The 253,290-nt window shown below is 46.8% G+C and overlaps 1 protein-coding gene and 1 pseudogene across 3 annotated transcripts; both read left to right on the forward strand.

The window, feature by feature from the left end:
- Positions 1 to 21,458: 21,458 nt before the first annotated feature.
- Positions 21,459 to 125,776, forward strand: PLPP4 (phospholipid phosphatase 4). Of its 3 annotated transcripts, XM_016149112.2 has the most exons (8): positions 21,459 to 21,556; positions 60,534 to 60,642; positions 68,677 to 68,767; positions 73,390 to 73,453; positions 75,404 to 75,528; positions 81,463 to 81,552; positions 111,401 to 111,571; positions 125,340 to 125,756. In XM_016149112.2, the coding sequence occupies exons 1-8, from the start codon at positions 21,501 to 21,503 to the stop codon at positions 125,537 to 125,539; spliced, it is 906 nt and encodes a 301-aa protein (XP_016004598.1). In that variant the 5' UTR covers positions 21,459 to 21,500; the 3' UTR covers positions 125,540 to 125,756. The 3 variants fall into 3 exon arrangements, with proteins under 3 accessions (XP_016004598.1, XP_016004600.1, XP_016004601.1); XM_016149114.2 differs by lacking the exon at positions 81,463 to 81,552; XM_016149115.2 differs by lacking the exons at positions 73,390 to 73,453; positions 75,404 to 75,528; positions 81,463 to 81,552 and having other exon boundaries at positions 125,340 to 125,776.
- Positions 125,777 to 214,373: 88,597 nt separating this feature from the next.
- LOC118604797 lies at positions 214,374 to 214,492 on the forward strand (annotated as a pseudogene).
- The last annotated feature ends 38,798 nt before the right edge of the window (positions 214,493 to 253,290 follow it).

Consider the following 253,290-nt stretch of genomic DNA (forward strand, 5'->3'; position numbering starts at 1 on the left):
GCGGATAGGATTCGAAGGCCCCTCAGATCACGCATGGCACCAAGATACTGTCGTTCCTGCCAAGACACTGAGATCCATCTGGAAGAAAGTTGTTGTGGCTCACGTGCACAGATAAGGTGACAATGAACTTTTCACCCAGGCAAGCCTGGAAGGGTTTTCACAGAAATCCTCTGTGTCCAATAGTGAAGTCATTTGTGCTAACGCAAGTCCGAGTTCAATTTTCCGTTACGCCCATGTGGCCTGGGATTTCTCTCAGTTTCTCCCAATGAGCAAAAAGATAAGAACCTGAGCCTGATGAGACAGGATGAAACAAGAACTGTTCGCGTTGGTTTAGCACGTTAGCTTTCCCAAACTGTGTTTGAGTATATCCTGTCTTATTACGATCACCCTCGAGTGAGAAAAATCGCTTGCTAGTGGCATGAGATCCCCGGCCAAGATCCCAAGCTTTTCCCACCAGTCAATGTTGATGTTCTGATCATAAATTCCAGTGCATTGGGAAATCCAACCCTGAGAGCCACTTTATTTTTCCAGGCAGTTTTATGGGACAGACATATCTATGTTGTGTCTATTTATAAGAGAAGTCCATTTTATTAAAAAACACCCCTTCATTTATCTATTCAAAATATGTTTTTTGAACTAGCTTCTTGTTAGGGCACAGATTTTTTCCTTTTCACAAATCTTGAGTTAGTGGGATGAAAATTAAGGTGGTTTCCATTATTTTCTGGTTCGTATTTACCAGCAGCCTTCAGAGTCTTTCTATCCTGTGCCTGGCTTCATGGAGAAGTCCTCCAAAGAAAATATACCTGGGGCTGAGTCAGCCTGTTTTATTTTTATTTTTTTAATGAAATCTTTAACACTTGTTTATGAAACTTTCCAAATTTGAAAGGCAAGGTTGCCACGGCAACTAGTTTAACTGGACAACTCCTGTAAGTGGATGAACAGCTGCCTGGAACATTTCTCCCACTGGGAGCTGCCTCTGCATTCCTGCAGCCTTTGCCTTATTGGGGCTTTGCAAGAGCCCTGGTCTGTCCCCTAAGCCAATACAGGGCACATCTGAAGCCCACGTCATGTCGCAACCTTGGTAGAAAGTCCGCAAATGGCTCACATCTAGCATCTTTGTTATAACTTTTGTTCAGCTCATTATAGAATTCGCCAGTGGCGCAAGAGACTTGCATGGTGGTAGAATTAGTGCTTAACCTGGAGAGATGAAAACAATATTTTCTAGACCCATTGGAGCCGGAAGAACCAGAGGAGAATATAAGGAAAGAGCATATTTTCTTATGCTTTAGCTTTTACGAAACACTACAAACTATACTTCCTAAAAGGTGGCATGGGGTGGGGAAAAGAACATGGACGATCGTTCACTTACCAAATATTTACCGAGTGCCTACTAAATGCCGGTCATTGTTCTAAATGCTGGGGATTCAAGGTGACAGAGTCAGGTGGTCTCCAGTTAGCATCTTGCTCATGACTTGCTCAGTAGAGAGAGGGCCTTGGAGTCTCTTGCGTGATGTCCTGTACACAGCAGGCGCTTAATTAACAAGCACCGTCAGTGACAGTGATAAGGGTGGGAGCAGCAGGCTTGAGCCAGAAGGAGCAGCATTTCAAACCAGGAGGCCTGAGAATCCTTGTCAAGTCACTTTTGCCTCTCTGAGCCTGTTTCATTAAAAAAAAAAATGGGAATAGTAATATCTCTTTTGTGGGGTTGTGGACGTTTAATGAGAGAATGTCCCTGCAAGGGTCTAACATAGTGGCTGGCGCTAAGGAACTCTCGGGGAACATCCGTAAGGGGAGAGCCGGGCGTGGGAGAGGAGTGAGGGGGCGTAGAAGGTCGCTGGAAGGGTCCTAGCAGCCATTTGGGACTTTCTCCTAAAAGCAACAGGAAGCCAGGGGTGGGGGTTGGGGGTTCTCAGTGACAGGGACAGTGCCCCCTCTGCATTTTTGGAAGCACGCTCTGGCTGCAGCCTGGAGCTGGGATGGACAACTGGCGGGTTTCTGCCCTAATGCAAACGATAACTGTGCAAGGGAGTGTGGCCCAGACGGGGAAAAGCCGCAGGTGCGTCCAGGTGGTGCACGGGGGAGAATTAGCAGCACCTGGAGATTGTTACTCAGCTGTGGGTGGGAGACGAAGGAGCCATTGAAATGCAGAGGAGTCAAGGTGACACCCCGATATTTTGCTTGCACACCTGGGTGGAGAATGGTGCCTTCAAGCTGAGGTGTTGCATAAAGAAGGAGGAATGAGTTTGTGGGATAAAATGCAGACTTTAACGCAGCACAAAGGACGAGGAGGGGTCTGCAGGTTGACCTAAGGGGATGTTGCTCACACCGCCGACAAGCCCCGAGGGAGAACGTCCTTCTCCAACCAGCCTGGAGTCAGCTGGTCTGTCGTCCTAGTGTCTTGCAAATCGCATAGCTCAGGGTTCCACCCCAGCTGAGCCCAGGGCACAGGGCCGAAGGACTCAGATCGGGACCGATAGAGTTTCCATTCTAGTGTGGGGGACGATAGCAAACTTGTTTCCAGGGTGCGGATTGGATCATTTGCCCCCAGTTTGGGAAGTGGGGGGAAAGCGGTTTGGAGGGCTTGACGGTAGCTGGTATGGGTGGGTGGTGGCGTCTTTATATAGGGTGGTCAAGAAAAACAATTGAAATCAGGCAAATTCTAAAACCTGGAGGAGGTGACATTTCAAATCGGGTCAGAAGACTGAAAGACCTTGGGCAAGTCACATGGTCTCTTGCAGCCTTGGTTTCGGCATCTGCAAACAGGTCAATGGTACCGACCACATCTGTGAGGCATTATCGCAGGGCGAAAATGGAGGCAAGGAGGGTTTGGGCTCTATCCTAATGTCCTTGACGGTAAGAGAGAAGGGCATTTGCTTCCTGTCCACCAGTTTCCTGGTGAAGGAGTCACACTGAAGGCCTCACACTTAAGACTCTCACCCACAGCTCCACCCACTGCTGGCGGGGCCGGGGAAGTGGGGTGGGAGATTGGAGGGGTGGAGGCCTTGGCTGCACTGCACTTTATGGCCACAAGAGGGCTCACAGCTCACAAACTTTTTCTTCAATAAATCCGTGTTCTCTTTTGACAGTTTTGTTCAACGGGGCCCCATCCTGCTACGTTTGAGATTGCTAGTTCATCACGCACGATTGTTGGACAATTGCAAGTACTTCTATAATAGCTAAACATTAATTTTAGCATCTAAATTTTATAAATGTTTAAATGTGTTTCTCGTGCAGAGCTATGCAAATGCTGATGATTAAATTAAAAGGTTGCGTTCATGATTTTCTTGACGTTTTCCCGAGCAAAAATTTCCTTTTGTCGCACCCTCGATCAGATGTTGGGCTCGCGTCCTTTCCCCGCCACGTGCACGTCTGTGCCTTGGCTTCCTGCACGAGCACAGAGAACTGCTTAGCGATTCACTGTCGGACCCTCCAGTGTCAAACTGGAGATAACCAAAAAGAGGAATCAGCTATAACGAGATTGGGGAGCTTCCCTGTGCAACAGCGCTCACGCCGAGATTTTCAGGTTGGCACAAGCGTAGGCAGGGAAATTGGGATGCAGGTCCAGCCTTCGCTCAGGTGGAAAAACCATCCGATGGTCATGGCGATTCCTTCTGTTCATGGGACGTCAGCAGACAGCCACGAACGTCCCCCTCTCAAGTGCCCTTTCCTGCTACAATTCCTCTGACCGTCGGTCACGCTAAGAGCAGTGTGCTCGAGGCAGTCACCGGGCAGAGACGTTTCCAGCCCACTCACTGTGGGAGCCATTCGATCATGTTATTGGTCACCACCCATCCATCACTTATAATAGGAACTGTCCTCTGGATGGGATTGGGACCTCAAGGTGTTAGAGCCCTCCTGGGTAGAGGGGGCCTTTTCACAAGGCTGGTTGGCGATGCTGTCCCCCAGGAAAATGCCAAGCTGTCTCATGAGAGAGGCGTGCCGGTTCCCCTCTGTCCTGCACACCTGGCTGGCTGTTGCACTTCTTCGGCATCCAGGGTTGCTGGTCTTCAGAGTCTCTGTTGACCTGGCACAGAGAGCAAGTTTGTTCATGGCCTCAGCAGCTGTCGCGGGGGGTGTAGACTTGGGAGGGGAGGGGAGGGCATCCTGTATTGTGTGAACCTTGGTGGGAGAGAGGATTCTGCCAGAGATTCTAGAAGCTGAACAAGGGCTTGGGCCCAACCCGGTGTATTTTCTGCTTAGATCTCACTTGTTCTTGCTCATTTTGTTTTTGAGTCTCATTCTTTGTCTTTTCTGTCGATGTTATAAAATCCACCTGAAGAATTACTCATTAGGGTAGTTAACGTCCGTTCTTTACAACCAAGGCCCTCAGTGTAGCTACTGACAAAGTAGCTCGTCTTCCTCACTTCTCAATTCTTCTTTTCTTATCTGAAATGGCGTTTTCTTCTTTTGCACTTTCTCTGGCCTATAGCTGGCTCCACTCTCTGTTTGACTCATGCAAATAATTTCCTGAAGCTCAAACCACAACATTCCCCCAGTGCTCAATGAACCTCCCAGTCAACACCCACCACCTGGCTCTTGGTGGGTGGCCCTGAAGGACTACGTGCTCCTTCTCCTCAGAAGCACAGTGCTCGGGAAGGTGGGAATTCAAGCCAGAGTCCTCACGTTCAGCTCCAGCTTCTGCTACTTTATTGTGCCTTTGTGTCCAATGCTTAATTTTTTAGTGTGTCTCAAATTTCTCATCTGAAAAATGGGTGTAGTAATATACAATTATACTGCTGTAAGAGGAATTAAGTTCATGAAGACATGTAAAGTGCCTAGGACAGTGCAGGGCACGTGGTGAGTGCTCAATAACAATAGCTATTATCAGCATTGCCTTGTCGATTTGTTCTGAGATTTAACTGAGGAGATGGCCGCAATGCGTTCAGCGTAGTTCCTGGCACAGAATAGGTATGCAGTTATGGTTAATTATTGTCCTCCTCCATCGAATGGACTCTCTCGTTCTTCAGAAGTAGTTCAAGTCATTTCTAAGCCCTGACCTTACTTGCTGTTGGTTGACTTAGTCCAAAGGAGCAAACAGAAAGAAAAATAAAGAGATGTAGGTTTAGGTTAGAAATTCAGATGAGATGGCATAAGATCCTGCCCATCATCTTGGGCTCTCTTAGCTGATGGTGTTTCTCTTTGGACAGCCCCGTGATTGCTGTTTAATAGAAAAATATCAATTGGCAGGTGTTCACTGAGCAGTTATTACAGGGTCCAACCCTAGTCTGTAGTGAGCGTTACTGGTTTTCTGGAGTTTGTATTTATTTCTCTAATTCCTTCATGCTCCTTTATTTCTGTTTTTTTTTTTTTTTTTCCTTCTCTCTCTTTTGGTTTTAATACAGTTTGGGTTGGAAAATTCCAGCCCGTGTGGGAGGACGTGAGGGAAAGGCCTGTGCCCCGGGAGAGGAAAGGCAGCCCATGGCAGTGCAGAAGGGCCGAGGGCGAGGAGAGAGCTGGGATCTGCCCAAGCTCGGTCTCGTCCTCCTTCCTCATCCCTGTCCCAGCCCAACCCCTTCTCCCTGCTGCCTCGTGCCCCTCCCCCGCTCATCCTCATCAAGCATTTCCTTGGTTGTAGGAGAATATAGCCGGAAGTGTCTATTGAAAGGAGCATCTCGACCCTCTAGGGATCTTCCAAGCCAGAGCGTTGCTGCCCAGGGGGAAGGAAGAGTCTGGGCAGGCAAGCTCATGTCTTGGACAAGATGGATTCTGTCTACAGCCTTTGCCTGGAGACTCTCTGAGCTGCAGAGTTGGAATACCTTCCTGTCCTAGAAACCCCACCCGTGACTTATACACGGTCCTTTCCATTAAAAAAAGTATTTCTTACCAAATGCTGTTGCGCCCATAAAGATGATAATGGTAGTAAATCCAGCACAAATGTGTCTTAAGCAGTTGTCATATTTTATGCAATGTCCATATTCAGGATGCACTTTTCTCATTTAATCCAGGTAACACCCTATATATTAAGCCTTCTTATTCCCATTTTGCAGATACAGAAACTGATTTAGAGAGGGTAAATGACTAGCCTAAGGCTGCATAGGTAGTAAATTGTAGACCCGGGATTCGACCCGAGATAAGCTCTTATGAATCTAACTTGCGGTGAGGAATTAACATAAAAGTTGTACTATGGTGTGTGCTGTGTTTGATTTTTTTTTTTTCTAGAGCAGTTTTCTCAAATCTGGAAGGTCTGTTAAAACCAAATACCGGGGTCTATTCCACAGGTTTCGATTCAGTGGATGTGGCTGGGGTGGGCCAGAGTTCCCACGCTTCTCGTAGATTCTCAGGTGACGCTGCTTCAGCTGACCCAGGGACCACATGTTGCGAACTGCACCCCTAGACCAGTAGCAACTGATGGTTGTGTGTCGATTGGAAATATTCAACTATAAGCACTTTGTCAACTTAGACTCAACTTGTAGACATTTTTTGAAAACGTGACTAGTGCTGATACATCAGACCAAAAAAGGTAAGGTTTTTCTAGGGCATCAACAGCACACGTGATTCTCAAGAAGAGGTTTAAACTGTGAGAAAACAAACTTCTCTCTGGCACTCAGGTGTGCTAAGTGCAAAGCCCTAATTTGTCAACAGGTTGTTTCCTAGGAGGTACCATAACCTATGCCCTTTGTGGCATAAAATAACATTGACCCACAGGATACAGAAGTTCCTTATTTTAGTTCTCTTTCAGGTCCTACAAGGAAGAAAGTTTTGGTTTTGTGCTATTTCCTTTAACACGGTTCGGAAATGCTCTTTAATCTCCTCTTTCAACAAAGAAAGAACTGGCCTCAGGACGGGCAAAAGTAACCAGAATTTAGCACAGTGTTTGTTTTATTAAAGTGCTTTATTTTGCCATTAACTAGTCTACAACCTATTTGAGCAGCTTCGCACAAGTTGCGAAGGCGGACCACCGTGGCATTTGGTTGATTCTGCCGTTTGCCAGCTGTGTGACTCTGGGCAAAGTTTGAACCTCTCTGTCCTTCGGTTGTGTCGGTTTTAAATGAGTATAAAAATAGTTTGCGTTTCAATGCCGTTAAAGAATGGAATGAGCTCATTTCTAAAAAGCGCTTAGAAGATTGTCTTGAACATAGAAAGTGCTATATATGTACTTATAAATAAATAAATGGTAAATCATTCACAGAAGTATTAAAAGTATCATCTTAAGGAACATAAAGGGCAGAGAATGTACTGGAAGCCTGAGGCTGTCCTGTCCCTCTCAGCTCATGCCAGACATTACAAATCCAAGGTACCCACAGCAATGGTCAAGACTGAGCACTCAGGATGATGGTCTATTTGCCAACACTGGTCCAGACATTCCAGCGCACGTGGGCAGGGGCTATGCTTGAACGAGGTGTGGACAATCCTATGGACGCAAGGCCAAAGACGCTACAGTGGGCAGCTGAGGCTCTCGCACCAGAATGGCCATTCCTTTTTGTCCTCATTAACTAAGGGCTCTGAGGGGTCCGTGCTCCACTGTCCCCCGAAGCCAACCAATGGGAGAGTCTAAGGATATTGGAAGTGGGCTTGCTGAGCTGTGAGCACATGGGACGGGGCACTGAGGAGCGGGTGGGGCCCTGGGCCCGTGTGTCCGCTCCTTCCTGGCCGCCTTTTGACTTGAGACCCTACTGACCAAAATCACTCTTCGTCTTATCCACCATTTTGTCCCAGTCAGGCTGCCCCTTATCTAATAAACCTTATTTAATAAAAAGCAGACCGAAGGCCAGCATTCCCAGAGATTCCATTCAGTAGGGCACCTGCGTCTTCAATAAACTCATTAGTGACTCAGATATAGGTAGTTTGCAGAAGACACTTTTGGAAATCCTGTTACTACCTCTTTTTAAAGGGGAGGGTGTCCTTTTGTTTTATTGATTTAGAATCTCCTGTGTAATTCTTGGCTGGCACATGAGTCCCTTTTGAGAGGAAGAAAATGAAAAAAATGCTGCCGGGTAGATATGAATGATGGCATTAAAATGAAGAATGAATTTATAATGTATAGGGAGCTTCAAAAACATTAAGTCACTGTCTCCATTTGACCTTTTCATTCCTTGCCTATTATGAAAAATTATATCAATTGCTCATAAGTTATTAGCAGAAAGTTATGTATGCCTAACACTTTAGCTAAAAAAAAAGTCAGAGCTTTTATTATTCTATATTAAAAAGTTCAACCCAATATGAGTTTCTGTGCCAAACTTTTGAAATAAGGAGCCTAGAGTTTAGGATATTATAACCCTGTTCTTGTGTTTCCTCCCCCGCCCCCTTCTCATGTCCAGTGCAAAGTCTACTCCATGGTGCTCCAAACTTAGAAAAAGTCACTTGTCAAGAAAGAACAGAAAAGGGGAGGTGAGAATGCAAATTAGAATGCAAATGAGAATGCAAATGAGAAGTAAAGTGGTAAATAATACGAGCTTTGTGGGATGCTGTGAGTTGTTGTCATGTTTGGTTATTTGGTTGATGTAAAGACATCAAGATTAAACAAAAAAAAAATCTTCCAGTGGGGGATTTTTTCTTTTCTATTGTGGCAAAATACATGTAACATAAACTTTACTCTTTAAGCCATTTCTAAATGTACGGTTTTGTGGCTTTAAATACCTTCGCACTGGTGTACGGTCATCGCCACCATCACCTACAGAGCATTTCCGTCCTGCAAAACTGATGCTCCATCCCGTTAAACACCAGCACCCTGCTCTCCCCGCTCCGGCCCCTGGCGCTCACACTTCTGTTCTGTCGCTGTGAATCTGTCGATTCTAGGTAACTCATATAAGTAGAATCACACAGCATTTGTCCTTTTGTGTTGATTTATCTCACCTAGCATAATGTCCTCAAGGTTCGTCCATGTTGCAGCCGGTGTCAGAATTCCACGGTAAAGTACCGACCACTTTTCGTTTATCCATTCACCTGCCAATGGTCACACAGGTTGCTTCCGCCATGTGGCTATTGTAAATAATACTGCTATAAACACTGGCGTGGACAGTCCCCAGCAGGGACTTTTAATAATAAAAATCACTGAGCCTCTGCCAAGTCTGGTCTGATGTTCTGGAGCTGGCCAGGGACTTGCTCTAGTGACATTCAACAGGAGATGGGCTGCGTGAATGGCTCCTCGCCCAGAATCACTGGGCAAGCTTGTCACAATTTCCGTTAAGGCTGAATTTTCTCGGATACTCCATCAATTTAGAAGTTCTCACATTTCACCGACAAAGAGACCTTAAAAAATCCTGTAGGCAGAGGTCTGTTTGTTTTTTTTTTTAATTTAATGAGATCTAAAAACTTCAGCTGATTTGAAACTGCGGAAAGTAACGACAATGGGCATTGCCAGCTTCTGCATTCCATGCGGCGCCCTGTCCGGGTGCTCCATTCGCTTTGCTGACAGTGTGTAATCGCAGAGCTAGTTAAGTCACGGCGGAGCAGAAGAGAACTCCCGGTGAACGCCGGTGTGCAAGCGAGAGGCATGTGCTACTGGCCGACTGTCTGAGATTCGCCGGGTTGTGGACACGAGCTGCTAGGTGGTGATGATCTGCATCTCAGAGACAGGGCTTATTTCTGAGCTGCTTGTAGGAATCGCCCATCCCAAATGCCGGCTGACCTATAGGAATGAGAAGTCAGATGAGAACAGTAGCATGACATGCTTCCCGTTTCCAAGGCTGGATGAGGGGCATGGTCACCAACCTCTGCCCTCTGAAGGGAGATTTTTCAAAGTTGCCGAGCTCCCCAGAGCAGTGGCGGGTGGGCAGACCAGAGTGGTTTTCCCTTTTGCTTTTTCCTTCTGGAATGTGGCTTTGCTAACCCACCAAGAGGCTGTACAGCCCTCCTCCCAAAATGATCCCCTCAGCCCTTCAGCCATTTCTCTTCCTCGGCTCCGCGTGCATCTAACTGGCTTAGCGCGTCTGTCGCTTCTTAATGAGGAAATGAAGGTCTCATTTCGTGGGCTCTGCCAGGGCGTGGATAATCCACATCATGGAAATAGCCTTCCGAAGCGAAACCTGGACACCGCTCACGATTCTCGTTGGAAGCTGTTCAGAAACCACGTCACATCCTTATGTTCCATTTAAAAGAGAGGCTGCTGAACATAATTTAACCTTTATGTGATCACTTGTGTTGAGAATTTGTCGTTAGGCTGAGCGGTACTTCAGAGAGATTGCTTCTGTCAGCCCTGAATGCTGGCTCTCAGGGGATATGTGTCTGTCTGGCCTTTTTTGTTTTTAATCTGCTGTGGGATAAAAAAAAAATAGAGTAACCAATCAGTTAATGTGATAACCTGAGAATGAATGAGACTGAAATTCAGTGGTTATAAAGGGCAAAGATTCTGAAGTCGGTCAGCTCCGAGTTCGAGTGCTGAATCCAGAGTGTGTTAGATGCCATCCTGGGCTAGTAAGTTCATCTCTCAAAGCCTCAGGTTCCTCATCTATAAAATAGGAATAGGAGTAGTACCTTTCTGCTGGGGCTGGTGTGAGGATCACGAGTTAAGGTAGGCAAGGCACTTGGCACACTGCGCTGAGAGCTGTCAGTGAAATAGGTGGGGGCCAGGGGAGGAGAAGCAGATACCCTCCATGCCCCACTCACACCTTCGGGGTTCGCCAGCTCTGGTACTATGATATCCCAGCCTCCAGCTGTGGACACCTGCGACTTTCTGCTGAGGGCTTCCTCTGGTCATCGTCCTCTGCCTGGATATAGCTTGGGGAAAGCAGAAGTGCCCGGAGTACTCCCTGACCTCCCCAGGACTGATTCCCATCGGACTGACTGCCCCTGACATACTTCCTCGCTCTCCTGCGGAGTTCCTGGGGTCACTTCCTAAACAGGCTCCAAGCACTCAGACCCTGGTCTCAGGGTTGGCCCGTAGCGGAACCCGGACTAAGTATCGTGACTGGTGCGGCTGCCTGGTTTTCGCCTCAGTGTTCCATTTACTTCTGTACGCCATTTAGAGTGCATGGAAAAAGAAAAAACATCTGTTTCCACACAGGTACATAGTTACAAATACCAACGAAGATTTTTAAGATCTCGCTTTGCAATCACAGTGTGTATTCTTCAGTTAAACTTCTAGAAGCACGAGAGATGGGTGTAATTGTTTTCAGAACGGAATCATGGACATGATTCAATAACCACTTGTTGGGAGAGGTCATCGAGAGGTCATCGATGACAGCTGGTTGACCCAGGAGCTGGACCTGGGCGATCGAAGGCTCCCCACCCCCTCCTCTGTCCTTGGAATGTACTTCTGCCCACCGTTCCCACAGCGGGAGCTGTTTTCAAGGACACAGCCTTGAGACAGTAAGGTGTTGAAACTGCCTGGCTGGTGTCTGTGACCGAACCCCACTAAGGCCTCTGTGTAAGTTTTTAAGATCCTGGTGGGCGGGGCGAAGAGCTCCGCATCTTGCAGTCTGCCAGGACGAGCATCGTACGTTAGTGCCGTGCTCGTTAAACCTGCCGCCGACCCATGCGGAGGGGCCTGCCTCCTCCTTCCATCTCTTCTTTTCGCCCCACGTGGGGGTCCAGCTTCGGATTTCATTCAGCACGCTCCCGAGGGAGGTGTCAGACCAATGCTACTTCTATTCTAGAAATTCTAATCAAGCAGGAAGCAGCAGGACTTTTTGAGAAAAGCGAAACCTGCCTCCAGCACACAGGGCCGGCCTGATGGGAGGATGCGTGCTTTGCGTGGCGTGGGTGTGATGCGTGCTTTGCGTGGCGTGGGTGCCCGAACAGTCGTGCGCCCGTGCACAGCCTGCTGCTTCAGAGTGACAAGGGCGTGCGCTGGGCACACAGTGGTGCCCTTGCATGTGCATTTGATGCACAGAAATATCCAGAGGCCAGGGTTTTTAAAACCACCCGTGCAGCGTGCAGCGCTCCTAATCACGGTCATCTTCATGCAAAGGTCAGACCCGCAAAGAGATGGAGACGGGTTTTGGCCACAGTTTGCACAAAAACGAGCTTATGTGGCTGCGTCAATTCATGCGCTGGAAATCTTGGATGCGTTGGGATTGAGCATGCCATCGGGGCAGGTGTATGTTCTTTTTCGTTAGTTTTGGAAGTAGTTAAAATACATGTTCGAACAACCCCCGTTTGACTACAGCCGCTGGTGTGGAGCGAGGTCCGAAACCACCACGTCCTGTCCCTCCGTCCTGCGGTCTCGGTTCATACTGCTCCATCTTGCCTGCCCTGGCCCTGTGCCACGCCTGGGACTCAGCACGACAAGCGTCATCTCACGGGGCGCCTCAAATGCTTCGGGAGGCGGGTATAATGACCACCACCGTTTTATAGACCGAAGCACAGAGAGGTTAGGTCACTTGCCCAAAGCCAAACAGCAAAGGAGGGGCAGAGCTGGGCTTCACACCCCTAGTGAAGGACCTAATTGCAAAGCACGTGCTCTTTCTCCTTTACAAAGGTATTATCTGCTCCTAAGGGCACAGGTGGAGAAAGGCCGAGGGACTCTCTCCTTTTAAAATAGGGTGTCTTTTTGTTTACTGAAGGCTGATAAAAACTGATGAAGAGTCAAATTGGTGAAGAATCATGTGGAATCATATTTCCTATTTTTAAAACAAGCCATTCGGTATGTAGAATATACAATCCGCCTCCCACAGAGGTCCAACTTAACCAACTTTTTATCTATTGGGACTGCAAGTGTTTGCAGTAAGTGCTGGTATAGTTGATGTTAGTGCCGACCCACCCCTGTGGGATGCTTCTCTTAGTGACTAATGGCTGGGCTTCTCACCTGCCCGCCTCCGCCCCAGCATCCCCTGCTTCAGAGATGGTTCTTAGCGATTAGAGAGAGATCTGGTTGCCCTACCTGCTGGACCCACTGGACTGTGTCCTATTAGTAGCCCTCTGCTTCAGCTCACCAGGATGAAACCGAAGAAAATCTTCTGGGCTGTTGGCACCTTCATTTTGCATTTTCTCTCTGTAGACAAAGGATGTGGTTGGTGTTTCGATCTAATGATGATGAACTTTACAGGGAGGGAGGGCTGTTCCTTTACTTCTTGGACAAAGGTTGGGATGGAAGGAGACACGGCACCCATCCTCATTAGCACCCTTTGCTCGGAGAAAGGGAAAACGTCTTGTGAATATCACTTATTACTCAAGTGTCAGAACATCTTGTGTCCTGGAAAGTTACAAAACAGACCTGTGAATTAAATAAGATGAGCTTCAGGTAAAATGGGAAGGGACCGGCTTTGTCCTGGTGATGTCACCCTCTCCGACTGCCCTCCGCTGAAAACTCCTGGTCAGGCACATGATCGCCAGAGGCCAAGGAGGGGCTGAGTCACTCCGGTTAGAATTTAATTCTGCTGCGGATGGATGGACAGAGGAGCCGCTCTCAACGATTTTGCCAGGGTCTGTACTGTTCAACGTGGCACTTAGTCATTAGCTTCTTGCTTCGTGGGTGTTGCTCTTGCTTTTCCTAAGGAAACCTTTGAAGCATCTCTACCTTCTGTGCCCCCACACACCCCTCAACAGCGCTTGGCACAGTGTAGATATTTGGCAAACATGCTGTAGTTGATATAATAGATTTGACTGATTTAATCAGGTTTCAATGACCAAAAAACTCCCAGTCGAACTGTCCTAGACAAAACCAGGAATGCAGTGGCCGGGAAGTCCAAGCTAGTAGCTGCGGGTGCAGCTCGCCTCATGGTCTCACGGTGTCACTGGGGCTCGAGCCTCCAAATCTGATCTCTGCTCTGATCTTTCCTCCATATCAGCTTAATTCTCAGAATCTGTGTGATGACAAGATGCCTGCTTTCTGAAAGTCAGATAAAAAGTACGCACCATCTTATCAGAAAAATAAACTCACGCCTCAAACTTTACAAACAATTTTGGGGGTTTTGTGTACCCTCTAAAATCCCAGCATGATACGTGTGTCATGATTAGAGGAGTCCACAGCTTTGGGAGTCATATTTGGAGAAGTTGGCTAGTAGCAAGTCAAATGAGACAAACTCTATTTCCAGGAGAAAGGCCGTTTTATGGCCACATCTGGAGAGACCGTACACCTATGGGGCAGTAGCTTTGGAAACCCAGAGGCCTGTCTATTGGTCACTGGCAGTGCCATTAGGGACACTGTGTCAAGGTGTGTGTATATCCGTCCATCACTGCTCTGAACACATTGTCCCCTGCAGTAGACTCTTCTTAACCTCTTTAAGGGAGGGTAAGGAGTGAAAAGACATTTTTAGAAATTGGGCTCCAAGATGCAGTCTTTATATATATATATAAACTTTGAAACTCAGCAACATCACCTGCACCAGGACAGAAAATAACACGTGTTGTCTGCTTTAAGCTCAAGTGGCAAATGGACTTTCAGATGGGTGGTTTAACATGGACAGGTACAGCTGATGGATGTCATTGAGGACCCAGCTCTTTCCTGAAATCCTTCTTTGGTTAAAGGGAGAGATGAACAAAACAAAATCATGTGATACGATATTTAGCAGATTCTCCCAATGACAGAGTTCCATTCATTTATTTGGTCAAATAACAAATTAAAATTTACTGAGTACCTACCTGTGACAGGTATATTTTTAGGGGATACGGCAGTGAATATAAAAAGGTCCTGTTCTAATGGTGATTACCTTCTAGTAAGATCTATGTGGGGGCATGTTGCGTGGTGGGTATTTGAAATTTGCCTTCCCGATATCCATTCACCCTTCCTGCGGTAGTAGGAACTGACTTTAGCTTAAGGCTTTACCCATTTTCCATTCCCAGTCTTTTTGCTTTGAAGGAGGAGACTATGACCCACAGTTACCCAGTCAGCATAATTACACCCCAAATCTCCAGTCAAAGGATCACGTCGGCCAAGCTGGTCGAATCAGAGCAAATCTCAGGATTTTTGCAGGACCTATTGAAAACACACACACACACACACACACACACACACACACACACACACTGTCTCCTTTTTTTCTTTGCTAAACTTGAACCGGAGTGGCTGTAAGTTGAAGCTGTCAGAATCCACTTGCCCCACACGGAGAAAACCAATACAAATACAGAGAAAACAAAAAAGTAGCTTTGAGCAAGAGCACGAAAGACCCTGAGGCTTCCTGACATTGAACTCTGGATCAAGCCGAGCCTGATCCTAGAGTCCCCCTCTGGACATTAATGTCCAGGTCAATTCCAGTCAGATTTTCTGTCAGTTGCTGCTAGAGGAATCCTAACTGACTCACCTGCTTGCCTGGAAGAGTGAAGTAGTTTCAGCTACGAGCACGTCCTGAGAACCTGGCAGGTCAAGGTTCTCTGATGACAGATGTGACAAACTGTGGATCGGGTGAAGTGGGTCTTCCTTCCCATCCCCAACCCCGTCTACTCACCCCCAACACTCCACCCAGGCACGGGTCCTGGGCTCCATTTCTGCTCTCCCAAGCTGTTGGTCAATCCCCACGTGCGTGGCGAGGGCGGGGGGGGGGGGGGGGCCCTGGCACACCTGTTCATCGGAAGACCCGCCCTTTCGTTCCACTCTGCAGCTGACCACGTCCGTGGTCTGGATGAGCCATGCGACTGCTTGAGCTTTATCTCCCCCCAAAAAGGTAGAAACACCACCACCGCCGCCACCACCACCACCAACGCCACCACACTCTGGCACAGGAGCTCATGTGAGGATGCAAGGAGGTAACACCTGGGAGTGTGTGTCGTAACCAGCAAATTGGCAGAAGAAAAAAAAAAGACATCATTAAGTGACAGACAGCCTAAGGTATGACTCCACGTGGGAATTTGCTCCTTAACAGGGGGTCTAAGAACCGAAAAAACAAACAGAGGGGTGTCCTAAAAGACTGGGCTGGAAGCACTGCGCCCGCCATGATGTCAGTGGCCAGGGGGCCCACGTCCGTTGTTTATCTGAGTGCCTCCTGGCAGGGAGCGTTTGAGCAGCTTACAAAGGTTTTCTGGAAGCGCCTTTCCAGTTTAGGTCTTTGAAAGACAAGTGTAGCATTTTTTGCTGAGTGCCTCTGACCCCATGGTAGGCAGAATACTTGGAGAGTTGAAGTGGTTTGGCATGGCTTGTTTGGGGGATCCCAGTGAGAAGTTTCTCCATATTCTGTGAGCTGTTTTTTTCTTTTCTTTCTTTCTTTCTTTCTTTTTTTTTTAAATGATATAACCACAAACAATGAGATAGATACACAATTAAATACACAGATTTAAGGTGTGCAGGTGGACGAATGCTGGCGGATAGATGCCCCCCATGTAACCAGCATCTCAGTTAAGTATAAAATATTTCTAATACCTCGAAAGGTTCCCTTGTGCCATTTCTTGTCTCCAGACAGACGTAAATACCATTTTACGTTCTATCACCACAGCCCAGTTTCGCGGGTTCTAGAAGCTCATGTAAATGGAACCATAAGGTATGTTACCTTTTATGTCCGGTTTCTTTTGCTCAAACTTATGCATTTGAGATTTATTCATGCGTTTGTATGTATCGGTAACTCTTTCCTTTTATCACCGAGTAGTAATACTCCACTGTACGAATACATCACGATGTATCCATCCTTTTGTTAATCAACATTTGGGTTGTTTCCAGTATTTGGTTATTATAAATAAAACTGCCGAGGACATCTGTATAAGTCCCTCGATTCTGGCTAATACATAACAGGCCCCCAAAGAGATAGGGGGAAAAAACGAAAACCATAGAGGGGACCCACACAAACGGTCAGTTTTTGACAGAGCTATCGAGGCAATTCAACTCGCTTAACAAGCAATCCTTCTGAAACGAAGAACGTCCACCCCTACTCCATGCCGCATGCGAAAATTAATTTGAGCTATCACATGGGCCTAAATGTAAAAACTGGTGCCTACAGTGTCCAGGAGAAAACACAGAAGGAAGTCTTCGCCCATGTGGACGAGGCTGAGATTTCCTAGGACACTAAAGGAACAACTGTAAGAGAGGAAATCGATAAAGCGGACTTCATCGAAATTAAAAACATGTGCTCTGCAAAGGGCACTGTGAACATGAGAAGTTAAGGCACAGACGGAGAGAAGACGTTTCTAACATATATAATTCACACAGGCCTAGTATACAGACGATATTAAAATGCCTTCAAATCAATAATAAAGAAGCAAAAACCCAGTTTTAAAAATAGGCAAAAGACATGCCTAGGTATTTCACACACACAAAAAAAGATGTACGAATGGCCAAAACACACATGAACGGATGTTCAGCATCACCGGGCATCAGGGAAACACACAAGAACACCATAAGGGGATTTCACCCGAGATGCAGCCGGGCGCCGTAACGGAGCTGTGGAGGAGGCGACTTGTGTTCCAGGCCTGTCCCTGGCTCCCTGCACGTCTCGCACGCGAACCAGCTGGGCACGAAGCACCAAGGCTTCTTAACCTTTCATTGTTTTCGTGCGGATATACCAGGATCTTAATTTGTACCGCAGCATCCATGACGATGAGAACTGTGTTGGTGGCTCCCACACGAAGATTCCTCTTCGGACGAAGTGTAGCAAGTGGTATGCTGACTCTTCCCATGACGAATTTAAAAATAATAGGCGAAATCCTGCCAGGAAAGAAAGTCCCTAACTGAAGACATTCTAGGAAACGAAGTAACAGTTTCCCCTGGAGACTTTATTCATTCATGCTTTGGCTCCTTCGATGGAATAACCACTACGCTAAAACGGTGAAAAGATGAATTCGCTTTCGACCTTTTACCTTTGTGGAAGTGGGAACATCATCTTTTATCACGTGGGCTTTGGCTTAAGGCACTTCGGTGTTGGCGCTATAGCGCTGTATCCTCAGAGGTCTTATGAGCGCTGCTACTTGGAAGAAGGTAAGAGAACTAAGAAAGTTTAGTTTGAAAAGAGAAGTTGCTCTCCCTCCCTGCCTCTCACCCGCTCGTCCTCTTCCCTCTCCCATCTCCACCTCCATCTCCTTTTGTCGGGTCATATGCTTCGAGAAGCTAGGGAGGTGCCATTGGGATACAGAGTATAAATTTTGGAAATGAAATTATGAGAAATGGTTGCGAAGTCGTGTTCTCCAATAGTAGCTTTGGTTTTGGGAACTAGCCCAAAGTTTGGTCAATATGGGATCATCATTACTGGACAATACTGTTTGGGGATTAAAGAAAAAAAAAATCTAACAGCAGAGGTATGAATACAGAGGGATGGAGGTGGTTCTTCTTGACATGCCCATTAGCTTGATATAAAATATGAGAGATTTTTGCAAAATGGTACATTCTGAAGCGATTTTTCAACGATGACTGGGGTAGCAATATGGCACTTCTAGAGGGTTCTGTTATTTGGTACATGTTCACAGCTGGACAGCTGCTGGAGCCAGCCATCTCCAAACCCCTGGGAGTGGCTGCCTGCTTTTTGTAGGATTTGGGACACTGAGGATGCCATCTTCAGTCCCTTTCATGGGAAACAGAGCTTGTCTGCCCTTAAAGAGGGACCTGGCTTAAATTATAAATTCTTCCGTGAGAGCGAGCCCACAGAATCTCCTGATCCAGGTTCATCTAATGCACGAGGCTAGCGCTTCCCCTTGACAGCTGGCTCTCATAAGCGGGAAAGGAGATTATTAGGGCAGAAGACAGAGTTGCCAAAAAGGACTGGAGAAGAAAGAGACTGGGCAGCTGAGGACAAACCCAAGGGTGACATCGCAGCTCTGTTTAAAGGCCGTCCTGCGAGTCCGTATTGACAAAGGTGGAGGCCTTACCAAGGTGCAACCAGGATGACTCGTTCGCTGGTTAAAGATTTCTGGGGTCGGATAGCGCTCAGGGAGGCATCCTCGTTGGCTCCAGTCTACCTGGTTGTGGTATGGAAGGGGGTATCCTGGTCCTTGTTTGTTTCCCTTCAAACATTTCCCTGCTTCAGGGTACCAGTCCTCTATTTGGGGGTTCACCGTCCCCCATCCTCAGCTCGGGGGCTTTCGGGGAAGATGCCACCCTCACTCACTCCTGCCTTAGTGAGGAAGCCTGTGGCCCAGGGCCCGAGACAACCAGTCCGTCATGATTCCCCAGCCCACAGTGATTGGTTCAGGGCCGGGCAGTGCAAATGACATTCAATGACCCTTTTCCTGGGAGTGCGAGAATCCAGGTAGAGATCTTTCCTAGCAAATGTGATCACGAGAGTAACTACTTGGAACCCGAGACTGAAGCCAACTCCGTGCAGACAGCAGAGAGGCAGAAAGAACCAAGTCCCGATGATGCTGCTTCGACCCTGAGTCCGGCTGCGCCCGAAGACGATCTTCTCTGCTTTGGCTTTTCCATTTCTTTCTTTCTTTTTTTTTTCTCGAATACGCTTGGTTTGTGCCATCTGTTACTTGCCACCTTAGAAGGTCTGACTTTATCAGTTCCGAGTGGAAGGTGGCCAGGGGATAGGAGCAGGCAGGGCAAGGCTACCGCACTGCTGGAAATTGCAGGACGGTGTGTTACTATTCCCTACAAGGAAGCACTTTCAGCAGAGCCGTCTGAAGAGGGTACAAGCTCCCTCAAGAGAGATTTCCTTATCAGTGGCAGGATCTCCAAAAAGCACAGGAGGACCCCTTGGAGGGGATAGCTCAGAATAAATTTAAGCATCCACTGGAGGATTAAACCAGGCAACTATAGCGATGAGGTCACACACCCTTTCAAATTCCCTATCTAGGTATCTCTAATGCAAGGAAGAAATGATAACCATCATGTGGCACAAAGATGTTAATTCTATGATCTCCATAACCGACCCCATTGGTCTAAACTGCCACATTAGGTCTTCGCCATGAACTTAACCTTGCTTCGGCCCTCGGCTCTGCCGGCGAGGTCAGCCCGCTACGCCCTCCAGGCCCACCTCTGCCCGCTGCACCTATGCTCTGCCCTCATCAGGTATGCCCTCCCTTCTAACCTTGCCCACTCCCCTCGATAAAGCTGCATCCCCTGGCCACCCCGGACCAAAGGAGTGACTCCAACTTCTGACCTCTGAGTGGTCCAGGTTTCTGAAGCTCTTCTCTGGACTCATTCGCACAGTTCCTTGACATTTCTCCATGACCTTTCAGCTCCCCATCTCCTTGAGGGCAGGTATGGGTTATGAATCCTAGCACCCAGCCCACAGCTTTGCACCGGCTGTGCTCAGGTGATGCTTATAGGTAAGTGATGTTTCAATATCATGGGCTCTGGGTAGTATCCCCTCCTGGAGCACCGCCTCCTGACAGTCTCAGATCCCCGTCCCTGAGTTCACTGCATTGGCTAGGGGCTCTCCCGCACTACTTTGCCAACCTAGGGGCGTCCAGCTGTGTCCAGGGTAGTTGCAGGGCCCAAGAGACAGAGGAGACGGACCCCTACACCTCCTTCCTCCAGGTCCTTCTCACTCCACTCATACCTGACACGCCATGTGCCTGATGAAATATGTATCCATCCATCCATCCATCCATCCATCCGCCCACCCACCCACCCACCCACCAAAGGCCCACCAAGCACCCTGAGCCAGGCATTGGATGTGTAGCGATGAGCAAATCAGATGCAGTTCCTGCCTGTGGGGCTTCCGATACCCGGCCCTTTTGCATCTTGAATGTCCATTTGGTTTAAATTAGTAAAATTAAGAGAAATAACCCTCTGCTGGGCTCTCACTTGAGGTCGTGACCCCCAGTTAACGGTTAGGGGTGAAGGGGTGAGGGGTGAAGGGGGTGAGGGTCTGGCCTTTGACTCTGCTGACGAGGGTCCTGGTCCTACCTGCAAGCCTGGCTGCCTGAGCGCAGCCCCGGGCAGGGACGGTATTGGTCTCTCTCTTTTATTCACCTTTCCTGGCCCAGCAGCCATAGCTGCTGAGGGTGGGGAGGCCCCCATCCCCAGGGGCCACCCGGCGCTGGTGGCTTGGCAAAGAGCCAGGCTCGTTGTTGCCCTTAGTCTGTGCCAAGGCTCTGGACCTGGCTGGCGCTTCCTGGGGGCGAAACGAAGCCTGCGGGTGGTCTGGGGAAACTGCCTAGAGAAAAGAATTCCAGGGTGGAGAGGTGTGGAGAGGGCAGGAAACGGAAGGGAGGGCGCGCTGCCCCGCACGAGGAGCGGGTCCCTGGGCTGCCTGGAGCCTCGGAGCGTCCGGAGGAGTCTCGTACTACATGCCCACGTGCGTGCGTGTGCCAGGCAGCGAGGGCAGGGAGAGCGAGTGCGCGGGGCGAGGGGGCGCACGGGGACCGCGGGCGGAGACCCCGCGAGCGCGGCGCCCGGGGGCCGCCCACTGGCCGGGCGCGGGGAGCGCGCAGGGGCGGCGGCGGCCGCGGCGCGGGGCTTCCCCGGGCTTCCCCTCCCCGGCCGCGGGCGCACGGCGCGGGCCCAGGGCGCGGGGGCGGCGCCTGACGCTCGCGAGCGGGGAGTCCCCGAGGCGCCTCCCGCTCGGCGCGGGGACGCGGCGCCGGGAGCGCCCCGCGAGCCGGCGCGGCGTCCCCGAACCCCGGGCCGGAGGCGGGAGGTTTGGGCCGAGCCCGCCCCACCGCCCCCGCCCCCGCCGGGCGCCCGCCTCCCGCCCCCGCCCGCGGCCTGGAGCGCGCCGCCCTCGCCGCCCCGGGTCTGGCCAGCCCGCGCCGGCCGAGCTGCGGGAGCTGCCCAGAGCACCAGCCGCCGCGTCCGCGGGAGCCGCTCCGGCCGCGCCATGCGTGACCTGGCCATCGAGATCGGGGTCCGAGCCCTGCTCTTCGGGGTCTTTGTGTAAGTAGCGGCGCGCCGCGGGCGGGGGCGCACGGGCGCCGAGACCCACGGACCGAGCGTCGCTGCGCCCCAACTTTGTTTGCGCCACCGCGTCCCGCCGGGGCCTGGATTCCAGGTCCCCTCCCCGCGGGTTGCCGGACTGTGTCCTGTGGGACCCTCCTGGTCCCCTTCCTGGGACCCTCGGCGTGGAGGGAGCCGCGCGCACGGGGCTGAGCCCTGCACCTGTCACCGCCTGCGGGCGGGGGAGCAGGTCCCGCCGCCGCTCGGGTCCCCTCGCCCGCGCCTGTCGCCGGCTCCGCACCCGCCCGGCATTCGGGGCTGTCCCCTGGACGCGGCCGCGCACCTCGCTCGTGCCCTCGGGAACTTTCTGCTGCGTGGGCTTCCGAAGCCGTCGTTTGCGGTCCTGGCTCCTGGCTCCTCTCGCGCCGCCGCCGCCGCGCGCGGGGCCACCCCCGTGTCCTTCCGCGCCTCTGGCTTCGGGGGCCGGGGTCCCGGTGAGCGCTTCCCCAGGCGGCGTTCGCGGTGCTTCCCCAGCGGAGGTGCGGGACGGCGGTGGTCGCAGCCGGGGGTGGGTGGGTGTCCGCTTAGGGTGCGGGCCGGGGCCCTTCGGGGGCCGCAGCGAAATGCCCCCGATGGCTCCGAACGCCTGGCATCTGGAAATAGAGACCTTGGGAAGGGGAGGGGGCGCCGGCCTGGGCTCCTTCAGAGATGGCTTCGCTCCGTGGCGCCCCGGGGCCCGCTGCTCCCCGGCCTCCCCGGGCCCCAGCAGCAGCGCCTGCCGCGTTTCTTCCTGCCAGACCCACGCCGGAGCCCCCGGGATCCCCCGTCACCGCGGCGCCGCACCCGCCCAGGTCTCTCCGCCGGCCGGTTAGGTTCGCTTTCTCCTCCGCCCGAGGCTGTTTTCTGACACATTTTAAATGAACTTTCTGGATGCGTCGTGTTGTTTTGTTTGTTTTGTCTGTTTTGTTTTGAAAAGCTCACTGAGCCGTTCTAAACAGGAGGCCCCTCTCTGGATTTCTGCCCCGAATCCGGAGTCATTGATGGCAGGTGGGAGGCTGTGAGATGACTTCTGTTCTGGGCAGCCCAGGACGCACACATGGAAAGAAATGCCCTTTCTTGCATGTTTTTCTTTACTAGCGATGAAATTCATCCAGAGTATTTATTCACACGACCAGAAAGGGCTGCGAGCTCCTCCAGATGCAGGCAAGCCCCCTCTCCCGGCTTCTCACTAAACACTAGTGTTATTCAGTGGGAAGAAGGAAGAGAACTTCAGTGGGTCTGGACGCATTTGGGAAAACAGAAAACACTTTCCTTTCCTCTTGCTGTTTTTCTATCTTTGGAAAAAACCTTTAAAACTAGTGATTGTCCTGTGATCTGATGGAGACAGTTGGCGATTGGCAACTGGCAATTATGGAAAGGATAACGACGTGTTTGGTGCACAGTAGCATTTAGCCTTTCGTGGGTGATGCTGAAGGAAACTGAGGTGGGCTCTTAGGCTGCCCGGTGTGATTGCCGCTGGGAACTCTCAGGTTAAAAAGGGGTCCAGTAATACTTAAATTGTTTTCAGAGTTCCCTTAAAATTTGCTCAAACATTTACGAGATGTTTACAGACGTATAATTGTCTGGGCAGTGGATCCGAAAATTTGATAATTATCATTGCTGTGCTTCCCACATCTGAGGATGTGATGTAAAAACCAGGCAGGCAGTTGATACTCTGTGCTCCAAACTTCCCCATTTGCATTCATTACTTAATGGGGGATCTGCTGTCATCCAAAGGGAAGCACTCGGGCGTTGATGGCATTTTTGGATGACCCCCCTGGTTTCATGTCACACTGGAAACGTTGGCGCCACGTCCAACTTGTGGCTCTTTCACCTGCAAAGACCGGCTTTGGCGTCGGCGGTAGACTCTGCGGTGGGGATGGTGGATGTTCCGGACGACCAGGCTCCGAGCACACAGGGACAGATGAGGCTTTATTTTCTCAGACAAGTTTCTGGCGAGATGATAGAGGCTGACTTTGGGGGGAAGTTTTGGTCTTCCTTTCGTCAGCTCCGGTCCGATGGCGAGGTTCGGGGGCTTGTCCCCACCTCTGCTCATGAGGATGGTGGTCTCAGCAGCAGGGCCTCACCTGGGTGGGCTTGGAAAGTCCCTCTGGGCAAGTGGAATCCAGTGTCTCCTCTGCTGGGTCCAACTTAGCTAACATGCATTGGTTCCTTGGTATTTCTACCCCATTTCTCGGAGTAAGACAGGGTACCTTTCTTCATCTGGAAGGGCACCTTACTTGTCAGACTTGTGTCTCTGGGGGAATGCCATCTGTGGATGCACCTGTTTCCTAACCGCGTTCATTCTGCAGGAGGGCTGGAATCCCACCACGCAATGCCCACGTGCTTCTGTAGGTTCTCATTGGGCCCTAATGAGATGCATTGGGGACTCACAGGTAGTAGGGATGTGAGCTTTCCCTGGCTCTTCTAAGGAACCAGTTCTCTGTGGACCAGATTGAGAGCTGAGGCTCGGCGGTACAGGACTCCACGAGGGTGCTCTCCAGCCAGCCCCCGTATGTGGCCCAAGAGGTGCTCAGTGCCCTTTGGACATTCCTGCCTAAGAACTTCAAATCACCGGGAAGAACATTAGTAAAGAGTAATGTGAACCAGAGCTGGCACATAAAGTTTAAACTAACAGAAAAGAAATTGGGTAGAGGACCCCAATTGAAGTCCGATGTGTAGCTTTGAGGCTGCATTTAATGCCTGTGGGTCCCGAGGCCCCTTCGCTCTTACGCGTGGACCACGGGCAGAGCGGGGAGGAGGAGGAGCACGGGGGGCTCGTCACTCTGCTGCCACCAAGACTCCAGGGGACATTCTGTGAGCATTTCTGCAGATGCTAAAGCCAGCCCTGGGCCTTGTCGAGTAGGCACAGTGTGGACATGAGGTGGCCTGTCATCAACCCTGAAGACAACGGGGAACTGACTTCCGCTTTCACCCCTGTCACCGGTATAATAGCGTCCACATATGGCGGTCTTACCGTGTGTCACGCCAGAAGACGGTCACATACACCGCACAGCCTCACACGAACCCGACGAGGGGAGTGCGTTGGTATTTTTGTTCGTAGATGAGGAAACCGAAGCACTCGCAGATTAAGGAACTGCCCAAGTCACAGGGCTAATAAGGGCCCTGAGATCCCAGTCTCGATGCTTCCACAGCGTAGGCTGGAGTCTGTCACCTCGCCGTCTTGCTTTAGAACAAATAGCGGCCGGCGTTGGTCAGTCGAGGGTTCACCGTGTGCCAGAGATATCCCACGGGATTTCTCATTTAAGCCTTGTCTCGCCCAAGGCGGCCGCTCTTCGTTCTCCCCACATTACAAAAGAAGAAACCGAGGTTTAGAATGATCCGGTATCTTACCTGAACATACTCAGCTAGCGGGAGGTATATCACCTGGGTTCAAACAGGCGGTTGAGCTCTGTCCCAAAGCCGTTAGCCACTGAGATAGAGGATGTCCAGCACCAGGCTCCCAAACTGGAGTGAGGGTGACCACAGCCTAGAAGCTGTCCCCTCACATGACCTGTTATCTCCAGAGAAACAAATGAGTGGCCTAAAGTAATGTGTAGGAAGAGATGTCACTCCGGTTCTGATATGAGCCTCTTTTTAGGATGACACCTCGACAGTGGAGAGGTGGCAGTTGTGGCTCACATCCTCTAAGAGATGGGACTCGGGCATGTTGCAGATTGTGAGGGGGCTTCCTTAGGTCCTTGGAGCCCCGAGGGCAAGGCGCGGTGAGTAAATTGCAGGTAGGAGCGTAAGTGGCAGTGAGCTAGTGGCATGCCACCTCCTCTTGCCCCTGTTCCCCTCTAGCCTCAGGTAATTGAGAAAACCCTTTGTTTACAGCAGGGTCCCCGGCCCCGGGCCGCAGACTGGTACCAGTCCGTGGCCTGTTAGGAACCGGGCTGCACAACAGGAGGTGAGTGGGAGGCGAAGGAACGAAGCTTCATCTGTGTCTGCAGCCGCTCCCCAGCGCCAGCATTACCGCCTCAGCTCCGCCTCGAATCACCGAGCATCAGAGTCTCACAGGAGCACTGGTCCCTGGTGCCAGAAGGGCTGGGGACACCTGATTTACAGCCCTGCAGAAGGGTCCCTGGAACGATGGCGACAATGTGAAATGCTGCCTGGGAGGAAGGCGATCTGCCCATGCCCCTTGGGAGCCTGGGGTCCCGTGTCCCTCCCTCACCCTCTCTCGTCCCCTGTGGCTGCTGCGGGCTCCCCGTGTGGGATGTCCCTCCAGGAGCTGTGGGTCTGCCCAGGAAGCGGGGTTGCTCAGGGATGGCGTTCATCTCACCTCCGACGTTTATCTCTGGGTGCTTCCTGTGCAGCAGGCCGTGCTGGGTGCCGGGGATGATGGAACAGGAAGGCCCGGGGGTCCCCGAAGATGCTCCCAGTCTGGCACTGCAAGCACACAGTGAGCCGCTGTTCGCCATTTCGCCCCATGCAGTCACTAGTTTTAAAAGTTTTGCCTCCAGACATTTCTCTTTTATCATGTATTCAGTTGATGGGTGCTGCTTTGGCACGGTCTAGGGACCTGCACTTGTAGTAGCTACTTTCTTTCCTCTTCATTAGTAAACCATGGTTGGTATAATTCCAAACAGACACAGGGAAACTTGATGCTTTAGCTGGTCCAGAGGACTTTCTTGAGGGCACTGGCTGTCGGGTAGATTTTTGGAATACTGACAGTAAGTAACAGATCTTCCCTCATTACTCCTGAGAGCCCAGTTGAGGGCTCCAGGCTCAGGTGGTAGTGGAAGGCGGGGCTAGGTGTTTACTGAGAAGGAGGGGTTCATTTAGGGATGGGAAGGAGCAGACAGGAGCCAGGGAAGGCTGCCCAGAGCTGCCATCTTGCCGGGGTTGTGAGCATTGAGTGGCAGGTATAGAGGGCCTAGCCCAGGATCGTCCTGCAAACAGAGTGTCCTGGAGCAAAGGGCTGGAGACCACGGGTCCCAAGGTGTGGCCTCAGCATTGGGTGTGGGTGCGGGGTGGGGGCTGGTAAGAGTGGCAGGGAATGAGCCTGGGGCAAGAGCAACAGCTCCCTCGGGCACGTGGGCCCTGTTTAGTTTCGCGAGTGACAGTGCCCAGCTGCCCTTGCTTTATTGCCGTGGGTCTGCGTGCCTGGCCCGGGACTGCACGCTGTCGGGCAGCGGGGGTGAGGGCTGCGTCTCTACCCTCTTCGGGGCTTCCCTCAGGTTCCCAGCCAGGCCTGGGCACGAGCATGCTGGGGCCTCAGGAGTGCCCAGCAGACTACGCTCGACTCCCGATGATCATTTTTATCCATCTAGAGTAAGACGTCCTGAAGGGTGGTCTGCCGACCACCGGCATCGGGATGCCCTGGGCCTGGTTCACACCCAAATGACATAAAGCCTAGAGCCCTGAGAATCTGCATTGCAACGGCTGACTCCTCTGTCTGCCACGTTGGAAGCTGACGTGCTGTCTTCCCCGTCTTGCGGGTGAGGGTCTCCTCTGGTTCGTGTCTCCTTTCTGGCCACATGGGAGACCACCCGTCCCAAACCCCTGCCTTTAGGTGGGGCCACACGGAACATGGGTGGAATGACAGGTGTCACCTCTGGGTCGAGGCAGCATAAATCCCCTTAGTGGCCTGTCATCGTGCTCTGCGGGTGGCGAGCGTGGGGATATGTGTTGGGAAGCAAGCAGCAGGACAGCTGTCCCGGAGCGTCACGCAGTCGGGAGTGGACGTTGTGGGAGGGCAGGCGACTTGTGCCAAGCACGGTTTGGAGATTGATCGGCTGCCGTAGCACGGTCTAGTCTAGCCAGCTACTACACCCGGGGTGATTTTGCTCCCCCTAGAAACAAAGAATTGTTTGAGGCAAAGTGGTATAATGAAAGAGCTTGGGCCTTGGAGCGAGGCAGGTGTGCGTCTGGGCTTTGGCGCTGCCTGAAGTCTCTGCACCTCAGAGTCTTCACGTGGGAAATGGGAATAATTCTTACTTTGTTGGGTTTTATTGGATAAGGTGCTAGAAGTGCCCGCGGTACATATAACGAAAATTAGGTGCTTCCCTCCACTCTCGTGGATCCCTCTTACATATATGTGTTGCCTGAGTGTGGCAGTGCCGTGTGGTGGTCACAGCCGTGGCCTTTGGCATCAGGTCGCTGGGGCTCAATCCTGGTTTTACCTCTTGATAGGTGCGTGAACCTTTCGGCAAAGGGTTTATCCAGCTTGAGCCTTTGTTTCTCCATCTGTCGGATGGGAATAGTAATAGTGCCCATGAATGCAAGGCTTGCGGATATTAAATGAGAGAGTATTCAGCTCATTGTGGATGCTCAACGAAGGGTGATGTTGCTATTATTATCCTTTTATTAAGATGAATCGGTAACGCACACTCAAGAGAAACACCATAGGTAGCTAATGGTATTCTTATTACAAAATGATTTACTACAAAATTTCTGTAAAATAGTAAACACCTGTAGGTATATTTCGGCTGATTCTTTTTAGGCCCCAAAGTGAGGTATGAGTTCATGCCATGAGTGCATTCAGAGAGCCGCACCCCCATATAGCAGGCGGGTGGCTTGCTGTTTAGTGTCTCAGTGGTGACTTAAATTATTGACCATGTATGACAGTGATTCTGGGGTATGGAATCAAAGTGTTATCAGCGTAACTGCATTACATAACATATCAGGAAAATGCTGCGGCCCCTCCATTTACTTCCGAGTTGGCATTCAACGTACAGAGTTCTGTTAGAAGCCTGGGACGTGAATTCTTTTCATCAATAAACCTCCAGCCCCAGCCGCTCAGTGCTGACCAAGTGTGCCTAGCCCTTCTCCCGTCCCTAGGAAGCCTTCTACCTCGTCATCTTGGAAATGGAGCATCCTTCTCTTTGGAATATTATTGGCCACTCTAAAATGAGTCGGCTGTACCCAGAATTTTGAGAATTGATGATGTTTTCCCACAGGGAGATAAATGCTTATAACGCTACAAAAGGAGACCATTAGTTTCATAACTGTGAATAACATCTCAATTAGTTATGAAGATTCTGCTTTTTATGACTCACACAAGGCTCATAGAAGCTCCATACTTCTATTTTTTCTATGATAGTGTTTTTAAATATGAAAATCATCTTAGTGCTATTGCTTCTGTAAGAAATATGATCTTGGTGTTCTGTGAATAACTTGGAAACACTTGTTCACAGCGAGGACGTGAATGGGTTCAGGCAGGAACATGACTGGCAGTGTGTCCTTGTCTTTCAACTGAAGGCTCAGAGGTGTCAGGGTGGGGCGAGGGGCAGGGGGCCAAGGACATACCTGGGGTGTGTGAGCAGCAGGGAGGAGCTGGGACCATGGAAACCAGGACGGCTTCATCACAGCCTTTCGATAAGCGACAGTGAAAAATTGCCCCACAGAGGTGAGGGACTGGTTGTTATTCTGTCTCTACCTCGGAAAAAGGCTCAAGAAACGGAGTCAAGCTGCAGGAGCAGGAGCGTTTAGGTTGGTTTTCAGAAAAGCAGCAATCTGCCAATCAATGCTAGGCATTTCTTTCTCCTCTACCAGAGGGTTTTTAAAACTGTTTTTATTGAAATGCTAGTTTGAACCATATGAAATTGCCGATATTTGGCTGTTTTGACCTATAAAAGCTGCTTTTTCATTTAGCTCAACCTAAAAATAACATCCACAAAGAAAAGTGCACAATTCATAATTATACAACTGCCCAGAGTACCCCCTCCCTGCCAGGCCCCCTCAAATAAACCCCTGAGGGTCTCAGCCACCCTGACTTTCAACACTGTTTCGGAACCTTGTGTGGATTCTTTTGTATGACTGTTTTTTTTTTTTTTTTTTTTTTTTGGCCCAGCATGCTTTTGAGATTCGTCCATGTCGTGTATAGCCGTAGCTGGGTAATTCTCATTGCTGTAGAGCATTTCGTGGCATGGCTGTACCTCTGTTTATTTACTCATTTTACTCTTTATTGGTATCTGGGTAATTTCTTGTTTTTGGCTATGAAGCATAATGCTACCATTGTTTTTTGGTGGGCATATTCGTAATATCTGTTGCGTATATGTTTAGGAGTAGAAATGCCAGGTTATTCATCTGAGGTTTTTAAAGAAGGATCTGGCTTCTCTTTGTTCACTAATTCTGAAAGAGAGAGCTAGCGTGTATGCTGCTTTAATCTTGACCTGTTGAGCAGCTACTTTGTGTAAAGCACTGGGTGGTCCTGGTAGGTGACATGAGGAAGCCCAGAGCTGGGTCCCCCCCCCCCCCCCGGAGGAGAGCTGGCCGCGTGGCACCATAGGCCACTCATGGGGCTTGGAGTTAAGTCGTGACTGCCGATTATAGAGATGTGCTTTGTAATCTTAGAGTTTATGTAAACGTCCTGATCTGCGAAATGGGGACAACAGTATCACCTCCAGGGGGGCCGTGACAGTGACGTTGGTGCATGTGTGACAGGAGCCCAGCTCACGCCCGGCACGTCGTCGGTCATAAAGCCCGTCTCCTTTTCTTTCTCTCTCCCTTCTATCCTTGGAGGAGGTAGAGATATAGACCACTTAAATAGTCCTGATATTTTAATGTAATAATAATAACGAGTGCAGCTGTCAGTACCGAAGGAGCGTTAAGCCTTGAACTAGGATTTAGGAAGTTTGGGAGAGGCCCTGAGAACCGGAAATGGCTACTATGTGTATGTGTGTAGGTGTCTTTTCAATGACCTGTATGTCCACCTTGGGTGTAGGTGGGAACAGAGGTGGAGGAAGGAAAGGACACAAGCTTTAACTTACCCTGTGCCAGCTTTATACCAGGTGCTTGGTACGCTGCAGATGATTTAATCTTTGCAGCCCCCAGGAGGTAAAATAGTGTCCTAATTTACAGAGTTAAGAGTTAATGCTCCTCCTCTACAAAGAACGCTTACCAATCAATAAAGAAAGAGGTGAGCTCTTCCATAGAAAAATGGGCAGTGGATAGGAACTGGGAACTTAGACAATTACAGGTAACTGATAGACCTTTAAATCTGTGATTTCCCTAGAAATGCAAGGTATACATCTGAAAACAAAGTGACATTGAATATAGATCAGCACAGGCTTTTTATGTGCTACAATAAAAAGAATACGTTGCCATTAAAATTAATATTGTAGATAACCGTTGGCTTGCGAAGATATTCATAAACTTGTTAAGTGATTAAACGCAGGTTACGAAAGTGTGCGTTATGCTACTTTAATGTAGTGAAATAAAGTGAATTTGTGTCTGTATCTGTAAGAAAATGTCTATAAAGATACAAAAAATATTTACAGTGGTTATTTCAAGTTGATGGAATTATATAACATTTGCTTTTCTTTATACTATTTTTGGTCTAGATTATTTTAAAGGATAATATATTACTTTTATTCATAATCAGAAAAACCACAGTATAGATGTTTCCTCTTTGCAGGAAAAAAAAAAAAGAAGCTAATGAATATCCTCTGATAGGGTACTAGATAATTATTTTGTGATTGCTTTAGAAATACCTGAGGTGAGAATATTTCAAAAATCTACACTTCTATATTTTATATCAACTAAGATAAAGAAAAATCAGAAAGTAAGGATTAACCCCCAGGATGTGCAGGATTGTGGTGAAACAGATGTGATCAGATGTTGGAGGTAGAATCGTAAATGGACATAAGCCTTCAAAGAGCAATATTGTAGTGCAGAAAATTATTCCTTCCCTGACTTAGAATTTTAGAAGTATATCGAGGCACTGATACAAGAGGTACAGAAATCTTTCTGTATAAAGATGATCATTTCTGTATTCTGTGTAAAGCAAAGTAAATCTATTTGTCAAATAAAAATAAAATAAATGAAAACTCAAATGGTCAACCTTTGAAGAATGGTTTGATAAATTATGGACACAGAGAATATTATATAGCTATTAATTATTTTGAAAATCGTGAGGAAACATGGTGAATTTTTATGATGTAATAGTTAAAGAAAAAAGCACTATACAAAAGTATGTCTCAGAATTACAGCTATTTGAAATATATCAGATTTGGGCAAATATTAGAGAGGATTACACAAAGGTGAATGTTATGGGAGTGAATGCATTTTCCCTTCACTTAATTCTTTTTAAGATTATAAAATAGTTGTAAAAATTCAAATAATACAAAAAATATTAAGTTCCCTGAACTAATCCTTTACCCCTCTCTGCCAATTCTAGTCTGTTCATTTTTTAAAGTTAAACTTTTAAACACATATTTATAAATAATAATTTTAAAAACAACTGAGAATGCTTTTTATCTATAATTTAACATTTTTTTGCTTAATCTATTTTGGAGACTTTTTTTATATCTATATAGATCTACTTGATTCTTTTTCCTGGTGGTGTAGTATTCCATTGTAGTAACTTATTCTTAGAATTTTAGGGTATTTTCCTTTTTGACTATAACAAACAACAGTGCAATTGTGCGTACATTGTAGTGCACCTGCCTAAGTATTGGTGTGATAAACTTTAGCAAATGAAATTTCTTGGTCAAAGGCCACATGTGTTTTAAATTATGATGGGCACTGCCGATTGTCCACCCAAAGGGCTGTACAGTCCACCAACAAAGCGAAGGTGTTTATTTTTCGACATACCTGCCAATGCCGTATGTTATTGATGTTTATTTTGCATTTATACCATGGGAGGGAATGTAGCATTCGCATCATTTCACTCACATATTGGCAATTTGTATTTTTTTTTAGTTAAGTATCTATCATTTCCCTTTACTCATGCTTTTATTGGATCTTTATGGTTACCTTAACTATTGTATAAGAGCACTTTATGCTTTAAAGATATTAATCTTTTATACGTTGCAAGTATTTTCTTCATGTTTATAGTTGGCTTTTAAGTTTTGGTTTTTTTTTTTGCATTTTCTATTATTCTGCACACTTTATTTATTTATTTTTTTGTAGTTAAGTCTATCAGTCTTTTCCTTTATGGCTTCAGAGTTTCTGTCCTATTTAGAAACCTTTTTCTCATCTAAAATAGAAATATTGTTCTGCATTTTACACTGTTGTTTTTTAAATTTAAACCTTTAATTATAAGAAATTTATTTATTTTTATAGAGCGAAGTAGAGGATTTATTATTATTTTTTTTGCATACAGTTTGCCAATTATCGAAAGAGGCATTGTTTTCGCAGTAATATCCTTATCAGATAAAAATTTTCGTGTGTCCATGTGGTTGCAAGTGAATTCTATTCTGATTGTAGTAACTTCCATGTTTGCCTGGTGGTGGGCTCAGTATAACATTTTAATTATCGTAGTTTTAGAGCGTATTGAGACTCTGAGGGGAAATAGCCCCTTCTCCCTGCAGATGAGCATAGCATAGTGGTTCAGGCTGCGGGCTCCAGGGCCAGGATGCTTGTGCTCCAGATGCTAAGCTGCGGTTCCCCAGCTGTGTGAACTCGGACAGATTGCTTTATCTTTTCGCACTTGAGTTCCCTCATCGTAAATATAGGGATAAAGATAGTGCTAAAATAGTTTCATTGAATTGGGAGCGGAGACTTCGGCTTATGTGATTTCTGGGTTTTGTTATTTGTTATGATTTTCTGTATGGCCACACACGTAGTCTTTTTGTAAATTTACAAAACAGCTTGAACATAATAGTTTCTGTTCGGTGGGTGCAAAGCTCTAAATGGACTAAAGCAAGATAGCTGTGTTATTCAAACCTTCTATCTTCTCACGCTTTTATTCTTTTCTTTTTAATTTGTAATTTTTAAGGGTAATTGAAGCATTCACTTCTTTTCGGTGATAACTAATATTTTATCATTGCTGCCAACTTAGTTTTCTCCGTGTGGCACTTCATTTAAAGGTCTTTTTCCTCTTGTTTCTTGCTTTTAACTAAATTGATCACTTTTTAATTTTTTTTGTTACCTCCCTTTATTTCCTTTAGTGATTTGGAAGTCAAAATTCTTATGTGTATATTTCCTGTTAGTGTTGTTAAATTTTGAGCATTTTTAATTCTCCCTCTGATGAACCTCTTATCATTATTAAGTTTCCATCTTCTTGTTGACATTCCTTTTCTTGAATTCTGCTTTATCTAATATTCACTATCTTTCTTGAGATTAATTTCTGCCCAAAATATATTTTTCCAACCCTTTACTTTCACCTATCTATATTTCTGTTTTTAATGTGTTTCTCTCATGAACAGCATTTGGTTTAACCTTTTAATCCTCTTCATTCTGGCCAATCTCTTCGCTTTCGTTTTATTGGATTGTCTTTATTTAACCTTCACTTCTGAAAGATATTTTTGTTGGACGTAGGATTCTAGGTCGCCAGTTTTCTTTCAGCCCTTAAGAGATGGCTGTGAATTATCTCGTCGAGTCCGTTATTTCTGATGAGAAGTCAGCAGTCGTTGTTATTCTTGCTTTTCTCAATGTCATGAACTTTTCTGCTTGGCTCTTTTTAAGACTTTCTCTTTCTTCATCTTTGGTTTTCAGCGGTTTGACTCTGACATGCCTAGGTTGGTCTTCTTTGCGTTTTCCTGCTTGAGTTCATAGAGATTCTTGGAGCCATGCTTTGATGTATTTCATCAATTAAATATTCCTAAGAACTTTTTTTCCCCCCAAATAGTTCTTCTGCCACATTGTCGCTCTCTTTTCCTGGTTCTTCAATTTACATATATTAGAGTCTGATATTGTTCTATGGGTCTTGGATGCTCTGTTCTATTTTATTCTTTAAATCTTTTTTTTCTCTCTGTCTCTCAGTTTAATATAATTTCTTTTGACTTGTCTTTAGATTCACCAGTTCTTTATTCTACTGTGTCTATTCTGCTGGTAAACCTATACAGTAAAAGTTTTATTTTCATTTTTTTCCAGTTCTAGAATTTCTATTTTTTTTTTAGCATTTTAGTTTCCTAGTTGACGTTTTCTACCAGTTCACCTAGTCTCTTCATTGTTCCCTATTATCTTTGAACATATTTGTGATAGTCATTTTATGCTAATTTTAACATTTGATGATCCATAGTTCTGTTTTTTTTTTTCTGTTGATTTTGAGTCATATTCCTTGTATGTGTAGTTGGGTATGGTACATCACACATTTTAGAGATTCTGGATTGTTATTGTTCTTTAGAGAGTGTTGAGTTTTGTTCTTGCATGCAATTAATTCACTGCCGAGTCACCTTCATGCTTGGAACCTTGGTTCCGGGTTATGTTTGGATAAGTCTGTTTTGGTTTTTCCCCTTGATTGTAGGGTGGATCCTTTGGTCCTTTTACTCCTATGTTTTGGCTCTTTTTGCTGCGGTTTCAGTAGAAAGTCTAACTTGGAGAAGTCTCCACTCAAAACTGTATCTCCTAGCATTGGGTAGCTGCTGAAATCCCGTTTCATTCTTTAAACTGTGGCTGTTATTTTCGTTGGGGTCCTTGGAGTCTTGTCCTTTTTGATGCAATTTCTGTGTTAGCCAGTGATTTGAAGTAAGTTTGTCCACAGTGTTTCAGGTTTCTCATCTCTAGATAAACTCTTTCCAGGGAGGTTTCCTTTTTGTTGTATTTTATTCTCATCTGCTTTTTTTTTTTCTTTTTCTTTTTCGTAATTTCCCCCCTATTCTGCGTTACTGGCTGGCATCCTTGAGACTTTTTAGCCTGGCTATCGATTGGTTTATGTTTTTATTCTTTTCAGCGGTGTTTTAAGAAGGAAGAGAGATAAAATGTATGGGTTCAATAATCAGCCATCTAAAACTGGATGTGCCTTTCAAAAGATTTTTCAAAGTTTCCTTTGACACAATGTTTATATTTTTATATATAAAATTACAGTTTAAAGGTCTATTGATTATTCCTTTCACCCCCGAATATTTTGTATGGTTTTCTGAGTCACCATTCAAGTGGCCTTGCCTTTGTCTATGTGACCTCCTGTTTGTTTTCATTATTTGACTCAGAATTTGCTTTTCTACGATATTTTGTATGACCATATCAGCCCTGAATAAATGTCTGTAATACTGATGATAGAGTTATATAGAAGTTAAACATTTATTTTTTTTTTTAAGATGGAAATATTTAGTTCCTGGATGTATTGTGCTTTAATTTAGTCTTGTGGACCAATGGAAAGATCTTCAGTTATATAATGAGAACGTATTATATTGGACTTTTAATGTATGAATACCTTATTTATAAAAAAAAAAAAAGCCACATGAAATAGAAATGCTTTACTTTGATTTTTGCTGACACAAACAATTCTTTTACTATTCGCTAATAGTAGCAAACTGGGATTATTTGGCTTCAGCGATGATGGTGATGACGACGATGATGATAACAGTGATGATAATGATAATAATGATAGTAATAACTAATATTTATTAAGCACTTTCTGATGCCAGGCAGCGTGCTAAAGCAATTTGCAACTTAAATCTTTAAGCAGTCCTATGAGGTAGGAATTTTATAATTCATGCTTTTGGTTGACAAATCCGAGGCTTAGAGAGGTTAAAGAACTCACCCAGTGTCATTCTGTTAATAAGTGAAATGAAAGTGCTTTCCGTGGAAATTTTAAATGGAGCATTTTATGTGTTGGAACAATTTACATCACATTTGGGTGGAGAGGGGAAGAGAAGGGTCTGGTACTGAGGCTTTCTGATAATTAAATGACCCTGACGACTTCAGTTGACATCAAAGGGATGGACACACACTGAAGAAATGGAACATTGACATTTTACCGGAAGGCGCCATCAGATAAATTATATTATACGCAGCGTCTGACCTGGGACAGTCTCTAGGCATCTGGGCATTGTCTCATCCATCTCAATCATTCGTGTGTGTGTGTGTGTGTGTCTGTGTGTGTGTATAAATAATAATAACAATATTATTATTATTATTATTATTATTAACAGAGGGTCTTCCTCGAATCCTTTTTGTTGTTCGGCAGCAGCGCTGAGACCACAGGCTGCCTCTTGGCCCCACAGGCTGCCTTATCGTGTGACTCCCTCCGCCCTTAATAGGGCATAAGTTTGATACATTTGAGCTTCTTCTTTCCCCATCTTATCGGGATCATTTGAACGCACTGTTTGTAGACAGCCTCGGGGGCAACTAGTTGGGAGAGCTGCTTTTTATCAAAACAAACTCTCGCTCAGAGAGGAAGTCTCGTGACCAACGTCTCCCTGTTTCCCCCAGCACTCCCAGTTACAAGGTTTCCGGAGAGCTAATGGGCAGCATGGGGGTATGACGAACGATGCCGTGTTGTGCATTTGAAAGCTGCTAAGAGTCAGTCTTTAACGTTCTCATCACGAAGAGGAACTGCGACGTGACGGAGGTGCTAACGCTGTGGCGGCCATCGTTTTACCGTATGTAAGTGTGGCAGCCTGACACGTTGTGGACCTTAAGCATATGTGGTGTAAATCACGTGTCAGTGAAGCTGGGCAGAAGGAAGTCCCGACCCTCCACGTAGTCATCACTCTTCTGTGGGACGTAGGAGAAAGACGTGCCCACAGGCCCCAAGAACGTGACACGCGAGCCATGCCTGAGGGTGGCGTCTTCCCTGCAGGGCTTCTCTGACCTGAGGCTTTCTGCGGACTTTGTTTCTTAAGTGTCAGGAAAGAGCTGGGACCTAACGTTCAGGGTGGATGTTTCTGGAGGCGTTTTCTCCACAAAGACCGGCTTTGAAAACTGGAGGGCGCCACAGGTCACACTGAGAACACTTGCGTTTCGGGGCCAAGTATCTGCAGATGGTGACACGTTACTTTCGTTCGGTTCCCTTGTCTTCTTGGGAGCAGGACTGGATGACATGCCAGCGCAGAGTGGTTACTCCCCTCGTGTCAGATGGTGTCAGCATCACGTCCAGGCCGTCACGCCTGCAGCCTCCGACGTGCATTGGCTGTGGCCCATCGTGCCAGACCATGGGGACATAAGAGGCGAATGACGCCACATGCCTGCCTTGGGTCCTCGGAGATCGAGATGCAGCCAGCTTAGTCTTTCTGGCACGAGGAGTTGCCAGTGCAAGAGGACTTGCCAGGAGTTACGGGGGTGCAGCGGAATTGGGGGGTTGGATGGGGAAGAATGGCAGTGCGCAGAGTAGGGAGACAGGCTGGAGTGGGGGCCACAGGAGCAGCGTCTCTCAGGCCAGCTGTGCCCGCCTCGCTGTAGACCTTGCTGTGGGCACTGCAGCCCCGGGGCCTGCCCCGGGAGCTGCTTCTCCATCAGCAACAGCAGCCTCTTCCTCCTAGCGCGCTCACTCCGTGCCAGGTGAGGTTCTGACGCTTTGTGTGCGACGAGCTCCTCGAATCCGCAACCACCACCCTGATGTCAAGGCTGTTTTCTCACTTTACGGGTGGGGAGGGAGACTGCAGGGCGGGAGGGAGTGGGCTGTTTGTGGTCCTTCGTTCCCAGTGCAGCCGGGCGGGGGGGGGGGGTACCTCTGTCTCAAGCCGCCCACGTGCTGGTCTCCTGCCCGCTCTGCCTGGTGTGGGTCTGGGTCATAATGAACTTTTATAGTCAGATGCGGTCAGGCCCAGCGCTGAGATTCTCAGGGTCTGGAGCCAGACGGCCTGGCGTCCAATGCCGCCTCCGCCTCTGCTCGGGATACTTTATCCTCTCCGTTCTCAGTCTGTGAGTCTGCAAAGTGGGGATAAACGTGGCGCCTCCTGGAACCTGTCGCGCCGGCGACAGCGGGGCCGACGCGCGGGGCGCGGGCCGCAGATGGGAGCCGCGGTCACCACGCTCGGCGCTGTCCGTCTGGAAATCCCTCTGCCTTTCTCCTGGCTCCGTCTGTAGAGCGAAATGCCCTTTTCGGTGCCCTTCTCTCCATGTCTGTCTTGTTATCCCGACCTTGTCTTGCCTGTGAGAGTCACTTGTTTATAAAAATCACCTGTTTTTAGGTCACCGTAATTGTCATTTCTTTATGGAACAAGCAGAACCTCTCGCTGCTGTCGGCAGGCGTTGCTGGAAAACGGCGCCTGCCGTGGAGGAGCATCAAGCCTCAGATGAAGCTCGATTAATTATCGGTGCGCTTTATGCCTGAAGTGTGGATCGTGGTTTTCATTTTCCTCTCAAGAATGTGAGATGTCTGCTTTGAATTAATCCAGGAGAACGGTGTCTTTTTTAAAAAAAATCTCTCTATTGCTGTGTCGGCACTTTGAATTATTGCCATAGAGTTTTTCTTTTTCCTTCTCAGAGAATCTAACGGTATGTCAAATAAGTTTTGGATGGCATTTAATTATTTCTAGTTTGAAAAGGAAGAGGGGAGAGAACTTTGTGAAGGTTGTGCTCCGGAAAGAAGTGTTCTGTCAGTTTTTTTTTGTTGTCGTTGTTGTTTGTTTCTGAGGTGTTTTAAAAACCACTGTGGATCACTTCTCAGACTTCTGGCTAAGATCAAGTGAAAAATCACTGGGTTTTTCTGCTGGCTGTGCTGGAAATCGCAAGCCCGTGCCTGCCATGGAAGGCAGATCTCACTCTGGACCAAGCCAGGTTCTTTTCACACTGAACGGAGTCAAGTCCTGAGTACAAATCAATGTCACGTAGAAGTAGGCCGGGTGTGATTTCTCTGCACGGCTTCGGGTCATGAGAGCGTTTACCACACTCGATGATGGGTTTCTGGAGAAGAGAGCTCTTGACTTTTGTGTTCACTGCTGCCCTTCCATCTCTGATCTGTGCCTGGAACATAGTAGATGCTCAGGAAATATTGGAGGGACGAGAGAGCCGTGGTGAGGGGCCCTCAGATCACACATCTGCCTACTGGAAGAAGGGGCTTCCCAGCTGGGCTCCCCTGGGCCTGCATACAGGAGGTCAGAGGCCGAGGCCTGTCCTTCAGACATACGGGGAAGCACAGAGGAAAAGCTGTGGGAAGGCATGGATCGCTCAAGGAGGACGGCTTTCCATCCCCAGGGAGAAATGCAGTGAAGAAAAGGCCAGACATTGCACTGAGCTACCCTGTGGGTTTGCCACCCTGTGAGCTCCCCAGGAAGGGAAGGGTGTCCCCTGGCCTGCCCACACTGGGGTCTATTATTTAGAGGCTCCGCAGGGTAGGACTGAGCAGGGAGGCGGCAAAGATGACAGCGTAGTGTGGCCATGTGTGTATTTGATTCAGTGTCCAGACACACACCGTGGCCTGCCAGCTCTCCATCCACCTCGGAGCCCCTGCGCGCAGCGGGCTGTCCACAGCCTTTTCGTGAGGGGTCCTTAGTGGAGTCAGGCCCGTGTCCCCGGGTACACCGCCCATGCTCAGCTACTTTGCATCTCTTCCCAGGGGGCGAGCTGTTTCCTGTGGCTGCATCACCTCCAAGCCGAAGCTCATTCGTCCGTAAGCACAGCTTAAACAAGTTATATTTGCTAGAATCCTTTTATTCTAAATAGGCGATTTTTTAAATTATGAAAAAATATAGATGGTACAGGAAACTTATACAATACAAAGAGAAACGTCGAAAGAAAATGAAATTATTTATGATCTGTTGCCCAGAGAAAACCATAGTTAACATTTCGATTGGTGTTATTTTAGGTTTTTTTCCTCCCTCTGCCATAATGCATAATACTTTCTCTGCGCATAAGATATGCCGCATCTGAAATAAAATTTTGTAAGCTGTCTTTGTCACTTGGCATTGCACCCTCAACATCTTTCTATGCCAATAAACATTCTTCCTCAACTTGCTTTTCTGTAAAGCTGTGGAGGGTGGTAGAATATACTACCCCAAAATATGCCGCTTTGGCATAAAGATTATTTTGAGCTGAGAGCAATAGAGAGAAGGCAGATGCCGCAAGGGCTCCGTGCATTCTCCCTATTTGCCTAAAAGCAGGATATAAGTTTGCAAGAATGTCCCTCCTCCCCTTTCTGTCGGAAAGGACAGAGGTTGGTTATTGGAGACAGTGTTGCCTTCAGCCTAGAGGTGGCTCCAGAGGAATCTGACATAACGAATCTCAGCTAGTTTTTCTGTGCTGTTAGTTCCTTTCCATGTGTTGACCTTGACCGTCCCACAGTTTGCTGCCTTTGGAAGCCCCAAACGCCTTTCCTATCATTTGTCCACAAATGATCGTTCTTTGCAGGGGATGCTGTATAAGCCGGAGTTCTAAGGCACTGCTTTGAGTTATTCGTTTTCCCTTGAGTATCTTCCGTGATGCAGGAGATACACGTTAATCAACTTCTGTTTTTCTGTTGTCAATCTCTCTTCTGTTACAGTGGCCCCAGTTAAGCACTCAGAAGGGTGAAGGGAAAATTGTTTTCTTTTTTCTGCCCTGCACCTGCTACACAGTTCATTCAATAAAGGCAAGCAGCTTCATCCAGTCTGCCGCTGGTGCTGGGCTCTAGACGGCGGTCTCTCTCTGGTTTTCAGGTGAGGTAGACAATGCTGGATTGAACATGCCGGCTCACACATCGCTTGCTCATTGCCGATGATCTTCTTAGGCGTAATTCTAGGTTGAGGAATTTCTGAGTCAAAGCATTTCTTCCTCCGCTGCTTTCGCCAAAAAGCCCCCAGAAAGATCTTACCCATCTGCAGTCCTCCTGCAGAACGTGGTCTGGCTGGCCCTCCTCCTCATTCCTGCTCCGACACCTCTCGCTGGAGAAGCCCTCAACGAACATCATGTCCATTGTCTCACACGCCACCCTGTCGCATTATCGTCTGACCCTGTTTTATATTTTTTTGGTAGCACTTATTTTAATTTGAAATGGTGCTATCCATTATTTATTGGCATTCTTGTCTGTCGGCACCCCGCCCGGCAGGTTGTAAGCTCTGGGAATGTGGGGACCTTGTCTGTGGGGGTCACCGCCGTCCAGCAGTGCCTTCCCACTGCTCTGCCGTTTCCACCACACCTGCGCGTCTCAGTGTGCAGGACAGGTTTGCCGAATGGACCGACGTCACCCGCACGTCAATGATACTCATGGTATCATGCGTCTAAAACAGCATTATCTTTATTCTAAAAAAAAAAAGAGTGCCAAACAAAATGTAAGCTATCACTGGTGGCCAGTGGCCCACAGGTGGTCCTGTGAGTCCTCCTGGTATGCTGAGGTGTAAGGGCCCTTTCCCATGTACTAACGCCATTTTAATGATTGTGGCTTTTTTGTTTGTTTGTTTTCATTTTTTAAAATTTTTTACATGTTTCTTTCTTCTTAAAAGGCGACAGACAGTCTGCTTACTTAAAGCAAGTTATGTTTCCACTTCCAATTTTCAGTTGCTGTCCTGCCAAAGCCTTGAAAGGAGATAGCCACCTTATAAACATTGTACATAAAATAAGAGTTAAGAGGTTTAGCTTGGGGGTTCGGTCGGCACAGCTCTCCGCGTTTACATGCTTGAGTGTTCTGCTTGCTCAGAGGCTTTTTCTGGTCGCTGGCTCACTCTCATAGGGGGATGGGGTTGAGACTTGAAGTCTAGATAGTGAGGTGTTGCAATGCTTGTCACTGAGCCTGTCGTCCTCCCTTGAGTGAAACAGGAGACTATCTTCTGGCTACTACAGTAGTTTGAGCTTCTGTAAGCAGAATATCCAGAGAATCCTGGTGATGGCTCTGCATCTGGGGTACAGTGGAGGGGATGGTGTCCGGGGCCACGCCCCAGAACTCTGAATCTGACCTTCTCTGTCCAAGGTTTTTATCAGCAACTCGGATAAAGACATAGGAAGCAGGCTTATCGAATTTGCCAATGACACAAAACCGGGAAGGAAAGCTAATATGTAGGATAATAGAATCAAGATTCATGAAAATCTTGGCAGGAATGATGGGTCTGAAACTAACAAGGTAACCCTAACAGAATTACATGTGAAGTCCTGCAGCTCACTCCAGCAGAGTCAGCAGCTGCTGCCCGCAATGGGAGAGGTCTGGCTTGAAGGCAGTTTGTGCATAGTGAGCCCTATGGGTTTCCTAGATGGTAATTTTAAAAATTAGTTATGGTTTATATACCGTTAGCTGCAGTAGGAGCCGCAGCTCTAATGGATGCTAAGCAGCCTCAGAGCACCTCCTCCCGGGAGCCCTCCCCCCACTGCCCCATTCCCTCCCACCCTCACCCATGTCAGATTGGTGTTCAAGCCCCAGCAGGGCTCTCACTTTTCCCAGAAAGCCTTCTCTGAGTCCGAGTTGCTCACCAAACGATGCGGCCATTATCTGTGTGATTGTCCATCTTCCGCTTCGGACCCCGGACCCCTGAAAGGCGCGGCTGTATCTGCCTCTGTTCGCTGCTCTGCCCTGAGCAGCAGCGCCTTGGCCAGCACACGACCGATGCCCAGGGGATGTCCCGGTGGGTGGGGTGTCCATTCTTGGAGTAGGGCGTAGGGTTCTGGACCCCACACCACCGGATCCTGTAAACGCGTCAGCACCAGGTGGTGTGACAGGTCTGCGGACCCTGTCCTGCGGGGAACGGGTGATGGAATGGTGGCTGCTTCGCCAGACGATACAAATTCCAGGTACGGATTGACATGAAAGGTGGGCGCGGACCATGCTGGGGGTTCCAGGACGTCACGGGGGATGGCAGGGAGAAGGGGTACCTCTCTTTCTTGAACAGAAGAGCTTTAAAAGTGGAGCCGTCCAGCCAGGTATGGACTGCCTGCTTGGCGGGAGTCTCCCATGAACCTTGAATGCTGAATTGTGGGGACGATTTTTAACTTGGAAACAGAGGAGATGAAAGCTAATGACAGCAACCACAGCATCAACAGCTAATGCCTCCTGGACTCACCCTGGGCGTCAGACACTGTGTGACTGGTCCTCCCCGCCTCCCTGGAGGGCTTGGTGCTCATCTTCTCTCTCTTAAGCAGATGCGGACACTTGAGACCTTGTCAGGTAGACCCAGCTAGTTAGTAGCTGATGACTAAAGTCTGTTCCTGCGCCAACGGCCTCTGATTCTGTGTTCTGCCGAGTCTGCTGCCTGGGGCTTAGCAGCACCCTCTCCAGCACCTAAGTGTAGACATTCAGTGGCCCCGGACTTTGTGCCTGCCTTGGAGGGTCCCTTCTGCCTCCTCCGTCAGTGTTTTTGGGTCAGCATCTGACCCTTCCCTGCCTCAGCGGACCACCCACTCTGGTGACGGAGACCCCACTTCCAACCTCCGGGACGGCAAGTGGCCAAGCACGGCTGTGTTGTTGACACACAGACCTTGGACTTCTGTGGGCCTCAAGGCCGCGTGGGGTGACGGAAGGACCTCACCAACCAGGAGTCAGGCAGTCCTGGGTTCGAGTGCCTGCTGCCATGTACTGGCTGTGGAACTGTGGTCCAATCGCTCACCATCCCTGACCCTCTGCTGTGAAATGTAGGACGAGTCCCCGGTTCTGCAGAGCTCTTGACGCAGTGGGCCCGCTTGACGAAAGATGGCCGGCGTTCTCGTCTGCTTTCAAGTTCTCCGCTCCTGGTTGAGGGGGTCAGAAATCTGTTGTCCACATAAGCTGAGCATTTCCATGAGGACAAATTAGACTGAGAATTCCCACACAGAGAGCGTAGCTCATGCGTGACGCTGTTCCTAGTCGTCGGTTGTCAGGGCAGAGGGGAGGGAGTCAAACCTCATGCCGCCTGGGAGGGTTCCGCACCCAGGCTGCTCTGGCCTTGTCACCCTGCCTGCACTTGGCCTTCGCAGTTGTGTGTGTGTGTGTGTGTGTATGTGTGAATGTCATCCTTTAAGGTATAATTTTTCTTTACCTGTCTTCTGTAGCCAGAAATACGATGACAGACCATTTGTCAGAGGAGTTGTATCAGTAAATATGTGTGTTCTCTCCTCTGAAATTATAGAGCGCGGTCACTGAGTCCTCCATAAATTCTTTTGAGCACCTGTTAGATGTCAGGCAGATCTCTCACCCTTGGGAGCACAGCAGTGAATAAACGGAGTCCTTGTCCTCATGGAGCCTGTGTTCTAATCTGCTGGGAAAGACTAACAATAAGTGTACGAGTAAAAGTGTAGTCTATTGGAAAGTGATAAACAGTAGGAAAAATAATATATGGGTGAGGAAGAGAGGGAGGGCCGGTTTGGGGTGAGGCGTTGCTCTTTTCTGTGGAACGTTCGAGAAAGCCTGGGACAAGGTGCTGTTTTAGCAGAGACCTGAGTGAAGAGAGGGCTGAGCCATGCCGGTGTCTGGGAAGAAACATTCTAGGTAGAAGGAACAGCGTGGATGCAAATCCCTGACGTGGGGCCGCGCTCGGAAGGTTCAAGGGCAGGGCACTGCGGCTAGAATGAGGGGAGGCCAGTGAGGACAACGGGGATCAGGACCAGTAAGGACAACGGCAACCCAGGGCCCACTGCCCTGTGCGTCTCCTCCAGTTCCCACTGTTCAGAGGACGTGGTCTCAGCCTGACTCAGGCTGGGTGGGTGGCACACATCCTGGCTCACAGCTCCGAGGGGCAGAGCCAGGGTCCTAACCCAGATTCACACGGTTCCTGAGCCCTCCTACCTCCCACTGTGCTGGGCCAGTGGAGACCTCCACTCTCCCTCTCCTCATCCAGAATCACTCCCCCGGGTCCCTGCGGCCTGAGCTCTCAGCCCTGGAGAGGTCCCCTGGGACTGACCAGGATCGGAGCCTCGCCCCATGCTCCTCCCGGGAGGGCAGACTCCGTGCCAGGGTCTCAGCCTCGTCCGCGCGCTCTCCTGGAAGAGTCTTTATCCAGGTCGGAACTGGACCAGATTGGCCATTAATGTTTGAGGACAGAACATGGAGTCAGCACCAGCCTCCATTAGCATCAGGGCCAGGTGACCCTTTCGAGTGCCCTTTGAGAGAGGTGGGCTGGCAGAGTTGGCTCATAACACGGTGGAGATTAATAATAACACTGTCCTCTGCGGGTCTCACGAGGACTGCGTTGATGGTTTAAAGCACTCGGCTCGTGCTGGGTGCACTGTGAGTCCTCAGTGAGCGTCCATCGTATTCTCCGCGTGGACCTGGCTCTGCCCCAGGCCCTGGGATGGGGTCGGGGACACAGCGAGGGCTGTGCTCCCATGCAGCTTCCCGCCTGGCGGGGCTCTCCAGCTGTAAGCAACTACCGAGTGGTAATACATCCCACGCAGGAAATGTTAAGCGTGGTGTCATAGCGACCGAGCAGAAGTAACTATCGCTAATATTTTGGGGATTTTCTTCTTGTCCCTTTTTATCTTAAGCAGGTGTGCATGTAATATAAATAACACAGAAATGGGAGGGCACAGAATCTTCCGTTAATGTGACAGTGTATCATCGCAACCAGTTGATTTCCATAAGCGGCCAGTGCGTGGCAGAATAATGTCCCCGCTCCAGAGAGGTCCACATCACGGTCCCTGGAACCTGTGGGTGTGTCACTTCACCTGGCAAAGGGGCTTAAGCTCGCGGATGTAATCGAGGTTGCAGAGCAGCCGGCCTGGAGGGGGCGAGGTGATCCTGCATCACCTGGCCGGCCCCAGGTGAGTCCTTAGAAGTGGAAGAGGAGGCAGAAGACGTGGTCTGAGATGCAGCGTGAACAGGACTCGACCTGCAGTGGCATTTGAAGTTGGAGGGGCCCCGAGCCGAGCACCGAGGGCGGCCTCCAGAAGCTGGAAGGGCCAGGAAGCGGACTCTCCTGCAGGACTTCCGGAAGGGAACGCAGCTCTGCTGGGACCGTGGTCTGAGCCCAATGAGATGGCGCCAGACTTTCGGCTGCCGGCACTCCTGGTGTTGAAGCCGCTGTGTTTGTGGTCGTTTGTTACAGCAGCAGAAGGAAATGAAAACTGCCCCTTGCAAGCCTGCCCCCGCCCCCGCCCCCGGGCCACATGCAGCCTGAGGGCAGGGCTCGCCCTGCTCCCTCTGCGTCCCCGTGCCCGGCACAGCCTCCGGGCACAGCAGCGTTTGCTACACGCCGCACCTGCTCCGGAGGGGGTGCCTGGCTCCGAGTCAGGGCTGGCGTGGCACCCTCGTCTCTCTCCCCCAAACCCAGATCCTAGTCTTGATGCTGCCCTTGGGCTTGGGGACCCTCTGAGGCTTCGGGACGTGCTGCCAGCCCAGGCCAGTCTCAGCCCAGAACAGGTAGCACAGACAGAGCAAACACTGTCCTCCGGCCAGGCTCGCAGTGACCAGCATCTCCTTCAGGAACTGAGCCCTCGTGGGATTGCGGGGCTCTGGGTGCAGCTCAAAGCGTGTGCATTTTTAGATGCCGGAGATAGTGGGTTTCTGGTCACACTTTAAAAAGTGACCATTGTCGATTCATTCAGCAGGGACGTAAATGAGGTAAAGAAAAGTGAGAGAAAAAAATGCAAAACAAACAAACAAAAAACAAAACCCCAAAACAAAATGGGAAAAAGAACAGGTAAAGTGAAAAAGAGCGAAGCGACGTGTCCCGTGGACCTCCCGCCCGGCCTCCTCTCTGGAAGGCGGCCGCAGAGTGACAGTGCCCGCCCAGGCTGCTCAGTGGTTCCGGTTCATTAGTCCGCAGGACGCAAGGGCAGTGACATTTTCCCAAGTTCCTCGAGTGGGTGTCCTATGCACCCAGGCTCGAGAACCAGTGCTCCGGAGCCTTCCTGCTCCACTCTGCTCTCAGAAGCTTCCCGCGTACTAAAAGTCATTACACGGCATTGCTTAGAGCCCGCCCCGAGCGTCTACAGATGGAGAGACCGAGGTTCAGAGGTGCACCTGCCATCGGCAAGGGCGCGAGGCGCTTGGTGGCCCAGTGAAGACCAGGGCCTCCATCTGCGAGCTTTTCACGCCCCACTTAGATCCCGCGGTGCTGCCAACTGCCTCAAATCAGCATGGTCCCACCCAGTCCCATCTGTGAGTGGCTTTCTTTCAGCTTCTTTAAAGTTCTCTTGCTTCTCCCCCGATGCTCCTTTAAAAGGTCAGCGGATCCCTCAGTGTGACCATGGACCCCTCTGTCTCCACCTCCCCTTGATGAGGCTGGACCCCCCTCAGTGAATATGAGCCTGAGCTATGTGTGGCATCAGAGAGCCCTCAGTCTGGCCATCTGTAAAATGGGGATAATACTAGTTATTACATCCCATAGGAGTTGCGAGGTTGAAAACATGTTACATTTGTAGTGCCCAGAACGGTGCGTGGTTTGTGAATGCTAGATGTTATAAATAACATTGTATTTTTAATTAATAGTAATTTAACAAATAGTATTAAATTATTATTAATAAAGGGAAGGGAATGAAAGGTCAAGGCATCGATGGATCCATTTTCCAGTCTTGCGTTTCGCTTGCTTTGGGAAGAGCCTAGTGGCGGTGAGTGGCGTCCACTCCATGAGCAGACATGAGCGAGGCCTCTCTGGGAGGTTTTGAGTTGTGTTTTCAAGTGAGTGCAGGGTCCGAGGAGCTTGCTGGCTTTGGAGAGCAGGGGCTCACTGTGCATCTGCTCCTGCTTTATCCTACCCACCTTGAGGTCAGCCCACTCGGGGCCGTCTCCTGTAGTGGACAGAGCCAAGCCTGGGAGCTGCTGCCCTTTCTGCATATCTCTATTACATAAAAATTTTCCATGCAAGTAAGGGGGTAATAAGGAGGATAATAGGGGGAGATAATTGTGGATAAATCAGCTCGATTATACTCTCAAACGTGATTACCTAAATTTGCAGTGCCGTACAAAAAAATCTCAAAAGCCGATCGAGGCTGGCTTCCAATAATGACTGCAGATGCTGGGGAAGTCTCTGTCCCAAGTCTCACAGGCTGGCCGACAGGTCGAGGAAGGTGAGAAGAACTCTTCTGCTTCCGCTTGTTTGTATTTCAGCGATAGCCGGGGATCTTACTGTTGTGTTCTTAAACAAAGCAATCACGCACACAGGTGGGAAGGTGCCCGCTCTTCTGCCAGATGGCATGTCGTGGTTTAGAGGCACCTTTGGTCCTTCGCGAGGGGATTGTTCCAGTTGGGAATGTTGCCAGTTACACTGGGTACAGATTCATTTGGAGACGTGTGGTCCCATTTATAAAATAGCAAGTTAAATGACTGCAGGAAATTATTTAAGGCAAAGAAGCAATAGTCGCGGCATACCGATAGCCTCCTTTTACCAGTATTACTTGATCGTTAAGCTCAGTTTTTTTTTCTTTTTCCAGCTTTATTGAGATATAATTGACATAGAACATTGTGTAAGTTTGAGTGTGCAATGTGTTGATTGGATATACTTGTATGTCGAGAATGATTATCCCTGTAGCATTAGCTAACACCTGCATCATGTCACATAATTAATATTGTTTTTTTGTAGTGAGAACATTTAAGATCTAATTTCTTAGCAACTTTCAAGTATATAATACAGTGTTATTAACTACAGTGACTGTGCTATATATTAGATTTCTAGAATTAATTCATCCTGTGGCTGGAAGTTTGTACATTTTGACCACTGTCTTACAATTTTCCCCACCCCATCCCCCAGCCCCTGGTAACCACCATTCTACTCCCTGTTTCTAGGGGTTCAGCTTTTTTATATTCCACATATAGGTGGGATTATATAGTATTTGCCTTTCTTTGTCTGACTTATTTCACTTAGCAAAGTGTTCTCAAGATCCATCCATGTTGTTGCAAACGGCAGGACGTCCTTTATTCGTGGCTGAATAATATTCCATTGTGTGTATATGTGTATATGTGTGTGTGTGTGTGTGTATGTATCTCCATCCATTTGTATATCCATATATATCTCTGTGTGTGTATCCATTTGTCCATCGATGGACACTTAGGTTTTTTTCACATCTTGGCGACTGTGAATAATGCTACACTAAACATGGTAGTGCAGATATCGTTTTGAGAGCCTGTTTTCGTTTCCTGCATATGTACCCAGAAGTGGGGTTGCAGGATCATGTGGTAGTCCTGTTTTTAATTTTTGAGGAACCCCCATACCAGTGTCCTTAGTGGCTGCAGCAAGTGTCACCCCCATCCCAGCGTAATGGGTCCTCTCTTCTCCATGTCCCTGCCAACACTTGTTATTTCTTATCTTTCTGATGGTAGCCATTCTGACAGGTGTGACTGACATCTCGTGGTGGTTTTGATTTGCACTTCCTCGACTCGGTGTCTTTATAGGCAAAACTCACCTCGGAGGGTGTGGTGAAACAATACAGGTTAAGTGCATGTTTCCGCGCCCGGAATGTCCCGTATCTGTTGGATTCTCCATTGTTTGGGTGGGGAGGTTCACATCATTTAGACAGAAAGAAAACTCTGCAGTCACGCAGTCTACTTCCTTAATGAGAAAAATGAGGAAAGTTTATTAAATGACCTCCTCAAGTTGATTTAGCAGCTAAGGAAACCCACAGCTGTCTGCCCAGAACCCACTGGAGATGCAGCCCAGCGGGGAAGCAAGAACTCAGGGATGCAGATGTCCATCTGGGAGGACCAGAAGCAGGGGCCGGGCTGGCCCCGAGAGCAGGTGGGGTCCCACAGCACAAGAATCCAAGTCCCAAGATGGCCTCAGAGGCCGACATTATTTACAGAGGGCCTGGGGGAAGGGAGAAGAGCCAGGGAAAGAGAGAGTGAGCAGGGAGAGGGGTCGGAGAACGAGGAGACAGTGTCCTCGGAGCCCCGGTCAACACTGGCCTCTTCTGAGTAGGGTCATAGAACCTACTCAGCAGGTGGGAAAGCAGTGCTTGCCGAGTGAATGAGTGATCATTAATGGACGAGTGACAGCTAACATTTATTTGGCCCACGCACTATGTGCCAGTCATCTTGTTTATCACAGTCCTTGTATAGGTGGGGAAACTGAGTCGCATAGCAGTAAAGTGATTTGGCCACGATCAAACCCGAGGAAGTACATTTCGGGGTCTGTGCTACTCTTTTAACTGCCTTGCTGTACTGCAAATGAGTGAATGAACAAGTGCGTGAATTTCCGTTTTACTGGCAAAGAAGTAGCAACACTGAAGGGTGAGTGACTGTCCTACAATTACAGAGCAATCGGCGGCGAGTCAGGGCCCGTTTGCCCTTTTGATTCCTGGCCCAAGGTGCCGGCGACTGGCTCCAGCCTGCATCCCCCGCGCCACCTGGGCAGACCCTGATCCGCCGGCCGTCCACTCCGCTGAGCTGAGCTGTCGTCTGCCGCCCGCTCGTGCATGGCCCCACCCCGACCTCAGTGTGCTGCTTCCTATGTTCCCCAAAATGGGTGGGGGGCATTGGAAATAGTCCAGGATTTTGGTTAGAAGACCCGAGTCTGGGTTCTAGTTTTACTGCTTGTTTAGCTGAATGATCTTAGGCCAGCCAGGAAACCTCTCTGAGCCTCAGTTTCTCTCTCTGGAAAATGGAGATACGGAGATAACAGTGGCTACTTGTTAGTTGTGAGGCGTGATCGTGATGAGGTATAAGGCGTGACCGGCAGGCTCCCGGCAGGTGGGAAGCGCTCAGAAAGTGACCGGCTGACCTTCCCTTCTCCCCCCGTCCTCCTCTCCCTTCTTTTCTCCCTCTGGATGTCTTGGAAGATGACATGACCTCTCATTTACCGTGTGAATAAGGAGCCATTGGGCACTCTGTGATGTGTCAAACCCAGTTCTCAGTAGTGCCGTGGGGCTGAGGTCACCCCATCACTTGGGGCAGATGAGGAAGAGAGCAAGGTCTGCACCTTGACCTATCAGCAGGGAGGCGAAGGTGCTGGTGTCGGCGGGGGGAACAGTCGAACACACAGCTGCTGTGGACTGACTAGTCTTAATAAACCACGTAGAAGGGGAGCACCCATTAGAGCCACGCTCCCTGCAGAGAGAGACACACACTTGCCCACAGGGGCACTGTCTTCACAGAGTGGGTCCAAGAGGTCCTAAGGAGTCCCAGGCCAACCAGCAACCAGCCCGAGGCAGAGCGGAACACAGACGTCACACTGCACCGTGAGAATGGGGGTCGCAAACACTAACGGGTGGGCAGGGGGCTGGCCGGGCTTTGCCCTGTCCGAAGTGGGCAGCTGCTTCTCCGCTCCCCGGACTCTGTTGCTGTGGAGACATGCGGCCCCAGAGCTGTCAGCCCAAATTCAACAGAAGCCAGGTGTTGCTGTGAGAGCTCCTGGTTTTTAAATATTGGCCACGAATCACGCATTTTTAAAAACACGGAGCCGTCCAAACCAACACAGCAGCAGGTCACGTTCGGTCCAAGGGCGGCCGGCTGCCAGGCTCTGACTTCGGATTCCATGTGGTGGAGGATTGGGTCTTTGTTGAAACAGCTGCCGTGGATTTATTTGTTTAGCTTTGATTCAGCAACTATTTATTGGGCATCTACTACATGCCAGGCACTGTTCTAAGCCCCGTGGATCCAGCCGTGATCCAAAGCAGGAAAGAGTCTCGGACCCGGTGTTCACTGCGGATCTTACATCCTGCTCTGTGCTGCTGTATCTCTGCAGCAGTGACAGTGACCTGGTTATTCTCGATCATCTCCTTAGGAAGGTTTAGAGTGAACAGCTCAGTTCCAGCCCTAGAGCCCCGACATACCAGCCGGCAGCCATCACTTGGTCCTTGGCCCAGGAGCTGGCCATCGGTGGGGCTCTAGACGTCATCATGGGGATGTCTCCAGCTGTCCAAGGTCAAGCCCAGGTTCGAAGGCCCGCTTCTCAATTTGATTTTGCATTAAGGGGTTTAGCCCCTGCAGTGCAGGTGGCCGCAAAACCGCTTAGCGGTGCTCACAGCCCGCAAGTAACTTCAGGGGTAAAGCCAGCGCTCCCTACCTGCTCACAGACCGCGGATCGGGCCCCTCCTTCCGGTGGAGAGGAAACTCCTGCCTCCTCCAGACCTCAGCTGCGGGGCAGGCCGGCGTGTTGCAGGAGGCGGTAGCCCATCGTCTCATCGCACACACACACACGTTCTCAACCCTGACCCGGGCCCCGCCATCGGCTTCTCCCCGACCATGGCCGCCCCCAGCCCTCGGCCTTTTGATCTGAGCCTGTCCTGTCTCTCACACATCCGCCTCTTCTCGCCCAACGGAAGACCATTCTTAGAGGACATGGCCTTGTCCCTTTATGGGGGAAAAGTAGGTTCTGGAGAGAAGGGTCAGGGCTTCATCTGGGTCAGGACGTGGCTGATTTTTGCCGACAGCTCGGGTGAAGAAGGTCCGATGCCGCCCCGCCACTGCCGACGGACAGCAGGGGAGTTCGGATGAGGGGTTGAGGGAGGCGAATCTCAAACACACTTCACAGTTCTCCGTTTAGGAATCGGTGCTCTCTGGCTGGTGCATTTCATTCAAATCATAGCTCAGAAGTCCCTTCACATTAAGTTCTGTCTACACTGTGTTTGCCATGAGTGTCGAAAGGCGTTCTCCTCTGCCCCAGACCTCTGCTCAGTGGTGTGTCTCGGGATCTCGCTGTGTCCTGGCGGGGGTGTGAGCATGTAGAGTATCCCATTGATGTAAGCAGGGGCCAACTTCCTAAAGACGCCTCTTTAGTCCAGAGTGACTGATTCACTGGGCATCACTAGACAGAGATTAATTGGAGACAGAGGTCTCGTTAGCAAAGGAATCATACTTGTGTCTCTCTTCCATTTCTTCAATGGTGTTTTTTTTGGAGTGGCTTTTGTTTGCCTGTGGTTCAGATACAGCCGAGTGGTCCCCACACCAAACAACATTTTCTGTTGGGGAATGATTCTGCCCCAGAGGGCACTCAGTCCTGGAGGGCTGCCGGCAGCGGGGGCCCAGTGGTGCCAGGCTGGGGTCTGGGTGCAGGAAGAAGCCCTGTCAGCCTTTGGGAGGCAGATCACACGGGTTTCCCTAAGTCCCAAACTCAGCGGCCCAGCTCTGCCCCTCGTCACCTGCCGCCACAGGCTCACTCACTCCCACCTGCCCCTCGCCGCCCCCGTTATGAGGCATCCAGTCTGGACGGCATCTGAGCCTGCGGGGGACGCCTCATCACCCAGGTTCTGGGGCACCTTCAGCTGAGGGTTTGCAGGTGTGTCCAGGTGTGCGGGTGAATGACCTGACTTCTTCCCATTCTTCTTTCTCCTTTCCTCTGTTTCTGATCCTCCCCCCCGGCCCCCCGGCCCTCCTTTATTCTTCCTGCTGTTTTAAATCCACTCTTCCTATTGTTGCCCTTTACTGAAATCCAGTCAGAGCTAATAACACTTTCCAAGAGTATCAGTTGCTCTGGCTGATAAGATACTTAATGTTGTCGTCTCCTTATGGCCCATGAGTAAGATCATTAAATAGAAACTTTTTGCTGTGGGAATTTTCCAACACCCTCCACCGGTTCCCAGCATTTTTGTTTGTTCTTCTCTCCTCCCTTTTTTTTGGTGGAATATTTTAAAGCAAAGTGGTAGAAATGGCATCGGTTCATCGCTTTGTAGGGGAGAAGGCCGAGGTGACGTGCGCAGCCCCGGGGGCCGCGAGGGGCCAGCACAGGCTGCCCCTCCAGAGGCCGGGCGCAGGCAGGTGGAAAGGGCGTGAGGCCTGGGGCGGGGAGAGGAGGGGGTGGGTCCTCGCCTTGCCTCTGCCGGCCGTTATGCTCGCCAGGCCACAGTCTTTCCATTTATCTCAAGGCTTATTTCAGAGCAGGAGGGGCCAGCCCGAGAGAGGCGTGTGGCTCCAGGATCTGTTCCTTGTCTGGTCCAGGGCTGGTCTCCTGTGTGCCGTTCTCCCCATCCAGGATGGGGCAGGTTGCTCTCAGTCGACTGCCGCAGGGACCTGCTTCTCCGAATGACAGCGAGGAGGCAGTTGGGGGGAGCGGCTTCTTGGGGCCTTCATTTCTCTCTCCACCTCCTTCTCTGCGCATTCTCTCCTTCTCTCCTTCACTGCAAACTTCAGACTTCTCTGCAAGGATCTGATCTCGGCTTTCACACTGGGTGAGCATCGAGATGTCGTATTTCTCAGGGGTAAGGCTATATTTCTCATTGTGGGAAATTTTATCTCATTAAAAGAGTTGCAGGGGCTTTTGCACCGGTGGGAGGGGTGTGTGCGTGTGTGTGCGTGTGCATGTGTGTGTGCGTGTGTGTGTGCGTGTGTGTGCATGCGTGTGCGTGCGTGTGTGCACATGTTCCTTGACCTTAGAAGTCCAGTGTGCATGGAACAGTGGACATTCTAGGGCGCACAGAGCTGTGAGGCCCTAAGCACGACACCCTACGTCTTATAGCCTCACTGCCCTCATCTCGAACGTGGGAATTACAGTCATTTCTACCCAACAGGCATCTTACGAAGAATAAAAGGAGTAATGTGGGAAAGCACAGGATAAAAGGGCTGGGCACAAGATGGCTTCAAAGGTGATAACTCACTATCATCATCATAATTGTCAGTCTTGTCTTCGGGGGTGGCCAGCCGTCTCAACTCAGGGCCAGGCCTGCCCAGAGGCAGGCTGCAGGTTTCCCGGCTCACAGAGATAATTCACCAACACGTTCCCTCAATGGCCTCCTCTCGCCCTGATGGAGAATCTGGTCCACCTCCCCGCTGCCAGAGGGAGCCTCACCTGCCTGTTTCGCTGACCACTTCCCTTCCGATGCTGGTAGTAAGCGCTCCCTCCGTGGCACGGGAGAAGCCCCCTAGAGAGGAGGATTCCATCGTGCAGTTAGGCAGCGAGCTTCCTTCCCTTTCACTCTCCTTGGAGAACTTTATCATGCGTCTTGTCATTCCCTCCCTCAGATCACGGGGTTCGAAAGCGACGTTCTGGGCCTCCGTTGGCGCCCAGAGCGGCCGGTGGTGGTTGGCATCGCTCTGTTTGGTCGGCCGCTCTTGACCTGCAGCCTCCCGGCTCCCAGCCGGGGCGTAACGAGGGTGGGGAAGGCTCCCGAGGCCCGGTCGTCATGTCATCAGTATTATACTCCATCTGCAGGAACAGCTGCCCGCTCTGCGCCCCAGGGACTGGCCCGCACCCCACGTGTCTTACTGCCCGTGCTGGCAGTGCCGTGACTGCCCCCGAAGGCGCGTGCTGTCCTGAGGGGTGGGGGAGACGCGAAGTCTCGGAGAGCTGAAGCGACTTTTCTCAAGCCACTCAGCTGCCATGTGCCAAAGCAGGGGTTTGAACCAAGTCTCGTGGGCTGATCGAATTCATATTTTAGTGCGATCTTGCGTTATTTATGGCTGGGGGAAAAGGAGGTAGAGATCTGAGTCTGCCATGTGACTGAAGTGTTAACTTTTCTTTAGAAGGGCGTGTTGTTCAGGTACGTGTGTTGAAGGTCATTGACAACTCTGTGGAGTCTTTTCGAAGATGGTGGGGGAGATTCCGGGGCTTTGGGGGGCTGGATGGACTTTTAGAAGAGGCGCGGGGGACCGTGGGATCACTGTTCCTTATTCGGCGACTTCCTCTTCCTGCTGTGTGATGTCAAGATGGGCCGTTCTGAATTCCCGCCTCCGGGTGGAGTCTGTTGCCACCGTCAGTGTGCGGACAGTGATTGGCACACGCTCTGAAGCGTCACCAGCGAGCCAGCATCCTCACACGTGGCTCTAGGACGGAGGCCGCCTCCTGGGCCCGGCCCCTGAGGCATCCCAGACCTGACATCCCCTCAGAGCAGGGTCGGGTGGTGATCTCTGTGGACGGCATTCTGATACCTGTGACTATAGGCCTTGAAATCTCGTTCCCCAGTCAGGTGGGACTTGGGGTCCTGTGCCTGTAATCTCCACAAAAGTGGGGGTCATGTGTGTTTTACTCATCAGGGTTCACAGGACACAGTCCCGGGCACATTGCAGCACCCAGTACATGTCGAGTGAGTAAACAGTAGGCTAAGATGAAGAAGTCCGTGGTCCCCTACTGTGCTCTTTGCTTTATAAGCAGATACGTAACCTAGGCTACTTCAGGTCATGCCGCATGCCTGGCTGTGTAAACAGGACTAGCCACAAGGGGACAGGCAGAGAGAGGGAGGAGGGAAGGAAAGGAAGAGAGAGAGAGAGAGAAAGAGGGAGGGAGGGAACGAGGGAGGGAGGGAGAAGGGGAGAGGGAGAGGGAGAGAAGAGAGAGAGGGGAGAGAGGGGGGAGAGAGGGGAGAAAGAGAGAGGGAGGGAGGGGAGGGGAGGGGAGGGGAGGGAGAGGTAGGTGTGGATGAGCACCTGGTCCGAGGAGCATTGAAACATCTATACGGTGCATGACCTGTGTATGGATTAAGGAGAGACTTGCTCAGCATAAAATTAGAATAATGCCTTTGAATTTTCATAGTGTATGTTTTCCTAGTTCTTCAAACTGTATCATCAGTAAACCAAGGAGAAAACAAGTAACACTGTCCCTGCTTTACCAGGAAGAAATTAAGACACGGTTAGATTAAGATAATTGTCTGATTCAATCGGCAAAGAAATTGAAGAAGCATGTCTCGGATCAGAATCCAACTGCACGGCACCTGATTTGGACCATTGTATTTTTCGTGAAAAGAAAATTACATGTTTACTTGAGTAGCAGCTCCGTGCTTTTTACATCAGAACATTTTGACCTGTGCAGTTTAGACATTTTATTTTTCGTGCTGAGTCCCTGGTAAGTGCAGTGATGTTGTTGACAATCGGTAACGGGCGGCAGTGCTTATAATGGAGAAAGAAGTCGGTTGTTTTGAGGCTAGACCAGCACCGGCTGCTGAATCCGATTTTACTGATAACAATGGAGAAGACACTGCTCTCGTACCCTGTGCAGTCTCATTACATAGCTTGTTTTCTTTGAGTTATTTCACTCAGTATAATCTTTAAGGCCCATCCGTGTTGTCACAAATGGGAATATTTGCTCTTCTTTAGGGCTGAGTAGTATTCCATTGTCTGTCTGTCTATCTCACGTCGTCTTTACCCATTCTCCCGTTGATTGACACTCAAGTCGTTTCCATGTCTTGGCTATTGTAAACAGTACTGCGGTGAACATCGGGGTAGTATATCTTTTCCGATTCGTATTTTCATTTTCTTTGGATAAATACCCAGGAGGGGAATTCCTGGACCCTCTGGTCGTTCTAAAGTTTCGAAGAACTTCTGTGCTATTTTCCCCAGTGGCCACACCAATGTGCGAAGCCACCCACGGCCCCCTGTCCCCACCTCCGCTCTGCGCTCGTCATTTCTTTTGGATAACGCCACTCTTAACAGGCGCGAGGCGACATCGCATCGTGGCTTTGATCTGCATTTCCTTTGCATGCACCCGTTGGCCATCGGTATCTCTTCCTTGGAAAAACGTCTGTTTAGATCCGCTGCCTACTTGTTAATCTTTCTGTTTTGTTGTTGTTGTTGTTGTTAAGTGTATAAGTTCTTTATGTATTTTCGGCATTAACCCTGATTAGAAATACATTATTTACAAACATCTTTTTTGTCCGTTTGGGAGGCTGCCTTTTCGTTTCGTTGGCGGTTTCCTTTGCCGTGCAGAAGCTTTTTAGTTCGGTATTTGTGTTTTTTTCTTTGTGTTTTTGTTTCCCTCACCATCGGAGTCGGGTCACCAAACATCGCTAAGACCGACGTCCAAAAACATCGCACATGTGTTACCTTCTGTGTACGTCGCAGTTTCGGGCCTGACATGCAGGCATTTGATCCATTTTGCGTTACCATTTGTGCGTTGTGTCAGGTGGCTGACCTGTTGGGGGGCCCCAGCTTCCTGCTTACCCCGAAGTCCTCCTTTTCTGTGTGGTTTTGGTCATCAAGCCCGATGAAGTCTTAGGAGTCTACACCACACTTAAGCATATTGTGCTATAAAACGGAAAACCGGGGCAGTCGTCTACATAATTGGGGTACCCAGAGCCCTGAGGCACGCCGGTCCCCCTTTTCCTCGCGAGTCTCTGCAGCGATGGGGAGAAGCCACTCACAGCGAGGCCAGGTTTGGCCCTCACCCCCAGGGAACAAAGAGCACTTTGGTAGACCTGTCACTCCATCTTCGGGCCTAAAGGTATCTTTACCTGCATTGTATTTATGGGAGATAAAAGCAAACTAAATGGTTTTACACACCCCGCAGTGGTCACCGAGTCCCTGCACTCCCCTCAGCCTTGTGAAAACTCAAGGACACCAGGCAGGCTGGCCTGGGATGGGCTGACGCTCGCGATTAAGTTATTGAGGCTGGCGGGGCTGTTTTCTTCTGCACCGACCGGCCCCGGGTCGCTCTGCTTTTGAGTCGTCATTTTCTTTCTCATCTTGTTTTCTGTCTCTTCCCCTGACGCTAGTGGTGGTGGAGGTGATTTTAGGGGCTTCACTGGGGGAGTTTGGATTATACGTAGGCGTGAGCCGCCTAACGCCACCGTCGTGAAGTGGGCGCGTGGCCCCGTCCCACGGCCCCCTCCCGCCTCCCGTCCTGCGTGGCCTTCCTTGGCAGGGCCTCTGTGAAGACGCAGCAGCGGCAAGGTGGAATTTAATGGCGCTCTTTCGTTTTCATTATATCTGTTTTGACACTTGCCAGCTGTTTACGGAGGAAATGCCGGTTTTATGATTCGGCAGTGACATGAAGTTTCTTCTAGAGTAAGATGACTTAAGTTTACAAAGTCTGGAGAAAACAGCGCAGGCGGGGACAGCATCGGGCAAAACGGGACAGCTCGGGTTCCGAATGTCCGAGACCGGGAGCCCCGGCTTTTTCCCGAAGCTCTGCGTCTCCCACGGCCGTGCTCACACACCTCCCCTGGGGAGCGTCAAACGTGAGGATTCCGAGTCGTGACGTCTGGGCCGATCCCACATTCTGCATCTTTCACCAGCCCCCTCCCGGGTGATGCTGGTGACTTGGCCTCTCGCAGCTTGAGGTTTGTACAGCAGGTCAGCGGCACAGGCATCGCCAGAAAGCTTGCCGGGGGTGCCAGCCCGGAGGCCCCGCCCCAGCCCCGCCGTGTCTGCAGGCACCAGACCACCGCGGGGCTGGGTCACGCTCATCTCACACCTCTGGGGAGTCCCCAGCGCACAGGCAGCCCTGGCGAACAGGAGGCCACAGCAGGGTGGAGGGCCGTGCGCAGGCCTGGCAACACCCTGTCCCGTCTCCAGAGCTTTCCATTTTCCCCTCCCCGCACCTGCCCCCCCCACCCCACCCATTTGCTCCTTGAGACCTGTGTCTTCTGTGTAGCTGCCCAGATTCTCAGTCAGATGCCGATGGCTTCAGCGTGGCTGGAGAAGGGACATCTATCCTTCCTGGTACCGAGGCTCCCGGAGGACATAATTTGCTTGATAGATGTATGTGTTCTGGCTGCAGCCGCTCAGGGCGGGGCGTGGAATCGTGTGACAGGCTGGGCGCGAGGAGAGCAGCACTCGGGGGACCAGTAGAGCGAGGACGGATGGTCCACAGTGCACCAGTTCTGGGGCCCCTGGCCGGGGACGTGGGGAAGAAACGGGAACTAAGGTTCTGGGGTCTCTGAGCGCGGGGTCTATGGGACTCTCGCAGGCATGACAGCCTGCGGGTGGCAGATTGCGTTTTAAAGGTGACCGCAGCCACCTCTCTCGTCCTACCCGTTTTTCCGTGATGGCACTTTGCCACGTCCCTGTGAAGAGGCGGAGTCGGTTTCGCCCTGTGGAATCTGAGTTGACCTTACCCAAGTGACGCCACAAGACTTCTGAGGCTAGGTCAGAAAAGACAGTTAGCTTCTGCCTGGTTCTGTTGGGACACTCACCAGGGGGAGAACTGGGCTGGAGCGCCGGGAGGGGGCCCGATGGCCGAGAGCTGACCAGGCACACCACGCGCCTCTGCCTGCCACACCTCTCATGTGCCTGGGCGTCGCGGGTTCTGAGGGTGTGGCAGGGGATGGGAGGGTGAAGCAATAAGGTGGGTGCTTAAGGCCGCCTGGCTTCTTGGCAGCAGCTCTAGAATGTTCCTCCTTCCCCTTTCCCTTCCTACTTTCCTCTCCTCTGCCTTTGTCTCTGGTCCTAATCTTCCACTATCTCTTGGAGGCTTTTCTTTCTCACTCTGCCCCTTCCTGGGGGTGAGGGGGGCAGCAGGGCACCCTCCGGGTGACGTGGATGGGAGGACTCCACCAGGTCTTCCCCCGGGAGGGGCCCAACTCTAGTTCAGTTTGTCCCCAGACGCTGTGCTCTAGCCTTGCCTTGCTCCAGCCTGAGCCACCATGCTACACTTCAGCTTCCAGGTCACCCTGCACCCCAAGTTCCCAGGGTCTTTGTTACCCTCACAGCAAGTCTCACATACCCAGAATTGGTCCTTACTGGCAGGTGGTGACAGAAGATTCTCCAAGGTCTCAGTAATTCTTGCGGTCCGTCTCCCGTTGGGCCCGGCTGAGGACCATCAGTGGGGACAGGCTGTTGTCATCCGCTCTTCTTCCCCAGGGGGGCTGGATGCTCCATGAGTGTGTGTGCGTGTGTGCGTGCGTGCGTGCGTGTGTGTGTGAGACTTTCTCAGGAACTAAGGCCAATGGCTGAGTGCTCAGCCCTCATGCATCTTTCTTTGTTTCGTTTCAGTTTTACAGAGTTTTTGGATCCGTTCCAGAGAGTCATCCAGCCGGAAGAGATCTGGCTCTATAAAAATCCTTTGGTGCAATCAGACAACATACCGACCCGCCTCATGTTTGTAAGTACCACGATTCCGTGGCTGATTTGACCACCCTTCCACGTGCGAACCAAACGCGTTTTCGAGTCTGCTTCTCTAACCCCTGCTGAAGACGGCGAGCAGCCTGGAAGAACGAGGTGGTGAGCAGCCCATCAGGTTAAAATTCGGTTCCCAACCGTGGTGGGTGTCGCTTGGTCCTGCGGGAGGTAGGCGTCGCCTGACACTTCAGAAAGAGAAGGAAGGGACTTGCTTACCTGAGCTCTGCTGAGTGGTTTCCCAATATTTATGGTAAAATAGGACTAGAAACCGGGGAACAGATTTTCCTGTTCTATACTCTTGGACGATCAGCCTTGATTTTGCCAGACTCAGGCACCGTAGACAGCTCTGTTAACCCCTTTTCTGGTTTTAGGTGGTCAGTCGTTGACCACCGATGAAGAGATGTGTGCGACTTAACCCCCGGATAGTGTCCTGTGTCTCTCGGCTTCTGGAATAAATAGGCAGGCACCCGTTTGGCTGCTGGATATACTGGGGTTATTGTTACTTCTTCACCCTGCCCCATGGCAATTGTTGTAGCCTCCAAGGCTGCACTTCCCCTGGGCCAGGCACTTTGTGAATGACTTAACAAAGATGATCTCTTTGGTTCCACTCAATATCCCAGTGAGGAAAGTGTCATTACTGTCCACATTTTGCAGATGCAGATCTGCTTTCCAGAGAGATAAGGGGACTTGCCCAAAGCCACACAGCTAGTGAGTGGCAGGGCCAGGAGTCACAGCCATGCAGCCAGCTCTGAGGCCAGTGCTCAGCCCTGCGGCTGCCCTGTAAGCTGGAGCAGGGTGTTCCGGACTCCTTGCTCATGTTAATGACTCCTGGGAAGCTGCCGTAGGCCTTTTCTACAGCACAGGAAATACAACCCGATTTCCCGAGCAATAAGGTAACTTCCGATGGGCAGCCTCGGAGCTGGAAGGAAGGTTATCCCTGTGGACAGCAGCTGTGGCTCCTGCCTCTGGAACGAAAGTGACTGTTCCAGAGCTTTTGTAGAGTGCACGAGAAATATTTTTGCTTTTTTTTGGGAAAAAAAATCCCTCTGATTTTATGGGGGAACTCTTGTTAATTAGTGACAATCGGCCTTTGTGTGCGCAAACCCCCGAATGCCCAGAACACAGCAGGGGCGTTAAAATATTATTTTAATTGCTTTTTAATAATCGCTTTCTGCTTGAGAATAAAGTTGACTTTTGTCAGTCTCTGGGGAACTGAAAAATTAGGGTGGTTATGAGTAGAACGTTATCTAACACTTAAATATTAAAAAGAGACTTTTTCCATTTTGGCTCTAACTCGGATCTTCTATAAATTCTAGAAATGAAGGGTGTGCGCGTGTGTGTGTGCGTGTGTGCACACACGTGTGTGCCCACACACGTGCTTCTTTTTATCACTTATCCCCATTTGTCAACTATTTCACATTTCATGTGCTGTAAAACATAATTTGGAGATAAACGTTCCTATGGGGTAATGTGAGAAATTTGCGGCCGTGTCCTAGATTTACATGAACAATGGGTTGTTCTGAAGTCTGCATACACATGCCAGATGTTCTGGGGGCAGGCGCACGTGGAGGAGGCACGCTTGCTCGTCGGGTGTGGTGGGGAGGCAGCGGAGGGGTCGTGCAGTGCCGGGGGGTCTCAGAGAGTGGAAGGGTATTCAGCCACAAATCCTGATGCACACCCGCTCACCTCCTGGTGCAATGCGTTCAGCCTTTTGTTTCCTTAATAGTCAGTCATTGGTGAATTTCATTCGTTTGGTCTCAAGGTTTGGTGGGATTCCGTGATAACATGAGGACAGCAGTAGATATGCTTTCAGCACCCGTAACACAAAGATGAAAAATACCTTGCCGCCACATAAATTAGATTTGTTTTCCCGGGTTTCATTAAGAATTTAATATAGGGTATCGTGCGTTTGCTTTGTTTGGATCCTTTAAGACCTTCAGGTGTTTCTAGAGGAGTGTAATAGGCCTTATATTTTTACTGTTTTTTGAAAAGAGCTTGGGTTCCTTAGAAAACTCAGATTTTATCGTTTGAATCCATAACGAATGATAAAACAATCCTGGGGTCTCTTATACTTTTGGTTGGAATATTTTAATCTAAAGGCAAACTTTCTCATTTTCTAAGCAAAAAAAAATTTTTTTTTTTAAAGGCAGCTGCTATTAACCCCAATGTTTCGTTTTGGGGAAATTAATGCCTCTGGAGTGCGTGTGTGTGTTTTAGAGGAGCCCTTCGGTCAAATGTCACAAAAATAGGATCAGAAAAATGCTTAGGGGACTAAGTTAAGTGCAGAGTACACAGTAATGACGTCACCAGAAAGTCCCTAAGTCGTGTTTTCTGTCTTGGGCACAGTCAGCTGAGGTGACCGTGCACATCCTCAGGGAAGCCAGGTGTGGTTGGATTCCCAGCTCTTGGTTTTCATGGTGATATTGGCTTCCTGTTGACCAGAGTGAGGGCTGAGGATGCTTTTCTCACTCACTGAGTCTGACCTGCTATGTCCTGGATGTTCCCAAGCCATCAGCTGCCTTTATGGAAGGCTGCTCCCTTATTCAAAAGAGGCCCGGTGCCTTCCTGAGCATATAGGGTTTATCAAAGCATCTTTGAAAACCTACCTTTTGGTGTAGGAGGACGCAGTCAGTATTGAGTGTTGCTTTCTGGTGCACACTTTGCTGTCTGGAGTAGCCGCATCTTAGAACTTGCAGGGAACACTTTTGGGAGCCTGCTGTGGGGAAGGAAAGCTACAGGGGACGGGAAGTCACATCAGACTTGGGGTTCGCCCTCAGGGACCCTGCAAAATAGAATCTGGAGAGGGTGGGAGGAGAGGCTAAGGCGAACTTTTTAAGGAGATTCGTTGTCACCATCATCATCATCCTCATGGTCGTAATGACAAAATCAGTCATCACTCTTGAGTGCAGGAACTGTGCTCATCACTTTACAACCAGCATCTCCGGTAATCCTCAGAGTTCCTCGAGGGCGGCACTTTTGTTATCGCAGAATTTCAGTGGGGAAAATGAAACTGTTGTGAGATTTAGCAACTTGTCCAAGGTTATACAACCGGAAGTAGCTGGACCGGCACCTGAGCACCTGCTGCCAGAGTGTAGAGCCTCCCAGAGCCCTTCAGCCACGATGCCTCCGTGGGGGCTGGGCCGACATGGGGAGGAGGGAAGTAGCCTGTCGCACTACAGAGGAGCAGGTGTGTAAAGGCACAGGAGAGAAAGGGTCACGCCGACCCAGTGACAGGGGCAGAGGAAGGCAGGAAGAGAAGCAGACCGTGGTCAGCTTCAGGTTAGATAATTATTCCGTAATTCAACAGTTACGAAGCACCTGCCTGGAGCCAAGCACAGTGCTGGGCAGTAGAGGTGCAAAGCCGAATAAGATGGTTTCTAGTTTAGTGGGGGTCGCAATTGTGAACGCAAGTCAGGTGTTTCAGCATCACAGGAAAGCCCTAGAAGAGCAAGTGGGACTCAAGTATGGAATTAAGAAGTGGTAGATTCCTCAGTTTTTTCCTTCGGTTATAAAAAAGTCCACCAAAGACCTGTCCTTTGCCCTTGTCTCTTTGCTCGGGCCATGATACGTCCAGAAGATGTGTTTTCGTAGACTACTACTGATGCTGTGTTGATCTGATTACAGGGTTTTCTATTCTGAAAGAGGATGCTTCTAAGGAAGACAAAAATAAAGTCAGTTTTGGTGCAGGAGGTGAAGGAAAGAGACAAAGCTGGCTTGCGATTGACAGTTTAATTTTTAGCCTCTTGAAAAGTCGGAGGCAGCTCTTCCTCTGTGAAGGGCTGTAATTGTTTACCCACAGCAGGGCCCATCTCAAGTGTCTGCCTGCCCTGAGCTGCCTGAGTACTTTGCAGCACACCTTTCCATCAGATTCTGGAAATTAAGGTCCTTGGGGCCCCCTCATTTGTCTGGTGTGACTAAACCCCAGGGACAAACTCTTCTCTGCCCCACATCCTAACGTAGGGGTGCTCTGCTCGACCCCGGGGTTCTTCAGACGTGCTGCTCTGTGCTTTGTGGACTCCCAGAAGCCTCCTGGCAGCACGGTGCTGTGCACCTGCTCGCGGGGGTGACCCACTTTCTGGGTTTAGCAATGGCCGGGGACTGACGACATTTCCTGTGCCGGTTTCGTTGTTGGATGCTCCAGGCGGGGCCCCTGTTGGAGACGTTGGTTATGTAGGGCATGGGCGGGGGCCTTGAGCAGATTAGGCTCTTCCTGTCCCCAGCCTCCTACCTGCACTCAAAGGCGCCCCCTACTCAGACCTAAGGGCACAGGTGGGCTGGTGCCTAGAACACTTTCTTCCCATATGCCTGGTCACAGGTACCCTTTTACCGATCTGGCGCATTCGTTAGCAGTTGCCCCGCGGATGTTGGGCTAAGGGGATCACTGTGCTTCAGGACTGCCACCCAGGCAGCCACGGCAGCCCCAGCTGGGGGCGTCCGGGTCCCACTAGCTGCGAGCCCTCTGCGTTCACTTACCTCTCCGGACTCTAGCCTTGTTCTCTGTAGAAGGAGGAAAATGTTTCCACTTGATACTGTTTACAGAGTGGTGAGAGGATTCAGTGAATGCGAGGGAAGCCCCTGCCACATCGTAGCTGCTTCATCCATGACTGCTGCCACTCACTATTCTGTGACCTGTCCGTGTCCCTGGCAGCGAGTCCCCTTACTTCCTCCTCCGCACTGGAGAAAAGCCGTTACCACACTCCTCGGTACAGCAAGAACTGCTGTCATGCTGGTTCAAAGCAGCTAGGAGCTTGATTTAGTTTTGGCAAAAAATCCCCGGTTTAGCAGTTATTAGCTTTGTGACCTCCGGCAGGTTGCTTGACCTCTCTGTGCCTTAGTTTCCTGTCCATTAAGTAAGGCGACTACTTCTTAGGGTCGCTGTGAGGACTGAAGGAGGTAATTTGCATGGAATGTTAGAGCAGACCACGGTTCTTCGTAAGTTCTGAGAACATGTTAGCCTTCGTCATCTGAGGTGCGCGTGTACCTGTAGCGGCCCGGTGCTCATGACTAGCGGGGAGAGCTCAAGCTGAGAGGAATCGGCATTTTCCCTGCATGCTGCAGGAGTGATCGGTTGGAATTCCTTGTTCTGGTCTCTCTCGGGTCCCATTCAGTCAGCACTAGGTGTCCACCGTCTTTCTACACTGGGCTCATCCCCACGATTTTCAAACTTTTATTCGGAAGCCGTGGAAGCGCCAAGCTAAGTGAAAGCAATGCCAGGGGACATTTTCCGGTGCATTTTGGTCCTTCATCCTCACCCCGGGGTGGAGATGGAACCACCGCCCGCCTCCACGTCCCCGCGTCCGTCATCATCATCGCCACGGCCCGGCCGCAGAGCAGGGCTTCTGAAGGGCGTGGTCAGAACCGCGGGAGTGGAGTACACGGGCATCTGAGTCAGCCCGGTTTGCGGAGTGCAAGCGGGGCGCTTATTCTCTCTTCGTGCCTCTTTTGGCCCCAGAAGGAAGGTGTTTTCCTAAGGTGTTGGCTTCCGGGGTTCATCTCTTAATTCCGACTCGAAGTTGAAAGGCATTTGTAACAAGCGGGGCAGGTGTGAATGTGAACATGGCTCTGTCCTGATCCGATGACGGCGCTGCTGATAGGATGTGACAGCTGCGTTTCCAGGAGGAAGAGGCAAGCCTGGAGCCCACATGCCGTTGGGACGAGCGGAGGGAGAGGCCGCCATGCAGTCACACGCAGACATTTCTTTGTGGCCACTTGGGTGGGTGCTGTGCCTCTGTCTGGTGGATGCATTCCCTCATCTGTGAAGCTCAACAGGTGGGGAGCCTAGTTCATCCTGTGTGCCTTACATTGACCCATGAAGCAGTTAAATTAAGTGTGGCCTGGTTGAGTGGGATCCAATTAGGTGCAGGAGAGCTGAAGCGGGGAGCAGTGCTGAGAGACCCCTGCCCCGGGCCATCGAGCTATGGGCCTGGAGCCACTGGGCAGCCCCGACGCCTTCTGCGGCTCCCACCCTGCGGCTTTGAGCAGTGAGTCTCCTGGGCGATGCCCTCATCTCCCGTTTAGATGGTCCTCTCCCTCTCAGCCTCTGGAGACTCTGTGGGAACATCTGGCCAACTGACACTTCCTCTGGGGTTTTATTTCTGTCTGCCCACAGAATGTCATCCCGGATTGTCTGGTAAGGTTTCCTTCAGTTCTCTGTTTCTCACATTTAAGATTTGACTGTCGGTGGAGTCACTGCGGGGCTCTCTGCTTTTGGTGAGCTGCTTTCTTCTGTTTGGGGCAGTCGCCCAGTTTCGGTGTCTAAAGTAAGAGGAAGCCGGGAACTGTGGGCTTCTCTGACTTCGACAGTAACCGTGAACTTCCGTAAGCAGGGGCTTTGGTCATCTCTTTAAATCCTGACTGCGTGAGGCAGAACTCTGACACAGGGCTTCTCAGTCACCAGCATCAGTATCCTTAGAGATGCTCGTGACAAACGCAGATTTTCAGATCTGTCTCATAAGTCTGTTCGAGGGAATCGGCATGGTCACAGTCCTGCGGTCATTCAGGTGTGAGAGCCATGGGCACTTGTGGAAACTTTCACGGGCTTACTGGAACTCTTAACTCATGAGTGAGTGTCGCCTTCCGGGTCACCCCTGGGCACGGTCTCTGCTTGCCTGCTTCAGTTCTGACTGTCATAGAGCTTCCCTGTGCCACATCCCTCTGCATACCCTCCGTGGGACATGACCTGCTTAGTTGATGTTTAAACAGCCAAGTCATTCAGGTCCATGACTGATAAGAAGTCTCATCACGCTCGTTGCTACCATTTGTGGTCAGAAGGAAACCCATGAGTGAGGAGACGGCTTCTCATGCCTCATGAACTGTCTCTGAAGACAGCTCCCAAAAAGGGGTCCCCAAGGTGTTCTGAGCTCTGGTGGTCTGGTTGTCAGTATGTAGAACACGTTCAGTTATTTTGAAGGACTGTGTTCATTTGAATGAATTTTGACCTTGGAAAGGTATTTTCTGGCCATGCTTTAGTCCTACTAAGAAGCCCTGCTCCAAAAGGTGACATTGTGTGAGAGCACAGGTGGAGGTTTCCGAAAGTGTGACCAGTATTGATTGGTAGCCAATCACAGCTCCACCCCTTCCACCACCGACTGTCAGGCCAACTGTGGATTTGTGAGATATTTCAGGCCCTTCTGATATTGTCATCCTAAGATGTTATAATCATAAGGAAGTAGCATAGATATCTTTTTCTTGGCTGTTGGAGTGTTGAAAACAACCTACTAATTAGAGATGCTGAATAAAGATCAGATGTGGGATTTAGAAAACCTGGTTTCCAAAGACTGGCCTTGGTACTCACCAGCTGTGTGTCCTTGGGCACATCCTTGAGTCCCCAAGCCTGACAAAGAGTCACGGAGCCATTGTGAGGATTTAAGAGACTCTACTACCCGATGGTACCTAAGCACAGGTCTTGCCTCCTAGCAGCTTCTGTGATGAATGTTGCTTGCATCTGAATCCTGCCAGCTTGGTTCATTAAGCGCTTAATGCATTTCTGTGCGCTTTGGGTCAGGGGAGGAAAGGGGATGGAGAACAGCAAGAAGAGACTTCATGAAAAAGGACTGACCTCTGCTGTGCCGAGGCAATGAATATTCAACAAAAGAACACCAAGAGAGAATGAATTGATTGACTCTACGCGAGTCCCCCATGCTCTCCTGTTGCTGGGGAGCTGGGGATGGGAGGCCAAGGGGTTCTTACACCTTCCTGCAGGGAGGGACAGAGGGAGCTTACTGGCAAGGATGAGTCATCATAATTATAGACTTCTTTTTCGTTTTAAAAGCCACCATTTTAAGCACAGCTCCCAGCAATTACAAATCAATTATAACCCACAATCAGACCTCCAATTTTTTAAGTCTGCGGAGTCTCTTAAGTATCGATGTAAATCCTTCGCCTTTGTTTGAGGTCAGGAGTTCAGTAAGATCATTCGACTAGTGAGTCTAAATAAAGCTAACTGGAACTAATTATCAATCAGCCCTCTGATGGCAAGCTGCTGTCCTCATAAGGGATTATTTGTTATTTCTTCCAGGCAATTTCTTTCCTCACGCCCCTGGCTGTTATTTGTGTGGTGAAAATTATCCGGCGAACAGACAAGACTGAAATTAAGGAAGCCTTCTTAGGTAGAGTATCCTCAATTCCTGTTTAAGGGGATGGGGCTGAACTGAACTTGATCACTCGATGTAAAAAGTCTCATTTTGTGCCCAGCTGATTTTTCTCTTGGTCAAATTAAACTTGGGAGATGCAAGACGAGAGAAACTTTAAGCCCCGAGAAGCGCCAGTGCACAGAATGAAGTGCCCTTATTGGCCGAGGCGGCCCGTGCCGCTGTCCTTGGTGCTGAATGTGACCGCGCGTCTCCCTTCAGAGGTCCGCCCTGCTCAGGAGGCGAGGGGAAGCGAACTTGAAGCTTTGCCCCCACTCACGAGCTGTCCAAGCTCACATTTGTAGCTAATAGACCCACATCACAGGCAATTGAGAAATCAACTCCTGGACCAATCACCGTTCTGGCTAGGGGCAGAACTGAGCAAAAGCAACTGTAAAATAAAATAGAAATTGGAAACACGCTCCATAATTTATCTTCACTGTGGGGACATTTTGGCAGTTAAGCAAGTGTTATTGTGTAAAGAGTGTTACAATCTTTGCCACTGATTATAACGCCATTGTTACAAATCCTCCCAGAGCTAAGCCATCTCTGCATGTGACACATGCTTGACATTTTTAGGATTAAATTCGTTTTTCTGATCTGCATATTAATCAAACGCTGAGTAAATGACAGTATTAAGAGAAAGCCAAAACTACATGGCTTGTTTAACAATCAGAATAAACTTCCCAGTAGCTGGGCTTTCAGCTTTTCGATTATTAGGAAAACTGAATTATGTTTATTTTTTGATACCACACATACAAGTTACCCAAACCCTCACACAGACTGCGTTTTTGGTATGTTATATGGACTTAACATTCAGTTAGGTAGTAAATCTGGAAATATGTGATTCCTCACTTTTAAAAGGTATGTTTATAAATTTTTGGGCTTTGAGAAAATGAAAATGTAGCAAAATGTAACCTTCCTTTTTTTTTTTTTTTGGTAAGGGAATGAGGGTGAGGGGAAATCTGGGGTACACAGAGCTGTTAAGAGGCTTTCTGTCCGAAGCAGGACAGGGGGCGTTTCTTATATAACTCGGCTTTGCTTAGGCTCTGTCTAGTTGAAAAGAACAGCATCCCTCCCAGATGGGCTCAGGTGAATTAAGGGTTTAGTTACAGAGCTACACAATCAATCTCACAGGCATCCAAGAATCAGGGGGAAAGGGCAGAGGAGCCTCTTGGGGCCTGGAGTTAGGGAGCCGGGACGTGAGTGGTGGAGACACCCTCCTGGCTCATGAGCGCTCCTCTCTGTCCCGTGCCTTCCCTCTTCACCCCACACCCCCTGCCTTATTCTCCGGTCCAGATGTCGTGTCTGCTGCCCTGTACTTTTGGTCCATGCGAGGCTTGGGCTGGCGGTGGTGGGCACTGCGGCCCCACGCCGGCTTGGCCGTCAGCTCCAGAGCCACGTCCAAGTCGCACTGCATCCTGTGGTCCAGACTTCCCAGGCAGAGACTGCAGCCCATCTCATTTCTCAAGCCTGACCCCAAAAGCCACAAGTCTCTGAGATGCCCTCCCTCAAGTCGGGTGTGTGCCCCAGGCTGCTCACCTGGGGTTGAGGGTTTGCTGGTCACGTGGTCTCAATCTCTGCAGCTGAGGCGGTAGAAAGGCCAGTTTTTCCAAGAAGGGCATAGGTGCCCCTCCGACACATGGCTCGAGCAGTTGGGTAGTGTCCGGACAGATACCGCTGTGGTTCCCAAAATGTCCCGTTGGGAGCCCTCTCAGTGGACCTGTAAGTCCTGTGGCCTCACTCTTTATTCTAGTCTCTCCCTTGGCATGGAACCCCAAGGTACGGGGCTGTGAGGGAGAACAGTCTTTCAAGGTTATGGTTATAATTTACTGCCGGCTTTTGGAGTCAGGATGTTGTTCTGGCAGTAAGTAGCTCACAGTTACTTCCTCTAGACATGTTTTTATTCACAGCCAAATCTTCCTTCAGTGGCATCTCACAATTGCACCCCATAGCCTGCCTCCTGTACGTTAACAGAGAAGGGGAGTTACTGTCTGTCCTGTTTGTCTAAACAAATGAGAGCCTGCCCTATAAAAAAGATGAAGAGCTTTATGTTGTACACACTTTTTTCCTTTTTAAAAAATCACTTGTTTCAGGAAGCCTTGACTATAGGGGGTGGAGGAATGATCTTTAAAAACCAAGGACAGAAAAGTAGGTGTAGCTTTTCCAGTGTTTCCTGGGACTCGGGACTTCCCCAGTGAAGGTGGTTTAGTGCTCAGGTCCCTTCTCCACTCAGGCATCTTCTGCAGACCTGGGGCCCTTACCTGCATGTCCACAGTGGCCACCTTTGTGCATCTGCTGTCGGACAGGAGGAGTGAAGCTCAGCTCGTGCAGCGTCAGGGGTTCAGGCAGCAGAACGGCCGGGTCTGTGTAATGGGGAAGGAACGCTGTCATGCAAGGAAGGTGCTGTATCCCCAGCAACAACAAAAGTAACAACAGGAGCCCTGTAAGCCTCTGGGATGCTCATTGAGCAGGAACGACCTCAGTACAGGTCACCGACAGGCCAACTCATTGGACAAGGAGTTTGAATTTCCGGTTTGTCTTTCTAACTTCTCTCAAGCCTGCAGTGCTGGGAGATGCTGTTAGCACAGCCCTGAGTAACCCAGTGGGTTACGGTGAACCAGAAGCGCTCCTGGTTAGTTAGGGTCATTCATCTCCTGCTCGGCCGGCCTTTCCTGCATCCGACCTCAGCCCGGCCTTCTCTCTGGTATCAGTGGGAGATTCCCCAGGGTCTTTGCTATTCAGATGACAATAACAATCGGTCCAGTGTATTTCCAGAACACTGTGATGACTTCCGTCCTAAACATCGTCGCTCTGGATCCCCACTCCTTTCTGCCCCCTTCAGATTTTTGGGCCAGGGAGTGAAGTTGCCAGCTGTTGGTGGATCCAACACATCCACACATTTTCTAGCTCAGCTATTGGAAGCGTTTCAAGGACTGGCTCTGTGCTACAGTAAGCCCAGCCGGTGCGGAGGCTGGGGACGTGTTTGGAGTTTGGGATCCGTGCAGCGTCTGTGAAGTTTAGTGGTCTGTGAAGTTCCCCCAAAGGCACCGGAACCTCAGCTAGTGCATTCCTAGAGACCTTTCTGTGCAAAGGCCATGTTGGATAGAAAGGAGTCCGGCCCCACCGAAAAACACAGCAGTGAGCCTGCGGTATCGGCCCTAGTGGGAGAGACCCCGGTCATTTCGGGGCGATCTCACGGCCTGTTCATGGTCACGGCTTTGGGAGCACACAGCAGTGAAGAGAGCCCGGGGAAATTTTTTCCTCTTTCTGAGGGAGACCTTTCAACAGTGCTCCGAGCATGTGAGAGAGAAGGGAAGCCAGCATCCTAGCCAGGAAGGGGCTGTGTGTGCAGATGTAATCAGAGGATTTCTCCGAGTCCCCCACTCTGGGTCCAGTTTTACACCCCAGGTGCTTGGTGTTTAAGTGGCAATACCATGCTGCCAACTCGCGCCCTGCCCTCCACCCTGGTGGCCCGGCTGAGAGACCACAGTGTTCTCCACCTCACCCTTCAGTGATGAATTTCCCTTTGACAGAGGCGTTTATTTAAACTAGCCCCTCCCATTCGCTCTGCTCCCCACGACTTGTGAGAAGCAGGTGGGTCTCGCCTCCCTCTCCGTGGCCCGCGGCCTCTCCACAGCACTTCCCGCTCGCAGAACACACATCCGTCTCCCTCGATGACCACGAACTGCTCTAGGCAGCTCCGTCCTGAAAATGTCCTTCCACCGTTCTTTTCTTGCGTAAATCGCAGCTAGCGCTCCACAGTTAGTATTTCCCAAAGGGAAGCGGTAGCTCACGTGCTTTATTATTCAACGAAGCAACGGAATGGGCGTCAGCAGGTTTTATTCCGTCACACGGACTTGCCTTCTGTGCAGCCTCAATAAACACAGGAGAGAGATGCGAGGTCCTCGCAGGGACAGCCCTGTGACTCATGTCACCGGCACCCTTTGCAGGGTCTGTACGTCACCCATTACCGTTCTCTCAAGATGCTTGGAGGGTGGCCCCATGCTGTAGATTTATTTTAAAATAATGTATTCCGGAAGGCCCTGCGGTTTTGAGTGGCAAAAAGCACCACCTGCGCCCGCCTTCTCAAAGCCCAGCGAGGTGCTGGGACCCTTCCTCTTCTCAGAAACAGTGGTCTGCTTGGTCACAGAGGGACAACGAGGACGTAATCGCCATGTGGGAATGTCCTGCTCCGCAGTGGCTCTCATGGCTTATGTCTGAGAAGGTTGCCAGAAGGAAATTTTGAAAGTTAATGTTTTTTGCTACCAGTAGAAGAAATTCTACATGCTATAGTATTAAATCTGTTCACATCAGCTGGGACATGATAGATGGATTTCTCTATAATCTTGAAAATTTCGAAGAGGAGAGAGAGATTTTTATGTCATAGGGAGTTGGAACTTTATGAGTTGCTTTCCAAAATCCTGCCCTAATTATATTTTTATTCTAGCCACCCACGATTCCCTCTGTTTTTTTTTTTTTTTTTAAAGTTTGAGCTCATATTTCTGTGGTTGTAAAGTAAGTAGAATTATGACGATCGTGATGATGATTTGATTAGAGAGCCAGCTGGTTATTTTTCTGTCTCTTGGTTTGTTTTGTAGCGGTGTCCTTGGCTCTTGCTTTGAATGGAGTCTGCACAAACACTATTAAGTTAATAGTGGGAAGGTAAGTTCCGGAAAGAGGCACGTGGTGACTCAGATGCTCAAGGTCGTCTGTGTAGGAACCTTGGCCACAGACGCTGGATGGGACAGATCTGAGTTCTTCTGGTGTCCCCTTAAATTGGTGTCCTTCTGGGATTTCTGTCCCCAGCACAGATCCCTCTTCTCCTTTGAATTATGGTCCCACTGTTATTTCAGAAAACACGAGGTCCATAGTAGAGGAAGACCCACTGACTGTGCCTGCTTGTGGGCCAAGGCCCACGGCCGGCCTTTCCAGTCCATCTGCCGACGTCCCCTAGGCCTCATCAGACACCCACTCACTTGTCAGTTTCGGCCTCCAAAAAATAAATGAGATTATTTATTGCTCTCTTTGGGATAAGAAGTATGGGTTGGCATTGGAGTGTTGGCCGAGGGCACATTTCTCTTACCCTCCTGGGAAATGATTTCTGTTCTCCATTGACCTCGCCTTCGCCTCCAATTGCTCTGGAAGTCAGTCCCTATAGAGTCCAGCAGTCCAAAGACCTGAATTCGGGACCTGACCTTGGCCCCAAGCAGCCGTTGGCCTTGGCCTCAGCCGGGTCCCCTCTCAGGACCTCAGTATTTCCTGGTCATCCAGTTGGTGCCCGGTGCCAGCCAGGCGCCACGGGGGCGGCAGGTGGATCCAGACCGGGCAATCTGTGCCCTGTTGCTGCAGCATTTCCCCAACACTGCATGTTTAGGGTTATCATGGGGCCCTGATAAAATGCCAATTCTCAGGCCTTTCTGCCCTGAGGGTTTGGTTCAGTAGGTAAATAAACCTTCTTAGAGAAGTCCTAGCGGAGTAGGTGAACACCAGCCGCTCTGAGAGATTTTTGAAATTAATTATTGATATGTTTTTAGATATCGATAGATTATTGTTGGGCCTAGATCCCAGCGCTGGGAGGGCCGGTGAGTCAGTGCATGAGGAGCGTGGCCAGCAGCATAAGCAGAAAGCGGGCCCTGCGTTCACAGCAGCAGCAAAGCCTTGCCCGTAGTGGGCGTTCAGTAAATAGGAGTTGGATTGATGTCAAACAATTGGCCATCACACACCTGTAGGAGAACCCTCACCTGAGTGAGGAAGGAAAGCCCAGGGTGAAGTATGCAGGTGCAGGCATCCATGCACTGGGGTTCAGAGCTGGTCTCCGCCACTTACTGGTTGTGTGTGTAACCTTGGGCAGGAGTGTCACCTTTCTAAGCCTTCATTTCTGCACCTGTAAAATGAAGAAAGTCCCAGGGTCTGCCTTGGGGTTGTCATAAGAATCTTACACCAGAACATGTGTGCAGCGCTCAGCACTGGGTCAGGTACCCAGTAAAGACTCAGTAAGGGTTAGCTGTGACTGTGACAGGAGCTCAGCCCCGCTCCCCTGGAGAGGGCTCTCTCCCAGGACACCGGGTGCCCGTGTGCTTTGCATCATGGGGCAGGGCTTTTAGGTCCTCTCGGTGAGGTTAACTGAGGCCCGCTGTCTGAGAAACAGCCGATGGCCATTGAAATTCAAGATAAAGGGCCCTGGGCAGCTTGGAGTCTCGGGTCCTAGAAGCAGCCTTGGAAGGTCAGGGCTGCGGGTGGAGGCAGGAGCCTCCTCTTACTCTGCCAGTGCTGGGCTCAGGTGCCTCCTGTAAGTCGTTAACCCTCAGGACTTCACTTTGGGTAGGTAAGGACCTCCCCCTTTTACAGATATGGAAACTGAGGCTGGGGGGAGGCTACATGACCTTCCCGAGGTCAAAAAACTAGTAAGTGGCAGAACCGGAATTGCAAGTCAGATCTTTCTGACCCCAAAGTCTGAGCTTTTCCGCAGACCCCTCCCCCCACATCTAGGACAATCCGTGGGGAGCTTGGTGTAGATGGAGCTGGGGGGAGCAGGGAGCGGCGGGGGTCAGCTCGGGGTTCGTTTGTGATGGCAGCGTTTTATATTGAAAATGTCCATGGTGTCTTTTGTAGACCTCGCCCCGATTTCTTTTACCGCTGCTTTCCAGATGGAGTGATGAACTCGGAAATGCACTGCACAGGTGACCCCGACCTGGTGTCCGAGGGCCGCAAAAGCTTCCCCAGCATCCACTCCTCCTGTAAGTTCTCTGGCGGGGACGCGCTCAGTCCCCGGTCGTGTGTCCTGGCCTCCTTCTGTGGGAGTTCAGGCGGCGGCGAGTGTGTTGGTATGCAGATGTTGGGCACAGTTCATGTTTCTTCCCTGTAGGGTGTTTGGCTTAGAAACAAGATCTTCAACTGCAGGTGGTAAGCCTGGGTGAGAACGAGGCTCTGGAGTGTACAGAATGTTAGATGTGTTGCTTTTGTGAACTCGGCAGGGTGTGACATGTGACCTTCTGGCTGTGCAGTTCAGGGACTGGACTGTGTGCAGGGGAATTTCCCATGCCCCCTGGGACCTTCTGCTTTTCAGCCCAGTGTTCACTCTAGTTTATTTCTTCAATGAGGTATTGTGTGTGTGTGTTCACATATATAGTGTATATATCTCTATTTGCGTGTGTGTGTATATATACGTATACACACCCACATATATACTCAATATATAATCCGATTATAGATATTTGAGCTGGCACAAGCCTCAAGGCAAAGACTAAATAATATAAATCAGGTGCAGTGTGGCGTAGTGGAAAGATCACGGTCCTCGAAGGATGGCCAGTCCCCTTCTCTGCCAGGGGTTAGCTCTGTGGCTTAACTTCTCTGTGCCTCGGTTGGTTCCTGCGGTGTGAAATGGGGAAGACGACGCCTCCACTATTGGCTGGGGAGAGGGTTAGACTAAGTGGCGGCGATCCCTGACATTTCTGGAGTGTCTGCAATGCCAGAATGTCGAGGTGCATCATCTCACTTAACCCACTCAGTGTATGTGAAGTGCTTAGCATGGCGCTCTAAGGAAACTGGTCATCCAGGGTATCGTTCGTTAGCGCAGCTGAGGTTTCACGTCTTCATTCCTTCAGTGTTTATCGAATGACTTCAGTGCTAGGCACGGTGCCAGGTGCTGGGGACACTAAGGTAAGTAAGACGTAGGTCATGGCCCTGGGATTCCACAGGCCGTGGCAGACTGTCTATTTAGGTTGGTGATTCTGGGATAATTGGAGAAGAACCATGACCACAGGTGACCTCTCGGGAGAGGACAGGGGGCTGTCATGGTCCCACACTCTTGATTCCTTACAGGACTGATCATTTTTCACCTTTGGCAAACCCGTTACCTTAATCTTTTCTGTTTTTTTTTTTTTTTTCTCCTAAGACACACCAGATAATGGCAGGATTAAAGAGAAACTGGATGCCCATTTTTCCCAAGTGTTCGTTGGACATTTTGCTCAGGGCCTTTGGAGACTAGGGTTTGTCAACAAGATAACGGAGTGCCAGGCACTCTGAGTGAATGTCTGTCAATCTGCACAACAGCTCTGCCAAGTCCGGTTGTCCCCATTTTATACGCAGGGACAGTGAGGCTCAGACAGACTCAGTAACTCATTCAAGGACAGTTAGCTGACCCTCATGTGGGCCTCTAACACGATAGTGTCTTGGGGGGTGTGTGTCTGTGTGTGTGTCTGTTGGTGACTAAATTCAAAAAAGTATTCACAGTCCACGTTCATTCAAATAAATTACTCATTTTATCCTCTTGTTTCTTGGAGAGCTCAGTAGGTCAAATGGCGGTACCCCAAGAGATATGCCCAAGATCCTAGCTCACACAACCTGTAAATGTGACCTCACTTGGAAAAAGGGTCTTTGCAGATGTAACTCACTTAAGGATCTCAAGATGAGATCATCCCGGATTTAGAGTGGGCCCTAAATCCAGTGGCAGGTGTCCGTATAAGAGAAAGGCAGAGGGGTATTTGAGACGAAGGGGAGGATTCTGCCTGAAGATGGAGGCAGAGGTTGAAGTGATGCAGCTGCAAGTCGAGAGGCACCTGTCGCCAGGAGCTAGGAGAGGCAAGGAAGCACCCAGAACCTTCAGAGGGAGTGTGGTCCCGCCGACACCGTGATTTTGGACTTCTGGCCGCTAGAACTAGGAGAGAACTAATTTAGATTGAACACTGACCAGTCAGTAGAAAGGGTCTGGCTGTAGAGTCTTGGGAGAGAGTGAGAGAAAGCACGTCACTCTGGTTCTTTAAAATGCCCTCTGAGGTTACTGTGGCAAGAGGCGTGGAGGCGAAGCGTGAGGTTCAGGTTCTTCTGAGGTTCGGGTATTGCTGTTACTTCAGGCAGACCGTGAACTTGGAATTGCTTCATCTTCTCTTTTCCTCTCTGAAGTCACATCTTAAATGAGTCGTCTGTTTGTGGGGAGTTGTAGGTGCCAGCTAGAGAAATCTGCTGTACTGAGTCCTGTCTTCTTATCGTCTGGGCTTCTGATGCTGAAATTGTTTAGAAGTACCTGGGATGGGATTCACCTGGGCTTGCCTCCCACCTGCTCTCCATCTCTATCTTTGTGGGGTCACTTAAGATCTACATGTTCTAGTCTCCTGAAGACTTGGTACTGAGCTTTAAGGGGCTTCAAAAATTACAAGCTGTAAGAAGTGAAACCGTATGGCAAAAACCTCAGTCCTGGCTTTCGAACGGTTGGCTGAGGGCTGCAAGAACAATTTAGTATTTACTGTTGCGTCGCGACTTGGGAAGGAAATAGCTTTCATGTGAATCACTCGAGCTGGAAGACTGCTGGACCACAGAGGTTTCGATGGATACCCTCCGTATCAGATGCTATTTCTGACAGGGCTGCCTGCCAAGCTGGCTGCCTTGTCCGTGCCTGGCTGATGTCTCATCCATGCCAGACAGGCTTTTTCGACAGAGATGTTACTCTGTCTTTTGCTTAAGATGCTACTTAAAATGTTATAAATGGTTGCTACTTGGCAGACACAGTATCCTACCCAGCCTCTGGCCTTTGATAGCGGTATTTTCATCTGCTCTTCTTCTTTTATGACAGGTCAGTGATTGCCTTGCAGGGAGCTGCCATATTCACTTAGAAAAACCATCAGCGCAGTTTTCTGGATTCCTGTTGAGCAAATAAGAAACCTAGTGGTGGTGTGACTCTTTGTTCCTCAGAGCGAGTGGCGGACCTCAGAGGGGTGGCCTCGGCGGACTTCCATTTTGATAGACTCACTCTTTCTCCCTTCAGTAAAGCGATTTTTCTAGGCTATTCTTGAGTGAATGGACATGAACATTCTGGACCAAGGGGTCTCATAAGATGAATTCCCCGTGCTGGGTAAACACGGGCTGGTTTTTGCTCTGTTTTACAGATAATTGGGCACCAGAAGACAGTTATGCCCTCATAGCACTCTGCAGAGCAGTTGGTTTTGTTTGAACTTAAGAAAAAAACGTGGATTTCTTTTCAGAGCAAAAGATCTTGTTTTTAATCTACCCTAAGCAGTCGAACTGTACTCCCTGTCAGGTTTACGTGGCAAGCGGTCTGCAAACAGCGTGGGCCTGTTTGCAGCCACCTGATGGGACTTGCTTTGCAAGGCGGCCCAAACCACCCTCGGCTGGACAAGCAGAGACCGCAGTTTCAAAGAGTGAGGGATTTTCTTTAGACAGTTTTTTGGGAAGCTTGGGATTTAAAGCCGAGAAAGGTAATGTAGCTTTAAACTAGGGATGGTCTAAAAAGCAAATTGTCTTTCATTATATAACCTCAGCTTTTTTTTTTTGCCTATTGATTCACCTTCCAGAAAGAAGATAGATTTCAGAGAGAAAAATAGGAAAAACAGATTATTAATGCCAGTCAAGCTATTAAGAAATTTCTTCCCTGTAAAAATGGTGGAATTGAGTAAAACAATACTGTTGTCCGGAGGTTGGCAGACAACAGCTGCCTGTTTTTGTGAATAAAGTTTTATTGGAACAGAGAGATGCCCATGCATTTACGTGGAGACTTTCACTTTATAATGGCAGAGTTGAATAGTTGCAAAATAGACATGGCCCACAAAACTGAAAACGGGCTCCAAACAAATAATATGAAAAGCATTACTTCAGGGGTGGGGGGAAGGATGCTTAGATGGAGCACAGAGGATTTTTAGGGCAGTGAAAATGCTCTGACTCTATAATGATGGATACATGTCACTGTACATTTGTTCAAACCCACAGAACAGCCGTCCCCAACCTTTCTGGCACCAGGGACCAGTGCTCCTAGGAGCATCTAACGCCCGATGACCTGAGGTGGAGCCGAGGCAGTGATGCTGGCGCTGGGGAGCGGCTGCGGATGCAGATGGAGCTGAGCTCACTTGCCTGTCACTCACCTCCTGCTGCGGCCTGGTTCCTAACAGGCCACACTGATACCGGCCCACTGCCCAGGGTTGGGGACCCCTGCCGTAGCATATACAACACCAAGAGTGACCCCTAACGTAAACTGTGGACTTTGGGTGGTTACGAAGTATCGGCATGTGTTCATTAGTTGTAACAAATGCTGGAGGATGCTTACAATGTGGGAGGCTAGGTGAGGGTGAGGGCAGGAGGTATGGGGCGCTTCCGGGGCCTTCTTAATTTTACTGTGAATGCAAAACTCAATAAGAAACTAAAGAAACTAAAGCAGACAAAAGCATTACTAAAACAAAACCAGTGCACTCGACTTGTGCACACAGACATTTGATTTTTAAAACAAGTCCAGGACAGTAGGGTTCCCAACGCCCTGGCCATAGACCATACTGGTCTCTGGCCTCTTAGGAACCCGGCCGCAGCAGGAGGTGAGCAATGGGCAAGTGGGCGAAGCTTCACCTGTGTCTGCAGCTGCTGCCCAGCGCCAGCGTCACCGCCTCAGCTCCGCCTCAGATCAGCAGGCGTTAGATTCTCGTAGGAGCACCGGTCCCTGGTGCCAAAAAGGTTGGGGACGGCTGCGTTACAGTATAAAAAGGAGGCATTTTTAGGATAATCAGAGCTTGTGGGAAATATTTTTAAATGACAAACGAGATTTAAAAGGCATATCTGGTGACGATGATTTAGCAGACTCTTTTTGAGCCCTTACCTTACTATTTTGTAGGTTCTGGGCTCGCCCTTGGCGAGGGTTCAGGATGACCATATGTGGCCTGTGGCCTCTGTCAGGAAGAGGCAGGTATCAGGTGCTTTAACACAGTGCTCTGGGGTTGGGGCACCGAGAATTCTAGGCAGGGGACAGCCTCTAGGGGGAGAGAGGCTTTCTCCTGTGGTTCGCCTGGAGAGCTCACACGAGCCGCGTGTTGTGAGATATTTATGTTTAGTGTCTTCGTTCTATTCTTTAGCCAGCTGTAGAATCGTACGTTGAAAGTCGTTTCTGTGCTTGGAGCTTATAGAAGCCCGATGCCGCTCCTTTCCTTTGTTTTCTTCTTCTCTTTCTCTCTGGAGATTCTTGGGACCCTTTCTCTCTGGTCATCTGCAGTTCCGCGCGAGGTGCCTTTCTGCAATTCTTTCCCTGTGTTGTTCTGGTCCCTCAGTCTGGAGCTTCATGTACCTCCTCTTTGTAGTCCGTGTCTTTTCTCTGGACCCTATATCACGCAGATATGGAATCTCTTGGGTCGATCTGATTTTTTATTTTATTTCCTATCTCTTTTTCTTTTTTGTTCATCTCTCTAGAAGATTTTAAAATTTTATTTACCAATCCTTCCATTGAATTTTATTATGATTTTTCTTTTATGATTTTTTTAAATTTCTAATAGCTCTTTTATTTTCAGAAAAATGTCCCGTTCTCTTTTCCTTGGGCACGATCCCTAGTCGCTCCGTTGGCAGGGTTCATCTCCCCGCCTGCTATGAATTTGCGTGCTTTGGTGTCTAGCTTTCCTTAAGTATCTGGCCATCTGTGGCTATTTGTTCTTATTTAAGGCAGAAGCAGGAGAGCTACCTGGGCGGAGCTCGTTGGTCGGGCTTCCCTGGTGGGGAGCGAGCTGTGTTTTCACTGATTGGCCCCAAGCAGTAGCATCTGGTCTCCCTCCACTTTGAGGCTCATTCACCGGGAGGAGCGTCCCCAGGCTCTTGCCCAGTGTCCACTGGCCCGGCCTCCTGGCGGCTGAGCGGCGGGGCCTGGCTTCCCGCAGGTCACTGTGCGGACTTGCCCTTCCTCCTGCTTTCAGGCTCATTGTTCAGCCCTGCGCTCTGCTTGCCTGCTTCTCCCAAGCCCGGACCTCAGCTGGTTAAAACCCTCTATCTTCTTCAAGACTCAGGTAGGTGGCGGTTTCCTGGTTTCCAGGATGGGGCGGGGACCTGGTGAGTTTAACTGCTCTTTATAGGGACAGTCCACTCGCTTCCCTGTTTCCAGCCTGTGTCTCATCCCTGCCCCCCTGCAGTTCCTGGCACCTCCACTGCAAGCTTTGCAGGGCGCCGCCTGGTGAATGAGCAGCTTCTCCAGGGCAGGACGCTCGCCAAGCATGTCGACTCACCTTTCCTTGGCCCTGTGAGTCAATGTCACTCCGCCCTCTGCTTCCCAGCCTCGTACGTTGTGGGGGGCAGTCGAGGTCCTTCTGTTTAAGATAGGATGCGCGTTCCTGTTTGCATCGGTCAGAGTTCTCCAGAGAAACAGAACCAATGGGGTGTCTACATAGAGAGAGTGGTGGGGAGAAAGTTATTTTGCGGGATTCGCTCACGTGATTGTGGGCTTTGGCAAATCTGAAATGTGTAGGTCAGACCGGGAGGCTGGAAACTCAGGTAAGAGTTGATGTGGCAGGCTTAAGTCTGAAGTCATCAAGGCAGGCCAGTAGGTTGGAAACTCAAGCAGGCTTCCCGTGTTGCAGTTTGAGGTAGAATTCTTTGTTTAGGAAAACTCAGTCTTTACTCTTAAAGCCTCCAGCTGATTGGAAGAGGAGCGCCTACATTATAGAGGGTGAGCGCCTTAAAGTCAGCTGATCGTAAATGCTTATCACATCTGGAGCACACCTCTGCAGCAGCATCTAGACCGGCGCTGACCGCACGGCAGGGTACCAGGGCCTGGCCGCGTGGACATGCAAAAGGAGCTGTCGTTACACCCCTGTGCCTTCCTTCCTTATAATTTTAAAATCAGAAATACCTCAGTTGCAGAGGTGCCATGTGTTAGCAGGTTCTTGATCATCCCAGGTGTTACTGTGATGACGGTCCTCCAGAGTCGAGTACCTACACCAAAGGGTCTTTGCAGGCTATGTCTGGAAGTTTGTTAGTGGAGTCTAAATGGGCTCTAACTATGGGTTGAAAAATTATCACGAGATGTCATCTGTGCTCACCAGCCAGGTTTAACCCCATTAAGCATGAATATTCAATACTATAAACCAGCTGGTTCTTGGAGTGGTTAGGCAAGGCTTCTGCATAATGAAACAGGAAACGGGAGAGCAGAGGAAATTGGAAGATTTCGTTTGTTTTGCATCATTTAATGAAATGAAATTGCTATCCAGGGACGTGGCTGGTAGATGGGAAGCTTTAAGAAATGCCACCTCCTTCTTCTTTTGAAAATGTTATAGAATCAAAAGCAACAAACAAATCAGACAGACAAAAGCTCGTGGGCACAGACAACATTATGGTGGTTCCCAGAAGGAAAGGGGCGCGGGTGGAGGTAGAAAGGGGTAAACGGGGGAAATGTGACAGAAGACTTGACCTTGCATCGTGTAGTGCAGTGTACAGGTGACGTATTCTAGAGTTGTGTACTTGAAACCTATAGAATTTTGTTCATCAATGTCACACCAGTAAATTTAATAAAAATTTTTAAAAAGGTAATTAATTAGCGGTTGCTTTGGTAATATCGAAGCATAGAAAAAGTTTCAAAGGAAACAATTGGAATGAAAGATATGCTTAATATCTTGACCATAGTTATATATTCATGAGTGTGTGTGTGTGTGTGTGTGTGTGTGTGTGTGTATACATATTTAAAAATGGTTCATTTAAAAAAAATGATATTAAATGGCATGAGCTCCTTAGGTCATTGGTTTGGCCAGGACAAACTTCTGGTCATTTGAGGTCAGCTGAACCTATGTGGTTTCTCTTGTATCTATGAGAGGATGGCTTCCAGGTTCACTGTCATGTGAGGGATGCCACCAAACTTGGCAAGGGCCCCTCAGAGCTTTTTTCCTAACTTTGTATTATCTTGCGTCTTACGCTTCCAAGACCATTGCAGAGGGCCCGAGCAGCAGCTGCGTTTTCTTTGCCACGTCTTCCTCATTTAAGTGGAGACACCCCTGGACTTGTTTTGGGGGCGCCAAACCGCCGGAGGGAGTGATTGCTTTCAGCAGCGTCAGACCTCTTTGTAGGATGGCGTTTCTCAATCTTTCTTTCATTATCGTCCTCTCCTCTTTTAGACTTTTTTCCTCTAATTGCTCATCTCCACCGTGAAATGTGAATGCCACAGATATACTGGATATCTGCTGGTGTGCTGTGGCCGTTGGAGGGCCACGGATGATAGTAATACCTCAGATTTTCTCATGTCCCCAAGAGCCAGTTCTCATCCCCTTGGGGGCGATGTTGACCTGGTTGGGAATGCATGTTCTAGGGCCGTAGTAGTTTTTAACTGGGCAGTTTTGCTCCTCAGGACACATTTAGCAATGTCTAGAGACATTTTTTGATTGCCATACGTTGGGGGGGTGGGGGGTGTTGCGTAGAGGCCTTACAGTGCATAGGGCCATCCCCACAACACAGAACTACCAGGTCCAAAATGTCCAGGCTGAGAAACCCTCTCCTAGAGCAGGTAGGCACATGGCTGGGAGAGATGGATCACTCCTGTATTAAACTCATCCACTCTCCAAGTTCCTGGTCTGAGTAAATAGAATATCTTTAGAAATGAGTACTGTTTAATTAATCAACATACTTGCCCTCAAAGACTTGGCTCACTATTGGATGTCTATGGGAAAAAAAAAAAAAAAAAGGTCAGGGTTAGATTAAAGGTTATAACTAAAGCCTAATGCCTTTTTATCTGTCTTTTAAAACATTTTGTTATAGACAAGTTCAGACATATATAAAAGAAAACAGAAATCTAATGACTGTTCCTGCTCCAGGGGCAACATTCTGCTACTCTCGCTTCCTGTTTTTCTCTGCCCATTTCCCACCATGGTTCAATAATGATTTTTTTTTATTATTATTTTAACCTTTTAAGGTAAAATTCACATCGAAACACATAAATCATTGCCGTTCAGTTCTGATAAATGGACACGTACGTAACTTACGTTCATGTCACAGTGTAGAATATTCCCGTAGCCCCAGAAAGTCCCCGTATGCCCATTTCATCAGTCTTTGTCCCCAACACAGCCACTGCACAGTTTTTTTTAAACTTTAGTTTCACCTGTTTTTGAACTTCATATAAATGGAATCTTACAGTGTATTCTTTTTTGTGTCTGGAAGCTTTTATCCAGTATAATGTCTTGAAAGTCTTCATGTTGTTATGAGTATGTACCAATAATTTGTTTGTATTGTTGAAATGTATTCCATTATCATGAATAGTCTATAAATGGTCTGTTCTCCTTTTGATAAACATTTGGATTGTTTCCAGGTTTTTTCCCATTGTCAGTAAAGTGTTTGTGAATGTTCATGTTCAGTTTTTTGAGTGGACTATATTGCCACTTGGCTAAATATCTCTGAGCGGCTTGGCTGGGTACAAAGTTAGGTATATGTTTAACGTTAGAAGAAACCGCCATGTGTTTTCACAGGATGCTCATGTCGGTTTCCATTCTCACTGGCAATGTGTAAAATCCAGGCACGCCATAGTGTCGCCCACATGTGCTGTTAGTAGTCTTCGCGTGAGCTGTTTGGGTGGGTGTGCCGTGGTATCTCACTGCAGTTTTAATTTGCACTTTCCAGATGACTAAGGATGTGTGCACTTCCATTCGCATATTGGTTCTTCGCGTATCTTCCTTCTTGCAATGTCTGTTCAAGTTCTACGCCCATTACTCTTTTCCCCATCTATTTATGATTGATTAATTGGTAGAGCGTCTTCATACTTTATTTACAAGCTTTTTGTCAAATCGACGTTTTGCGAATACTTTCTCCCATCAGTGGCTTGCCAATTCATTTTGTTTTAAATTTTGATTAAATCTAAATCATTATTTTTTTTTTCTTTTATGGTTATGGCTTTCTATGTCCTATTTAAAAAATCTTTTCCCACCCTCAGTTGCAAAGATATCTTCAGGCATTTTCTTTTAAAAACTTTATGGTTATTATTTTATATTTAGGCTTTTCTCAAGTTGACTTTTGTTCACTGAGTGAGGTAGAGTTTGTAGTTTATATTTGTCTGTGTCGATATGCATTTTTTCAGCGCCATTTATCGAAGAGACTTGCCTTTCACCATCAAATAGCTTTGGTGCCTTTGCAAGAATTTAATAGACTGCGTGAATGTGGGTCTGTTTCTGTGCTTATTAACCCATGTGTCTGTCCTACACAGATTCCTGCAGCTTCATGGTGGGTTTCGAAGTCATGCAGTTTTTGAGTCCTTCATCTTTATTCCATTTTTCTCAGAGTTATTTGGGCAATTATAGGTCCCTGGAACCGGAATCAGGGACAGTGGCGGGTTCTCTCTGCACGATACTCACGCCTTAGGACTTGGGTATCGGCAGGAGGGCAGCGCAGTAAGTAGCCTCTGGTCTTTGGGGTGGATGAGACACGCTGACAACCTGCCCATCCCAGCAAGATACCACTGGCCTTGACTAGGAGCTGGGGGAAGAGGGAGGGAGCCCTGGAAATGGAGTGTCCATCACCCTCATCTGGGAGGGAGCTGGGAGGGCGGAGTCAGGGCTCACATGCCATGGACTCACTGTTCTTCCTGACTGTTTAGTATGTTTTCTTGAATAAATGTTTCCTCATTTGCCACATGCTCTTACAAACATTTTCAGAGACTTAAAAACATTTTTTAAAAAGTAATTTTTCACAGTTTTTCTTGGGAGTGGGTTCACATAGCTCTTCACATTATCATTCTGGAAACAGAATTCCCTGTGTCAGTTTTCATAAGTGGTGTTTTTAAATTAATTTGTGTATTTCATCTAGGTTGTTGAATTTATTAGCATAAAGTTGTTTATAGTATTTCTGTATTGACTTTTTGAGATCTGTAAGATCAGTACAGATAGCCCCTCTTCCGTTTCTGTTATAGTAATGTACATTTTCTCTTATATTTTCTTAATTTTAATTAGGGTTTATCAATTTTACTAATTTTTAAAAAGAAAACAATTTTTTTCTCTATTCTATTTCATCGATTTCAGCTCTTATCTATATTATTCCTTGTTCTTAATTTGTGTTTAACTTGCTCATAATTTTCTAGCTTCTTAAGTTGGAAATGTAAATCATTTTAAAGTCCTTTTTCCTTCCTAATGTAAACATTTAAAGCTATAAATTTCCCTTAAGCTCTGCTTTGGCTTACCCCACAAAATTTGATGTATTGTATTTTTATTGCTGTTATGTTCAAAATATTTTCTAACTTTCCTAGTTCTTTCTTCTTTGATTTATGGGTGATTTAGAAGTGGGTTTTTTACTTTTCAAATATTTAAGGCTTTTCTGGTTATCTTACCATCATAAATTTTTAGTCTTATTTGTGACTACAAAACGTACCATACAAAATTTCAGTCTTTTGAAATTATAGAAATTCGTTTATTGCTTAGTGTATGCTTTGTCTTGGTGCATGTGCCAAGTGAATTCTGCATTTTTTGGCGTGTGGCATTCCATGGGTCCCAGCTGAGATGCTGTCATTCAGAAGTTTTTGATTCTTTTTTCCTTTTTGTCTCATCGTTTTATCAATTAATGAGAGTAGCTTTTGATAATCTTCAACCGTGGTTATAGTTTCGCCTGTTTCTTCTTTTAGTTTTTTCTTGTTTTCACATATTTTGGAACTCTACAAGCATGTGTACATTTATGATTGTTACGTATTCGTGATATTTTGACACTTTTATCATTACAAAATGTCCTCTGCTCCTCATTTCATCTCTTCCTGTTTCACGTAATAACTTCTTTTGGATGCAAGGCCTGTGGGCCCATAAATTGTGAAACGTTTTCATAATGGAGATCTTACTCTTAGCCCTTTGTGGTGAAATGGACTTGAATTATAAAGGAATTGCTGGGCAGACAGCTATTGCATGTGGATTCCTTTTATCACTGTGTCAAACCCTTGGCTTTTAACTCGGTCTTCTGATTTGGGTCCAAAAATCATTCAAGATGCTGGATGTATTCTAAAAATAGAAATTCAAATTACCACATGTCCTCTGTGATGGACATCTTTTAGGATATGAGTGGATGAATGGATTGATAGAGGAGTAGAAGGAAGGAGGGAAATCAATCAATCAATCATGAGCCAACAGTTTCCACAATCCCCTTCTCCGGAAGTCGTCCCCATCCTGAGGTGGGGGCCCATCCTGCCTGGCATTGCCTTTTGGGTTCAGAGCCTGCAGGGTCCCTTTCTTTGTGTTTTCTCGGGTTCGTGTCTAGTGTGCATAACCTTAGAACCAGTGTGGTTTTTCTTTTCCCTTTTGGCTAGAACTCATAAACATACCTACGTTAGTCCCATGGGGGTCTTCGCAGCAGACGTTTCATTCCAGGCATGCTTCCTTCTGCCTCCCAGTAGGTCTGGGGGCCGCCTCTCCCACCTCTGTTGATATGTGCTTGGAAACTGCAAAGTCATTCTATGTCAGCTGGAGAGCCAGCTTAATTAGGAAGTTCAGTCTGCCCAAGGAAAATGAGACAGATCATTCCACGCCAAGTCTGCACAGACTGGATGATTCAAACCAATGCTTCTTTCCTCCCATCAGCCTCTGGAATCTGCTAATTAGTGCTAACTAGCACCTTCCTCTTACGCCAGCAGTGGATTCGGTGCTTGGGATGGAGACGTAGGAAAAACATTTCAGGCCTGTGAAGAGTTTGACGGTCTGGAATGGTGATATCAGCTTGCTCCACAGCGTCAAGCTCTCCGGCGGCCACTGCCTTGCTACCTGCATTCCAGCCACGCTGTCCTTTGATGATAATGCAAATGGCTGGTCCTTTATTAAACACAGAAAATGTTATCAGGGTCTGTACGGACAGCTTTAACGGGCTTAAACGCCACTTAGTCCGTACCCGCGAGGTCAGCACTATGATCAGTCCTCTTGTCCAGATGAGGACACCGAGGTTTAGCGGGAATAATTTGCCCCCACATCGCACAGCCAGCGTGGCGCAGAGCTGGCATTTGTACCTGGGTCATCTGGCCAAGTTAATGAGCACAGATGACGCTCTCGTCTGCCAGCCTCAGGCTTAGAAGTGGGGAGGCCTGAGGGAGCTTCGTTTCCAAGAATGTTGGTTAATGGTCACACCCACATCCGGAAAGGTCACAGAGATGGGGCTGCCCACAGTGAGATCAGCCGGCGTGTGAACCAGCACAGCGCCCAGGCACAAACTGCCAGAGTCTTAGCCTGACCTCAGACACTGGGTTGAAAGTCGTTACCAGCTCTTTCTTCCATCGCTTTGCCCATTGAATGGTGGTGGAAGTTGAAGAACAGAATTAACAGTCAGTTCTCTAAGCGAATAACATAATTTATGGAGGCAGTTGCTAGAGGCACAAAGGAAGCTACTGGGTACAGCTAGGACCCTTGTTGTAAAAACCGAGAGGCACCCGAGGAGTGCTGTTAACGGGGACTCCTTCAGTCTGTTCGCGAGGGGTGGGACTTGGAAAAACACAGGTGTGGCATGCGGGTCTGCTGTGGAGGAGCTGGCCACCGGCTCCAGAAGGGAAGGTGCCGTTGGACCACTTGGACTCCACATGGGGAGGCGTGTAAACCTCAGGAAAAGTGACTTTGCACAGCGCACTTGGCTCCTTTCACGCATCCAGCCCATGCTCTCGTTCCTCATGGCTGCTGAGAAATTAACTGGTAAAAGCTTTTCATGCAGTAGCAGCCACGAAACCCACTGCGGGTGGACTGCCAATGATGCTTCATTCTCATGCTGGCATTTCGAGCGGTTAGACGCCTGATTGTTGGTAAATAGTGACCTCATTTTCCAAAGTCTTCAAAAATTCTTCCGTGTATTTACAACACTTGGATGGAGTTTTTCTTCTCCCAGAGGCAGTCAGGACTCTATCTTCAGAGAGGCTGCTGCAGGAAGTGTCTGTCACACATAAACTTAACCATCACGCTCTTGTACCCGAGTTGAGGAGAGTGTTCCTTTCCTCCCCAGCTAGCCAATGAAGGGTCTTGAAGCTGATCAGTTTGTACCCTTCAAACTGATCAGCTTCAAGACCCTTCATTGGCTAGAAGCTGCCCTAGTCAATGGCTCGTTTCCTTCTCCTGCAGGAAATGCCCTCCAGGTCCTCGTCTCCAGCCCACTCTGCCTGGCACAGAATAGTGTGAGGAAATGAGTGTGTATCCGACCTCGCCATCTTTCGGGGCTACACTCACGTGTACACTCTTCCTGGTCGCCTTCTCTAATTATAAAGGTCCCCTTTCACTTCTCTGTCATTTGACCTTGCTTCTCCGACAGAGTGGTCGTATGCAGAGTGCTAGCGAGGACACGAGAGGACTGTTGTCCGTTGTAAATCCAGATGTAAAGGAGAACAAAAAGCACAGTTCTGTGATTGGTTTTAGCATCAAATTTATTATGAAGAACAGGCGAAATGAATACCAGACGTTCACAGGAAGCAGGTCTAACTCGTGCGTCGAGTGTTTCTCTAGAGGTCAAGGACACTGGCAGTATGTTCTTTTTCCTAAAATGGATGTCCCTAAAATAGTTTCCTTTTTTTTAAATCTTTAAGGGTGGTGAGCAAAGATAACGGAAAGGAAAATTATTTTTCTCCATTTTTCTAAAATAAGGCACACAATAAGAACAAGTACTAAAATTAGTATTTGGTTAAACCCTCGTATTTCTTGACTAAGAGAAAATAAGTGCCTTTCAAAGAAATGTCTAGAAATTAGAAGACAAAGCATAACTCTGTGAGGACCTATTATTAAATAAACAGAAATGGCATCATTTTGATCAAACATGGCTTGTCATAAGTTTGCAAGTGACATTTCCCATCCTTATCAATTGTAGCTTTTGAAATTACAGTAAAAACTGTATTTTTTTTTAAAGTAAAGAGTTGGTAATTTGGAGGAGAAACCCAGTAAGAGAATGATTATCAATAAGTCAAAAAAAAGGTACATTTATTTAGATTTTGCAAAAGTATTGTTTTCCGTGATTTCCATCAACAAAAGCATTCGGCATGTGACCCTTCTTGGCTACATGAAGAAACCGAGGGGCATCTGTTCATCTTCTAGCCTTTGTCCAGCTGCATTCAGCCCTATTCTGTGAGGTCCAGTCCCTTTCCAAGGGCAGGCTGTGCAGGTGCCGATAAAATGATCCCTAGTCATTCGCTCACAGAAACCTTGTGGCTGAACAAAAAGTTTGCATGGGTCGGAACCAGAAGGGCATGAGTGTGAAACCAAACCAACTTTGGTGACTTTGGTAATCACTTAATTCCTCTGGGCTTTGGTTTTCTCATCTTCGAAATGGATATAGTAATGTTATCGTGAGGATCGTATCACCGAACTTTCTAAACATGCTAATTTTTTTCATTTGTTTTGGCCACACGCTATTGAATTTCTTAAGGATAATGAGGACATATGGACCCAGATGACTGGGGATGATTAGACGCTGACAATTGTTTGGAACATCAAAAGTTTTAGGTAAAGGACTTCTCATTCCAGACAGGAGAAGCTGGTACTAAACTTGCCCTTATTGTTGCTTTCGAAGATTGAAAACATTGATAAACTCCTAGCAAGACCGATCAAGGGGAAATAGAACACACTGTTACCAGTATCGGGAAAGAGAGAAGAGCGACTCCTAATGATCTTAAATACGTTGAAAGGACAATAAGGGAATTTTAGGCCAGGAGGTTCAACAATGTATGTAGAATGTTCAAATTCACCAAAAGTGAAAAAAGAAAAACAGAGATCTAACGTGTAATGAAAAACTTTTGGAGAAAGAAATTCCCGGGTTCAGATAGTTTCACTGGTATCCTCTATTAGACACTTAAGGAAGAAGTGATATCCAGCTTAACACAAAATTTTCAAAAAAATAGAGGACAGGGGAACACTTCCACGCTGGTTGTGTAAGACAATACAAATAAGGTTGTAGAATAACACTGTTGACAACATCTGACAAAGACATTGCAGAGAAAAAAATGTGCAGGTCCTTATCTCTCGTGAACATAGATACAGTATTCTTGAATACATTAACAGTTAAATCCAGAAATATGTAAAGAGGAACTGGAATTTATCCCAGAAATGCAAAGTTGATTTAAAAACTGAAAGTCAATCATTGCGATTCACCAAGTTAACAAAATACCGGAGAAAATCATATTGTGTCAAGAGATGCAGAAAAAGTAACACCCATTCATGATAAAATCTCTTATTAAACTAGGAATGAAATGGAACTGCCTCGGTTTGATAAAAGACGTCTATGAAAGACCTGCGGACGTCATACTAAATGGCGAAAGGACTGAATACTTTCCCCTTCTGACTGGGAACATCATCGCAGGATGTCCATTCTCTCACACTGTATGTATCAAAAGTTGTGGTAGTGGCCCAGTCAGTGCACTTAGACAAGAAGATAAAATCGTTCTTGCCCACTGATACAGTGATTCAGACCAAGGGACTCTCACTCAGCCATCCTTCTTCCTCTTCTGCTCGTCTCCTGGCCATTCACACAGCAACCAATTGGTTTTCTGCTACTCTCTGCTCTTTAGAAGTCTTAAAATAAAAAAAAAAGTCTAAATCTTAGAATCTAATTCAAGTGACGTTCCATGTTCCACAGAGCCCCGCAGAAATCTTAGCCCCTGCCTCTTCCCCCAGCCTCATGTCAAGCCGCGATCCACCCAACCACACTGACCTTGGGACAAGCGCTGATTGTGCCCAGCTCTCCCTCAGGACTTCCACTGCTTGGACACTCTTTCTGACACCCCTCGTCTATTCAGCTCCTTCTCATATTTTAGCGTTATAGAGTGATGCCTCCCCAGTTCTCATCAACTGTTCTCTCTTCCAAAAGCCTGATTCATTCCTTTCCGAACATTCTTTACAGTTTGTAATTTCTACCTTTAGATTCCCTAAGACCAGGAACCAAGTCTGTTTCACTGTTCTAGCTGAGCATAATACCTGGCCAGGCATGTAGCAGGGACTAAATAAACATTTGTTGAAATAATACCTTCATAATAGAGTTCTCGACCTCAAAGCCCCAGGTGGTGATGTTGATGGTAGCCATTTTGAGAAAATATGTGTGTGTCCTGTGAAGTCCACCCATTTTTATAAATCTTGGCAGGTCAGATTCTTATTCATTGACAAAAACTTGTAGTATCATAGGGAATAAAGTCATCATTCTCTAAACTCAGGCATTCGGCTGTCTATAGTTAGATGACCTTGCACTGAATTGCAGCTTCTTTATCTAATGGATGAAACACCGAAGCCAAAGTCAGAGAAATCTGTCATCATCCCTCCTCTGGGTAGAAGGTTGGAATCTAATTTGATCGCAAGGTTTTGACATTTTCCATTTCATTCTATCATCATGGACCATCAAAGAGTGTTTTGGGAAGTCTCTGGAACTTTCATCATTTCCTTCCTTCTGAATGTATATACCTTTGTATGTGCATTTCTAGGACAGCAGTCTAACTGGTGGGCCAGGTGGACCGTTTGGAGTGAGTTGACAGGTGGCCGCTACTGCTGCTACTTTTTCTTTATTAAAAACGGAGCTGACAGAATCCACGGGCACTTTGACATTACAGAACACCAACCCACTTCAGCTCCGAGCCTCATGTCCCCTGCATTTTAGTTGGCATCAGTGGTTGGAAATACACATCAGCTCGGCCCATATTCAAGTCTCTTCAAGGAGCTGGGTGACAAGAGCTGGAGCTGGTGGAGTTGATGCAGAAAAAAGTCTTTAAAAGCCACAGTGAAGGAACCTGGGACTTTGGCACTAACGTTCTCTTTTCCTGATGATTCATACAGAATAAGCAGACTTCCACTGCATCAGAGAGGGGCGCAGACTTTGGGGTTCTCATCACCTAAATTATTGTTATCTGATTCTTTGCAGTTATGAGATTGCTCAGGGAAGGTAAAGTCAGCATGTCATGGAAGGAAATACATAGTCATGAACTGATCACCTCTAAAATTAACCCAGTCTCAAGCATCTTCCTGTCCCTGGTGGAAGTCGCTCGTCCTTGCTCAGTTCTCGCTGATCATTGGGTGTTTTAATATGATGGTACAATACACACACACTGCGAGTTAATGGTCAAGCAAAAACGCGTGTCTCCAAAAAGATGCAGGATTTCATGAAGTCGATGAAAGTGATGTTGCAGAACTCCTGAATCGGACGGTTGGAGCAGTTAACAATTAACAAGGCACCTCCCCTGGGATAGGCTGGTAGAGTTGCTTTGGGAGAGACTGATTTGCATACCAAAGGACCATGCGATGGACTTGAGGAAAACCAAAGAATACTACTAATATTTCTGTAAAAAAATTAAAAGATCCTCTTGGCGATTTTGAGGGAATATGTTGTGTTGCTGCACACTTTTATCTTCAAAATGTCAGCAGCAATCAAAATTGATTGACTTTATTCTAAAAAGTAGCTTGGTTGCAGTTATAACCCATGTTGTGTTAACAATAACATAAAATAAATTTATTTTCTTAAGTTTTAATTTTTAAGTTGGAGTTCAGTAAAAAGATCACTATTTAATATGAAATGTTGCTGTATGTTTTGAGTGGATTCACTGTAAGTGACATTTTGCTGTCAGTAAGATTGCCTGTCCATGAGAATTACCTGGGTTTCGTGTACCTGGGGCCTCCTGATGCGTGTGGCTGTCCGAGATTTATGGGGACTCACAGGAGTGTCATCGTGCAATGCAGAAAGGCCGCGGGACTTGAGAGGTCTGACTGGCCTAGAGCCTGCTTATCCGAATGAATGAATGAACGAGTGAGTGAATGAATGAATGTAATATGCAGTATCTTGCACTTCTAGCAGTGACCTTGAGCAGGTTATTTGACATCTCATATGGTCACCCAACAACAGACATTTATTGATTGCATTCTGGGTTCCAGGTACTGAATTAAATGGTGAGGTTATTTAGGTGAATAAGACAGCATCTGTCCTAAAAGAACTCTGGTCTGGTAAGGAAGTCAGGACAATCCTTCCAGGAGGATAACTGGCCCTGTGTACCTTGAGGCCAAACTGTAGGCATCGCCACCTGCCCCTCTCCCCCACACTTTGGTTTTACAGGCTGGAGGCCTATGTAACTCCCTCTCCCCTCCCTGCCTTGGCAAAGTGGTGAGCACTGTTAGTGAATCACACGCTCCATTCTAAGAGTATTACCAGAGACGGATCTCAGATGTTTTAGTCTTTAATTTCCAGAATTCCAAGCCTTTAAAATTTGTTTTTAATCAGTTTATTTCACCGGCATCGGGCTTCTGGCCCCTTTCTGGTCACCCGTGTTTTTGTAGAAATTCCTGAAAGTAACTTTTAATCACAAGGGGAAGGGCTCTTAGTGTCCTGGGGAATAATCATTCTCTTTCCCATGAAGGAAATCAAAATGGGAATGGAACAGTTAAACTGTTTCTGGCAAGCATCTGTTTGTGGGTGCAGGGTGTCTTTAAACTTCATGAGCGGGATGTCAGAGGGTATGGACATGAGTATAGATTGTAAGCGTGCCGTTTGTAGCAGAAAAGATGCAGAGAAGGTATAGTCTGTCGAGTGTATTGAACTAAGCCTGGAGGCTTTGTATTGTCTATACATAGCTAGCACTTTACCGAGCATTTATTTACTATATTCCGGGCATGCACCAAAAGTTCTACGTGCATTGTCTTATTTAATCCTCAGGAAAACTCTACAAGGAGATAAACATCCTGTTTTGCAGGTGAGACCCACCCAGGGTGAAGTATCTTACCTAAAGTCGCACGGCTGGTAAGAGCGAAGCTACGATTCACTCACATGCTACTTCCCATAAATATCTATCTTTTATTTAGTCCAAGATGCTATTAGTGAAGAAATGTCCGCTTCATGCCTGGTGATTGAAGTAGCTGTTTTCTTCCTCGAAAATTTTGTAACAAGAGTGTTTTACTTTTTGTTCATGTTTGTGGGGCGTTTCATTGCTAATAATTTCCAAAGAAAGTCAATCATCCAGGTCTGGCTTAGCATATTTCCGAGCCTGTGAAAATCACCCAAAACATCTATAATAAGCAGTGCAGAGTCGCAATGAATGGGAGAAAAGGGGATGAGGTCTGTCTTTTCACCCTTAAGAAAGAGCTACCTTAGAAAAACAAAATGGCAATGAAGCCTGAAATACATCCTGGTGTAAGATCTGTAACAGGCAACCTGGCCAGTTTCATTTATTTTGTATTTATTCCCATTACAAGCCTTGAGAGCTCCCTGGGCTCTTTCCTGCTAAATCAATGTTTTCAGAACTCTCGGCAGATTGAATTTTGTAATCCGAGAAATCAATCAAGTGCCTCGGGAGAATGCCAGGTCTCATTCTACTCCGAGCCTCCAAACGCCTCTTGTAATTAAGTATTAGCGGGAGTTCATTGCTCTTGAATAATGAGGCAATGTTTGGTAGGCTTCCTTTGTTGTTTTTTCTTGAGGAACATTGCTTCTGTTTTCTGGTTAAACAAATCACTGTCGTCATAAAAGTGCAATTTAAAGTCTCCGTAATTATGATACTTAGCATGTCCTAAAATCAAATCTAGTCCTTAGTGTTCATAAGTGTGTCATCCAAGCTGGTGCACATCAGCTGGGCATGCAAAGCACCTGCCCCGTGATCATGTAGCTTTCATTGTTAAGCTTATACAATGACAGGAGACCGGTATTGGGGGACTTGAACTTGTCTCTTTTTTAAGCCATCTGAACTGCTTGATGACCAAATGAATGGCCAAATAGTCCCTGTTATAGGGTGAATAGTTTGGTGACTGGCTCTAATTCTACATTGGCTCCTGGACCATGTAATATTCTTGGTACCCTGCTGTTTTATAGGATAATTAGTTAAAAGTGAGAAAGTGTACAAAATCATATATAAAACATATCCGTATGGTTTACATAATATTTTTACTGCTAAATAATAATGTCAATAAGTATTAACTAACACTAGAACGATACATCTTCACGTACTCACTGCTTGGATTAAGAGACAGAATTCGACTATATCCTTAGAAGTCCTGTGTAACCCCGGGGTCTTATTGTTCTATCTCTCACCCTAGCCATTAGCTTGAAATTTTAAAAATAACTTCCTTGCTTTTCTAGGTAGTCTCACATACCTGCACGCGCACGCGTGCGCTCACACCACACACATTCCTAAACAATATATTGCTTAGTTTTGTCTGATTTTGAACTTTACATAGATGGAGTCATGCAGAATATGTTTCTACCTTTGCTCACCATTCTTTTGGAGGTTCTTCTGTTTAGGGTGTTACATAGCAGGACTTATTGTCGTTGCTGTATGGTTCTCTAAGACATGACCATAGACAGAGTTCAAAATTCACTCTAATGTTACCAGGCCTTTGGGTCATGTCCAGTTTGGACCATTCGTGAACTGCGTTGCTGTGAATTGCTGGTGCACCAGCTGCAGAAATCATTCTCAGATGTATTCCTGGCAGTACGATTTCTGGGGTATTTGCTCATCTTCAGCTTTAGGAAGTGATGCCGAATGTCTTGTACCCTCTCACCAGGAGGACATGAGAGTTCCCACTGCCACAGCCTTGGCAGCACTTGGCGCTGTAGGAATTTACTTTTTGCCAGACTAAAGGGTGTGATGGTAGCTCATGGTGGTCGTGGTATGTATCTTTGTGACGACTAATGAGCTGGACCATTTTCTCACAAGTTTAATGGAATTTAAATTTTTTTACGTGACATTTCTGTCCATGTCTTTGCCTATTTTTCAATTAGATTGTTTGCTTACATCTCATTTACTTAAAGGTTTTAAAGATTTTGAGTTTTAATTCTTTGTCGATTATATGTCTGACAAACATCTCCCTCTCTGTGCTTGTCTTTTTAATTATCTTTGTTTTTGCCTTCCATAGTTTGCGTATTTGTTCTTTCATTTATTCATTCATTTATTTTAATAATTGTTTTGTTGCAGAAGCAGCACACGCATACTGTAGAAAGTTAAGATATACAGAGAAGCAAACTTTTTAAAGAAAGAACTTTATATTCTTATGTAAAGTTCTTCTATAAATGCCAGATGTGACCAGCATTAACACCTTATAGTGCATGTTCTGCTGGTTTGGGTGCGTGTGTGTGTTTAAAATGAAAGCTCAGTCAACCATTTCCACCTTTGCATTTGAGTAAATTTTTATCTCATGGCATATGCAAACCATCTTCAGATATCTCCAGTTTACCATCGATAACCTTTGCACAGTGGTCAAACCTGTATCCAATCCAGAATTTATTATATGAACCAAGTTCTCGGTATTGAATGCAGTCTGTTTTATCAGTTCTTTCCTTTATGATTAGTACCTTTTGTTCTTTTTACAGAGAAGGCTCTTGCCCTCAAGACTGTCTTGTCTTCTAATTCTCTTTAATTTTGCGTTCTGTTTTAGGTCTGTGATCTCTACCTGTAATTGATTTTTTGGGCATTGCATATGGTATATAGTAGCAGTCTAATTTTATTTTTTTTCCATATGGATACCTATCTTTCCAAGTATTATTTGTTGATCTGCACGAATCTATAACAAGACTTCTGCCGTACCCCACGTACATGCCTGGATGGGTCTTCTAGGCTCTCTCTATTCTGATCCATGGGTCTATTTGCTTATCTCTGTACCTGTGCTGCATTTTCTACTAATCATTTTAACTTTGTAATAGCTTTTGAGATTTAGTAGGGCACATCCCCATGTTCATTAGGATTGGTTGGTTTGTCTTCGAGTATAAATCTCAGTGGCTTAAGACCAAAAAGGACAGGTACTCACGCTGCGGGTATAATCGTGGTCACTCAGGGGTCCAGAGTGACAGATGCTCTGCTACCATCTTAACGATGCTTCCACAGGAGATAAGAGAGCATGGAGAGTCACACACCAGCTCTTACTGCTTCCTCCCAGAAGGGACACGTGTCAGCTCTCCTCGTATATCGTTGGCAGAGCTAGTCACGTGAGCACACCTAATCTCAAAGGTATAGGGGAGCATAATCTTTGTACAGCTGGGAGCGGAGGGTTGTCTACCATTTCTCTGACTGTCCTTCTTCAGCAGTGTTCTGCTTATTCTCAGCCCGTTGTTCTTCCACGTGTATTTGAGAATCAGCTGGACAAATCCCACGAAAATCCTTCTTGAGATTTTGATTGGCCTTTTCTTGGATCCATGGTTCAATCTGGGGAGAAATGGTCTCTTCCTATCCAAATGCATCGTCTATTTGTCTGTTGAGGTCTTAATGTCTTTTAGTTGTTTTATACTCTTCTCTTTAAAAGACTTAGACATTATTTATTATTTATTAGAGTAATTCTTAGATATTTTATGTCCTTATTGCCATTGTAAATTTTATATTTTAAATTACACATTTTAGCTGTTGTTTTCTGGTGTCCAGGAAAGCAATCGACTTTGGTGTGTTGATTTTTTTAATGCAGAATTTTTGCTAACTCTCCAAGTAGTTCTAATTCCTTATCTGTAGATTATTTTGGGTTTTCTAGAGACCATTATATCACCTACAAATAATGATAGTTTTATTTGTCCTTTCTAATTCTTAAGCCTTTTATTTAGTTTTCTTATCTTACTTCCCTCGCTAGGATCTCCCACGCAAGGTTCTTGAAGTGGGGATAGCAAACACCCACGTCTTGTTACTGACATAAAGGAAATGCTTTAAACATTTTACCATTAAGTATGACTTTTTTTTTTTGGTAGACTTTTTTTTTCTTTTAATCAGGTTCCTTTTATTTCTAGTTTGGTAAGAATGAATTTTGAGTTCTGTGGATCTGACAGCTTAGTGTTTTTCCCTTTAATGTGTTAATGAGACGATTTATAGTAATCATCAATTTTTAACACCTCGGTTAAGATGTGTACCCCTTTTTACTCAGTGACATATTTGGTTGACAACATTCTGTTTTAAGACTTTTATAAATATGTTTTGAGTGATGCTGGTCAAAGGTTCTCATTTCTTGTACCACACTTGTCTGATTTTGGAATCGCTCTTACTAAACCAGACATAAGAACAAGAAAAGGAAGTACGAGACCTACGAAATACACCAAAATGGCTGTTAATTTTTTAAATGATTCGTGGTTTAATTATACTGTGGCCAGATGACGTGATCTGTAAAAATGACCAGTCCCGTGATCTTGAGAACTGGAAGCTTAGCATATGGTGGTCAGTTTTCATAAATGTTCCACGTGCTTCAAAAGAAGGTGAAATTTAATTGTGTCACTCAAATCTTATTGTAATTTTTTTTGTTTATGCTTAATCGATCAACTACAAAAATGTATATTAAAATTTCCTATTATGGTAAATGTCATAGTTCCGTGATCTTTGACATTTCTCCAGTGTTGCTCCATGTGTTTCAAGGTGACGTGTAAACGTAGTTTAGAATTGTCATACTTCCTATTATACCGTCTACTGCTTTGTAATTAAGTCATGACCATCTTTATTTCTAATGCTGCTTTTTACAATAAAGAACATCTGACTCTAATATTGAAATCAACTTCCTATTGGTTAATATCTGTTTCCCTTCTATGACTGTGCTGTTTTATGAATATATTTTTTGAACTTTTAGCTTGGGAGCTAATGTCAGCTATATTTGTCATCATTGCTAATACATTAGAATTTATATCATTTCCTATGTACTGTTTTCTTTTTGCTTTTTGTGTACTATTTACTATTTTCGTGTTCTGATTCCATTATTGTCCTCTTTTTGTTGGAAGTTCTATCAAGCCTCTAGTTTAACACATGTGGTTGACAAACATATGATATTTTCTTTGTTAAAATTTTTAATGAATGATAGTTTAATTGCATTGTGGTAAGATCACGTGATCTGTAAAACTGACTAGTCCTTCGCTCTTGAGGCTAGCCGTGAGACTTAGCATATGGTCAGTTTTCATACACGTTCCACATGGCTTCAAAGGAATGCGAATCATAAAATTGTTGAGTACAAAATTAATCTTTTTTGTTGTTGTCGTTCTGAGCAATATAAAGTCAGTGAATGCATTAGCGCTGACGAAATGTATCTGGTAAGTTCACTCTTGTTGAGTGTGTTAATTCCAGCCTGATCGCCTCCTCTCCCCGTCAGCAAAACCACCGGCCTGTGCGTAGTTTAGCCCGTCTTCCTGCCAGCACTTGGCTTCTGTCTGCTTTTTCGTCTCAGCCTTTCCATCTTCTGCCTCAAACATGCCCTTTAAATTCCCTTCTCTGATGTACTTTCGTGATAAATGCTCTATGTTTTTGATTTTTCTCTGTGTGCTTTCGTTGACCTCAGTTTTGGAAGATACCTTTACTAAATCTGGAGTTCTAATTTGGCAGTTTCTGTCTCTCTGAACTTTGAAGGCATTGCGCTGATTTTTAGCATTGATTTTTTTTTATGTTTTTGAAGTTGGTTTTAAGACGTACTGCAGCTGCTTCGTTGGTTTTCCATTCTTCCTTTCCGGATACTTTTAGTATTTTGCTTTTTCTTTTGTGTAATAAAGTTTCGTTATGTGTGTAAGTATGGGTTTCCTGTTGCATATCTTGCGTGAGATTCTTCAGGCTTTCTAAATCTCAGGTTTGTGTCTTTAAACATTCGGGGATATCTCTTGGCCATTATCTATTTGAATATTTTCTGATTTTCTCTATTATCTTCTCTAATTTGGAACTGAAGTTGGACATTTGTTAGACTTTCTTACCATATTCTCCATGCCACTTAACCTCTCCTTCCAATTTTTTCTTTTCTTTCTCCTTCCTCCCTCCCTCCCCTCCCCTCCTCTCCCCTCCCTTCCCCTCCATCTAACGTCTTACAATTCTAATTCTCTATTAGGCTTTGTCTCACATGCTATTTAATCTATCTATTGAGTTTTTAAGTTCGATTACTCTATTTTCATAGAAATTCCATTTGATCTTTAGAAAAATCTGCTTCATTATTTTTTATAATGCTTATTCTTCGTTCTTATTTTCATGCTTCCCTATAATTTCTTTAAACCTATTGCAACTAATGATGTTATATTCTGCACCTTATAATACCTAAAGTGGTTGTGATTCAATGTTTTCTATATCTGCCCTGAAATCTTTTGTGTGTTGACCTTTCTTATTCGAGGATTTTACTTTTTCTAAGAACTTTATTTTGGGGGAATATTTTGACATCTGGGTTGAAGTCGAATTCCCCCAGAGAGGAATTCTGCCCGTTGCCTGGGAGCACTTCCTCCTTCACGGCCACCCACTTCTCCTCTCGAGGTTTCTTGGGGACCCCATAGAAAGCATGAATTAGGCTGCAGAAGCCTATGAGAGTCCTGATGTTATGGAATCTCTCCACACAGCACGGAGATGGAGATGGGCAAATCTTCCTGCTGTTTCCTTCCGAAGAGCAGGCTTCCTTTCCGACATGCTCTTAAGCCTTTAGGATCTCAGGTTTCTTCAGGGTCTTCCATTATAGTCTTCACCTTGGATGTGCCTGAGACTTCATCTCTTCACCTCTGGGCCCCATGGGGGCTTCAAAGCCATCAAAGCAGACGCTCAAGGTCCCCCGGTTTCTGCACACATACTCGGGCACCGTCTGGCTTTGTAGTTTCCTTGTACCGAAGATCCTCATTTTCCCTTCACTTTGGGAGACCTCGCTCTCATTAATTCTCTCTGTGTCAGCTCGGTGATATATTTAAGACATCGCTTGTTTCTGTATTTCACCCAACATTATCTCAGTCAGGATATGCAGTCTGCCACCCTGCTGGATACAAAGCCTCAGGTCTGGTAATTTCTAGGTATTTCCATACGGGAAAAGGGGACTGAACTTGGGTTATGATGCAGACAGGTCTGGATCTGAGACCGGCTTCAACAGTCAATGTTTAGAGTCATCAGCTTTACGCAATGACACCTTTCATGTGTATGTTGAATTTCTGTTTACAAAGCACTTTCACAAATAGCATGTTTTTTGGGAGTTGGATGATGTCGTCTTCGGTGAACAGAGGAGACCACTGAGGGGGGACCCCACTCTGACCTGGAACCCAAATCTTCTGGCCCTGAGGAGAGGTCTATTTTTGTTGTGTTTTGTGTTGTTTTAGATTAAATGATTTAAAAGAAGCCATCGGGTTGATTTCAAATTGTTGCGTGAGGCAAGTCTCTACTTGGACACTGTCTTGAGGAAGTCTCTGAGCCCAGCGCTGATTTTCTTGATTAAAAGTCCCTTGATCAATTAGCAGTGTCTGCCAAGGTCATAGGAGATGAAAATGCCACATTTGCTTTCCCGGATTTAAATGGCTCTCCTAACTTAAAAAAATCCATAATTCTTACGTGAATAGGAAACAAATCTTTCGAATTTGGATGGTGTCTATTTAATGGAGATTTGGGGTATGTCAACTAAACGAGGCTCTTGTCCTGTTATGGTTAGTTTCCTTAGGGCTGTGAGTGACAGACGAGCATGGACGGGCCTCAGTGGTGGGAGTTTGTGTTCAGAGAAACCAGGACGTGGGAGCAGCTCGGATGGGAAGCCATCTCGTCGGCTGGCCGGCCACTTAGGGCTTCCGCCTTGAAACTAGGGGGGGGAGGGGGGTGCAGTTTTTTTGTTTTTTGGTTTTTGTTCAGTAACCAGAACAGTGGCGTAGCCTGCCTCAGGACAGCACAGTGAAGTCAGTGTGCCTTTTCCACTTCCACGGCATTAACAAGGTTTGATTTGGCCGTGTGGTCAGCAGCTGTCACGACGGCTCCTGTCGGCCAGCGTGGGAGCCCAACACCTCCTGGGGCGTGAGCTCCTCAGTGCCCAGCCCATTTACGTTCTGCGTGGAAAACCCAGCGGTTCCTCCTTGTTTCTCCTTTGCTCTCGCACTGCATCCCATTAGTGACACTTCTGATGCCGGACGTGTGGGCTTTTCCCGGGCCGAGCGATTCTCTCCGTGACCCGACCTGGGCGTCATACGATTTAGCTCAGTCTGACCTTCGCTCCCTGCAGACGGTGTCGGGTCCCACAGGCTCAGGGCTCAGTCACACGAGGTGGTTCCCACCCCACTGTAGATGCCAATCCCGAGTCCAGGTTGCCACCTGTGCTTCTGACTGATCGGCTGTACATTTGGGATTCCCACAATCCCCTCCTTGGGTACACTTAAATGTACTACTTTGTTAAGGGATGTGATGTGGGGTACAAACGAACAGCCAGGTGAAGAGCTGTGTAGGGCAAGGTCTGCGAGGGTCCCAAGCACAGTTGCTTCTATCCCCGTGGATTGGGGTGCATCAGCCTTGGTACGTGGATGAATCTACCTAGAAGCTCCCTAAATCCCATACTATTGGGCGTTTTTACGGAGGCCGCATCCCATAGGCGTGACTAATCCTAATTTTGCTCCCAGCCTTTCTCCCCTCTATGGAGAATGGGGGAATGGGGCTGAAAATTCCAAGCTTCTAACCATGACTTGGCCTTCCGCTGCCCCCCGCCCCCCGTCCAGAAGCCTACCTAGAGCCACCTCATTAGAACAAAAGGTGCTCCTAGTGCTCTGATCACTGAGGAAATTACCAGGGTTTCGGAGCCCTGTGCCGGGAGCCAGGGCAGAGGCCAGTGTATATATTTTCTATCATCGCCTGTTCCCTTCCTGGGCAGCCCGAGAGCCCCAATCAACACTGCCAGTGACGGGTTAGAAGGGTTGTTTTTCTCTAAAAAACCAAACTGCAGGTGGTCTAACATCTCTCCAAAGGCAGGCACACTTGAGGCCGTTTCTTTAGAAGATAGCTGGGCGGTGGCAGTCATTAAGGCTTCAAGGACTTTGCTGAAGTCCCTGCACCCCAAGTAGAGGCTAATTAGATGACCACATTGAATGAATTAATGGCTACTGCCTTTTTAGTTATTTCTCAAAGGTGTTCATTACTGTTCAAATCTTGCTATCAAATTTATGTGCTGCAAAGGCCTTTGCAATTATTTTTCATAAAAATGTTATCGTTATCTAATCCTGCGTGTGCTTTTATCAGCTCCCCTAATGGCCATATGGAAAAAAAAGGTAATTTCTCCCTTTTGAAGGCTTATTCTTATATTTACATTTCAGATCATTGTGGCGTCTAATCAGGACAAGGGGAAAGGTTGGCCTGGGGATTTAGATCTTCAGTAGATGAGGATGCTCCGATATGCAAAACCACTTCCCATCTCAGGGACAGTCCCTAGCTCCCTCTGGGGCAAAGGGTGACATTCATGACTCCTAGTAAGGGTTTTCCATCCTGCAGTGGGAGGTGGGGGAGGGGGAGCCAGAGAGGCTTCTGTAACTTAAAAACCCTTAATCCTGCCCCCAGGATCCGTGCCAGGTCCGGGGAGGGGAGGGGGTTGACAAAGGACTGCCACCTTCTTCTCCCAAAGCCAGTGTCATCCCTGCCTCTCCCGCTTCCTCTGCACTTTTCACATATTGTTCCCAGCGGGTCCTTCCCCCCCCCCAACAAAAGCCTCTTTGAAGATGCCAACTGGGGTCGCGCAAGGAGTTGATACTCTGCTTTTCTCTGTTTGCATTTCCTGCCTCTGACATTTGCCTTCAGACTAATTATATGAACTTTTCGGTTCCTTTTCCTCATTGCTCCTTCTCAAGCAAAACCGTACAGTCATTCCCATCGTGAAATGAAAATCCCACCTGGCTCAGGTAGCTTAAGGATCACCCTGCCTAGAAACGGGATGTGAAGGGCATGACTTATGCCCATGTATGTCTTTCTGTCCCCAAAGACCTTGGCCTGTGGCAGAAATACGTAATAGAGCCCGGCTATATTAATATATTCCTTCAGCCGTCATGTGACAAGGGCTTCCCTTACCTGGCCGTGTGCTGGGTCCTGGGGATTCTCTGGTGACCTTGATGGGCACGTGCCTGCAGGGTTATAAAGACAAAGAGGCACTTAGCGGTGCTACAACTGTAAGTATGCTAAGAGAATCTGGTATCTTTTTGCTCTATTTAGAAATAATTTACAGTTTTTTTAAGGGCTGCATTAACCTTCGGTAAATAATTTGACCTATCTGAGCCTCTATGTCTCGTCCATAAAACGAGCCTAATCCCTACGTCACTCTGTTGCTCTGGGGACGAAGTGAGGCCGGGTAACGGCAGCTGCTCCTCCTGGCCGTCTCACGTCCTTCCGCGGGAGCATTCCTGGTGCCTGCTCACGCGGGCAGAGTTTCTCCTTCTTTTCTCATTCGTCAAATGCCGCTCCGCTGGTCCGTCCTCAGACCCTTCAAATCTCACGTCACTTCTCATTCCATAGCTTCACCTTGTCTGAGAATCTCACATTGTTCGTTGGAGTCTAGCCCCGATACCTGGAGGTGGCTGTCAGTCTCCGGAGAACAGAGGGACTCCTGTTCTGACATTTCCGGGAGGATTCCAGGGTCATCCTTGCTGGAAGAGCCCAGGGAAATATGCATATATATGTGTGTGTGTGTGTGTGTGTGTGTGTGTGTGTGTGTGTGTGTGTGTGAGAGAGAGAGAGAGAGAGAGAGAGAGAGAGAGAGAGAGACAGACAGACAGACAGACAGACACACAGACACGGGTGGCAGAGAGAAGTCCTGTGCACGTGTGGAGTGTGAGACGTGACCGGGGGAATTCCGGGTAGGCCCCAGCTCGCCTCCCTCCCATACGTCATTCTGAGCCCGTGTAGTTCCAGTGCTGTCTTTTGTAAAACCTCCCCCGATGATCAGCCCGACATGTGCTCGCTCGTTCCGTAGGAGCATTTTCTGTGCATCTAGTGAGTGCGGGCGCAGGGGACTCAGAATCTAGTGGAAGGGAGATCAATGCTAGACGACCACATGGTGAAAGGTGTCCTGTCAGGTGTCCTGAGGGACAGGTATGAGCCTGTTACACCTACGGTGGGGGCCGGGGGGCCTCTGAGGAAGTGACCTTTAAATCGAGGCTTGAAGAACGGGTGGGAGTCGGCGAGGCAGGAGAGGGGGGCTCACTTAAAAAGCAGACCCTCCACACCGGGAGGCAGGACCCGCGTGGCTTCCCAGCTCTGCAAACCACACGCCCCGCCCTGTCGGCCACAGGGGAGTTTCGTTTGGTCTGCACCGCATTTGTTTTTGATGAGTTGTTAATATTTAGAAAGGGAAACCTGTCCCATCAATATCAAGATTTCTGTCTTCCGTGAGAAGGTCAAAACTTCCGGGAACTCGGAGGCCACGTTGCCAGGTGACAGACACCAGCTGGGGTGGAGGCGGGGCCACACCTTTAAACAGACTGGCGCTCCCCAGTTCACCCCAGTCCTCGGCACGCCCAGGCAGCTCCCCAAAGTGAGGCCGGGTATTAGCCCCCACTACATATCACAAATGAACCATTGATTTTTTTCTTTTTTTCAAGAAGCGAAATATTTATTGGATCCGAGTATCTAGCAATTGCAGAGTAATAAGAAATAGACCAAGAGGGGTTTCTTTGCAAAGGAAGGGGACTCTAGCGTCCACCGATGTCACTCGCACTCACTGGGGCACGACAGGGTGGCCCTTTGCGCTTCAGCCACTTGTTTCCCGGAGCAAACTGAGGCCCTGAGAGGGGAAGGTGACTTGCCCAAGGTCACGTGGTCAGTTAATGACGGAGCCAAGGTGGGAAGCAGAGCCCCGGCCCCGACAGCATGGCCCCTGCCTGTGCGGGGCCGGCAGGCGCCACCCAGACGAGATTGTCCCCATGGCCCGTGGTCTTGTGGAGATGCCCCGACATCCTTCTCAAAACACCCTTCAGCATCCGGATTTATTCCACCACCTGATATTGCTCTTCTGCCTCTTGGAGAAGAAAGTACCAACTCTTCGGGCGTCCTCAAATGGAAAATCTGTACCGATGACCTCATCAGGGCATAATTCCATTTTCAGGGCCAGGAATGATCAGATTGGGGAAATTTATGATAATCGGCAAAATTGAAAAATGCAAACTGGACAGGAAAGTCTATCCCCTGATTATTATCTCATTTGTTTCTAAATCTTTCTCCTTTTTTTTTTTTTTTTGGTGCCAGTTTTCTTATTTCTTATCATCCTCGAGGTCCAAAGATCTGCCACTCGGTTTAAAAGGCAAAAGCACATTATGGCGGCTAAGCTAGCTCAGCGAGTGGGCCTTTCTTTGCAGAGGGAGAGGGTCACGAGCCTGCGGCAGTTCCCCTGTGCAGCTGGAGAGGGGGAGCAGTGATCGCCGCTCAGCATCCGCAGGCAGGCAGGCAGGTCGCCCTGTGCTCAGTGTGCCCGGTGCCGCCGCCCGGGCCGGCGCCTTGCGTGGTGATGCTTCGCTTCTCCCCTGTCATTGAAAGCAGCCGACTGAGCGGTGGAAACGCCAGAAACAGGGTAGGGAAACCACCCTCTTTCATCTGCTCCCGGTTTAGAGCCTCCAAGAGTGTCTTTGCTTTTCACAGCCGGATCAACGTATAAATATTTACAATCGACGGCTTTCAGCCAAGGAAACTTGCTCCAGGCTGAAAGCAAGGGGCAGAGTCTCTTCTCCACAGATCGCTCTGTGCGTGCGCATGTGTGTTTGTGTGTGTGTGTGTGTTTCAAACTCTAGAGAGCAAATAAGCAAGTTCCTAGCCCCTAGGACAGGGAGACTCTCAACATCCTCTCACCTCTGGCTGGAGAGTCGTTCTAATTATGTTTCTGTCGTTAATAATGTTAATGACATGATTGCTAGCCAAACGTGATTGCATGTATCCAGTTTTATAACCCCCCATCTTCCAAGATGCTCAGTGCCCTGCCGACAGCTGTGAAGGCTGAATTCTTAGTTCTCCTCATGCTGGAAGCTCTGGCTATGTTCGAGGTACAGACAGTCACTTGGAGTGAAAATCGCCTCCCTTGTTCCCCACTAGCATAAAAGGTTTTACAACCCCTCTGAGTCTCAAAGGCATGTTTCTTTGAGAAGCGAACGGTGGTGTTTGGCTAGAGTTGGAAAGCATTCTTTTGAAAACCTCCCTGCTTCTTTTTCTCCCAGCCGAATCTGAGCCTCGACGGGTCCCAGGACCTCACAGCTGGCAGGCTCATGGGGCATCTCATCCTGGTTCCAAACCCTCTGTCTCGCTGGAGAAGGCAGCAGAAAAGCATTGGGATCATGTGAATACAGTGTGGTTTGGCGGAGCCTAATTCTTATTCGGTTATGATTTTGGAAAGCAGGAATGCCAAGTGCTGGTGCCGCCCAGGGCTCAGACATGCCTCCCCGGCCAGAAGGAGGTGCCTCAGAAGCCCTGTGCCGAAGGGCGTTGCGCTGGCTTAGTAGCTGTGTCTATATTCATGAGAAAGTGACAAGCGTAGGGTTAGGACTCAGTCGGAGCCTACCATATCACCTAGAAAAGTAAGGGCACACGGTGCTGCTTTGAAATCCTGCCCAAAGGCCCATGAGCATGTGTTGGAGGAGACCAGCTGCCGGCAGATGCCCGTGAGGTCTAGGCTGTGGAACTCAGCCTTGAAAATGCCTTTGAACCCCGCCTCCTTTCACAGAAGCAGATGCTGCAGCACTTTGGAGGGCTGCAGCGTGAGCCCCGCTGTGGGAGAGAAGATATTTGCCTGCTCTGTAAAGAATGAGCTGCAGCCCTTCGAGTTCCTCGGGTCAAGGAGGCTGAATGTCTGGCCTCGAACCACCTGCCCCAGGTCTTGACCTTGGAGGATTCTCAGCAGCCCCTTCCCTTGTTCATCACCTGAATGTGCCTGGAGGTTCGGGCAGCATCGGCTGCTTGAGCTGGGACTGTCCATCTGGAAGTATCCGGACCATTTTTTTTTTTTTTGTGGGACACACACATTCCTGCTCCACATCCACCCTGTGTGTGTTGCTAATTTTTTTCTGTTCCTTTTCCCAAGAGATGCCCGTTTGGCAACACCCAGGCTGCTGCTCTCATTGAGATCTTGGAGATTGTCATCCATAACCCTGCAGAGCCCTAGGGTGGTTCTTTGTGCTCCCCACATTCCGTGTAATTAGGTGGGTGCACTCGCTGAGCTGTCTCATTAGAAGTCTATCACACCTCCAGTAAGAGCTCAGGTGAGGCCAGGCCCCACGGGAGCCAACTGTCCTGCCTCCCCTCCCACTCTTGTACCTCAGGGGAGAGTGGCAGTGAACAGAAGGGGTGGATGAGAATAGGAAATGAGGAACCCATTGTGCTCTCTAGGGTGGTGGCCGAATGAGGCTACTTTGCATCACTCTGTGCATCACTTAAAGCTCCTCATCATAGCAAATAACAGAGACGAGGCCTGGGCAGTGCAGTTTCTCACAGGGCCTTACTTTAAACACGCAATGTATGTTAGCACTGCTTTGCTGCTTATTTGAGTGCTAATTATTATTTTAAAATATTTAAGTGACTTTTTTAAAAATTCCTGTGTTAAAAGAAAACCCAACTCTGTTGCCTTGTTTAATTTGGATGCTGAAACAGTATAAGGTATACACTTGTGTTTGTACCTGGGGGCGCCCTTCGAAAGGCACATTATCATCAGAGATAATGGGAGAAGTTGCGGGTAATTGAACCTAAAATTTGGGATTCTGCTTTTTTTTTTTTTTCATCTCACATGTGTCCTAAGTATCGTTCCGACTGCCACATAATTCACAATGATTTCCACGACTGCATCAGTCCGTCGAATGGCAACGTCGCTGTTTGCTTATCTATGACTCCGTGTTGATCGCGTTCCGTTTTTCCATAATCGTAAATAACTTCGAGCAGACTGCCTTCTCGATGTTCCCGTGTTTTTGCATTATGTCCTTGAGATGAATGCTTGGTGCTGTCTCACACAGAGAGAGGATGAGTGTGTTTTAGGCAGACTTTCCCGGACTTCGGCATGAACACCGGCCACCCATGGACCTTGTGGCACCCGATTCTAACTCTGCAGGTCTGGGGCAGAGCTGAGATCTGTGTGTGTAATGGACGTGACGATGCTGAGAGGCTGCTGTTCAGGTGCAGAGCACTTACAAGACCTGTTTCACCCAGGTGCTGGGCGGGCTCCTTCCCTAGGCGCTCCGCCCCTCAGCAGCATCTTCTGATCGAGAAGAAAATTTTCATTAGGCAGGTGTCCAGAGAAAGGAGGAGCTATAGCACCTGCCTTCAGGAAACGCATCTAAGCTCGGTCCTGGATGCCATTAGAGTTCATACATACACACGCATGCACGCATACACACGCGCGTGCGCACGCACACACACACACACACACACACACACACTCACTCACTCACACACTCACTCACACACGCCAGTGCCCACTCCAGACCAGCAGACCAGTACAAACAGTATGTCTGGCAGTGAGACCTGGCTAGCGGCGTGTTTAAAGCTCCCCAGGTTTTAAAGGTGAGTCCATGAGTAGCCAGGGCTGCGGACCATTGCTCTAAGCCCACCTGAGATCTCACTCAGTTCCAACTGCGTTTTAAACGTGACCGGATGAAAAACTTTGGGGTTACATATGTTACATCCAACTCCACACTTTTGACAATGGAGTTGGCACAGCCGTGAGTTGTTTTTGCAACTGTAGAAGTTGGTGTTCATGATTTCTGAGAAAACCAGGGATTTGACATCATCGGCTTCTCTGTCAGACTCTCTCCTCCATAGCATTTGCTGGCCCCACCTTAGCGAATGCCACCAAGCCAAAAATCCCTTCCTTTTTCTCCCCCTTCAAAGCCGACTCATCTTCACAGTCTTTTGTTCTGCATACACTTTTTTTTCCGTCAGGTACTCAACACATTATCTTAAAATAATTCATCAGCATTGCCGTGTCCTTCGACCAGACCCTGAGCCCCTAAGACCAGACACAGCATCTGATGTATCCTTTTATTCCCCACACCTAGAAGAGGTGTCTGTCTAGCACATAGTAGCGACCTGTCAGATTATAGTTGAACAAACGAATGAGAGGACTAGAAGAGATTCTGATCACACGGAAGCCTGGAAGGTCCTTCTCGTGGTTGAAAGTTCAATACTCTAGTGTTTGTATCAAGAACACAGATTGCCTAGGCGGTGCCTGTGCCCGCAGGGTCCTGGCCGGGGGCGTGCAAGGTGGCAGAGGGGGAGCCCAGGACGCGCTGTGTCCCTGCCGCTCACCGCCGACCAGAGTGACACCTGCTGTTTCTCTTTGGCAGTTGCCTTTTCGGGCCTCGGCTTCACGACGTTCTACCTGGCCGGCAAGCTGCACTGCTTCACCGAGAGTGGGCGGGGGAAGAGCTGGCGGCTCTGTGCTGCCATCTTGCCCCTGTACTGCGCCATGATGATCGCGCTGTCCCGCATGTGTGACTACAAGCACCACTGGCAAGGTGAGTCCGCGCCCAGGGCCTGCCCGGTCCTCGCCGCATCCGCCACTCTCCCGCGGCGGTGGGCGCAGAAACACACCTGTCTGGGAGCGGTGCCCACCGTCAGCAGCAAGAGTCGGCCGAAATGACAGCGCGGACGCTGTTTTAAAGAAAGAACACCTGTCCGGGCGAGTTCTGGCCCCGGTACGGCCCTTGCTGGGGACAGAATTGGAGCGCTTCCTCCTTCCTGCTCCAGGAGATGGCGCGAGGCCTGTCAGGATGGCAGGCCCTTGGCCTCCGGCCCAAATGTGACGTCCCTGCTGGCTCAGTCCTCAGACTTGGTGCCAAGTGGGCTTTGGCTCCTTTTATATCTCATACCCATCCCACAAGGACGTGTTTCACACCGTGGATGTGCTCCCGAAGGAGGTGTCCATCCCAGGGATCAGGGCCAGCAGCGGTCCAGGCAGCCGCCACAGGGCTGGGCGGGGCTTACCCGGGCTGGGCGGGGCTTACCCATGCCACGGCAAACAGGTAGCAGAGACAGAGGTCGTGTCCACGGGGCGTGGCCTCCAGGAGTACAGGGTCTAGGGGCATGTTTTCCAAAGGGCAGTCCTCAGCTCACTTGACCAGGCCCCCTGAGCTAGGAGTCGGACTCTGGGGCGGGGTCTGGAGTGGTGGCCAGCAGTCTCCATTGTTAATAAGCCAGCCTGTCATTCATTTCCGGTCACGTCTGAGAAGCACAGGCGAGGCCCCATGGTTAGTCCGTGGCCTGCCCCTCCTCCCCCTTTCCTGCTCCTGCAGCCCAGTGCCTCGTGGGACCTCCATCTTCTCACCTCTTCCCAGGTGTGCGTCTTGTGGTAGGGAGGCAGCAGCTGAGGCCAGAGGTGAGGGGCGCCTTCTCCCCATCCTCTCTGGGGGCCTCCCAGTTCTCCCAGTACCTCCCCAGCTTCTCTGCTCCTTCCCCAGCCTCAGCTCCACCCTCTGCATTCCTAGACTCATGCTCTGGGCATCATGAGCCTCCAGGAGCAGCTTGGACCCAGTGGGGTTACAGGTGCGGGGGAAGGAGAGGCTGGTGTGTGGTCCGGCCAGGTGGACGCACTGTGTGCTGATCAGGGTCTTGGGATCCTCCTGATGGGGGTGGTCAGTAGAGGGCCGCATGCTGACCCCGAGCCTGCCCTCGTTCGCCACTTTGATCAGTGACTTGGATGAGGTTCCAGGTCATCTGAAGCTGCATCGTATGCGGGAAGCAGGGAGAGAGGGACCGAGGAAGGAGCACAGACGTATCCGTTGTACCCTTGGGTCTGGGAGCATCGTCCAACAGAATCGTTGCTGTTCATCTAACTAGGGCATTTCCCCCTGAAGAGTATGATGGGCCGGATGGTGTTTTATGCACTGCTTCTCATGTCTCCCTCGTGAACCATATAGTTCCTCACTCTGAACGCGGGAACGCTAATCCCCAAATATTTCACAGAGCTGTTTCATAGGCCGAATGAAATAATGGATCCGAATGTACTTTACAGATGAAAACGCATAGCACAAGTGTGGATCGGTATTGTTTTAGTGCCTCGTTTCTGGAGAAGGACGTGTTGTTATATTTCCCAAACAGCTGATTTAGAGGCAGTCGTTTCGAGAACATGGTCTATTTGCTTGAATCCTGGTTTTCACTTTCATTTGACCACTTTGGATTTGAGAAGTGATCAAGGGTTTCAGAACTGGATAGATTTCTGCCTTATCTTAGAAGCCAATACGAACCTTTGTGTGGTGATTTCGTCCTGAGAACCTAAGACGTGAGGTCCGCCTTGCTCGAATACCCTCGGTCCTAGCTGGTTTTGTTACTCATCACCTAGCTGTGGCTGGTGCATCGTGGAAGGATGAGGACTCTGTCCATAGCTGTAGGGACACGGCAGACTCGTGCTGCGGCTGGCATGCCCAAGGCCGGCTGGCACGGGGCTTCAGGCCTGCCCTGTCTGTCTGGCTGGCACAGGGACTCGGAGCAGCAGAGGGAGAATGTTTGTGCTCTGTGGGCTGATGGGAAAGCAAAGCAAGAGAGTTCAGGTTGAGTGAGGTTTAGGGCTGTACGTAGAGGGGCGAAGCAAAACTGTGATCGGCTTTCGGCAGCCAAACTCGAATGCGCGTCGGTGGGCACAGGACGCTGATGTGGCCGGAGCACCAGCTCAGCTGTGCCGTCATCTCGGCCTGCGCCCCCGGAGTCACCACGAGGGGAGCGTGCCTTTCCTCGGGTCCCCCAAGGGGCTCTGAGTCGGGCTCGTTTTACCAAATCCCCCTTTGTGAGGCCACCTGCCAGCGTCTGTATGCGGAGCCTCAACACGTGGGGGCAGCCGTTCGTCCCAGGGGACAGTGAGCGATGTCTGGAGACGTCCTTTTGGTTTTTACAGCCAGGGGTGACGGTCGTGCCGGTCACTGCGCATGCGCCGGGGAGAGGCCAGGTGTGCTGGCGCACACACGTGCTGCAGTGCGCAAGATCGCTCTCCCGCACAACACAGGCTGACCCGGCCCCAGACGTCTGCCCTGAGGCTGAGAAGCCCTGGTCCGCGCAGCACCGCAGCTCTGTCTTTCCCTCGTGACGTGTTAAGAAGCAGCCGTGCTCGAGGGGCGGGAAGCTGTACTTACTCAACACTCACGTATTAAGGGAGTAATCAAGGAGGACTCCTGGTGTCCGGCTGCGAGAGGGGCTGAACTGCGAGGGCTTCGGCCACTGTGTGGGTGGGCGTCTGGGGTAGGTTTGCCTGCCTGGGATAAAGAAGTCGTTGATTTTGTTTGGTGGCCTGAGCTGCCCAGCAACCGTGGCCAGGGGCCGTCTCTCACGACGGGAATCCCCGTGGGTCCCCACAGACATCGGCGAAGCCCGAGTCCCTCTCATTAGAGACTTCAGTTAACAGCATTAATAGTATGAGATTTTTGGCTCCAGTTCAATTTTGCTATAAGCAAGTGTGGCCAGCCTGTGTAGTACGCCTTGTGTAGTGACCTTGCAGAGTGTGTCTGGTTTCTCGATTGCATAGTCGGATCCGATAAATAGCCACGATCTCAAATGCCTCGTCCTCTGCATGATCATGGCCGCTCCCAGGTCTCGTCGACAACCTTGCTTCCTTTTGCTCCAGAGAATTCTTCTCTCCTCTGCTTCCCTTGATCATCTCTGGTTTCTCTTGGCTCTGTGTTCAGAACATTGCCAGAATCCAAGTTCCTCCTCCCACTCTGGTCCAGACCGCCCCCGTTGCCTGGGCTACTGCCAAAGCCCCCCTGCCAACCTCCCCCCTCCCTCCTCCTCTGCCCCTCACACCGCAGCCAGAGTGAGCCTTTAAACTGAGCCGGTGCGTGCTGCTCCTCCGCTCAGAGTCCCCAGTGACATCCTGTGGCATTCAGCATCAAAGCCCTGGTCCCAGGGTGGCCTGCCAAGTGCCGTGCCGAAGTCCCTGCCTCGTCGATGGCTCTTTCCAGCCCCTTCTCCTTCTGGCGCATGCTGGTGCCGTGCCGGCCTCTCGTCTCCGAGCTGCCCGTCCCACCTCAGGGTCCTTGCCCTGCCTCGTCCCCTGTTTCTGGAACGCTCTCCTCTGAGAGGCGGGTGTGGCTGGTTCCCGGCCCGCCGCCTCCTCTTGGTGCAAGTGCCGCTCTCTCGGCGAGGACGTCTGGTGATGACTCCTCCGCCGAGCGCAACCCACCCTCCCCGCCCCGCCGCTGCCGTCGTCTTGCTCATTTACCACCATCTGCTGGGTGCCGGTTATTGTCCGCCCTCATCCGCTAGCACAGGAGTCTGCACACTTTTCCTGTAAAGGGTCAGATGGTAAACACCTTAGGCTTCCCGGGGGCCGTCGAGCCTCTGCTGCACCTGTTCGGCTTGGCTGTCGTCACGCGAAAGCAGCGAGGGACAGTATGTAAATGAGCGGCCCACACCGTCGGCTGAACTCTGCACTGGAGCGTCGTCCCCGTGTGGGAGGAGATGTCTGTCTCTTTCGTTGGCATGGCACAAGGCGGCTATTGTTCCCGAGCAGTTGGGAACAATAGAAATTGTCTCATGGTCCCGAGAGCCAGAAGTCCGAAATCGAGGTGTCAGTCACGCTCCCTCTGACACCTGCCGGGGAAAGATCCTTCTTGGCCTCCGCCAGCTCGGGGTGGCCCCGCACGTTCCCGGGCCCCCGACAGCACCGTGCCGGCCTCCGCCCTTGCACGGCGTTCGCCTCGTGGTCTCCACGTCATCGTCCCTCCGTGTGAGTGTCTGCATCCAAATTTCCCCTTTGTATAAGGAAGCCAGTCAGATTAGATCAGAGCCCACCTGAGCGATCTGATCTTAACTCCTTTACCTCTGTACAGACCCTGCCGCAACAAGGTCACATTCCGAGCCCTTCAACATATCTTTTTTTGGGGGGACACAATTCAACTCGTAACAGTGCTCACTAAATATATGTTGAATAATAAGTGATTTCGACTCAATCACATGCTTTTCTTACTAGTACCACTTTTTCTTTATATATTGGTTTTAGAAAAATTAACCTTATTCTCTACAAGTTCCTTCCCCTCAAAAATGAACCAGGAAGTTACACTCTCGGCATTCCTTTCTTCATTTCGCCTCTTGTGCCGTGTGCCAGGCCTGCTGTCCTGGAGGCGTGGCCTTGAGGAGGACAGACACGGTGGCCCTCCCAGCTCGCAGTGTGCCAGGTAGATCGCACGTGCTCCGTGCCATGTAAGTTCTTTTAACGAGACTCAAAGTTACAGAAACAGGAAGCTTTCCTACTAGTAGAATAAAAAGAACAGAAACAGGCACATGGGGTTGTTGAGTTTGCCAGAGCTGATTCTCGCCCTAGTATCTTGGGTAGTGGAGCCCAAGGCATACAAAGTCCCAAGTCGGGCCAGGGCTGTGATTGATGCTGGATGTTGCCATGGTGACTGAGAGGGATGTGTTCCCCCTGGGACTTGACAGCATATCTTAAGAAGTGTTTCTGCTTGTTTGTGCCAGAGCAGGGGAGCGTGGTGGGCACCTCGGTTTGCCAGGCCCTGTGAGAAGGGGTTGGCGTTGTGCCCATTTTAAAGGTAAAGATTCAAATCCAGTCTGCCTGATTCAAAGTCTGGTTCTCTTTGCATTATCATCAGACCCATCTGGTATGGATTCCCCCACCCCTTTCAATAGCTTTATTGAGGTATAATTTAAAAATTCTCCCTTTTAAAGTGAGTTCAGCAGGTCTTCATATATTCAGAATTGTGCAATCATCACCGCTCTCTAACTCCAGAATATGTGCATCGTCCCCCCAAAAGAAACGCACACCCTCCCTTCTCCCCAGCCCCTGGCAGCCACTAATCTGCTTTCTGTCCTGGTCACTGCACAGACACAGAGTCACACGATATGTGGCCTTTGGGGGCTGCGAGGTATCGATCGTTCAGTGCGTCTCGTACACGTAGTCAGTGCATCTCCGTTCACTGAACATTTGCAGAATGATAACTGGGGCGGTGAAGGCGAGTGTGGCACTTACGGGGAGTCAACACCGAGTCGCAGGTGTGGGGTCAGAAGGGGTGCGCAGATGGTAGCCCCAAGAGCCTGAGGGGCCCCAGGCCATACTAGGGGCACAACAGAGCCCCGAAGCCCCATAGGAGACCTTCTGGAGCCCACAGCAGAAGTCTGGTCAGCTTGCATCCTACGTCATTAGAGACACCGCCCCCGTGGTAAGAGACGGGCCTGCCGTCATTTTGACAATGATGTCACACCTCTTCCTTCTTCTGCCCGGGAGACCGCAGGTGCCCTTCCCGCCTCCACCTCCCACTTCCCCCGGTTCACGCCTACTCGTCCTGCAGAGCTGGCCTGTGAGTCATGTCCTCAGTGAAACTCCCCTGGTCCAGGAAAGCCAGACCACCCCAATGGGTGATCTCACAGATTCACACTTCCCCTTTGGGGCACGTACCATAGCTGCAGCTCACTAACAAGGCTGTCACTATTTAGGACTGTGGAGCTTATCCGTGTTCTTTAGGCTCATGCCCCAGAACCAGACTGCACACCTGACACCTGATAACCATGCAATACATGTGTGATGAATGAATGACATCAATGCCGAGTGAGAAGTCTGTGTATTGTATCCCAGGGACGCTGAGATTCCTGTATTCCCCTTTTGAATCCTCCCGTCCCATGCTACCATGTTTTCCCTAGTAAAATCCTGCTTGACAAATACCAGAGTCTGGTCAAGAAAGCAGAGTCGACGAATGCCGTGCTCAACTCCTCCCATGACCACATTGAAATTACAACTAATTATAGAACAAGCAACCTGGAGCACCATCTGAAGACTAGCTGAATGGAAGTCCTATAACTAAGGTTATACGAAGAAGCCATGTCAAGACTAGTAGTTGGTGCAGAGACACCAGATGGGCTGGCCCCACACCCACGTGTGCTGGTTGAGCATCGGGAGGGATATCTCAGCCGCAGAGATCCCCCATGAGGAGTGGAGGGTCCCAGCCCCACATCGGCCTCCCTAGCCCATAGCACCACTGTGGGGAAGAAGAACCCCCACAGCATCTGACTGTGAAAATCAGTGGGGATCATATTCATCTGGTGAGGCAGAGGCTGCTGGAAACCCAGAAGTCCTCTTGAAGGGCCATCGCACAGACTTGCTTGCTCTCAGGCACTCACCCTGGGCTCCTGCAGAGAGTCGGCAGCTCAGGAGTTACTGGAGACATACGGGGAGAGACTGAGTTGTGTGGCTTCAGGGTGAGGGCTGGTGGGACAGCCACCATGGTCCCCATGTTAAGTCCTCCTCTCATGCAGCCTGAGTGGGCACCATCCTGCCTGTGTTGAGCCTTCCTCTCACATGGCCAAATCTGAATCTGCATTAACCTGGTGGGATGTACTTGCTTCACCCTGCTGACTCCCCAAGACCCCGCCTCACCCAACTCATGTATGCCACATGAGGCTCTTTCAGAGGCTGAGCCTTATGGGTAGCCAGCAGATGGTATCAGGCCTTGGGCTGCCCTGGGCCTTTTGCTGAGCTGTCCCAGGCTGGATACACTGTAAACCGAGGTCAACTGTGTGGCCTCTCTCATGTGCTTCTAGGTCCAGCACAGACAGTGACCAACCATCAGTGGCTTTGTAGCTCCTACCAGGTAGCCCTAGGCAGCAGCTGATCTTGGCCTGCATGGGAGCCTCTCCCAAGAGGTCCCAGAATCAATGCACCTGGAAGCCAGCTTCAGACCACAGCAGAGTGCCACCTGATGAGCCCCACAAATGGCACACCCGAAAGGTGGTCTCAGCAGGCACCAGAGCCCACTGGAGCAAATCCCTCTCCGTGGGGTTAGCCCATACACAATAGCTTGTACTCTATGGGCATGGCCAGTTTTCACAGCCAGTCAGCCAGAGGGTCAGTCCCACCCTGGGCATACCAACAGCAATCAAGGCTCAACTACAACAGGAGGGCGTGCACACAACTCACACAAGGGCCGCTCCTGGAGCCCCTGGTGCAGGTGATCAGGGAGACTGTACCACTGGGCCCCACCTACTACGTAAGGCCACTCTGCCATGACTGGGAGATCTACCTGATACATAGAAACAAACAAAGAGGCAGCCAAAACAAGGAGTCAAAGAAAAATGTCCCAAATGAAAGAATAGAACAAAACTCCAGAAAAGAAAAAAAAAACTGAACAAAATGGAAGCGAGCAATCTACCAGATACGGAGTTTAATACATTGGTTATGAGGATGCTCAAGAAACTTAGAACTTCAACAAAGGGAGAGTAAGCATAGAAGAGGACATAGAAATATAAAAATGAACCGGTCAGAAATGAAGAATAAAGTAACTGAAATGAAGAATACGCTAAAAGGAACCAACAGCAGATTAGATGAAGCAGAGGATCAATCAGCGATTCGGATGATGAGGTAGCAGAAACCACTGAATCAGAACAGCAAAAAGAAAAAAGGATTTTAAAAAATCGAGCATGGTTTGAGGGACCTCTGAGGCGACATGAAGCATAACAACATTCGCATCATAGGCATACCAGAATGAGAAGAGAGAGGAAAGATTTAGGACATATTTGAAGAAAGAATGACTGAAAACCTCCCTAACCTGGAAATAGATATACAAGTCCAGAAAGGACAAAGGGTCCCAAATTAGACGAATCCAAAGAGCCCCACACCAAGACACATCATAATTAAAAAGGCAAAAGTTAAAGGCAAAAAGAGAATTTTAAAAGCATCAAGGGAGCTCCCATAAGACTGTCAGCTGATTTCTCAATAGGAACTTTGCAGGACAGAAGGGATTGGCACAAAGTATTCAAAGTGATGAAAAGCAAGGACCTACCACCAAGACTACTCTACCCAGCAAATAGGACTACATCAAATTTAAAAGTTTTGCACAGCAAGGGAAAACAGTCAGTAAAACAAAAAGAACCTACTGATTGGGAGAAGATATTTGTCAATGATACATCCAATAAGGGATTAATACCCAAATTTATAAAGAACTCATACAACTGAACACCAAAAAAAAAAAAAAAATCCAATTTAAAAAATGGACAGAGGACCTAAATAGACATTTCTCCAAAGAGGACATGCAGGCCGCCAATAGACATTTGAAAAGATGCTCAGCGTTACTAATCATCAGAGAAATGCAAATTAAAACCATAAGGAGATATTACCTCACACCTGTCAAAATGGCTATCGTAAATAAATCAGCCAACAACAAGTGTTGGCAAGGACATGGATAAAAGGGAACCCTTGTGTACTGTTGGTGGGATTGCAAATTGGTGCAGCCACTTTGGAAAACAGTGTGGAGGTTCCTCAAAAAATTAAAACTAGGACTATCTTATGACCCAGCCATTCCATTTCTGTGTATGTATCTGAAGAAATCCAAAACACTAATTCAAAAAGGTAAATGTATCCCTATGTTCACAGTAGCCAGGATATGGAAGCAACCTAAGTGCCCATCAATAGTTGATTAAGGAAGAGGGGGTACATATGTACAATGGAATATTACTCAGCCCTAAAAAAATGAAGTCTTACCATCTGCAACAACATGGGTGGATGTAGAGGGTATTCTGCTGAGTGAAATAAGTCAGACAGAGAAAGACAAATGCCATATGAGCTCACTTATATGTGAAATCTGAAGAACAAAATAAACAACAGAAACAGACTCATAGATACAGAGAGCAAACCGATGGCCGCCAGTTGGCAGGGGTGTTGGAGAGCTTTGTGAGAAAGGTGAGGGCATTAGGAAATACAAATCGGTGGTCGCAAAACAGTCATGGGGATGTAAAGTATAGCATAGTGAAGAGAGTCATGATATTGTAGTAACTACGTATAGTGCCAGGTGGATACTAGATTTATTGGGGTGATCACTGTGTAAGTGTTATAAATGTCTAGTCACTATGTTGTACACCTGAAACCAACACAATATTGTATGTCAACTGTAATTGAAAAATAAAAAATTATTTTATTTTTTTTTAAAAAAAGCCTTCTTGCTCTCCTTCGGCTCTGCCATGAGCACATGCCCTGCAGGGTACGAATTCATCAGTAGCAATAGCCCACTCGAGGCACTTGATGACAGTCTCCCTCATAAAGTAAGTTGTTATTTGAATCTTGTTCACCACCTTTGTAAAAAAAAAAAAAAAATCCCAGAATGACTTGGCTGAGGAGGCGGTTTGGCGAGACCTTTCATTGCCCTGGTTACTTGTGCTAATTCTGGTGGTACCTGAGTTACACTTCTCACTCATTCCATTGAATGAGGAAACAGCCTCCACGGGAGTCGCCATTCGCTCGCTCGCCTCCTCATCAGGAAGCCTGGGGAACTTACACGTGGCATGATTTGATGTCTTGGTCAGTGATGCACCTAATGAAATTCCTCAGCACAGAAAATGGAAAGTCAAAAGACATTATTTGTAAGTTTTGCTGTTTGGTCTGTTCAATAGTCGGTGGCTCAAATGCTGATGTTGTGCATCATTTCAGATGCTAATAAAAATAACACCCCACGAGGCTGTTCCCTAGGGTTGGAGGAAAAACAAAACAATACTGCTACTCTAAGACCTGGAACTAGACAGAGCCCTGGCATGTTCTATGCGTGCTGGTCATGGGATACAGAAGGGAGGAGCTTCTCCATTTGAGGAACTTGATTTAATCACATTAATTATAGCTTTGACCCGACTCAGAAATTCATGGTACACATTACTTTTGGATTTCTTGAGGGACACCTGTTTTCTAAGTTCATTTCAGGTTTATTTGAAATGCTATGAAGTGTGGCCACACTGAAGAGATTAGAACTCTAGACTACTGAGTTGCTCTGTGAGGTGAAGGATGGGGAAGTTATAAAAAGCCCCCGGGAGTTCTGGAGAGGAACGGGATAAGACTAACAGTGATGAGCACTATGTTTTTTTTAGATACTGTATTTTGAGGTCCTGCTTTGTGATACGATCTTTAGAAGCGTGGTCTTATTAAATTATCCTCACAGCACGGTGAGGCAGATGTCGAGGTCTCTGAGAGCCTGGAAAACTGAGGCTCAGAGGTGCCCTGACTTGCTGTTTTGGGGCTCCAGTGTCTTTGTGTAGGGATTCTTCAGCCTGGAGGAGTCTCAGGTGGAGGGCAAAAGGAGGTCTTGGAGACCTTCCCAAGGCCCGAAAGGAATACAGAACAAGCTTCCCCAAGATGAGGCACTTTGGCATGCGGGTTGTTTTGAGCTAAAGGCGATTGAGATCCTGCAGGTTCAGGAGAAACTTGTGCGCCTCCTTAACCATGTAGAAAAATATTAATTGGGTCCTCGCCTGTCATAACTTTCATGACCTATCTATAAGGCAGGAAGAACATCTCGTTACTGAATGTCTGCTCTTCTTATTGTCTACGAATTACCCTCCTCGTCTCTGAAGCCCAGAGTACATTACCTCATCCTTAGCTTTTTGCCTTTCATTTTACCTTTCTGTCTCTGAACCTCTCATGTATGTGGGGTCTCTGACTCTTTCATGTATGTGGGTTTCCTGTACCTACCTATGTATTTAAATTTGGTCATTTTCTCTTGTTAATCTATCTCGTGTTGATTTGATTATTAGACCATCTGAAAGAGCCCGGAAGGGTAGAGGAAAATTTCTCCTCCCGCCCAGCCCCAGGTGCCTGTACTGGGAGTGGGTCTGGGCTCCGGGGTTTCACTGTTGCCTCTCAGGTAGTCTTCCCCTCGCTACCCCTACCTTGATGGCTACTCACCAGGGCTGAGTGGACACCAATGTGTTTTTCTTGCCTTTCTGCCAGGGGCCAGCTACAATCTCACTGTGTTCGCGCACCTATAGAGAAGAAGTAGCCACAATTATTTAGTCTCTTTCTTTAACCAGTCAGAATGACTTGTTTCTAAGTCATGGTTTATCCCAATCAAGGATATGACCTACTTTCTAAATATGCCTTGGCACAGTTTCCACACAATGTGAATGTCAGTCTCAGTAGGCTGACGCTGGGGATCAGACTCCTGGGACACGTAGGTAGGAAGGTAGGAAGGCTCCTTGGCCACCGTGTGGCTGTTTGCCACTCTTATGTTACTGATGCTGTAACTGAGGCCCAGAGAGGGGCAAGGGGCCCCCACAAGGACACACACAGGACAACAACCAGACTCTGCCCCCTGAGCTACTGCACACATATTTATTCGTCTGTTTCCCGGTGTGAGCAAAGTGTTGTTCCAGGTGTTGAGGTATCAACAGCCAAGACCGACACAGACCCTCCCCTCACGGAGTTTTGAATCCAATGTAAACGTTAAACAATTGCGTATTTTTCATTATTTTCCATTCTGATTGCATGTGGGGAGCAGAGAGAGTTAAAGTGTATACCTGGGACACTTGGTCTGGTCTGGAGGCCAGGTGAGGCCTTATCACGGAAGGATGTTGAGTTGAGCTCCAGAGGATGAATGGAAATCGAATAGGGGAGGGGGCGAAGGAAAGGGATTCCAGGATTGGGACAGCGTTTGTAGAGAAAAGGAGAGGGAAGAAGAAGACATGTTTGAGGAGTGGAAGGGAAGACAGCGGCTGCGGGAGAGGGAGAGGGTAGACAGGTCGGCAGGACCAGGTGTGCGGCCTCAAAGGTCACAGGGACGTGGTCCCTTCCTTAAGAGCAGTGGGACGTGTTTCGATCAGGAGAATAACCTCATTTATTTGCACTTAAAAAACCATTATTAGCTGCTGTGTCCATACTCCATTTGCCAGAGCAGTGACTGGGCACTTGGCCAGCACGCAGTAGACCTTCATGCTGCCGTTACAAAAATGCCTAGGTTCTTCACCTATTTTTGCCACTCTATGTAAATAAAATTTTATGTAGTAAATTTATGTAAAAGAGCTTAAAGCTATTACGGAACTTTTTAATGTTTTACCGTTCGCCTAGGAAAAAAAAATGCTGAAGGTAAAAGCAATTCATCAAAAGAAAATAAAATGCCAAAATGTTGTCCCTTTTCTCAAAAATTATCCCAATATGTCTAGATAGATCCAGGATACCTATAACAGGCTCAAAAACAAGGAGTGAGAGGTAAGGTGCAAATAGCTAAGCATTCAACAGTTTGTTCTTTTGAAAGTTATGTTTCCTTGAAGCTACCGCAGATTCCCCTGCAGGAGACACAGGACCATGAACTTGAGCCTTAAACTGAGGTCAGCATGTGGCGTGTTGCTGCCTGGGAAGTACTTGGAAACTTCACGCCCGAGCACTGATGGGCGAAGGGAGACAGGTGGGCAGGCCTTCAGTCACGGCCTGCGACCCGCTGAGATGCTGAGAGCCCGGCCGGAACCCGCCAGAGAGCAGCACAAGTGCAGAATCAGGACGGCAGAGTTCAAGTCCAGCTCTGTCCCTGCCGAGGCTGCCTCGGAGCGCGCCACTGGCCTTTCCGAGCCCGCGTTTCTTCTGTGAACTGGGGAGAATGCTTCTTGCCTCGTGTGATGCAACAAGATAATAAATATCAAAGCGGAAGCCCCCAGCCCCGAATGCAGAATGACAGTACAGCGTGGCGGCGGCCTTCATAAGGCTTCAAGTTTATTTTGTTAGGGCAGGAGTTCTGTCGTGTGCGGGTCCTTATGGCAAGAATAATCCATAGACATGGTTCAAAGCGCACAGATGCACACACACTACGTGAAGGTTGTTGGGTGTGTCGCTTTCATGGGGTCTCTACTGGGCACTGGCTGAATGTCCTCTTTGGCACAGGGCCGCCCCACGTGGAGGGGCCTCTTTCGCCTGCAGATGCCTGTCCTGGCGCGTCTGCCCCCCTCACGTCCTCCAACTTGATGGCGTCTGCAGCTCGTTGGAGGGACTGGGCCTCTCCCACCAGAGGTCTGTTGATTTGCCAATCCTGGTTGTATCATAAAATGTTTTACTCACTCCGTCTGTGCCTCAGAAGGTTCGTTTCTTCCCTTGGAAGTCACTTTCTACAAGGCAGAGACCAGAGTGCCCGCTGGGTTCCCATGGCGCACCAGCAATAGCGCAGGACCCCAGCGGGAACTTGCTAAAGAAAACGCAATTGCAGCCCCTGGAGGTATTACAGACTACAGAGGTGGCTGGAATTCTTCCAGAGTTTGGAACTGATTTTAAAAATCAAGAATGCAAATCTGAGCTCACGCAATGCTCAGGCGCTGAGTAAGGAGACAAAGAGGTTATCAAGTATACATCTTAAAGGAATGTTTAAGTTCTAGAAACGATAAGTTTGCAGAGGCCACCGAGATTTCCAACTCCAGCGTAGTTTCTCTTTCAGGGGCTCCAAAAAGCAAACCACGTGCTGGAGCAGGTGGGAAAAGTACTCTGGAACACACCACCGGCCACACTGAAATGAATCGTAACGCATTTCTCCTGTTTTGCTTTTTCCCGCCCAGATTCTTTCGTCGGCGGAGTCATTGGCCTCATTTTCGCATACATTTGCTACAGGCAGCACTACCCGCCTCTGGCCAACACGGCTTGTCACAAACCGTACGTCAGTCTCCGAGTCCCGACCTCGCTGAAGAAGGACGAGAGGCCCACAGCGGACAGCGTGGCCGGCGTGCCTCTGGAGGGCATCACGGAAGGCCCCGTGTGACCAGTCTCTCGGGAGGAGGGACGTGAGCCCAGGGCGCACTCTTCCGCCCCGACGTCGTAACTCCGTAGAAGAGGTTTTCCGTAGCGCGTTTCTCATCATCCGTTTCTCAGAGTCATTCTCCCGCTTCCGTTTTGCCGTGGTGTTCCTGCTCCTTTAAATGTCCACTTTCAACTTTCTCGAATTTCTGGAGGAAAGACACGGACGGTCCCCGAGAGACGTGCGGAGGGAGGGTGGGGTGGGTGCAGCTCGGTCGGTTCTTCTGTCTGAAGTGTTTGCTGTGACAGCCGCCTTTCTGTGTTCCCGTGGTTGTACGACATAATAAAACCGCCCGCCTGGAAGACGTGCCGCTGGCCGTCAGTGTGGGGAAAGTCATCCGGAGGCCTGCGGGTTCCCTGCCAGGGCCGCTGGGAAGGCCGTGCGGCAGCCTCGCGCTCAGGTAGCCTGTGCGTCCTCGGGGGGGCCTGAGCGCTTGGCGTGGGGAGCGACTCAGCGTATCTGGACCGGGGCAGACGGGCGGGTTCAGGTGAAGACAGAGCCCGCGTCTGAGTCCAGGCTCAGCCGTGGATTGTGGTGGGACAGGGGCTGTCCCAGCCCTCAGGTCACTGCTCCCCCGGGGGTGGGTGGCTCCCTTGTCTATATGATTGCCAGTTGCTGGATGGCACCCTGGAGCTCCCGAATCCGGTTCTGGGAAAGGAGAGCCGGAAACCTGCGTCACGAACACTGATTCTCAGGCCCCGGTGGCCTGGAGCCCCTGCTCCCGCCCGTTTGTCCCCAAGGGACAGAGTGGAAAGGAGCCTGTGTTCTGTGGGTGTCCTCTACCCTGGGCGGGAGGGGTCTGCGAAACGACGGCATTTTAAGTTTGGCCGCTCTTTCTCAGTCAGCGTGTTGTGTGCTGTGGGGCCGCCATCGACTCGTCCACCTGCTGGAGCCCGAATCCTAGGCGTCGCCCCGGATGGGCTCTTCCTCGTTGATCCCCGTCGCCCAATCCCTCGGTGTCTCTTCTTGGTCCTGCCTTCAAAATAAATACCCCTCACGCTCACCCATGCCTCTCACCTCCGCTATGGCCACCCTTGCCCGAGTGGCCACCCTCCGTCACCTAAACTCCCGTCCTGCCTCCCGTTGCCACGTGCAGCTGCTCTCCCTAATCCGCGTTCCACTTGGGCCGGAGGGCTCTGAGTGTTCCATCGTTATTCAGGCGTTGTTTGCGTAGAATTAACTTCAGCTGTTTAAAGCGCCTGGCTTTTTGAATTCGGATCGTCGTACAGGGCGCTGCAGCCACCAGCACAGTCAAGGCGCAGGCCTGCGTCCTCATCCGAGGAGTTTCCTTTCGTTCCTCAGAGCTCCCCTCCCCACATGGGTCCTCCGCTCTCTTCACACACACACACACACACACACACACACACGCACACACACACACACATTTTTCTCTCACATTTTCCTAGTACGTTCCTTTATGTCACAGTTACATTATTCATATATTCGTATGGGCTGCATTGCATCCCTCAAAATTCGTTATGTTGAAGTCCTAACCCCGATGGTCTCAGAATTATTTGGAAATGACGTTATTTGGAGATGAGGCCTTTACAGAGGCGACCAATGAAAACGGGGTGGGCCCCAGCCCAGTATGGCTGGTGTCCCTGTGGGAGGGGCACACTGGAGACAGACGCTCACAGAGGGAAGACCATGCGAAGGGCCCGCACAAGCCGAGCGGAGAGGCCCGGAGCAGGCTCTCCCTCACAGCCCTCCTGAGGGACCGACCTGCCGACGCCTGGATCTTGGACTTACAGGCCCAGACTGTGACAGACGTCCCTGTTGTTTGAGGACCCAGTTCGTGGTACTCTGTTACTACAGCCCTAGTGAATGAAGACCGTTTTTTCTCCTTTCTGTGCTCTCCAGAGCGTGGGGCTCACGGGAGCAGGGATCCCTCTGTCCCATTCACAGCTCTGTCCCCAAGGCTTGGCACAGGCTCTGGCACGGTGCGGGTCCTGGATACGTTCCTGAATTCATGAATGGGCACGTCGTGTTATTTTTCCCCCACCATTATTTCTATAAGTTTGGCTCATCCACTTGAGGTTACCTGCTCAAGGTGACACTTCCAAAAGCAAGAGCATTCCTGATTTCCGGTTGTGTGGCAGTCCAGTTACTCCATAGTTTCCTGGGCCTTCCTAAGTAAAATCTCCCGCCCTTCCCCTTCTTATAGGAGATGGGATACTCATTCTCCTGAAAGTATATCAGAAGGCTCAAAGTTACTTCGTTTGGGCTGTTGGGGAGAGAAGCAAAAACTACAATACCAACCAAACCCCGATTCCTCAAAGGAGGTTATTTACATTCAACAAACCAACCAACTTAACAAAAGTCTCCCCTTCTTAACCCTAGTATTGACCATCAAAAGAATTTATAAAGCAAATGCCACAATCTGTCCTCATGGGATATAGTTTATTTGATTTACAAAGGTCTTTTGAGAACCTGTCTATTGCACACTTAAAGCTGTAGGCCTGCTGATTACAACGTGCCTACAGCCGAGAGGCATTTGCCAGAAAGGCCAAGACTTTTAACACACTGGAAGGGCTATCGGGGTACAAACTCAAAACACCAAGTCCGCGTGGAGAAACGTCTGAGGAGTGAGGGCAGGCAGCAGATAGCAAATAAATTACTTCTTTAAGTAGCTGAGCCTTGAAGCAGGTTTGCAATAACATCACCCATTAAATGAAATGATTTTTTTCCCCAGGTGCCTAAGCGGTATAGCGACTGCTTTAATGAGAAATTGGTTAAGTTTGGGGAGCGATAGAACGTTTAATTTGCAGTTCAGCGCTGCTGTGTTCTGACTCTTGCGGTTCCTCTTAAGTGTTTCCTTTTCTGTCTCTGTCTCTCAGAGGGTCTTTTCTGGGTTTCTGTGTCTCTCTGTGACTCCTGAACTCCTTTCTCCGCTTGGCCAGAGTGCCACTGCTGCTTGGTGCATCCGTCCCTCTGTGTGAGTCTGGCTCTCTCGTGTTATCTGGCCGCTCGTGCCGATGGGTGCTGCATGATGAGTTTGGCAGGCTGCAGTGGAACTTCGGCTCCCCTACGCTGAAAACCTAGGCTGTTTGTGGAACAAAAGAGCATTTGTGGAGAGTGAAACACCCCCTTTCAGTGGGACTGGAAAGAGGAACCTCTCAAACTTTGTCCTTTCAGTAAGAAAGACCTTTGAAAACTTTACAGTTATCCTCACACTCTCATCTTTTCTTTTCTTTTTTTTCTAACAGCTGAAAGGTGGATTAATAGTGCTGAATGCTCATTGGCTGGTCCATGAAGAGTAGGATAATTTATTAAGATATTAGTTTGGGTTCTGTCTTTGTTGTTGATGGAGAATCAAAAAGAATGAGAGCCTTTGCTGTCCTGTTCTCTGGGTGTCTCTCCCACAGGCCCCGAGAACCTCCTCTTGATGGCCTGAGATTACCCTGGGGACGGCGGTGGGTGTTCCAAAGGTGCAGGGGGCACAGAGGGCATTGTGGGTAGGAGGGGCAGAAGGAGCACAAGTCTGTGTGTCAAGCTCGGGTTTAGGCATTGAGGACACATCAGTGCCCCAAACATAAACGCTCCCGTGCTCACAGAAGACACGCAGGAGACAGAGGGTTGTGATGGTCTGGGGAGGCGGGACGAGGGCCTCCCGGCTGATCTGCAAGAGTGCGCATGTTTGGCCGTGTGGTCTTCCTAGGAAGGATGGACTCCCACACCCATCCCTTGGAGCCCCAACCTTGACCAAGATCGACGGATACAGGAGTAGAAGGAAGACGCCAGAATCTCTGTACCTAAGGAACCGTGCAGGTTGGGGCTGTGAGTGGATTGAGGTTCTGGGACAAACACGGGGTTCCCCCAAGTGTCCCTTTTCCTGTAAGACCCCAGAGCCTTTCCCTGATGCTGGATAGGGACAAGCCCCCAATTCACTGAGCCTGAATTCCTCGCCAGGCCGGTGGGATTGAGGTGGGGACTCAGAGTCAAAGTAAATTTGTACAGATAGGTGATGTTTTTGCTCTTCGGAATATTTTCCCCTCCTCCCCATGTATTTTGTTAGCTCAGTCCAATGTTTGGGTTGAAAAATAGAGTGGGCAGGAGAGACAGCTCTGGAATTACTCAGACCTTAGCTTAAACACAGATTTCTACCCGCAGATTTCTATTCCAGCTCTGTCATGTGGCCCTGGGCAAGTTACCTCTAGTCTTTAACTCTCGATTCATCTGAAAAATGGTGATAATGACGGTATTCACCTGAGGGATTACTATGAGAATTAAATAAACCGGTGAGGAAATTGCTTGGCACCTGACAAATACCGGAGCAAGGCAGGCTCTTGTTTTTACTATTTCTTCCTGACTGATCTTGGAGAAAAGAACTGTTGATGAATGCCCGCTATGAGGATTTGAACTAGAAGATGCCTGAAGTTCTGTCTTCCTCTAAATCCCATGTCCGTGGCTTAGTCTCTTCTCTTCCTTTAACTATAACAGTGGGGAAAAGCCATGGTTGCAAATTGGACTGACAATGCAGTGTCCTAACACGTGTAAGAGAAAGATCTGGCATTCACAGAAGACCAGCCAACCGTCTGAGGCAAGTCAGGGAGAAAGTGGGGCAGGATTTGGGTTGTGTGCACTGTAGTACCCTTGGCGCAGTTCACACACATAGCATTGGAACACGGGGCCCTCCAGTAAACAGTAAAACACCCCAAAGAGTAAGTGACTAACTTGACAAGTATATTGAAAAGAAGAAAAGTGGAGAAGATGTTGAAACAACGAAGTTGGCTCATCAGACTCACGGAAAAGAATTTGCTGGTTTGTATCATAACAAAGCCTTTCACTTGCGTAAACTCAGAGTCTCCGTTGGGGTGTAAAGTAGCCTTTGGCTGCCTTACACGTGTGTTCATTGGGATGTGTCAGGGGCCTCAGCTTCAAATAGGCCCAGAGTTTGAGACTGAGCTATACAAACAGACCTCAAACCCTTAAATCCCTTTGAGATGGATTCCTCAAGCTCTGCTGGATTCAGGATGCCCCTGAACAAGCCTTAGTCTTCTCATCTATAAAATGGCAATGATATTCGTCCACCTGATCTCACAGGATGTTTATCAGGCTTCTAGAAGAGGGGAAAAAATCTTTCCCTTCTACCTTTCTAGATTCTTGGCTGGGGCTCTATAACACGACACAGATTAACAAGAGAAGAACAAGTTTATTAATATATATATTACACATATAACACATGGGAGTACCCAGGAACGAGTAAATCAGAGAGGTGGTTTATGTAAACTCTTTAACTAAGGCCAATAAATGTGTAGAGAAAGGACAAAAAGAGAAGTGATTTTAGACATCCAAGGGTGGCAAATTGCGGGAAGGTAAATATATGGGAAAGTACTGGTAGGTTAAGGCTAGTTAGTAAAGTTTTCTATGTAGGTTTCTCTGGTGCTGTCCCCAGGCAGATAATAGTCTTAAGCTGTCTCAAGTGATCAACTTTTGCCCTTCTTGATAAAGAAAGGAGAGAGGTGGAGGGATGCCTTTGTAAATTAATGTTTGGCTCTTAAGTATATAGGGGGAGAGCGGAGCCTGTGTGTGTGTGTGTGTGTGCACGCTTGATATTGGTTTCCTTCAGGCTCATATTTTCACAGTGAATGTGAAAGCTTAGGAATCTGACCAGAAAAGATTTTATGTTCTCCCTCTATTACTCACTTATGCCTTGTAATCAGGATTATACATATGTGGATGCAATGAATGGCTAGACTAGACGTGGAGTGGGTAGTCATGAATCAGAGTATGGAGGTTAAAATGACAACGTTGGCAATGCCAGCCAGGGCTGTGCCCAGTAGCCATGCCTGGTCTCCTCTCCTTGACATTCATCTGCCTGGGAGTCATAAGACCTCTTTGGTCTGAAAACATCACTCCAAATTCCTTCATCAGTTGAATTTGCCATATGGTGGGGACTTGTCTCAAAGGAACTTCTGCTCAGAGCGGGAATGACTCTAAATCAGTAGGAGTGACTAACAGAAGAGATTCTAGGGAAAAGATATTGCCATTTTGTGGCCTCTTAAATGAATTCACCAGCTAGAAGGCTCTTGTCTGCTCTCTGTGGCTTTCAGGACAGTCTCTCCCTGTTTTCTAACGTTAAGACTAATAGAACACTCGGGAGAGGCATCAACATAATTAATGAACTTAGAAATGATGATCACTAGCACTTCTAATAAAACAGAAAATAACAGAGGAATGTCTATGACTTTATAAGTTCACACTGAAAACTTCTCATGAGTCAAAACAGTTGTTTCACTCTTAAGAGTCAGTAAAGATAATGTGGAAAATTACAAGCCATCAAGAATCATTAAAGGCGATCACTATATATTTTAAACATTATCAGTCCTCCAAATGTCTGACTGAGTGCTGATGGGGACGGATTCATCTCTAAGCATCCTGGGTAATTGTGTGCTTTTATCCTCAGACGTGACTACGTTGGGAGCCCTAGTTCAACGATGACTATAGTCAAAAAGATGACTGGAAAGAGCAAAGCCCTAGTCAGTTATAGAGTCCCAAGGATATGTGGGTTCATTTGAGATAATGGCTAATGAAGCTACTAATTAGCATTGTCTTTAGGAGTCCCTTGTTATCCATGACCTCTGCCCCAGTCCCTTCAATCAATTTTGTTACCTTGAGGTGGTGACCTACTTCTGTTTTCTGTCCTGCAGCCTTCCTCTTGATAGCATTCAACTTTTTAGAGGGGAGCTACTCATTCTTTCCCTCCTCCAAGTGGTAAATGTGGGGCTGGCCACACCTCAGCTTCAGAAGTGAAGCATGTGACCTGGCCTGGCCAATCAGGATATCACATCCCTCTGATCTTAGTGATTGGTTGATGGATGGACATGCGGCCCACAGCAGACCAATCAGCTGCTGAGACTCAATTGCAGGACTTCCGTGGGAACCACCGAACAAAAAGAAGCTCTCTTTTGTCTAAGGTTGCTGTGAGGATGGGTTGGGAACCTCACACAACTGCAGCCATCTTACCAGCTGAAGATGACATCTGCTTGTAGGTAGAGCCCACAAGGAGGAAATCAGAGTTATGAAATAGAGGAAATAAAATGGATGATAGTGTCAAGGTCTCTCAACCCAGTTGTACCAAAAACCAGCCATGCCTCTGGTTCTTCAGTTACTTGAGCCAATGAATCCCCTTTGCCTCCTTATTCAGATTTAGTTCCATTTTGCATGTTATGTGACTCAACGGAACAGGCGCTGCTTTCAGCAAGGGCCAGTAACAGTGAGTCCAAGCCCTAAAACACAAACAGTACCCACTTCTCCCCTTCCCACTGGTCTCCTTTCTCTGAGGCGGAGTCTGTCTGAGGCTTGTGTTTCCTTTTATGAGTTTCATTTACTCCTGGTCCCTTCTCTTGGTCACCTTCAGCCTGAGAGCCGGCCGTGGCACTTCTTCCTTCCAGCCGACACTTGGAACCTGTAGAATGGAACTTTGTGTTATTCAACTTCATCCCTCACTGGAGCAGTGTTTTTTCTGTGTTGGATGATGCAAGCTGAATGCAAAGCACTACAACATGCTGGTTTAAATTCCAAAGCTTCCCTTCATCAGCCTGACTGTGAACGCACAGCTGGGCTTCAACTTCCATTTCTATCTGATGGCTCAGAGCCACGATTGCAACCTGTTATCGATACCCATTATGTCATTTTGGAAAATGTAGGGATATGGCTGTTTGGCATCTCCAAAAAGTGTATATAAATAAATCAATACACATTTAAATCCATTCTTACCACAATGTCATCGTTGTGGTTTGTTTCTCATAGAAAAAAAGAAGAAAGTGGATTACTACACCATTAATATTACCGGCGAGGATGAAACACATTAAATGCCATTTGTAAATTATTTTTACGACTGTGCTATTAGTTTTTCATGAAAGGTGGTAATAGCGGCCTCATTGAGTGGATGACATAACCCCCTGCAGGCAGATGGGGAGTTTTTAAGACCTCGGTTTATGTTTATGAAAGAGAAGCACCCTAACTTAGTGGGAGAAGGAGTCACTGAGATCGTCATGCACTCAGAGGCCTTGTCTTCACGTCGTGTGATCACATGGAAGTTTAGGGCTCTTACTATAAGGACTCATGTTCGTGAAATACTTTTTCTTCTATCGGCCGCTACATGAGACCCAAGAGTTTGTCATCTGAATTGAGCCACTAAGTGTCTTGACTCCCAACTTCATTTTGCTTTCAGAAGATGTGTAGTCAAATAAAAAGTTGAGACCTGAGTCTAGCAGATATTGACATTCTGAAAAAATTAAGACCCCAAAGCAAACTTTTCACCATGACTCCTTGGGTACATAGATTCCAAGATTCCATTTTTGTAGAGCAAAGAGGTATGCTTGTTAGGAGCAGATTTGATTCCGGTGCTTCCAAAAAGACTGTGGGGAATAATGGAGACATGTGATGGTGTTTCTGAAATGTTTTAAATTGTATGTTTCTTAATGGAAGGAAGGAAGGAAGGAAGGAAGGAAGGAAGGAAGGAAGGAAGGAAGGAAGGAAGGAAAAAAGGAAGGAAGGAAGGAAGGAAGGAAGGAAGGAAGGAAAAAAGGAAGGAAGGAAGGAAGGAAGGAAGGAGGAAGGAAAGGAGAGGGAGGAAGAAAGAGGGGAAAATCAGAAAAAGAGGGAAAAAAGGAACAAACTGAGAGTGTCAGAGAATTCTATTGCAGTATCATTGACTAGAGGGGAGGACATGTGGGCGTTAACAGGGGTTGGGGAGTGGTTCAATGGGTTGGAACAGAGTATGGCGCGAGAGCCATCATTTGGCAGTCTTGTTTGGCGAGACTTGTTTCTTGCATGGCAGAAGGAAGAATTAGAACAAATAAGTAGGAAAGAAACTTCAATTCAATTTTAAGAACTTTCGAAATAGAGAAATGGGCTTCTGAGTGAGGCAGCAAGTTCCCTGTCTGGAGACGTGCAAGCAGAGACCAGACACATGCAGGGTGTGTTGACAGGGAATTCACACACTGGAGAAAATGTCAGACTAACTACTGAGAGTCTGTGTTTCACAGTTGACTCTTGGAAATTAAGAGGTGATCTTATGGAACACCTAAAAGAAGCTCAAGCTATTTGGGAACAAATAACTCTAAGTCTCACGGTGAGTTCAGAGGACGGAACAACTTCAGCAGCTACCACAAAACACACACCGAGTAACACTTGGCAGTAACGAGGAGATTACTTTTCTTCAAAAACCCCACAGGGAACAAGAGTAGGTAAAAGTTAAATCATAGTCATTTCCCCTCATTATCTGGTACATAACTTGAATTGCCTTTCTAATTAGCCCTGTGCCGTCAGCTCTGGAGTGCTCCCAAAACCCAGTGAGATGGTTACAAAAGTCTCTCGGTCCCATATTGTGCATGGTCATTGTTGGCCAGAACACCGCCGCCCACACAATGACATGAGTAAGCGGCAAGGCAGAAGGCACAGACTCCAGGATGGATAGCATAATAACACTTGGAGCTATTGCATGGTCCTGCAGTTCAGTGAGCCTCAGTGAGCCGGAGTGGACAAACATCCTTTATGGTCAGAGACTTGCTTTCACACACAAATCTATACATCAAGAGACGTGTGTGTGTGTGTGTGTGGGAGGGGTGACATGTGTAATAAAGGCTTAAATCTTTCCCAAAGTGATCATTTTAATTCCTCCTTTAAAGATCCATACGATTATTTTTTCCCCATTGAATTTCAATAATTTTAAAGCTTTTTTCCTGAATGATGATAGTTTTCTATCAATTAGTTTTTTTTTATTATATGCCTTTAAAATATTTACATTAATTCTCTGTGCCTAGAATAAAATAAAATAATGTCTTAAATTTGAACTAATCACATTTTTATAAAACTAAGGAAAATCTAAGTTCCTAAACTACCACTCAGAAGCCCAGATGGGAAATTTTTCTTCTCCCACCTGTTCTTGGCAGACTGCAGTCTCTAGATGTGGTGACTGCCACTTTCCGCAGGCTGCGAAAGCTATTTATAAAATCATAGTTATTGAATGTTGGGTCACTCATGAAAGAAAAAAACTCGTTTGGCATATTTCCCCCCAATAATAGAGAAAACCAAGGTGCCATCCAAATAGTCTCCCTTTTGTATTTTCCTCCTTTCATCTTCTGGGAGCTTGCTAACCATTTGCTATATCATGATCTTTAATCATGAGCTTAGAAATTGCCATAGGTGTGGGGCTGGGGGTGTAGGGGTGGGAGACAAAGCCCAGAGAAGTGGAAAAGGAGACGGGCATATCATCTCCCTGGAAAGAATTTCTCTGGTATTTGTTTTCCTCATGGGCCTTGGATGAGCAGATTTCTTTATCCCATCCAAGCAAGCCCAGCCTTTGGCTCTTTCGCAGCGAAGGCTGTCAGCTGGTCTCTGAGGATTTTTTTTTTTTTGTAAATGTTTAGTTAATTAGATGTCAAGCACATCAGATGGCAGATAAACAGAAGTAGCTTTGTATTCAATGAGTCTGACAGGGGTAAAATCAGTTGCTACTTATGAGAAGGAAAATTTGGATAAGAGACAAAAATACACCTAAGGATTTTGTTTCTTGCTCTCTGTTTCTACGGACTAAATTTTCTCCCGGTTATAGGCCACCTTTCTTGCTGCTTGACATGTTTAGTGATTTTCAATTGTATGCTGGACAGTGTAAATTTTACCTTGTTGAACATCTAGATTTTGTTGCCTTCATTTAAGGAGAGTTGGACATTGTTCTGGCAGGCAGTTAAATTATTTGTAGATCAAACTGAGCCTGTGGAGGCTTGCTTTTAAGCTTCACTAGAGTGGACTTTAGCCTTTATTCTAGGGCTTATTTAGCCTCACTACAAAAGCCCTTGTAAAGTCTTCTCTAAATACCCTGGGTACTCAACATGGTCTTTTTACTCTGACTGGCTTGGGATTAAAATATCTCCCCAGCTTTTGTGAGCTTTAGGAATTGTTCGGCTCATAGATCACAGGTTTCTGTTCTTCACCCGGTTCTATGGAGTTTCGTTCTGAAAATTCGCAGCTTAGTATCCAGCCAGAGACTCAAGGGAACACCTCTGCAGACTGCCGGGGCTCTTGCTTTGTGTACTCTGCCCGTGGAGCTGCCGTAATCTCTCTGAACTCTGCTCTCTGTCTCTTCATTCGGCAGCACTGCTGTGTTCTGGTTGGCATCTCTCCCCCTGCACTGCGATCTGGAAAATGCCTCCAGGCAGAAAGCCTTGTTTATTTCTCTTCTCTAGAGATCATAGTCTCACGCTGCCTGTTGTCCAATGTCTGAAAAACAGTTGTTTCACATATTCCGTTTGATTTTTTTTTTAGTGGGTAATGCTAGGAAGACAAGTCTAGCACCAGTTACTCTGTCCAGGCCAGAAATGGAAATTCCCAGTTTCCTTGGTTCTTGCTCTATTTGTTGCACTGTGACTTCAGCCGGCAGTTCATCAACGATACGCAATTGGATAAAAAATAGGACACAGAGATTGGGTTTGGGGAGGAGATTATAACTCGGTGGGAAGAGTCATATCAATAAGTCCAGCTTAGGGGAGGACAGTAGCACAGGCCGACCATGCCCTGACCTCCCCTGTCCAGGACACCCACACCGACACCCAGCTAAGCCTGGCTTAAAAAATCCTTCCCCCTTCCATGGTTAATATCGACCCGCCCTGGTCCCAGTCATGTTTGCCGAAGGGTGACAACAGGGGCTGATCTTGATCTCATAAACCACTGCGGACTGTGTATTGTCTTTGTCCCCAAGGTCCTGGGCCATCAGCCTCGACAGGATGCACATAGATGATAATGCCAGCAAAGCCCCAGGGAGCCCCCACCAGGACGTGGACCCAGGACTGCTAGAACTTCCGGTTTTTTGAGTGATGCCAGTAATCTTCCCTTTAAAGTAAAATCTCTTGGCTCTTAAATATCAGCACTAACTTAAGTGTTTTAACAAAGCACTGTGAAGATGCCTCGCCCTTCCACTCATTCCGTACACAGCTGCCCAGCCGACCTTCCTGAGCACTACCTATAGCACCCTCGTGCTCAGGAGCGATGGGTGCCCCGGCCTCTCTCCCCTTTCCCTCCCACTGCTCCCTGTACACACTCCGCACGCCGCACCCTCCTCCTGTGATGCTCCCACTGTCTGTGCCCGACCTGTTCTTTCCTCCCAGAACACAGTCCACCCTCCCTGCTGTCACAACGACTCCTCCAGGACTAGCTCAAGCGTCATGAGACACCGCGGTCATGGGCTGTACCTTTTTGGGGCGTTCTGAATTTCTGCCCAACATGATTCCCAGCAAGTGATCTTTACCTCATGCTGAGCAGTTGCCTGGAAATCTCTCTGTGACCTGTCATCGCCCCCAACCCAGGAGATGGCAGGTGGCCAATCGTTACCTGGAGGCATCCTGATTAGGACATTCACGGGCTTTTCCTTTCTATTCCCTCCCTAAAACACGCTCATTTACTCACCCAGCATGTGGGATACACACACCTCCTTAATTACGGCCTCTCTCCCTCTGTCCTCTACAATAATAGTTTTCCCATTTCCATCCTCCTCCCAAACACAGAGCAACACCCCCCATTCATCTTCCAAAATAGCAATACTTGTTTAATTTTAAAATGAGCCCTCCCCTGTGTCTTTCCCAGCCTACTCCTCTCTCTTCCCCTCCTCTCTCCTCTTTTCAAACACAGCAAAAAATAAAAAAAAATTAAAAAATAAACTTTTTTCTTTAGTCTTTCTCCCAAATGTCCTCGATTGCTACTTATTCTCAGAGGAGGAGCCAGCGTCACTTTCTGGAATGCCTGCTTCCAAGTAACTTCTGCCCTTTCGGGTCTTTCCCTTGACTAAGCATTAACTGAGGTGTCCAACCAACTTCTGAAAATAGGTCATGATAATAACCTATAATTCACCTAATACTGACTATGTGCCAGATGCTCTGGTTTCTCACTCTTATTTTTACAACCTTGTGAAATAAATAGTCTTCACTCTCTCTGTTGCACAGAGGGGAACACCGCGAAATCATCGGTCTAAAGTCGTACACGTAGACAATGGCAGAGGCACAATTCGAACTCAGATTCCGGTTTCTCTGACTCCGAAGACAGCGTCGGATGCCGCTTCCCATGTCACCAGTTACCAAGTAATTTAGTTTCCCATGGTTGCCATGAAAATTTCCATAAACAGCGTGGCTTGAAAACAACAGAAATTTATTCTCTCAATGTCTGGAGGCCAGAAGTCTGAAATCGAGGCGTTGACAGGGCCGGAATTCATTCCACGCCTCTTTCCCCGGTGGCTGCAGGCAACCAGAGGCGTGCCTGGGCTTGTAGACTCGACTTGTCACTCCGATCTCTGCCTCAGCCTTCTAATCATCTCCTCCTCTGTGTGTGTGTGTGTGTGTGTGTGTGTGTTTTTTTACAACTCTCTCTTCTTTTATAAGGATACCTGTCACTGGATTTAGGATCTACCCTAATCCAGGATGATCTCATCTTGAGATCCTTACTTGCCACTAAAAGACTTTTCCCAAATAAGAATGCATCGTGGATTCCTGGTGGACATCCCCTCGGGAGGGTGGTGTGGCGGGGGGAATGTGGTTTAGGCACCATTCGAACATGGAGAAGAGAAATTGCCAAAGGCGTGTGGTTCCCGGCTGTTTCCGATCCAGGCTGGAGAGCACGCATGGCCAATGCATTTTTCGTTTATCACCTCCCCTTAACGATATCCGAGATTCCTTTTAAATCCAGAATTTTATGAGGATAACAGAAGGAATCCTTGGAAATGAAATTCATATTGTGGAATAAACCTGTACACATACACACGTATACACACACACAACTTAAGCAGATGTACGGATTAATTAATTCGTCCACTTGGCAGCCTTTATCAATGAACACTTCAGTCCCAAGTGTTGGGGGTTCTGCCTCCACTTCGGCCTGGATCATTTTCTTCCTTTATTCTTCTGGCTTCAGGTCTCTCTGCCCAGTCTCACCCCCAAGCCCGGCTGGTCCCTTCCTGCTACCCGACCTTACATCCTCGCTTCAGAGTTCTCGGAGTTTCCGCTTTAGAGTGTCTCATCTTGACAGCACTTACCCCGTGGATCCTTGTCCCGTGCCACTGTCACTGTGGCTCCGACGCCCGATTCTCAGACCCCTGCTGTGGAAACAACAGCCAGAGGAGCACTTGGGCCTCTGTGCTGCTGACGTCACGCCCTGTGCCACATGCCACGGCAGCCAGAGGAGGGCTGTGGGCCACTGGGGTCGTTGCGGGAGGCGAATCCTTTCCCGGCTGTGTGCTGCTGCTGCTGCTGGATTGATTTTTACAGTTTAATTATAGCTGTAGTTAGTGCCTTATGGATTGTTACAGCGTCAGACCCTGCAGAAAGGTCTGTGACGTTTGGCAGCAGAAGGGAGTCAGCAGCCTGGGCTGCATGGCGAGGCTCTTGCCGAAGAGGTGGCCGCAGCGATGATCTGGGGGAAGGAAGACTGTAGGGAGCCTCTCGGTGGGGTTGGCGCTAGACCCCATCCCTTCCTGGGGATGATGACCATGGAGTTCAAAGTGCCCTTAGGGCACCTGCTGAATTACTCTGCTGACAAGGAAGTAGAGATTTGAGACGAATATCCGCTCGTAAGACCCCACCAGGGTTAAAACACTGAAATACTCCTGTGCCAGTGGGGACAGCCCAGGTAGTCCAGCTACATGTAATCCAGCCACTGACACTCGACCCAGGAGGGGGCCTCCAGGCACCTGTTGGTGCATAGTGGTTGCTTCCTAAATATTTGAATACCACCCCTGAAGGAACGGAAAGGACAGGAACCGGTAAACCTGGAGAACTGCTGTTGGGTTGCAGCCACGGGGGCAACGTGTCCACGGCGATTGGTGAACTCATGTGCCATTTGCTTTACTTAAACTTATCATGTGCTTGGCCGGCTTCCTGCTGGGGAACATGAGAGGTGCTGAGCCGTTGGCCAAGGCAAAGTCGACCAACAAGGGCAGGGAGAACGGCATGTGCTTGGGACAGATGCCCAGGGGCTGAGGTTCTAGGAGGTCGGTGGGCCCAGAGCCCTGCTTGCCCTGGGGAGGGATGTGCTCCAGCCGCTGAGCCCAGAAGCAGGAGGGTGCAGGAAATGGCAAACACAACTTGTCTTCCCGGTCATCCGGAGGCGGGAGGGTCTCGTATTTAGCCATTCTTACTTCTGTTTAGAGAGAGAACTTTCTGAGGGTCAGGAAGATTGAAGCAGTGGCTTTTTGAACACCCTCACTCCTCTAGACAGTCCGCCCTTTCCACCAGGAGGACTTCCAGTATCCACCCCCATCATTCCACAGCCAGAATTTTTTGCCCAGGGTTGTGGCATGTTGTGCTTCTGTCCCGTGCCAGTATGGGCCAGACATAAGCCCACAGGCTAAAAGATGAGTCAGACACTAGCCTTGGCTTTGAACTGATCCCCGTCTAGCAGGGGGCATCAATCCCTTCTCCAGGGACATTTCCCCATGCGGTCTGGTGCACCGCCTTCCTCCTGGCCAGTGCATCTTTCATACGAAAGGTTATCTCTTCTTCCTCTTGCACCTGCCTGCAAATCGTTTCCTTCCCCACCCACAGAAGGGGTCTTCTCCAAGATGTGCACTAAAGTTTTCCCTGCTTGATGGTCAAGTTCCCTGAAATACAACTTTTCCCTCCTCTTCCCAAGTTTTCTGTCTAAATTAAAGGCTAAATTCCTCACAGCTCTCCTTCCAGAACTCCCTGGGCCTCAGCTTTCTCACTTGTAGGGCCAAAGGAGTTGGACTAGATCAGTGTAGCATCTAACATTCTGGTCTTCCTATCACTTTTTAATTCTGCTAATGGAAGCTAGCCCGCATGGCACCTATATGTGAGTTCTAAAGACGCCTCTTCCTTCAGGCCAGAGCCCCATCCAAGGGCTCATGGCTTGGCAAAGAGAGCGAGGGCTGGATTTCAGTTGTTCCGTATACTGTTGGCCAGGTGCCCTTGTGCGGTCCAACCATACATGGCAGCCTGGCTTCCCAAGGGTCAGCAGGACGTGCAATTGCAAAGAACAAGTGGACAGTAGTCATCGCCTTTGTTAAGAACAAAGCTTCTCAGCCAGGAGTGATTTTGCCTTCCTCCTCTGGGGGACATTTGACAATATCTGGAGACATTTTTGTTTGTCACGGTGGAAGGATGGGGTGAGAGAGTGGTGGAGGCCCCACTGGCATCTAGTGGGTAGAGGCCAGGGCATCTAACTATCATGCGATGCACCGGATGGCCCTCCTCACAAAGAAGTATCCAGCCCCAAATGTCAATAGTACATTTGGGGAATGTACTATTCCCCAAATAGTACATTTGAGTTTGAGGAAACCTTGTTCAGAATATTAGCCACAATAAAAATTAGACATTGCATAAACAAAAGTGAGTTCTTATTCAAGAAGTGATAGCAAAGTTTAATGATATTTCTGAACATCATTTGTTTGAACTCCTGCCTCTTTCTGTGCCTCTTTGAACTATATGTTTGCTTACTGTAGTACTTTTAACTTTGGCAAGAAGGTTGCATTTTCATCTAGGAAACCAAAGAAAAGACTGCAACTTACCAACTTCAGTCCTTCCTTTTTTTGTATCTTTACAAATTTATAGGAACCCCTTGCTAAATTGCAGGTTAAAATTACAAAGGAAAATTAAATTAATACCTAGATCTTATGCTGTGAACTCAACTATAAATTAGCCTACAACTGAGCCTTCAATTCGAATATTCACTCTACTCAAAAGCACCAGGTAAAATGTTGTTTCAAATCTTTATTAAGGCATCCGCTTTAACAGCAATTGAAAGGCTATTGACCTTCAAAAGTTATTGAAGAACTTTTGAAGGCCAATAGCCTTTCAAGTGGCAGTTTTGGTGTTTTATTATTGAAATTGCATGTTTACCTTATTTTTAAATAAGTTATTTATTTTCAATTTATTTAAAATAAAAATTAAATTAAAAATTAATTTAAAACTAATAGCTTAAGGACGCTACTTAAAGACATGGAGGTGAAAACAAAAATACTGAGCTCAAGGGAGCAGCCGCGTCTGCCTTCAGATGAATGAGAAACGGTGGCGGAGAGAAAGGTCTACGTCTCTCCACAAGGAATCTCGAAAACAGTTTGAATCTTCATGCTGTGTGTGTCCCATGATGAAAACAAACAAACAGAAAACATGCAACGTAATGCAATTTGAAATCTCAGCTGAAGACCCCAGCGTTGCGAAAAGGAAAGTCCGACCCCCGAAGTCTGACTGAAGGCTGCTCTCTCGTGTCCTCTGCGATTAGACTCCAAGCTGCTTGATCCCAGAAGTGGTGCCCGGTTAGCTCCATGTGCCCAGGCCCACAGTCAGAGCCCCAGGAGTGTTCGCCAAGTGCACACGTGAGTGAGGGATGTCCAGCCGGAGAGACACACAAGGGCAGTGGCGATGCAGAGGAGCAAGGCCTCCGAGCGGCCGGAGGGCATTGCAGAAGGCTTTCCGGAGGAGCTGAGGCTTATCGAGCATCCAGGGAGGGACCGGATGGATGGGCGAGGTGGGCAGGGGTCACTCCAGCAGGTGGAGCTGCTCTGCAGAGGCACGAGGGTACACGCAGACACACGGGTGAGTGTGTGTGCCCGCACACGCTGAGGGGGAGAGCAGGGTGGTCCAAAATGAGGCTGTGCTCAGCGGTCAGCAGAGCCTCACAGGTCACTTCATGGCTCTTGGAGGCCACTTAGCCTCTTCATGCCTGAAGATCAGGGGTTCACAAAGCCCATTTCTCATTAGAATCATCAGGGGAGCATTTTGACATATATATTCCCAGGCCTCACCCCAATAGAGCAGCTCTGGGATCAGACCCAGGAAACTATATTTGTTACAAGATGCCCTGGTTGGCAGAGGTTGATTGAGCCAGGCCTAAGGACAGGCTTGGGGACAGGGGGAGTATCTTAGTTTGGGCTGCTATAACAAATATACTATAGACTGGGTAGTTTTACCAAAAGTATTTGTTTCTCAAACATTTATTTGTTATCAAGGTGTCAAGGTGCTGGCAGACCTTGTATCTGGTGAGGGGCTATCTGCACCCTGGTTTGCAGATAGCTGTCTTCTCATCGTACCCCGCCTGGTGGAGAGCAGAGAGAGAGGAAGCAAGCCCACTAATCCTGTTCACAGGGCTCCACCTCCATGGTTTAATCAATCCAGAGGCCCCACCACCTAAGGCCACCGCCTTGGGAATCAGCCTTCAGCATATGAATTGGGGGGCGGGGCAGAGGGGACACACATTCAGTCCAGAGGAGGGAGGAAGTGAGAGAGGCTCAAATCTGGGCTTTAAAATCAAAAATCATGTTGGGGACTTTTCTCGAAATCAAAAGTTGATGTAGTTTAACGTATTTAAATTAGAAAAAAAAATGAATACTACCTTTGTGTTGATTTAAAACAATACAAGAGTTACTCTGGGAGCCATTTATTATCACTAAATCTACCATGTTATTGCTGAAACGAGGTGATTTAAATATGGAAAATTATGATCAATTTTCAGACGACCTACTTTCATTACTAGACTTTAATAGGTTGTCTAATTTCCTTTCTCTTATAAATTAGTGACAGGGAAATAAGTTCTGAGGTGAGCTATCATATTTTACCGCTCATGTGTGATGTTGACACTATTCAAAAGATCTAATTTTACTGAGGGAAAACGGTTTCGAAATACCCCGAGGAAATGCCATTCCCTTAGGAATCTGCAGAGTTGGATTCCTATCCTGGTGTTCATTTATTTCACTCTTGTCTTGCTTTAAGATCAACCGATATCCGCTGAATTCCTATCCTGTGCAAGATCCGAATTTGGGAAGCAGGGAACTTAACCGCTGCAGAGAATATAAGAAAACATGAGCCATGAGCCCTCTTCAAAGGGAGTTTACAAGCTGGCTGCAGAGATAAGACTAAATCACATGACAAAATCGCTAATGATCCACGATATCCACGTAAGCTGAGATCACATGAATGGTGCAGCGGACATAAGCTATATAGGAATCCAGATGATGATGATGATGAGGCCAGAGCTGTGGGCTCAGCGGGTCGGTGAAGCCTTTCTGGGAGAGGCGTGATCTGGGCTGGCCTCGAAGGGTAGCTGAGATTTCACTGGACAGAGGTGAGGAGAGGGACTCCCGGGACAGGGCATAGGCGAGGACGTGAGTCCAGATGGGGGAAGACAGGAGACCTGTTCAAGAGACAGTGCTTGATGGAAGGAAGGTCTCGCCTTGAGCATCCCTGGAGGTGAGACGGGACGAGGTGTCTAAGGGGTGACGATGAAGGACTCCGAATGCCAAGCTTCAAAACAGCAGGCAGCAGAGAGTGGCTGGCGACTCCCGCTGGGGTCGGAGAAGTGGCGGATGAACATAGAATTTGAGGGCCGTGCATCTGAAGGAGGAGTGTCCAGTGGATTTGGAAAAAGCCACGTGACCAGCTGGGAGGCTGATGGAACAGGGCAAATCTAAGGAGCTGGGGCTCTGAGCTAGACGCCGGGATCTGGGCGGATAAGGGAGGGCAGGCGCTGAACGAGGAAGCAGGCTGCCTCACGGTCTGCGGAAGGAAGAGGGGATGTCGGGTGAACGACAACGTCCCCGGCGGGAATCGGGAGGTCCGGTGGGGATGCTGGTTTGGAGAGAAAGAAAAAGATTCGGTTGCAAGCATGTCGAGTGTGCACAGGCAGCAGAGGGAAAAAACAGACAAGCAGCCGGAGATGTGGGGCTCTGCTTAGGAGAGCGTTTGAGACCAGAGTCATCCCTCTAGAGGTGAGACCTGAAGTTGAAGAGCGAAGATCGAGTCACTCATTCACTCATTCATTCATTCATTCATTCATCCACGCAGCAGCTGTTCGGTCGGTACCGTTGGTGTGCCGGGTGTTTCCGTAGCTGCTGGAGAGGCCGTGGGGGGCAAAGCAGACGCGTCCCGTTTGGAAGCTGTGTTTTATTGTGAGGGGCCGACCTTAAGCCAGCGATTTTACAAAGAGCTGGAGGAAGGAAACAGAGAGAGAAAGCAAGCGGACAGCATGCCGTTTGGGGACGGGGGCTGAAGAAGAGAGCGGAAGTATCGTGGAAGGCAGTATCATTCCGAGCCGTAACGGCACGGGGAGTCAGAGAACGCCGAAACTCACTGCCGTCTGTCCCCGGCCTGTCTGGGGCCCTGCCTAGCTGTCCCCTGAGCCTGCATTTTTAGGCAGAAGCCTCGTAAGCACGGAGGCAGCTGCCAGCCCACCTGTCTCCAGAGTCAGTTCCACCCTTAGATTGTGAATTAACGGAGGAAGCGGCGTGACTGACGTCCCCATGCGGGCTGCCGAAAGCGGCCGGAAAAACCCCACCGAATGGCAGGCCCTAGATACTACCCGCATGCAATCCATTAATGGCTTTCCCCACGTCAGTTCCTCATGGAGCGCCATCGTTCAGAGTGGCCAGGGATGCTTCATGATAGGAGCCGGGCGCATGTCCTCATCAGCTAAACGAGGCTTCTTGTCACATGAATCGTCCCAGAGGGAGAACGAGTGACGTTGATGTGACTACACTTCAACCGACCAGTCACAATAGCACTGGGCGAGGTCCTCGTCTGAGTGTCGCGTGAACCCAGAACAGTAATAGGAATTAGCGATGGGTGGCGGCTTTCCCCTTAGCACGGCTCGCCCTTGCCTGGCTCGCGGGCTGGTAAGAGGAGGGATTCTCGGGGACTCCCTGAGTCCCCTCTGCTTCTCTGCCTGTGTGTCAGAATCCCACACACCTCTCTCATCCGGCACTTGGCCCGCCGTAATGCAATGGCCTCTTCACTTGCCTAGCTTCCTGCCTGGTCTTAGCGCTTTTAAGGCGAGGGACTGTGTTTGATCAGACCCTGCATCCTCAGGCACACAGCGCAGATGCTCACCCAATGCCTGGGGCAGGCGTGAGCCCCACTGGGTGCCACTCGTGGTGGAGGGGAAGAGTGTGGACGCAGATACAGGTAGCATCGAGTAGTCAAACCCCCAAAGGAATCTTGGAGAATAAGGGCCCAGCCCTTCTTTCCAGAGTCAAGAGTTGCGTTTCAGCCCACCTGGAGGAACAGGTGAGAGAAAATGCCCACATGTGCAGGGAAATCTCAGGGCTGTGCGCCCTGGGACAGCTCAGCTTCCGAAGGCCTTCCGGGAGAGGGGCAGAGAGTCCAGGAAGTGCACCGGCTCAGCCTCGCACGGACGCTTCCGGATGGGTCAGGACCACACTCAGCCCAGGGCACCAGAGCGGCCAGGAGACTCCTCTTACTTGTTACTCACACTCCCTACTGCCTTTCACAACACCAAAATAGCCTCCCTCGCACAGGCTGCGTGCCTCTCTCTCCCGCCCACAGTCCGGGCTGAGTCACAGAAGAGCAATGAGGCTGGAGGCCCTAGTGAGAAATAATAGTTATGGAGGCCGCGCGGATGGAAGAAAGCTAGTTCTCCTTGGCACTAGCTGGGGAAGGCAGGGAGGGACAGTAGGCAGGGGCCTGGGACTGGGGGAAGGGCTGGGCTTTCTAGCTGGGACCCCAGGGTTACTTAGGAGACCCAGGGGACTGAGGCAAAGCACAAAACACAAAATTTCATGTTAGGAATTTAGCAGAAAAGAAAAATAGAACGAAATGCACCGCCCCCCAGAATACCTTCTGCTCTGTGACGGGGGCTCAGCAAACGGTGAGGCACCTCAAATTCTCTCATTAAACAGTAGAGTATCTTGTTCTCACTGTCACGCATAAGAAGGCAGAACTGTGGGCGCTAGAGATTTTAGAAGAGAATTACAAACGTCGATATTTAAAAACAAAACAAGCATTCCAGTGTGATAGTCTAGTGACATGTAGTTTGGATTCTTTGCTTAGAAATGTAAGAAACCAAGTTAAACACCAAAGCGTGGACAGGGTAGGAGTTCATATTTAATGGAAGGAAGAAATTGAAGGATGGGGGGAAAAACAGCCCACAGAGAAGGACTAAGCCCCTGGCCCAGCTCCGGGGGTCTGCGAGCAGGAACTCGGGCCTGTCTTCTGAGGGTCCTGACTTACGCCCCGCTGCCTTCCTTCCTCTTGTGTAATTTTGCCCCAGAGTTGGGACAGAGAGGTAGTAGCTTGGCTCCAATTAAGTCACTGACATTGGTCATCGACATTGGTCATTGTCCAGGAAAAAAAGCCATCATGGCGGGCGGTGTCCCTAGCCCACGTCAGGAGCCATCCTCCCAGCTTCCAGGTGTGGCTCTGCCATGCTCCTGCTGGCGAGTTCAGGCATGTCGCCCGCCTCCCTGGGTTTCAGTCTCTTCCGCTGGAGGAAGGAGTTTGAACTCAGAGGGTTTCGAACTGGACGGCTCCAAATAATGACTAACATCTCTACGCTACTTTTCAGGATTAAAAAGTTCTATCACAACCTTTCAAGTGAAACACTCCATCATCGCATAGACTTTATAGAAACCTCCGCCACCCACCACTGATCAATGAGAATAGCCTGGGTCTTGCTGCTCTGACAGCCGTGGGCATATGGCTTAGCGCCATCCTCCTCCGTAAACCTGCAGACAGGACAGTCTCGTCTCGGTCTCAGAGAAAAGTAACCGAGGCAGGAAGGAGCCAAGCACGACACCGCCCCGGAGATCAGTCCGAACTCATTAGCTTTCCACGCCTCCCCCCATGAAGAAACGAGTCACTATGGTTTCCCTGAAGGAGAACCTCCCCCCTCAGGAGAAGTAATAACGGTTTAATTCACAACAGCATTCGTTGCTTTTTTTTCAAGGCGGAGGGCACGTAACTTCCTGTTCCCTATAAATTAAAATTTACCCTTGTAGCTTTGCACGTTCTTGAATCGAGTTAATTGTCCTGGTGGCGAAGGGGACGCCATCACTGTTTGATTCACACGGCCCCTGGACGGCCTCGGTGGCCACACGTTTTCTCCTTGGTCATCCTCGATGCCCAGATGCTTCGTGTATTTATTCGGCATTAACGCATTTTCGGTTTTCCCTACCGCTATTGTTTGCAGGCATTTCCCATTTCCCTACTTAGGTTCATAGATTTAGGGAGCCGTGAGGGACCCCGGAGATAATCCCCTTCTTCATTAACGCAAGTTAGTTGGATTCCCGAGAGGTGAGATTTATTGCCGAAGGTCACAGGGCTCAGAAGTCAGGTTTCCTGACAGCCACCCAGAGCCCTTCGCACTTCCGCGCTCTGCCCAGACGGAAGACTGCAGAGCTGCTCTTTTATTACCCCGATGTCATTTCATGAACAAACAGTGACAAAGTGCCAGAGACAAGAAAGAGCGGAACGGTGCGGGGAGGGGCCAGGAGGGAGGGCAGCATCACGAAATCAGGCCCGGGTTAGAAGCTACGCCAGGGAAGTCCGGGACCCTGCATTACGAAGGCTCGCTCTGTAAGACCCTCACCCAAAGCAGCAGTGGGAGGTGAAGAGGATTTCAACCCTAGCTTCTTAAATTTCCTCAGCACATGTTTTTGGGGATGTAAGACAAAGAGACATCTTTAGGTGCCTGGGTTTCAAACTAGCTAGCGAGGCGCTAGGCTGAGTCTTCCTTGGGGTGTGCTGTGTCCTGGCCGTCCTGATGGAGACGTGTGTTTCTCTTCTGGGCTGGCGTGTGGGGTTATCTCACAGTCTGGAGGGGTCACTGCAGCCGAGCTCTGTTCTGGACCATTAGGGGAGGGGCAAGGAGGAGCCCACTGAGGACTCCTTTGGGGAAGGAGAACAAAGGAAGGAAGCAAGGCCAGGTCATCCTTCCTGCGCCCGATGGTGATTGTGCTCCCGCACCGCCCCTACAGGTGGGGGCTTGCCGCCCACGGGGCTGGTTCCCATCCCCGCCTCTATCCACCGAACTCCCCGGGGATGGCCGCGGGATCCTGGGCACCTGGAATCAAACTTGGCACCGTGGTTACTATGCATTCAGTGACAGCCTCCACTGTGTTAGGTAGCATAGAAAATTCACACAATGTGAAACTTCGAAGATTTTGAGTCTATAAAGAACGCACCACTGACGACTAGATCAGGCGGTTCATTTCACCACAGGGATGTCGTCTGTCTATGGCCGACCCTACACCCCTCAGATGGTGACCCAAACATCCCCCAACAACTCAAAAAAAAAATGCAACCACCCACACCACTCCCCAGAGAAGCCACTCCTGGGCTGCTCCCCCGAGCTGTGCACGGCAGAGCGAGGGTTTGGGGTGGCTCCAGGACAGACCAGCAGCAGAGGGCTGGAGATCTGGCCACCTGCCCTCACCTGAGGTTTACTTTCCCCCCAGAACGGAGGTGATTAGAGCGAAGGAGCGTGGGCTGCACGGCTCACAATTCACTTGGTCCCCCCAGTCTCCAGGACACCACGGAAGGGGACGAGGCTGCTCCCTGGGGGCAGATTCCTTATCCTGTGAGGGTGTCGGAGTCCTGAGGGCCTCCAGTCACCGTCCCAGCAGAGAACGTCCCTCTGGGGACCAACACCGGAAGCCGTCTTTCAAGAGCTGCTCCTGGTGACCCGTTTTCCGGGCACCACACTGTGGCTCCTTTCTATGGGGGCTTTTTTTTATCCTCCTTCTTAAGGGCTGCACAGGAGCCCCGACTTACAGAAGAAACCAATTACTTTTACTTTTTGTAAAATGTAAACGTTTACAACCTGTAAAATGCTTAAGTACTTAAATCATTTGAGAAACCCTTATAATCAACCCCCTTATACTTGAATATGTGAGCCCCACCAGGACACAGTTTGAAACCTCACTTTAAATAAAGTGATTTGTTTACGATGATCAAGCCTGTTAACGGGGAGGTGGCTTCACATCTGAGGGGGGCCCAGCAAGGAGCTTCCCATTCCTGACCTAATGGGGACCCGAAAGGTCTCTACAGAGGGAGCCGCTAAAACCAGGAGCTTTGTTCCTTCTTCCTACCCCTCCCGCCATGGCCCTGGGCACCGCACACCGTGGCAGGGCGGCCTGGCGGAGAGGTGTCAGAGACTGGAGTCCCAACAACTCAAGCTGAATCTACTCTCTGCCTGTGTGACCTGGGGCAAGGGACTGACTCTCCTTGGATCTCTGTTTCCTCCTCTGCGAAGCAGGAGCCGTCTACACACCTTGCAGGGCTGTGAGGATTAAAGGAGGTGAAGGATAGTGTGTCAGGCAGTGTTCAGCCTCCGTGATGAGAGCCTCACTGTAATTTAACGAGCGGGGCTCGGTAAACTTCTTCCGCTCTGTCGCACGTACTATTACGCTTAATCTTCACAATCAGCCTTGGTTTTAAGTGGGTGTTTCATCTCCACTGTACAGATGAGGTGACTAAGTGGGTACGCAGTTTGCCTAAGAAACAGGGCTTGACTGTAGGCAGAAGTGGACCTACCCTGAAGCTCTGGGGTTTCTCTCTTGCAGGCGCTACCTCCGAAGCTCAGGGAGTCATGTAGTCGCATCTATTTGGTAAAATTTGCACGAGTAAGAGGTTCTATTTACAGTCAGTTAAGGCCACCTACCTCTTTCCACCTCCACTTCCCACTCAGCACCCTCCCCTCTGATTTGTTGGATGGTGTGGCTGTGGGCACAGCTGGAATCTGGCTAAGGTGTGCGGGGAGCGAATCGGGTAACATTTGGTTTAGTTAGTGTGATCGTTTTCTGGAGTTTGCAGTCGTTTCTGCATAAAGTTAAATTATTATTTGCCTTCCGGGTATCAGAGTGACTTCCAAGAATTCTCCTGTCACTAACTGTGCTGATTCACCTGAAATCACGACAGGTCAGATCCGATGCTTTGCACCTGAATCATGTAAGTAGCGAAGACAGGAAGCTTGAATTGCACAAAACTACGAGACCGATCCATGAGAAATTCTTCCAAATGTTGCATCTCAAATGTGTAAAAAGAACATGGTAGAGTTTGCCCAAATTTAAAAGCGATCGTACGAAAGGCATGGTATTGTTGACAAATTGTAAATTTGAAAGAAATATTTCTGTGTTAGGAAGAAATAAAAAGTGTTGATAAATCATGCTACAGCAAAGGCCAGTTTTTCTTTCTATTTACTGTGTAGAAAATGTCATGAAATCATTGTTTCATGAAGAGGAGAGGAGAGAGCAAGTAGCTCCTTTTCTGGATGTTTAAGCTGTGGTCTTTGAAATTTGCTGTGATTCCTTTTCTCATTCCAAAGGAATTTAATAATCATATTTTTTGTTCTCTCTCTTTTTTTTAAAGAAAGCTCAAAAATTATATGAGTTTCGGGCCTCACAAAACTTGCATTTCTGAAATCTAGGGAATCTGAACACATTCTGGAGGCCACAGGAGATCACAGCTGTTGAGCCTGTCCCTGGAAAAAACCACACTTGCATTCACCTAAAATTTTCCACTTGATTTTAAGTTTGCAGATGGGCCTTTCCATCTGATCTCAATTTGGAAACGTCTGGCCAAGGTGACTGCACACCCTCTTCCTGCTTTCTCAAATAATATATCACTGGATGATTTTTTTTTTTTTTAACAAAAATGTAATTTACTATCTCGAGGATTTATGAGATGCTAAAAAGAATTTGGTCTTCAAGGATGAGAATGCCCTACACTGCATGGAATTCTCTGGGCAAGCTCAGAGCTCCCTGGGCAGGGCCACCAGCAGCGTGGAGGCCTCTGGGAACTTCCGACCTTCTCTGATTCTCCTCGGTCATTTCGTTTTGGATGGAGGAAGTGGGGGAAGAAGGTGCTTGGCGTGTGTGCTCAAGTTGGCTTTCTCATCGTTCCTGTGTTTATTGTTTAATGGGTGAAATTAAACCATTTATAGTTGCTGAAGTGACGTTGAGATGTTTGGTCTTAATTCCGTCATCTCTTGTTCTGTGCTTTCGGGGATGCTTTCGGATGGGGAGAAGTTGTTTGGTTTTACTTCCTTGCTATTGCTTTGGTTTTCTCTTCTCTGCAGCATTCTTTGCAGCTGGTTTGTCTTTATTTTCTAGTATGAATGAAAGTCCTACAACCTGTTTCTAATTCTTTAAAGGAATATTTAAACTACAACTTTTTGTAATTAGCAAAGTTAAGAGTGAAAAAGTACCTACTGACTTGATCCAACATAAAAAGAAAAATTATGAAATTTGTGTTGGATGCTTACCTCATTTTTTTTCACTGAGTCCATCACTGATTTTTATCAAATATTTGTATCTAGTACATCTAGGATGGGGCCTGGGTTTTTGTGTATTTTGAAAGAGATTTGGGTGATTCTGAAACCCCCTTGCTGAGAATCTCTATTCCATTAACTGATAGCACATGGTGCCTTTCGCTTATTTGCTGTGTCTTACCCAATGGCGAGCTACTCGAGAGCAGATGAATATCTATTCACCCTGTACATTATCGAGCAAAGTCCTTGAAAATGGTGTTCATTAAATAGCTGATGAATTTTGAAAAATGCCTTGAGATAATGTGGCGTGAGACAAGTTTCTCCTGGAAAGAGGCTTGGGTCAGCCCAGTTTGGACTTGACTGGGGTCCATCACTGGCCTTATTCACCATGGCCAGGGAGGAGCAGGGAGACATAGCACAAACATGACCACAGGGCTCACCTTTGTGTGTCCTTGAAGAAAGGGGAAGACAGAATAGTGGACACACCCCAGACATGTCTGCTACATGTAGGGAAAGTCAAATGGACCCCAGATTTTCAGGAAGCCAAGGAGGTAGGCCCTTCACTTTCTCTTTGTTCTCGTCTGAAAATCAGCTTTGTTGTACATGAGACAACTTCTTTCCCTCAGTTTCCCCTCAGTTCTTCGTTTGCAGTGTTTTAGGGGTTAGAGGTGGTGTCCCCTTTCCATGTAAGACTAACTCACCTAGTCTTATGGCTGAGCATGGCAGCTTGTGTGTTTATTGAATGACTTAACATCTACGAACATCATCTCTTTTAATTCTCACATGCTCTAAGAGATAGATACTATTACTATCCCAGTATCACGGATAAAGTTCAGTTAGTTGCTCGAGATCACACAACTGTTAGGAAGCAGGACAAAAATTCTACCCCAAACCCATCGAGCCCCAGGCTCAGGCTTTGAAGCGCCATGCTGAGGTGCTTCTCGAAGTTTTCTGACAATTCCATTACGGATCTGTCACACCCTAATAAGCCAAATGTCTTTCTCCATCTGGCTGTGACAATTGTTTTCAGCAAATTTATCACATGGCTTCAACTGGCTTACCTAGTTCTTGCTCCTTTGCCTTAAGCATTATTTGTCTCTGGACCATAGTTCTACTCCCCCCAATTTTTTTTTTTTTTTTTTTTTGCATATTGTGTGATAGTCTGCCGAAGGTACAAAGGAAACAACAACCACCACCAAAGAACATACCCCGAAACTGCTCTCTAACCCCTTGACAATAATCTTTGGTAGAAAACATGCATTTTCAGTGGACCCTGTCGCAAGCAATTCTCTGGGGCAGCTGACGTGGAATATTAGATTATATTGTCTTCACTATTCTGTAATCTTTTCTTTTTAAATATCAAATGCCAAAGGTTCCATTTTCTGTCTTGATTTGTGCTGTAAATGGCTTTATTTGATAATTTGCCATCATTATTATTGATATAGCTTTAAAAGTTTTAGTGTCATTCGAGGACACAGCTCAGTATTTGATATAATATAATTTGCTCTCTCTTTCCAACGAGAGACTGCAAATTTTTAAATGTATGTCTCTCTTTGTTTTGTAATATAAGGAATATTCATGAGTTAGGCTATCAATATCCAAATAGGATACATTAAATTTTGCTCCTAGGAGGAGCTGTGCAAGGGTCAAGCAAGCAATTAAGATCTTGTCTGCTCTTAGAAAGGATGATATTTACTTCCCCCCACTGCAAAAAAGACTCCAGATGGGAACTGAGATTTACAAAAGATGAAACTCCTCTCTGATTCGTTTCTTCAGGGCTGAGGTTTAGGTCTTGTTAAGTCTTGAAATGTTCAGATGATGCTTGTTCAGATCTTTCAAAGATTTATGATACCGCTAGCTAATGTGTGCTTTCCTCTCCCCCAAGTCTGGGAGGAGTAAGTGAATATTTTCTCTGCTGAAGCGTTTAGAATGGGTAATTGCTTTTACACCAGGCATTTTTATGAAATCAAATAATAAACAGGGTCTTAAATTCTTTGTTTCCCTCAAGTTTTATGAGTTTAAAAGAATTTCCAATGAGAATTTTATTTCTTATGCTGCAACTTTAATAACTCTATTAAAGCTTTTGCTTCCCCCTTAGCTGTGCATATTGGGGTGTGGAATATAATTTTCTCCAGATATAGTGAAGAGGAAGATTCTTAAAATGTTTAAATTTTTTCTAAAATGTGAAACATAAATTTCTCCTAGAAAAATGATGGACATATATTGATTAATTCTGGGGTCTTTAGACTTTTTCTGTAAAGGACTAGACAGCAAATATTTTAGACTTTTCAGGCCATACAGTCTCTATTGCATCAACCTCACCCCTGTAGTGTGGAAGCAGCCATAGATAATGCTAACCGAACGAGAATGGCTATGTTCCAATAAAACTTTATTTTTGGACATTGAGATTTGGGTGCCATATAACTTTTACACATCATAAAATATTATTACTATTTTGCTTTCCCTCAACCATTAGAAAATGTAACAACTATTTTTTTTTTTTTTTTTTTTTGCCATTGAACCATATAAAAATAGGCACCAGGCCAGATTTAGCTCATGGGTAGTAGTTTGCTGACTCTTATACTCATTTGCTGGAGCCAGTAAATATTTTTTGAGCATCTGAAATGTACAGGGAAACAAAAAAAAGGCAATCCCTGCTCTTATGTTGCTTATGGAAGAGAAAACTATTTAGAAAAATTGAAAACAAAGACACTTTCATGTTTGGGATGAATGATAGCTTACATTTAATCATGTCCCAAACAATGCCTCTAACAGTTGTGACCATAACATTTCTCTAAGTTTACCCTGAGTAGCACAAAAAATTGAGGTTTTTGACTCAAGGTTGCTGGTGTCTCTGTGCTGCAGGAACACAAACTATTTTTCTGTCTCTGAAATGCAGGCATTTACTATCTCTCAACAGAACCCAACTACAAAGGGTAATATACTTGGTCTGTCCCGTTCTCATAAGCACAGTTCAACCCAAAAAAGGTCAGTGAGTAAAAGTGCTCAGATTTTCTTACAAATGTCATTAAATATGGTAGCCGCTAGTGCCTGTGTCTATTTAAATTTAGATTTAAATTAATTATTTAGATTTAAGTTAATTATTAGTTTCTCATTTGCACTGGCCACATTTGAGCATTCCATAACCACATGTATCGGACAATGTAGATGGTAGGTTTCCACCATCATAGAAAGTTCTGTTGGACAGAGCTTCCTAGAACATGGGAATATTTTTCTCTTGGCTGTTGCACTCAAGCAAGTTTATCTTGAAAGTGCGAATTCTGTAATCTCTCTCTCTTTCAGCAAATATTTTAAAATATGATTAAGAAGATAACTGTGCTATAGGATAGTGGTAGCATTCTGGGATAGTCATTCAATCTCCTTGAATCCCCGCATAAAAATAGACAAAAGAAACTAAAGCAGAAATTCACGGACAATACTTAACAAAAATGCAGGTGATAAGGTGTCCCCCCATGAAACCCATGACACAAGTGGGTGGGAACACACATACCTCTAACAGCCACAAAACCTGTCTGTATGCAAAGAAGTAAAAGGAAGTAATGGGACGTCTGAAGGTTCTGGATGAGGAGAACCCCAACTACCCGGCAGGTATCACTGGAAAATAAACCCTATCATTTTATGAACAGTGAGTAAAGCTCTGAGCAGGTAGATATCCTAGGCAAAATCTGAAGGGGAATGAAGCAGGGCATATGAACTTAAACCTGACTTTCCAGGGTAGAAACTTATGTGGAGGAGCAAAATCTGGGAGCAAAATCAAAACTGAGCAGGATATGGATAATAGAGAAAAAGGAAAGAGAAAGTCTAGGTAAAAGTAAGAGAGGGAAACAACCCCAGGAAAACTCGGAAGGAAAGTCATCATATTTTTGTACACTTAAAAAACGGAAGAGGAAATTGAGAGATTAGGAAATCTGTTCTGAGTCTTGCCTCCTGCTAAAGGTTTAGGAGAAAGTAAACTCACGTAAGAATGAATAAGTACAATTCAAGGTCAAGTCCATTTAGAGTTATGAGAATAAGAAACAGAATCATATTTTTAGGGACAATGAAAGCATGCCAGAAAGGCAATCCCAGAAAACTGTAACCCACTATTCCAAAATGAGCAAAAGGAAATTTGGAAAGTGATATATGAAATGAAAGAACAATATAAATTAAATTAGAAAAACCGAGGAAAGACAAAACTCAGGAAAAAATTAGGAATAAATTTTAAAATTTATTTTGAAAATGAAGGCTAAACTATAAGAAACATGAGAGTGAGTGATTTTAAAAATCAAAAAGAATAAAGGAAAATGATAAAAAGTATTTAGCTAAAGGTGATAGAATTGAAGAGGACAAAGAAAATCCAATATGCAGATAACTGGTGGAAAAGAAAATAAAGCAAGAGAGCAAAACAAATATGAAATACAAATTAAGAAATTTTTATTGAATTATAAAAAAATATTTACAGCTATATGTAAAAAAAGGAAAATGCATATCTTAGAATACCAACCCAGTATGACTAGTATCAAGGCATATTCTAATAAAATTATCAGACTTTTAAGAAAAAAAAATCCTTTGGACTTCTTAAAAAAAAAAGAGCAAGTGACTTAGAAGAGAAAGAAAATTAAATTATCATCAGACTTTGACAGCAATGCCTTATGCCAGAAGACAATGGAGTAGCAAACTTAATATGTTCATGGAAAGAAAAATGTGAGCCTAAGATTTTATATCCGGCAAAACTGACTTCAAAGTATAAAGAATGCAATGTGTTATCAATAAGCAAGACCTCAGCAAACATTGTTTACAGAATTCTCCTGAAAAAATACTAGAGAATGAGCTTCAGACCACCAAAAGAACTAGAGAAATATTTACATAAAGAATGGCCATGAGCATTGAACATATAGTTATTTGTAGAACTAATACTAAATGAGGCTTAAAAAGGAGAGAGTATATAGCCTGTGACAATGTAGATATGGTATAACTTTTAAAAAGGGAGGAAATGGGGAGAGAATATGCAAGATATTATTTAACTGTTTTAAAATAGTCATTATGATTATTTTATGTTGTGAAATGAAGCAAATAAATAAATCCCCTGGTTCTGATCATTTCATCAGGATTCTAGGATGGAATAAAGGAGACACAGATCTAATACGCAAGAGGACCCCACAGTCTTGCATTTAAATTAGAGATGTCTGTATCAATTCATGAACGATTTTATCTTTTAAGTACATACATATAAACAAGAACATAGGAATACATGCATGTATATCCCAGCTCTTTACAGTTAAAAGCCTAGAAACGGTGACTTATCTACTAGTAGTCTTAAGATATGATTTCCTATTAAAACAAATGATAGCTGATCCAGGTCTAGGGCATAAAAAAGGTGACTATCTTGGAAGGTGTCGTCACACAAGCCGGCAAGGACGTTGTCAAAGCTCACTACAGCCATGTCACAGAATTCATCCAACAACCTGGATAGGCTCCCATTTGCCACAGAAGACACAATTTTTGCTTCAATAAAGATAATAATTGCAATGAGTTAAAACCCATTAAATATATTTTAAACAAAGAGAAAGAATGATGCATTTATCTTCCTTTTCCTATGCGAACTGTACTACTGGGTAACCTAATAGTAGATGAGGGAAAGCATCTTTGTATAAAAGCATTCCAATAAAAAGCAAGAAAGAAGTGATGGACTTAGAATACCACCATTTTGAAATTCCCAATGAATTAACAGACCTAGGCACTAATAGCTGCTAACAATGGAAAGAGACAACTAGACCTGGCCGCCCGATGTCAGAACACACGATGCCTATAGTCTTGCCGATACCATCAAACTGGAGTCCGGTCAAGCCTTTGGACCCAGCTGGAATTCGTGGGAAACATATAGAAAAGAAGAACACACTGAATTGCACGAGTATATAACTGACCAAATCCAGACCGTTGGTGACTGTACAGGCTAAATGGCCTGGGCTTTTCAACACGTAAATGTAAGGAAAAGAAAGGGATGGAGGTAGCTATGGAGGTGAAAAGAGATTGAAAAGATATATCAGATAATTTTTTACTTTTAAAAGATTTTTCAAATTTTTTAAATGGCAAGATGAAAATAGTGTCTAGGGATACACACATGGGTAAAAACAAAAACAAAAACAAAAACAAAAACAAACTAAAAAGAAACCCATGGAAGTGATTACTACAAATGTGAGGATGGAGGCGCCCGAGGGGGAGCCCCGGGTGGCTGACCAAGTTCAATTTCTTGACCCGTGCGGTGGTCATAAGGATACAAACCATATAATTCATTGAGCTATACGTTTGCTTTGTGTTATTTCTCTGTATTTGTTTTTATTTTATAAAAAGGTGGCATTAGCATCTATTTCGGAGGCTGGTTTAGCTAATGTGTCTGAATAGGTTACTCTGTCTCCTTTAGCCTTAATTAAATCAGATGTGGGCGTGGTTGGTGGGGGATTCAGGCTGTAAAAGTCCCCAGGTGATTCTAGTGCACAGTCATGGCTGAGAAGTCCCAGCCACACCGTGGTCCTCCAAGTACTGGATCAGCAGCTTCAGCATCATCTGGGACCCTTCAGGATCACCGGCATTGTCCTCACCTGAGATCTTGCTAGAATTGGAAATTCTTGGGCTCCACCCCATCTACTGAATGAGAAACTCTGGCGGTGGGTGTAACTCATTTTCACAAGTCTTCCCGGTGATTCTGAGGCAAGCTTGAGTTTGAAAACCGCTGGGTGATGACAGTCTTGTCCCATTTGTCAAAGGCCCCATGCCCCCAGTGCAGGGATGGGAAGGCCCAAGCCTCGAGAAAGTGCTTGGAGGTGGCCGTGATATGAGACCGAATTCATCGGTTCAGAGAGTCCCTCCGACCTGCCTTCCCAGGACGGTAAGTACCAGAGGAAATGCAAATGCACATTTGGGCTATTTTTCCAATTATGGCCCTCTCAGCCCTGATAATGTAATATAAAGAAATGACGATTATTGCTTTCGAGCGGGCATATTTTGAACTCTAAGCGGCTTTCATTACCGAAACTTAATGAATCTTAATGATAACATCACTGCGATATGTATGGAGGTTTACGATGCAGAAATTATCCTTTTAGAATGACTGAAAAACAACAGCACCAAACCATGAATCTGCTCGTGCAGTTCTTAGAGCACCGCCATCTCTGAACCCACCAGGCGGTAAGCACGGCAGAAGCCTCGGTCCCGCAGGCTTAGGGTCTTGGCCAGAAAAGCCATTTCTTGCTTATTTGTAAATGCTGGGGCAGGTTTGGTGCAACCTTCCTCTGAGCAGTGTGCAGGTGACAAAGTCTGAAAATTGCTGTCTTCCTCTCAAAGCACCTTTGAGGAGACCTGGCTCTAAAACCGAGCAGCTTCATTCCATCTGATTATTTGCAAAGGGAGATATTTTCAAAGCAATGTCAAGGAAAGAATGTAATTATCCCCCTCGGGGTTGCCTTGGCTCTCTGTAGTGATTCACTAGAGAGAATTGGATGTGCTCCATTGACCACACGCTAGGAAGGCACAGGCTCTGTGCTGTTTCTCCAGGACTAGCAGAGATCTGATCCGTCAGGAGGCAAGAACTCCTCCGAGCCGCAGCTCTCCTGCCCCAGGCTTCGCCTGAGCCAGAGCACACCTGTGCTGTAGGGGTCCCCAAGCTCTAGCTGGAGCCGGTGACTTCTTCATAGCACCCCAGATACTGGAATAGCTAAGTTCTGACTAAGGCGCAGGTCAGCTTGACTCCGAGGCTGAGCCCATAAGCCCTTTTTGACAGTTTGGAGTATAGATGGAGGTGTTGAGACTAGAGACCTGGGGGACAGCCACGTAGTGGGGGTCGTGGCAGAACTGAGTTAGAACTAAAGATGTCTGAATGTAGAATTTTTCAATAAAAGTTGTGTCATGTTAAACTATGCAGAACTCGCATCCGCAGTATTCATTCATTCATTCATTCTTTAATCCATTCTTCCATTGCCACCTTTGTACAAGGAGCTGGAGGCTCAGGGTGAACAAAGCAGACATGCCTGCCCCGACCCCTCCCTCCATGAGGGATTCAATCATGGATCAAGTACTTATACGAATACAGTTATGTTAATAACTGTGACTTGTGCTCTGAGGGTAAGTCTCTCTGAGCTTGAAGGCCATGCAAGTGGGTGGGTAGCCCAGTTCCGACTGGGAGGACCAAGAAAGACTTCCCTAAGATAAGGTCTGAAGAGTGAGCAGCAGCTGAAAGGTGGTCTCGTCGGGTGGGGAGAAGGATGCTCCCCACAGGTGGCGCCGCATGGGCCAGTGTCCCGTGGTGAGCGGGCTGATGGTGACTGAGAAACAGGAAGAAGCCGGTGCAGCTGGGAAGCAAATGGGGAGAGAAGAAGGGGAGTGGGGTGGGAGGGGAGGCCGGAAGGTGGGCAGGGGCTGTTCCACGAGGGTCTTTAAACCGTGCGAGATCTGGGCCTTTGGGTTAAAGTACTGGGTCTCGAACTGGGTACACGCTGGTGTCACCTGCCAGGTTTTAAAAATGCCGAGTCCTAGACCCTGTCCCCAGACATTCTGATTTTAATTGGTCCGGAGTGCCACCTGGGAATCAGGATTTTAAAAGATGGTCAGGTAATTCCTATGTGAAGATAAGCTTGTGAGACATTGGATTAAAATGTTTTAAGTGTGTACATATCATCAGATTTCCATTGAAAGATCAGCCTGGCTGTCACGTAGAGAACGGAAGGGCAGGGTGGCTTGGATGAGGAGGACCCTGGCAAGCGGTGAGAGCAGTGACTTCGGAAGCTGGTTACCAGGTTTTTCGAGGGCATTTCATTGTCTTTCATGACAGCCAGCTGCGATCTGTCCATAATTGCTAAAAAGTTGAGAGGGCTCCTCTTCCTTCCATTTTTCCTTTTATTTTAAAAATGTTAAGTCTAATCCATCCTTTAAAAATTAGTCAATTTCTGCCTCTTGGGACAAGGCCAAATAAACTTTCTCCCTCTTATGTGACAGGTTGTTAAAAATGGAAGATTTTTATGATTATGGTACCCTAAAGCCACCTCTTCTTTTGAAATAGATATTTGAACTTAGAAACTATTTCTCACGCATGGTTCTAGATCTCTCCACTGAGTATGGTCTAATTCATCACCAACACGTCCTCTTAAAATCTGCTGCTTTTTATTATGTGGTGTTTATTTTATTTTAATAAGCCATCTCAGTTGTTAAGGAAAAAGGCTAAGAGAAATTATTGTGCCAAGAACAAAGCTTTATTTTTTTTTAAAAAAATGACCCATTTGTTTTCTATAACAGACGATATTTAAAATGATATATGTAAAAAGGCACTTAAAGTTTTAATCTTGGCCTTGAAGAGAGTTGAAGTCAGCATTTGAAATTCTAACTTTCCTATTAGTTCCCTATGCTTAATTTACATATTTTTTTTTAAGCAAGAAAATAGAAGCTACGAAAGATTGTCCCTTTCATTTTTCTCGAAAATTAAAAATTTTTCCACTGGAAAATTCGACTCAGCGCAAAACAATCTTTATTTCTTCTGTCTCTCTTTTTAAGTATGGGAAAGTAATATCAATCCATATCACTACCGTTTATCAGTGGTTATTGTAGCTGACACTGAGCTCATCGGTTTGCATGTTTGTTACCTCGCTTAATCCGTATCACAGCTCAAGAGAGAGGCACGATTATCTCATTCTAGAGATGAAGGAGGAGGAATTAAAGAGTTCGCCCGGGATCCCGCCCACCGCTAGCATCCCAGAGTCTGTCTTTCCAGCACAGCCTCACACAGCATCCCTTTGGCATCCTCCAGGTGTCTCTGACTCACACCTTCAAAAGCAAGTTACACCTTTATTAAGGGGCAGAGGTCAGCTTGAGTCCATATTCCTTCCGGAAACGTGCCCAGATGGCCCAGCTTGCACGGCCATAATCTATCTGCACCTGAGAAGACCATTATAAGGCCTATGCAATCCACCATGAGGCACAGTTATTAACCACTGAGTCATTAGTCACTCCTTTGTGTGGCTTTTTTTTTTTTTTTTTATCACCTGGACTGCAAGTTTCTGGGGAAAGGACTGTGGATCATGAGCCTTGGTCCTCCTTTCGTGCCTAGCACATTGCTCCCTCTATATGTGAGACAATTGATGTGGCTTAAATAAATTAATAAGTGGATGAATGAAGAACAGCCAGGTCTTCTGGAAGACATTATCTGCAAAGCTTGGAAATGTCCCCTGAAAGGCTTAGCGAGGAGAAGGGGCGAAGTGCGTAGGCAGGGGAGTGGAACGCCTCTGGGCTCAGGTTTCAGCTCTGCCACAGTCAGGTGTGTGCCCTGGGCAACATCAGTCGCCTCATCGGTAAAGCATGGGTAATAACATAATACCCAGTTTGGGGGATCGTTGTATTAAATGAAATAACACATGTGAATCTTTTAACCTAATTCCTGGTGTACAGTCACATAACGTGGTAGCTATCGTCACACCAAATATCTGAATCATGCTTCATCGCTTCTCAGAAGTGTTCCTGGACACACTCTCACGCAGTCATTGACAGGTGTTTGCTGAAACTGTGATGTGCAGGCACCAAGCACGGTGCTGTGTGCAGAGGCGACCACACAGGTGTTGTCTCTGGCCCTTTGGGGCCTTCCCCCTGCAGAGGGTCACATCTATAGGACGGCTATCGTTCTCCCCATTGTGCCGATGAGAACAGAGGGCTCAGAGGGACACGACCGAGGCTGGCCATTTGGTGCCCTGAAGTTCAAGTTCCGTTCTCTGTTCCTGCCTCACAGGAGGTGCTTCCCCGGGCAGCCAGGCGGGCTGCAAGAGCATTGTTGTGTGGGCAAGGCTGCTTCTAAGTCAGGGAGGTGGTGTTCGTTTTAAGCACATTCGTGTGCATGGGTGTTAATTTAGCTAGAGCCATTTGCTTTGATTCGTTTGATGTTCAATAAGCCTGAACAAACACAATACAGTAGAAAATTGAGCGCTGTTTGATTTCTCAGTGTATTTATGATTAATAAGTAACTGAATACTAACGCGAAAGCCCTGCAGATGTATTATTTGTAAGTATATGTATATGTCAGGGTTGGTAGAAATGCAAAATATCAAGTTATACTGTTTAAGGTATTCTGCTACAGGTCTTCCGGCGAGGTCATTTGTTTTCAAGCATCTTTAAGAGAAAATTCCACCACCACCATCTTGCGTGTATAATTTATATAATTCTGTAGATTAAATCAATCCGTAATCAAGTTTGATTTTAGCAAATGACCCTTGGGAAAAACTCAGAATTCAGTTTCAGATTTCCCCCCCTAAAGTGCCGATATGGAATTTCTTTTCTTTACGCCCAGGTTCTGACGAGCAGCGTTTATAACATCTCTACGGCCGACTCACATACCAGGATCTTGAAAACAGGGACCAAGCTCCTTGAGTGAACATTTCCTTAGAGGAGCTTTTGGTTTCTAACAAATAAATTTAATCCAGAGATAGCTACACACTGCCAAGGTTATAATGTAATGGCAGAAAGGGGATTCAGATGCCTGGGACGCTGGCTTTGTCATTTGCCAGTCCTGTAACTTTGGGTGAATTTGAAACTCTCTGAGTCTTAGTTTCCTTGCCTTCCAAATGGAAAGATGATGCCTCAGAGGTCCTTGTGAGCATCAGATGAAATCACGTCTGTGGACATGCTCTGTGGTGTCCTGCAGCTGTGACATATCGGCCAGCTCTTGCACATCTCCAATCCCTAACTTCGTCCACTTCTGCAGATGCAGGACAGTTCCCATACGGCTGGGCCTCATTTATCCTCAGGGCAAGTAGCCTGTGGACTGCATTAGAGATATGGCTGTATGTACAGCCTCTGCAAAGACGATGGAAATTGGTTAAAACAACAACAACAACAAAGTCAATTGCCCATGAAGTAAAACCCTAGGGAAAATAATAAGGAACTAAAAAGGTATGACTTTGTGATTATTCACCTGGTTGTTTCCTCAAATCACAGAAAACAAATGGAAAAGACCACGCGGCCAGAAACACCCTCCCTCTTCTCACCTTTCTCCCCTTACGGTAGGATTTATGAGCGTGAAGGCTGTGCGCGAGGACACATGTGATGGGATCTTCGTAGACGAGCTCTGGCTTCGTCTCATGACAGTAGCAGGGTTGGCAGGGAAATGAGCAACAGCAAGACTTTGCCTGTCAAGTCTATTCACGGGCACCGATGGGCAGTGCCACACGGCACGTCCTGTCCCGTGTTGGGCGAAGGCAGGAGACGGTGCTGCCGGCAGGTGAGTGTGGCTGACAGCCCGTCTGAGGAGGGAGCCCGGCAAGCAAGGGTGCAGGCCGAGCAGGCCGCGAGGACCGTCGTCTGGGCCAGAGCAAGGCTGGCTTGGGCCACGGCGCGTACCCCTGAGTGGTTCTCGGGCGACGGCCTAGCTCGTTGCCCTTCTCAGAACGAGCTCTTTGACCTTTCCTCCACGCGGTGTTTTAAGAAAGTGGTTTTAAAATGATTAACATGACAATATCAGTTATGAAAGAAAATTTGGAAGCCACAGGAAAATAAATAGAAAAGTTACTTGTATCACTGTGTAAGCTTTTTATCATTTTGTTCTGTTTTCCATTTAGCTTTTAAAATGTGCAGATGTTTTAAAACAGAACCGGACTCCCACTCTCAGTTTTCTGTCTTGATTACCTTCCTTACTAATGTCATGAACATTCTTCAAGGTCATTAAGAATTCTTCAGATATATGAGCTTCAATGTATCACGGGGCCCCGTGACGGCAGCCTGTGTGAGGACGCTGTCATGTGGACAGTGGTATTTTACAAAGCAGGGACGTCATGGTCAGTTTTTGAACGTTATAGACGTGGGTGTTCGCTCAGCTGGAGCCATAGCTTTGCTTTGTGCGATGCATAGTCGTCCGTTACATGAGTTTACCTGTTCGCCGTTTCTCTGACATCGGTTTTTCAGATTCCTTCAGGTTTTTCACTAGAAATAAATACCGCTACATTTTGTTTACCATTATAAATAAAGATGAAAGAAATCAGGTCTTATCATTCCTAACAGTGGCACATATTTTAAAGATCTAAAAAGACAATAGCTGTGATGTAAAAATCAACCAACGGAGCAATGAAATAGGACAGACAGCAGAGAAAAAGACCCAAGTATACATAACGTGTCACACGACAGAAAATGCGTCACAAAACAGTGGAGAAGGAATGATTACTTAGCAAGCTGTGTTGGAAACTCCTAACCTCATACTGCAGCGGGAACATAAATTGTGGATTCATGAACTAGAGCTTTAAAAATTAAAATCATGAAAATACTAGAATAAGATCTCAATGACTCTTTAGTTCTTAGGGTTTAAAGAGACTAGGAATTAAAACAATGGAAGAAATCAAGGGGAAAAATAATATATTTGCCTACATAAAATACATAAGACATAAACAGATATCAGTTTGAGTATATTCTTACCATGATAAGCAGTGAACTAAAACGAAGTTCACTCTTCTCAAGGCACTCACGTTGTAATGGAGGAAGACAGGCAAAAATAAATCTGCTCAGGAGAAGAAAGCAAAGTAGGAGAGAAAGAAGAAACATGTTTATTTCCCTCTAGCAGCCGCAGTCATCTGGATGGTACACATTCTGACTTTGTCTTCATAGCTGCCATTAAGTTTTAAAATACATTTTTAAGTTATGGTTCTCTAATGATCAAAGATAGGGATAAAATATGGTCCTTTTGTTTCCTCCTGTGTCTGGTGGAGAAGTTAGTACACTTTTGCTACAACTCTTCCTTCCCATTTCCTGTTCTTTGTTAAGGTAGGTTGTGACTGTGTACCTACGTTATAAAATTTTTGTCTCATATTTTCTTTCAGTAATTACATTTTTAAATTTCATCTTGTAATCCAGTTTGGCATTGGGCTTAACTTTTTAGTTAATTTTGGGACTCACTACAGGTACTTATATATCAGCTTTGCTGCGTATTAAGTACTTAATTTTCCTTCTTATCTTTCTTAAGATACGATGCTGCATGATAGGAAACAGATGACTCTGTTTTAAGGCAAAGCAGAGCCAGACTACGTTCCCATATCTATCTTTGTGTTCCTTTTTCCAAAGAAGTAAAGATGTATTTTTTCTTAGCTCTCACCTTTGAGATAATAACTTTCTCTTACTTTTGCACATAAACAGCAACTTGTTTCAAAAATCCTTGGGAACAATCTTCGGTCCTCTTATCTCTTTAGTTGTTACTTTATTCTGTTTTTAGCATTGTAGAGAAAAAAAAATCATGCCAGCACAGTTTTTAAGCTTTTATAGATAATCCATAGAAATCTAGTTTGGTTTGTTTTCCTGTTTTAGACGCTTATGGATTTTTTTTTTTTAAATAGACTTTATTTTTTTAGAGTAGTTTTAGGTTCACGGCAAAATTGAGAGGAAGGTACAGAGACTTCCCACATACCTCCTGCCCCGCACGTGCACAGCCGCCCCCGTTATCAACATCCTCCCACAGGGCAGCGCATTTATTACAGTTGATGAACCTACGTTGACACATCGTTATCACCCAAAGTCCACAGTGTACATTAGGGGTCACTCTTGGTGTGCACATTCCGTGCGTTTTGGCAAACGCGTAATGACATGCGTCCACCATGATAGTATTATACAGAACAGTCTTACTGCCCTCGATATCCTCTGCGCTTTGCCTGTGTAGCCCTCCCTGCCTGATCACTTGCTTTCTGTCCCGTTGACCAGATGGCATGAAAAACTAGAGTTTCCCACGTATCTGCTCCCAGGGCTTCAGTCTCAGCCCTATGACTAGCGCGTCATTCAAGAGAGAAAAACAATTCCCAGGGTACAGAGACTTTCTGTCCCTCCTGTCTGAACACTCTGTGCCCTGGTATGTTTCGGAAGTTTCATTTAATTCTTTGATTCATAAGAGAGGAGTGCTGTTGGTGAGGGTAGGGAAGGGGACCACACTTGACTACATAAAAATGCAATGCCTGCAAACAGGGGGCGGGCTGTCCGACTTTCTGACCGGGATAGCTCTGTGTCGCCCAATTAGTGGCCACATGTGGTGACACAATTTAAACGTAAGTTACGTTTCGATTAAATTAAAAATTCTGTTCCTCAGTTGCACTAACCACATTTCCAGTATCTGGCAGTCACATATGCCTAGTGACTGCTGTGTTCGACAACCCAGAATAAAGGTCGTTTTCATCATCACAGAGTTGCATTGGACAGCGCTAGTGTAGAATTTAGCTCTACACATGGAGTAGAGAAGAGAGAAAGTATCTTTCTATTTATATATTAAGGTTGATACGTTTTCTCCATGTAATGCAACAAGGCATATGTTGGCTCAGATTGCAGGCATCGGTTCATCTCTATAGGTCTTATAGATAGCAGGAAATTCTCCCAGACTGTTGCAGTAGGTTGACTCTCTGTGGTTGTTGCTTCTTTTTCATTGTGTTACGAGTTTTCATTTTAACCTCTTTTTTCAGTGGTCTTTTAGCGAGAAGTTGGGAGAAGCCATATCAGGAATTGCTGGCCATACAATGTATTTACAGAAACCCTGGCCACGTGGTACTTTTCTTTAAACTGAATGCTGGCAGTAGACATTTTAAAAACTAAAAATAATGGATCGAGTGATGCATCAATTGCTTCTCTAGCTCATCGTGAAATTCTCTGCTAATACTGCGGTATTCCGTCTTGATCAAGACAAGGTCTTTCTGTTGTGGACCCATCTCCGCAAAAGAAGTGTTCATTGGTGAATTGACTACACGTGATGGATGAGCAGGGAAGTTGCCCATATTCTACGACAGGTTGGCACCTGTCCCCTTCTGCTCAGCTTCCCGGTCTTCAGGAAAAAAGGCTCTTCTTCCCCAAGTCTCCCAAGCAGGGCGGACAGGAGGCAGGTAATAGGTAAAAGGAGGAATCGAGTAGAGTAGTAATAGTCAAGAAATCTAAATTCGATGTCTCCCTCAGCCACCAACTCGCTTTCCCCCTCTGGGTGCTTTGTCATCTACAGTCATGGGGTTGTATCGGATGGACTCTAAGGTCTGACTTAGAGCTTGAATTGTATGTTGTATGAGATTCTGTGCCAGGAAGGCTGTTGTCAGTGATGCTCAGGGTGACACGTGGGAAGTAGATAATGAATGGGCAGGTCAGACTAGTGGGCGTTAGTGATGACCAGAAGGGAGCTCCGGCCCCCTTGCTGAGGCACCATGGACAGCTCCCTCTCTGGCCGTTACTCCTTAGGCAGAACAGGATAGGGAGGGGTGTTAATGAGTCTCTCTCTCTCTCTCTCTCTCTCTCTCTCTCTCTCTCTCTCTCTCTCTCTCTCTCTCTCTCTCTCTCTCTCTCTCTCACACACACACTTCTATGTTCAAATAGGTTGAAAACCGGTATATTAAAGTTGAAATATTTATTTATGACTGGACTTTTTTACCCCTTTATATCTTCATTTCCTCCCCCTCTGGTATGCTGGATTTATTTCCTTCAAAAAAAGAAAGGAAGGAAACCACAATCAGGTGAATCTCAGCACGCAGGTTGGGGGGCAGCCGACTTCCTGAAGCGTGATGAGAGCCCTGTCGCGATGCTCAGCGGCGTGATGGCTCTTGGTGTGTGTGTCGGAGGGACACTGAGGATGGAGATCAGTAGGGAAAAACCACTTTATTGTCTCCTGGACCCAAGTGACTCTCAAAGGGGAAAGGAAGCTTCCGTCAGTGTGGCGCACTCGTCCGCCCCTGCGTCCTGAGAAGAGATCTTGACACGTGCAGGTTCCGTGCTCCAGATGCGTTTGGCTCCCACCAGCCAAATATCAGCTGCGTCTTTCCCACTCCCGACCTGCCCCCTTTGCTCGTTTCTTGCTCTGTGGGCACTTGTATTCTTGCAGCATAGAAAGACGAGGACCCTGAGGACGTCAGCTCGAAAAGCTGGGGTCGATTCAGAAGCTTTGTCACCAGGCGGCAAAAGTCCCAAACGGTGTGACTGCCATCCACTTCCATTCTGCCAAAGGTACGCTTGGGAAGTGGTCTTCTATGCTTTTAGCGTGGGGAGCTGGAAGGCGCTGAGCGCCCACTCGCTGTTCGATTGCCGAACGTTTTCCGGCTCCTCATTATTTTTCGGCAGGGGAAGAATGCCTTTAGTCAGAAGTGAAACTTCCTCTCTGAGAGCTGTTTGTTGAATCTAGTCAATGAGCATTGGCCGTGCACTTGGTGAAGTGATTCCTGCTATTTTGTCTCTCTCTCTCTCTCCACTCTTCCCTTCGTGAACTGTTCCTCTTTTATTTTATGCAATTGCAGAACTACTTATCATAGCTCCCCTGGGTCTCTGAGAAAGGAGAGGCGCTTTGGATAAAAGGTGTTCTAACGCTGCAAGAGCAAACAAATAGCGCTTGTCGAGAAGGACAAGCAACTGTGACGGCCTGGGCAGGACACACGGGGTGGGTGGAGGTCTGAGGGCGGAAGTCATACACGTGGCCTGAAATGGAGGCTACAGTCTCAGCTGCCAACGGTGAGAAGGCTTATTAGATGTGGCCCCCGCTTGGAAACTTAGGTCTCCCTTGAGGGGATGCCTGTCTCTGGTCGAACTTCGCGGCTCCTAGAATCACCGCGCAGTAGGAAGTCAACAAATATTACAAGTGTCAGCAGATAAACAATAATGACCGCTCCTCGCATGCTGTATGCCAGGCTCAGTGCTAAGCACATCGTCACCTTCATTCTCATATTCATCTCGGGCAGTAAACATTGGCATCATCTTCCCTGTTATACAGACGAGGAGAGAGGGGACAGGGAGCTAAAGTCACCTGCTTGGGGCACAACAGCTACAGGTGGCGGAGCCAGAGGGCAGCTGGGGTCTCTCAATACAAAGCAAGTGCTGTTGACCTCAGGCAGGTGGGGAGGCAATGTCTGTGGCCTAGAGCTGGGCAGGGAAGGGAGGTCTCTTCCTTAACCTAAGTTAGAGGTCACCAGTGGGGACACAATGGACAGCAGGAGAGTTCCCATCCTCAGGCGTGTGTGTTCTCAGCCTGCCTCCTGGCCCCTGGCAGAGATTATGTCCTAAACAGAGCACTGTGGTATTCTGAACAACACCCCTGTGCCTCTTCCCAGGGCAGACTATCCCGTGGTGTTTTGTGCTTGGGCACCTGGCTTTATGGGGCACCGAGGGGCAATGTAATGTCACATCCTCTCCTATTTATCCCCAGAAAGCTGTGTTTCTCTTGAAGCTCGGGGCAAGGTCTTTCCCAAAGAAATCGTACCATTCAATAACATGCTTGTCTGAAATATTGATGGATGTTTTTATTCAACTTTAATGTGGTATATTTTAAAGTCAATATGTTCAGCAGTGAATATCAAAACAAAATTTAGCCAAGCTGAGATCTCTACCTACAGATTTGATACATGTCAGCTGGCAAACATCTCTTGAATTACACAAATACAAATCTAGCAATTTATTTTTCTTAACTAAATGTACAATAATGGCTATCAAAAATACAATTTTCGTTTTCACTGAGTTCATAAGAGGACATTCAAACTTTGCCAAAAGGCATATTTTCTCTGCCAGTGGGTCTCAACTGCCTTTGAGAAATATCTCCTCAAAAGTTTTTCAGTTGTTATTTTCATTAAAACATTTAGTTTAACTTTAGTAGGGTTTTTTTTTTTTGAGTTTTGTTTATTCATTAAACAAAATAGACTTAAATAAAAATAGTTTCATTTTAGCTTCATTAAAATTTTAGTTTGTTAGAATACTTAGTTAATGAAGTCCTTTACTTAGTGGGGGAAAAAAAAGTTAAAAATTGTAAGTAAAGCTCAAAAGATGTAGTAAGGAAATGATAACCTGGAGTGGTTGGTCCTCTTACAGGTAAGCCTAGGGTCTGATGTAGATTTTTCTCCTCTTGTCGAAGGAGTTTGCAGTAGAATGTCAGTGTGAAATGTTGAGTTTTTCTATTTGCATCAACTTCTGCAGGTAAGGGTTCTCTAGCTGTTCTGGGCAGCAGCTTTCTATTTTAGAAGGATGGAGGGAAAATGATTCCGAAACAGATATATCTCTGCATTTTAATTTTAGAGCTTTCAATCCCATTCTGTCCCTACTTTGAAGTATATTCAGTTCAAGAAAATGCCACCAAAATGTATTACATTGATTTATCTTCCTGCATAAAAATGTTTCTAACAGAGCAATTATATTTACCTAGACTAAGCATTCACCTCATTTCCATCCAGAGCCTCTTCCACTTAGCTTGCAAAATGGAAGATCCGAAATTGGTTATCTCTGTTCTGAGAACAGAGGATATGTTTAAATTACATAGACGATCCTGCAGGCCAAGGCGTCTCAACTGACGGCTGCAAACGTGAAGCAGCCAGAAGAGTTAGCTTTGGGTCACTCGCCATCGCAGAGTGGATTTTATTTTATTTCTTCTTCCTAGTATAACTTTTCTCATGAAAATGAGTCTACTGAATCTTAACTTCAATCTATCTTCATTCTAATTATATGGCATTCTCATAACCAAAGAAATTAAGACACGAAAAATACAAATCAAGTATATACTCTTGTTCCTTAACATTATAGGGACTGAAATTATACAGGGGTTGACTCTGTTTTTAAGATCTTTTAAATTATACCCAGAAGTATAAATAGAGCCAAACAAAATTGGTGTGGAAGGCACTATAAAAATCTCCATTTCATAGTAATCAGGCACTCAGTAAATTGTTCCCAAATACTAGCCAATTTAACCACTTTAGCTCAGGAACACAGCAGTAGTCAATATTCTCTGGCCCTGGAAGTCGGGATCATCCGAAATACAATTTGGCATTTTGAAATTACTGCTTGAAGACGTAGAATACAGGCTTATTACCAGCTGTCTTCAGCAGGTGATGACACTTTTCAAATAGTTAACGCCTACAGTGCATTGAGATGACATGTCATTCAGAAATGTTATTTTACATTCAGATGTAAATGTTTTTCACATTGCTTTTTTTTTTTTTTTTGGAAAAGTTAATGTTTATTTTAAAACTAAAGGTAAACTGTGTCTGTGCGTGTTGCAGACTGTCAACCTCTCCTTGTGTCCTCACATGACAGGAAGAGGGCAAGAGAGCTCTCTGAGGTCTCTTTTATGAAGACATTAATCCAATCACGAGGCTCCACCCTCATGACCTGTGACCTTCCAGAGGCCCCAGCTCCTAATGCCATCGCCTTGGGGCTTAGAACTGCAGCACATGAAACGTGGGCTCACAGTCAGTCCGTGACCATAATCCGTCAGTTCCGGTTTTTCCTGGTGACCTTCTTCCCTGAGCCTCTCTGCCCTTGTCCCAGTGCTGATGATGGTTCTCCAGACTGTGTCCAGGTAGGACCCTAGACCATCCCTCATCTTTTGTGTCGGAAGTCCTGCTCCCAGCGTCGTCTCTGGTTTGCTCTCTCGTTCTGTGAACGCGCATTCTCCAGGAACTTTCTAAAGAAACGTGCATTTTAGGTAAACCAGCGGTCCCCAACCTCTTTGGCACCAGGGACTGGTGCTCCTTTGAGGATCTAATGCCTGAGGATCTCAGGCGGCGCTGAGGCGGTGATGCTGGCGCTGGGGAGCAGCTGCAGATACAGGTGAAGCTTCGCTTGCTCACCTGCAGCTCACCTGCTGTGTGGCCTGGTTCCTAACAGGCCACAGCCCAGGAGTTAGGGACCCCTGATGGTAAATTTTTAAACCCTTATATATCAAAAAAAAATCTTTCTTCTCCATTTACTCTTGAGTTGGTTTAGAATTCTAGGTTGAAAATAACCTTCCCTCGTCATTTTTAAAATTAAATTTCCCACTATCGTCTGGCATCCAGTGTCGCTACTGAAAAGTCTGGTAGCATTCCGATTTCTGCTGCTTCTGCTTCTTTGCATTCGACCTGTTCTTTTTCTTCCCTCGGGGATTATAGGGTTTTCTCTTCATTATAATATTCAGAAATGTCATCATTTCTTGGTGTAGATGCCGTGCTGGTCACTGGGCTGGACACTCACTAGGCCTTTGCAATCTGAAGACCCAGATTTAGTTTTGGGAAATTTTCTTGTGTCGTTTCCTGAATAATTCCTTCCCCTCCGTTTTCTCACTTTAAGATCCTGACTTGATATCTTCTTTAATTTCATTTCTCCCTTCTTCCATCGTTCACATTTTATTTTATTTTCTTAGATGACTTCTGGGTGTTTTCTTTAAAATTATCTTGGAAATCTTGTCAGATTTTTTAAAGCTTTAGTTACTATAGTTTTATTTTTTGAGAGCCTTATTTTTTAAGAGCCTTATCTTATTTCCTATTTGTTCTTTTAAAGCAGTTTGTTCTTGTTTCATGGATGGCATAGTTTCTTTATTTCCCTGAGGATAGGAAAGCAATAACTGTATTCAAACAAACAAACAAACAAACAAAACCCCAAAAGCTTTTCTTTTGTTTCTGCTTTATCTCTGTTTCCTTTAACCTAAATTCTTCTCAGATTTATGTTGGAGGCTTTCCCCAAATGTCTCTTTGTCCATCTTTTCGTAAAGGATGAGCTCTAAGAATGCCGGCTTAAATCTCTCTGCCTTGGACGGGAAATGGAGAGCTGGCTCATCGGCAGGTTCCAGTGCGAGTGATCAGTCTGCTACCCCTGGGGGAACTCGGAATGCTGGCGTGTTGAAATGTTTTCTCTGGGCCCTTATGCATTTGCTTAAACGATTATGCCAATCTCTAGCCTAGGGAAGTGTGTACTCGCTTTAAGGTCCTGCGGGAAGAATTTGGGAGATGGGCTGGGAGTTCGCGTTCAGAATGCAGACTTTGGTTTAATTTACTCCATCCTACTTTTAGCCCTGTGCCTTACCCCTTCTCCTCCTGGTGTCCCTAAGCTTGGAGATTTCTGGATACATTTCTCAAAATACTAAAAAATAAAAATTAAAAAAAAAAAGCCCATTTTCTATAGGCGGAAGACAGCTAAAGCTAGTTTGTGACTGTGTGGGATGATGGAGAAGAGCTGGTGACGATGGTGGCTGGGGGACAATTGGACCGTATAGGGACAACTAACCGCCCTCTGTGGGTTCCATGTCTTGCCTCCGCTTCTCACAAGAAAGCAGTTTGGCTGCTGGCGCCGAGCTGGAGCTTCTCAAGGGTTCCATAGGATGAACGGACTCTCTTATTATTGGCGAGCTCCCCTCTCTGTATGTCTTCCAGGCCACACACGCCCAGGTCGCAGCTTTCTGCTCTCTGCTATCATTATTTCGTCTGCGTTCCAGCTTCCAAGAAACACACTGAAAATTTTCAACAACTCTTCTTGTCTCCCGATCTCTCAGACCTCGTGGGTTAATACCTGCAATTTTAGTGAGTTAAGTGGGATTTTGGGGGGCGAAAGGTGATAAAGTTTATCCTGTTAAAGTGAGAGTCCCTTTAGTTTTCTATATTGAATTAACACACACTCTAAAGAATCCAAGGCGGGGAGACATTTGATCTCGGTCTGCATTGAGGTCTCATTCCCTTCCCTAGGGCTTAACCGGGACGGCGGGGCTTAGTATGGGAAACAGGACAGCCTCTAGACCTCTGTCCTTCGTAATCATCGCTGGGATTGGCTTTTCTCACAGCTACATCACCATGTGCGATTGCTTTATTTTCTATTACTGCAGTTTTTAATTTTCGCTGTTTCCCTCACTAAAGCGAATGTTCCAAGAGGCCAGAGATGATGTCTGGTTTATAGTTTTGTTCTCAGCTCCTCACACTGTGCCTGTCTCCTCGGTCAATCAATACATATCTGTCCGGTGAATGAATAAATGGATGACTGTTGTTTAAACAAGCCTCCGAGATGATTTCGATGCGGTTTGTCACTGACCACGCTGTGACAAACACGACCATGGGTTTGCTTAGTGACGTCAGGACGGGCAGAGCCAGCAAAGGGCCTCCATTCCAGCGCCGGTGCCTGGGGAGGCGGTCAAGACTCAGGTTCTAGACACTGGTGAAGATGGACTTGAACCCTAGATCTGCTTTTTTTCCTCGGACAAATAATACAGCCCCTCCAAGCTTTAGGCTCTTCCCTGGGAAAATGGGGATCCAAATGCCATTACTTCAGAGGCTCATAGGATGAAATGAGATAATATTCACAGAACTCCTGGTTTGTAGAAATGGAAATTAATGTCGGTTATTATTATAATCAGTATTACTGACTGCAAAATGCGGACTACACATCGATTCAGCCCGGTGTATGCACCGAGAGAGTCCCTCTCATCTGCATCCATGAGGGTGGTTTTCATGGTGATTTACAGTTTCTATACGCATTTTCAGAATTATACTCGAGAAATAAAACATTTTCTCATTATTGCTGTCAAACCTTATAATTCCGACTGCCTCTAAAATACTGCAAACATCCTTGTCAATAGAACCTCTGATTAATATTTTTATAGTTTCCAGGAGAGGTGGTTTATTTTTAACTTTTTTGCATTGAGATACATACAATAAAATTCACCAGCTGTAAGTGTTCAGATCAGTGAGATTTGACAGTTGTATGCATCTGTATAACCACGATTCGAAGCAAGAAGAGAGGTAGGTTTTTATGTATTTCGACTTTCAAATTTTATTTTTCCGTCTTCATTATGACCATTTTAATAAGTGACAGGTAGGGGAAGTGACACACGTAGCCAGCAGCCACCAAGGTAAGGAAAACTCAGGTGTGAATCTGAAACACAAGTCTCTTGATCTCATGTTTTTTTTTCCCATTCTCCTCAGCACCTTGCTGCTCAGACCTCCCGTGCCTTATAGCTTCCACCTTTCTCTTGTCAATGTTGCTTCCGCTCAGCGTAGAAACACACAACCCTCGTGTTCCAGATAAATCTCCTGAGCTGTGTCTACTGCAGTTACTGTCCAATCTCTCTCTTCGACTTCCCTAAAAGAGAAGTCTTTGCCTCCCCAGCCTCCACGGGCATCTCAGCAGTCTGACTTCTGCTCCCGTAAGGTCATCTCTCAATACAAGCTGGCTCTTGTCACCCAGGGGGGAGGTGAGAGGGGGGACTTGTCTCCTGCTAGTGAGCTGCCACCCCCTTGCCTCTCGGAGTCCAAGTTCAGAGAGTAGACAGGAAAGACCGTGGGTAGCTGGGATCACATAGCTCCTTATCAGGGGTCTAGATAGCTTGAAACGTGAGAAAACACCCGTGTTCCAGCAGGTCCTGTGTGTTCTGAGGACAGCTACACTCGGTAATTCGGTAATTCGGGGGAGAACTCCAATCTGGGCTTTGCCTGGGCCGGCCGGATTTGGCAGTGACGCAGGCAGCTTTTAGTCTCCGTTCCTCTCTGCAGAGAACGTGGCCTACTCTGGGGGGCTGGGATGGTCACTGCAGGGTCAGCTGCAGGGAAGACAAGGCCCTGTCCCCGCTCGCTTAGGGCACGCGCTAACCCCACTGCTGCCACCTGCTGGCTGTACTTCTTACTTTCTGTGTATAAAGACGTAAATATGACATGTTAAAAGTAAACACGTTAGAATTAGACCAAAAAATTAGATAAAATGAAAAGAGTAAAATTCTATAAAGACATGGATTGTAGGACAAAGTAAAAGTTAGGACGAAGAAGATTAAATGGTGGGAAAATAGGAATTGTTTTCATACCAAACTCTGCGGGGTGGGTTAAATACGTGGATAAGCCTAATCTTCATTCACAAGCCCAGCTCTACAAGAACTCTCATTTCCGTCATTGAATCTAACGCAACCTAATTTTAGACTCAAGTTTCTCAAACAGCTAAACTGGTAGGGAAGGTGATCTCAGTAATTTGGAAGGTCCCACACGCCCTGCCCGCAGGTCAGGACAAGGCTCCCAGACCGTCTCCGCGTCAAGGCTGGGGGAAGGTAACAGGAGGATGGTGGCTTTCACTGCAATGGTCCTTTCTCATTACAATGACCACCGGGGATCTTGCGCTCTGACCATAGGCCCCCTTCAGGTGGGGCTCTCTCCTGACCCTGGGCCAGCCCGGGATGGGGTGTCTGTGCTCACACGGGGAGTCCCATCTCTAGATCTTGCCTTTCTGGATGTGGCGTCAGCCCATTCCTCACTGGGCTCCAGCCACCTCCCAGGTCCCGGAGGCCTGCTGTACCACCCCTCCCCCTCTCTGGGGTTCTCAGAGACTCTCCTTCCACCAGAGGTCCCCCTCGGACTCACCTCACCTACCCCCTTCACTGGGCTCTGGTTTTTAAAAACAAAATCTAGGACAGGAAGCGTTTTGCTGACAGCCTTTTGTCTGGCTGTAGACTCTTACTGGAACATGGAAATGCGTGGCTTACTCTCTGCTGGGTGAGCGAGGGGCGGGGCGGGGAAATACAGGGAGGAGAAACATAAATTAACCTCTCGAATATCATCCGGCTTCGTACATGATGTTACCGACATGGGGAGACGCTCAGGATTTACAAACTGTAACGAGCAGGGTCAGATGAGCGTGTGTTCAGGAGAGCATTTTGGAAATTTATAAATACGTATGTAGAGAAAAAACCTGAAGAAAATCCACGCATGTTTTTATAGGGAGAAAGAGAGCAGATTCATTTCCCTTTTAACTTGTATATTTTGTTAAACTTTTCCATGGCGGACTTGCTTGAATTGTGTGTGAGCAAACAGAATAAATGAGAACAACTGAACATACGTATTACAGAAAAAAATCAACAGCTTATGATACCTCTTTGCTCTGCGTCCCCCCGCCCCTCCCCCAATGGTGTCTTTCTATGAGAGGATGCAGGAGGCTGGGAATGGCCATGGCCGCCGAATTCCCTGTAGGGTGGCCGTCCCCAGTGGGTGACTGTCCTCTGCTCTCGGGACTCTGCGCCTCTGCTGATGGCGGAGAAAGCTGCCAAGCGTCTGCATCAGGCCTGGCTCTCCACCCAGGTGTCAAATGTCCACCTGCGCTTCCACCCGCCTTAGGCAGGACTCCTGCCCCATCACAGACTGCGGGCCGGGCGGGCTGTGGGCGGGAGTGGGCTCTGTCTCCCTCCATGCCGAGGACTCGCACTGAGTCAGCCGGACGGCAAAAATCACCCGTGGCTGCCGGCATCTGGCCCTGCATGTTTCATAACCCCCTGTGGGCACCCTTTACTCACGGGGATTACTTGGGCTTACGGCAGGAAGCCCACTGTGCCGCTGCTCTGAACCTCACCTGGTGACCTCAAAAAGCCATGTGGTGAGGCACCAGCTCCTACCCTGGGAACAAATACCCCTTTTCAGCTAAAAACAAAGTGGTCTCTGGAAGAGAGTGATGAAAAAAACAGGCAAATCATTTTTATACCGTGCCTCGGAGCAGAAGCCGCTAATGACTCTAATCCATCCACCTTCCAGGCGCCTTAGCTGTCTGCAACTCCTCTGCGGAGACGGGGCCCACGCAAGCCCCCCCTTAGGATGTCCATTCATTTACCTGCGGTTCCATCAAGTCCAGCTCCCCAGGTTACATTTCAAATGATGGAGTGTGCCAGAATGCTCTCTTGCAAACCAAACCAGGCTTTGTCAGCGTGAGAGATGATTGCGGTTGGCATTCGTAGCTCAGAGGACACATTCCCAAGTCGGAAGTTTCTCTGCGTTTCAGGTGGGCGTTGTTCTCGTCTCCGCTGTAGCCAGGCCGCCGACCGCAGGCACCGTGACGAATGGGAAACTCCTGGAAGCGCCAGGCCCCCTCCTTCCTGCATTGCGGCCTAAGATACAAAGAAAGCGGCAACTCACTTAGCGTCTGTTTACAGTTTAGCACCTCTGTGATCCCTTGGCACTCGTTCTCCTCCACCCTGAACCCCGTCACCTCCCCAGCGAGTCAAACAGGTATCTGTCTGTGCAGCAAGCGATGTCACTGTTCGCTGCGCATCAGCGGGGGGCTCAGAGCCTGGGCTGGGGCAGCTTTAGATCATCTCGAGGAACTGCCTGGATTTCTGGTGATTCCACATCCGTGTTGCTGAGACTGAAAATCAGCCCCGTGCTAGGACAGCTTGTTCCAGCAAATTCAGTTAAAGAGAGAGAAGTGGGTTAAAAACTGATTCCTGAGTCAGCCTAGAAATGTTAAAATGCTTTCTGAGCTATCTAAGGCCGGAAATTTCTGCTGCTCCCCAAAGTGGGTGCTGACCTTCAGGTCGCGAACTCCACTCCACGTGCCACCCTGAGTGCATGCTAGGCGGCCGTGGCGATCGCCGTCCCATCGGGCGGTCGAAAGTCCCTCCTGTCTCACCAGGTGACAGGACCCCCCAGGGCGGCTCAGACCTGTGGGCACGTTTTCACTGTGGTCCCACCGCCTCTGGCTGTACCGCGTCCGGGCGCCCACAGTGTCAGGAATGTGGGCTGCATCCTGGAAAGTCAGTGTCAGAGTCCAGGTTCTCACGTCCTCCACGAAACCCCCCACCGTACATTTCGCATCTTCCCTTGAGGGCCCTCTCATCGCTACCAGCCGGCCCAAACTGATTCGCCAAGTTCCAAATTACAGGTGCTCAACCTACGCCCGTCGGAATTACATAGGCGATTAAAACAAAACTTTCAGCCATAGTTTTGAGCCTAGGAGAGCCCCGTTATGACTCTGCATGTGGCCGCACCAACTCATATTACAGATCAAGCCATTTTCCCCGAAAGGCACACCCCCTACCAGCAGAGGGCACTTGATGACACACAGCTGTTTGGGAAGGGCTTGTCCCTCATCTTGCTAATGCCCTAGGCAATTGGTAGTAGATGGGCCCACTGGGCCAAATATAAGGCCAGGTCACAATATAGATGGTTGTGATAAACATCCTCTCCTTGGTGAGAAGCACCAAATGGAGCCCATCCCTCAGTCTGAACAAGGCAGGAGAAAGCGCTGGGGAAGAAAACACAGTCAAACATGACTGGACCATCGGTGATGAGCTTGTACGCTTAAGAAACCCGGGAAAACAGGAGAGTTCTGAAAATGGGGTGCCGAGGACACTCGCCGTTTTCTACAATGATTACCCAGAATGCTTATCAAGCAACTTTGGAATAGCGAAACCACTTCCTGTTCACACCCCATTAAGGTGATTTTTTTTCCTATCTATAAAAATTATATATAATAATTGAATTGTTTTTTTTCCATTTGGGAGTAAATCCTGTAAAGAAATTTTTTAACCTGGCTGAATTCAGTTTCATAAGGATGATTTCAAAACAGCCGTAATAGTTATAATCATAATTTTCCCTTTAGTGCCTCAAAGATTCATGCCAAAATGAGCCGATACACGTGGAAAGCTTTATTAAACTCTAAAACTCCATGTAAATGCAAAAGCTTGTTATTATGCCATGGAGTCACGGTTTCTTCTTCAAAGTGCATCCGTGTGTACTAAGAAACTAACAAAAACATTTTTTGTTTGTTTTTCAAGAACATCCACTGGCATTTCCACAAAGATAGCTCATGTTTGAGTGTGGGTTTCCTGAACACAGAGCCTGATGCTTCTGACATGATTCTAAAGGTTAGTCCCAGTCACCACCACACAGGTAGGGGATCCGAGAGCATAGGCTTCTGTGTTTGGGTTTCATGAACAGCTGACATCTCCCCTTAAAGTAGCAGTTTTCAAGCAGGAGCCATTTGTCCCCATGGAAATTTTGGCAATGTCTGGAGACATTTTCGGTTGTCACAACTTGAGGGGGCCAGTGCTCCTGGGATCTAGTGGGCAGAGGCCATGGAGATAGCTAACCAGCCTACAAGGCACAGGACAGTGCCCACAGCAAAGAATGATCTGTCTGTCCTCAGTTGTCCTCAGTCGTGCTGAGGTAGAGAATTCCTGCCCTAAAAGGAAGCTTTCTTCCCAAAGAGCCTCCGGCCTCACAAAGAAGCAGAGCAGGAGAGAACCAGACTCCTGAGAGCCGCTGTTTTGTGGTGTGGTGACCCAGTGAGAGCAAAGAACCATGCTGTGGGAAAACAGACACAAAAATCGATCAGAGCCTGGAGCTGATGGCTGTGACAAGCCAGCCAAGCGGGGGACAAGGAGACATAGCTTTGCAAATTCCGCATTTTGGGGCTGAAAATATTCCCACCGGGAGAAGCTGCCAAGTTCATCTCCAAGGGAAAGCTGCAGCCTTGGGGCAGCTGTGATGCCTTTTCAGAGGCTGCAGAAGTGCAGCCAAGTCTTGAACTCGAAGTTGCACTTGGCAGAGAGGGTGCTGACTGGGTTCCCCCATCACCGAGCTGCTCAGTGGTTTGTCAGTTCCTGAGTTCCAACATCCTCATTTATCAAGTGGAGATTGTCAGACTAAATTGGATTCAGAAAAGTCATCACAAACATGCACCTTATACGAGGGGCTGTGAAAGATTCATAAAGGAACCAGACCCTGTCCCTGCAGATAAGGAGCTTCAGGTCTCCACGATCTGGAAGGTTCCAGCTCTTGAGAGTCCTTGGGAAAGTAAAACTCCATTTATGATTCTGTGGTTAAAACATTTTAGGCAATTTAGCATTTGCCAGGTCAGATCATTAATCTTTAAGAAACTTGAAATCTAGAACTTGCAAAAGGGGAAAGAAATGGCTATTCAAATTCAACAGAAGCACGACACATGTCATTAACAGAAGGCAGAGGGACAGGCTGATCTTGTCGCATGAGTGGTGCACAAGGGCTCTGTAGCCTGGTCCTGCTGCCAGGAGCTCAGACATTCAAGGTCCTGGGCTCCTGTAGCCACCTGGTGAAATGTTTCCACAAGTTACCAGAAGGTCTCTGTAATTATCACATGGCATCTGGTGGTTGGTCCACAACTTCTCACCTGTCCAGGTGAGAAGACTTAAAACTCTGTAAAGACTGTAAAGTATAGATCGAGAATGAATGGACTACTTCTCATCATCTTTTGCCCATCTAGTCTCTCAACGTCAACCAAAGCCCAAAAAGCCAATCCCAGCAGAAAGGGAAATGGCCGTCTAGTTTCAGAGTGCAGAGAACAAGGCTGGGAATTACCATTGCTGTGAAAATGACACCGAATCACAGGCGGTCAAGGAGGCCCACGGGAGACCTGCTGTATAGGTCTCTTAGCACACATCGTAAAATCGATGAGATTTCCTTTCTAAAGAGAAACAAATTAAAAGAGTAAGTCGTGACCGTCACGTAGTTCTTAAGCAAGTCCCACCAGGACCTGCGCTTGGCTTTCTCTGAAGGATAAATTTCCCACTATGGCACCGCTTGGAACACATGTTGCTTGTAACGTTCCCAGGACAGGTCTTTGCCCCAGAGCTGCGTCAACTGTTTGCCAGGGAAGAGGGAGCGGGACCTGCCCTTTCGCTGTCGCGGATGGGGTGATGCAGTCGTCATTTGTGTCATGCTGTCTAGTAGGGCCCATCATCCTGTGTCGGTCACCTTAAAAAGTGTGTCCAGTTCTTCTGGGACCTGTGGGAAAAAAAATGACCTCCCTCTCAGAGGACTAAAATCTGTGCGACTATATCCAGAAGTTAGATTATGTTGTTTTTACTGAGAAAAAGCGGGGGGAGGGGGGGGCAGGGGAATAATCCTTCAACATCTCTCCAGGTCTTCCGGTATCATAGAATGAACTTCTCTTTTCATTTCAAAAGAAAAAAAAAAGTAAGCTCAACCCAGAGTAGAAAGTTGGTCCCAAATTTGTCAAGTACCTGATACAATAGAAGTTAAGAATTCTTTAGACTGGGATTTTCCAAGGCCTGGGGCAGGTTCTCGACCTTGACTTTCTTCCCATTTGCCCCATCGTCGTGTCTGCTCATAGAAGATGCAGAATGCAGTTAGGTTTATCTCTTCTTTGAAATAATAGGACATGATGGAGAAAGGGACAGGGACAGGCGTCTATGGAGAAAGTAATAGTCTCTGATCCAAATTAGGGACATAGTAAAAGGCTGCGGGAGAAGTCGTGGTGTTATATTTGGAGAATTCAAAGCCTCCAGGAAGGACTTAAAAGAAAAGGATTGAATGAATCGCCTTGATTTCTGAGACATATTAGTTGGGTGATGATTTATTTCAATTGCAAATTTTGATATATCTCTATATGACTCTTCTCCTAACTGGAGTAATATTAAATAGCTTTAAAGATTTCTTATAGCACTAGAATTTTATGGTTCTTCAAGGCCTGATAATTAATGTGAAGTTTACAATGATGCTTAATAAAAGTGACTACTTTAAAAATTCCATTTACAAATAAATTATATGCATATTAAAACAAATACCAGGACGGGAGTCTTAAACTCAGCCATAGCAATAATTACCTTAAATGCAAATGGACTAATCATTTCAGTTGAAAAATATAGAGACTGTCAAATAGTCTAAAAAAATAAAAGACTCTGTATACCCGAAACTAATACAATGTTGTATGTCAACTATAACTGAAAAATAAAAATAAATAATTATCTGTTTACAAGAAACACATTTCAATCACCTTTAAAAAGTTGGAGAAATATATTATGCAAATGCTAAGCGTAAAAAAGCTAGTGTGGTTATGTTAGTATCAGATTAAAGCAGACTTTAAGTACTAGCAGATATAAAGAGGGACATTTCTTATTGATTAGAGGATCAATTCATCAAGATGAAATGGAACTTCTCAGTGAAGCAAGAGGACGGAGTAAGAACTCTTCCAGGAACTCTAAAGCAAACAGCATTCTTAAGCACAAGATACTAGGATAAATCCATATTCAATTGCTTAATCTCGAAAGTGAATTCATACTGTCTGCAGTTCTTATAGGATCAGATGATGCATCATCTTGGTAACAAGACACTGTCTTTCAACAAAAGAATACGAATGAGCTAAAAACTGCTCTTAGCTCATTCCACTCCGCGCGTGACCTATACGGCAGGGAAGTAAAGTTTGAGAATGAACGGAAGTACTATTGCTCATCGCAGAAGGAAGACTTTGCAATCACCGATTGTGTGTCTGTCTGTCTGTGCTGCAGTTTAGAGGGACTTAAAAAAACAGAAAGAGCCCAAGAAAAAAGGTTTCTTCTTTCTGACCCAAATGTGGGTGAAGAATAAGGCGAATGTGTTCCAGGGAACTGCCCCGATCCAGTATTATCTAACTGAATTGACAGGACTTTCTGGAGGACTGATGATCATTTTAATCCATAAAAGAAGCAAAGGAAATTCTGTAGAACAACAAGAACAAACCAGAGTAGCTACAGAGAAAGAATGCAGGCTGGGGCAGATTCGAACAGACTCACACAGAAATGCGGGAAAAGCGAGGGCTTGGGGGTAGAGAATAAAGAGTAGGAAGATAAGATATAACTCGAGAGCTAGGGAGAGAGAGGAAAAACAAAGCGAGTGTGTCAGAAAGTGGAAGGGGCTCTAGGAGAGAAAAGGTCAAGGGAGTATGTGACAATGGCCTGACCGCACGTACGAGAGACCTCAAAACTGGCACCCGCTCAGGGTCAATGATGAGACTAAGGGGCTGATACACCCAGTGGAAAGGAAACCCAGACCGAGGCGTACAACAAGGCTGCTGTTTCACCAGGCGTGTTGACTTCCTGTCACTACAGTTAGAGAAGACCACAACCTGGGTGGCTTAAAACAAAGTAAATTTATTCTCTCACAGTTCCGAAGGTGTGAAGAACCAAGGTGTCTGTAGGGTTGGTCCCTTCCGGAAGGAGAATCCATTCCACAGCTCTCTCCTAACGTTTGGCGGCTGTCAGTAATCCTTGGTGTTCCTCGGCTTTGTAGACGCGCCACTCAAGTTTCCACCTTCCTCTTTGCCTGGCCTTCTCCCCCCTGTGTGTCTCTTTCTCAAATCCCCCTTTCCTGTCTTATAAGAGTACCAGCCATGGAATTGAGGGCCCACCCTGAATTTAGGATGCTCTCAAGATCCTTAACTTAATGACGCCTGCGTATACTCTCATTCCAAATAAGGTAACATTCTGAGGTTTGGGATGGACTTGAATGTGGGGGGGACACAATTCAACCCGCTACACGGGGCGACTCCTGAGTAAAAGGACTTGATCCTCTTTACCTCACACTCTAGACCAGCACTTCTCACACTTGAATGTGCCCGTGATCACCTGGGGATGTGGTTAACATGCCGATTGTGAGCCAACGTGTCTGTGCGTAGCTGAGAGTCTGCCCTTGCACAGATACCAAGCAGAGATGCCCGTGGTGGCGTGGACCACACCGAAGGGCAAAGCATTCGTGTATGTTTAGACGCGTATGCAATTAGTGCGCCATGCTGACCCTAACTCGCCATGCATCTCAGATGGCCGTGAATCGTTTGGGGGGAACCAAGCTGTCAAGTGCTTATGGGTGAAAAATGAGAAATAAAAAAGAAATCTGGGTGTGGGGACAAACTGTTTTCCCAGAATAAGAAATAAATGGCAAGTTGCAGGGAGATTATGTGATATGTATTGTTACCCCACAATCTTCATTAAAATTACTAGACTGGCACAAAGCATCATGCGAGCGAGGCTTTCATGGCGACCTCGAGAGCACAGAACTGTGAGTCCAGGTTGTCTGGGGGGGGGGGGTGGCATGAATGTCAGGGAGGCAGAAGTCTGAGGATCTGCAAAAACTGGGAGAGGGAAAGGCTCATACGCGTTATGAGATCGGAGGTCTAAACCAGGTGAACGAAATATCTGAGGAGTGGAGAGATATTGGCTGAGACCTGACTCGGCCTTCCGTGGCACAGGATTTAGAAAACCCTGCCTCCAGCTTTGTCTTAGTAGAATCTTTTCTCCATAGGCCAGAAAAAGGGGAGCAGGAAAAAAAAAATAGATTTTCAAATAGTCAATCGAAAGAAACGGTGGACTCGAGTCTCAATATTTTGAAATCAATATCCTGTATCAGTTACTCAGTTACAAAAAGGAATGTTGCAGCCACCTGACCCACTTTAAGACTTGACTCGATAAGAGGAACCTTGCAAAATAAATTCCTCTTCCCAAAATAGAGCGCTGTGCACAGAGAGGGTTGTAGAGTCGGGGAAATGAGAGATGGTGATGAAGAAGACCAGCGGATGTGCCAATTTGTTCTGAATATATTGACATCACCGAACCCTGGGATCTTGGAAAACACTCCCTGTTAAGAACACTCACCCCTCCCCACACACACACACACACACTCCTTGGTGTCCCGACACTGGAACCTTCCCTCCCCACCCAGCTTAACTAAGACTCACAGAGAACCCTCTCATGTCCCTTGGACAAGGCCAGACAGAGACCCTCCCTGTGGCAGTGGCCACTTCTTCCTGCTGCAGCAGCCCCCTCCCCTTTGCTAGGACCCCTTCCAATAGTCTCTTCTTACCTGAGGCCACATTTGTTTTTTATGGAACAGCAAGAGAAATAAAGAGAAACTTGAGCGTGGGGCATTGTTTGCCTGTGGCTTTGAGTTAAGTCAGCACTTAATCTTTCTCCTGGGTTTCTGAAATGATCCTTCGGTCCCACCCCATGAGCCTACTCAGGGCAGAGTCGAGCGAGCATCAAGCTGGAAGAAGGACCCCGGGTCTCTATTCCCACATCTTCCAATCGTAACAGGAACAGTGTGGCTGTGGGTACATCCTGCGGCTTCCTGGACCTCTGCAGAAATAATATCTTAAAGGAAACTGTGAGTCTTTTCTTTCAGTTCTAACTGCTGCGACTCTGTGATTGACTAGACTTCCAGCTGCTGATGTCTCGAATTCTAACAGTGTTTTTGGTTCATGCTTTCACCTGGACTCATGTCAGTAGTGTCTGCTGCTGCACAACTGTTCTGTGAGGCAGTGCACGCACGTGTGTGTGCGGGCGTGTGTATGTGGTATTCTTAGAGGCTAGGAGTGACGTTCTGAACAGTCCCTCGGATGTTCTTCTTGTCAGTGGCTTCAGCTGAACGGGTGTGTTCTCCTTCGGCACCTTGTCTTCGTGGTGGTGGATAGCGTTTGCTTATGTGAGTGTGGAAGTGCACGCTATGGATGTGTAGTGAACTTATCGGCGATTTGCCTCGTGTGTACGGAGAAACCCTCTGTTTGGCGTTCGAGGAACTTCTGCTTTTCCTATTTAGGTCTCAGTGATATTGATTAAAGAGTTTACACACATTTTAGTAAAATGTTGAAGCAAAGGCCCCAGAGGTGAAATGGCTATGCCAACTGGTTTTTAAATGTAGGTTTTCGAATTTTATTTATATATACATATATAAATATATTTTGTTCTACCAATGGAAAGTTGTGTCAAATCCTATGTCGAGACCCATCCAAATCCCAGAACAGGAGACAACGGGACTCCTCTGTGGGGACAGGGCTGCGGTGGCCGGAATCTGCCCCGGCCGTCCCTCCGATGCCCTCTGTGGCTCCTGAGGTGCCTGCCGCTCAGCAGAGTGTGGAAGTCACTGATGTAGGCCACTCACTTCATTGACAGCTGGGACTCAGTTTTCTGCCCGTGACCACGTAGTGGTTAGGACGGATCTAGGGTCTTGGCCTTGGGTCTTGCTCACAGGGGCCACCTCTGGCCCTCCAGGTAGCCAACACTTCATCTTCCTCGCGTGGTCCCCAAGCCCTCTCTGGAACCCACTGTGCTCGCTAGGCCCACTTCCCTTCTGTGGGCACCTGACCCCAATGGCTTGTGGACTGAATTATTCTAGAAGAAGGGGATGAAGGGAGGGAGGGAAGAAGGTCAACCTTTTTATTTTTAAAGGTTTGAGAAAGCACTAATAATTCAGCTATCTGCAGCTCTCAAACATATTTGAAATACAGCTTAACAGAAATGTGATCCTGATGTTTGTTCTTTGCTAATTGACAGTCCACATTCTTTATTTTAGGAGCAGACTTTAATCAATTTTAAAAGTGGATTTCGGTTTCAAAGAAAGTAAATCCTATTTCAAAATTATTAGGATCTCTCTGAAAAATGCCAGAACATAGATTTGTAAGAATTTGAATAAAAATGTAAGCTCCAAATTACATCATTAGTAATATACCCCTGCAGGCGACCTTTACTGGGTAGCAAGACATGGATCACTGCCAGGAGATTATGAAGTGAGTTAAGAGGCAAAAAATTTTGCAGCCTGCGGATTAAAGAAATCTATCAGGCTGATGTAGTGCTTGTGCCCAAGAGAATTTGGAAGCCCTGAATATTTAGGCTTATTGCATTTAGCTTGATTGTGCCGGTGTTGTAAGAGAGTCATACACAAGGTCCGCTCTGCTTCTGAAAACCCTGGCTGCACAACCAGGACTGTTCACCAGATCCTTCACGCGCTTCCCAGCATTTCCCACTTGCCACATACTTAGGTCGGGACCAGAGAACTAGTTTTGGCCAATGGGCTCTAGGAGGAAATTGCAGGTGTCGCTTCTAGTCTGAGGCACTGACGAGCAGGGACGAGTCTCCGTGCCCTCTCTCCCACGGGCACTCTGGACGTGCTAGGCACAGATAGAAGCATCGCTAAATGAAGACCACAGAGGGCAAGTGCCATTTTTGTCCCATCCTATCAAAGGCACGTATTATCGCCGTGACTTAGCACTGTTGACATTGATCACCGGGCTAAAGAAATGTTTTTCAGCTTCCTCCGCTGTAAAGTTATTCTTCTCCCACACACCTTTCGACATGCTCTACTTTGGAAGGAGTGAGGTTTCCTGAAGGTGAAGTAGCCACCTAAATAATTTGGAGTCCTTCTGTATGGGAGGTTTGTTGATTCTCCTCCATTTTTTGGTTTAATTATGTCTATCTGTCAGTATGGAATCGAAGGTATTTATTTAATGCTTTGGGTTACTATCTAATACTGCTTTTGTTGTTGTTGTTGTTCAAATCGTCCTAGCCCTGGCCACTGAGAACTCGTTCAGTTGTCTCCTATGCCCCGTTGACATACGCCATCAGTGCGGGTTTGGGGTTTCGTTTTTCCTTTGAGTTCTTCCTTACATATTGTCATTATAAGATATTTGAGGTTCATTCTATTTCTTCATTGCCTCAGTCCTTGAATGAGCATTTCTCAAAGGAGCCCTGGTTCTTTTTATTGGAGAACGGGATTAAAAACCAAGATCTGGGAGGGAGACATGCTCGTTGCTGCGGGGGAGCCAGGGCTCCTAGGCCCTCTCCGCTCTCAGACCAAGAAAATGTATATATGTATGTAACCCAACTGTATACACATATATCTATAAGTACTTCTATAGGTAATGTTTCTTTAGTTTCAATTTTCTGTTTCTTAAAAACACTATTGAGATAGCTATTTAATTTTGACTTTAAAACTGCCTTTTTTTTAAAAAAAAAAAAACAATGTCTGCGTTTAGGGCTGTGAAATTCCTTCAGCATGACATTAGCTGTCTCCTACAAATTTCATTTGCATTTTTTCAGTATACAATTCAAAATGTTTTGTCGTTTTTATCGTGATTTCTTCTTTAACCCATGGGTTACTTAGAAGTATATTTCCGTTGGTAACCAATAGAGTTATATTAATTTCTCCCCTGTGACTGTGGATTTGTCTTTTGCTCTGCGGTCCCGTCAAGTTTTGCTTTATATTTATGAGTCTATCCTCTTAGGTACATGCAAGTTGCGAATAGTTCTAACCTCTCGATGCCTCGAAGCACAATATTTTGAAATGTCTCCCTTTATCGTCTGTGGTGGTTTTCGCCTTGAAGCGTGCTTTGTCTGATGGGGATATGGCTTTCATCCTGCAGTGCTAGAACGGTATGTCTTTTCCTTTCATCCTCTTTGTAAGCTAGTATTTTGTGTGTCACTCATCACTGGCTTTTCTTCTCTCTTAGTCTGACAATCTTTTTCTTCTAATAAAGTAATTTAGTCTGTTTATATTTAATGTACTTACATATTTCAACACACACCCTTGACTTCACAAGGATTTTTACTGCTTACTCTTCTGTGTCATTACCACATATTTTAAATTCATACATTGTCCAAATCCCTCAAGATATTTTGATCGTGCCCGATGTATTCAATATTTATTTGAACTTGCCCACATGTTTACCATTTCCATTGTACTTCTTTCCTTTGGCATAGTTGACTTTCCATTGGGGATCACTGTCTCCTTCGGTAGAGGTCTGCTGATGGCAAATGCTTTCAGGTTTTGCCTGTCTAAAAATGTCTTCATATTGCATTTACTCTTTAAGATAGTTTCCCTGCATTAACTACACACACACACACACACACACACACACACACACGTATGATGACTGACAATATTCTAAGACAGCCCCCAACATGTCACTGGCTGGTGACATCTAATCAATCAAAAACTAGTCTAGATACTGCTATGAATGGATTTTGCAGAATTAAGAGCCCAGATTGGTTGACTTTAAGATGAGATTATCCTCAGTGGAACTGGCTTATGCAGGAGAGACGTTAAAGAATTGGGGCTCTTCCTGGAAAAAGAACGTGTGAGAGGGATTTGGTGCGAGGCGGGTTCTTCGGTGCTGGCTTTGGAGATGAAGGGGACCGTGTGGCAACAAGGGATGTGAGTGGTCTCTGGACCTCGGAGTCGCCCCTGGATGACAGAAAACGAACAAACAAAACAAGTGAATGAAAGAAACAAACAAAACCCCAGGGACCTCAGGGTACCAGTCATACAACTCCAAGGAGTTAAGATCTGTCAATAATCAGAATAAACTTGAAAGTGCATTCTTCCCCCAAACCCCCAGATCAGGAGGCTAGCCAGCACTTGCATTTAAGTTTGCGACCAGCAGAGGGCCCAGCTAACCATGCCTGGACTTCCAGCCTGTGGCAACTGTGAGATAATCAATGGGTGTCGTTTTAGACGTTGAGTTGGTGGCAAAATGTTACACAGAAAAAGAAAACTAATGCATCTGGCTTGTGTTCTTTTGGCAGCTCTGTGTCTCATTGTCTTTCTTTAAAAAATCACCTTCTCCCGACTCATCGGCTGCTCGTATGATTTATTTTCAGTTTTCGGAAAACTTACTATGATGTGTGTGAGAGCTATTTACTTTGTATTTGTCCAACTTAGGGTTCATAGAGCTTCTTAAATCTACAGATTGATTTTTTTGATTCAGTTTTGGAAAATTCTCAGCCATTGCTTCTTCAAATATTGCTTCTGCTCCATCTTCTCTCTCTGCACTGGGGACTCAAAACTATGGCTCTGGGTATTTCCCCAGGGAGCGTGTTTGCCATAAACATCTTTGCTGCAAGCATTTTTGCCACAAAAACCTTTCCATCCCTTAGTAGGCCTGTCTCTGTTATTGGTTGTCAGTCATTATTCAAGACATCTCACCTCTTTAGTTTTCTGAATAATTTTAATTGTATGCTAGATGTTCTATTTGCAGAAGTGTTCGAAAAATGATTTGAAGACCAAGAGAATGATGTTTACTCCAGAGAGTGTTTATGCCTGTTTTTCATTGTTGTTGTTGTTATATACCTGAGGGTAACATCACTCCAAAACAATTTTAATGCAGTTTTAGGAACTGAGGTGGTTTGAAGGTGAGTGCCTGCTTCTAGTATACTCCTACTTCCAGTTTACTCGCCCTTTGGGTCTCAATTCAAAACCCATGAGGCTGTCGGAGATCCCCCCAGGGATTGACATATGACCCCATGAGGAAAAGCTGACCCAAAACTGAATGTATTTTTCTGAACCCCTTTTTACCCCAGGATCTTCATCCTCTTGTCAGTTCTCAATAACTTTAAGAAGATTTAAAACCTATTTTGTCCAACTTTTCTAATTTTCTCAGCAAAAGAGTTGGTCTTATTTACTTGGGCTGTTTTGTGCTTCTCTTTTGAATTCTGTATGTGAGATATTGTTTGAGAAGCAAAATCCTATTCTTTTTTCATGCGTTTTAATCAGTTAACTTGAAGAAAATCCAAAGGGAATCATTTAAGGGAAGCATTTAAGCTTTTGTTATCTTTTGCAACTGCTTTATCTGTATGAACCAAGGGTTTTTTTTTTTTTTTAAACTGCAAGGAAAACAAAATACAGAAAATAATTGGATGATGAAATTCCTACAGGGTTGCACAAATGCTAATTTCAGATAATTTCTATTAATCAAAGGGTCTTTCCATTCCCATTGATCACCTTTATAATAAATAATGTTACAAGTTTGAACACATTAAATAATAGATACCAATAAGACTACACTTTTGCTTTTGAGTTTATGAGATTATTTTTACAATGACAATTCCATGCTCAGAAATTTGAAAATCGATAAATGAATCAATCTAAGTAACGAACTAAAAAAAAAAAAATGATTTTGGTTCTATAAGTTAGCATACCAAATAACCCATGAATATTGTTTTAGCTTTCCTTGGCCTTGATCCAAAGTAGAAATGGATAAGAATGCCAAGATAGTTCTTTAAATTATCTTGAAGAAGATAATTTGGGGTAGATTTAGCAATCTTTAGAGGTTTCCAGCTCATAACTTGTGGACCAGATATATTTTCCCTTTATATTGTAATTTTGAGTCTTCTATATTTGTTGCCAGCATTTTTAAATTGGGAGATTTTTTATGAAAGAAAATCCATATTTCTGACTTCTCTTAAAAAGTTGGAAGAAGTACAACAGCCTTCCTCACATGACAATATTAGATAGGAGCTTACTACACATTGTCACCTATATTATTTTCCTAGGGCAGCCACAAACTGGGTGACTTAAACAACCTTCCTGGAGGCTAGATGTTTTAGATGAAGATATTGATAGGGTTGGTTCCTTCTGGTGGCTGTGAGGAAGAATCTGTTTCATGCCTCTCTTCCAACTTCTGGTGGCTTGCTAGAAATCTTTGGCATTCCTTGGCTTGTAGACTCTGATCTCAGCTTTTGTGTTTATGTGTTCTCCTTGTGTGAGTGCCTGTGTCCAAATTACTCCTTTTTATAAGGATGCCGGCCATGCTGGACTAGGGGTCCACCCTAGTATGATCTTAACTAATCACATCTTGCAATAACCAAGATCTCATTCTTGGGTACTAGGGGTAAGGACTTCAACTTATGAATTTGAGGGAACACGATTCAATCCGTAACACCCCCGTTAGAAGGGACATGTATCTCTCTGTCCCTCCACAATTGCCATCTAATCAAGTGTTCATTTTCGTTGCTCATCTGACCCCTTAAGGCATTTAAGTTTGCAAAACTTGTCCCAAATCCCATGGGTTTAGAAGGCGGTACCCCTAACAGGTAGACATAAATCTTACGGAATCGTAGGGTCATGAACTATCAGAGCTGGAAGGAACCTCAGAGATTAACTATTGTCACTCACTTGCCATGTTGCAGAGGGGCAAATCTAAGAAATGCCCTAAACTGTTCTATTCCAAAATACTGCCCATGGCGGTCCCTGAAATTCTTACTGTTTGTCAAAGATTTTTCAAAATTCCATTGCATTGAGTTTGAGGAGAAAGAGAAGTTTGACAAGGCTCTTCTTTCAGTCCCATTACACAGGAAATAAATTCATTTCTTCTAAACTTTTCCCAGGACTGACAATGTGGGATTTGGTTCATCTTGTAGGACCTAAGTACTATTTTTTGTTTGTTTGTTTAGAGTATTCAAATTAGGGTATTTGCGGTGGATTTATTCCTCAGAAAATAAAGAGGTTTTTTTTTTTTTCAAGTAAATAGGGCCACTGTGTACAAATCAGAGTCAGAAAAGGATGCTTCTCAATGGTTCAGCTGTTCTGTAGGCCACTTAGCATACAGCATGCGTAAACACGAGTTCCCATCTACAGAGCGCTTTTCTAAATTTATAGCTTTTAAACAGCCATTAATTTTGCCACCAGATGGGTCACAAGAGGCAAGCTGATAAATCTTTCATGCGCAATGGGTCGCGTTTTCCCACATGCATGTTTATTGTCATAATCCATTTGTATTTCAGCCAAGGTACAGCTGATCCCCCTTCCAAACTGTGCTGGTGCGTGAGAAGGAATCAGTAATATCCACTGCCCACCTGCTCTTGATAAATTCTGACTCCTTGTATTCATTTTCAGAGGAGAATCCAAGGAGATCCTAATTCTGCATATCGTCCCACATTAAAAAAAAATTATTAAAGAAGTTGATGCATTATACAGTGTGACTTTTAAGCAGCCGGTGATTTGCATCAAAGTCAGTCAACAGTGATCAGGCCTCAATAAGAGCCATTATTACACCCCCTTTTTTTTCTCCTAAGAAGTTCAAAGTTTGTCTTTTTTTTCCCCCTGGAATTACAATGGGTTTCAATAACTTTTTATGATTACCTCTTAAGAAGCCTAAATCAGCCCCTTTGGGTATTTGCTGCCAATTTAGACCTGTTAACACGGCAAATACTAAATCGCATAGTTTTCTGTTCAACACGTTCATCCCTAATTGTGATTTGCATGGCATAGCCTGAATGTAATTTCAAGTATGTGGCACAATCAATATAACAAGATTTAGGCGCTACCTGCCCAAAGGACAGACGAATTTACCTAATCCTTAATGCACTGATCCCTCTAGCCGTTTCGATATTCCCTTCTATCTGCCTCTCCTTTTTTATGAAGAGCGAATGAAAAGCGTCTTGCAATTCAAATAGTAGTTCATAGTTCGCCACGTGCTTTCACAAACAGTTTCATGTTTTTCAAAATGAACAGTAGCTGTAAGATATAGTGACAGCGATTTCTGTTTTCTGAAAGAAACTGAGGCTCAAAAAAGCTACCGACTCATCTAGGGGTCACAGCCTATAAGTGCGGGGCCGAGCGTGGGCTCTGGCTTTCTGTCCCTCCCTTCCCGCCTCCCCTGCCAAATACAATGTTCTTCCTTCTTCATTGTGTTACTTCTCAAAATGTTGCTTCTTTACCCGTTCGTTTTACCAAGCCTCACTTCAGGGCACTCCGAAATCACCGGCGGCCACGGCACGTTGTCATTCGCAGTCACCGTTCTAATATTTCAAGGTGAATTTACGGGGGGTGACTTTACAGTGCATCATTTAGGCGGCCGCCTGGATATTCTCACCAGGTGTTACTGGCCGCCATTGACTTGTGTGCTCTGTCCTTGGCCAAGGTGAGAGGAGGAGGGTTTGGTGTCAAATTCAAAGGGAAAAAGAAACTGCTCTTCCTTTATCAGTAGCTCAGACACTTTCAGGTTGTCTTGCTCATCTCTGTACCTCTCCTCTGTAGCTTCTTCAAAAGGAGAAATTAAATTCCATCAAGAACATCTTTAAATAAACTATACTTATGTTGGCTTCCTTGCATTTGCATAGAAATTAAAGGAAGACAGTGTTTTTGTTGTAAAAATAACTTAATAACAGCTTGATATGAATTGATTGCTTGCATGGCTTTGCAGGCAGTGTCAGGAATTATTACATTGATTATGCACTTGAGCCTCAGGCTTGGGCACACTTGGATGGGAGCTCGGCCCCCGGAAGAGCCCCAAAGTTTACATCTTTCCAGATAAATGAATTCTATGCCACCTTGACATTGAATATGAGCATGGTAGGCCCTTGCGCAATAAGTTGGTAAGATTTACATTTGGTAATGATGATAATCTTATCAATAGCTATGTTTACGGAGCATTGGGGTAAGTGTTTTTCATGCAACAGGACACAGACTCTGAAGCCCAACTACCTGAGTTTTAATCCTTCCTCCACTGACTAGATGTGTAGCTGTGGAAGAGTTAACGAACCTTATTATGCCTCAGTTTTTGCATCTATAAAATGGGAACGATACCTAAAGGTACCTAATTTGCTTGAGGTTGTGATGAGGCAGAAACGACCTGTTATGTGTTGACTAGTAAGAACAGTGAGGGCACATCGTTAGAACAGACTATAACGGTGATTATTGTTGGTATTATAAGGATGATAAGGATGAGACCTAACCCTCTGACTACCTGAGAGTTAAGAAATAGATTTATTCCAACTCTACTCTTTTATCCCGACTTTAGGAAACTGAAGACTCAGACAAAGTTTGGGTCACTTGCTCAAGATCTAACACCCAGCAAATGGCTGAGCCAGGAGAAGAATTGATTTATTTGCCCAGAACTATCACATTAATGGTGAAATCGGCCACTTCATTGGCCAAACTGGTCAAACGGCCAGCTGTCCCTGACCTGAAAGGTGGCAGTTTATGAGCTCGGGGGTGTCGTACAATGGACACTTGATTTGAAATCAGAAGATCTAGTCCTGACTTGGCCTTTCACTAACTTAAGTCGGTTAATTTCTCTGAATTTCAGTTCCTTCCTCTGTAGAATGACCCCTGATCTAACCCATTCCACAGGGTTATTCTAAGAAGCGAAGGAATAACACGTGTGAGAGCATTTAGTAAATCAAAATGTCATTCATTAATTTTTGAAATCTTACGCAGTGAGTTTACTTTTTTGCTCAGTCATTGATTAAATTGACTAAGTCACCTCATTATTTCATGTCAAATAGATGGAATCCAATAGTTTCTTTAACCTACAAGCACATAAATCAGCCTACAGCACACAAAGGAGACCCTGCTCCTCTCCCTCAGGAAACGTGCAGTTTATTTTTTTACCTGCTAATCAAATAATTCATCCATTTACTTATTGTACTTCCTTCTACGTACCAGACGTTATGTGGGAAACAGGACAAATAACACGCAATCCTTGCCCTTGGGAGGTTAACCAACCTCATAAACTATTATAATCTACTATGTTGCATGTAGTACGTAAGTACATGCAAAGTGGATTCACAAGAAGTGACGTAGAAGCAGAGTTATTAGTAGCTGAGTACATGGGTATGCTTCGTGACCCTCTGAGGGCAGATGGCAAAATTTTGTTGATGAACTAAGCTCACTGTGAACTCAGGTCCTGAAATGGCTAAAGAAAACTGATGAAATGGCTGAGAATATTCTTTAATCATCTGCTAACTGCCAGTGTCTTAGGGCAGGTGTTTGCGAACCTCGTGTATTTAAGCTGTGAATTAAATGGATTATTTCACCATTATTTCTACAATGGACCAAGCTTACTTTTAAAGAGTAGAAGGGACAGTTTTCTCTCCTCGAATGACCATGGAAAAGCACTCGCCTTTATGTAGTGCAGCTCTGGGCTGAGCTGCAAATAAGAGTGAATTCAGATGAAACTCGTACAGACACTAAAACAAATGGCAGGCCATATGATACAATCAGACCAGAATTCATGGGAGTGAGTTAAATATGCAATTCCACCTACATTATTACTTTAAAAGATTTTTATGTTGGAACACCATAGGAGTATCGTTCCATAAATACCATTTAACATGCAGTAAAAATTAGTGTACTTGCACCAGCTTGACAGCTCATTGACGTCCTTGAAGCTGAACTTGAGGTGTTAATTAGAATGAAGGGAGAGGCGGGACAGGATCAGAGAAGAGACCCAAGGGATGTCAAAGTCACACCTATGTACTCCACGACTGGGTCAAGCAGAGTCATTTCTGGTTCCGGTTTGCTTGCTTCACACTGGGTTGAACTCTGGGCATCTGTAAGCTCATAGCTGCTTATGTGATGAGGAAATGGATCTCCCAGGACCAAAGGCGATGGGTAGGATTGGGTGCAGTGGGGGGACCTACTTCAGGCTTGGATCTTAATAATGACACCCAACTACATATGTAAATTTATTCTCTGACTATTTATCCCCATGATTAGTGTTTACGTTGGAGTGGGTGGTGTGTGGACAAACACTGACAATCACTATAAAGAAATTGCGATGAAACACATGTTGATGTTCGCCTGGTAAATTTGGATGTGCCGTCGAGTGGAGGGAGCACAGACTTGTCGCTTACAGAGTGTGTCTCGGTACTGGGGTTTCTTTCACCATGACGTGCTCAACGCTTTCTCTCCCAGAGAATCAACCCAGCATTTCCGGCTGTGTGTGTCTGAAGTTGTTTTGATACCCGCGGGACTTTGTGAAGCTTGCTTTCTCCTCATCCTCTTCTGTAAATCTGTTTCGTCCTAACACCTTCTGGTGACGCCAGCGTAAACTGGGTCTCGAGGGAGAGGTCAGAATTCAGCAAATAGAAGACAGAGTAGAACAGGGCAGAAGGGCAGGAGAGGGCTGCAGAGTGTGAAGGAGCTCGCTGCTCTGGCCGGACACAGCGTGCTTCCCTGGGCTGCAGAGGGAGGTTTGGGGCTGGCACAGGGGCTGGGTCGTGAAAGGCACTGCTGTCTCGGCTAGAGGGTTTGAGGTTGGGCATCAAGGAGCCAGGTGTGGACCTTTTAACCTTAATGCCCGAATGCAAGGAAACCTCTACAGCATCCCTAACAGTCACCCATGCTCTGCCTGAACCCCGGCAGCTCTGCAGAGCTCATTCCATTTCTCTCCTCCAGCTCCTCCTCTCCCCATTTTTCTTTTAATTCTTAAATGTACAATTTGGTAACTTTGAAAATATGCATGAACCCATGCAACTGTGACCCGGCTCAAGAAATAGAACAGCCCTGGCACCCTGCAAAGTTGCCTTGTGGTCCTTTTCAGTCATTATCACCTTAGAGGTAAATGCTAGTCTGACTTCTTTATCAAGTATAAATATACCGCCATTCATTTTTCCGTTCTCCTATTGACGGACTTTTGAATTGTTTCTAATTTCAGGCTATTATGAATATATTGGTGTATGTTTCATCAACATATGCACTCATTTCTCTTGGGCACATACCTCGGAGTGGAATTGCTGGGTAATAAGGCAGGCTATGTTGAGCTTTAGTGTAAAATGCCAAACAGTTCTCCAAAGTGGTTGGACCAAATTATACAGCAACGTATGCAAATGTTCCGATTGCTCCATATCCTGCCAACCCCTGGGATTGTCTTTTTAGTTTTAACCATCTTGGTGGGGGTGCAGTTCTACCGTATTGAGAGTTCGAATTTGTTTTTCCTGATAAGTAATGGTGTTGAGCATTTTATTTGCTCATTGGCCATCTGATTTCCTCTTTTGTGAGGTGCCTGTTGAAGTCTTTTGCCCGTTTTTTCAATTGGGTTATTTGTCTTTTTCTTATTGAGTTTTAAGAATTGTTTATATATTCTGAAACATTTCCCATTGACTTACAAATATTGTTTAGAATTGCAAGAATCACTGCTGAAATTTTTTGCTTTTTTCTTTTTAGAAATCAAAAAATATTTTAAAAGGCAAACTCATGCACAAATGTTGAATGTCGTATCTTGCTGCCAAATGTTAAATTTTCTTGTTGGATTATAAATGAGACATTTGCCCTTTTGTAGGGAAGTAAGGGCTCATGATTTATATTAGGATTTTGACATAAGATACTCACTGTACGTCATACTCACCATGTCTTTGTGATGCTATCATCTTGATTTTGATGGGTAGGGGGAAAAGTTTAAGGAGAAAAGATGACTGATTCTATAGTTAGCCTTTCTGGACTGAGAAATTATCTATTTTAACATAGCTGTTTTTAAATGACATATTATAATAATAATAGCCACTGATCACCTTCTCTATATCAAATACTTGGCTAGGCACGTTACATACTTTATTTTATTTCATTTTCACAATAGCCCAGCGAAAGTGAAGATAGGGAAACAAAACCACAGAGAAGTTGAAAATGTCCCAAAGGTCATAAGCTCATAACAACAGAGCTGAGATTTCTAACTTCAAAGCCCACGCCCCCAAAAGAAAAGTGATACTGTTAACACAGGATGAAGTTAAGAGTGAGCTTTAAGAAAAATGTCCATCCTGCCTATGTCTTGACCTATAAACTTCCCGTTCCAACAGAGTAACTTGAAGTTTGTGTGCTGCGACCAGCATTTAGAACCGTCTTGAATTCTAAGTCCATTCAGAGAGCCACAGCTCCGTATGCCTAGTTGGCAAATACTTATTTAAAGACGCCCTGCGTGGCGGCTGGACCGGGGGCTGCCCAGCCACAGAGTAAATCAATGCAGCTGGCGGCAGCCGCTCTCCCCAGGTTTCAGCTCCGAGTGCATTTGCATCCGCCTCTCCCTTCGGGGCCTGTGCAGAAAGGCGTTTCTCTCCAACAAGCACAGATACATCATTCGGCTCCTACTGTCATTATGAGCTGGAATCTTCCTGCCTATTTGTTATCACCACTATAAAGCAAATTTTGTCTTCCAAACTCTTTCCCTGGGGGATATGAAATTCAAACGAAGGTCACACGTATATTGCAATTTCTGGCTCCCATTAAACCATGCTTCCCTCCGTCTTCTGCGGAGAGAAACTGGTTCAGACCAGTCATCACAGGAAAAATAAATAAACAACTGAAGGGCTCGATATAATGCTATTCTAAAAACGAGTAGAAAACCAAAGTATTTCCTACTTTTCCCTTAAGATTCAAACTGTTTCTTTTCTATAGGGGACAATACATGCAGACTCCAGGCCATCCTCATTAAGTTAGCCGGACGTGACTAGTGCTTTACCCACAGATCAGTTTAACATGATGGAACGTGGAAATAATTAGAATTGAAATGGCATGCAAACTTTCTCATGTGGATGAACAGACGGCCCAGGATAAACGTTGGACTCTATCTCTAACAATAATAATCTTCCCCCCACCCCCACTTGCTGCCATAGATCTCGTTCTGATTTCTTCTGGCTAATATGGGAAAACTATGTCTTGCCTTAGGGTCAAAGGCCTGAACTACAACCCTTGTGTGATCACCACCCATTATCGCTCCCCAGCTTCATCTCTTGCGACTCTCCCCTTGCTCATTCTGCTCCAGCCCGCTGGCCTCCTCCATCCGTCGTACATGGCGGCCATGTTCACGCCTTAGGCCGTGGGCAACAGCTGTCTCTTTTCTGCCTGCAAAATTCTTCCTTTCTATAGCCAAGATTTTGCTAGTATCACCCTTTCAGCGAGGCCCACCCTGACCTCCCTAATTAAAATTACATTCCGCCCCCACCTCAGTACTTCTGCCTCCCTCTACCCTGCTCTACTTATTACCTTCTAAATCTCTACGATGTCTTCATTTATCGTTTGTCTCTCCCTCTAGAATGGGATCTAGAAGCTCTTATTAAATGCATATATGTCCTTAATTCCTAACCTATAAATTCCAATATTTTAATGCAGTAGATTCTCTTCTCACCAACATTATACATTATCTGTTTTGTTTTCTGATGTATCCCAGATGCCTAGAATAATGCTTGGCCCATCGGAGACATTCAAGAAATAAGCTGACCCCTTATCAGCATGGAGACTTTAAGCAAAATCATCGAAACAAGTCTCAGAGCCTGAGATTTTTTTTTTTTTAATTCGTAAATGGGAATAGGAGTAAGGCCAATGAGGTGGCTTGTTAAGCAGATTAAATGAGACAATGTATACTCAAAAGGCGTATGGAACACTGAGGAGAAGAGATTACGGCCACCGTCCCCAACACACGTTGACCCAGAAGTGCAACCCGGCACCTCGCGCTAACCCTTGTCAGCAGCCCCTTGAAACCCGTCCGCGGGCTGCAGTCCGTGCTGGCAGTCATCCCCCTGAGAGACGTAGACCGTGCAAGCACGGCTGACAGACGCTGTCACCGGAGAAGAACGTGCGCTCTGCCGATGGCGGGAAGAGCACAGTCAGCTAATTGCCGCTTCCTTCTGGGGCACAAATAAATGCAGCAGCGGGGCCCAGAGAACACCGTGAAGATGCTCAAACATCTGGGGTGGAGGGATGCGTGACTGGAGGGGCACCGACAGGCTCGCGTCGAAAGCCATGGGAAATATTCCCAAGAAAGGAGGTTATTTATTTTTATTTGAAATACAACAGACCTACGGAAAAGTGCCTAAAAATGCATGCAAGTTTAATAGTCAGATATGAAATGCATTTGCAAGGTCTACCCGGGCCGGAAAACAGACTATTACCTGCTCATCCCCAAAACCTGTGTGCCCTTTCCTAATCACAACCGATACGTTGATTTTTGTGCTCATCATTTCCTTGGCCTTTTTCATAGTCTTAAGCCCTAATTTGGAAAGGCAAGAGAGCAATTTAATAGTTATTTTGCAGATATTTTTCTTTCTAAATTTGTAAATACACAAATATGTTATTTGTAAATACACAAATATGTTCATAACAAGAAAATAGAAAACTAATTCCTAAAATAGGACTATAGTTTCTTTTTCAGGCTTGCTTGTTCTGCTCCCTGTACCTCTGCTGAGAAAAAGAGGGTTCAAATAATTATTCCATTCAGCATCTGGATTAAACCCCTGCTGGTACTCTGTAGTAGTACTAGGGTAAGATAAGCAAAAAACACGCAGCTTTGCTTTGACCCTTTCTACAGAGCATGGTCAGAATCAAAGGTTGTATATGTTGGAAGAGCTTCGGAGAATGCCATTACTGTCCTTTTTTTAGGCACACAAACCAAGCAGTACTTACCTACTAATTGTCTCTACCAGGTGTCTCCAGGACCTAGTAAAAGCCTCAGATACAGTAGGTGCTCAGTGAAAGTTGAATATAGCAGTTCCTATAACTTTGAGTTGTGGGAAAATTTACCAAAATGAAGGAACACAATTGGTTAAAAATCCTGTCGTTTAATAAGAGTCTGGTCTTTCCAATTTGTGCCCCTAAGAAAGATATTGTGGCTCTCAAGAAATGTGAGCAAGTCTCTTTTGTAAAGAAACATTAATTCAAGGTCTAATTATGATCTTTCTAAACATCAGTCATTACAGTCAGTTAAGCAAAAGCATAAAGGAGATTCCAAGTCTCCCATCGCCTCCCCGGTCCGTTGTGGGAAGCATTCTTCTATGGGATTCCTGAAATTATTGTTTGGAGGCTGATGACATCACCGAGTCCCCCTGGATTACAAAATACCTGTCTAAGTAGGAGTTCAGACTACAGAAGGAATCACAATGGAGGTTTGACCAACTGTAATGAGAAGATGATGGCAACGAAGGAAATGCCCGCTAAGGACAATAAATCCTCTCCCCTTAAGAAATCTCTGGCAGAAAAGGACCACCCGATGTCTCAGGGCTGGGAGCCTACAAATTAAATCACAGGAGGTGTCTTGTTGATTGATGGTGCAGGTAATCAGATGATTGACCAGGCATGGGCTGATAATGAGATACTTTGGGCTAATTAGAGGAGGTCCGATGAATTGAATTCAGATGAAAAGCTGTATATAAGAGCCGATGCAAAGAACAGGGCAGGCCAGTGGAGAGATGGGAGGAAGTGGCCTTGCAGAGTGCCATTCTGTGTGATGAATCGTCTGCTTATCCAGCGAGCCAGGCTCAGAAACACCAGAATGGCAACTTCCTCGGGATGGTTTGCAATCCAAATCTGATGATCCAGGAGAGGGTTTGGAAAAAATTAGTGGAAACAGTATCCCAAAAATGTCTTTACATTTTGCATTCAGCTAGCCCTGAAGTATGATGTGAGTATGGAATGGTCATATTTGGGGTGTGGGGAGGGAGACATTGAAAATAAGACCTCAAATCAAACACGGAGTTTAGAAATTAGGTCTCAGAGGGGCTCATTTGATCCAAAGGGACGCAATATAAATGATTGCATGTTCTCCGCGTCCTCGAGAATATGTTTTTTACCTCGAAAATTAGTAAGACAACAGCCCCGTCCTATTCCGCTCTTCATCCCGTCTCCCATCCCCTACCAAAATGCAGTGTTTTTATTTTATAATTTATTAATTAGATTTATTTACTATATTATTATGGGCATTTTCCCCCTTAAAAGAACATTCGCACGCTTTCATCCATCTCGTATTTATTACCCCGCCCTGCCATGTTGGTCTCTAGAGTTTTGTTCGGATTGTCGTGGCTTTGCTTTGGTTTTCGTGAGGGAGAAGTAATAGGTAAACAGAAATAAAATTTGTTAATTCCTTTACTCCCCAATACGTCCTACACTCCATGTCTCTCTCCTGAGTAAATCTCTCTGCTTTGGGAGTATCCATTCAGCTCTTCGACTCATCTGTTGCGTTTTTCATTTCTACATTTATATTTTTCGTATCCAGTGTTTCTTATTCATAACTGCTTATTCATGTTTTAAATATCCTTCGTTCCCTTTTTTATTGATTGAGCTTATTTTAAGTTTCTCCCGTAGAGGTTTCTCAGTATATTGCCTTTCGGGGCGTGCGTGCTCGGGGGAGGGCTCATTCTTGCCATGGCCGCCCTCCCCGCCACCACCTGTGCGTGGTCCCTGGTGAATTCCCGTTTATGCAGGAAGGAGTGTGCGCCTGTGGGGGAGGCAAAGGCCCGACTGCTTCAGGCTGGACGGCCTCCAGCACTGCAGTCAGCAGCCGACCACTCCCAGTTCGCTCTCTCCTCCTCCCTGCATCCCTCACCTGTACCCTCCAGAACTCTCACCTCAGGGAACCTTCGAGAACTGTTCTTTTCCAAGGACTAGTCCTCTCTGCTTCGGGGTCGGGGAATGCAGAGAGGACAGATTCCAGGGCTGACTGGCCTCCCTACATGTGTTATCACTCCAGGAGGGTTTCAGCTCACCCCCTGTGTCACCTGACTGCCTCCGGTGAGTGCCGGGCGGTGGGGGCGCCTGACCCCTGCGGCACCAAGGAGCGATGGTCTGCCGAGATCAGGCTGGGGGAAAGAAAGGGTTCACATGCACTCCCAGGCGCAGCCCCCTCCTACGGCCCGGGGCTTCTCCTAGGCTGTCATTTTTCTTCTACACAGGGACACAACCACCTTCTGCCTTCCCATGATTTTGTCATGGCTTTGATGTTAAGCGCTAGACCCATCCACTTGTTTTCGCTTCTGTCTCTAAAACCTCCAAAGTTGGGTTCGAAGATGAGAGGCAGCAGCTTATGTTAATTCGCTATGTTGTCCAGTCCTGAAATTTCTTCTAAAAATTATAAGTGTCCATGATTTTAGGAACCGTGGAGCTTGATCCTCATTAAATGCACAATGCCTACCACATAGTAGGTCCTCATGAAACATTTCTTCAATAAAATGATAAAGTCGTTCAAAGATATTTTAGGTGATAAGTAAAGTCAGTTTTTATTTTAACTTTTATCTTCGTGCTTTGCTTGAGAGAAAAAAAATGATATTGTTTCAGGAAGCCTAAAAAGAGAGAGTGATTGCATTTGAATAATCTTGAGGATCGCCCCCAAACAGAGTAAATAGTGCATGCAGATACAAGGCTGGAAGTGATGTCCAATTAAATTTACATTTTACTTTCTGTTACCTAAGCATCTCTGGCTCTGGGATCCAGTTCCGGGATGCATATTATCGTGTGAATACTTTCAACATTTTGTAAGACTTTCAATGTTTATTAGTGCTATCATTTCCCTTTACACAGGCCCATCTTCAGAAGACCTCAGTATATTCACAAGAGCCTATAGAATGCACATCAATTCTTTAAGTCTCGTAAGATGGTAGAAAACACTGAAGAAGAAACAATTAAGAACCCTTTTTACTGCTTATTACCCCTTAAAGGAGAAGGAAAGAAAGAATGAAAAGATGGTGGGAAGGAGGAAGGGAGAAGGGAAGGAAGAAGAAAAAGAAAAGCAAAGGAAAGGAAGGAAAGACAGACAGCAGGACAGACTGTCCTCACTTCCTCTCCATTATCCTCTCTCTCTTGAGCTTCTGCTCTGTTCTAACCTGAAGTCTGGCCTTGAACTTCCCTCTCTACTTCGCATGGGCTCCTATGACGATGCTATAATCTCTCTCTAACTGTCCCCTTCCTGTTGTGGTTTTGAAGAAAAGCATGCGTCCTTGGAAACGCCCGCCAGGAGCTTCCCCTGCTGACCTCTTTGCCGGAGATCACCCCTCTCTGCTCATCCATCCGCCATCGTCCACCGGGCCGCAGAGCGGCCTTCCCTCGCTCCTCGGTGTCTCCTCCTCCTCTTCCTCCTCCTCCTCCTCCTCCTCCTCCGCCTCCTCCTCCCCCCCTCCTCCTCCCTCCCCTGTCGCTGCTCAGCTGCGTCTTGTTTTTTGCCTTCCTCCTCCTCTTTGTTAATCAGCGTTGGGTCCGTTGACCACTTAATGGGTGCCAAGCACTCCGTGAAGGTAAGCGGTTCATGAATTACCTCATTCTCAATGGAACATATGGTATCGATATGTAGTATCTTTACTTCTCTTTTACAGAAGAAGCGTTTGAGGCTCAGAGAAGTCAGGTATCTTGTGGAGGGTTGCACAGCGTACAGCTGGTGGATCTCACTAGCTCCTTCCCCCTGACCTTGAAACATGAGCATGTTTTGGCTACAAGTAACTAAGAAAATAAATGCATCTCCTCTGTTGAGACATTGTTCTATCGCTGTCCCCTCTTTCATGGCTAATGTACCTGTCAAGCAGATGGGCACCTATGCTTCCTTTTCCTCAGCGTCCACACCTTCCTAAGTCCTTGCATTCTTACTCGTACCCTCCGCCATTCTACCAACATTGGGGTGATTTCTCCAGAATTGCCAACGGCCTCCTTCTCTCTAGTAAACGGCCTTTCTAATCCTTCCCCTCATCCCTCTGTAGCTATTGATGCTGCTGACGTTCTTGACTTTGAAATTTCAGCTGCCAGCCAACTTATCAAGCAGATTTGCACGGTCATTTAGATGTGCTACGGGAGGGGAGGTTCTGGACAGATGGACTTGCCGCTAATGGATGTGCCGTACCCCAAGCCCACGGCCAGAAATTTTAATTTCCTCTGAGGGTCAAAAGCTATAAATTATCTTCAGAGTGGGATGGATCTTTTACAGATTTAAAGTTATTTTTGCAGAGAAACAAATTATGTACATTTTCTGAATGTATGTGATAGCCCTGTGGGTGTAAATATTAAACCTTAAGTTCCTAGATAACTAAGTAATCTTTATATTTGCAATAAAATATATGTAATATTATAAAAAACTTTGTGTTTACAGAGAATGCAGTAGGAGGCAGGTAGGAGTGAGAGGGGTGGTTCTCATTTTTCTTTAGTGGTTCAGTGGAAAAATGGATCTCCTGGGATATTTCATATTTTATATATAACTTTGCCTATGAGAGTCTCCTAATTACTCTTATAGGGGTAAAGCTGTGAATATCACAGAATATTTATTTTCTCTGAAGATTTCATGGTTTCTAAAATGAGAGAGTTAGTTCAAACACAATAATTACAGATTTTGTTCCACATGGCCCAGAGAAGGTAGGGTGTCTGGTTAATTGGAAGCATGGATGCATGTGCTTTAAGATACCCCGAGAGATGTGGGTTGGCAGACTTTGAAATGGAGAGTATACTTAACATTTACACTGAGATCGACAACGTCCAGGGTTCACATACATTGTCCCTCCCATCTGCCTGCTCCCAGCTGGAATTCTGACTCCAGTTTACAAATCAGGAAATAGAGTCCCGACAGTTCATACTATCTGATTGAGTCTCTATTAGCAGCAAAGGCAGACCTAGAGTCAATGCCTAGGTCTCTAACCCCAGCCAACGGCTAAATCTCATCTTCCTCCAGCCCACTGCACACAGATAAATTACTTAATTCCAAGGGATGGACCATGCAGATGGCATGGTACAGGTGTGCTGGTGATTGAAGGTGTTTGGCTCACAAACATTAATGAAACTACATGAAAGAAGAAAATTTACTTCCCACAGAGGTAAAAACCTATTAAGTTGGTGTCAGTTGGCAGCCTTATTTTTCTTAAAAGACAGATTTGAAACATAGTTCATTCTTGGAAGTCCCATTACAAAGGGCATTAGGTATTTCCAAGTGGAACCCAGCTGAATTTTCCAGAGACAAACTCCCCAAGTCTGCGTGAAGTATTGGTAGGATGCATTGTTAAGTCTCCGAGGGCACTTAGGTAGCCTCTATGCAGCTTTCAGTTAGGGTACCAGAATCCAGAGAGAGGAAGCGATGTAAGAAAAATGGAAGTTTCTCTCCCTCCAGAGCACAAGTGTGTGTGGAGAAGACATTTGGGGATGTCGGTCCAGCCACAGATCCCTGAGATCACCTCCCCACCCCCACCCCCCCACTGCATCTCTTTCCTCGCACACGTACACACATCTACACAAAACACACACATGTGCATACGTGGCGTGGACTACCAGCAGTTGTGGCTCTGTAACAATAGTTAGCTCTCCCAATAGGTGATGGGAGCAGGTATGGACACCTGACCCAAGCCAGATCATTCAGCGCCTCCTTCTCCAGATTTGAAATGGAGACCATGCAAATGGGCAAAGAAAGCTGGCTGATACAACCAACAAGGCTCTAGAGGAAAAGCTCACAGACTTGGGCCGTAGAGGTTCCCACCCTGTCCTCTCCTTCTTGAACTCTGGGTCCCTGGGCCTTTCCTTTGACATCAGGAGCGATTACTTCCTTAGCGTTCCCATAAATCCCACTCTGAGCTTAAGCTAACTCGGAGTGAGTTTCTAATACGACGGAAGGATCCCCACCAAATGGCGAGAGAGCCCCCAGCAAACACTAAACACGTTCTATTAATGCTCCTTCATGTCTTTGATGGATTTAGTTAATTAAGGGCAAGTCGATCCCAGGAAATCAATTTAAAAATATATGATCAACTTAGGCAAGTAACTATAAGTTGAATACTTATGGAAAGGTGATCTCTTGGTAAATTTGATAGTTAAGTATCAGCTATTAAAAGATATACTCTTTATGCTTTTAAGGAATATGTGTATGTGTGTTAGAGTTTGGGTACACACACACACACACACAATCTCATATCTGGAAAATTAGTTAAATTGTCAATTTGGAATAAGAATAAATTTTTTAACATTTAAAGTTTGTTCTTATTTTTGTCAATTGTAAAGTACTTGTTGCAGAAAATTTGGAGTTGGATAACAATTGCGTGAGACCTTAAGCTAGAGAGTCTTAACTGTATTTTATCCTCGTCTATTCACAGTTTGTAAGACAATTATTGTTCTTCATATTTAAAGATAGAAATCCGCGTGTATGTATCCAAACCGTAAACCAAACGAAAGTTCGTAGTGTGGACTAAGCATAAAAAATAGGGAAAAGCGTAATGGTTACTATAAAACAGTTCATAACATTTACAATTGCATGCAGCAAACGCATGCAGAAAAAAAAAAACAGCTTACTTTGGAGAATCTATTCACATTTATGCTCTGCAGCCAATATAAATATATAAAAGCTTCTAAAAACTTCTGCCTCATTTGACAAAAATGAATAAGAGAAAGTCAGGTCTTTAATACATTTACATCACACTTGGCACTCAGGCAGGCAGGAAGTAGCATAGAGTGATGCAAAATAAAAATTCACGGGCAGCTTTGATGTGAACATGGTTTGCATTATTTAAGGAGGTTCAATCCTGTCAACAGCTCCATAGCTGCCAGTGTCAACAGGCAGATCTTTTGTAAAAATCTTAAACGCGCGTATTTATCTCCTCTAAGATGTCACCAGACACTGCATTTCACATGCCCGTGCAAAGTCAGCAGACAAATCTATTCACATTTATGCTCGGGGTCTCCGTCAGTTATTAAATAGACATCTGGAAGCCACTTTTTAAGTCTTTAAAAATTTAATTTTACAAGTAATCTATGTTTACTAGAGAAGTTTAAACTTATAACAAACACAAGATAACAACAAAAAAACCCTTCTACTGATATTCGGATGACGTTCTTTTATACTTTTCTGTATATCTATATAGACAAATTTAAATATTTTGCAAAAATGAACTTAAGCTCTTCCGTCACTTGCTTTATTTCACTAAACAAAACATCGTCAGCATTTTATTATTGTTGGGAAATGACGAGTCTCTCACATCTCTTCACACCTGCCAGCAGGGGCGGTATCTAGTCCCAGGTTATCTGGTCAAGGATATTTATACAGCAAATAGCCTTGCAGGACAGAGATAGTGCCTTCTTCTGGAGCGATGAGCAGGAGTGCTTATTGTCTTTTATAAAAGATTTGCGTTCCCTAAGCTCAGAATTTCCCTCCTAAAATGCAACCCACTGTGGATGGCAGTGCAGGTGTCTCCCGGACCTCTTCATGTCACCCTTTGGAAATTAGGGCTTAAGAAACTGGCAAGAAGAAATAAAATCCTTTTGCTCTGGCCAGGGCTATTGCTGTGAGTAATAAAGTCCTTTGTGGCTGATGCAGGAGTCTTGTGTCTTCCGCCAGCATCCATGAAACTATGGCTGACTTGTTAACATACAAGGCGGGTGGTAGGAATCTTAGATTCTTCATGGTTCTTGGCGGTCATATTGCGAAACCATTGCTGAAGGTGATCATTTTTGGTTGTTGCATTTTAATGAACATACCATGTCTTTATCCATTTTCCTATTGTTGGGCTCTTAAGCTGTTTCCACTCTCTTGCCCTTGAATATAATGCTTGTCTACAATACGCTTATACAGCCATCCTTCTTAATAACTATATTCTGAATGCAAATTCCGTAGACCTTTGCTGTTGATGAAATGCAGACAGAAACATTTGAGATTTTCTGAGCATTGAATAATTAACTTCTATTGACTGTTCATCTCTCACTAGTCTAAGAGTTCAGGCTCACAAGGGGAGGACAGGTGGATGCCTGTCACAGAGAACCCGGAAAGGGCACATTCCAGAGCCAATGAACACTCAGCCAGTTTGGGCTTTGAATGGCAGAGCCCAGCTGGTGATGCTGGGAACAGACTCATGAACTTGAAGCTCAGGTTTGAGGAGGGAGGCCTGGGGGCATAGAAGAACCATTGGTTGGGGGATCATTCAGATGCTTCGGCCTCTTCCTTCCATCTGGAGGGCCCCTTCTAGCCATGTCTTCATGCCATCATTTGAGCCTGGCCAGGACTTCTCACTGGTTTCATTCTTCTCCAATCAGACCCTGTGTCTGGTCCCTTCTCTGAATTCACGATGAGGAGACCGGGAGGCAAACATGGATCGACTGAGTGAGGGCCATTGTTTAAAGTCTCAGAGGCATCTCTGAAAACAAACACAGCCTTTTGTAAGGATGAAATGGCATCTGTGCTAGGATTTGAAACAGTACCTGTCATTTTGCTTAGAGTTCCCTTCCTACAGATGGCAGCAAGATTTTTCTCTGAATATCGAGGGTGACGGTCTGCCTGTGGCTTCTCCCCAGTACTATAGTACATTGATAGAAGTAAGGGAAAGACAACAAAACAGAACTAAGCGTCCGAGGTTTGCTGCTAAGACAACCCCCACGCCCCCAGCCTAGCCATGCTGCAGTAAACCACATCTGGGTGTCTTCCACCTCAAAAGTTGCACCGTGCAGAGACAGCGCGGCATGGGGATGTAACCCACAGTGGGGTGGAGCTGGGCAGGCATGGGTATGAGCCTCAGCTCTACTCTGCAGCAGCGTTTATGACCTTGGCCTCTCAGAACCTCCATGTCCTCGAGAACAAATGGGAATAATAAACGGGGCTCTGTCTCATAGAGTGATGGGACAGATTTAATGAAACAACATGAGTAGAGCTTATTAGCATGTGGCACATAGCGGGACGTCCTTACAGCTGCTCTTACTACTGTTATAGCTGTGGTTCACACATACACCCGGCTACACCAAGCAGGCTGTGATGGCTGCCCCTGGAGGTATGATTGCCACTGTTATCTTCAGGGAAGCCTTCTCCCTTAGGGAACCACGCTCGTACCCACATCTCCTCTAGCATTAAAAAAGCATATGCTGTGATGAGAAGCAGTAATACTGAGAATGTCATGTTTTCATGCCCCAGCATCATGTTCAAGGATATGCAAGAGGCCTTGATCTCTGGCAATAGACTTTAAAGATAAATGAGCTCAAGCTATAGGCCAAGGAATGAGAACTCTGTCTTTGACTGTAACCTGCCCAAGGATGATCCCCTGACCTCTAGATCTAAGCCCTGAGCCAGAACAGAGGCGACTCCATAGTTAATGACCCAGGAGAGAAGCTCAAGGATGCTGTTCTATAAAGTCACAGTGCTTATACATTCTCCAGTCATTTTCCTGTGATGTTAAAAAAGGCTGTGCTACGTCAGATTTAGAGACTGTACCCTAGGTATCATATCGATTTTCTTCCCCTCCACCCCTACTCTAAAACCCCGAAACTGTAAGACTAATTGAATTGCTAAGATGAATGGAGTTGTATATACCAGCTAATTTCCCAATGGTCAGTATGACCTTTTATAAAAGTGCCTGTTCAGCATTTGAAAGTGTAAGTTTTCTAACACCTCACAGAGAAATACATACCAGGAAGCAAAGCTTTACAATGATTTTCTTTCGTGCTGACAAACTGAGAAGTATGAGATGTTCATTTGTCCCAGAGTCAAAAAAAAAAAAAAAAATGCACAACGGATTATGAAGTCTGAGAATATCAGAATTGACTTATAAGAGCAAATAGTCACGCCTGTATAATTCTATTTAACTGGTTACTCAGCTCTTTTTGAAAGGCATTATTAAGCTCATTAGGGAATCTCAAAGGGAATTGGTTTCATTAAGCAACTAAACAATTAGACCTTGGAGTATTTAAGAAGATTACAGGCAGATGAATAGTGCTGCAAAGTGGCCTTCAAATGCATCTGGGAACTCAATAGGCAGAAATAAAGATTTGTAAAAGTCCTTTCTTGGGTGCTATTACTTTTCCAGTTACCATTAATTAGTTATTTTTCTCAACAGTAGAAATTTATTGTAGATATTATATAAATGTATATATGTATATATATTTTACATAAAACTACAGATAAACTAAAAGAAGAAAATGACTGATTCAAGAAACAACCAATGATAACTTGCTTTGAACTTTCCATAGGTTTATACAGTACAACCTGGTAGCTGAGAGCATGGGGGTCTGGAGTCAGAATAACTGGATTTACAGCCCAGCTTCATCGGTTACTGACTCTGTGATCTGGAGAATTCACTTAAACTTTGTTTTATTTAATTTTCTTCTTTATTTAATTTGGGTAAGAAAATAGTACCCTCCTTATAGCGTTTCAGGCGGGACAAATGAGATGATATGCATAAAGTCTTAAATCAGTGACTAGCACATAGTAATTATTCAATAAATACTAGCTATTGTATATATCTTCTATATACAGTATACAATTAAGATGGAATTTTATCGTAAACACTGTTTTATAACCATCTTTTTATTTAATAACATATGTGACGATTTTTCTGTATAAGTACATGCACATCATTTTATCATTTTAATGGCTGTACAATGTTCCATTATAAGAGTGTTTGATAAATTACCAGGTAGGAGCCAAGCATGATGGCCTTGCCTGCCAACTATCAGTTGAGTTTGGGGGCCGTCTCTCTATGTCAGTGAGTACTTACACAGTTTATTATGTTTTAAAATTGTTACATAAACCTCAGCAGAAATAAAAAACTAAAAGTCTGATATTAATAAGAACAATTGGTCTTATAAGTGTATTAGTCTTGAGACAAAGGTAGGAAGCAATATCTATTTGATTTTGAAGAGGATGTACAAACGAGGAAAAACGTCGTTGATATTTTTCTATGCCTAAAAGGCAAGTATAGGTAGAAATTAAATAGTTAATTTTTTATCTCTCAGAGAACAGAAACCCCTTCCAAAAGGTTTATTTTCAGCTTTTTCATGTTTGACTGATATCCAAAGGAAAGGTCCCTACTGCAAGCATCTCCTGACGCTCAGTGTCATAGGGACTGTGGGGGCAGGGAAGGGGTGTCAATGGGAAGAGATAAAACTGGAAAGGTGCTCCATGGGGTGGCTCTGAAGGCCAGTCACAGGAGGTCATAACACGTTTGCCAGACCATGCAGTGACCTGAAGGTGTTTAACAAGGAGACTCCAGCAGAGTTGTTCTTTGGGGGGCTGTTTCTGGGAGAAATTAAACAGGGCTACAGTGTGGGAGGACTAGGATTTTTGAGAAGGCTGTCGTAATCATCTAATCAGGAAATCAATCCTTGATTTAAGGTGAGTAGGAGTGTGACTGCTGGAGAGTGGGCAAGGTCAAGGTGCTAAGTTGGGGCTGCATCTTTTCACAGGTGGGCAAGACAATGAGGGAGAAAGAGAAACCAAAAATTACTCCCAGGCTGCTATTAGAAAGAGACGGGGCAGCCATGCTCTTGCGTAAACCAGCTGGCGGGGTTCGCGATGCTCTAAAGGGACTGTCCTTACTCACAGCCTGGCCAGGTACAGTTAGGCGTGGCCATTATCTCACATACCAGGACTTACGTTTCAAAAAAAAACCTCAACTCTCTTAGATTTTAAAGCATAATCATAACAGCTAACATTTATTAAACACTCAAGGCTGAGGGCAGAGCCTTGAGAGTCCCTAAATTTGTGGGGAGGAGGAGATGTGAGTGACGGAGACAGAAAGGAGTCATCAAAAAGCAGAGAGCAGGTCTACGGCCATGCCACACTGAACAAGCCCGATCCCGTCTGATCTCGGAAGCTAAGCAGGGTCGGGCCTGGTTAGTACCTGGATGGGAGACCACGTAGGAAGACCAGGTACTGTAGGTGTAAAAAATAAAAAAATAAGGGATTGTAACCTGACAAGGTCCTTACAATCTGTGAGGTCAACCGAGGGTCGCCTCGACTTAAAAAACCAAAACAAAACAGAACAAAAAACAGCAGAGAGCAAACAGGAAAATGAATCCATCTTCGATGAAGACGCCAGCGGCGGGGCGGGAAGTGGCGGTCAGCAGTGGCCCCCTTGCAGAAAAGCGGGGACACAGGCGGTTACATTGGATGCTCAAGAGGACGTCTGTGGCTCTCAGAGAGTAGGAGCAGAGGAACAGAAATCGAAGACAGAGTAAAAGAAGTTGAGACGTGAGTGGGTAGCGAAGGAGCAGATGCGGCGGGCGTAAAGCGCTCCTCCCAACAGCCTGGCCAAACTTCTGAGCATCCTGAGATTCATCTTCCATCCCTATTACGCGTCCTTAGATTCAGTGGATACTTCCAATTAGTTCCACACTCAGACGGCCACAGCCTCTTCCTCCCCACTGTTCAAGGCTATTACCAGGAAGAAAAAAGGAAGCAGCTCAGTCGGGATCTTCCTTTAAATTTTCATTAAGGAGAAGAAATCAGCAAAACCGCTGAGTTTATTCCAAGTGCTGTATGCGGCATAGAGTCCAACCAGGAAAATGAGCTCTGCCTGAATCTCCGGGAGGCGAGGGACAAATGAGACTTCAGTCCTTCGGCTTGGAGCTCTTCCCAGTCTGCACTGCGGTGGGCAAACTGCAAGGCCCCCTACTGCCATGTTCTTTGCTGAGAAAAGCAAAGGAAGGTCCTCTTCCCGTTGCCATGTTCTCCAGAGCCTTTCCTGGATAAATATCGTCACGATGACACTCTTTGTTCACTCTCAGAGGGTAGGACCTCTGCAGTTGCCTCCTGTGGGGAGCAGAACGGGCGGATGGCCCCAGCTGCTGGCACCGAACCTGACCCTGACTTTGTCACGGCCCCACTTCACTTCCCTCCGGCTGCCCCCGGCCAACGAGTGTGCGGGATTCCTGTTCCATGAGACTGTGGCGCGAGGACTCCCCATCGGTCTTGCTGGAACTCTCTTGGAACTGCACTGCAGTCCAGGCCTTCCGCACTGATGACCGGCTGGCTGTAGGTCAGGGGTTCCCACGACCCCGTTTCCAGGTCTGATGATTTGCTGGGACAGCTCGTGGGACCCTGAAAGCCGTTTACTATTACCGGTTTGTTACAGCGGGTGGAACTCAGGAACTGCCAAGCGGAAGAGACGCACGGGTGAGTGCGGAAGGGCGTGGAGCGTCCATGCCCTCGCGGGCGCCTCGCCCTCCTGGGACCTCCATGTGTTCACCAGCCCGGAATCTCTCCAAACCCTGCCATTTAGGAGTTTTTTTTGGAGGTTCTGCTATACGGACACTAAAGTCAATGGTGATTGAACTCGCCTCCCCAGAATCTAGGGTGTGGTGGTACATATCCCACCCTCTAATCGCACGTTGGTTTCTCTGACAACCAGCCCCATCCTGAAACTCTCCAGGGGCTCACCAAACGTCACCTCATTAATCCAGGAAGTGTCGGAAGTGCCTTATGATGACCCGATGACTGACAGAAGCTGCTCTTGTCACTGCTAACACTTGGGGCACCCCAAGGGTTTTAGACGCTCTGTGCCAGGATCCAGGACAAAGACTTGACATACTCTTATTATCACAGAAACCAAAACACGCTTTTTTTTTTTGGTCATAAACCAGGTTGAACTAACATGATAGCTATGAGAATGGATTCTGTACAGGAATTCTATCCCTACCATTACCAAATAAAATGGGGAAATATGTTTCTATCAACACAAGGATCGAAGGAGAAAGACTTAGGACATGGAGCTCGTGGCTGTGCAGTGATTTTCAGCAGCTGTGTTGCTCTGGGAACCTAATCCTAAAAACCTCGTTCCCCTCACTCTCTTCCTCCCCCTCCTCCCCTCCCTCCCTCCCCTCATCCGCACACACCAGACAGCATCACCTACTCAAGGTGGACCACTTCCCAGCTCCTTAGGTTTTTCCGTATTATCCAGCGGTCTCGACTGGACCCCCTCTCCTCGTCCCACAGATCCCTATTCCCCGTTAATCATAGCTTTTCATCAATTGATGTTTAGTAAAACTGGTACATGGTAGAGTTGGAAAAGATTTACTCTTGTGTCCGCTAATCGACAACGTCCATAGGGCACTTTTCCAAGACCCAGGAGTGGGCCGAGGAGCTAACAGCCTGGGAAGGTGGGTAGTTCTGTCGAGACTCCTGCGGAACATGTGGCTTTGTTGACGTAGACGAGACAAGCCAGGTGACGGCCAGGCAGCTCCTTTGTGATTCCAATGGAGCTTCTGGATCAGCCTAGGGAGTCTTGAGCCTGACTCCAGCCTCTACACAGCCCATCAGGTCACTCCTTGCTGCCTTTTTTTCTCTTCGTTTCAGCCTTCACCCGGGGTTACCTCATAGCCCACTGTCCTAGGTTGGCTTTACTTATAAACTAATGACCGGCCAGGCGAGTTCTGCTACTACCGTTACATGCTCCTATTCATGAACGGTAACATTTATGCTCTCGGCCACCTGCTGTGTCCCCCGCACTGGGACAGAGGAGTGAATGAGATTAACAACATGTTAGTCCAGCTTTCAAGGAGCTATTGACTGATTCTGGAAGGAAAACTAGACACGTGAGAACAGAAAGGCTGCCTGCCGAAGGTGACTTCAGGGGACGTTCGTACGGGGAGCTAGGAGGGTGTGGAGCAGAGAGAACCACCCCAATACAGTCCTGAGAAGTAACAGCAGAAAAGTTAACCGACTGGCTTGAGGTCGTTTCCCAGCTCTGCTGTAACGCATTCGCACGCACCGCTGAAGACAGCAGAGGTTTACTCTCAAGACAAGGTGTCGGCAGGGCCATCCCCTCTGGAGGCCCTAAAGCCCTTCCATTCCCTGTCACAGCTTCGCATGGTCCCAACTGGCACTGGCCCACATCACGCCAGTCCCTGCCTTCAGCATCCCATGACCTCCCCCCACCCCCCACCCCGTGAGCATCCCTGTCTCCGAATCTCCCTCTCCTTATAAGGACCCCAGCCAAAAGGTTTAGAACCCATCTCATTTACTACGACCTCATCTTAGCTCGCCGGCATCTATAAAGACCCTATTTACAATCAAGTCACGTTCACAGGGTCCAGGGGTTAAGGCATAAACATATCTTTTGAGGTGATTCGACAGTTCAGCCCATGACAAGGCACGTACTCAACTCACGCAGAGCCAGCACTGTCATCAAATATTCATGATTTAATCAACAACGGCAGAAATGGGCCGCCACCACCGTGACTTTTAAAATATTAATTCAATACCCCCGCCCCTTTAAAGGGAAACTATTACTCTTCTTAGTTTAACATTTTGATGGGCTAAAATGTTATGCAACCGAGCACTTGTCCCATGTTTATGTTAGTTATGATGCCATTTAGGGGACTGCCTCTGGTGTATTACCTGAAACACGGCCTCACGTTTGGCTGACTGCCCACTCAGACTCCAAAGGATGCTGCAGACACCTGCTTTCCCATCCCTCCACAGAGACCCCGGCCCTGCTACACCTGGGCATTCCTTTTCTTTGCAGCCTCCTCCTCTCGTCTCACCACCATGACCACCTAAGGGCTTTGCTCAGCCTAGGGCTCCAGCCTGCATCCCAGATGCGTATGTCCGGTCCTCACATCCTGAGCATCATTCTACATCCCTCCTGGAGAGAAAGTGGCAGGTTCTTCATTGAAGGAAGCCTTGGCTCCTTCTGATTTGCAGACTGGGGGCTTTTAGAGGACAAATGAATGTACCTTGCTTAGCTCTGATGCGCTTCTATGCTGCCTGCCCCACCCCCACCAAAAAAAAAATTTTTCCTCTTTTTATCATCTTGCCAAAGATTCCAGGAGCTCTGCCAGGAGTGGTGGAGGTGGGCGGACAAGGGGCAGAGGGGGAGGCAAACCCATCCCGCCATATGTATCGAGTTCTAAGCATCGGAAGATAACGAACGAAAGCTGTATAATTTATTTAAACAGTCCTCCATCTGAGAGAGGGCTTAAAACCCCTCAGAGTCTTCTCTGAACTACGCAGAGGGGGGTAGAACAAAAGATGTTCTGATTTAATTCCTGCGTTATAATGAAGCAATTGTCCTGCGTGTGCCATTATTTTCCCATTATCTAAACGCCTCAGTTAATGAAGAATTTCAGAGCCCACTCACGCAGCGGCAGGAGCTGAGCAGTTGGATTGTGTCGTCCACCCTGCGGATAGAGACACAGTTTCCCTGCAGCCGTGATTGTCTTCCTCACTTCGCGGTCTCCTCAGTGCCGGCCCCGGAGGCAGCTGTACGTGCCGGCCTGAGGGCCCAAAGCAACTTGCATTCCCTCCATGTGGGATCCTCTCCCTCCCTGCCTTCCATTTGTAATACAGCTGCAGCGGCGACCCATTCAGAAAGCACCCACTGAGCTGCTGAGGCTGGCAGAGTGACAGCTCTTGGGCACCAGGGTCACTCGGGGATCCCAGTTAGTTTGCGCAGGACACAGGACATGGGACAATATTTCCCTCCGTGTGAGGGGACACAACAGTTTTAGCATGTGGGGATTGTCAGACTTCATCCTTCGCCTGCATAGAACAGTTTCAGAATTGGCGCCCTGGCCTTTTCTGTCGTTACCGCCTCGTCCCAGTTTCTGAGAGCGGAAAGGGCAAAACCTATGCAAATCCTCCTGAGCACAGAGGACAGGCAGAACGTACTCCCTAGGCAGTTTCATGGGGAAAGAAGGGAGGTAACTGGTCACATCGGTCATGATGGGGGATAAAGGAGTAGAGCGGCCGGGACAGGACTGAGCGGACGAGGGAGGGGGCGCTTATGCGTAAGAGGGTCAGAAAGGCTGAGCAGTTGGGGATGGCAGAGAAGAGAAGAAACCGGGGGAGTCAGGAAGCGTCGTTGTGGGCTTTGCCCTTGGAGCCCCATGAACGGTTGAGAGAGACCTGAATGAAATTAAATCCCCTTTATCGGCTGCTCCAATTTGGGTTATGCAAATGCAACGCTCCTCTCAAACAGAGCCACACGGCTCCTGGCTTTATCAGCAAAGCATCCTGTTTCTTGGCCACTCTGTGCCCATCTGTCATCCTGGCACCAGAGGGGGTAAGGACAGAATCATAGGCTGTCAGAGGACGAGGCACATTAGAAATAATCCAGTCTAACCTCCCATTTAATTCAAGAAACCTGAGCCTGGCCTCCGTTGGGAGGCTTCCGAAAAGGGACGCTCCGGTCCCACCGAAGGCTGGTCTCCTCCTTGCAGGCCTCACACCTTGGAGCCAGGATGCTTGGCTTTCAGACCTTCCCCGGGGTTGAACTGTTGCTCCCCAAGTCACAGGGCCCTGACCTGGAAAAGGGTCACAACGGCACCTCTCCCAGTGTCTGCGAGGGGACAAAATGACAGACCGGATGTGGGCGTGCTCCAGAAAGCACAAAGCAGACGCTAATTACGAGTGTAGCCTTGTGACCCAGCAACCTGGAGTTGAGTTTACGTGTCGACCGAGCGCCCAGTCAGTTCAGTGAGGGGAGAAGTGGCCCAGTGTGGAAACATAAATAAAGTAAGTGACCTGATGGAGCCTGGCGTTTAAAATAAGTCCTGGCAATATGCTAATACCCAATTATGTTTAATCGATTTGGGGAGAGCACTTTCAAATGACCATCTATCTACACCAGATGGAGAGAGAAACCTTGGAAATTCAGTACCATTTCAATCAAAGTCAATCCATTTATAGCACTTCTCAGTAGCTACTTTAGATATCCTTATATTTAATCAGCTTGGTATCTGAGTTAGAGTATGTCAAAGGAATTGAGACTCTTAGACCGTCTGACAGTAAAAATAGAAAAAAAAATTGCAAAAAAAATCCAAAATAATTAAGAGCAGAGCAATTAGAGTAAGTTTATTTTTCTTCTTTCTGCACATCAAAATTTTCTACAGTTAAGTTATGACAGATTGATAATAACAAACAATTGTGTTCCAGCAACAGGACAATTTAACTTCTAGCTTATGTCAATTATTTCACCTCTCACTGCCTCGGTTTCTTTATCTTCAAAGCAAGGCCAGTTAAGTGCTGCTATATAAGGGCCTTTCTTAGAACGACTCTATTATTCCAGTAGGTGAAAATTTCACTTAAGGGCAGAAGGTTGTCGCCTATTCAAAAAAGCTTTTGCCTTCACAGCCAGATGATTTTCCATAGAAAAATTACACATTTTGTTAACAACTATACACGTCTTGCCTCGGATGTAATAAAAGAATAAGAGATAGATGTTTCGAGTCTTGGAAATCTTTGACTAATAAAAAACTATCACATTGAGACTTGGCCACGAGAGGATGGGTATTATTACATAGCACATTTACACCTGGTTCGCTGAGTGAAAATTGGCACCTTTCAGAGTTAACGGCCTTTCAGAGTTAACGGCCCTTTCGGGGGTGTAAGACTCACTGCCATTCGTCAGACACACAGCCTGAGCGCTTACTTGTTCTAAGGTGGCTGCTATCGCTTGAGCCTGAACAAACAATCCGGTAAGCCATTGTGTAGACTTAGATGCAGTTTCCATGCATGTAACTTGCACACTTCATGTCAGACTACATCTCACCTGCAAAACGTAAAAAAATAATAATAATTTAAAAATATATAATTTGCATAAAATAGAACATTCACTACTCACTTGAAGAATGAAAGAAAATATATAGCCTTCTTTAGAGTAGTGGAATTTTGTTGGGTGATATGATAAAAATACAGTGTTCGGAGCCAGACAGACCAACTTGCTAGCTCTGAAGCTAAGTATTTATCCCTCTGAATTTCAGTTGGTTCATTCGTAAAATGGGTATTCAGTAGGTTCATTTGTACTTCTGTGGATAACCTTAGGTATATTTAATTCAGTGGTATGGTTCACAAAATCTTGGACATACTTTCTATATTTTACTTATTTTTATATTTCTTTTCACACGTTTTCTGGTACACAGGATAGCAATAGATTTCCGTCTTAAGCCATGCTCCTTCCCTAATGATAAGAGGAATTAGGAAGAAACGCTAGGATTTTTCACCACTGTGATTATTAATTTGCTAAAACTTTTGAATTAATAGCAGATCCCAGGTCCTAATCCTCCAATTCAATGAAGGGATAAAGGCATTTACGGCCTAGTTATTTATGCTGTCGTCTTGTTGCTGCTTTGAAGATGAAGCTAATTCTTGTTCTTGTATGCATGTGTAACCCACATTCGACGCAGAATTTTCCTACATGCACATGTGGGACTGTGCTGCATGATTTAACATATGCTGTCTCTGGGGATGGGGAGAAGAAAATATACGCATTTGCAAAAACAGTTTTTAGAGTGTAGGGAGCTGGGGCAGCAAAAATGAGCTAACGCTCGAATCCTCGTAGATGATAGTACCTGCCAGTGGATTAGTTGCCTCTCCAGCCGCCACCCCCCACCTACGTCCCTCTGCTGGTGGAGCCTGGATCGATGGTCAACAGAGGCCAAAAATGTCGGAAACTCACTTTCCAGCTGCTCTTGATTTACTGGCAGCCATAGTTTTTGGTCCAGAGAGGTTAGGGGAAATCTATGGAGGGTCTTCTTTTAAAGATTTTCCTTCCCAAGAAATACAGAATGAAGCCTCGCACGTCCGTTTGGGCTTTTTGACTCAAAATAGTAAAGGTACCAACTCGGTGTCCAGACACTACTGCGTTGCCAAGCCAACCCCAATAATCAATCCTTTTTGTAGTTTTTATTATGTGGCAGAACAAATAGCCCTTACTGTTTAAACTACGTTAAGTCTGCTCTCAGATACTCTATTCCCTGCAATCAAAAGCATCCTCCAGCATAAGGAGTATAATCAATACTGTTGTAATAACTTTGGTGCCAGATAGCAACTAGACTTGTTGTGCTCATTTCACAATAATATGAATAGCGAATCACTACGATGTAACCTGAGACTAATAGGATATTGTATGCCAATTATTCAATTGAAAAAAAGAAAAGGAAAGCGTCCTTTAGGTGCCCTCCCCACCCTTCCACTCCTGCTCTGAGCCTTCCTGCCTCTTACCCTTTGTCCTGGTATAAGCTCCGGCATACACGCGTATACTGCCAAGAAAAATGATAAAAAGTTGACTTTTCCTCAGTTTCTCCAAAGGCACTGCTCCCACATTACCTGCTAACGTACACAAGGGCCCCAAATCAAAGTCTCCTGGGAATCTCCAGCGGGGAAAGGTGGAAGAGGGGTGTCCTGACCAAGTCAGCGAGGCTTCAGGGAACAGCAAGAAGGATTACCAGCCACAGGTGGCTGATGACACCGTAAAGTTTCCTGGGAATCTGTGCCCAGTTCCTTGAAGAGGTCATGGGGCCCTAGAGCAGCTCTTAGACCCTCAGCAGGAACCATGTCATGAGCTGTGAGCTGCAGCCCCTCCAAACTCAGGGGTGGCTGCTGCGGAGTAAGGCTGAGCTGTCCGGTTGTCTGAACCTCTAGAGAGAGTCGCGGAGAGCCATGCCATGGCACCCGCTGTTCAGAGTGGCTGTCATGAGACGGTGCAGGCACTGCGGGGAGCCAGTACTGCAGCAGGGAGAAGCAAGTCCGCGGCCTTGGCCTTGGCCTTGACGAATGATGCTCTGCAGGGCCCTGCTGAGAAACGGGAGTGGTTCCATGGAGGACAAGCTACGGGAACTGCCGAGGTGCCAGCTGGGACGCCCTGCATCGTGTGTCCCCAGATCTCTAACATTCCCCTCCTATGATTCGTCCTGACATGTGTGAGTAGAGAAGGAATTCACTTCTCTGCGTTATTCACCCCTTACTGTGGAAAGAAAATAGCTTTTTCTCACCGGGAGACCAGGAGCGAGGCCCCTACATCTAGAGCTGATACAGCCATCAAGGACCGAGATTCCGGTCCAGCCTTTAGATGGTGAGCTTGCACGCGCTACCTGGCAAAACTTGACCCCTGGACTGATCAGTTGGCAGCTGCCGGTTGAGTAAATCCCCGACTGGCTACTTTTGCCAAAAAGTGAAACTCTTCACACTGTGGGCATCAGAGCTGGTGCTGCACTTGGGAACTTTGGCGATCACAAGTTTTAGGACAGGCTTGGAATGGCTTGCAGACATTTAATAGGTTACAGCTTCTCGAATTCTTTGTGGTTAGTCTATCTCTGCGGCACAAAATAAACTGGAAACGAGAGAGTCAAGCTGATCACAAGCCAGCTGATTGTGCTCGCTTGTCTTTTGATGTTGACAGCATGAAACGCGGCTGCGTTTCCACAGCATTAAGGACGATACCAGCCGACGTTTTTGAAGGTGCCGGACACTAAAAACTGATGCCATGGAACTCCCGCTACCCGATGTAGCAGGTACTTCCTATCTGTGTGGCTTTGGACGAGTTAATCCCTCCGAGGGGATGACAGAGCCAGGACTCAAATGCCTCGAATGGCAGCCTCCAGGACCTAGGGGTGAAACCACCATACCCTACCCAGAGTAAAGCAGGACACTCGAAGGCCTCGGTTGCTCTTGGTCTGGCTTTTCAATTCAGCAGAAGAATGTGAGAGAAGGTCCAAAATCACCCTGGAATAAAACCTAACTGTCTAGGCTTTCTAGGTGATTAACTACTTTTAAGTGTGTGTGTGTGTGTGTGTGTGTGTGTGTGTGTGTGTGTGTGTTGGTGAAGCTAAAGTGGACACTTCAGGTTCTCAAGGCAGAAAAAATTTTAAATGAATTTAATTTTGTTTCATGTGCTGCCTCAAAGAGAAGAACCATGTAACTTAAACATTTTGAAGATACTACTAACTTAAAACAAGCAAAAAAACTCTAAAAGAGCCTGTAAAACCAAACCTTGCTAACTCAATAATTCGAGTGGAAATTACTATTCTTTCTGTCTGCATTTGATCACCACAAGCCAATAATTTATTATAAAATTTTCTAGATTATCAGCAGTATAAAAGTTGAGAAATCACATTAAAACTCACACATGTACCCAAAATCTTAAAAAAAAAAAAAAAAACCAGCTCATTTTGCTTTTTCTTTTGGTTGAATATTATCAACATGATTTCATTTTATTTAATCTAAGATAAAAGATGTAAAAACTCCATTTGCTAAGCGAGAGAATGATCTGTTCTCAATTGTTAGTAATTATAAAGAGCACACATATTTCATTGCGTGAGACTAGCTGTAAATTCATTTTTCATCCCGTCCATTAGTGAGAAATATTGGCTGTGCATATTAGTGGCTGTGTTCAACAAATGACTCATATTTAAAAACTCATTTTCACTTCTCGAAAGCACTTTAGAAGTGATGGTTTTGTTTATGCTGAAAACCGTCTATGGCTTGTGCCTCCTGTAAATGCTTCGACAGACTTGCCGGGCTGGGCTAGCGTGTGCTCTGTGACTAGGCGTTTTCAGGTTTTCTCCCCACGTAGACAATACGGGCCACTGGAATGGTCCTCCGCTCTGTGCTAACAGAAGAGTGGAAAACAGAACTCAGCTATCGTGGTATGATTATGTCCCCCCAAGACTCATACGTCGAAGTCCTGACTCCTGGTGACTCAGTATGTGACTATTTGGAGAGAGGGTCCTTAAAGAGGTGACTTCGTTAAAAGGTGCCCAGCCCCCTAGGGTGGGCCCTAATTTCATCTGATTGGTGTCTTAGAAAAAGAGATTAGGACACAGACCTGTACACATTCAGAGAAAAGGCCATGTGAAGGAACGCAGAGAGGAGGCAGGCATCTATACAAGGAGAGAGATCTCAGGAGAAAGGACCACATCTACAGACACCTTGATCATGGACTTCTAGCTCCAGAACTGTGGGGAAATTAATTTCCATTGTTTGAATCACCCAGACAGTGGTATTTTGTCATGGAAGCCTTGGAAAACTAAGATATCAGCCTGGTACCCACTGGATACAGAGTAAGGCTACATCTGGACTGGATCTAGAGGTAAGGTGGTAATTCCCAAAACATGGTGAACCCTGAAGGTCAATGTCAGCCAGGCCCCTATCCCGGTAACAGAGGGTCATCTTCTGTGAGGAATGAGTTCCCAAGAACTTTCCTTAATATTTTGAGAGATGATGTATGGCCCAGGTGATTACAGTGATTGATTAAGCCTTTGATTAACAACGATAGCAAAAACCACCGGCATTTTGGGGGAGTTCTGTGTGTTTCAGGCTCTGTACTGTACGGTCTAGGTGCATTATTTGATCATCGCCACTGCAGTCACATTAGGCGGATCTTACCGTTACTCGTTTCACAGACAAGGACTCTATCCTGCCCATGGACCAGGAAGCCAGACTTAGACCCAGGTAGCTCATCTCGGGAGCTTGTGCTCTTAACCTCTAAGCTATAATCACTAATAATGTTGGTGACCTTTACGACTCAAGATTCTGAAAATGAAGTGACACCCCTGGTTTTTCCTCCAAGTGAATGACTCTGATGATGGGGAGTCCATTCCCTTCTGAGCAGAATCTGCCCTCTCCTCTCCACTTCACCTCTACCAGGAAGCCTTCCAGGCTCACTCCACCCCTCAGAGCTCGGTGGTCCTTCTCTTCACTCCTACCTTGCTTATCAGTGAAACTTTTCATTTGGTACTTGGTATAAGTTGTTTGCCCTCATCGATTATGTTCTCATGAGCATTTGTCATATTTGACCAACTTTTATTCAAGACATGGGGGTCAGTGTTATGTGGCTTTTACGTCATCATATAAGACAGTGTAGGGTGACAAGCTGGTTGTCTGCAAATGACCATAGGAGCTCCCTTAGGGTTGCCTAGATGAGGAGCCAGCTGGGCCAAAGACTTCCCCTTATCCCCAGTGTGAAGAAGGAGGCTGAGCAGCTTGCAAAGAGCTGGCATCTAAATCCATGCTGCCTGAGGCCTAACCGGTGGGCTGTCACACTCACATTATATGAAGAGGCCCTACCTCATGTGTCATTGAGGATGTCGAATTTCTCTCACATGCATCTGGATCGTCTGCCTCGAATTTTGCACTGAGAAACTTGTAGGTCTAGTCTGAGATCATGGCAAAGAGTATCCGGGGTCACCTGGAAGCACTTTTAAAAAAGAGGCGTGCTTAGACCCTCACCCCGGACCAATTGAATCAGAAACTCTTGGGGAAGGAGACGTTGGAATTGTCGTGTTTGAAAGCCGTGCGTTAACTCTGACAGACAGACAGGAGACTGCCTAGAGGACGAGAGAGGACCATGCCTGCCTCCCCAGCAGAGGTAACCCCTGGGCGTGAATCTGTCACGCACTGGCCGCACGGTTGGTTGTCATGACGTCAGTCCCCATCCCCCTTCTCTGTACAGCCCCCTCGCTCTCTGCTAGAAGCACGAGAGGGGCTCAGTGATTACTGCTAGTTGATGGATGTGTCAGCCCAAGTAAGAGGGAAGAGCTGCACCACGGAGGACCCTTGGGGACTAGAGTGACCAACGTGTCCTCATATCAAAACTAAACATCCCATGATTCCTCAGCCCCAGAGAAACTAGGATGGTTGGTCACTCTACTGGGGGAGCAGGTGAGGTTTCAGCAGCTCCTGTACCTCCTACCTAGGGCACTGAGATTCAGAATTGGCAGCCCTTGAACTTCTCCCTGTGGGTAGTCAGAGCTGGGTGGAGGGGAGCTATCTACTTTCCTGGTTGACACCTCACTGTGACCTTGAGCACGTCCCTAAGGGGAAGACGAGCCATGCCTCCGGCAGCAGGAGGAGTTATATAGGTCAGCACCAGCTGTAATACATAACGAGCCCAGGGGAAATGCGCCACCGAGTCTTAAATATTAAATTTAACTTGTACACATGACATGCAAAACCACTGCCTGATTGTAGATGCATCTCACATATGGTAATGAGGTTTAGTTTTATTAGGTTTTGGTGATGAGCTTTCACTGGGGTCACCCAAGCCTCTTCTGACCCCCCTTATGGGGACATGCCCCCCAATGCCAGCTTGCAGATATGACCTGCTATTTTCTCTCATGGACAAGAATCCAAAAGAGAATTTGACCAGCTATAAAAGACATTACTAGGACAACTGGGGAAATTTGAATATAGGCGGACTATTGGATGACGTTCATTTTGTTAGGCATGATCATGGTGGTGTGTTAAGATAGGAAAATGCCCTTATCTTTCAGAGGTTTGTACTGACATATTCAAGGGTAATATATCATATCACGTGTAATTGACTTAATAATTCACCAGAAGACTGATAAGGTGAATAAAAGACAAAAATATTCAAAACTATAGTAACTGAGGCATTGTGTGTAGAGGAGGGTCCCCCAACCTGTACACGATGAAGTAAGATGATGAAAGTTTGTAATGACAATCTCGAATGCTAAAGAAATAGTTCGTGTTTGGCTTATTGACTGTTCAGGGACAAGAAAATGTATGGTTTTTAATTTCCCCAATTTTTCATTTGAAATGTGGTTAAAATGTTAAAGCTTTTACGATTTTTCAAAGCTCCAGGGCACAGAAAGCCTGGGCTGTGCACGGTACGTTTTCATGAGTGCAGGCTTGGGCGCTGGCGGGGAGCTGGGACCCAAGCGCCACCATCCACGAGCTGTGCGCCCTTGAGCAGGTCACAGAACCTCACGGAGACTCAAGCTTCCGCTCTGTGGAGTTAGGATTGCCTTCCTGACAACACTGTGACGGGGACAGGCTGTGACCAGGGAACCTGCCTGGACGCATGGATAACCGATAAGCGGAGTAGCCTCTTGTGGACTCAGGGGAAGGGAATTTGATTTCGTTCAGTGTACAAAAAATGCAAAGAGCCCCCCAGGAAGACTTGACTAGCAAGTTTAGTATTAACCTTCCATGCTCATGGTGGTGACACAGACGTCCCAGCACACTGACCTGACAGTCATGGAAACCCAGAGGTGTCCTGGGAACCACGTGTCATAGGAAATAGGCCTGAGACATTTAACTTATTAAAAAAGATTTTTAAAGGAAAAATCAACATAAACAGGTTTCCATTTTTAGCTAGTCTAACCTGTATTTATATACAAAGGAAATTAAACTTAATATAAGTTGAGAGTCATGTTTTCTCCCATTTCTAATCCTTAGCCTAAGAAAAATGGTCTCATTTATCGAACAGATACCGTAAGCCAAGTCTCACTAGATAGCATTAATTTGCATCTTCAGCACAGCCTAATGAAGTAGGTATTAATATGGAATTATCCCCCATTTAACAGAAGTAATAGTATCAGAGGCGAAGTCTCACACCTGGCGTTCATAGCTGAAAAGACAGCACAGCCTTTGATGAGAAGCGCTACAACCTCACCCTGACCTAACTCAGTCCCCCTCCCGGCCCCACTGCCTATGACCCTTGGGACAGGGACGTGGACTAGAGTGTGCCTGCTTGGGGCCCAGTGTCTTCACACAATATGATATATTACCCTCAAACATGTCAAGATGAGAGTGACGGGAGAACCAGCCCGTCAGGTCCGGAGGATTAAATGAGCTGGCGCATGAATAGATACAAAGCGTGTGGAACGGCTTCCAGCACATGGCCAGTGTTCCGTGACATAGGGTGGCGTATTTAACAAGTTCGACCTGGTTGGCTGACCCTTCGCACTGCCCCACTAGTAAGTAAACTCAGCCGGTGGTACATCTCATTAGTCACCAGATGTCATTATCGGGAGAGGGCCAGAGATGGGCTGCTGGACCCGAAGGCCACCTCTTAGCCCCAGCACGCCCCCAGGCCGACTTCATCACAAGCTTCCCTCTGCACAACAGGGTGGTCAAGACCTGCCGTGTCCCTCTGGTAAAGCCTCAGCAGTGCTGGCCGTGCACCAGCTCTCGGGTTCTCAGGTCCGTGAAACGCGCCAGGGCAGGAGTTCAAAACACCTGCTTTCGGGGTCAATGGTACTTTGGGATGCAGAGAGCAGACGTCATCACCTGTGAAGAGGGAATTTCTGTGGCTGAGACTATCGATACAGAGAGCGGACGTCATCACCTGTGAAGAGGGAATTTCTGTGGCTGAGACTATCTCGGAAGATAGAGTTCAGCCAGAAACTTTTGAGGAAAAACCAGGATTGAAATATTACATTGTAGGTGCATCAGTAATTATCGGTCCCCTCACACATGCATTTCAGACATACCACGATGGATGGACTTCGGCTGGCCTAGGGTTGGTGCGTTTTTTAAAATGTTTTCGTATTTGTACGCAGCACAAGGATTTCAGGCTGAGTTAGAATATCGGATGTGAGGGAGGTCGTGCACTGTGGTGTCATAAAGCAGAGAAGAAATGATGCAAAGGAACAGAAAGAGGATGAGTCCTAAAGTTAACGGGAGACTTTCTTCTAACTACAGACATAAGCACAACAGTTTATTCATTCACTTACTTGTCCATCTGTTTATTCAGCAGACAGTCATGGGCTTCTACATTGTGACAGGCTCTGTGCGATGCGTTAGGATAGACGGGCGAGCAAAACTGAGCCCCTGGCCTTGGGGAGAGGATGATGGCATGAGGCAATGGTCATGCTTGACCTTGGGTGGATGCCACCTCCACGTCCTGGATCAGCTTTCAGCCCTGGGTGGAGGGAGTCGGGGCCTAACGTCATTCTACCCACAAGGGCAGGGCAATGAGCCCTTCCTAAGAGTAGAGACCGTCGATCCTCTTACCTCCCCACTTCTGAAATTCTACGGCAGTCCCATCGAGCTCCTCGTTGCTGAAGAATTCTCAGGGGAATTGCCAGACAGACCACCCCTAGCAATTTGCTTTCTTTCTCATTTATAGTCTCTCGCTCTGTGTTTTTCTCCCTCTCTCCCACTGAAGAATGAATTATATATCCCATAGGCACATATAATTAAAGAAAGAAAATTAAATCTAATATATCCTCAAGCCATTATATTTGTATTTATTTACTCTCTGTGCTCGTTGCTTGCTATTAACGTGCTTATTGAGTATAGTGTATACCATGAAGAGGGGAGAAACATTAGTTGCTGTTGATAAGGGAAAGAAGCACCCTTTCGCTTAGCCTGAAATGCAGTCAAGTGATGAGCATTCATTGCGCACCTGCTGCAGTGCTTTGAAGGACACAGAGCAGAGATAGGCGTGTGCTCTGGTCCCGCTGGCCAAAGCTGAAGGGTAAGCGAGCACTTGACCGGAACAAGCCCCCAGTGCACTCCTCGCTCAGCATTTTGTGCTGAATAACGTCCGCCTAACCCATCTCCACCTCCACTTTCTGATCGGCACCCGATCCAAAGCAGGACATTGCCGCACAGCTGTGTCCCTGAGGCTGTTTTGCTTTGCAGTGTGTTTTGCGACACCGCTGCACCGGTGGTCCTCTCCAAATCAAAGCTAGTGTTGCGTGTCGCCAAGTGTTATGCACAGCGAATATTGCCGGCCTTTATTTCTTGTCCATCTTCCCATCTTCACCCCCTTTTATCAGTGGGACAGTTTATCGTTTCGTTTCCCTGTATTGTCTAAACTGTTTTCGAAATATGTTCTTTTACGTAGTGGTGTTTTTTAAAAATCTGTTAGAATGGAATTGGTCTCTGTGGATATGTTCCCTGCTTTGCAAAAGTCATTATGACATAGGTTACTTCTATTAAATATAATTTATGAATACTACTGGGCATTGCGAGAACGATTGGAAACTTTTTCGGGGCTTCCTTCTGCAATTTGGAGAGTCAATGCTCATTTTGATGGGACTCAAGGATGAACGGGTCTGCTGAGACAGGGTCAAGGCCAGCTGCTCCTGTCTGGTGGCGGGGTTGGTCAGGATCATTTTTATTTTGGATATTCTGGATTCGTAGGGATGGCAGAAATTTCCAGCACTTACCGAGGTATGGCTTTAACTTTTAAGAGCCTCAGTTTTCTTCTCTATTGAATGGCTATGGCCATTCTTACTGAAACGAGGAGACCTTAGGGGAGAACGAACACCAAGATCTTTCAAACCTTAACGAGAGGGTCCTGAAAAGAAATTGGACCAGACTTGGCTCAGTCTTGCATCTCCTGGGTTAAGGGCCCCATCTGTGGTGTCATTCGAAGCTGGATAACTTAGAAGCAGAGCATGCATGTTATGGGAATATCGCATGAGTCTTTCATGGAGGCCAGTGGATGGGTCCGCACTCCTGCAGGTGGGGTTGAGGTTCTTGCCATCAATCGTTTTAAGAAGAGATCGATCCAGGAGACGGAGACTCGGGAGAGGAGCCTTACACACAGCTCAAAGAGGGAAGGGAACACCACCTTTTAATCTCCATTAATCCAGGGCTCACTTGGGGGCATCTGGGAGTTTCTGGGTGGTCAGGGGGCCCAGGAGCCCTGGAGAGGCAGGCTGAGCGATTAGTTATTCTCTGTGCCGTCGTTCCCTTCCACGTTCCCCAAAGCTTTCGCAACGTGTTTCACCTGGTGGAAATGAGGAGTCTCAATGTGAGAGAGAACAGGGAAGAGTCTCGCCGCATCGCTATCCCCTGGCGCCCCTTCGAGCCCTCCTTCCCTGCTTTATAGTGGCCCCCGAAAGGTGAGCAGCTTATATTAAATATGCGTCTTTCAGTCTTGACCTCCAAGTTAAAAGACTTGGTTTTGAAGGTCGGTCTCATACTTCAGTAAAAACTGTAAGCTGTTGGAGCCACACATCCAAGGCAGGGGGAAATCATGGATTTCTTACTTATGCACGACACTCCCCCTTGCCCTGGTGTTGGGGTGGGGGTGAGGGTAAGGAGGTTGGGGAGCCTGGAGAAAACACATCCTCCTAAGTGACTACCCTGAGGGTGGTTGTTTACTCCTTCCCTTAGTCATTTCTGCTGGTTTCATTTATGCCCATTTGCTCCTCAATATTTTTGTGTGCATTTCCTAAGAACTAAGACACTCTCCTACTTAACCACCTTCCAATGGTCAAACTCAGGAAATTTAACAGGGCTACAGTATCATTACCTAACTATAGTCCTTATTTAGATTTCATCCATTGTCTCCACAATGTCCTTTTCATCTGCTTTTCCCTTTAGTTCAGAATCCAGTCCAAGTTCACACATTACATCTAGTTGTTATGTCTCCTTCAGTCGTCTGTAATCTACAGCAGTCCTTCGGCTTTATGTGCTGAAATACCATGTGATTTCACTGATTTGTGGAACCTAAAAGACAAATAAATGAGCAAACAAAACAGAAACGAACTTGTAAATATAGAGAACAATCCGATGGTTGCCAGACACGAGGCGTATTGGGGGATGGGTGAAAAAGGGGAAGAGATCAAGATGACAAATTGCCAGATATAAAAATAGTCACGAGGATGTGAAGTACAGTATAGGAAATATAGTGATTAATATTGTAGTAACTACATATGGCGTCAGGTGGGGACTAGACTTATCGGGGTGATCATTTTGTAAGTTATATAAATGGACGTGGACAATTCTGAAGAACACAGTCTGATATTTTATAGAATGTTCTTCAGTACAGTTTGTCTCCTGTTAGCGGGTGACGCATTTCAGCAGGAAAGCCACAGAAGTGCTCTTTGTCTCTGAGCACAGACCTGCTAGCTGCTTGTAAATGTCATCTATAGCACTTGGGGAAAATATGCAAAGATTATACAAGAACTAAGTCAGAAACATTCCTAGATTCCAAATTGACCCTAATACTCACTGTGAAATACGAGCGTAGGCCTTAGAAGTACAGATAATAATATATACAGAGTATAACCATCATCATAATCGCTGTTTTGATTTTCATATTGCTCTGACTCTGAGTACACATTGGTGGTGGATGGGAAAGAGTATGGAAACATGAGGTTATTTAACTGCTAAAGATTATTTGATTTCAAGGCGCCTATTGTTAGGAGTGGAATTGCTTTGTTCTTCATTCTGCATCTTTTCATCTCAGTTCTTATGTTTCAGTGTGTCATCAGACTGCTGTCGGTAGGTCCTCTGAGCTGCCGCGAGATGATGGTGTTTGCTCTGAGTTAGCGGCAAACAGTTATAATCTTATTTCATTCAAATGATGTTATTATTGCAAGATGTAACCTGAACTGTTTCTGACACTCTCATATTTCTCTTGTTTAAAAAACAGCTTTCGACAGGATCTGGGTGAGCTGAGCAACTGGTAAATTATAGGAAACTATATTTTTAGTCAATCATTTGCCTAAAGTCATGAAAGCTAATCTTTGGTTTATAATTACTCGGACATAATACCATTTATAAACTCTTCTTTCATTACAAGGCATCTAGTAATTTTTATGGTTTTTCTTCTTTTGTATAGCAAAAAAAAAAAAAAGTCTAAAAAAGGTGTCTTTTAAATATAAAGACCCAGATAGGCTTAAAGAAAAAAGATGAGAAAAGAAATAGAAGGCAAACCATGAACACAAGAATACCGGTATGGCCATATTAACACCAGTCAAAATAAATTTCAAGGGAAGGCTATGAGCAGAGATAAAAAGAAGCATTTTATAATGATAAAAATGTCAATTCATCAGGATACATAACAACACAAAAATGCATAGTCTTCAAAATCAATACCAAATACACACTATGATTTCAAAATTCATGGAGAAAAAATAAGTGTTAAAGAAAGAAATAGATGTAGTTGGAGATTTTAACACCTCTCTCTCAGTAATTAATACAAAAAGTAGGCCCAAAATACCATAAGGATATAAAGATTTGACTAACATCCTTGACAAACTTGACCTAATTAGCATTTACTGAACAATGGGAGAACACATAGTCACTTTTTAAGAATACATTAAGCATTCTCTAAGAGAAACCATCTGCTAGGCCATAAAATATATTTCAGCAAATTTCAAAATATTGAAAGCTTAAAGATTTAAAAGTACGTTTTCAAATCACGACAAAATTACTTCAGAATTAATAGCAATAAGATATCTAGAATTTCTCCAAAGGCTTGGAATTTAAATGACTCACTTCCAGATGATATATAGATCAAAAAGGGAAATCATAAGCCATGAGAAAACATTTGCTGAAAAATGATTTTAAAAAACCACAACATATTAAAAATTCAAAGATTCCGCTAAGCCGTTGACTTATGAGAAATTTATAGCTCTAAATTTCAGACCGTTGATTTGAAATTGTCTTGAACATAAGTTTCTACATTATGAAACTTGAAAAATGTGGATGAATTAAATCCAAAATACATAGAAAGCAGGAAAGAAAGAAAGATAAGGGTCAAAATCAAAGAAATAGAAAGAAGATAAATAATAGAGAAAATTAACAAGGACAATAGCCAATTCTTTGAAGAAATTGGTAACAGTGAAAATTCCTTAGCAAGACTGATTTTTATCAGTTGGGGATTGACCAGAGAATCTGAGCTAACATGAGTGATGTAGAATGTGGGATGTAGGAATTTGACCTCATGCGATTGGGGGAGCTGGTTAAACAGCCCATGTGAAGTCTATAGGACCTGCAGTCGGGAATGGAAAGGGGACATGAAGTGGGAGAAACCAAGACCAACGAGGAGGACCAGCCAGAACGCAAGAGCACGGACTTGAACCTGCGCTGGTCTTCCACCACCGCTAAGCATCCACCCTCCACGTCTCCAGTTACGCACCGGTGCACTTGCCATCACTGCATAGGCACCTGGACCGGGATTTGGAGAGCCCGGAGGACAAGGGCCAGCAGGAGTGGGAGGGAACACCTGCAGGCCTGGCTGCCGCCCCACCCATAAGGTGAGCCTGCAGAGACACGGCAATGTGCAGCAGCGGAACAGGCGTGCCAGCCCCTGCCAGGCCCTGAGCTGGTCACTGCTTCCCTCTCACCTTCCAAATCTGATGCTAATTTCTCCTGAGCCCATTCCTGACCCAGAAACAGAGAAGGAAACTCTGGGAAATGTAGTTCTGCTTGGGCAGGAAGACATAGGACAAAACCTCGCTGACTGAGAAAACAGAGAAGACACAAATGACCAATATCACGATTGAAAGAGGGGATATCACGACAGATTTTACGGACATTTGACAAAACAAACTCAGGCCGCTTTGTTGCTTAGCTTCCACGTTTCCTTGTTGCCTGCACTCCCCAGAGAAAGAGTCACATGAAAAAAGCAAAAAGGCATCGAATTATCCATCTCCCTTATTTCCTTGCAGCGTGAAATATTTCAACGTATTAAAGCAAAAACGTACGCACTAGATCAATGAGAGCATCAAGATTTACTTTGCAAAAGAATTCTTCAGGCAGCAGAATGTGGGCATGTTTCATGCAAGTTCATTATTTCATCGACAAACTCAAGGGCAAGAGCAATGAAAGCGAAAATCGTTAGCCACTTCACATTAAAGATCAGTGAGATATGGGGAGGAATTTCCTGAAAGGAAAATAGATATGCCCATAATACTTTCAAGCAGAAGAATCACACACAACCTTAAGACCTATTTATTGCCCAAAGTAGTTGTCTTCGTATGTGCTCCAGCTCCGTTGTTCTATAATATACGTTCTTTGCTTTTAGTGGCCAGAAATGTCTAACATGACATTCTTGAATGTGCAGAGCCGTTTGCAAATAGGGATCATGAAAAGGGGGCCACGAATTGGGTTTGGGTTTCTTTTTTCTCTTCCCAAAGAGAACAGACAGAGCCGCAGAGAGTGGCTTTTGCAGAAGTCCAGGAGAACCCATTGTAACATTATTTGTCATAGAACTTAGCACACGCTGAAGGCCACAGTGAGAAGGGCAAAGGCTTGGTCAAGGTCCTGCTGCCATTCTCCTCTGCCTCTACTGCCAGCGAGGAAATGCGTCTGATCAATTAATTCCTAGGAGGAAATGGAGGTGCCTTCTCAGAGTTCTTACCACGTTAAAAAGATGCCTGTAGAAATCCACTGTAGTACGAGTTTGTTACTCATTTGTTTGTGTTTTGTTTTTATTTTAGGCAAGGCAACCCTTGGTTGACCTCACAGATTGCAAGGACGTTGTCAGCTTACAATCTCTTATTTTTTATTTTTTACTCCTATAGCACCTGGTCTTCCTAGTACTAACATCCAACTACTAACCAGCCCGACCCTGCTTAGCTTCTGAGATTGGACAAGATCGGGCTTGTTCAGGGTGGCGTGGCTGTAGACATGAGTTTGTAATGGAGAGATTTCAGGCACTAGGGAGGCTGGGTTACAATAGATTTGGGTGCCAAGGGGAGAATTTTTCAGACTCGTCTGAGTTTTTTACTTTCTCCCTCCAGACTTCCCTCACTGTTCAGTGGGTCTATTCAGCACCACTCTTTCGTGGGGAGGTGGGTGATGCCTGCCCCAATGGGAAGCTTGATAACATTCGCTCCCTAGTTGGCAGTTGATTTTGTTCCTAATTTCCAACAAAGCCATCGTTTCTGACCCCACACAGACCTGGGATGCTCATGACCAGCCTGGTGGTGCCCACTGTCATGTTTCGTGTCTTCTGGCAGAATCGAGGAGGTGGTGTTGTTCAAATAGATTTCTGAAAACATCTCCAGAGGAAGGGTCTTCTCTGCAGTCACTGAGCCTAAAGTCACCATTCGGAGAACAGCATTTATCACCATCAGAGGATGCTGAGAGCACCTTGAAGAAGGGGAGATGGGTGGCTCTGCACCCACTCTATCCAGAATGTAGCAAAAGGGACCCGCTGAGCCATCTCTTCCTCCCAGAATGAGCTGCAACTTTTGAGCCTGACAGCTCGATTTTACATTGAAACTTTATTCAATTAAATCTAAAATTTTTTGGTTTTACTTCGTGTCATTCCGCTAATTGGTTTCAGCATCTACTTGAGCCAATTGCTACCACAATACTGCTTTAAAAAAGCTATTCTACTAAAAGATTTAAAAATGTAAATGAATCTTATCTCATATTATCTCTTCATTTCTGAGGAAATGGGTGCCAGAAGAGGGGGTGGGAGATAACGAGTCAGCAAAATCAAGCCATGCCCAGACTGGAATTCAATTTCAGCAGCGTGCTGGGGAGCCTGCCTCTGGATCCCCGGGTTTGTTCTTATGCAGCCAAGGCATGTTACACATCTGCCATGTGCCACTGTGTTCTGGATGCTTCCAAGTCTAAGTGGGATCAGCCAAGAGTTCATGGCTGTCCCCAGCTTGTCGAACCTTCATTCACACTCAAAACTGTACTTTTGCTGACTTTTCCCCCAGGTGGTTAAAATCATGACAATGTCAATCGAACAATTATTTCCCAGAGTTCTTTCAGTAAATGCAGGTAGCTACTGTATCACCATCTCCTCCACAGCCTCCTATTTCGAAAATAATGGTGATGAGGGAAAAACATCAGAAGCAAAATAAAGCAAAAGGGCTCTCTTATTAAATGCCATTAAAAGGCTCTTGGATTAAGAACAGGGGCCCTGCCATAGTCAGATGGCTCTGAAGACCAAGATGGTAGGGAAGTGCCTCTAATTTCTTATCATCGGCTGGTACTAGAGGGCTTACAAGCCCACTCTGTGCAGAGGAGGGATCATAAAACGAAAAAGAGATTTGAAATGACCGTGTCCACTGGTCACCAACCTGGATTTCAGGCGCCCTAGATGTTTAAGGGGATGCCTCCAGGCCACGAGGAGAGACTGTGCAGGATGGTCCAGGGGGCCGACAGACCCCAAAGCTCCAGTCCTCCACCAAACAGGGCTTCCCTCTCATTTTGTCACATGCTTCAGTGTCCCCTGGGAAATTCTTTGTATAGAGAGGTTTCCATAACTTTGAAAGTAGCTGAAAACCACCAGCCTACGCCCACTACAGCGTGCCGGAGAGCTCTGCTGATGAAGTGCTCTCTTTGAAAACAAAATAGTTTGAAGTAGCAAACATTTTGACAAATGGCAGAGTAAGACCTGGGTTGCGGTCAACACTATTATGTCCGTTTCTTTTGTTCTGGTGTCTGGCACCGGGGGGGGGGGGGGGGGGGGGGGGGGGGGGGGGGGGGAGGGCGGGGACAATGCCCTGGGAATTGGAGAAGGGCTTCTGTCCTTCCCAGTGTCTTCTCAGCCTCTCTCGCCCAGCCCCACACACCGGGGAAGCCGAGCCAGCGGAACACAGCCCCACGGGGCTCCCAGATGCTCCAGCTGACATTTCCAGGCAGGTCTGCGTGACATAAGCTAAGCTCGACTTGCTTAAAAATAGACATTCCTATGGCTGGTAACACACTGCTTTTATTGCTGCCATAAACAAGGATTCAATGACTGGAGCCCTTAACCATTATTCTTTTTGCTCATTTTTTTTTTCTCAAATCATGAAATAGTAAAGGATGGTTTCAGAGAAAAGTTACTAAGACTATGCATGTAATGGGTATTGCAAAATGTTTGCTTTATGGTGATGGATAGAGCCATTTTGGAGTAAATCCCATTTAGCCATGATTCCTGAGTGTCAGTCAGGATGGAGTGATGCATGAAGCTGCTCACCCCTCCAGAAGAGGCATGGGCCTATACAGAAATTAGAAATGAGCTGCTAATTTGAAGAAATTAGAAACAAATAGTATCAACTATTTAGCATAACTCGAGCTCTATACATTTATCTCTTATTCTTGAACACTGTATGTTAAATAGTCTCATTTTACAGATGGGAAACTGAAGCTCAGAGAAGCCAACTTCCAAGCCACCAAACTTTCAAGTCCAGATCTGCCTGATCTGTTTCTTTTTCTGCTCCCCACAGCTCTGTTTGCTCACCTCCAATGTCAGGGAACTCACTGCCACTCTAAAACACAGCTGTGTGCTGGACAGTACGACAGATAAGAAGCACTTTGTATTGACATGGCCTCTTTTGTCTTCCCTTCTTTATTTATGCCTCTTTACCCAGAGACTTACCTCCCCTTTTTCGTGTCTTTAATGAATGTTTCATTTCAGATTGTAAAAAGGAAAATTAGCAGAACGATTGAAATTTCAGAGTAATCGACTTGATGTGTGTCAAACACATTTATGATGCAACCAGAGATACTGACCCTGGTTTGTTTTCTCGGTTCCCAGTTCTAATACCTCTAAAAGGAGCATCACTAGCAGAAAGCATGTTCTATTGCTAAGATGAACAAAACTGTAGTTTGTATTGATTTTGGTAAGACAACCAGTTAAGAATATCTTTAATTACTTGGTCCCACGGGTTCTGTTTGAATTAACTAGATTTTGGTTTCTTTCTCTTCTGAGACATCTACTGATTTCTACTGATGATAAGAGAATCAATACATAACAGGTTTCTAAGTAATTAATAATCCTTCTTTAGAGGATTCAGTACTTTAACAGAATAAAATGTTTTTGTCGCCCATGTCATTGACAGCAGTTTTTCTCAGCTAAGGCTGACTTTGCCCCAGAGGATATTTGGCGATACTTGGAGACAGTTTTGGTTGTCACAACTGGGGAGGTGGGGTGCTACTGTCATCTAGTGGGTAGAGGCCGGGGATGCTACTAAACATCCTGTGGTGCCCGGAACAGCCCCCTGCAGAGAAGCATCTGCCTCAATACGTCGGTAGTGCTGAGGCTTAGAAGCCTTAATCTACGATAGTACCAAAGAATATAAATAGTAAGATGAAAAAAAAGTAGTTATCGATTTCACAATACAGAAAATAATTTATAATAATAACATTGGTGCCCACCATAATATCAAGAATCAACTGAAATGAATGGGTCTTAATTACAGACCACAACTTCAATGAGTGTTATTAATATCCAGTGGAAATATTCCTACCTCTTTTTTTTTTCTATAGAAATTGTTGATTGTTAATTAACAATCAATCATAGCATGTTTCCGGGAGGCGGGTAGCTTAATTCTCAGATTTCTGGAAGACAAATGGACAAGCGAATCCAGGGGTAACATAGAACATGCAGTTGTGGCATTGCCATGACATCAATGGAAGGAGACTTGACCTTTAACCCTGAAGACAAGTGAAGGAGCCACCCACTACTAACAAGCTTTGAGCAGGTCATTTAAACCTCGTTTCTTCAACCTTGAAATGAAACTCATGGAAAAGCATCTGAAACATGAAGGTGATTCTATCAAATAAAACATGCCAGCCTCCTGTTACATATAAAATGCTACCCTATGGAAGGTTTTACAAGGGCATTCCTATTGTAAGTGAAAATAGACACCTCGACCAGACATATGAAATTGCTCAGTAATATTTAAGTGCTTAATAACAAGCCCTAAGATAGTTATGCCCCAGTCAATTTGATCCAAGATTTAGTCATTTTTTTTCTAATCACAGTTGTGTGAGTTAAATGCTCTCAATAATATCTCAAAATTGGATTACGGCATTGCACCTGAAGCTCTTTCTGTGACCAACAGAACAACAGCTCAAGAAGCAGAATGGTTGAGTGAGTTCTGAAACGAGTCGAGAAAAAACGAAAATAGATTCAGGGTGAAAGAAAGATATATGAAACAATTTTTCAATTAAGTAAAACCAAATAGAGGAAAAGAGACACATAGATCGAAATCTGGGGTAGAGAGCACTCTTCCCTTATGGTTCTCTGACATTAGACAGCTTTTTCATGTTTCAAAAGGACAGCAAGGTGATTTTACTAAAAAGAAGGCCGTATTGAATAATTAGAGTAGGGGTAGAAGGACAAGTGTTTTTTTAAAGGGCAAGTAATGTCCCAAAGAAGATCATTGGAAGAGTCAGAGTCGGAGAAGTTAATGTGACAACAGAGAAGAGAGGGATTTGAAGATGCTACCCCCAGGCTCCAAAGGTGGGGAACGGGCCAAGAGGCAAAGAAGGTGAGGACGCGGGAGAAACACCTGGAAAAGGAGGGGCAATGGATTCTCTCCTAGAGCCTCTGGAGGGGGCACAGCTGGGGGTTTCAGACCAATGACACCATTTTGAAAGTCAGACCTCCCACACGTTAAGAGGATAAATTCGTGTTGCTCTAGATCGCAGAGTTTGTGAGCATCTGTGACAGCAGCGATAGGAAACTAATTCAAGGACCAAGCAGTGGATCTGGTAAAACCACAGCTCACAAAGAGGGCCTGGGCTTAGCCGGACAGTGGTGCAGCCACCCCCACGAGGACTGGCTGGAGCCACAAGCATGGGCGGAGTGGACGGGGCAGCGAGGAGGCACCATGAGCTGTGCCCCGATAACGCAGAAGGGCTGAACGCTGGAGAGCATCACAGCGTGTGAACACTACATATAGAAGAAAGATGCACGCACAAACTAGAGAAGAGAGACTGGGGTGTTCGGAAGTCAAGACGAAATGTCAAAATATCGGTGTTTCCTCTCTTATCCTGAGCTTTAATTTCTCTTTTTATTTGGCTCCTAATGGGCAGTGGCAATGGACCCTATCAACAGAGCTGTAACAGCAAATAGTGAAAATCCACAAAGACAGAAAGTAGATTAATGGTTGTCAGGGGCTGGGGGAGGTGACAGTACAGAGTGACCACTAGGAGGTATAGGGTTTCTTTTTGGATGATGAAAATGTTCTGGCATTAGTGGTGATGGTCGCATAACTCTGTGAATATTTTAAAAGGCACTGAATGGTACATGTTAAAGGGTTGAATTCTATGGCATGAGAATTACTTCTCAATAAAAATAGAGATGGATGGATGGATGGATGGATGGATAGATAGATAGATAGATAGATAGATAGATAGATAGACAGAGAGAAGCCCAAAGCATGAGTGGCCTTCACTTGATGCTGTAGAGTGGTAGAGTAACCTGATGCCTCCAAGTCACATGTGCTCCTTCTCACGTGGTGGCTCTTGGCCATCTCTTCTCCTAGCCCTTCTCAGAGTCACGTCTGTGACTGCCTTTCTCATGGAAGAGAGGCAAGTGAAAATGATAGGCAGGGGCGCCCGGAGAACTCTGAGTAATGGAGCAATTTCTGCCTGGCATGCTGACAGATTTCCACTGAACATGAACCAAATCCTTTGGGTTGACTTCCAACAGCAGGTGGTGGTTGCTAATTACAAAGAAAAACATGCCACAGTAGTTTCAGAAGTAAAGAATGCAAAACCGAATAGTTATAAATAATCGCTCATCAAGTAGAAACGGCTGGTTCAGGGTGGATACTCCTGAAGACCCACAGCAGGGGGTGAACATGTAGGACCCACAGAAAATGTCCAGTGGACGACCCCTTTGGACATCAGCGGGAAGGTGTGTCTGGAGTCCCGAGAGCTCTGGGGCTGAGTTCAGAGATGACTTTGCTTCCACCTGGTTCTCTGACCACACTTCCTTCCACAAGGCCCCAAATACCTCAGTTGCCCCATCTATAAAATAGGTTTTCTTGGTTGCCTCAGACCAATTCTGACGATGTTTTAATTCAAACCAGAGAGATTGTCATTTATGACTGAGCTATTAGCAATGTGATCGTAGGATAAATTTCTGGTAATGGAAGGAAAACCTATTCTGAGCAAAGTATTTGGAATCCCTAAACCTCTGTACTATATCGAACAGATACTCGGAAATAGCTTTAACAGACTAAACAAGGAAATATGCTGCTTTAATTAAGTGTGCCTCACCTGAGCTGTGATTCATCTCTGGCCTTATGAAAGGAGAATATTTATTGGACAAGAGCAGGCTTTGTAATTTGTCAAAATCATATCTTTTTCTGAAATAATTTCTCTGCGCATGCATACCCATGGTAGTGGCTTTTATGAAAGAGAGTTTATGTTGATTTCTCTATTAGCTGGATCAGTAATCAAAAAACTTGATTTGAGGGGATGATTTCAAGAGCATGTCAGATAACACAGGGATCCTTTGGGAGGCATTTGCATAAGGTTCTTAAAAACCTAACTGGGAAACGGCACCAATGACCGATCCCTGAGGGCATGGGGACCCTTCCCTTACGCAGCTGCTTCTGCGCTTCTAAAATAGTTTCCTACCAGAAGCTCCTTCTGCTCTTCTTTCTTCGCCACGATCAGACTGAATGGAGACTTGGACCCAGCCACAAATGTGTTCTAGGCACGACTTAAATATAAGCTTCTAAACACACTATATTCATCATCTTCAACTTACAGGAGAACTGAAGAGTCGTTCCCACTTTCTTGGAGTGGTCATGGCTAGAAAACATAGCAGAGAATATAAGGGCTGGAGGCTGGGCTTCCTGGGCATGATGGCTCACTCTCAACAGGTGAGGGGTTCCCCTCCACGGAGGAGGGGGCTCTCAGGTGTGAGCATCCTCACAGGCCCCCTCTCTGCACACCAGCATCTCAGATAGACCCCTCGCCTTATGCATCCCTCGGACTCTTCCTTTCCAAGAGCAACCTCCGACGTGCTCCAGTTTCCATCCTCTGCTTCCTCCTCCCGCATTTATCTGCTTTGTGTCGAATTAAAGAAGTGACATTCATCCAAGGCACCTAGGAATACCCAAATTTATCTGCCACTAGCCAGCTTTGCTTTGAGATTCTTGAGAAATATATACAACAGAAGATAACCAAGGGTCGGACACTTTTTGGTACTATGTTGGCATTGTCCCCAGCTAGGTGACCACTGTTCTGGTTTGCCTGGGACTGAGGAATTTTCCAAAAGGTGGAACTTTCAGCTTTAAAACCAGGACAGTCTTAGGCAAACTGAGGTAAATCAGTCACAGTTATGGATTGAGTCGTATTTCCCCCAAAATTGATACATGTTGAAGCCCCAACCCCCAGCACTTCAGAATGTGACCTTATGTGGAAATAGGGTCATTGCAGTTGTAATGAGTTAATTGGCAATTAGATGAGGCCATCCTGGAGCCGGTTGGGACCCTAATCCAGTGACTGATATCCTTATCAAAAAAAAAAGGTAGGGGGGGATTTGGAGACAGAAATGCGCCCAGGAAGGGTGCCATGTGACGATGCATGCAGAGGTTGGGGTGATGTAGCAGAACTCGGAAAGTCAGTGATAGCAAGCAAACTGCCGGGAGCTGGGAGAGGGTTTTGGAACAGATTCTTTCTCACAGCCCTAAGAAGGAACCAGCCTTATGAACACACTGGTCTTTGACAAAACTCTGGGCTCACAGAGCAATCATGCTGGAGGGTCACAGAGAGGATAGGATTGGTGAACTTTAAGGAGTCAGGGGATGATGAAGCCACAGAGGGAGAATGAGGTCACTCAGAACTTCCTTGGGCTCCGGGAGGGGCTAGGGGCTTTTGAGGATGGTGTGGGTAATAGGAACCCACGTCTCGTTCCCATGCAGCATGTTGGGATGGGGCTGTGGGTGGGCTTTGGCAGGAATTCCGGTGGGAATGAGTCTGGAGCTAGCCTTCCAGCCCCCACAGAGATGTCCACGCTAAGTCTGCCAAGAAAATTCCGATGCCACCTGCCTTCAAGGGCCTTGCAATGCACTCCTAGAATAAGGAACGTCACGTCACCCAAAGGCCAAAGGAGACTTCAGTGAATGTCTGGACTCTGCCATACCTCCAAAGCAGAGAAGAAGAAGGACCCTGTCCTACGAGCAGGACTATATTTCCTACCAGTCTAGTCAATAGGAGCTCAGAGCTGATTACAGTCGATTTAAAAAATAAAACCACGGTGGCATTTTTTTCTGTGCACAGATGCAGAGTAATATTTATATCCATTACACGTTAATTGATTCAAGTAGGCTGTACTTTCCACTCCTGCAAGCTGAGGTCCAACAGACTGACGTCTCCGCCCATCCTTTGTCTCAGCTTCCTTGCCTCAGCTGACTAGCGGATCCTGTGGAGAGAGACACTTCTCCCCATAAACTGCAAACAGAAGTCAATTTAGAGGATTCCTGCAGTGTTACAGCTGTGCTCTGAATCAGACAGAGAGGGTAGCCTGGGGCTGGAGGAAAGATGAAAAGGAGACAGAGTTGCCCAGAAGAATGGAAGATAAAAGGAAGAAGGCTGATTTGCAAACAAACCCTCCAGAGTCCTCCAGGGCCTCTCTAGCACTCCAGGAGGCCAGCTCAACTCCCTGGTAGCGTTTCTGCCCCAGCTATTTCTGGCCCCCACTCACAGACCAGGGTGCCCATCGGTTGGGATTACAGCCCACAGCTCCCTGTGCCGTCACATTTGCCGTCTACAAACAGAAGGGAGTGTATTTCAGCCAGGAGAGAGAGAACTCAGGATCTGCGGCAAGGAAAAATGGAATGCAGTGGAGGGGAAAACTCCGTTGCTAACTCTCTGAGGAGCTGGGGTCAGCCTTCTCCTCCTCCTGCTTGCCCGTGAGCAACTCTCCGCCTACAGCTTCTACCCTCTCTGAAGGGAAAAGGAACACGGAGCGCTTACTTCCCCTTTTTAATTGCAGAGTCGAAGGGGTGGGTGATGAAGCTCTACATCAAGCTCACAACCTAATTTTTCACTTTGTCAGTATCGGGACGTCCAGGTTGGCAGTGCGAGAGCAGCACACTTCTTTCCTTCTCAAGACCTCCCCCTTAGCTGTAGGCGCTTTACCTTTCGTGAGCATGTTCTATTCGCCTGTCCATCTTCCCATGATTAGTCTAAATGTGGCTAGACACTTCAGACCTCTCTCCTGCCCAAACTGTCTGCTGTTATCTTCCTAAACCCCAAGGGCTTTAAGCGGGGCATTTGATCTTGTTTTCAAAAGAGCAAATCAAGAAGAAAAACAATCCTAAGATAAGAACGCCGCTAACGCCAGCGCCTGATCGTACTGCTTGCTGTTTGTGTTTATTTCCCCAGAGACGGAGCACTGTGCAGGGGAGTCCCAATCTGAAGCCCGATGCCCCGTATACTGGTGAGTCACGGCAGACTGTGAGATGGGTCTCCGGCAATTACCGCTACTAATTAAAGTTTATGAATCTCTTTTCTATTCAAATGGAGTGCGTCCCAGGTTATCCTTATAATGAAATTACTTTCGCTCAACTCACTTACATTCTGATATACTCTCTAAGAAAAACGTGAAGTGCAGACAGCACACCTGGAACCCGTTGGCCGCCTTGACTCTTATTCACCTTAGGACACACCTGTGCTGATGCCCTGTTAGTGATTATGACCGTTAGATATGGTTATAATAAGAACGTTTCTTTTTTCGGATTTTCTTGAAATCTCGTTTCACCCATAGGGCTGTATTTAGACTCCAACATCTTCCGTCTCCTGTCTCACGACAGAAAGTGTCATTGGGCTTTGACTGCCTCGAAACACAGATTCCAGATCTACCAACTGGCTCGGCTCCCCAGAGGCGCCGGCTTCTCTGTCTGCGCTTTGCACTTTCAAGAATGGTCATAACACGTGACCTCCCTCACACGGTGCTTGCCAAGATTAAGTGAGCCGTCCTTTCTCAACTTGCCAAAGCTCAAACTCTGGGCTTTCAAAACCAGCAAGAAAACTGGCTGCAGAGCTAAAAGCTTCGCAACTCTGCCTGACGCACCGACAGATGGCGCTAGGTGTTGCTCCTGTGGAGGGCAGAGGGACAGCCTTTGGGAACCTAAACCTGTCTGGAGCTCTTGGAGGAAAATGCACCTTTAAGTTGGGAGGGCTCGGAAGTCATTGCTAAGACATAGGCGGCAGCCCATCACGTCCACTGCTGCGCTGGCCTCTGCCGTGAACTCAGTAGTGGCGGGGCTGTTCATCCAGGTTTATGCTTGTCGTCATGGAAAAATTGTTTCCTTTCACGATCAGCGTCCTGGTTTGTAGGGTAACATATCTGGCGACCCTACCCAGTGGGACCCTTGAGAGGCCATGCATTTCAGAGCCAGCATCTGATGGCTGGTGTCAAGACGGTACATGGCATTCTTGCCTAATGCAGCGCCGTGTCAGGAGGGGCAAAATAGGATAGTACGGTTATTCTATGCTGACTTAGAAATTTGGTAGTTCACGTAGTACAGGGCACCTCAGCCTCGGCGCTGTGATTCTCTGTCGTGTAAGATGCTTAGCAGCACCCCGGCCTCTCTCTCGAGTTCTCTGCTCCCTCCACCCCTATTTACGACAGTCAAAAGTATCTCCAGACATTGTCAAATGTCTTTGGGGAGGTAAAATCACCCCTGCTTGTGAACCACTGGCTCAGTACTTCTTACCGTAGGATTTGGTGTACAGATCGGGGTAGATTTAGCCTCTGACAGTCATGGTGCCTGAAATAGCATCTGAAATCAGGGGATGAGAAATACGTATCTTTAAGGTTTGGAACAATGTGCTGGTGGTCATGAGCTCAAAATTTAGAGTCAGATAGATTTGAATTTGAATGTAACTTACAATGGACACTTGTTTATTATGTTACAAATTCTTGGGATCTACAGTATATATATGGGGTTTTCAAGATACCATTATAGCTAGCCCCTGTGGCATGACCCACCTCTCCCAAAGTCTAACCTAAGCCCCAACCAGAGAGACAGTCACTGCATGGCCCATGAGCCCAGGACTAAAATGTGTTAACCCATTGTCAATGCAATGGCCCATGCTCTGGTTGACGGTCCTTGTGTGTCAAAGTCTCCTCCAGACTGTTATATGCCCAGAGCACATGAGTCATCCGTGTCCTGCAAGTCTCTTTGCAGCTTAGCTTACCTGGGCTAACTCTGAGCTTTACCTCTATCCCTGGCTCTGCTTATAAATTTTTACTTAACCCTCTCTGAACATTAACATCTTCACTTGTAAAGCAAGGACAAATAATATCTGATTCTTAGGTGCCTACAAATATTAAATAAGTGAATAAGAGTGTTCAGCATAGTATCTGGACCACCTCTCAGGTGCTCATAAATGTAAATGAAGCCATGACTAGCACGGTGCCCACCGCATCCCAAGATGCTCATGTGTCCCCTTCCACACCTTCCCTCTTCCGCCATCATTTGGTCCTTGAATAACCTCAGCGAGGACTTTGCTGGAGAGTCAGCGTGCCCGGACTAAACTTTCTAGTACAGTGCTCACGGTGGGTGTTCACTTTAAGAACAGGGAAGCTTGATGCTAATTTTGGAGTCATTTTGCGGGGGTTCCAATATTACCTTCCTTATCACCTCCTCAGGTTATCAGGAAAGTTGATGCTACTAGCAAATTTTGTGCGAGTGAAATTTAAGTGGGGGGAAAAAAAATCAAGCAAGAGCCACGTTCCAAACTGACGTCGATGGTAAGAATCGGCACGCCATCTCGTCAGAGCCTAGTGGCAGGTGGCAACCCGGGACCTTGAGCCCAGTAATTCGCAGTAATTGTGGGAAAGGCTTCGATTGTGTGGATTCAAACACAATCTGATCTAGACCTCCAGGGGTGGCAAGGCGCCACCCACCATCAGTCGCGTGTCCCAGCTACCCTGTTACCCTGCATTTCTCGCTGTCACTTTCACGGTGGACGCTCTAATTCCTACTTCGTTTACATATAACAGAGAAGGCCCCTCTGCATGTGCATTATCCTCAGTGGATATCCTCGGCGACCTTCATAGAGACCGGCCCTCTCCCAGAGCAGGGACGGAAGCCAGGCAGAGGAAGCCTGACGCCCGGGCGAGCAACGATTCTGTTTCGGATCTGTGGGAACCGGAGCACGGACGTGTGCTTGCGAAGGGCTAGTGGGAGTGGGGGACGGGAAGAGACGACTGATGAGTTCTTTTGAGGGGGTGATGAAACATTTCTGGAATTAGATGAGAGTAACGATTATACAACCCTGCAAATATTTTCTTTTAAACCCACTGAATTAAAGAGAGAGAGAGAGAGAGAGAGAGAGAGAGAGAGAGAGAGAGAGAGAGAAGAGAAAAAAGAAAAAGTGGAGTCAGTCCCGTGCAGACTCTGGGGACAGCTGGGTGCATGCCCTCTGCACTGTCCTGAGGCCCCTGTGCGCTCTCTCTCTGCAGCCCTGCTCCCAGACTGGCTTCTCCCCTTGGTGGTTCCTGCGGCCCCAAGTTTATGTCCTCCCGGCTTTCAGACCCGCCCAGAGACAAGTTCTCTTTTTCTTGACATTGCCCTGGGAGCTTGCAGCTTGACTGTGTCTGTGGCTGTCTCTGAACCATCGTGGCCAGTGGGACAGGATGTGCTGATTGGCCTAGGTGGGCCTGAGTCACATACCCGCCCACCCCGCTCACTCTGGAGGTCAGAGGGAAAAGGTAGAAGGAGTTAGAAACTTCAAGGAAACCACAGCAGTGAGATTGGGGATGGGTGAGTGACTCCCAGGGGTAGAAATGAATATTAACCAAGCAAAAATGACAGAGGTTGAATAAGTCTCTGCGCCGTATGGCCTGGGGTAATCTCTGTGCCTTAATTCCTCATCGGTAAAATGAGAATAATAATGGCAGGACAGTAAGGGGTCTCCTCTTACCCATGGTTTCACTTCCTGTGGTTCCAGTTCCCCGCCGTCAGCTGTGGTCCAAAAGTATGAAATGGAAAATTCGGGAAACAAACAATTCATAAAGTTTCAATTGCACGCTGTTCTCAGATGACATCTGCTGCCGTCCAGCCCCATCCTGCCTAGGATGTGACTCGTCCCTCCGTCCAGCTTCTCCACGCTGTATAAGCTTCCCGCCTGTTAGTCACTTAGTAGCTGTCTCAGCTATCAGACTGACCGCCCCAGTATCACCCAGATGTGCCAAAGAGAAGCCATAAGGTGCTTCCTTCAAGTAAAGAGGTAGGTATGTGTGCATAGGAAAAAGCATAGTATTGTAATACAGCCTTTGGTACTGTCTGCGATTTCAGGCATCCGCGGAGGGTCTTGGAACATACCGTTGGTGGATAAGGGGTCACAACGCTGGCCTTGCCAGGTGGTTGTCAGGATTAAATGAGCTAAATGGTGTAAACCGCTTAGAACATCTCAAGCACAGTGTAGTGTTGACTGCCATTATTATTATCTGCAACCTCATCTGTTCTTAGATTTCTATAATTAACTTCTTTGGGTATTTACTTCCTCACCAGAGTGAGTCGTTCTTTAATTGTCAGCAATTTTTGAATGCTCTTTAGCAATGATCAGCCCTTGTTTTTCTGCCTAAAATGAGTATAAAGCAGTCTGCAAATTTCTACCTATGACTGAAATGATAATAATAATAATAATAATAATAATAATAATAACAACAGCCCTAGCAATTGCTCTAAGATTACTAGAACAGAGCTATAATCCTGGCCAGCCTTTCTCCTAAGTCCAAATTCCAGACATTCTTGGTTTACGGGGTTCCTACCACCAGAATCCAGAACCACACACAGAAGGGAATGTTTTCGGTTGGGAATCTGAGAGCCTTGACAATGAGAATGTGCAGTCTGGCCCTTCTCCCAGAGACACACGCTGTTTCTATGGGGAAAGTAGTCATTTGTGATTCTCTTTGATCCTAGGGATTTTTTGCCCCACTGGGCACTCAGGCCAGAGAAAAAGGGCGGAACTCCAGGTTCACATGCGTCCCGTTGCATTAACGCGAGTTTCTAGAGGCGAATAGCTCCATTAAACACTGGGAAAGCCTCTGATACCCGGACGACCAGCTGCAAACACATAAACTGAATTTCACACGCGCGGCACAAATCCACCTTTATAATATAGTCCCCAAAAGTACTTCAAGTGATTTTGTGTGAATAGTTTATGAGCTATGATTATAAGAGATGATTGCTTTGGAGGAAGGGATATGGTGGTGGTGGGGGGGTTTATTTTATTAGCTTTGTCACCTTTGGCATAGGTGAAGTTATGAAAGGAATTAGCAACCCTGCGAACTATTAAGGGAATAAATAAATATTTTAATATAAGTTGGAAGACATTGCAATAAGGCCCAACATGAATAATTCACTACTTCCATTACGATGTGCTTAAGATTGAAAGTCAAATATCTGAAAATCAAAAAAAAAAAAAAAATAGTCCTACTCGTGATTAAGAGAGACAATAAATCCAGCAACTTTCCAGACTATGGTGTGTGTAGGCGCTGCTGACCCTAAGGCCCAGGCAGTGTGGTGGGCTTGGTAAGAGCTTTCTCGGGCAAATTCCCAGGTCTGGGGCAGGAGGTGGCTCTTTACCTGGGCAATGAAGGAAGAAGCCAAGTCTCTCTCCTCTGCCCAGACCTGCTGTCTCTCCTGGTGGGGCAGAGAGAATGGGGGCAAGTAACTCCTAATTTTTACACATCCCCCAGAGTTTCATTAGGAATCTACTGGAGGCTTGGCAGAAAGGAATATGTCTGCATCGCATGAGTCAGGGCTGAGCAGATTCTCCCACGACTACCTCCATCAGCTCTCCCACGCAGGGAGAGGGTCTCTCACCCGCCACCTGCCAGCAAGCTCCATCCCATACTTACTAGGAGCTCTTAGACAAATTATGTTATTTTATTGAGACTCAGTTTCCTCATCTGTAAAATTGGGATGCCAACTCTTGATGTGCTGTGAGGGTTAAATTAAATGACAAACATGAATTACCGAGTAGAGCATCTGGCTCATGAGAATTGTCCCCTACCCATCTCTTCCTGCCTAGCACAGAAGGAGGAAGATTCCTCTTTAAACAGCAACAACAAACTATTGTAGGCTACAGATTCCTCTGTGTTGAGGGATTTATAAGACGCTGAGAAGAACAAGCCTTTTCAATCGAACTACATTCAATTTTTTGTACCTCTAATTTATATGTAACCTTTGGTAAGCCTCCTGGTTGGTCTGATTCCTGGTTACCTGGGCAGGTTGGTCCTCAGAGTGACTTCCTGTGCTTTTCTGACTGGTTGTGCCACATGACTGAGGCTTGGCAGAGTGAAATTTTCAGGGATTGTTTGCCTAAACCCCTTCTTTTTCTAGAAACGTCTCCTATATTCACATAGCTGTGTGGGGTCCCTTATGTTATTATATGGACTGGCTTCCCTTGGCCAGAGGTGATTCTGCCAGCTTCCTCACCTGAACAGGTAGATTAGAATCTTCTCCGTGAGTTGTTCAGAAACTAGGAGAGAGCTGTGGGAAGCTATGAAATACATCTCAAAAGCTGCCATTGGTGGCCATTATTTAAGAAAGAGAGAAAGAAAGAGAGAAAGAAAGAGAGAAAGAAAGAGAGAGAAAGAAAGAGAGAAAGAAAGAAAGAAAGAGAGAAAGAAAGAAAGAAAGAAAGAAAGAAAGAAAGAAAGAGAAAAGAAAGAAAGAAAAAATATATACAGTGTTGCTGAGGATGTGGGAAAATTGGAACCCTTGTACATTGTTGGTGGGATGGCATGGTTTTTAATATTTTTTTAACCCTATTATTATGGTACCCTTCAAATTCAGCTTCTGTTGCAACATGCTGTTGCCTCGGGGAAAACTAGGAGTTCATCAGTTGTATGTAATCTGAAATTTTCAGGCCCAAATGACATCTTTTCTGGGAGGGTCTGAAAAGAAAGAAATCTGCAAGAGCAGGTCCCCACCAGCCCAGCAGGGCAGAGGGACAGACTAGCTGGACCCCCTTGGAATGTGTTGCTTCCAGTTATTTTTGTAAATGTGGCGTTTATTACAGTAGACATGACTTTCTGAAAAGTGAAAAGCGGAGTAAAAAGTCAACAGTGACTTTAGACGCTGGAGTTTGGCCTTCTAGCATGGCTCAGCAGGCTTGCCCTGGTGGCGCTCAGCCCTTGGATGATGCGGAGTACTTTGTGAATTATCAGAAACTCCACGTTTCTCAAAAAAAATATATATATATATACATATATATATATGTATATATATATATACACACACACCAAGAAGAACCTTGTTTCCCAGGCAACAGCTCTTTCTATTGCTATCTTCCAGCTGGCTTCCCACAAACCAAGCATGAATATAAATGAAAATGCTTCTGAAGGTAAGCAGCTGCTGCCTGTTGGGAGAGCAGTGGAGAAATCAAGAAGAGAATGAGGTCTTAGGAGAAAATCAATGGCATGGGACACCGCTAAGTGACCAGGCTGTTGCAGAGTGGCTGTGATGCTGGTCAGAACGGGGTCTGCCACACGCAGACACTCCAGGAACACATGCCGCCTTCCCAACGCCTCCTCGGAGGGGACAGTGCGTGCCTTCTGCCTCTAATGCCATCCTGACGAGGGGTGTGCTCTGCTTCCCGTCTCTTACCACGGCACGCCTTCAGACACTGCTCGCAACAACGTTTTATGCTTTTGAAGTGTTTATTATGTTCAGTGTCAAAGCGCGCACGCTTTAGTCTGCAGTAGCAGAACACCAGTTCGAACTGGATTAAACTGGAAATGTGTT

This window comes from Rousettus aegyptiacus, unplaced genomic scaffold (assembly GCF_014176215.1).
Source record: "Rousettus aegyptiacus isolate mRouAeg1 unplaced genomic scaffold, mRouAeg1.p scaffold_m13_p_6, whole genome shotgun sequence".
NCBI classification, from domain to species: domain Eukaryota; kingdom Metazoa; phylum Chordata; class Mammalia; order Chiroptera; family Pteropodidae; genus Rousettus; species Rousettus aegyptiacus.

What these genes read in the sequence shown, in the direction of transcription:
- PLPP4 (XM_016149112.2), top strand. Translation starts at nt 21,501, where the DNA reads ATGCGTGACCTGGCCATCGAGATCGGGGTCCGAGCCCTGCTCTTCGGG. An exon ending in CTGCTCTTCGGGGTCTTTGT is followed by an intron (nt 21,557 to 60,533) that starts GTAAGTAGCGGC and finishes GTTTCGTTTCAG; the next exon opens with TTTTACAGAGTTTTTGGATC. An exon ending in CCCCAGCATCCACTCCTCCT is followed by an intron (nt 75,529 to 81,462) that starts GTAAGTTCTCTG and finishes TCCTGCTTTCAG; the next exon opens with GCTCATTGTTCAGCCCTGCG.